General features: G+C 40.7%; 9 protein-coding genes and 1 non-coding gene across 21 annotated transcripts; 7 read left to right on the top strand and 3 right to left on the bottom strand.

The window, feature by feature from the left end:
- Nucleotides 1-3801: 3801 nt before the first annotated feature.
- atg9a (ATG9 autophagy related 9 homolog A (S. cerevisiae)) lies at nt 3802-13911 on the top strand. Of its 2 annotated transcripts, XM_042388862.1 has the most exons (21): nt 3802-4032; nt 4322-4377; nt 5002-5163; nt 5335-5486; nt 5617-5660; nt 5754-5818; nt 5949-6098; nt 6730-6871; nt 7033-7173; nt 7304-7424; nt 7550-7725; nt 7836-7958; nt 8166-8353; nt 9258-9411; nt 10057-10236; nt 10405-10617; nt 10718-10950; nt 11207-11324; nt 11473-11743; nt 12052-12197; nt 12285-13911. In XM_042388862.1, exons 4-21 carry the CDS (start codon nt 5384-5386, stop codon nt 12291-12293), a joined length of 2577 nt encoding a protein of 858 aa, XP_042244796.1. In that variant the 5' UTR covers nt 3802-4032; nt 4322-4377; nt 5002-5163; nt 5335-5383; the 3' UTR covers nt 12294-13911. The 2 variants fall into 2 exon arrangements, with proteins under 2 accessions (XP_042244796.1, XP_042244795.1); XM_042388861.1 differs by lacking the exon at nt 5002-5163.
- Nucleotides 13912-13997: 86 nt separating this feature from the next.
- On the bottom strand, nt 13998-18362 carry zgc:112416 (uncharacterized protein LOC550509 homolog). 3 transcript variants are annotated; one of them, XM_042388865.1, is made up of 10 exons: nt 18253-18356; nt 17529-17663; nt 17377-17433; nt 17145-17202; nt 16783-16856; nt 16331-16552; nt 15607-15721; nt 15377-15513; nt 15002-15234; nt 13998-14905 (listed from the first exon to the last, which is right to left on the bottom strand). In XM_042388865.1, the coding sequence occupies exons 2-10, from the start codon at nt 17541-17543 to the stop codon at nt 14887-14889; spliced, it is 930 nt and encodes a 309-aa protein (XP_042244799.1). In that variant the 5' UTR covers nt 17544-17663; nt 18253-18356; the 3' UTR covers nt 13998-14886. The 3 variants fall into 3 exon arrangements, with proteins under 3 accessions (XP_042244799.1, XP_042244798.1, XP_042244800.1); XM_042388864.1 differs by lacking the exon at nt 18253-18356 and adding an exon at nt 17797-18147; XM_042388866.1 differs by lacking the exon at nt 17529-17663 and having other exon boundaries at nt 18253-18362.
- trnak-uuu lies at nt 14188-14260 on the top strand. Its single transcript has one exon. It is a non-coding gene; the product is annotated as a tRNA-Lys (tRNA).
- A 224-nt stretch (nt 18363-18586) lies between the features above and the next one.
- pcnt (pericentrin) lies at nt 18587-56903 on the top strand. Of its 6 annotated transcripts, none has more exons than XM_042436948.1 (62): nt 18587-18798; nt 19859-19888; nt 22151-22327; nt 22812-22955; nt 23760-23909; nt 24097-25031; nt 25119-25478; nt 25751-26168; nt 26453-26869; nt 26953-27171; nt 27701-27796; nt 27932-28075; nt 29110-29347; nt 29556-29635; nt 29764-30061; nt 30311-30411; nt 30680-30791; nt 31047-31173; nt 31369-31488; nt 31578-31635; nt 31822-31926; nt 32082-32193; nt 32282-32322; nt 32412-32546; nt 32665-32911; nt 33045-33195; nt 33706-34159; nt 34321-34518; nt 34702-34773; nt 35464-35568; nt 35882-36034; nt 36746-36892; nt 39721-39881; nt 40203-40375; nt 40561-40742; nt 40877-41039; nt 41254-41496; nt 42003-42235; nt 42391-42498; nt 42898-42918; nt 43292-43528; nt 43634-43807; nt 44084-44236; nt 44611-44790; nt 44907-45932; nt 47646-47816; nt 47984-48176; nt 48532-48866; nt 48966-49068; nt 49167-49339; nt 49437-49712; nt 49829-49986; nt 50398-50527; nt 50718-51494; nt 51608-51823; nt 51940-52158; nt 52570-52796; nt 52883-52962; nt 53058-53199; nt 53290-53417; nt 54601-54756; nt 56411-56903. In XM_042436948.1, the coding sequence occupies exons 1-62, from the start codon at nt 18751-18753 to the stop codon at nt 56452-56454; spliced, it is 12774 nt and encodes a 4257-aa protein (XP_042292882.1). In that variant the 5' UTR covers nt 18587-18750; the 3' UTR covers nt 56455-56903. The 6 variants fall into 6 exon arrangements, with proteins under 6 accessions (XP_042292882.1, XP_042292881.1, XP_042292884.1 ...); XM_042436947.1 differs by having other exon boundaries at nt 40558-40742; XM_042436950.1 differs by lacking the exon at nt 19859-19888 and having other exon boundaries at nt 40558-40742.
- A 1566-nt stretch (nt 56904-58469) lies between these two features.
- On the top strand, nt 58470-66247 carry senp2 (SUMO specific peptidase 2). Of its 2 annotated transcripts, none has more exons than XM_042389437.1 (17): nt 58470-58805; nt 60424-60485; nt 60586-60698; nt 61124-61190; nt 61340-61421; nt 61530-61701; nt 62026-62132; nt 62245-62327; nt 62663-62711; nt 62789-62861; nt 62978-63130; nt 63253-63384; nt 64148-64393; nt 64686-64765; nt 64877-64961; nt 65057-65152; nt 65233-66247. In XM_042389437.1, exons 1-17 carry the CDS (start codon nt 58633-58635, stop codon nt 65293-65295), a joined length of 1836 nt encoding a protein of 611 aa, XP_042245371.1. In that variant the 5' UTR covers nt 58470-58632; the 3' UTR covers nt 65296-66247. The 2 variants fall into 2 exon arrangements, with proteins under 2 accessions (XP_042245371.1, XP_042245370.1); XM_042389436.1 differs by having other exon boundaries at nt 58471-58805; nt 62975-63130.
- A 1968-nt stretch (nt 66248-68215) lies between these two features.
- tra2b (transformer 2 beta homolog) lies at nt 68216-73616 on the top strand. The gene is made up of 8 exons (XM_042389439.1): nt 68216-68405; nt 70527-70666; nt 70772-70931; nt 71508-71696; nt 72004-72119; nt 72220-72339; nt 72608-72678; nt 72838-73616. Exons 1-8 carry the CDS (start codon nt 68373-68375, stop codon nt 72846-72848), a joined length of 840 nt encoding a protein of 279 aa, XP_042245373.1. The 5' UTR covers nt 68216-68372; the 3' UTR covers nt 72849-73616.
- Nucleotides 73617-76689: 3073 nt separating this feature from the next.
- LOC121880707 (obg-like ATPase 1) lies at nt 76690-84164 on the top strand. Its single transcript, XM_042388165.1, has 11 exons — nt 76690-76800; nt 77119-77216; nt 77332-77475; nt 78367-78494; nt 79285-79460; nt 79566-79646; nt 79858-79955; nt 80086-80226; nt 81367-81463; nt 82317-82439; nt 82571-84164. The coding sequence occupies exons 2-11, from the start codon at nt 77119-77121 to the stop codon at nt 82670-82672; spliced, it is 1188 nt and encodes a 395-aa protein (XP_042244099.1). The 5' UTR covers nt 76690-76800; the 3' UTR covers nt 82673-84164.
- Nucleotides 84165-85894: 1730 nt separating this feature from the next.
- LOC121880706 (transcription factor Sp3-like) lies at nt 85895-94163 on the top strand. Of its 3 annotated transcripts, XM_042388161.1 has the most exons (9): nt 85895-86288; nt 86577-86674; nt 87294-87524; nt 87614-88210; nt 88960-89172; nt 89267-89471; nt 89566-89755; nt 90258-90454; nt 92619-94163. In XM_042388161.1, the coding sequence occupies exons 2-9, from the start codon at nt 86606-86608 to the stop codon at nt 92870-92872; spliced, it is 1956 nt and encodes a 651-aa protein (XP_042244095.1). In that variant the 5' UTR covers nt 85895-86288; nt 86577-86605; the 3' UTR covers nt 92873-94163. The 3 variants fall into 3 exon arrangements, with proteins under 3 accessions (XP_042244095.1, XP_042244097.1, XP_042244096.1); XM_042388163.1 differs by lacking the exon at nt 86577-86674 and having other exon boundaries at nt 85896-86288; XM_042388162.1 differs by lacking the exon at nt 85895-86288 and having other exon boundaries at nt 86295-86674.
- Nucleotides 94164-97014: 2851 nt separating this feature from the next.
- uggt1 (UDP-glucose glycoprotein glucosyltransferase 1) lies at nt 97015-130456 on the bottom strand. Its single transcript, XM_042388685.1, has 40 exons — nt 130359-130456; nt 128024-128162; nt 127571-127650; nt 127118-127248; nt 126888-127000; nt 126611-126785; nt 125325-125421; nt 125152-125230; nt 124800-124900; nt 120389-120488; nt 120211-120271; nt 117866-117957; nt 117194-117344; nt 116596-116715; nt 116418-116503; nt 114651-114786; nt 114382-114513; nt 113339-113503; nt 111048-111168; nt 109843-109941; nt 108996-109090; nt 108211-108417; nt 107932-108063; nt 107665-107795; nt 107487-107582; nt 107151-107253; nt 106947-107026; nt 105846-106035; nt 105236-105394; nt 104982-105067; nt 104737-104821; nt 103211-103299; nt 102909-103013; nt 102679-102763; nt 101888-102070; nt 101569-101729; nt 101319-101433; nt 100386-100502; nt 99057-99207; nt 97015-98371 (listed from the first exon to the last, which is right to left on the bottom strand). Exons 1-40 carry the CDS (start codon nt 130387-130389, stop codon nt 98352-98354), a joined length of 4599 nt encoding a protein of 1532 aa, XP_042244619.1. The 5' UTR covers nt 130390-130456; the 3' UTR covers nt 97015-98351.
- Nucleotides 130457-136958: 6502 nt separating this feature from the next.
- Nucleotides 136959-201972, bottom strand: hs6st1a (heparan sulfate 6-O-sulfotransferase 1a). Its single transcript, XM_042388967.1, has 4 exons — nt 201100-201972; nt 146508-146730; nt 144546-144794; nt 136959-142049 (listed from the first exon to the last, which is right to left on the bottom strand). Exons 1-4 carry the CDS (start codon nt 201597-201599, stop codon nt 141732-141734), a joined length of 1290 nt encoding a protein of 429 aa, XP_042244901.1. The 5' UTR covers nt 201600-201972; the 3' UTR covers nt 136959-141731.
- Nucleotides 201973-216998: the final 15026 nt, after the last annotated feature.

Genomic DNA, 216998 nt, shown 5'->3' with positions numbered 1-216998 from the left:
TTCATTGAAAAAAAAATAATCGACAGATTAATAGATAATGAAAATAATAATTAGTTGCAGCCTGCAATATTTAAATGCAATCCCTTAATACTATGGCAGTGAAATACAGTATCTACTGTATGTCTCTCCAGCCCTAAGGGAAGTGGGACAATAAAGGCTGTTGGAAAACTGCCCCAGGGGTGCCAGCATGGGGAGGAAGAAGAGCAATGATTTAAATGTTAAACAGAGCACGCTACATAAATAGTGTATGTGCATGTACTCCATACCTGCTGTTTGTACGTACAGGACGGGGCTTGAGCTAATTAAGTTGCTCCAGAGAGATGACTTCATCCTGATTCCCTTTTCCCTCCCCCCTCCTTTCCCAGCAGCCCCACCTGCCACACCCAACCCCCACCCCTTGCTAACCCAGCACCACCCATGGGTTGCGGGCCAGCATGACAGCACGTCTTTGGAGCAAATTAGCTGTCAATGCAACCCCCCTAATTCCCCTCAGACAGTGGGGTAATTTAATCAGCCAGCTATAGCCTGCAGCAGAGTACACATGCTAACACACATACTACATATCAGACATATCAGCTTGTACAATAACACAGGGAGTAATTCATATGCAGATTAATCAAGAGATATTGTATTTCATATTATTGTGGCAATGAACAAACATCATAAGTCATCCAACAGAAAAAAAACTCATCTAATAGAGGAAAAACGGAGGTGAACTCACTCAACTGGAGCTTAAGCTTTATTTTTGTTTTGACAAACTCAAATTATCAGTATTTCCTGCAAAATCTGGATAAGTTTGTCTAACTCAGTGTCTAGACATTTGCAATAATGGGCTCCTGTTGTATCATTTTGTTTATTGTGATTGTCCAATGTGAGGAAACGTGCTGTAAAAAAAGAAGTAAACTTCTGCATGTTTCAACATCTGGAATGCCACCCTTTTCCTGTACATGTTATCAAAATTAAATAAGATTAAGTCTAACTGCTGAGGTTCATCACCAGGATTATCAGAGACACCAGTTCATGTTGAATCATGTATCACTTCTACATTTCAGTTACTGTTTGGTGTTTATTGGCAAGTGAGCTTCATTGTGACAGACTTTTTCCACTGGATTAAGTTGAATGAAGACTAATCCTAATCAGAACAGATTAAATTACCCAGATCACTATAATAACGGGATTACACAGACTCCCCCCCAATCCCCTCACCCAACTCAAAACACCCTTGCCCTTTTTTAAAATGTCAACACACACACATACAACCCCTCCAGAAGAAATCAGCGACGTGAAAGGGCCCACGAGGCTCGGGGAAAAAAATAAAATAAAATTCACAAGTGGGGGGGGGGGGGGGGGGGGGGGAAACTCCTGCGTCTTTTGTACGTTTTTTGTCCATTTTTGGTGTTTGGATTTAGAGCGACGTGAGACATCACTTTGTTAAGAATCTCTGCTGCTCCTGAGCGGAAACCGGAAGTGTGGTGTTTGTTTTGTTGTCAGCAGCAGTTGTCGCCTTTACACTTTTAGTCTCACTCTTTCTTTAATCTTTCTGTCGTCTCTTTCTGTGTTTGAGAAGTTTGATTGACCATCTGTACTTCAGTTCACGACAGTTACTAACTGTTATTCAGCGTTTTTGTCGGCGTATGACGCCGGAGCGGGAAGTTAAAGCGGCTAGCTGAGGCTAGCGTGCCGGCAGGTGTTTCGATTTAACCAGTGACCGTGTTATCTGGTGTGTCATGGTTGCCGTGGTAACGGCAGCTGTTGAAAACACGAACAGAACATGTAGGTGTCCAAATAAAAGTCTTAAATATGGGTGCGGGCGCGCCCAGAAAAACCAAATGTCTGGAGGGTTACTTTCCTCTGGCGCCGTACTTTTAGGAGCCAGCTACCTTCCCTACGGGCAACCACGCATTCAGCTGAAGATTGCCAGTTAACACGGTCACTGGTTAAACCAAAACACCTGTTTATTTTTCACCAGTGACGAAGGTTATCTGGTGACTTTTAACGGAATGTGTCGTGGTTGTCATGGTGACAGCAGCTGTTGTAAACACGAACAGAACATGTAAAATTGTTAAAGCCCTGGACTTTCGCCAGCCTGTGTTTTTTGTTGACGCAGTTTCTGTATATTTCACTATGAGTTTATTTGGTTCCGCAACAGTAATAACAGCAGTCATGAGTGATTGCTGATGCATTAATGTATGCAAATTAAGCGTGGCTGATATTTGTGTAGGTTGGACGGTAGTTGAGTCGTGATGCTACGGGGGGCCCAAATGCCCTGCCAGTTACTTTCCTCTGGCGCCGTGACAAAAGAGAGAGTGAGAAAGAGACAGACGTGTAAGAGAAGGTGTCTGTTCTGTTTGGGGAGATAGGTCAATGAAATCGTCATTACTAAATTCAATACACAAAGTCACACACACACACACACACACACAGCCTGCACACAAACACACAGTCACTGGTGTTAACAGTGTAACTAATGCAGTGACACAGTGAACAAAAGCCCAGCTGTCACTGCAGGGACTTTACAATCATTTATGAATATTCATCATAAGTGAGCATTATGTAGTGTTATCAGCCTAACAAATTAGAAATGTGTCTTAACTTCAGAATCAAAATCAGAATCAGAGTTAATATCAACACCACAATACGATTCAGAGTCAGAATCATACTGTTAGGCAATGAAAGTTGTTTGGATTTGGAAAGGATTTTGACATGCTGGCTTCATCTATCTGCATGTGTTGATTGATGTTCTATCCCATTAATGTCACTATGCATCCATTACCAATGCATGACATTTGGCAAGCTACTGTATTATATATGGTAGACGTACAGTAGAAAGTAACTAATATATTATATACATATATACATGATGCATTGTTATAGATTAAACCATCCAACAGTATATTAAGTAGCTACATCAGTGCATGCCCTGTTTACGCACTAAGGCAATGGCAATAATGAGTTTACATAATATAGTTTGTTAGTTAGTTAGGTAGTTAGTTATTGTCATGCACATACAAGTTCCCAGCCCACATGGACTAATACAGCAGTGGTGAAATATTTATCTAACATAGACAAGAACAAATTGTCATCCATTACATTGCAAGCAAATAACTTTGTCTTATGTACCATGCTCTATATATAAAATCAGCCATAGAAAAGGTTCCCTTAAAGAAATACAGTCCAAGTTTTTTTTATATAATAATTAATTTAACCAAACAGTGTGTATGTTGTATAATAATATAACACTGACAGAGGTCATTCTGCTGCATAATGAGTACTTCATATTATACTTTATGTACATTAACTACAGGATCTGAATACTTCCTCTACCACTGATGTTTATATATTACAGTAAACCAAAATGAAGAATCCTACTGATCCATTTCTCATTTTTAAGCCTTTTAAACTATAAAATAATAAATAATTCATTCAAAAAAGCAGTTCAAAAGCTTTGTAATAACTCAATAAATCCCTTTTGGGGCACTACATACATACAGCAATATTTAGCCTACGTTTTGGGTTGTTTTTTATTTTTAAAAAAATCTTCTGTTTTGTAATTTTTATGACTATTTATTTATATAATTTCTTATTCATATTCCAATCATTATGTGTAGTCTGAAAGCACCTCTGAGAGTATTGTTGTGCTACTTAAACCGACCAGGCGGTGGTAGTAAACACACATTTAATTAAACAAACCAGAGTGATGTTTTGAAAGGAGCCCATCATGGAGGCTCATGCAGGGCGTGCCACAGGACGTCCCAAAATCTACACAACACACTCTCAGAGCCCGCCTCCGGACGAACCTGATTGGCCGCTTCTTTAAACATTACAGAATTCCTTCTCTGATTGGATAACGCTCCCGTCCGTTCGCCGTGATAGACGCCACACACACTGCTAGCTGTATCGAAAATGAAACTGGCTTATATCTGACTTCGATAAGGGGACGAAAGGAAAACGAAAACAAGACGGTGAACGGATAAAAAAAATCCCCGTGGATTCACTGTTTATACCTGTCTCAACGGAGGTGAAAACCTAACGGTAAGGGCTCCATGCGGCGGGATTTGAGAGGTAACATATTGGGGCAGGCCTGCGCTGTCAAACCACGACAACAACAACACTTGAATCTGTGTTGGCTTCGTTGATGTGTCACTGCTACTTATGATTTTTAAACAGCCACTCATTAAAAGACGGCTATATATGGTATTTTGTGTGTGGGTTAAGCCCCCCCGAACTGTATTGTATGTTGTCTCGAGAATAATACGGCACAAAGCCCTTTCCTGCTGTTTGTTGTGGTCTTAAATAAGACGGATTCTTCCTCTTTTTTCAGCTGGGAATGTTGAGTAAACACCAGATCTGGATAGGACGTACTTTACTGGAATGGAGGTAAGCAAGGCATATTTCTGTAGCTGATATTTATACCATAGCTTTGTTCTGGCATAATACGCTTATGTGTGGTAAAAAGATGTCACCAATAATTAAAGCATTAGTTCAATTTCACCATTACATTTTCAATAATGTACCTTCCCTCTTACAAAATGGTCCCTGGTTTTTTATTACAGTTATTACACCACAAAATGTTGTTAATGCAGGACAGGGCAGCAGTTAAACGTAATTAAGATGAGTCCCTGAAGAATGTTTTGCCTCTTCTTTCATAATTTCTGTTGCACTTCACTCCTGCTAGGTAGTTTGTACTCCATACTATGTAATTATAGCCTTGAGTGAAAACATTATGAATTCAAAGAGTCTCTTTGGGATCTCCTGGTGGTATTAACAACCATAACTACATAGACAGACCTTTTAGACAGAAATATTTGTCTCTGAACCATTTGGTTGGTTTTAGTGTTACATACAATAGTTAGTTTCAGTCTTATTCTAACCGAGGCAGTTGCAATTTAAAGTGGCTTTACCACAAGTTTCGTTTCATACATCGCTGTATGTTTTCCCAGGCCGTCGGTTACAAGTTACATAAAGTGCATTTTTTTATGTCTGCTTTTGTTTAAAATTCAGCCCTGTGTGAGGACACTACAGTACGTGCCTGTTTCCATATTGAATAAGAAGGACTGCCCTTTAACCCGGACATCTAGTTTTGAACTGCCTTTGTCAGCAAGACTCCAGCTCCAGGGTTTCTGCTGTGTCATTGATCCTGACCTCTCACCTCACTTCAAGAGGGTCAGGCAGAATAGAATATTCCTGCAGGGATCAACAACTACAAACATGTGCTTTTCTGTTTTGTGACTTTCTTATTATATCACTGTTTTTCTTCTATTCCTGTCATGTTTTACCACTCATCTTCATATCTTTAACCCTCTTGTTATCCCCTCATCCCTCCCATCTCTCCAGTCTGTAGCAGTGGGCTTATCTACTTGGTGAGACTGAAGCTGCTGTCACTATGGCGCACTTTGACACAGAGTACCAGCGCCTGGAGGCGTCCTACAGCGACTCTCCCCCTGGAGAGGAGAACCTGCTGATGCATGTGCCAGAAGGAGTCAAATGTATGACACGCACACACAAATCGCAAGCAAATCATGGCCTTCTCACACACAGAAACACTTCCTTCTCTTTTACACTGACAATAATGCTTAACAACATCAGCACTACTAATTTGCAATGAATCTTTTGCAGCTCAGTGGCACCACATAGAAAACCTGGACCTGTTTTTCCAAAGAATATCCTTTCACATGTTCTGAATTGTCTCTATCTTTGCACAAATAAGATTTCTCACTTCAGATGGATTTACAATATTCCTTAACATCTCTTACGTCTATAATCTGCATCAGAAGAATGGATTCACCTGTATGCTGCTGGGAGAGATCTTTGAGCTGGTGTATGTATCCTGTTCATCATAAACTGTAAAAATGTTTTTCAGGGAATTTGGTATGTGATGTGCCCTATAAGTATGGTTTCTTACTGTCTTTTCCTTTCTCCCCTGCCACCTTCTTCTTCTCTCTTTGCAGTCAATTGCTGTTTGTGGTTGGCTTCACAGTGTTCCTTGCCAACTGTGTGGATTATGACATCCTCTTTGCAAACAAGTTTGTAAATCACACTGATTCGTCTAAAGTCACCTTGCCTGATGCCATCCTCCCAGTGAATGTCTGCAGTGCACGGTGAGTATGACACTGTATTTAGCAAATGTACTTTGTGATACCTTTCTGCAGAGAATCTACAAGTGGTATTTGCTTTCTAAGTGAGGTGTAGCTGAGTATAGATCTGATGATTATTAGAAAGTTACAGGGGTTGTGGGATACCATCATCCAAATGACACATCTGTAAAGAAACACTAACACATCCAAACTAAATAAGTGTGGGATGTAAATCGTTATTTCAAGTTGCACAGTGGGAAATTATTCTAAATCCCAATTTGTTTTTTACTTGTTAATCTCTGAGTCATACCTGTTTTTTATGAAAGCACATGATTCAGAAGTGTAATGTTTGAAGTATGTGTATGAGAAAAAGATGAAAGTTTTACCCCAAATATCAAGCATGTTTGTGCTTTCTTAGCAATAACAGTGAAATCATTTTTGAGAAATCCTTGTGGGTTACAGTGCATTGGCACATTTTACACATTCTTAATAGAAAAGGTGTGTTAACTTATTTACCCATGTTAGCTACCATGTGTTTTATTGTGCTATAAAGAAATATTAAATTTGTCAAAGCAATGACTTATGTCTGAAGACTTTTAAAGCTGTCTTGTGCATAAATCTTTTAATTATAAAAGTAAATATCTTTTTTCCACAGTATCCAAGGCAATTCATTTGTGATCTTTGTGCTGATAATCTCTGGCGTATTTTGGCTACATCGCCTGATCAAATTCATCTATAATGTCTGCTGCTACTGGGAGATCCGATCCTTCTATATTAACGCCCTCAAGATGACCATGGTGAGCCAGGCAAAGTAATGTCAGGATGTTATTTTGTAGTAGGGTGTTGGCCACATGAAGATTTACTTTGTTGGCTTTAAAAATACCTAGTAAGATGTATTATAATCACATAGTATAATCTAATTTAACCCTCTAACCTTTACTGTGCTTTTCTTTTTCAGTCAGAGCTCCCCTATGCAACATGGCAGGAGGTTCAGGCTAGGATAGTGGAGATCCAGAAGGAGCATCAGATCTGTATCCATAAAAAAGAACTGACAGAGCTTGACATCTACCACCGCATCCTCCGCTTTAAAAACTACATGGTATGTGTATTTATGATGAAATTTTAATAACACTGTTTGGTGCGGCACTATTCATGTCTGACATAGTTACCTGTGAACATAAGGAAACAGTGTGACCTCAAACAAAAGCTTCCATCCTGTTCTTCTGTAGGTTGCCATGGTGAATAAATCTCTCCTTCCTGTGCGATTTCGACTTCCTTTACTTGGGGACTCTGTGTTTTACACCCGGGGTCTCAAGTACAACTTTGAACTCATCTTCTTCTGGGGGCCAGGTGTGTGTTTGTGTGTTCGCTGTAATCCATTTATACCTTTTGTATGTTTTGCATTCGTTTGGTGTGCCGGTGAACTCATCTGTCTGTATGCTTCCCCCTCTTGTTTCTTCCTTGTGCATCTGTAGGCTCTCTGTTTGAGAATGAGTGGAGCCTGAAACAAGAGTATAAAAGAGGAGGCAACAGGCTTGAGCTGGCAGACAGGCTAGCATCACGTATACTGTGGATTGGCATTGCCAATCTGCTGCTGTGTCCGGTCATTCTGGTGTGGCAGATTCTCTACGCCTTCTTCAGTTATACTGAGGTAAGTGGTTCACATGCACCAACAGACTCTAAATAGTTTCATTTTTCATTCAGTGGCCAAGACAGTAGTTTATTGTGTGTGTGTGTGTGTGTGTGTGTGTGTGTGTCTAGGTGATTAAGCGAGAGCCTGGTTCTCTGGGAGCGAGATGCTGGTCTCTGTATGGTCGATGTTACCTGCGTCACTTTAATGAGTTGGACCATGAACTCATGTCACGCCTTAGCAAAGGCTACAAGGTCAGTGTATTAGCTTATTTTGCTTTCTTCTCTCTTTGAACCCAGTGTTTTTCTTTAATTAAATAGAAAGAACATGCAGAATATCATTATATTATGCTCTTTAAGCTTATACTCGTGCCTCCCTTCAGTTGCCTGCGGAGTTAATCATTAATCTATTTCCTCATTTTTCTCTCCCTCTTCCTCCTCATTTGTTCCTGTTTCCTTCAGGCTGCATCCAAGTATATGAACTGTTTCCTTTCACCACTGCTGACTGTGGTGGCCAAAAATGTAGCGTTTTTTGCTGGGTCTCTTCTGGCAGTCCTCATCGCCCTGACCATCTATGATGAGGACGTGCTCGCAGTTGAACATGTTCTCTCGTCAATCACACTGCTCGGAGTGTGTATCACAGTATGCAGGTAGGGATCAGTGTCACACAGATAATCTATCTGCTATTCTCATCTCTCTGAATACACATCTGCGTGATTGATTTAATGATTGTATTTAACAAAAGCATTTTATAAACATATAGACAAATCATTTAATGATTAGTCAGGGTAACACAGCAAAGCCCGGAGGCTTATTTCAATGATGGTCCAGCATGCTGGGAATGCAGGGGAGGGAGGAAAAGGCAGTAGTTGCAACTGTATGAACAATGAAGATGGATAAAATACATCACTAATTTCTCATTCATCTCTTAAAATTTATCACCTTCATCATTATTGAACAGATATTAAATCACAAACATCAGATAAAAATATACAACATTAATACAAGACAGAAATATTAACCTAGAATATAAGGGTCCCGTTACCCACAAGCCATTTTTTTTTATTGCCCTTTTTAAATCTACCCAGAGTTGTAATCCCTTTAATGCTCTTCGGCAGCTTATTCTGCTGTATAACTGATGATTATAAGAGGGTTTCCTTCCATAAGTAGCTTCTCACTCCTTGAAGTCTATAATGAGTTTAAATCAAAAATGTTAAATATTAACACTGAACATTCTCATGAATTTTTACGATAGAAAAATCTTCTATCTGTGTAAGTCTATCTTGTACCTATAAAGATCAAAGGCAATTAAGAATCCATAAGAAATTTCATAGGTAGATTCTGGACTGAATTTAAATTGTTTTGTGAGATCTTTGCAAAGAATTAAAAAAAAATGTTACCTACTAAAAATGTTTTCAGTGTCAAACTCTGTATTTATGGTTATCAAAAATCAAATCAAAGTTAGAGTCTGTTATTATCCGATATCCTGTCACTAAAGCTCTGAAGTTGTAAGACTACGTTATGTTTCAATCACTTATTTTTCTCTCTCTGCAGGTCATTTATTCCTGATAAGCACATGGTGTTTTGTCCTGAGCAGCTGTTGCGAGTTATCCTGGCTCATATCCACTACATGCCTGACCACTGGCAGGGCAATGCACATAGATATGAGACCCGTGACCAGTTCTCCCAGCTCTTCCAGTACAAAGCAGTGCGTACAAATTCTGTACTGGGAATAAATGTCAAGATGATAACATTGGAATTAACCTGTTAAAAGTTCATTCTGACATGTCACAGTAGGAAAACCATAAGTATGATTAATATAATTATTGATGGTTGTATTACAGCTGAACCTTCAGGATCATGAAACGGTCCTTAAATGCAATCAAGCCATCATTAATATTATTACTTGCACCTGTGCTGTTCTTGCTATGACAAGTCAAAATGTCTGCTGTGAAAAGGGGCCTACAGTTATACTGCCAAATACTCTCTGAACATCTGTTTTTTTTAGAGAAATGCCAAGCTTTACAGTCACACCGTTATTTGCATTCATAACTCCTAGCAGACTAGTGAAACTGCAGACTTCTGCGATTCAATATTAAGCAGATCCACTTGAACCAATAGGGGTTTCAGCGCCACACTGAGCTGCACCTTGTTGCACTATATAAGGGAAGAGATTCACTCCTTGGTTCTAGATTTTCCCAGCCAATGGCAACTCAACATCTCAATTATATGAGTTTGTAGTTTTAAATAACACATCTTTTTAAGCAGGAGTTCAAAATTAATTAGGTGTACTTTCTAAACCATTTGTTATACGAGTATACAGGGTTAAACTTTCGTATCTGTTTGCTTCCAGGTCTTTATTCTAGAGGAGCTGCTGAGTCCAGTGGTGACTCCCATCATCCTCATCTTCTGCCTGAGGAGGAAGTCTCTGGAGATCATTGATTTCTTCAGGAACTTCACTGTAGAGGTCGTCGGGGTGGGAGACACTTGCTCCTTTGCCCAAATGGACATCAGGCAGCATGGACACCCTGCGGTGAGAAACTGCCACATAGACATAAACACCTGTAGACACCTGTTTGAAGTGTCTATAGACTGTGCGCTGTATCCATGTCTACATGTATCAGATTAAGTCATTCAAAAGTGCAATATGAGTGAATGAGAGAGTGTATCTGTAAGTTGCCTCTCTCTCCTCCCACTACAGTGGATGTCAGAAGGGAAGACAGAGGCATCTATCTACCAACAAGCAGAGGACGGGAAGACGGAGTTGTCTCTGATGCATTTTGCTATCACCAACCCTCAGTGGCAGCCTCCTCAAGAGACCACGCACTTCATCAGCCAGCTGAAAGAAAGAGTTCACAGAGAGGCCACCGGAGCCCCTTCAGACACGCATCCACTCTCACTGTCAGAGTCTGAAGTACGGCGATAAATAAACATTCATGTTTGAGTTAAAATTCCTAACATCTTCAGAAGTGGATCTACTTCCTTGTCTCTTACCCTTTCTCTCTCTCTTATAGCCAAGGAGTCTCGTTGCAAACCTCTTGGCAGGTCCATCTACCCTGGGCTCTGTTCATTTTGGTCGGGACAGTTCTTTGACCAATCATGCAGCAGCTGGCATAAGCGATGGGGCATCTGCCTTGCGCTCCCTTTCTCCAATCAGCAGCAGTCTTCACCTGAGAGGCAGCTTGAGTGGAGCTCACAGGGCTGCTGGCCACACTTCAACCATGAGCAAGGCCATGGCAGGCTCTGGGTAGGAAAATGCTCCTTCATAATTATGCCTTTTAGGCTGGATCTTTCTGTCCAACTTGTAATATTTACCTTGCCGCTGGATTGAAACTAAAAATAGATTATAACTCACAGCTCAAAGTACAAATCTACCACACTCACAAGAGCTTTGTCAATCATTACCCATCTTAATTTCTTATCTAAATGCAATATTCTGTTTTCCTCTATCATCCTCATCTTCATGTCCTCATTTTTTCCACATTTTTGCTCTCCTCTGATAGGACTGATGCTCGAACTGTCAGTTCAGGAAGCAGTGCATGGGAGGGACAACTTTCCAGTTTGATCCTATCAGAGTATGCCTCCACTGAGATGAGCATCCATGCACTTTACATGCATGAGGTAAGTGTACATATGCACACATTAGAGGAGGAGAATAGAGAGGATCTGTTGGAGTCATAAACTGACTGAAGTTCAGCGTGTTCTCACATCTGAGGCACACGACATCATTTACGGCTCCTCCTCCTATCTCTTTTTTTTTCCCTTTTAGCTCCATAAACAGCAGTCACGTAGCGAGGTCTCTCGTCACACGTGGCACAGGCAGGAGAGTGACGAAAGCAGCGACAGTGTCCCGGATGAGGTGAGGAGCGAACCCAGCGCTCACTCCAGACACTTCCCTCGCTCACACACCTTCCCCACAGCAGTACCCAGTCCCAGTGCCATTCCCACTTCAGCTTCAGCCAACAACGGTTCTGCCCTGCGCCAGGAGGGGGCTCCATTACAGAGCGGCAGCCAGCGCCGCCATAGTGGAACTATCACAGGTATCTATCTTTTTGATTTACTCTCCATGTTTCACACCACTGGCATGTTTTGAATTGAACAATATTTGATTGGCAGTTCAGGCTTTAAACAACATGGATTGATTTTCACCTACTGTTCTTTTTGATAGTATTATCACTTAATCTTTACTTTTTGTTATTGTCACATGGGTGCTTCCACTCCTGCAGTTTCAGCATTTTAAATTGTCTGAATCAATTGAGGACAATGTCCGGATTTCTTGAACTCTACAAGTCATATTAACTGTTGATTTTTCCTAATAATGCCCTCTGCCTTGACTCTGCCTCCCCAGACTCTTTAGGTGCTGGGGGAAAGGCGGTGAGGTCGGCTCGTGTGCCAATGGGAGGGTGGGCAGAAGAGGGTCAAGCAGCACCACGACACCATGAGCCACTACCAGAAGAGAGCTCAGAGGATGAGATGCCTCCTCATATACACAAGGTAAATGCTGTTTAAGAGTGGAGTGGTTTTTTTATTTGGCCTGTGTGCATTATAAGTGATATTTTTGTTATCTTTCTCCCTTTTTAGGTTACATAACTAAGCCATGTGGAGAAGTATCAGCATCTCTCCCTCCTTAGCTAACCAAACACCCATGATCATCCTTTACCAAACCTTCCTCCAGGATCGACCGTCTGATCTGTCACAGATGAAGATTGGCACGTGTGAGAGCGGTGTACCATCATCCCCTCAAAACACTCAACTACTGAAATCATCTGGAAGTTTAGATTGTCCATTTAAAGATACAGTGGGAGACTGTATGACTTACTATATGCCTTAACAGGCAGACAGGGTAAATTTCTGAAGAGGACCTGCAAGGTCAAGTTATTTCTAATAGCCATTGATAACATCAGATTACACTACTCTTTTATAATGTCAAAAGGATAACATAATGAACGTGCATGTGATGCTACACAGAAAAGAAATTGTGATCACTATTGGAGGCATTGATGGCACTTAACTGAGGTGTCACTTGTTAAAAAAGACAAATCAGTTTGCCCCAACTGTGATCACAATAATATGAATTGTGCTGTCTCTATTGTTTCCCTTTTTTATAGACCAAGTGGCGTGAAATTTGAAGAATGTATGGTACCTCTTTAATAATAACAGCATTCACCGAGATGTGTTTAGAAAGATGCTGGTAGCACACTGACTGTCATTGTGTGTATACTGTAAGTTCTCATATCAATAGTAGGACACTGTGTATCCTACCTTGTGCTCTGTCTTTCAGCTTGCAGATTGCCTCGTCGCAAAACACACAAAAGCCTCAAATAGTGTAAAATTCATTTGAAACGTTCTTATTAATTATTTTACTCTGTTTGGATTTCTTTTGCATTTCAAAGTTCAGTTCTGGCTCTGTTTGCTGTAGAGCAGCCAGGTATTCTGCACACATGCACTGTGTAAATAAACAATATCAGGTTATTTCTCAGCATCCGTAAACATGACTCAATTATCAAGTGTGCAAAGTTGTAAGGCCAGCATTTTCGGATGTGTAACCAGAGATGAGGAATGCAAGCACATTGTAATCCGATTTAACCCAGGTTTTTATTGTTTACCATTCATTATTCTTCTACAGACTTGGTAAAGGGTAAAACAAGACTGTTTTCAGCATGTAATCTTGACTTTTGTGCCATACAAAAAGCCCCCCCTCCAGCACAAAGTGCATGATCATCATCCACTCATTCTTCTGAAGAGTTCCCACAGCAAGAAAGCTGCACCATGAACCATCCTCCTCTACGTCTTGTTTAATCACAGCATGACCGCCTTTTGTTCTCCTGTAATTAATCCACAATTCTTTAAAAGAGCAAATATGCACTTTAATAACATGTTAATGCAGAAGGTGTCACCTAACTGGGATTGTTTATATGTGTATGTTCTCATATATATATATATATATATATTTTATTTATCAAAGGGATGTGCCAAGATTATTGACACTTGTTGACATTGTGAGTCAATGCTGTGTTTCCTGTTGTGCTTTTTGATGGGGGATAAACGGAGCACTTTGTGTCACAATGCTGGACTGATATCGAGGACGCAGTGATTCAGTGCGGTAACGTTAACGTAGAAGTGATTCCTGTTATTTCTGTTTTATAGATCCTGTAAAGTACCATTTTGTACAGATTTAAATGCATTCATTAAACTCTGGGCAATGATACGAGTAGTGAATACATTAATGTGCTTATTACATCTTACAGTTGCTTTGGCCTGAACTCCCAACTAACTGCTAATGTTATATTTCACATTTGTGATCAGCCTGTCGTTAGCGTTAGCCTGATAGCTATGCGGCTAGCTTAGCTTAGCTAGTTCGCTAAATACATAACACGTTAACTAACGTTAACATCAAGGTAACATGGACAATAAATGTTAAGATTATGGCTTCCTTGGTAACGTTGGACTATTCTTATATACTCAAATAAAAGTATTTGTCAGAGCCCGGATAGCTCAGTCGGTAGAGCATCAGACTTTTAATCTGAGGGTCCAGGGTTCAAGTCCCTGTTCGGGCGGTAGTCTTTTTGTTTATATTCGCTCTTTGGGAACGATCGTCGTTCATTTAAACGTCATTACTGGAGAAATATGGTGTTTTTACCGACAAAAATTACGCTAAAACGAAAAGTCGTAGCTATGTGCCCAACTAACGTCACGTTTTCGTCACTTTGTATATTTAATCGTTAACCTAATCAGACGAGTGTAAACGTTAATCTAATGTTCATTAACTAAATTGCGACACATTTTAATGTGTTTGTAATGGATGGAGATCATCCTGTCATGGAAAATAAATCATAAAAGCCCCCAAAATATAATTTAATTTGCGAGTAAATGTCTATCTTCCAGATATTGCAAAAGAAACTGTGGGATGGCTCGTAACAGCTATGATTCCCTCAAATGAAGTTTTGTTTTCTAGGACTTCGAAGTTGACCTGTTTTTATTTGTCTCCCATTCATACATGACATATTTTGGAAATAAATAAGGGAAAACAACAACGTTTCCATTGAATGCATGTGCGTTTTGTTCTCCTGCGAGTTTTTGTTTCTTTTTAGTTTGAGTTATTCTTGACCAGTTGTACAACCGGGGAATTACATCTATCTCAATGTCTCGCATGCAGTTTCAATTCAGAGACAGCAGGGGGCTCTCAGAGAGAAATCCGACTCCTGTAAAGACACAAACAAATGTGAAAGCTGAAAATTCCCAAAATAATTGTGTGAGTGTGTAAATATAAAGTACACATGTGCTGTCATAAACCTTACACATTGAGTGGTGGGAGTGAAAATGGTTCAGTTCCCTGCTGCACTGGTGGTACATGTCCCTGTGCTTGTCCTGAAGGGACAGGTGACACCACTGGCAGCCATATAGGGTAGCTGATGGGGGGCAGCTGTGGTGCTGCAGGTGTAGGACCATAGTGATGATGATGATGATGGACAGCACATCCCCTTGGTTTGACATCTGGCCTTACAAAAATAGGGGCTCCCTGGTAACCATCCTGGAAAATACAAATTTGGGGATTTGTGAAAAGACAGACATGACAATTTTGTAAACGTGCAGGTGTGTGTGTGTGTGTGTGTGTGTGTGTGTGTGTGTGTGTGTGTGTGTGTGTGTGTGTGTGTGTGTGTGTGTGTGTGTACCTGTCCAAGACATGCAGTCTGAGTGGCACTGTGATTGGGTGGCGACAGGGCCATAGGAGGCATGGCTTTCAGCATCATATTGTGCATTATGATTTGGTGCATCTGCGCATTTTGCATCAGCATCAACTCCACCATGTCTAAAAGACACGAGTACACAAACACATACTGACATATGAATACAGACAACCTTAAATAAGATACATACATACGGTATATGTAGTGTTACGTACCCTCTTTGATGCTGCCTGAGCGAGATGCAGGGTTTGGCTGAAGCAGGGGAATCTGGGTAATCAGAGGCTGCTGTTGTGGCAGCTGTTGTATGATGGTGGCAGGCTGCTGGGGTAGCTTCAGAGAGAGAGAAAAAGAATATCTAATTTGCACAAATATATTAAATATAAGGCTCTCCATTTTTCTCTCCAACAAATTTTGCAAAGGCCATTGTGTAAAATCTTAATCTTGCAATGGCACTTTTTATATTTTATATGTGATAATATTTAGCCTATACAATGTCCCTAGGGTGCAAAATACAATGACATTTCACAAAACACAAAAACATCTCACAAAACAACTTTTCATGTTCATGCTGCGAAATTTTGTGTTTTCTGTTTTGTTGTGTTTCCTGAAAATGTACATTTATATTATTGAACTCTAAATACACAGATATAGAGCTAAATAAAAATCAAATGAAACATATGAAAATGAGTATGGTGTAATAGTAAGGTCAGGAGGAAGGATGACATAATTTTCCTTACAGGGATATCACCCTTCTTGTACTTGTTGCAAGTCAGCCTGGATAAAAGTGTCAATTTAGTGCATAAAAGTAGATGAATGGGCCAAAAACAGAGGATAAGGAAGCGGAAAAGAAGATTAAATTAATTAAATAGACCACATGGATACAGCGAGACGGATCTGAGGGATTGGGGGTGTTTTTGAGATTAATGCCGAGTGTCTCACAGTCTGCTGGATGATGTGTGGGGGCTGAGGCGGGGCAGGTGGTGGTGGTGGTGGTGGGGGGGGCGGGGTGAGCAGAGCAGGCGCTGGCTGGTGGATGCGAATGGGTTCCATATGTGGGAGCGATACGGGCAGCTGAGGGGCAATGGCAAAATGTGACCGGTACTGGTTTCGCAACCCTCCCCAGGTGTGAGGTCTGTTGAGGTCCTCTAACATATGCTGCTCCTACACAAAAGATCCCAAACAACATACAACACATTATACACTTGTCATGACAGGTCAAAGAGTAAAAACTCAAGACATTGGACTAAGTTCTTGTAAATTTCTTCTGCCTTTTGCATGCATTCAGTTTGTCGTCTTCACCTCAATTTCTTGAAGTAGGCAACTATATTCATGTGTTAATGAGTGAAAATGTTTATTCTCATAATGTAAAGATATAAAGATTTTGTACTAACCCTCAGTCTCTGCAGTAGGTGCTGTTTTCGCCTCAGTGCACGGTGCAATGCATCTATCTGTCCATCGTAACTCCCTGAATAGACAAAATCATGCTCTCACTAACTAACTCTGTAAGTGTTTATCCTCATTCATGTCTGCCTACTTTACTAACAGCTTCAAACTCTTCAATCAGCTCCTAAGAAATGATTAATTTTTTTAATCATCTAATGTTGGTGCTCAGCTTCATAACTACTTGTTAATTTTATAACTAACAGTACATTATCTTATTATACTCTCCACATGCCAACTTCAATCTTGGTGTCAAATAAATGTCTATAATGTAAAATGCAAATGTACTCATACAGTAAAATCTTTATCTTACTTGCAGACTGGGCAGACTCTGCTCTTTGGTCCATATTGTGCTTCCCGTTTTCCAGTCTCTATGAATGTCAGTAAAGAATATTTCTTAAAGATTTTGACCTTCTGTTCTCAAGAAAAAAGTAGAAACAGAAACCAAGCTGAACTATTCCACATGTGAATACGTGAGAAGAAAAAATATAATTGTGAATGCAGTTGCAACAATTTCTTATTAACTCTGTCTACTTATCACATACCTTCTCCAGCAGTTTGAGTTTAAATCTTGTCATCTGATCAACCACAGGACTGCCATGCTACAAGGTGAGCAGAATGAAGAAACAGTTTAATTGTGGCATTCTCTGGAGTGAACAGGTTTCACGCAAACACACAAACAGATTATTTAATTTACCTGAAATTGTGGCATTTGGAGTCACACAGATTTGATGTCCACCTTTGTGTTTGAGTCAAACTAAGCCACACATTGGTTGTCATGGGACGCACCTGTTTACCACTGGTGCGTCACCATGACCTTCCTACTTGGTTTCTATAGAGAGGGAATTTGATGCTATAAATACTGTAAATGTGGCAGATATCCTCTTGATATGACTAATGCATAAAAATTTTTGCATAAAAATGACTGTGTGGACACCCTGTGGATTTTGGCCCCAATCACTTACGATGAAAGAGCACTTGAAGGGAATCTTTTAATAGCCAGTATGAACAGGAGGAATGATTACAGTGAGGAAAACCTCTTTAAGTGTTCATATGGGCACCTGACTGTTGTTTTAAGACACACTTGAAAAATTGTGAACCTGTCCTTCAAGGCCCAAACTACAATTCACTTATCAAAATTAAAAGATGATCTTGCTCTAAACTTTTGTGGGGCTCTGTTTAGTCCAAATTAGGTGATTAACCAGGTGATGACAGTCAATAATTGTCACCCACAATGCAATAAAAATAACTATGCCCCTTGGATATATTTCTTGTCTAACTTAATCTAGATAGAAAAAATAAATTGGTGTTTTTATTTAATGATAACCCACAAATAACAAAAAATATTACTATTGTTGTCATGATTTAAATAACTCTAACCTTTTGACCCAGTTTTGAAAGACATATTTTACTGTAACTACCATGGTAACCGCGCCTCAGTCGTCATAAGGTTGTTCTGTTGCCCCAGTAACCCCCGGCAGGATTCCGCACTGGCACTTTCAAAACACAAGTGAGCGCATATCTATTTTGTATTAGCAGGCTCTGATTGGCTGCAAGAGCCGTCAATCCAAATGTGGCAACTTCATACAATCATCTTATTGGTCACCAAGATTCTAGTTTAGGTGTTGTACAAATTAGGAGGTGGCTTATTATTATGCGGGAATATCGACGCAAATCTCATTGGCTGAAGCTGTGGAAAGCAATGATTTGATTGGTCTGTTCATTCAGGGAAACTCGATAAGGGCGGAGTTGAAATGACTTGGCGGCCATATTGAATATTATCTGTTGACAGTTGTGTCCAAAGGAAGCTCAAAGATTTTGTTTTAGCTAACTTATGCTAAAAGTGAAGGTTTTGTTGAGCTTTTCAACCGATTTAGGACGTTGGTCCTAAATTTTAATGGTTTTATTTTAACCGAGAGATGGATGAAGATGAACGGCAGAGAAAACTAGAGGCTGGGAGAGCGAAGGTTTGTTGCTAACATTAAACGCACGCTAATATTGAATGCTAGCAGTTGGCTAATTCTTGTCATAGCTTTGTCAACTGCGAACTACACTCCCTCAATATTATTCAACGTTTTGTTTGTCGTTGCCTAGTTTCCATTTGTCGTCAAATTATAGACTCCTAATTTAACTCATTTAACGTTACCGCGCATAAGCCGCGCGTTGATTATTAGCTGAGATAACGACAACAATAACAGTGATGGAGTTATGTTCGGTTAATCGGCTAATGAATTGACTTTCTTCGCACACACTTGGAGTTCAGTAGAAACAGAAAGGTGTACTTATTCACAAATACGAGGGAAATAAGCTTTTAACGTCCAACGTACTTATTTCTGAAGTGTTGTCTTTGAATGTTTACGTATTCCTGAAGTGTTGTCTTTGAGCAGTGTCGATGTTTTCGTCGGAAATTAAACGCTTTGTCACATGTTGGGGTCCATTTGCATTTGGGGATTTTTTTTGTTTGTGTGTGTAATTGCCATTACAACCTTCACCGACATAGGAAAAACACTTAACGGGTCTAATAAAAGGGCTTATGGTAATTATGGTACAATTTTACAGCCTTAAAAACAATTAAATGGCCTATTCAGAATCCCAGTATCTTTCAGTTCCCAACAACTGTCCAACCAAGTAATATTAACATGTTTCTACGCTGATGACTTGTCTTGAGAGAGTATCCCTTGTGGCATTTTTTTCCCAGTCTGTGAATATGGCTGCTGTTGTCACTGCCGAAATTAAAGGAGCAAGCAGCTGTTTTCTGCTTCAATGGGAGGCCATATTATTAATGGGCCAATAATCAAGAATGACCTACCCTGTCTTGACAACCAGACCATACTGTCTAAAAAATTAGGTTCAAACTAGGTCACTTGTTCAAAGTAGCTGATTTAATTGCATTCGTTACACATAGTAGATGATCTCCGCCACATTCAAACAATGTAACTCATTCAGACGGCACTGGTTGTACATATCAGTCTGATGCATGATACTTAGAAAATAACTCAACTGAACTACTGATATTCCTCATGACAGAAATCCTCCAATATGCCACAGAGCCAGTCGGTAAGTATAGAAAGTGGTGACTGGCAGAGATCTTTGTCTTTTGTCATGGGAGTGTGGGTTTTTGAACATTATTCCTTTGTGATTTCAGCCTTCTTGTTGTTTCTCTTGGGTAGGCAATCAGGGCTTTATTCTGCTTTTCTGCACTATGATGTGATTTCTGTCAATTTTTGAGATTTAAGCCCACTGATCTTTTTAAAAAATGACTCACAGCACAGATAATCAAGACTGTAAACCGACAAAGGAAAATCTGCTTCGCATTTATAAGGCGAACGTCTACTGTACTCTGCACACCTTGCACAGGCTGTCATGCTGATTGCAGGCCATCAGGTGGTGCAGTGAGCCCATGAGATTTGGTAACAGTTGCACACTTGCATCTCACATGGATGGTGTTGCTATGGTAATGCAGTGCTGTCAATTGCCTTTACTGTGTGGTGCATCAAAAATCTCTGATTCTCTGCCACATTGAAAGCATGCCATGGACATATACAAATCATGCGCCAACAAATATGCACTCAAAATTGAATCCCATTAGGCATCCTGGTGTTGGCATTGTTGATAACACAATAGCAGTGTTCAGCAGTCCAGTTGCATCTGATTTGGCCAGCATGAGCTGCAGCCTGCCGTTTAGTCAGACGTGGAAGCAGCCTTGGGCTAAACACTGCTCATCTGGCTGATGTGTCTTTCTAAGACATGACTTGTGTTGTGGCAAGCCGAGGCAGTGAACAGGGTGAATGCACAAAGGGTTGAATTTCAGATAACAATGAGAAAGTGAACATATGAATGATGTGAGGTGAGAAGAAATTTAAGTGTGGTGGAAAGGGAACAGTTATTTTAAACAAATCTTAAACCTGGTTTTAGGAGTCAAAAGAAAAAGAGGGTGTTTGGATGAATGTATTGCATGGAGCTAAATGGGAGTACAAATCAAAAGCTATGATGTGGCTTTATGAAGAGGCCGGTAATATGTCATCCGTTTAAGACTGGTGCACATGCACGCTCAATATTGCCATCCACATATATGTGACTCATCACACAAAGCAACAAGTAGCTCTCCTGAGGCCATGTAATCTCAAATTGAATTGAGCATGCACACTCTGATGCTGCTTGCCACACACGGAGCTCTGTCTCCTCCTCTCTATGTGAATGCATGTCCCAGTCTCCACCCTCTTTCCTTAGTCCAGACACATAGCATCCCTTATCCAGAGTTTGTGGATCCCTCTGCACTGTACGTTGGCTTTGGCGGGGAGTTTTAGGATGATGGGCTGGGCAGAATGTGCTGCATCTACAGACTGGAAGATCTACATCTGGACAGTAGAGCTGCTGCCCTGATATGGAAGAATGAACAAATCTGACCACCAGCAACGGAGGAGGTTGATGATTGACTGTCAGATATTGATGGAGTCCTTCATGAGGGTCCCTGTTACAATGTAAACTGCTGTAATCTGATTTAAGCTGCTTAAAAGAAGAGAGAGACAGGCAGAGAGAGAGAGACAGCGAGAGAAGGAGGAGTGTGTTGCAAAGAGAACCCGCCTGAGGTGGATTTGTACCTATTCAGTCCCAATGGAATTCAAGCTAAATATCATGGCTTGATTGGGGATTATGTTTTTCACTGTGAATGAACTTCTCAGGTTTAGATTCTTGATGGGTTTTTTTTTTATTCATTTATGTTTTTAGTCAGGACTTTGTGATGTTTCAAAAAGCCAGTCTGCCTCTCTGATTTTGACTTTTCCTACAAGCTGAATAATGTGAAGTGGCAGAGATGGATGTGTCCTTTTTTTAAACCTTGCTCTGTTTCTGGTCTGCTGAGAGGTTGTCCAATGTGTGTCGCTAAAATCTGTATTTCTCACGGGCTTGAAGTTGCTATCTGGAGATTTGATAATATTTAGCATCACCTCATTTGAACTTGCATACCATGTCAGGTTATGGTGTAGTCTATTCTGGGCTTGAGTTTGGGTTTCTTCTTGCTTCGTTGGGCTCTGTCTTTTTTGCTGTATAACTCTGACTCATCAATACAAGGACTTCCAAATCTTTTTTCTTCTCTACAGTGGGGACAATCAAGAACTTATATATACATGCATTTATTCTTTGTCCAGTGATTCAGAATTATTTTTTGATTACCTTTTTTATTTTTCAACTGAGGAGATAAATCTGAACTCTAGTCCTCTTTCACCTTTGACCCCCGAGCTCCACCATGCTGATAGTGTGGTGGTGCTCAGTGGTCCTGACTTATGTGTCCATCTACCTCTCGCTGTCCTTCCTGCGCAGCTTGCTAGCTTCCGACAGAAGCGGGCGAAAAACGACGGTGCGGGGACGGCGAAAAAGACGCAGAAGAGGAAGGGCCAGGCTCACTCGAAGAATGACTGCGCGACGCAAGATCGTCACGTAGAACCAGCACCTTCGACAGCCAATGACACAGAGCTGAACAGCAAGACCAACCATGAGGTATACCACTCATCACATACAGATTATCAGTCAGGCATCAAAAATGGAGTTACAGGAGAGGCTGTAGAAATCTGATTTGTGTGGACCATAAGATTATTTGTTAAACTGAAATAACAGATCATTTTCACCAAATAGAATTGTTTTACTGCATGACTTGGCTCACAAGTACTCATGGGTCACACTACCTGACCTCCAGTATATGTCTAATTTTGTTTGCTCACTGTACGCCTTAACAAATGGTCCGTGCCCCCTGCTCGGTAAACATACATTAGAGAAATGGGTCACTAACCATCACGTTGCCTGTAGGACATGTTGTCATAGCAACCTGGTCAGGATTAACTGTGGCACTATTTAGTGCCTTTTTTTTTTTTTTTTTAAAGGGAGAGTTCACCCACAACATTAGGTGTACATATTTGTGGCACATGATTTGTGACATTTTCCTGTGCAAAATCAGATTTAATTGTAAAACGATTTATTTCTTTAGGAACCCCAAGAGCACAAGAATTCAGAGGATCAGCAGAACCAACAACAGCAGGATGAGCCCCCCACCCCGGAGCAAAACTTATCCCCTGCAGAAGAGTTGAGAGATGAGGAGCTTGTTGCACTTACCGACAAAGAGCAGCTAAAGGTATACACAGTTGGTAATTAATCATTGACAGGGAATATCAAATCTCTTTTAAAGATTTATAATTTTCCATAGTGCATGCTGTATTATCTGAACAAAACTCTGTTTTTTTTTGTGGAATAATTCTGTAATTTTATGTCTTCTAAGTGGTTCCTTTTGGCTTTATTTTGGTGTTGCTGTTAATGACTCAAATAGGCTAAGGTATGACTAGCAAAAGATGTTCTAATCCTGCTCTTAATTCTCACAGTGGAAAAAAAGGCCCTTAAACAGTTCTATAAATGTGTTTCTGTTTACATGCCATGTTGTAGTGTATTTAGATGTGTTTGGTCACATGGATTAATTTGTCTTCATGCTTTGTTTACCCTCTAAGACAATAAGAGTTATAGTATTGAAGTGTCTTTACGAACCCATGGGGAATGTAACTGTCTCCTGTTCTGCATGGCTGCTTGGCTGCGCTGATCTGAAAATGCAACATAGCTCATCTGTACTATGTATGTCTATGTGTAGAGGAATGAGGTTGAAGAGGGTTTTCAAGTTGTGGAAATGTTGTAATAATATACAGTTTTTGATGCTGTAGGTAAATGCTTTTCTGACCTTTTTTCTGGTCCTATTTTCTATTCTAATTGGCACCTAAGTAGTCAGTGGTCAAGTCTGCTTTCTGGTTGGCTGCACAGGAGAGAATTTGTTTAATATTATTTCCTCTTAAGACTGCTTAAGGGCAGAAACGCATGCTATACTCTCAAGTATGTGTTTGTGTATGTCTGTGCTTATAATATAGTATATTGATCCTTTCTTTTACACTTGCAGCAGTTACAACAGGCTGTGGAGAAGCGTAATGAGATAATTGCCAAGCTCAGCTCCAACCTACAGGAGGCCCTGGCCAGTAGAGACCAGGTTCAACTGGAGGCACAGTCACTTGCTGGGCAGATTCAGGGGCTACAGAGACAGCTCCAGCTGGTATGTGCAACTCAATTATATCCATCTCAGTAAATCCAGATTATTGTTGCCTAAAAAGTATTGGACTTTTACAGAATACCAGCTTGCCTTTTGCAAGTTTTGGTTTTCTGGATTTTGGGATATGAACTTCACTTTTCATATTCACAGCAACTGAACTTGCATCTTCTTTAAATTGTCTTTCACACAGACGAGTGTAGAGTTTCTGCGCATCAGAAATCAGTCGGGGCCTGAAGTCCTTCATGCTAATCGACAGCAGCGTCAGCTTGTCCATGCCTCCCAAGATGCAGACCTCAATCATAAGGAGGCACCATTGGGGAAATCAGGAAGTGCGGGTCCTGGCTCCCAGTCAAGTGTGGAAAGCTTCGGCGCTGACAGTGACACTGAAACGGACTCTGTTCTGCACAAACTTAGGGCTAAGCTAGAAGAAGAAAGGGAGAACAGCCAACGTGCATGTGCCGAACTAGCAGAGGAGAGAGAGAATCACCAACATTTGCTTTCTTTACTGGAGGAGGAAAAGAGAGGCAGGGAAAAGGAGGAAAAAGCAAGGGAGGCACAGCTACAGGACCTCCAGACCCAGTTGAGCCAAGTCCAAACTCAGTGCCTTGAGATGCAGCAGTACAAAGAGGAGAAGGAGAAGCTCAACAGGGAAGTTGTGGAGCTGAGGAAAAGGCTTCAGGAGGAAGAAGATGCAGTAAGGAGATTTAGTGAGGAGGCAGCCAGCTCTGCCCTTCGCCTACAGAGCCTTGAGGAGGAAAGAGAGAGACAGGAGGAGGAAATGAAGATGCTGAAGGAGGAGCACAAAGAAGAGGTGGAGAGAGTCAGGCAGCTGTTGGAGGAGAGGGAGAAAGAACTCAAGTTCAGAGAGGAGGAAGTCCTCGGACTTAAAGCTTCTAAGAATCGGCAGAACCAAGCAAAAGCTGGTTTTAGTTATGATGAGAGGATTGGTATAGATGAGGTCTATCTGGAAAGTGGATCTGATCGGGACAGTATGAATGTATCGACACCTGGGGACCTTCTGATGGAGCGCTACTTGTCTTCAGCTCCCCTTGCACACTCTCAGTCTTCAGTGGTCAATGAAAGCTTTGAACATTGCAGTCAACTGGACATATCTGCAGACTACAGGTTAGAGGAATGCTAATTGTTATGTGTGTGTTCCTGTTTTCTAGGCTAAATAGATCCACTAATTTGTCTCTTTGTCCCTCTTCCCAGTTTTGAGTTGAACAGTGAAGTGTTGGGTGACCAGCCTCTGCTGTCAATTTCAAACTGTCCCCAAGAAGAGGTCGACAACCTCCACAACATCTCTATCCCAGAGCACTCCCCTGGCATCCCAGTGGCTGATGATTCCAATCCTCAGTCTCTGTCTCAGTGGCTTAACAACTCCACCTCTGGCAAGCTGGAGATGAGTGATGTTTCAGAGCGTTATTTTGAGGAGACACACCCGGAAAAAGAGCTGCTGAGTCAGCAGTGTGTGGAGCTCCGTGAGGAGCTGGCTCTCAAGGACAGGGACTTGAATCTTTTAGGAGAGGAAGTCATCAAGAGTGCTGAAGAGCTGGAGGAAGCCAGGAGCAGGTAATGAAATTAATTAGGGCATGTGCAGATCCATTTCTTTGCATTACTTATTCAAATTCTGTTTTTATTATATTACAAATGTATTATTTCTTGGTGCCCAGTTTACTTATGCTTGTGCCAACTTAAACAGACTAGCTCCTCCTGATTTTTAGTTAAAGTTAACTTTAAGTGTGAAAACTTAGTGTTAAAAGTGAATGTACCAGGGTCATTTCATCATTCCGTTTTGAATCAACTTGGTAACTTCTTTTAAAAACTGTCGTTTGTGTGTTCAGGTGGGCCCAAGTATCAGAGGAGCTCAGGCAGGCTCTCTGGGAACTTGAGGAGGAAAAGGAGAAGAGGAGACATGTTGAGGAGGAGATGAACTTGAAAGCCCATGAACAAGACAACCTTAAGAACAAACTCAGTGCCTTACTGGAAGAGAGAGAAAAAGAGAAGGCAGTAATGTTGATGGGAAAGGAGGCTGAAATCTCTGCTGAAACATCCCTGCTAGACTCTGCTACCTTTCCATCAGTGGAGGAAGATAAACTGGTAGGGGAGCTAAAGGAGGAGCAGGAGAAGCAGTTGGCACTCCCGTCTCATCAAAAACAGGAGGAACTGCCGGTAGCATCTCAACAGGGGGTAAAGCAAACTGCAGAATCGACCAAACAGAGCCCAGAACTCAGAGATGACAACAAGCTGCGAACATTACAGGTATACCAGTAGAATAAGCTTTCTAAGAATGTAGAGAATAAACATGCTATTTTCTGCACACATTTGCAGTTATTTCGAATAACTGCAATGCCCTGACCCAATGATGCATTCTGCTCAGTTTTTTCCCAGCGTGATTTAGATGAGTGGAAATATTATTAGTCAGCAGCAGAAATCTGTTTGTACTAAAATGCTTTAGGAAAGGTCAGGGCAATGAATGGTTGGAAAAAATAATATGATAAAATGCACAAAAAGCTAAAAGAATTTCTGTTTATTCCCCTTTCAAGGCCTGTTGTGACGATCTCATGTCAGAACTAGAGGAGACAAAAGTAAGACATAAAACTGCATCAGATCTACTAGATCAAAGGACTGCGGAGCTTGACACAGCATTAAAGGAGCTCAAAACTACACATGCACAGTTTCTTACCATCCAAACTGAGGTTGAGAGACTGCAGGACGAGCTAGAGAAGAGCCAGAGCAGCCTGGACAGTGCTGAGAAACAGAGGAGTGAACTGGAATCTCAAGTCATCTGCCTGAGACAAAACCTTGCCAGCCTGGAGGAAGTGCAGGCCCAGGCAGTGCATGAGAGGGAGGAGCACATGAGGAAGAAAGAGGAGATGGATGAACAGATTAAAAAGATGGAGCAGGTGCTAGAGGAGGAACTTGAACAGTTTGAGAACCTGCTAAAAGCCAAGGATGTTGAGGTGAGATATATAACACTTTGTGTGAATTAGTTTGAATCAGCGCTCTCCGGGGAACATCATGATGTGCAAAATCATTTTCACAGTTGGCTGAGGAGAAGGAGAAATGGGAGGAAGAGAGGCAGGAGAAGGAGAAGGAGCTCCTTGATGTGAGGCATATCCTGGAGGAGCAGAGGAGGGAGAGGGAGGAGGAGGTGAAGGCTCTACTGGAGAGGCAGGTCGTGGCTTTGGACGAGGCTACGGAGAAGCTCAGGACATCTCACCAACAGGAGATAAAAGACCTGAAGAATAAACATCAACAAGAGGTGGGATTTATAAATTAAGCAAACTTTAAAGAGCATCAATTTTACAGATTTATAATGGTGTCTATTTTTAAAAATTGGAATGTTAAAAGTTAAATGTAAATATTTGTATTAATCAAACTTCCAGGACCCATATTTGCTCATTCTCCCACCCAGAGATTGTTTCACAGGTCATTAGTTATTTATATGTTATATGTTACAATGTGTGTTGCTGAAATCCATATTTACTGTATTTCTTTGATGTTTGTTTGAGTTTATTAGCTAACAGGATATCTTTTAGCATTGTAAGATGGGGCATTTTTGGACATCTCACTACTCTGTCATGAACTACTGCACATACATGAAAAAAAGTCACATGTATACCATGTTGTCTCTCACTGTGTAATTTGATAAAGATTCAGATTAAATATTTCACATGTTTTTTTTATTACTGAAATTTTAAGAAAGGATTGTGCAGCCTCGGTGATGCAAAATGTTGTTTGCTCTCTAGTCTTGTCATTTCCTTGACATGCTTATCTGCTTGAATGCCTAGATTTCTGAGTTGAACACCCACCTGGAGACACAGCTGCTGGAGCGGCAGGCCACTAAGGAGGAAGAACAGAAGAGACAGATCAGCTTAATCAAACAGGTATTAGAAAAGGCCAAATTTCACCGTAGTGCTCGGAAGTACTCAGACATCTTTTAATAGGAGTTCTTTAACTTTTTACCATTGTTTTATATTATTTTTCAGCTTCTGCCATTCTTTGTATTCTCTCCTCTGCAGGTGACTGAACGTGAGCATGAGAGGATGGTGTCAGAGCTAGTTGCCAAACACAATGAGGAGCTTAGTCAACTGAAGACAGAGCTCTCCTTGGAGTTTAGAGAGAGCATGGAAGCTGCCCACCAGGCTGAACTGCAGCACGTACAGGTATATACACACTCACACACAGTGTAACATCCTCAACCACACCATGGAGTAAAATATCCCTTTATCTGTTTTCTAAGCTGTTTTTTTTTTTTTTTCCCTCCAGCACTCTTCTCTTAGATAACCTTTTCATGTCCACAGAAATATGGCAATTACAATGACTTTGAACCCGATTTAGGAATTAAATCTTATTCTAGATCAAAAGAGGTTCTCTATACATCTCCCTGAAATGTGCAGCTGAACAAGTACAACAAACTTAATTGAAGCGCACTGATAAATTTGCAGAATTTGTCTCCACAGTCTAACATCTGTTGAGTGTTTGATGGTTATTTGTGCTTTAGAATGTAACCGCCATGATACAATCAGAAAATGGTTTATTCCTCTCATTCATTGTTTTGTTCTCACTACCACTCCTCCCTCTCCTCACTCGACCACAGCCGTGCTGTCTTTCTCTCTCTCTTGCTCGCTCGTGCTCTCAGTTCACCGTGCTATCTCTCTTTTTCTCTTGTCTTTTTTTAAAATGAGTCGGGAAGCTGACAGCAAACTCTAACTTTCCTTTTAACGTTATCAAACGAAGAGAAATGTTTTCCCCCCGTCCTACACCGGTTCTAAATTTTTACTAGAGTACTTTCTTGTTTTATGAATGAAGCAGTACACAAGTTGAAGCAGCTACTCTGTGTGTGTTTGACCAATCAGCTACAGTAATCCCTGCAAACCCTGCCCCAAAAGTTCCTGTACTTTTGGAAAGTACTACTCTCCGAGCAAGGACTTTTTTAGGGGGTAAAACAATCTCCCTGGAACCTCATTTAGACACTGGTCCCCCCAGTGGAAACACAAGTAGAGGAACTGAGTTCCTCAAAAAGTTCTTAGTCCCCGGGGAAAGTTCCTGCAGTCCAAACATGGCATAAATGGCCATGGATGATAAGAGTGTCAACTAAATGCCTAAAATGTAAATGCATTTCCCTCTTGACATGGTGTCACTATTAGATGCAGGAAAACTCTGACATGAACTATACCTTATGCTTTCATTCCCTAAGACCCAAAAGACCGTCGAGCTTGAAGTCTTGCGTCTGAGCCTGACAAACGTCCACATGTCCCAAGTGGAGTTTCCTCAGATAAACCTGCAGCAGGAGTCTGCTCAGGCCTCCCTGAGGGAGACATTAACTCAGGAGACTTCACTCTTGCGGGCCCAGCATCTGTCAGAACTGGAACAAATCAGACTGCAGAACCAGGAGCAGCAGGAGAGACTGCGTGAGCTGCATCACAGAGACATGGGTGAGTCTAGAGTGTTTGCTCTGTTTGTTCAGTGTTCTTTTTCATGTCTACCATTGAGTGCACTCAACATTCATGCTGTCATGGATGCAAGCAAGTCACCCTCATATAGATTTAGAGGCTTGTTGTGGAAAACCACAATGACAGATGTAACCTTCAAAGTCTTTGATGTTTATGAATCCTTTCATTTGTGTCATATATGTATGTTCAGATGAGTTGAAGCAGCAGTGGGAGACTCGTGTTGCTCAGGAAAGAGCTTCCATGGAGGAAAAGCAGGCCGAAGAGATACAGGTCAAGCTTTATTAAAACAATTGTCATACAAATAGTGCATTTGATCATCAGAGTTCTGTGATTTATTTACCAAATTCACATCATTTGAATTATTTATTTCAATTAATAAAGTTATTTTCTTTTCACAGGCTCTAAGGTCAGAATGGGTGAAGGAAGCTGAAAGCACCCAGTCAACCCTCCAGACATCTCTCTCAGAGACGCAGGACAGCCTTACTAACACCCAGACAGAACTTGCCAGCACTCAGGCCTCCCTCACCCAGACCAGCAAAGCTGTAACTGAAGCCCAGGCAGCTTTGTCCCAGGCCCAGTCGGAGCTGTGGGATTCAAAGGCCAGGCTGGAGGAGTTCCAGACCTCCAGTAAGGAGCAGAACCAGAAACTAGAGGAGGAATTGAAACAGGCCTGTACTGACAGAGATGCCACTGCCCGTGAGTTGCATTCCTCTACAATTCTTCCAGCCCCCCTCCACTCCCCACTCAGAGTGTATAATTCCACTAAGACAGAAAACATCATTTCTGTCCACAAATATTAGAGATTTGCAAGGTTGAATTGTGCAACATCTATGGTTGTTTTAATTTATGATGTTGCTTTATGCATGTTTTGCAAGCAGTGTATATCGTGTCTTAATTCATGAAAAATGTTCATGCTTTTCTTCTTGTTTTGTGAATGCTACTTAGGTGCTCTGGAGGAGTTGGTTTCTAGCCATGAGGCGGTGCTGCAGGGGAGAGAGCAGCAAGTACTCCACCTAGAGGAGAAAGAGCAGCAACTGCAGCAGGAGGTGAGTTCACTGGAACACATTAACTGTAGTGAAATTGCCTTATTTTTTGTTTCAGTATACACATCATAAACAGGCCCTGGCAAAATTACCGAATTGTTGTATATTTTTAGATCAACCCCCCCCCTCCCCCACTTGTGGATATTTCAATAATTTTTCTGGCACCAGTCTCTAAAATAACAGGAAACATACACGTATTCAAACCAAACCTTACATTACATTAAGTTTTGAAATAAAAAAAAAAAAATTACGCTTCTTCTCTGTGAACCAGGTATTGCGCCTACAGGAGGAGAAGAACTTGCTGAAACAGAAATCAGAAGAGGAAGTAGGTCATCTGTGGGCCCAGCTGGAGAGCATGAGGACTAGTCGTCAAGAGTTGGGAGGTGAGATTAATAAACCAGCCTGACGTCTTAGTAGTTTATATCCAAAAAAAAACTTGAAGAAATTAAAGGCTTCCCGTGTAAAGTATGTAGGGCATGTTTAAAATACATTTTTCCATTATCTGTTGACAATGATGAAATGAGATAAAATAAAGAAAGGGAAACTAGAACAACTTCACTCTCAGACATCAATTGCATGTGTGTATTTCAAATAACAGTATTTTTTCTGTTTTCGATATCTCCCTTATTGTCTCACAGAGCTGAAGGAGCAGCTGCTAGCTCGCTCATCTCGTGTTGATGATATCGAGCGCCTGAAGACAGAGTTTAATGAACAAAAACAGGAAATCAAAGAGCAGAATGAGGCTGAGCTGGAAAGCCTGAGGAGGTATGTGTGCACAAACAGGCACATGGACACACACGTAGTCCTGATGTTTTTATTTTCACAGTCTTTGTTGTTTACTGGACTGGTTTGCCCAGTGTACCTTTGCATTATTTTGTTCATTACATGTCAGTCCTTAACTTCCTACCTTCACGCAGACCCCTTGCAAATTATGCACATTTGACCGCACTCCTCCTCCAGGTACTTTGAGCAGCGGTTGCGGGCAGCAGAGGAAAACTACAGAGAGGAAATTGCTCTGCTCCAGCTCAGGCTGGTAGAAGGTGCCTTAGAAGAATCCGTGCTTAAAACCTCAGATGACAGGTATTACTGCAGATGTCTAAGACTAGATATGTGTACCGCAAACTTAGATGAAACTCTTTGAATATCAGTGCCTTTGGTCTCTGTTTCAGTTTCATATCTCACAGTCAAGCTGAGGAGGAAAAAGGTGATGTGCCAGAGAAACAAAAGGTAAAGGTGCACAAATTAATAACATAAGACATTTTCAAGACCTGCCATCGCCAGATAAATGTGTTGTATGGAGCAGTTTGAAATTTTGAAACCACTGACCAAGTTACAAAGTTGCATAATAGTATTTTATTATTTCTGTGATCCTCATTAGAAGGTATTGTAAGCATCATGTTATGTTTCATCCAGGAAATGCTTGACAGTTTGCACCTGCAGCTGGAGGAGAAACACACAACAGAGCTGGCCAGCCTACGATCCTCTTTGGCTGTTTCCTTTAAGGAAGAGCTGCAACAGGTCAGACACACAAACTTGGTCCCTCTGTCTTTCAGTCTTTTCTTTTCCCCTTTTTCCCCACTAAATCGGAAAATAAGCTAGAATGTGAAGAGATTCTTAGAAAATAGTGCCCTGACACTCTCATTTATTAGTCTATATCATTACATGTGCTTTAGGTGCGTTCAGACCTCACAGACCATTACTATGAAGAACTGCAGGAGATGAAGACTCGTCATGCCCTGGAGCAAGAGCAACTCAGGGCCAAACTTTCTGACCGTCACTTACAAGGTACTTTTTGCATACATGTAAAACATTTGCCATTTGGTATCCAGAAGTGGAAAAGATAAAAAATTATCTCTAATTGTCTATCTCATAGACCTCACCAGAGTCCATTTGGAGGTGGCAAGACAGGTTGAGGTGAGAAAAGATAATCAGATAATGTGTACTTCATATTACCCCCTGAAGTTATCAGCTATATAATGAAAAGCTTTTGTGATTTTAATTAGGTGGAGGTTGAACAGAGGATGTGGTGTCACACTGAGCAGCTGCAGACAAGAATGACCATCATCCACACCCTGGAGAACAGACTTGCAGACTTGAGCAAACAACATGAAGCAGAAATGGAGAAAAACACACAAAAGGTGGGGGGGGGAAACAATTTCAGGATTGGAATATGTTGATATGAATACAGAAACACACATTTAATAGCACAATATGGTAATTTCAAAGCATAGTGCTTAAATGTTGAAATGCTGTCAGTTGAAGCAGGAGTGTGCCGGGGAGCTCATTCATCTTGAGGAAGCTCTGAAACAGCAGAGGGAGGATGTGCAGGAGGAGATGAAGAGGATGAGAGAAGAGCTCCAAGTGAAGCATGAAGCTGAGCTCTCTGCCTTGAGGACAGACCTTGAGAGAGAGACGGAGAAGGAGAGGACTTGTTTGGAAGAAGCACTCCAGGAAGAGAAGGAGAAATTGAAGTCTCTACAGGCTGCACTGGACAACAATGAGAGTAAGATCAGTTGGCAGATTCAAAAGGAGAACAATATACACATTGATTTCTTAATAAAATGTCAGTTTGTTATAGCTTCCAAGCAGATAAGTGTTGCTCTCCTTCAATTTGTAACATATTGATTGTGTTTTAGGCCCACAGGTCCTGTTATTGAAGCAGAGACTGGAGGCCCAGTTTGACAGTGAGCTGCAAAAGGCAAAAAACTGCATGGCAACAGAAATCAAGGAACTTAATGTTCTCCTCCTTGAGCAGAGTGAGGAGCGGCTACACCAAGCCCAAGAGAGGTGAGTAAGACCAGCTGGAGGTAAATGGTTTGACAGGAGTTAGGCATTGCGACCCAAGCCATGTTTGTATTACTATGTTAAGCGAGTTCTACTTTGGTTATCATACAGTGAGAGGAATTTTTTTTTTTTAAAAAAAAAAAGAAGGAGAAGAAGCGCAGATAGGTCATAGATTACTTCTAATATTTAATGTTTTTACTTTTTGATTTTTTAAAAAAAAAATTTTTGGTCAAAATGTAAAAAAGTGAACATCCAACACAGTTTTCTGGAGCAAAGTGGCATCTTTTCCTTTTAATATTGTTGTGACATTTATTTTGAACACCAACATTTCAGCTGCAGTGCTGCTATCATGGTCTGACTTAATGCTACACACCATGCAAAGTCCCTGCTTACTTTCCTTAAATCATATGAAAAACAGTTTTGAAATCTGCAGTTTCATCCCCTCTGCTTTTGGGCAGATTTAATGTTCTGTGATTTAAGTGATTCTCTGTGTGTCTATGTGTGTGTGTTTAGGTTTCAAGAGGAAAAAGCAGTGTTGGAGCAGTCTTTGGCCCAGAAACATGAAATCTCTCTGGCAGAGCTTAAGAACAAACATCAAACTGAGTTGGAACACGACAGAGCAACACTCCTGAACAAACACTCCCAAGAGATGGACACACTCAATGCCAAACACAAAGCCCAACTCGAGTCACTCAGTGCCAGTCACAGAGATCGGCTTGCAGCTATGACTGTTGAGCTTGAATCCAAGCACAACGCTGAGCTTGTTGCCTTGGAAGCGGCCCTCAATTCCAAACGAAAGACAGACCTTGAAAGTCTGGAGGCTGTGTTTCAAGAAACCAGTCAAGCTCAGCTTGAGGCTCTAGAGGCAGAGTTGGCTCGCAAACACCAGGAAGAAAAGGATGAACTGGAAAAGAGGATGCTGGGTAATATGGACACTTTGGAGGCCACATACCTGAAGGAAGTTCAAGTAAGGACACACAGTTCATAGGAAGTAAAACACAATTTCGATCCTTATTTGGGCAGTCTTAAAAATGCCTTTAAACCCTAACAAAGACCATATTGTGCATTTTTCTCAGTTTGTAAGTACTTGAGTACCTCTTTTTTATTCCATCCTCTCTTTAATCTCAGACACTGCGTGATGAAATGGTGCAGCTTGAAGAGAGACACTGTCAAGATGTTAATCGTCAAAAGTCAGAGCACCGGCAGATTATGGAGCGTCATGGTGCAGAGCAGCTGTCCATCAGGGAGGAACTAAGGAAGGAGCTGGCTCAGCTGCACATGGAGAAGTTTAGCGCCATGGCAGCAGAGCTCAGCCACGTTCACAAGGTGAGAAAGGAGGCTGGGTAGTTGAACCCCAGGCTACTCCCGAATATACACTTCACTTAAGTAAGAAGAGAAATTCGACTGTCCACTTTTAACATGAATGTATGCAACAAGGAGATTGTCTTGTTAAAACCAACTTGCAACAGCATGAAAATGAGTTTATGTACTTCATGATTGTTTTTACAGACTGAGCTGTCTGCTCAGAAAGAGGCCTTAGACACTGAACACTGCAAAGCTCTGGAGACCCTTAAGAAGCAGGTACTTATCCAGTAATCCCTACATTATTCTCTTAAATAGCTTTTACATTAGCTTTTAGATTTTAGTCATATTACCATGTGGACACTGATGAAAACATAAGAGCAATGTGTATATTTAATTGCACTGCATAAAGTTATAGAGATAAATTTTAACTGCTCAGGAGCAAAAATTAAACATCTATGAATTCAGTAGCTAGTCATAACAGAACAGTGATTCCCACTGAATGAGAATATATTAGTGGTGATTAGCCACCACATACTGGCATCCATTCTGTCTTTTTTTCCTCACACACTTTAAAAAATAAGGAATCGTGAATGTAAATATATGGAAAAAATCTTTTAGTTTGGGTGAGAAGCACAAATAAAGATGAGAAAGAAGCAGCTAGATTACATTGGCTAGACTTGATAAATCTTTTGCAGGGCAAATCATCAATTAATGATGTAATTAATTTATTAATTTCACAAATGCTTTTTTTTTTTTAAGTTTATTTTAGTGATAATTTGTTAGTTGTTACTGCATTGCAATTACATCATTTCAAATGCATCAAATTGAGTGTTAAGTGTTTTGGATATCCATAAAAAAAACTCCCACATTGGTTTATGTTAACTTTTCTTTCCTGCTTTCCAATTTTAATCTGTTTTAATGGTCAGAAAGAGTTTACTTGTCTTGACATCATGTGCACTTTCTTAGGTTTTAGAGCTAGAGCAACAACACGGCACTGCTCTTCAGGAGCTCTCGCATTCCTACACCGCTGAGAAAGACCAACTCGTCGAACAACACCAACTCCAGCTACAGGTGTGTGTGTGTGTATACTGCCTGTGTGTGAATCTGTGTGTTTCATAGGACGAATGAATATCCCCTGTTCTGCCTGGCGAGCAGTTTTTAGTGGTTGTCACTAGAGTTCTTGTCTCTGTGGCTCTTACGGCCCATTAGAGAAGGGATTACACAGAGTCATTGTTCATCCTCCATAATCATGTGTTTGTGTGAAGAGGCGTATTTATTTGGATTTTTTTTTTTTTTTTTTAAAGAAGCACTATGAATGTGAGCATTTGACCAACTGCGTATTGACAGTATTAAACAAATACATGACACATGTCTGCTGTCGTAGGAGTTGAGGGGTATCTCTGCACGAGAATTGGAGGCATGTCGCAGGGAGCTTGAAGAGGAGTCGACAAGGCAACGCCAGCACTTCCTAGAAGAGGCGGAGCTCCACAAAGTCCAATCAGAAGAGAGGCTGCAGGACAGGATTAATCAGCTGAAGGTAAAGGAGGGAGATGCTTGGGGGAGATGGAGGGGAAAAACATGTGGATGGTTTTGTGGCATCCTTTTCCTAAAGAACCTTTGTGACAATCATGTTTTACGCATATAATAAATTCAGTAAATGTGAAATATATTATAACGGTATTCCCCAATTCTTTTTATTTTGAGTTGCGTATTTATTCAACTCTGAGTGCCTGTTTGAAACACCATTATGTAATAGCTCTGGATTATTAAGAGCTGTGGAGTGTATGTGTGTTGTGGCATTGCCCCCTCTAAGCTTCAGCTGCACCAGTTCATTCCTAGGGGTTAGTTCTTTCTCTTGGATTCTGTCCCACTGGAGCTTTATTCAAACCCAGTTTCAACATAATCCCACCATCATATATCTAGATATGTTCTTGTCCGTCTGTTTCTCTGCTCTCTGACTCTGTGTGCTGCTGGGTTGTGCATGTGTTTGTGATGCCACCATCTGAACAGTGGCTAAATGGGATGGGATCTAAGCTTTTTATCCTCTGATGCAGAAGGTTTTAAGGCTGAAGGTACTTTTTTTTTTTTCAGACATTTAGCATTTGACCATCTGAAATGGGCAGTGGTCAGTCATAAGCCAGTGAGACCAGAGATCTCTGTAGCTGTGGAACAAGTAAATACATACCGCAGCGTTGAAGGTGCTGATCTACACCTTTTTTTAATTCACTTGTTTCTACTTTCTTTGAAGACTGAGTTTGAAGAGCAGAAGGAGGCGGAGCTTGAGGACCTGAGGCGGAGCTTCACATCTGAACAAGAGGAGAAGGAGCGCAGCTACACCGGCAAAATGAGCCAGCTTACTGCCCAGCTGCAGCAGCTAGATGCTGTGGTAGCCCAGGTACCACACACACACACACACACACACACACACACACACACACACACACACACACACACACACACAGAAAAAGCCCTACCCAGTCCAATGTTTTTACAGGCTTTACATTGTCATTTTTTCAGTGCAAATGACAAGAGTTGAGTATGAACCTGTGTCTTCATTTTACCACAGGCAAGTCTAGACAGGTCTGAGACAAAGGTGTTGTATTATGGGTAATACAACATGAGTGTTGAAGTTCATAGGACAGTCTAAAGGTGACAAATAAGACTTAGAAACAGAAAAACAGAAAAAATCCTGGATTTAACAAAGAGAGAAGAATATTGCTGCTAAGGCATAGCGTCCAGGCTGTATTTTCATCTAACATCATCTGGCATTGGATTACATCTTGTTAAAGAGATTATCACGTCAATGAATCAGTAGACTAATCCGGTGTGTGTATGTTTTGTATGCTTTTCGTGTCCCCACTTGAAGCAGGTCATGACTTACAAACATCAGATGGCAAAATAATTTGTAAAGTCAAGTGCAAAGCTACATTTCTTTCTCTTTCTATTCATTTTTATATTCAATTATAGTCTGCCTGTCCTGTTACAGGTCATTAGAGCAAAGCTTCAGTTTGTTGGTTGGTTGTTGTGGAGATGTGAAGCATACTGAAACTTTTATGTTTTTGTTATCCCCCCGGTTACTGACAAGGTAATTGCTAAACTACTAAAAGCCCTCGTTTCTATCCAAAAAATCAGTTTTGACTGCGTATAAATGTGTAGTGAATCCCTAATATTCTTATGATAAAGCTAAATGTTGTTTTAACAATCAGCATAAACATACTTTATGTATCTATGTGTATATTTTGTTTCCATGACAGCTACCCAGCTTGGCTCTTTATCGTGCGATATTAACACTCCCACCCCCCATGAGGTTAGCAAAGAGTCTGAAGAGAGGTTGGGAGGGTGCTGTTGTCTGGGCAACAGCATTGTTTTGTTGAGGCAGGTGGCTGCATGAGACGTGCTTGATGGGAGGGAGCGGGAGGGAGAGGGAAAATGAGAGGGAAGAGATGGTGAAAGGAGAGGGACAGAATGAACTGCCTGAAGAAGGAAAGGTAAGAAAATTCACTACAGATCTGGGAGAAAACTCTACTGTGCCTCCAGAAATCGGCTTGCCTCACTCCCACGCTGACTTGGTGCTTAAGCGGAGTACTTTTGCCAAGGATGCCTGATGATGATTATACAGTCAGTATGTCTGTTTACATAATGCATTATGCAGATTTTTGTGGGGTTTTTTTTTAAATGTATTGTGGCTTTTTGGATCAGATAATGCTGGTTGTTGACTCTGGAAAAAAAAAAATGCATTTCTCTGTGAAAACAAACATCTGGTTTTGATTCCATTTTATATGCAGAACATAACCTCTGCTTTTGTCATGATGCTCTTGGCTCTGAAAGGATGTTGCTGAATTTCATTATGAATAGAGCACAATAAAAACAGTTAAGTACACCATGCTCTATTGTGGATATAAAGCATGATGTACAGGAGAAGTTGTGCGGCGTATCTTAATTTTGATGGACTTGGATAGAAGCTCACACTGGTCTGCAGTTTTCTGTGTGTGTGCTCTCAAAGTTAGAAATGGATGCTTTTTTCAGCAAACAAAGCTAGACGGCAATGAGCCAGTCTTTGAATTTGATTAATTCAGGTTTGAACTGTTTCAGTTTGTTGATTCTGGCAGTTCCCTTCTTGGAATTCGCTCCCTTTGGACGTAGTTTGTGAACAATGTGGATATCTTTTTAAAAAGCAGCTCAAGACCCCACTGGTTAAAACTAGTCTTGTTTTTTTATGCCTCCGCGCTGGTGACAGTCATGGCCCGAGGCATTATGTTTTCAAGTTGTCCGTCCGTATGTCTGTCCCATTCTCTTGTGAACACGATATCCCAGGAACACCTTGAGGGAATTTCTTCAAATTTGGCACAAACGTCCACTTGGACTCAAGAAAGAACTGATTAGATTTTGGTGGAGGTCACTGTGACCTTGTTTGTAAACATGGCTAATAGGGTGAAATGATGAAATGATGACTTTTTAATTCCCAAAGGTCAACTTCACTGTGAAATCATAATGTTCTGAAAAAACACTTTTCTGGCCATGTTTCAACACCATAACTCAGGAACAGAAGGGGAGATTGTGAACATGTATTATGTTTGTTCAGATACTGAATTGGTGACACTAATCTTGGGTGTCCACCTTGAAACTGTGGTAATTGTTTAGATCTTCTGTGGTGCAGGGTTGAAGATGTGTATGTGTGTGGAGCATCCACGTTTTAGAATTTGTAGCTTCTTTGCAGCAACATCCATATCTGAAGTATTGTCTACTGTCACAGCTTCAACTTTGTGTTCTATCAGATTAAGCTTTATTGGCCAAACATGTCAACACATACAAGGAAAATACACTTAATACCTTTTTAAAAAGTCCTTCAAAAGTTCACTAAAAGGTTCACTACAAATATTATGAGTCTGGACAGACATGGATGTAAACTGCAACTTGACTGGTTGTTGGAGGCATACAACCACAAGGCGGTATTTTTAGATTTATTTATTTCTGTTTTATGGTGTTTATGCTGTTAATCTTAAGTCTGTATTTTATGTCAGCTGCCTTTTTTAATGTAAAGCACTTTCTGACATTCTGCTCTTGAATAGTGCTATATGAAAAAACTTTATCTCTTAACATTCTTCACACATCAAAAGGTTATAAACAGTACAGCAGAGGAGAGACGTTTCAATTCATTAGGTTTGGGTTAAGTGTTGGTAGAATTTACAAGCTCTCCCTCTGTCGATCGTTATCTCTCTTCAGCTGCGAGCAGAGGTTGGCTGTCTGCAGGGAGAGTTAGAAGGGAAGCGTGCAGAGATGGACACGCTGGACATCCTCCTCCAGCGGAGGGAGCGAGAGAGTCAGGAGGGAGGCAACCTTCTTAAGATGCTCACTGACGACTTACAGACTGCTAAAGAGGAAAGGTAAACAATATTCAGTGCTGGTTCTTTTATGGACTAGCCATCAGTTAATGCTGGTTAATCTTCCTTGTATACTTAGCAGGTTTTTAGCGGAAAAAAAAGTATTTTATTGCCTTATTGAAATTTGGAAATAAAGTGGTCAATGTTACTAGTTACACCACCAATGTTACAACGTATGGTTGTTGCTTTGTCTTTTTGTAAACCTCTCTACTAACTCAACTGGATTTATTTGAGTAAATCCTAGCCAAGTGTTTAAATCTCTTCAGAGATTTAGTCTCTGAACACAGTCATGTGTTTTGCTTCGTGTTACTTTTGTTCTCCCAGACGTAACCTGCACCAGGCCAATGACAAGCTAAAGAAGGTGCTGATTGAGATGCTTCGCAGCACTATTGCAACAGAAGAGCTCATTGGACAAAAGATCAGTGCCAGAACCAAAACAACTGAGCAGGCGACCCATCAGAGAAGCTCGACAGGGAACAAAGATGCACAAGAATCAGGTCTGTTCTGATTCATGTTTAAATTTTTAGAAAATGTGTGGATCTTCACTGTGTTTTATTAGGCATACAAACACTCAATGCAAGATGTTGATTCCTGATTAGAGATGCAGTAACTAAACAGATCTTTTGACAAATAGAATATTTGCATCAATGCACCAGGTAATACTGACCTATTCTTTTAGTAGGTATCTCAGTCGCAGATATGTCATCGGAGGACATGGAGCTGACCCATATGCTCTGTGAGAGCTTGCTCATATCGGATACACAGATCAACCCTGGAGGAGAGGAAGCAGCTCTGAACGCCTGCAGCCGACTGCGTCACACAGTAGACACACTACTGGAGTTGCTCAACCAGGCCAACACACAGGTAGAGCATCTATAGACCAATCAATAATCCCAGATGTGTTTCTCAAGAATCAAATTCACAGTGAGAATTTTAACACCCTCTTCTCAAACAAACAAACCTGTCTGATAATCTTGGGTTTCTTACCTTTTCTCCAGCTGGAGCAGACTCATGATGTCCACCTTTCTCTTGAGGAAAAGTTCTCCCAGGGCAGAGAAGACTCCGCCCAACTCATTGAGCAGCACAAGCTCTTATTGGAGCAGCTTGATCAGGAGGCAAAGCTGAAGAGTCAACTCCAGCTAGAGCTCCACAAGGCTGAGGGTGAGCGCTGTGTCCTCGTTGGCAGCACAAGAGGGAAGCCAAGTAAAGCAAAGCCAAGTTACAGTAGTTAATCCACTGGCTGTTAATACGCCTTGCTGCTCTGACAGTGTTCCAAGTTACACAGAAGTCTAACCTCAACAAGTTGTGAGGCTGAATGTAAGAATCTCAAACATGTCTTTTCTTTTCACATGAACTATTTGCATTATGTGTTCAGGGCTACTAGAGGGCTACATGGCTGAAAAAGCTGTCCTAGAAGAGACTCTACTGCAGAAGGAGGCACAAGAGGAGGGACTAGTGAAGGAGCTGGAGGACCTGAAGATGAAGATGCACCAGATGCAGTGCCTCACCGCGGAGCTGGACAGCCTCAGAGCAAAGCATCAGGAACTCAGCGAGGAGCATGCGATTGTCTTGCGTCAGAAGGAGCATCTCTCCGCCGGTCTGGGAAAGAGGGAGAAAGGTGAGCGGAGCCAAGCACTTAAATCATAAAATCCCGCATCTGTCTACATAAAATGTTACGTGACCTCTTCAGTGAGCTTGACCATACACTTATGTAATGTCTGTGCTCAGATGTGTCTTCTCTCCATAGGCCATTGGCTCAATTTAGATCCTGACGCAGGTTTGTGGGTCAGAGTGAAGAATGAGTGTGATGAGGGGGTGGGGATGAATATGCAGTATATTTGCTGTGCCGTGTGAGGTTGCTCTTTGTAACACTGCCATTGCCAGTAGGTTGTAGCAAAGGCTGTTGGAGTGCTGTGTCATTTTTTTTTATTATCTTACCTCTTATAAACATTAAACATATTTTAGACCAGAGAATGCATTCACTGCCTTTTCAGGAGGCAAGGCACAGTATGTATTTAAACCCCTTTTCTATGCCTTGCCTGCCTTTTAATGTTTTGTGTGTGTGTGTTATGTATTTACATAGAAATATTTTCCCTTAACCTTCCTCTCTCTTTTTTTTTTAAGCTCTACTGGCAGAGGCAGAGCGTTTGACCCAGGACAGGCTAGACTTGCAGCGGCAGGCAGAGAAGGACCACAGTTCTCTGTCCCTGCGCCTCAGGGCCCTGGAGAGGGAGCTGGAAGAGCAAGAAACAAAGGGCCTGGAGACAGAGCTGCACCACAAGACCCACACTGAAGACCTCAACCAGCGTGTCCAAGCACTCGAGAAACAGCTGAAACACGACCGGCAGTTTATAGAGGTGAGTTTTTACTACTTCAAAATCTGAATGTTTCCAAAATTATCCCTTATTTAAATGTAAAATGTCATTCTTCATAAATCTGTATTCATTTTTCATGTTCATTTTCTTGTGATTGACAGTATTATCTTTAATTTCTTTCTTTATTGTGCATTCAGGAACAAGCTGTAGAGCGTGAGCATGAGAGAGATGAGTTCCAGCAGGAGATCCGAAGACTGGAGGCCCAACTCAGACAGACGACCAGCGTGGATATCAAAGGACACAGGGTGAGGTGCATTTATGTGATAGCCAGTTCAAGCCTAAAGGGGAACTGTTTCAGATTTCAGCACTCCATTACATTACTGCGATTCAGTCACACAGTGTTCCCCACGTCACAAATAGGGCTGAGTGTCATCTTAAAGCAGAATAACTGTTTTTTTTTATTTTTATTTAACAGGACAATATTACACAAAATGCTTTCATTTCTAGATACAGAAGGATAGTAATAGTGTCTAGCATTTTGCAGCGTGTGTGCTTTTTGATGTGTTTGCTGTGATGAGTGTATTGCAGTTTAGATTAGAAACCATGACTACTTACAGAGGTTGAAGTGATGAATGCATTGTTTGTTTGCCAATGAGCCTGACTTTTGCCATGTGTTTATCCCTGCGCTGAACGGATTGCTGTAGTTTGAGGACTTGGTTCTGCAGGTATGAATTCAAACAGTAGCATTCTTCTCTTAGCTCCTCTGACTCTTGTGCATGGCGTGTATCGTACATCATTATTTCTGTGCAATCATCCATAGATAAATTTTAGTGCTTATGCTTCTACATTCATTCACATCTCATCATCCATTTGCTGATATTCATTCGCCTCTGCTCCTCACTTCATTGCTCTTTCACCTCCATCTTACTGTTCTCTGGAATGGCATGACTTCAATGTTCAGTACCAATGGCTGCAGACCCGGAATGGCTTATTTTGCTAAAAAAAAAAATCATGTATCTTTCTATTCACAAATCACTGTGCTACTTATCACTCTAGAAAGCTGTAATACTAAATGCTGTCCCTTATATGTGTCTGTAGGTGGAGAGTCTACAAGCCATCATCAAAGACAAGACAGAGGACCACTCATCCTTGCTCACAGCCAATCAGCAAGCGCAGCGCGATCTCGCCGAACGCAACGAGGAGATAGACAAGCTAGCTGGACGGATTAGAGAGCTAGAGCAAGCGTTGCTTAACAGCGCCGAGAGTAATCGATCCGCCAGTCACCTTGAACAAGAGCTTCACAGAGTAAAGTTGAGAGAACAGGAGCTCACACAAGTAAGAACAAATGCACATTCAAGTTAAATTTACCTTTTTTAGTGTCAATTTGCACCGTCGCTTTTTGCCTCATGAATTTCACTCGTCTACTCCTCCTTCTGTCAGGATAAGCAGGCGCTGGAGCAGCAGCAGCTGGCCAACAGGCTTCAGATCTCAGCTCTGCAGTCCAAACTGGATGAGACGAGACACTGTTACCATGACAACACACGTGACCCCACCCAGGAGCTTAGGGATGCCCTGGACACTGCTCAGCAGGGCCTACAGAGCAAAGAGCAAGAGGTCTGTAAGGTTTTAGACAAATATTTGTAGCCGAGATGATTTGGGCTTGTCGATTGGGCGAAATGATTGTTGGTTGTTGATCGTTGCAGCTGGCTGTAGTGCCACCTTGTGGTACAAATCTGAACATGTAGCCAGACTTAATCTGTCTTTTGTAAGCCACCACAAGGACTAGAAATCTCTTAAAATCTGTGCAGAAAAGTATGTTACAATTATAAAGCTCAGAATGTAATTATTGTTTTTTATTTAATCAGTACTGTTTCTTTTTCTGTTTCTTAGGTTGAAGTCCTGCTTGGTCAACTGGAAAATGTGCAGAGGGACTTGAGCATCAAAGAGGCTGAGCTGAAACATCTCACACTACAGCTGGAGGTGCTGACCAATCAGAACACAACTCACGTTAATGAGCTTCAAGAACAGATTGCTGCCCTTAAGGTAAGTACTACTTGTCTTCATATTGAATTGATATATATTTTATTTAGTTACGTAAGTGATAACTGATATTTAGACAACAGCTATATAAGCTCTTCTTCTTGGAGAGAATTCTGTAGCCTTGCCCAAGAGAGGTCTTTTTCAGTTGTTGAACATCCTGTGGGATCAAAGATGAATAACTCTTATGTTTGGAGTTCTCCCTTACCTGATGTACAATAATTATACAATGGAGAGATTTTTTTTAGAGATAGATTTGTTTGAAAAATTGATTATATGTTTGTTCATCTTTCAGACCAGATGTTTTAAAATACAGTATGTTCATTCAATGTAAGTCTAAATAAAAAGGGAATCAGAATAATGTTCAACTCCACTCGCAGGAGAATGTGTCTGCACTCACTGTACTCAAGGAGGAGACCGAGCAACAGAGGGAGGTGGAAGACACAGAGGAAGAGACCCTCCCCTCTGCACTAATCCAGGAGAAAAACCAGGAAATCGACCACCTCAGCAATGAGATCCAAAGACTAGAACAGGAGCTGGAGCACACCGGGGACAACAAGGTCAGACTAAGTACACACAGAATACATGCAGTCACTGTGGAAGTGCTCATAGTTAATCAGGCCTTGATTTTAAAAAATAAATAAATAATTGTCTTTTTTGATCTTTCTCACAAAAGGCTTTGGAGGCTGAGCTTGAGGATCTGCGCTCACAGGTGGAACATCTTCAGTCTGAGGTCATGAGGGTGCGTGAGGACAAGCAGGAAGAAGAGGAGCGCCTTCACGAGGTCATCAGCACGCTGCAGGCGGAGCTCGCCACACTGGGCCCCAACCTGCACGAAGTCAGTGACTCTCAGGATGGTGACAGCATCAATCCTTCACCTGCTCCCAGCCCCGAACCTCACCACTATACCATCCAAGAACAAGAGAGACGAGGAGGGCCAAACAGCCTGAAGCAAGAACTCAATCTGACTCATTCTGCCTCCTCTCATTCCCTTCGATCTCGTCTCAAGGCCCTTCAGAGTCAGCTGGAGACTGTGGTGGCAGAGAAAGAGGGAATGGAGCGTTTGCTGCTCACTCAGGAGGAAGAATACAGAGGACACGGGGAGGAGTTTGGAAAGAGGCTGAAAGCTGAGCGGGAGAAGGCAGATGAGCTCCAAGGTCTCCTCACTCTCAAAGAAGCTGAGCTGGAGGAGGTTAAAGCTCAGGTAGAGGAGGAGAGGGAGAACAGGACACTATCTGAGGAGGAGAGGGACAGTTGGAAAAATCAAGCCCAGGAGGCGGACGCCCTGCAAGAGGAGAAAGCCCACCTCAGCTCTCTGATTATGGAACTCCAAAAGAAAGAACAGGAGAGACTGAGAGAGATCGAGACTCTGCAGACAAAGGAGCAGGAGATGAAAATAGAAATGGACGCCCTTAGAGAAACCAGTCTCACTCTCGAGAGGCAAGTCCAGGAGGTACGGGCCGAGGTAGTAGACATGGAGGAACTGGTTGCCGAGGAGAGGGCAAAGGTCGAAACACTTGAGACCGTGAAGGTAGAGCTGTCTGATGAACGGGAGGCGCTGAGGAGGAGGGAGGGGAAACTGCAGGAGGAAATTGAAAGGCTCAGACAGGAAGTCAATTCACTGAAAGCCCGTATCAAGGACATGATCGTTCAGTTCAATGAAAAGGAAACCAGTCAAGAAGAGGCTCAAAGGGAGGTGCTGGTAAGTGTCAAAGGTTACAATGATCAACATGAAGCACCATGTAGGATTATATATCAGTGTTTTCCTGTCTGGTCCAAACAGAACTTGGTAGTTTTCAGTTTTGGGTTGTGATCCAAATGTAAACCAGAATTACAAACACTGGATTGGAACCTGCTGTCAAAAATTGTTATTAAAAGACATGTCAAACTCTATCATAACATACACTCACCAAGCAATTTATTAGGAATACCTGTGCAATCTAATACAATCCAATACAACAGCTCTGCCACAAATTCTACTTTTACAAAGCTATGCAAACATGTTCAAGTTTTGTTGTCATTGTTGACAAGGTAATAATTCTACTTTATGTTTATTATTGAGGTTGTAGTGGGTGATGGAGGTGTACTGGAATGCATTATATTGAAAAGTGTTACTAAAATTTTGTCCACCCCATTAATATATGTGAGGGGTGCAAAATAGTACACAACAACAGTACACCACCACCCACTACAACCTCAATAATAAACATAAAGTAGAATTATCACCTTTCTGACAACGTCAACAAAAACTGAAAATGTATAACCTTAGTAAAAGTATAATTTATGCCAGAGCTGTTGTATTTGATTGCATTAGATTGCACAGGTGTTGCTCAGTGAGTGAAGATATTAATTTGTGGCTCTTGAAATATTTTGTTTACATTGTAAACCCAGCAGTAAAATGGGCCTTTTTATTTTCAATAAACGTACATACAAAACGTATAAATATAACATCAGTAAATATTCAATACTTCAAATGTATATGTTCACAAAATTAATGATTGGGCTTTTAATGTGGGCAGGAGAAGAAAAGATAAATACTGTCTTATCAACATAGACTAAAATCTGAGGCCTGGTCCAAGAAGTGATTTCACTATATTATATTTTACAGACTGAAACAGTCGTTTTCTTCAGTGCATGTTACAGGTTTGAAGAGGGTATTTCTCTGCAAAGTTGTCCTGATAATTCAGTAAACCTGCTTCAACAGGCCCCAGATACAGAGCCCCAGGTTCAGACAGGAAATGTCTTGCTGCCACTCTTCTTTTTTTTTTTTTTTGCTAGCATACAGCTGTACTAGCTGCCAGACCACATCTGGTTATAGTTAGTGCCGATAACACATCAGCACAGCGTCGCTCCTGAGACAGCGGATTCTTACTCACACAGAGGAAGTGACATTGAATTGAGGAAGTAGAAGGAAAACTTTTGGGTAGCTCTTGGTTTTTAAATCTCTGATGCATTTTATTTTTCATTTGTTAACATTTTGTCCCGGCAGGATGTGGTAAGCAGTGGTCGTGGTTGTTAAAAGAAAACATAGAGGCTGTAATGGATATGTTGGGCTGCTGCATGTCTTGGCAGTCTGAGCTGTTTTTGACGAGTGTTTTTAGCAAACGTAGCTTTCGTTCAGCATGCATAGAGATGTATCTAGCAGTAGATATAAAAGAATTAATCAGATGTGTAACTTGGCAATGCAACATGCACATGTGGTACTTGTTAAAATGCTGTTTATGCTGTAAAGCACGTAACTCCCATTATCTGATGGTCTTATGTAAACACAAGTTTCTTTGTGGAAAAACTGAAAACTAACAGCAAAACAAGGTAAAACATTTGATGTGTGGATGCAAGGTTTTTATGAATACCAGTCAAATAATGTTACCATGTTGATACAAGAGGTTAATGAGTCAGTTTCTCTTTCTCCTAGACTAATGCTGAGGTGACCCTGGCTAAAGCAGATGCTGCCTTGAGACAGAAGGAGACGGAGCTAGCCAGACTGGGGGCAGAGCATCGGGCTCTGAGGGCGGAGCTGACTGCAGTGAAGCTCGGGTTGAATACCAGTACAGAAAAGGCTGAGAAACTACATGAGGAAGGACAGGTGGGGAATTAATATGTGCACTAAATATCAGATACAGTTACCATTTGAGTTAATCTGTTGACGCTCTGCATGGATTCATTTCTGTCTATTGTGAGATTTAAGTGGCAATATGGGGTTTAGTATCGATACGACAGCTGGATTTAACGTCACTAATTCCTGTCTGCCAGACTAAAGACCGTGTCCTAGCCGACCTGGAGAGTGATAACCAGCGACTGAAAGCGGAGCTTCAAGGTCTGCAGGAGGACCTGGCTGTACAGGAAGAGGAACTGGCCTATCAGCAAAGAGAACTACAGCAACTCAAACAACGTCACAGTCGCAAGCAGGACGCACTTCCTCGCCATCAAGGATACTCAGAAAAGGGTGAGTACTTAATGATGCTTCATACATTTACTCTGCTTTTAAATCTTAAAGATGTTGTACAGTCCTTTGGCAAATGCAAGAAGATGAGTTTGAGCTCTCTGTCTCCCCGTGTGATCAGCTGGTTTAATTTTCTTGTACTGAGAATGTAATATTCGAACCAATAGCAAACACATAGATACATGGTCATAGATGCATATAGATAAGATAATAAAGATCAAGCTTTATTTGTATAATTAATTTGTACACTTATCACATGATCGTGAAGTTTGATAGCACTTAGGTGTAATGGCCAGAAAGACGATGGCATTATAACCAAAAATATGTCCTTTATAATATATTTTTTTTCTTCTGTTAGATATTTCTCACAGAGCTTTCGAAGAGGTTGTGAGTGTCTCTCGTGATGAAGCATCTCTGAGCTCTCCGGAGGTTTTAAGGCGACTCGAATGTTCCGAAGACAGACTCCCAGAACGGTTCCACGCTTCAGTTCTCGGCTCTCGTCTGTCTGACCTCAGCACTCTGAACAGCACGGGCTTGGATCTCCCCCAGGTCCACACCTCTCCCAGGATTGTGATGGAGCCACCACACTCCAGGACCATCACCCCAGATCCAGCCACACAGAGTACCCACTCACCAGGCTCCCTGTCGGTGTCTGACAATTTCTCCATGCTGGACTCACTGGACGCTGACAAAGTATGTGGTCTAAACCGTTTCATACACATTACCCTTTTGCTCTTTTCTTCAGGATTCAGATCGTTAATGTTATTTTTTTGTAATTCCTTTTTCTCTTAGGTTCATGAGTTGAAAGAACTTGACCTAACAGCGCCTCCATCTCCTCTTGGCTCCACCTCGTCCTTGTCCGCTCCAGAATGGGCCAGTGACGGATATGGCAGCAGTGAGTATCGCTACACATCGCTAAGCCTTTTGTATGTTTGTAACAAATCTGGCAATAAGTATTGATCATAAACTCTTTGTTCTACTCTGGTGTTTCAGATGTGAGCTCAGAATTGGGTGCGAGGCTGAGAGTGGAGCTGGAACAGACCGAAAGGCTGGATGCTCAGTTTATTGAGTATCTCCGCTGCCGAGGCATGAACCCCACCGCTAACACCGACAGTGCTGCAGGCAGTATGAGCTACAGCGACGACTTGCTGTCACCTGAGCTCCAGGTAGACTTCACACACACACACACACACACACACAAACTTGTTGTAATTTTATTTGACAATAAGCTTCAGTTTTACTCAGTTTTTTTCCTCTCTGCAGGGCCTGTTGAAGAAAGTGTATCAAGAAAGCTGCAGAATTCTCACTTTGTCCCAACGTCGTGCTACTTCCTCATCCCACCCTTATGTCCCAGACTTAACAACCCTCTCATTGAGTCAGACACACCATTATTCTCAAGAGAGCTCCAATCTACTGGACCAACGTGACAAATCCTCCTCCAACCCCCCCATGAGCTGGCAGCAGGAGAAGAGGGCGCTGCAGGAGACTGTGATCGCTCTCAGAGAGCTGCTCTGTCGAATGGCACAGAGACACACACATGTGAGTTTGAAATATATATATAATCTTATAGTAAATATTAAACTTAATATGAGAGGGAATTTGTTCTTCAGTTCCCTTGAGTGGTCCATGCTGATCATTTCTATTTTCACCCTCAGACTGACTACAGAGGTGATAATGACTGGCACAGAGAGCAGCTACAGACTGATGGACAGGTTGAATCCCGGCTGAGAGCAGAGCTGGAGGAGAGCCACAAACAGCTGAAATGTGCCAGTGACACTCAGCAAGAGCAAAAGAACAGAGTACAGTCACTCAGGTATACAACATATACTCAATATCAGCACACAAGCATGCCTTTTCCAATATATATTGGACACAAGTTAAAATATAATACAAAACAGGGCACACTCACTGTATATGGAAATGGATCCAACCTCCTAGTGTTATCATATGTATCCTAAATTTGTGCAGTTAAAGCATTAAACTGTCATATTAACCTTTTTTAAAATAGAAGTTTCTCTGTATTTTTGAATAACTTGGAATATTTTATTTATTTTAATTAATTACTTCCTTAAATTGTGTTTTGTTAGTTCATGTGAACCCCGTGCTGTAATGACCTTTATCACACATTGCAATCTATCTCCTCATCATGTGTGTGTCACATTCACACAAGCTGCCAAATGCACAGGTAATGCTATAATTGTGTGTTTCATCATCGCTCCCCCAGGCTGGCTGTAGAGGAGGGTGAGGAAGCTTTGAGGAGGGAGCAGACCAGAATCCAGGAGCTTCAGCAACAACTGGAGCAGGAGAGAGTTCTGAGTCTTCGTAGGGAAAAAGAGGAGGAGGAAAGGAGAGAGGTACGACATGGACTTAAAAACATGCATACTGAAAAAAAATGCATTTGCATTTGATGTGTTATTATATGGTAATATGCAGCTTGATAGTTTTCCCTTTTGATGGAGTGGATTTTTTTAAAACAATGTGAAGAATCCAAGTAGCCAGAATGTAGTTGAGCTCTGAAAGATGACCCTCCTCTTCCTTCTCCAGGCAATACAAGTATCTTCTGAACAGCAGAGGTCAGAGGTCATGGCTCTGAAGGGTCAGGTGGAGCAGGAGAGGGTGGCTTGCAGCAACCTCAGACGCGAGCTTCAGATTGAACAGTCCCGCAGCGTGCTGCTCGAGAAACGTCTTGACGACACCCAGAAGGAGCTGGAAGATGGACGCCAACGCTCCGCCCACCAACAAGATCTCAACATACAAGAGAAGACTCGTCTTGAGCGCCTCCTGACTGAGGAACAATCTCAGTTAGCCGAAATTCACTCTAAGCTCGCCGATGCTCACAGGAAGCTGGATGAAGAGCGAGACCATTGCTCCAGGCAACTGGATGAGATCAGCCGCAGACATGAGGCGGATGCAGCCAGGGACAGGAAGTTAATCTCCGACATGCGCGCCCAGCTGGAGCAGGAGCGGCGTCAAGGGGAGGAGCTCGCAGCCTCGACAGACAAACTGAGGGCTGAGCTACTGCAGAGCAAAAGGAAATGGGAAGAGGAGGTCAAAACAAGGGAGGAGCTGCAAGCCGCAACCCGTCATCGTATAGCCACGGAGACCTTGAAGGAGCAGAAACAGGAAGCCAGCCATGATTTGGAGGTTGAGCGAGAGCGGTCCAGACACCAAGGGGCGGAACTGGCAGAGATGAAGGAGAAGCTCCGACTGCTGAAGGACAAGGAGAGGGAGAGGGAGGAGCAGTGGGAGAGAGAGAGGAGGAAGGGGAGGCAAGAGCAGATAGAGAGGGAGAGACGACAGGAGAGGACCAACAACAAACTGGTAAGACATCATCAACCTTGTTCTCACACTTCTCTACTATACTCATATTTAACATCTTTCAAATAATTTCGGATGCACTCAAACACCGGCTTATAAAAACGTCTGACTTTTAGTGCGAGTTGGAGTTGTTGAGGCAGCAGGACCAGCAGCGCATGCAGGAGCTGCAGCGCACTCTCGCAGAGCTTGAAAGGGAGGAGAGAGAGATGGCTGCTCAGAGGCTGTCGGGACGAACCGCAGGACAGCAACACAAAGCCGCATCTTCACAGCATCTCCGCAGTAACTTCCAGACTGATGGCGCCCAAGCTGGCAGCTCACAACAAAACCAGCAGGTACACTTGGTAAACTTTTTTGTTAAGAAAGTCTCTCGCTCATGTTTGGCGTCTTTGTCAAGCTCCTCCAGCTAAATGTTTTATTCATAAAATGCATCTTACTTTTCTCACTGTAGATGCCGTCCATATCGTCGTCATCCAGTCTGCTGGAGAGGTTGCTGAAGGAGAACTCGGAGTTGACGGAGCGTGTGACATCACTGAGTCAGGAGAGAGCCACCCTCAAACATAAACTCACCTGCCTGGAGCGCCAGCTGCGTCGCTCGGAGAACGAGCTCGCCAAGGTCACCACGGAAACCGAAAACAGACCCATCAGTGATGTGACCAGCCACGGCAAAGTCAGTCGAAAACACAGTCACATAATCTTGTAAATAGTTAGGATATGTCATTTTGAGTTTTCTGTTTCTAAACTTGGCATGAGAGTTGGCAAATGATTTAAATCTAGTTGTTTATGACATTTTCCTTTTCTTAGTCTCAATCTCTTTTTAATGTCTTGTGTATATGTTTTGATGTAGCATTGCAGCAAGGCAATATTCAGTTTACTACCATGTAAGACAAAGAAAAGCATGAAATCATCACATTTGAGAAGCAGAAATCAGCTAATATTTGGCATTTTCACTTAAAAGAATCACTGAAATGATTGATTGATTATCAAAATAGTTGTTGGTTAATTTTCCGTCGATCAACTAATCTTTGCAGCTCTAAACAAAACGACGAAACAATGACAATTTCTGTTTTTTGGTTTGCAGGTGCAGCGTTTATATGAGCGCTACCTGCGTGCTGAGAGCTTCAGGAAAGCTCTGGTGTACCAGAAACGTTACTTGCTGCTGCTGTTAGGAGGTTTCCAGGAGTGTGAGCAGGCCACGCTGTGTCTCATCGCCCATATGGGAGCACGGCCGTCACCCCCGCTCTCCTCCCAGCGTAGACCCCTCAGGCGATTCAGGGCTGCTGTACGAGTGGTCATTGCAGTCTCAAGGTAGGGAGCATACAGGATGTAAAGGTTTAAGATGAAGCTCAACCTCTGGTATGGATAAAACTGACTACACACATATTTTTTTTCAGAATGAAGTTCCTAACCAGGAAATGGCAGAGAGCCATCAGAAGGTTATCTATATCTGGGAATGTCAATGGGCATGCTCCAGGTCAGCTCATTGAACATTTTTTATCTATCTTTCAACATGCATGACATGACAGTTTGTGTGTGTTGTTGGGGTCTCACATTTAATATCTATTGCAGGGTCTAAAGCCGAGGTTTTAAGGCAGCAACAGCCAAGATCGAAGTCTGACTCGCTACCAAACAGAGAAGGCAGTCCCGGCCACAGAGACACCATGTCAGCTCTCGTTCCACCCAGTAAATCTCCCTTCAGGTTGCACAACAGGTTTGGTCTCCTCTTCAACAAAGACTTTTCAGCTCAAGAGTTAGAAACTGAAAGTATTTGTTCTATAAATGAGATCACCTCTCTCTGTAGGGTGTACTCCAGCTCCTCTCTGGCCTCGGGGCATTCAGGAGGAACGTCTCAGGATCCAGAAAAATCCCTGACTGAATATATCCAACATTTAGAGAAAGTCCAGCAGCGGTTGGTGGGGGCCAGACAAGGTGAGCAGCATTAGTTAGAGGTGGGGAGCACCAGGTGGATTTCAAGACAAAAGATGGAGTTGAATGCATCAAGGTGGAGGAAATTAAAACACTGTTATAAATTTGATGCACACTGGGTGCTTCATCGGTTGAGGGACGGGCGCATTGTCGCTTTCTTGCTGTTCTTTTATTGCACTCTGTAAAATTTACAGATGTTTGTGTAAGCAATATTTTATCTATGACTGTTTGCACAAGGCAGTACTCGAATAGTGTGTACAGTCCAGTTAGAAATTGCTATGGTGATGGTACCCAAAAATTTCAAGGCATCCCACTCTGCAAAATTAATAAGCATGACTTCTTGGGTTCTGAGCACCTAATTAATTGTAGCAAGTGATCTCTCACTGGGAGATGTTACAGTGCACTGGGTTTTTGTTTTATAGCTCTTATGCAGAGATCAGACTACACAATACCTGCACAGTAGTGGCCCAAACAAAAATGAGCATCAAGCCACAACAGTTTCTATTTTTATTGTGTGTAGTGTGTCCCAGCGGAAGACAACCGAGGCAGCATCTGCGACACCTTCTCGACACCTTTTGCCTTGTCTCTTCTAGTTTACAAACTTCTACAACGTGCTCCGTGACATTGGCCCAGAGGAGCATAGACCAGTTTTCTGTAAACACAGCAGTGCGAGGAATAATGTCTTTTACTATCACCCTCTGTCTGCACACATATGTAAGCTGCACTCTCTCAATCTTTCTCTACTGACTGGGCAGGAAGCCAAGTGGCTATGAATGATTGCAGATTCACTTTCATTCATAAAACTGTGTTCATGTACATAAACATTAGTTTGTGCTGTCAGGCGGAATAGTGAAGTCAGTCCTTGACACATTAACAATCACCTGTGCACAAGTTGTTAAAGACTGCGAGCTTGGCCAAGTCGCAGCAAGAATTGATGACTCTTTGATTACCTAGTCTGACACAATGACTATCTCAAAGTTAAAGATATTGTGTAGTCTGATCCCAGCATTAGAGACAAGTCTCCTAAGTTGGTCACTTGTTTTCCAGGAAGTGATTTTTCACATTAATCTGTAACCTTTTAGAAATTTTCTGTGTACATTTCTCAACACTTCCTTGGACCGTGTGAGCAAATCCGCATGTTGCCAAAATCCACAAAACCTGTGTGCTCTATCATCTCCCAACCTAGTAAGCAAGACTCATTTAGTCCCACCCCCAAAAGAGGAAAGGAAGATACAGGCAGCCTGTTCCCCTGATATGATTGGCTATCGGCAGCGCTGGCTGCAGGAGAATAGGACGTGGCTGTACCTGAGCTGCTTGTCTCCCGTTTACCTGTATGGTCCAGGTGAGTGTGAGTGTAACATACTCACTCCACCTCCAGCACAGTGCACCTCCCAGGATGGGTACTGACTTGTCAGCAGTCAGATCAGAGGTGATAACACTCTGGTCTCATTGGTACATATCCTGCAGGTTTCTGACCATCGTATAATTAGAGGGTCATTCCCTTAAATTCACGTTTAACACATTTTTAACACATGTAAGCTCATTCACTGATTACATATCTTTAGCTTGTTTCATACAGACAGCTATGAACTTAAACCAGTGGTTGTAGAGATGATGGGCACTCAGAAATCTAAAATAATATGGTTTGCTCTCGTAAATTGTTGGCCGTACTGTGAAGTAGACGTACATAATTTGTAAAAAGTGGACTGACTTGTTAAAAAGTATAATTAACTGTCAGACAGCAACAGAAACCTGCAGGACATTTACTCTCAAACAGCAGAGTGTTACAGACCTGCTGATGATGGACTGTTTGTGAAGTTTCTCATTACAGGACGTTTTCTCATGTTGTGTTTTTACAGAACTGAATATTTAATGTTGAAGTTGGAGGTTCCGCTTACATGTCTGTGCAGCATTTACTGATGTGTTAACTCACTGGAGTGAATGTTTTAGGTTTTTGGTAGCCAAGAGATAGTGGCAGATATTCACTCAAAGTAGAGTGAGCTGATTAATCTGATTGAAAGAAAATGAATTGGCAGCTATTTTGATAATCAATTAAGTAATTTTTTTTCAAGCAAAAACGCCAAACATTTAATGGCTCTGGGTTCTCAAATATGTGAATTTGCTGCTTTTCTTGGTTTCTTCATTATAATAGATTGAATTCATCGCCTTGTTCTTTGTGATAACATGATGGCCATTTTCAGCGTTCTCTGATGTTTTATAGACTAAACAATCAACCGATTATTCATCATCAATAATGAAAGTAATCGTTGATTGCAGCCCCGGGCTAATTAAGATATTCCAGTTTTCTTTAACATTGTTGTCTAACACTAAACAGGTTGCACTGCTTTAAGCCTACTTATGAAAAAAATATTAGGGCTTCAACAAATACTGATTAACCTGTCAATTATTTTCTCGATTTCTCAATTGATTAGTAGTTTGGTCGTGGATCACTGTTTCTTAAAGCCCAAGGTGACATGTTCAGATGTCTTGTTTTGTTCTGACCAACAGTCCACAACCCAGAGATATTAATTTTATTATCATAGAGGACTAAAGAAACCAGAAAATATTCACAACGGAGAAGCTGGAACATTTTCTATTTATTTTATCAAAATAGTTGGTGATTAATATTAATTGTTGGCAACTAATCAAGTAATGGTTGCAGCTCTAAAAAAATATCACCCCCTTTGACTACTGAACCCTGTTGTTTGCTTGCACATTTATTAAAAGTTTTAATTCAAACTGTAGTTGTTTTTTTAACAAATGCAGAGTTGCTTTAATATAAACTGTTGACTAAACTTCTGAGAGCAGCCAGTTGGATGTTGTCTTTTGTCATCTGTTTACTCAAATAAATAACAAACAGGACAGAACCAGTAGTTTGTTAACTGTACTATAGGTTGGTTGCTGTTTATGTATGCTACTAAAGTCTGAGGATTAAGATTATTTGTTTCCTTTTCTAATATTGTGCATTTTTTGTTTGTATCTTTGTGTCTTCTCAGGTTCATCTGTCCTCCAGCCCGACCCGAAAAAGTCCGACCACTGAAACTATGAATGTCTCCTGTCTGCATATCGTCTATGGCCTTACACCCATGTAGAAATATGTAGAAAGGAATATCACATATGTGTCAAATTTTTAATGACATGTGATTTTTTTATAAGTACGTAAATTATTTTTTAAGATTTTCTATTGTAATTTTTCTATTCTCTGTACCTCAGCGTTGTGAAGGCCACTATTGAGAACAAATGTCTTTCATCGTTTTAAATAGTGCTGTTTGTTATTTTTCTACTAATATTTTATACTCTTTTTATTTGCTATGTAAATAGGACTGATGTTCATTGTACATGTGTCCAAATGTGCTCTGGTTTTATACTGGAAATTAACATAGCTAGTTTGTGCATTGTTGCATAAAGGTGTTTTTGTATTATTTGTGTTTCTACCATAAAGCTAATAAATATTTTACATGTGTGATTACAAAACGGACTGGGTTTGTTTTATCATAGATTAGAATTGACAAATGTAATGTGTCTATAATTTTTGCATGATGTATGTTTTTCAAGAAATCCATATGAGATATTTGAGATACATATGAGATTGTCTTATGCTTTTTCATTTAACTTTTTTATACAGAGTAAACAATGCTCTGTTAACAGTTACAATAAAATAAGAGGAACAGACTGTATTTGAGCAGAAAAACAGACAATAAACAAGGCACAGGCTCAATTCAAGCAGTCACAGACGGGTTTATGATGATTATTGAAAACATAATTACATACAGTAAATTCTGATAAAACATTGAGATTAGGAACACTAAGTCTTGTAGGAACAACAGTATTGATTGAACAATTTCAACTTTTTACCTCCATAAAGGTTGTCTAAATTATTTTTGACATCTGCTAGATTATCCCTTTTAGTGAGATTTATGATTACTGTGTAAACCCATTTCTGCTAAATGTTGGGCATTACAGAGATAAAAATACTCTTGATAAATCAAAATAATGAGATACTCAGTCAAAGATTTAGTAGTCTTAGGACAAATATAGTCAAAATTCATTAACTTTGATTTACTATGAGTATTTTCATTTTATCATGCATAATTTCAAATGTTTTCTTTCCTGGCGGATATGCGCTTTCATAGATTTCTGATAAGTTACACTGTTTTGATCAGCATACTTTTCTAATTTCCAATTTTCATCACGTCCTTATGAATGCCATGAATATTTATAACCCAGGTCTGTCCCCTGTAATCTGATTTCCTTACATTGGTCATCATAGAAATAAATATACTCTTGGTGAGTCAAAAATTATGAAATAGGTACTAATTAAGTCAAATTTTGGAAATATTGAGTCAAATTTTAAAATGATAAATCAATTTAGTTTAACAAAAAAATGAATATTTTAATTAAAAAATACTACTATTTCATCATTTCGATGTACTATGAGTATTTTCATTTTTATCATAAATTACACCGTTGTTATCAGCATGCTTTTCTAATTTCAAATTTCATTTAACGCCTCACGAATGTCGTGAAAATTTATAATCCGGTTCCCAGTATTTGTCTATTTAAATCGGTCACTGTAGTAAGTGACCTGTAGTAAGTGGGATGTTGACCACGATTATGTAACAAAATTGATGTCTGAGCAGCTCAGTCTCAGCCAATGATACTCTAACCTGCCGCTGACGCTCTTTAGCTTCTCGCCAGGGTTGGTTCGTTTCGTCAGTCCACAGACACCGCTTGTGGTCGGGTTCCCGTCTCTTGTTTCCACTCGGTTGTACTTTAGAACTCCGCCCATTCCGTTCTACACAGATGAACAAAACGTTCGCATCTCGTGAAACATCAACACTAAATGACGCACATCCTTAAGATGTCAGCAGCGCGCGGTATTTTGTTTCCTAGGATGGCGACGTCATGACCCGCCCTACTCTGCTTCTGATTGGCTTACCCTGATATTCTTACCCTAATTCTAGCCAATCTCATTCCTCATAACCAACCCAACCAACGAAGGTAACGAGTACTAGCCAATTAGAGCCAGAGTAGGGCGGGTCATAACATCGCCATCCTAGGAAAAAAATTGGCCAGCAACGCAGTCAGTGTGTGCTAACGCTAAGCTAGGATAACGGCAGGCTGTGTGTCGTAGATCGTCGTCTGACACCGTCTCTGCGGTGAAATCGTCCTGGCCCGCGTAGAAGACCTCGTTACAATTTTCTCGTATTTGTCTGGGATGTATGGATGGATAGTTGACGGAATATCCTCGCTGTTTGAGCCCGTAACGGGGCAAAACCCCACCGAGTGGCCCGGGAAAGGTAACGTTAGCGAGGGGAGACCCACGACACCTGAGGCGAGGACACAGCGGCAGGAGACTAACGGCAGACCGGCTAAACGTAACTACCAGAGGTTGGTGTTTGAGGATAACTGCTATGTTTTAATTATATACCTAGGTGTTACTATTGGTAACCAGAGAATCAATGGGTGTCTTCAAGGAGGTTGGTGATTATAACGTTAAGTCTCTCAACAATCGACCTAACCTTAACACTAGTTAGTTAAAATAAAGTAGAGATCTTACTGTATATTAAGTATCGTCCATTGTTGTTATTATCTTAATATTGGCACAGGTTGCTTTCATTTTCATCTTATCACACAGGCTTCATTTCAATCAGTTGTTAAAATCTCCTGAGCTCAACTTAAAATATAAAGTCCACAATTATCATCTGTATTTTGAATTAAAGGATAGGTTCACATTTTTGCAAACCTGTCTTACAACAACAGTCAGGTGCCCATATGAACACTGACAGAGGTTTTCCTCGCTGCAATCATCCCTCTTGTTCATACTGGCTAGAAGGCTACTGGTTAAAAGGTCCCTTTAAATGTGCTTTCAATGTAAGTGATGGGGGACAAAATCCACAATGTGTCCACACAGTTATTTTGTGCAAAAAATTCATTTAAAAGTTTATCTGAAGATTAAATGAGGCTTCAACAGTCTGAGTTAGTCATATCAAGTGGATATCTGACACATTTACAGTCTTTTTAAGCATAAATTTCCCTCTTTGTGTTTCCCCGGACAGTGTATCCTGTTAAGCTGTGGTGGAAGCATAGTAACAAAAAGAGAGACTTTGGCACTAAAAAGACTTTAATGTTGAAAGATATCTGCTTTATTTGGCTCATTTGGACGACTGAAGCTTCATATTAGCTTCAGATAAACTTTTAAACACATTTTTGCACAGAAGGAGGCCCCATCACTTATATTGTACATGCATTATGAAGAGATCTTCTAATGGCCAGTATGAACAGGAGGAATGATTACAGCAAGAAAAACCTATTTCAATGTTCATTTGGGCCCCTGACTGTTATAAGACAAGACTTGAAAAATTGCGAACCCGTCTTTTAACACCAGTTCATTTATATGTTGTTTGAAGGCACCAATAGTTGGCTCACCCAAATTACATGTATGATGATGTCAGGTTATTAGGTACACCAAGCTAAAACTAACACAACAGTACTTATGTCTCATCTATTCATCTGGAAATGCATCTGAGCTGCTGTGGAATCAATGAAGTTTATCTTGATTCAACTTTATGACCATTTTGGAGGCTGTAGTTTGTGGTGCTGTTGATTTGTTTTGATTATACTGAGCGGTGTTTTTGCAATATGTTGTGCACCCTATTCATATCGGTGAGGGTAGACTAAATATTAGTAACACCTCTGAGTATAGTACCAAATGATTCAACAACATTAGAAACTACAGCCTCCAAAATGACCTTGTAGTTAAATCAACATCTAAGTTTATGTACAATATCAACAAAAACTGTATTATTACCTTCATGAACATGGGATTTGTTGCAGTGCTGTTGTATTCGACCGCACTAGTTTTAACCAGTTGTACCTGATAAACTGGCAAATTAACCATAAACCAAACGTAGCATCACATTGTTGTTATTACGGCATCAAGTCAAGAATACTGTGACATTTTCTACTGTTTGTATAATTTATCTCAAATCTTGTTTTTCTGTTACAGTGTTGATGTTGCAGACAGTGTTGGCCAGAGTGAACAGGTGGAGGTGAAAAGACGCAGACGAGGTTCATTTACCAAAAAAATCTTAATTTTTTTTTGTAATTCCAAAAATCTCCCACAAATGAATATGACGATGATGTTTATATGTGCTCTCGTGTGTGTCAGATGTAGTAATAAGTTTTGTGAAGAAGACTGTGGCCGGGGTAGCAAGTCTGCTCAGGCTGCGGAATCCGCTGACGACCAGCTGTGAGAAGCACAGACAATATGAAGAGACACAGGTTTGTGCTCCAACTCCATCAGACACATATATTATATACTAAAACTAACCTATGAAAAGAGATGCGGAACGTGTTGATTAGCCTATATGCCAAACAACCTAGACAAGTTTTTAAAGGCTATTTGTGACGCAAGATACCAAATATAGTTGTATTAGTTGTATTTTATTTGGTCAGACTTGGTCAAATGTGAATGGGGAAGCAAAATGTGATACCAGATGTGAACTGTAATGCAAATTAAGTAGATCAAGACAAAATGTGAATGTGTCTGGATACAGGATATTAAGTCTGAACACAGTTAATGTGACAGTTTTACTGTATTTGCACTTAAAACTGAGCTCAGTGTTACTGTAAGTTTAGCTTGATGCTCTGACTTACGATTTTTATTTTTACCTTTTGAATAACTTACATTTCCTCTGTTGACGCAGCCCGTCACTCTGATGGGAATAGATGAGCTCCACACCTCATGGCTGAACAGCACTGAGTGGAGAATGGGTAAGTAAGAGCGTCTATTATTGCACAGAATGACCTGCTGACTCATTTTAATGTCCCTTTGTGTCATTCATACGCTCTGCTGTGGACGTTGTGGTGTTATCGTCCTAATCCTTGCTTGTCATTCCGTTGATTTTGTTCTTCTTCCACAGATAAACCAGTGGGTGGAGTAAATGAAAGGGGCGGTAAGAATCCCTTTCAGAGCTCCTCACCTCCTCTAATGAGGAAATACAGGCAAGTAACCAGATAGCGTCCGTCATTCACTCACTTCACTCAGTTTTTCTGTGTAGTGTCTTTTGACAATGCTCCCTTCGTAATGGTCGTTATTTCTTTTGAATACAGTGGGACAGCGCTGTCTGCAGGGCTCCCTGACAGGGGGAAAGACAGGGAGAGGAGAGGCTCCCTCCAGCTGCTGCCCTCCAGGCCTCTGAGGGTAGGAACCCCAAACCCCGACCCCACCTGCACTGTCTTTGGACACAACCGCTGCTACAAGCCCAGTCTTACTGTGGAAGAGGTAAAATACACAATCATTTGGCTTGATGAATGTAGTCATACAAATGCTCTCTCTAATTCTATATAATTTGTGTAATTTGATGCATTTAGAACAGCATTTTATGTAAAACTATACCCAATTTATTAAGCTTAATTATGAAGTGTTCTTCATCTTCTAAGTGAAATTACACAACAGCTTAAGCAGCAGAAAACTAGACTCACTGAAAATGAAGAAATCACAATAAAAAAGACATTAGCTATTAGCTCATTTCTTTCTAATGATTCTTTAAAGCTCTGCACCTCACGGCTGCGTCCGTTATCATGTGTTTTGGGTTTTATCCTCTAGGCCATAAAGCAGAACAATAAGGAGCACTACAGGCGCTTGCTGGAGATGGTGACAGAGAAGTACAGCAAAAGCCAACCCCTACCTTTCAACCAAACGAAACCACAAGAGTGAGTACAACCTGTTATACGTGTGGAGATATTTTTTGAAAATCAATTGAACAACATAAACTGGGAATGAGCTGATCAGTCCTCTGAGACCCTTTACTTTTTTTGATCCCAGTGAGTCGCTGTCGCAGAGTGAACACAAAGCGACTGCTTCAGGAAAAGCTTTTGAATCAGTGCCCAGGAAGACAGGATACACAGGTAAGACACCTCTATAATCCTTATTCACCTCCAAGAAAACTGATGGAGTTGTTTGTTTGTTTTTTTTAACACCTTTTGGGTGTTTTAAGAGATGGTTTTATGTCATTAAGTTGTAGTTGCCTCCCACTTGATTGTGGGGCTATTTTTTTTATAGCTAAAGCTATAATAAAGCTATTCCGTGAATAAACAGATCCCTTTTCTCACAACACCGAGTCAGTTTATTCAAAGTTAATATATATAATAATATGAGATAAACATGCTCAATAATGCAGTAAACAAGTCCCAATGAATCTGTTGTTGAGGATGTCGCACTGATATTTGTCTCTGTTGCACAGCTGCCCCAAGTGTGTTTACATGGAGAAATGCATCTGCACCCAAGGACAGGTTGGTATATTCTGATTATTCTGATTCTGATTGTTTCTATTATTATCTATTATAACATCTGAATGTTTGTTCTCCAGGCGGGCTGGCTTGACTCTCAGTAAGACATTCAGTGGAACCTTTGAGGACACACAGCATGTGAGATGTGCAAAGGTAGTTTTTCTTTTTTTTCTTGCTCTCTCCTGACAGGTCAAAGCACTCGTTACATTATAAATATGGATGGAAAAGTAAATGTATAATTCCTGTTATGTCAACCTGTCTTGCAGCAGAAACCGACAGCAGACTTGGACCTTTCTACAGAAGTCGCTACTCGCCTCAATCTAGTGGACAGAGAGACTTCTGCCATCAGCCTGCCTGACACACATTCTGCACACACCACCCACATAAGACACAGTGATGAGGACATACCTCGACTCACCAAGGTGAGACTCAAACTTTCAGGGAGTTACATGTATTCTTACTGTGTTGAAGGAGGCATGAATACAGTTTATTTTATTGAACGTGTTTTTTGTCTGTGTCTGTGTGTGTGTGTGTGTGTGTGTAGGATATGGCAGCGGAGGTGAGCGGTGCTCTGGCTCAGAGTGATCCCAACCTTGTTTTAAGTGCCGCTTTCAAACTACGCATCACACAGAGAGACCTGGCCACACTACAGGAAGGTGGATGGCTCAACGATGAGGTATGGTGTAGTAAAACGATTTGGAGAAAATTATATCTGTTATGTTGATTTGTGACATTTTTTTAAAAAGTAATTTTATTTTTTATTAGATTAAACTTTGTACATATTCAGGGACATAGTGTATGTAGTCAACAACAAGATGGACTTCAAGAAAATGTCAACAGCAAACACTGATAACGATTATGCTGCAGGTGTTAAATCTAGCTTGTGACTTCAAGCTTCCCTCAAAACAGAGGGAAGCTGTAGTTAATATCTCTGATAGATTTCAGCAAAAACCAGAGAAAATGCAGCTTTTCTAATATCCTGTTCATAACCCAACCATCAAATTGTTTATGTACTGTTTGTGAGGTGTGAGTGTTTGCCAACAGTAGCAGCTACTGCACTCAGTTGCTATGGAAACAAAAGTTTGTTGCATGACCTCGTTTCTCGAATTATCGCAGCAAAAATGTTGTTGACAGAACTGTGATGTTCAGAACCATGTGAGCATAAATCTGTTCATACATTACTGTGTTCCTAGAAACTGAGGGACCAGTATATTACCATGTACAGTATATCAGTGGCATATATGCAAAGAGTTGATGCTTTTTGGAGCAAGTATTATCCCCTTAAGTCTAATTATTAGTCAAATTATTTCTGTTATCTCACTGAAAGACAAAGTTAACAAAAATGAGCCTTTCTTGCAGTTGCACAATGGAGATAATGCAGGTGATGCTAAGTGATTATTGTGAATGTGTGACCCATGTTTACTTTTAAACACATCCAGGTGATGAACTTCTACCTTTCCCTGATCATGGAGCGGTGCTCCAACCAAGCAGCGGGATTAAGAGTCTACTCGTTCAGCACCTTCTTCTTCCCCAAGCTGCGGGGTGGAGGAGGAGGAGGAGGAGGAGGAGGAGGCGCGCAAGCCGGAGGACACGCCGCTGTGAAGCGCTGGACCAAGGCTGTCGACCTCTTCCTCTATGATCTTATTCTTGTCCCTCTGCATCTGGGCGTCCACTGGGCATTGGCTGTGAGTCAGAACGCTGAGAACAGTGTCCATATTTATCATTTCTTCCCATGTCATATCCCTCCCTAAGTGGGTGATTCTTGTCACGCAGTGTCTATAAAAACTTGACAAAGATCAAACTGTTTTGATATTTAATTTAGGTAGAAATGTGGAAAATGTTGCTGTTGATTGGTGTCAAAAATTCTTAATTACATCCAGTATTCAGTGTTGTAAAAAAATAAAACGTCAGCTAGGATGAATACTCCAATAGGTGATAAACATTTTTACTTTTTGCCTTCTCACTCTCCCTCTCCAGGTAATAGATTTTAAATCAAAGACGGTGAAGTCATATGACTCGATGGGCCAGAGACATGATGACATCTGTAGTCTTTTACTGTGAGTCCTCATCGAGCTCTTCAGCTTCAGATATCTGATCATTTTGAATGGTTTTCTATACAATATCTTGTAATTTTGCATAAATAAAAGTGACTTTGTTATGTTTTCCAGACTCTACCTTAAGGAGGAGCACAAAGCAAAGAAAGGCAGAGAGCTCGACAGTGGCAAATGGACTCTTGGTAGCATGCGGGCCGCTGTAAGTCAAACTGGGATGAACGATGCACCGCTTTCATTAAATATTTTTATTTACACTTTGAGATTAACGTGCTGTACACTGTGCATGCCTTACAGGAGATTCCACAGCAGAAAAACGGCAGCGACTGTGGTGTTTTTGCCTGTAAATATGCAGACTATATTGCAAAAGGAAGGCCGCTCACCTTCAAACAGGTATATACTGTATGTTCACCTCATTTTTGTGTTTTTTTTTATATATAAACACTAAAATAAATGTCCCTCTTTCTCTACAGTGCCACATGCCTCTCTTCCGGAAGTTAATGATCTGGGAAATTCTCAATCAGAAGCTGCTATAGAGAATCGAAAACAATCTCCTGTCAGTTACACGCCTAACAACAGAGACTTTCTCAACGGGAGCAACGTCTGTGTACAAGTAACGACACAGCGAGGAAGATTAATAAAAAGGATGGGCCAAAGACGTGAACTTTACTGACTGAAACGTAACGCAGTCTGAAGAAATCAAACACGAGTCTTAAGATTTGATTATATCCCCGTACCTGCCGGGGACGCATTAACGTTTTGTAATCTCTGAGTTGTAATTGGAGACTTTATTGGGATGTAAGAAGTGTATGTATTACACAAGCTTTGGCACTACTGACTGAATGGCTTTTTTTTTTTTTTTAATTGACTTTGGATTGTTAGTTTGCAGTACTGCCTGAAGTGCCTTCAGCCCTCTGACACTGAGCTCAACTTTTTGTCTAATTTGGCAAAATTCCTTAGCCGCATAAAACTACAAGTCAGTTCTGAGGAGCTTGCCCCAGAATTTGCTGACTCCTTTTTTTATTTATTTAATTTGGCTGCATCCCTCCAAGTTATGATCAACAAGAGTGGACAGCAACTAACTGGAACACTATCAATCTCTAAATATAGACAATGAAAGATAAAATACCTCCTCTCCAGACCTTTTCCGGACAAAAAAAAAATGCACAGTTGAGCGCTTGTAATATGTTTGATTTGCTATTATTTATGACTTGACTGAATGAGAAAGTGTTTTGGGAGTGTGTATGTGTGGTGTATAGTGTTATGAGTGGAGTATTAATAGTTGTTTCTCCCGTATGTTACACAAGTCGCTGTTAGTTCTGTGAATCTTCTTCATGAGCGTACTGAGGCTACTTAGGGCTACTACACTTACTTATAGCATACTGCATAGAAAACTACTGTACACACACGCATGTTTGAGTTCATGCTTTAAAATGTGATTTTTTTTTTTTGTTTCCTGTAATAAAGTATTCATTTTCTAAATTTGAATTTTATACACATACATAAATGACTCATGCAGAGCTACTAGAGGGGTTTGTCTAGAGCTGGATGATGACATTATATTTACCTCCAATAATGCTAAAGGCAACTAACATTTTTCAAGATGCATCAGTGCATATTATTTCTTTTTGGCTCACTTCTGATACATTTGTCCTGATTATTTACAGTATGCCACACTTTAAAACTGCAATGATGTGACATTTCTCTAAAAGTTTTGCTGTTACTTGCAGCATTTAGACCCTCTTTGGTAGTCCACTACATCAATGGATCATCATGCAAATTCTGGTCAACTCTGGTTTTGGTTTGGTCATTTAATCAGATGTTATCAGAATGGTCATCAGAAGTTTAAAAAAACCCATAATATAATTAGCGGTTGTGTATATGCTGTATATTACACTCAACAACAGCCTTTCATCCTTTTCATTGACACTAAATTATATATTTAAGTACTCCTAAAGGCCTGCATTGTGGCAAAAGGCTTACATATACCCAAGTTTAACAACAATGGTAGATCCTCAAAGCTCACCATAAAGTAAAACTGACATTTTGACTAAAAGTGGACTCTCAGGTGCTTTCATAGCTCTGCACAAAGTTGGCAAATTCAATTAATGAGTCCATGAGAATCATGAAGAGTCATGAGGCAATATGGACCAACTATAAACCTGTACTGTAAGGTGCTTCTTTGTGTTGCACAGCAGGTAAGTATGTATTCATATTACATACAGTATTCTTGTATATAATAGATATGTTATACATGGAAGAACATATAGTAAAGCCATACAAGATGCCCTTTATGGTCAATGTTAAAAGGATGAAAAGTAAAATGTGAAAAATGTAAGTTAGTTCCAGTGGTGAAAGAAGTATTCAGATCCTTTACTGATGCAAAACTCAATACAGAAATGTAAAAAAGACTCCATTACAAGTAAAAGTCTTTCAGAAGGTATTAGTTGCAAATTGTCCTTAAAGTATTGCAGTAAAAGTATTGGTTTGGTCCCTCTGACTGATATATTATCATATATGACATCATTAGATTATTAATACTGAAACATCAGTGTGTAAGCAGCATGTTACTGTTGTAGCTGCTGGAGGTGGAGCTAGTTTCAACTACTTTATATACAGTTAACTAGTTTAATCCAGTGGTTCCCAACATAGGGGTCGGGCCGCTCCAAAAGGTCACCAGATAAATCTGAGGGGCCATGAGATGATTAATGGGAGAGGAAAGAAGAAAAAACAAAGTTCTGATACACAAATCTGTTTTCAGTTTTTTTTTTACTTTTTCTGTAATTTTTGATTTTTGGTGAAATATTGGATCATTTGAACATTTACTGAAATGAAACCATATGAGAAGTTTAGAGGGAAAAATCACTATTTAGTGGAGTTGTTAACAACTCATACACATCTGAAATGTGACCCTGACTACACACTGCTTTTTGTAAGACATCAAAAGCCAAAAAGGTTGGAAACCACTGGTTTAATCTTTAACAATGTGCTGTATTTTAAAAGTTGGTATATTATCCATTGTGTCAAATCTTCATCTGAAAAGTAATTAAAGCTGTCAAATAAATGTAGTGGAGTAGAAAGTACAATATTTCCCTCTGAAATGTAGTGGAGTGGAAGTGTAAAGTAGTAATCAAAAGGAAATGGTAAAGTACAAGTACCTCAAATTTGTCCTTAAGTACAGTACTTTCCACCACTGGTTAGTTTCATGTTATAACTTTTAACTGTTTACATTGAGACTTTAACATTAAAATGTGCAGTAACAATAAAATAATGTATGACCCTTCTTGCTTAAAATGTAGAGAGGTATATTCATGAAATCGATTAATATTGTTATTATTTACTCTTAATTATTTTTACACAGTTTATTTGAAGTTTACACATCTGCTTTTCTGTCAAAATAAAGGTTTTATTCCATGTTTACGAGTTATTTTGAAACGACGCTTTTATTCTGAAAGATCGAACCGGAAAAGGACAACGACTTCTTTTTTAGCTGCAAAACGTTTTCATCGATAACACCAGTTTAAATCGATCCGGTTTGCTTTGCGGTAAACCCGTCGTTAGAGCCAGTTTACCACGTATTTTTTAAACGTATTTGCTGTCTAGTTACATTAAAATGAGCGACACCGAGAAAGATTTCAGGGAGCAGGTGAGTTGTGATTAGCTGCAAAGAAAATAGCGTTTGAAAAGACGTTAAGCTAACTAACGTTAGCTCGCTAGCTTAGCTGTTAGTTTCGTTTGCAGGTCTGGTAGTGGTCACAAGTTTGTCCTCAGAGATGAAAGCAGTATGTTTTACGTAAGATTAATCGCAGTTTTTTGTGTGAGTAATGAGAAGACTCAGTAGATGTTACATCGTGAATGTTTTAAATGTTAACGCTAGCTGTTAGATAAAGCCTGCGGCCTTCAAAGCACAGCAGCTGGGTTGTGTCTACATGGTAACCCTAGATTTGCGGAAGATATCGCGAGAATGACTATAAATCTTAACCATTGTCCATTAATAACGCTAATTAAGTGTTCTGTTGAGCCTAAACCTAATCAAATATTAACCACAGCGCAGTCTCGTCATAAAACATAATTAAATTGAATAATGTTAAACAACATGCGTAAATGTCGCGAGAGCAAATTCAGGGTTACCCTATAGACACGACCTAGTGCCCGGGAGATGTGGCCGCCGCCGTGCCATGCTACTTTCATTTTACCGCTAAATTGGCACTTAGCGTTAACGCTACCTGTTGAAATATTGACTACTAGTCGATATTTACCTTCAACGTTTGTATCGGTAGCGTTAAAGGATAGGTTCGCAGTTTTTCAAGTGTGTCTTAAAACAACAGTCACGTGCCCATATGAATACTGAAAGAGGTTTTCCTCGCAGGAGGAATGATTATTCCTCCTGTTCATACTGGTTGTTAAAAGATCCCCTTCAAATGTGCTTTCAATGTAAGTGTTTGGGGGGGGGGGCATAATCCACAGTGTGTCTACAGTCATTTTGTGCAAAAATGTATTTAAAGGTTTAAACTTATATTAGGCTTCAGCAGTCTGACTTAGTCATATTAGGTGGATGTCTGCCACATTTACAGTCTTTTTAGCATCAAATTCACTCTTTGTGTTTCCTGTTGAGCTGCAGTGGAAGTATAGTAACAAAAAGAGGGGCTGTGGCACTAAAAAGACTGTGACATTGAAAGAAAATTTAAGAGATAGACTTGAGTTGACTAATTCAGACAGCTGAAGCTTTATATTAGCTTCAGATACACTTTTAAATTCATTTTTGCACAGAAGGAGGCCCCATCGCTCACATTGTAAGTGCATTATGGAGGATCTTCTAATGGTGTATGAACAGGGCGAATGGTTATGGCCAGAAAAACCTGTTTCAATGTTTGTTTGCGCACTTGACTATTATTTTAGGACAGACTTGAAAAATTGTGAACCTTTCGTTTAATGCTATATCCTAGTTCAGGACCAATAAAGACCACATCATGCTAACATATAAAACATATATTCTGCTAATGTTCAGCTATGTTTTCCTGGTTTTTTGCTGTTGTTTTTCTTTTGTACCTTTTTTGGTTTTCACAGAAACCAACATGCCTTATCACCCTTGTTTGTTCTTTGTTAAGGTTGAGGTTGGAAGAAAGAAAAAGGCGGAAGACGTTTCAGATGTGAAGTTGTTAATGTTTGAAGCTGATGGTGTTGATGCATGCTAATGTATTGGATGCTGAAAAGAAGCAATCAAGATCTGTCCCCACTACTAGAGTTGTAATGGCAGATGATAAATTGGGGAAGAGGAGGAGAAGGAAGTCGTAATGTCAAACAGAAGAAAGAAGAAATGAAGGGTTGTTTTGAAGTAATGAAGTTAAAGAAGTTATGAAGTTAAGATCAGAAGTTGACCAGGGTATGAGTAATTTCCTAACAGCCTGCTATGTTATTACTCTATTTCATCCTGTTTCTTTCTCTAAAGCATGCTTGATTTTTTTTTTTTCCTCTCTGTATCAGATACATCAGGTCAATCCCTCTACACCTTTTAGATTTATTGTTCAATCTGTATTTGAGCTAAATTAAATTCTACTTTAATTATTTTTTTGCTATGTATCACCTTTTTTATATAAGAAAATTCCTAAATATTTTCTTTCAAACCTGCTAAATTCCTAAATGTGAATTCCTTCTGAAAGGGGAATGTAGAGGGTGAACGCATTCACCTCCTGGCCCTTTTTATTCTTGTTATTTGGCACAATCTTACCTGCGGAGCAGATTTGAACTCAGTGTCTGGTCTGTCCAGGACTCGCGGCCTGGCTCGAGGAGCGCATCCCCTCGGGGCTCGGTGAAATCCACCAGCCGCTCACCAGCACGCTCCAAAGATGGCTCCCGCCGTTCCAGGTCCAGATCTCGTTCTCGATCCAGGTCCAAATCCAAATCCAGGTAAAGTTGGTTGTGAAATGTGAATGTAAACATTTTAAAGTTGTAGCACGATGAAAGTTAATTACAGATTCAGAGTTGGTTTCATGATATAGTGTGTCTCCACAGGTCCCGTTCCCATCGAAGCTCACGCAGGCACTACTCACGCTCCCGTTCCCGCTCCCACCGACGCCGCTCCAGGAGCCGATCTCGTAGCTGGGAGTACCGCCGGCGTAGGAGCCACAGCCGTTCCCCCATGTCGAACCGCCGCAGACACATTGGTAACAGGGTACGTAATGCTTCTTCTACATGCTTGGTTTGGGGTTTGTGAATTTAGAAGTTAAGTAGACATCCCTCAAAGTATTTGGTATAAAAAATATCACAGGCATACTATTGGTGCTCAGTTTTTAGATTTGAAGATCATGAATAAAAGCATTGTTTTGTTTTTTTGTTTTTTTTTTACAAATTTCCTGTTTTAAACCAACAAATGCAACATTTTATTCTAACCTGGCAAAACATTGAAAAGGTCTTAAGTTTGCTGTGTGACTGAATTTTATAATTATCACTTGATTTATAACATAATTGCACTTAGTTGCTGCTGTTTCAGCTGTTACACCCCACCATCCAGACCCTAAAAGCTGCACAGTTTTTACACATGCATCCAATTAAAAGAAAAAACAATAATGTGCATGTATTCATGAATCGCCTGTTTTTTGTTTTTTTTTACATTTCACAGATTTTGCTTGTACTACACACCTCCTGTCTGTTGCTTATTTACAAGAAAGATCTATGTGTGCACTGCATCTTTCTTTTTTTTCTTTTCCTGCTTACTTCTCACACTCTTCCTCCTCTTTGACTCTCACAGGCCAACCCAGACCCCAACACCTGCCTGGGTGTGTTTGGTCTGAGTCTGTACACCACTGAGAGGGATCTGAGGGAGGTCTTCTCTAAATACGGCCCTTTGAGTGACGTCAACATAGTGTATGACCAGCAGTCGCGCCGCTCAAGAGGCTTTGCTTTTGTCTACTTTGAAAACTATGAGGACTCCAAGGAGGTAAAGAGGATAAGAAGACGACAAGAGTTTTATTTTTTTGACAACATATTGTGTGAATGAGAGCGAACGTTTGTGTACAAATTATATGTTTCATTGGTGAAGTGTGTGTAACTACAGTCCAGACTGGAGTCTCAGCTAACAGTGATAACCACTATTTGTCCTGTTAAGTAGACCTGCGTCTTGCATGTGTCTCCTGTATAAAAGGGATATTTGTTTGAAGTCTTTGTAATACATCAACATCAAAGCAAAGGATGAACATGCAAGTTATGTCATCTTCTTATTAGATAACAGACTGTGTCTCTTTCAGGCCAAGGAGCGTGCTAACGGAATGGAGCTGGATGGACGCAGGATTCGAGTGGATTTCTCTATTACCAAACGAGCCCACACCCCGACTCCTGGAATCTACATGGGACGACCCACATAGTGAGTGTTTCTTAACCAGGCGGATATTTTTTTTTCAGAAGCAGCAGGCTTACGGTATCATCTGAGATGTCGCTAAACTTAATTCTGCGTGTATTTTCAGTGGCGGCGGTTCATCGCGGCGTGTCTCGAGGGACTACGACAGGGGCTACGACAGAGGTTACGAAAGAGGTTACGATCGCGATTATGATCGCTATGAGGACCGAGAGTACCGATCATACAGGTGAGTCATTTTTTTCCTGTGTTCCTGTATCTCACTTGACCATGACCATTAAATAGAACTGCAACTATTACTTTCAGGAAAACGTTTTCTACAGATTACAATTAATTTAGTAAACATGTAAGAATACTATACTTTTTTGAATTACTTAACTTTTTTTGAAGAGCAAAAGTAAATATGACTGAAATTAAAGATGTACAGTCAACTGGTAACCATGTGTAATTTTAAAGGCTTTAAGTGAAGTGTATTGTTTCTGTTTTTCGCCCTACAGACGCAGATCTCCATCTCCTTACTACAGCAGAGGGTACCGCTCTCGATCCCGATCACGGTCATACTCGCCACGTATGTTTAACCCATGTTTTTAACACACCTCAGCAGGGATTACAATATGAACTTAATCACAGTTTGAATGAAATGTATACTTTGTCACTTGAACAGTTTAGATTATACACAAATACAAACTTAATCTCTCATCATGTCTTTTTTTTTTTTTTTTCACAGGTCACTACTGAGCAGCAAAAAGAGTCGACGACAGATTCAGTGTTATTGTTTGGATGCTTGTTTCTTTTTATGTTTTCACCAGATTATTATACAATCAGAAAGCGGTCCACATGCATACCTCCTCCAAGGTCTCACAATTCTTTAAATTTGCTTTAATGGAATAAATATTGTTTACGCAGATTTTTTTTGAAACGGCATGATTAAAACTTTAGCGGCGAGTTAATCGTCACTAAATTTGTAGGAGAAAAAAATCATGATAATTGTTTCGGTGGAGATTGACAATTCTCCTGATCTGTATCTAGAACTGATGACTTCTCCATTGGCTCGAGCCCTAACTTTTCACCTCGCTTAATTGAAATCTGTGAAGTAGTTTTTTTGCATATTGTGACAAGCATGAATGAAAATATAACCTGTTTGGCGACGGTAATTAATCGAAGGGCTGGCTAGTGTGTCCTTGGCTCGACAGACTGGTGTTTATATATAAGCAGGTTTTTCTGTGACAGTTGTATTACAGTTTCTCTTTTTCCTGTTTGTATGTAGCTGGTCTCTGAAACTGTCAAGATCTTAGTTTGCTCTTGGATATGTTTTAAATACCATGTTTCTTTTTAATTTTGTCTTCTTGGTGGAAAGTACTTTTTTTTTTTTTTTTTTTCTTTTTTTTTCCCCCGGTTGTGTATATAAGCAATAAAAATTGACTTGTTCTTGGTTATGTCTTCTGCTGTTGAGTAATGGTGCTGGATGGTTGCAGGAGTGCCCATTAAACATTTGTTTTGACATGAGTTTGTTTTGTTTTGTTTTGTTTTGTTTTACTTGACACAAATAAAAAAATATTACTTATCGGATTTCGTCAATACATCTTATTCCAAATGAAAGTGATCTTCCATAATGTAGCCCTGTAAAGAACTTGTGTCGTCTCAGATTTCACTTTGTTGATTAAAATCCTTCACGGAACAGAACATTTGCAAAACTCAGTGAGGTTTATACAATAATGAAATTCATCATACACTAAACCGATGTAGAGTGGCTTGTAAAATATTCTGGGAGTGGAAATATTGGAAAAGTCAGATATATAGCAGTAAAATGATGCTCATGTACTCTAATTCTGAATTAATGTTCCATGGGACAGCTTGCTTTCTCACAACAACCATATAAGAGTGTCACCGTATGTTTTGGTTTCAGTTGAAAGTGAAAGACTCCCTCCACTTAAAAATGTGTCTTGCTTATTGTTACTGTGAAGTTCGAGCTTCACTGTGCTGAGTTTAACACTAGAAGGCTGTTTTCACATTCATCTGCTGAAGGGGGAAAGTTTCTCTGTGCTCTGAGGTTAACACAGGTACCTACATGCATGATTTGTAACATCACAACTAGATTGCAAGCCAATCGTGGTCCAGTGTACAACTTAGACAAGTGTGATGTGGAAACTTGAAGCATCCAGTGCACAAACACTGAGAATGGACTTTACAGTGAATTAGGAGACATCTTGTATCAGGCAGTTAAAGGATGGATTCACAATTTTTCAAGTGTGTCTTAAAACAACAGTGAGGTGTCCATATGAACACTGAAAGAGGTTCCTGTTCATACTGGCTATTAAAAGATCCCCTTTAAACACTTTCATTGTAAGTGATGGAGGGGACCGTGTGTCCACACAGTCATTTTGTGGAAAAATTTACAAGGAAGATGTGTTTTTTTCCCCATCAGTTACATTGTAAGTGCATTATGAAGGGATCCTCTAATGGTCAGTATGAACAGAAGAAATGATTATGCAAGAAAAACCTATTTCGTTGTTGATTTTGGCGCCTACCTATTGTTTTAAGACAGACTTGTTAAAAAAAAATTGTAAACTTGTCCTTTAAGAAATGAAAAATATTTCCATATTCATAGATTCTGGATTTTTCAAGGAATGAGAAGTAGGCTTGTAGATGTCCTTTTAAGGATTAAAATGAGGTAATTGGACTTTCCTTGTGGAAAAACCATATCAGGCATAAATTATTATTCAAAGTGGAGTATTTTTATGTCTGAGAATATGCATGGAGGGGATCTTAAACTGTTTTTTTTTTTCTAAGTGTAAACAGAAAAATAGCAAAACATGACAGCATCAATGCAGTGTAAGAGCACATTACACTACAAAACAAAAACACTTTTCATGCCAATACTGACGTTTGCTGTCAAGTTTTGTTGTCAGTAATTATAAACAAAACTAAACAAATCAAAAAGTAATAAGAGTTACAAAGTTTTACAAAGTTTCCATGACTACAGGACAAACTCAACAACAGCTAAAACATGAACCTTTTGATGACAGTTTGTCAGCTGCTGCTTTCAAAGTCAAAAGGGAACTTTTGGCATCTAGCAGCCACTAAGATTTAGTGGCTGCTAGATGCCACTAAATTCTTCACACTGCACCCTTAAATTGTAAACTTATAAACATTTCAGCAGCTCTTTGCAGATTTTTAAATTCATACACTACAGGGATTTGCAATACAGTTGAAACTCATTGTATAAAACATTAGAAATGGATGGTGTTTCCATTAATTTGACTTTGTGGATATACTATTTTGCCATTATGAGAAATTTGTTAATCAGCAGATTTTCTCGTTTTTCTTTAATAACCAGTCCACAGATTACATCCACATGCTCAGCATTAACTTTCAAAACTGAATCTTTCGCTAGAGGGAAATATATCATTAATTAATTTGAAAATACATTTCTTTAGCTTTGGGTAAAATGGGATAATGTACGAATTATGTTTCATAGTAATTTGCCAGGATTCATGTCCCTGAAATCAAGTCCTCTGTTGAACTGGTTTGGTTAAGTCACTGGTCAACGTCTGTCTAATCAGACTGTAAATACTTTATTTACTTATTTATTTTCCCGTCACTTTACTTATAGAAAGTGTCACTTACAACATGTGTGACAATAATAAAATAACAGAAAACAATTTAGGCATCATAATGAAATAAAAATGACATAAAGGACATGACTTCACTTTCAATTTGTTGATACAGTCAACATGGTAACAAGACAAAGGGTAAAAGTAATAATAATAAATAGAAAAATAACTTAACAGAAAAGGTAGGCAATAAAATCAGATTTCTTAAAGAAAGATCTTGGAGAATACTAACTGTATGTGTAAGTTAGTGGTGCACAAAATGAAGTCACTGGCTCAGCCTGGTAGTACACATTTAATTAAGATTTTCTGCAAAATGCAAAAATATCACTTTAGCTTAATAATCGCTACACAGTGTTCTCTGCTCCCATCTTGTACCATGGATGTATTATAAGAGCTCTTATAATAATACATCCATCACCAAGTGTAACAGAACTAAAGTTTCGGCCTCAATTACTTTAGTCTTTTACCCGTTCCTTTGGTTTACAGTACAAGTCCAACAAAGTTCATGCAGTGTATTTCTCAGTGTTCATTTCACTGTTGCCCTTCAGTCTTTTCTTTGCTTTTTTTTCATAACAAGTGACTTTATGCAGTATGACCCACAGTATGAACTCATTACCTCAATGTCTGGTGCTGTCCAAGGCCGCCACAGCCTTTTGCAGGCTTGAGACATACTCACTGGTAGGTCCTCGATGCTGATTCCTTTTTTTTTTTAAACAGTAAATACTTTTTTAACCGTAAATATTTAATTTTTAAAAACCGTAAATACTTTTTTTTACTGTATACTATATGATAATACTTAATTTATTTTTTTTTAATTTTAAAAATACCGTAAATACTTATTATTGGTTTATTTATTTATTATCGTAAAAGCTTTTTTTAACCGTAAATATTTAATTTAATGCCACTTCGTACACTTGTGACGTACATTTTCATCTCGTCGTCCGACCAATCAGAGACCCCTCACGTCAAAACACTTCCGCTATGCTCTCCAACTTGCCTTTCCACTGGAGCGGCCGGTGTGAGCAGATACCAGGAGTGTACACCACGTAGCCCACAGGCGAAGAACAGAAATAAAGGTACTAAATGAGGAGGATTCCCGGTTTAATAGCTTTCGGGCTCCTTTTAACTAGTGGAGAATGCAGATAGTAGTATTAGCTGAGTCGGATATTCTGGCTAACAGGTAGCTAGGAGTAGTTTCAGTTAGCCACTAGCTAACGTTAGCATGCTGTGTTTGAATGAGCATATGACTGAAGCTGCGTAAACACGTTTTCAGTGGAGCTGACTCAATAGGATGGAGCTACATAGTGCTGCTTGACCAGGGCTGAAATGTTGGCGTCAGTGAAATATTTTGATGTGGGTGTCACGGTGTATCCAACTTCTTGTAACTCTTGCAGATGCCCCCAAAGAAGGGAGAAGCCCCGAAACAAATTCCATTAATTGGACGATTTGGAACCTCTCTGAAAATTGGCATTGTGGGATTACCTAATGTTGGGTACGTACATGTTATAAGTGATGTTTATGATATGAGTAAATTAACTACTGTGGGGTCATCACATCACCATTTGAAGCTGCCCTCCTACTGACCCTTGTCTGACTCTTCATTGTAGGAAATCCACTTTTTTCAATGTGTTGACCAAAAGCCAAGCAGCTGCAGAGAACTTCCCGTTCTGCACAATCGACCCAAATGAGAGCAGAGTACCTGTCCCTGATGAGCGCTTTGATTTCCTCTGTCAGTACCATAAACCAGCCAGGTGCGTGTTATGAGTCTGTCTGTGTTTAGAAATACAATTAACAATTATTTTTATTATTGATTAGCCTGATGATTATTTTCTCAATTAATTGGTTAAGATTTTTGTTCATAAAATGCCAGAAAATACTGAAAAATGCCCATTATATTTTCCCACAGCCCAAAGTGGCATATTCAGGTGTCTTGTTATGTCTAACCAACCGTCCAAAACCCAAGGATATTTACTTTACTATCATGTATGACAAAGAGAAGCATTAGATCCTGACATCTGAGAAGTTGGAACCGACAAACGTCTGGTACTTTTGCTTAAAGTTACAATATCGAAGATTTTCATTTAAACAAACATCTGTTAAGTCACTATCTATTGCTGAATGCAGTAACACATCGGTGATTGAGCCTATGGCCCGCTGATGAAAGCTCTTGCATTTGCAGTATTATGATTACTACGAACCAGGTGTTGGTGGCGACTTTCCCGCCATGCATTCAAATCACAAGCAGCGCAGTTTGTGACGCAATTTCTATCATGTAGTGGTTGATCCACCAGAGAGGGTAGATGGACCTAACGCAACAGACTCACTCTTCAATTCGCTTGTGCTAGCGTGACGTCACACAGCAGCAATATGGTTTGGATCTCTGGGAGTGAGGTCAAGTGAGGTCCAAAAACACACCTGCAGTTATCGCTTAATGCCATACGGTGCTGCCAGAGAGGACGAAACAAAGATCTTCGAGATTGCCACTTTAAATGATTATGCAATTATAAAAATAGATGCCGGTTAATTTTTTTGTCAGTTGACTAACCAGTCAATCATCTAATCATTGCAGCTCTTCCTGTGTTATATTTCCCTCTGTCTCATTGATGACCCCCTTTCTGGTCTGGCTGTTTTGTCTCCTTCAGTAAGGTTCCTGCTTTTCTAAACGTTGTGGACATTGCTGGTCTGGTGAAGGGAGCTCACTCAGGACAGGGACTTGGAAACGCCTTCCTCTCCCACATCAGTGCCTGCGATGGCATCTTCCACATGACTCGTGAGTTGTGCATGCAGCTGCTGTGTAGTAACAACTGAGTAGAGTGGACAGGTGTTAAGAGGGCGAGTTAGTGCCACTTCTACATGTCTTAAAGGGGAACAAGACTAAAGGATTTATGCTCATGGCCCAGACAGGACAACATGGTCAGTTCCTGTGAATATGCACCAAACTGCCCTAGAGCTGGGTATCTAACCTCAATACTTTTATAGTACTGACCAATATGTGTCTGTAATGCCAAGTATCAAGCTGTTAAGTGCCAAAAGCGGGCATCAAATGTCTGGTCAGATTTGTAATTTTGCTTAGTATATAGATATAGATAGATCGTTTCTGAATTTAATACATTTGTTGTCAATTTTAGACATTTAAGTGTTTACATCAAAGGAAGACATAAAAGAATCATTTTGGTATTGGTACTGAAACTCTGCATTGTGTTATTTTAGAGTAAAAATCTTTACATTTGTGACCAACATTGCATGTAAAATGAGAGGCTGTAAAGCTAAATGAAATTTTCAGACCAATATGGAGTTTGGATGCACAACCTCATTTGATAGTCTTGGAGGGTCTTCAAAATTCATCGCCTTTTGAACAGTGTAGGATTACTAATTACTAATATTAGTACTCCACTTTTAAAGTTTTAGGAAAGACCTGCATGATCATAAATACTGACTGAACAGTTAAGGGTTTAGAAATAACATATAGTTGTCTTTTTTAAAGGCCGGGCCCTTAGATTTAAACATGTGTGAATAAACTCAACAGGCAGACTACATCTGTCAAATATTGTGTGTTTTAGGTGCGTTTGATGACGAGGATATCATCCACGTGGAGGGTAATGTTGACCCGGTGAGGGACATCGAGATCATCCACGAGGAGCTGCGACTAAAGGATGAGGAAATGGTCGGTCCAATCATCGACAAACTGGAGAAAACCGCAGTCAGAGGAGGTGACAAGAAACTCAAACCTGAATATGTGAGTAAAGCATGTTTTATGTATGTGTTGCTATTGGAGGAGATGGAAGATCATCATGTGTAATCAGTCTGTATACACCACCTAACCTGCTGCTCCCTGCTTCAGGATATCATGCTGAAGGTAAAGAACTGGATAGTGGACGAGAAGAAACACATCCGATTTTACCATGACTGGAATGACAAAGAGGTATGATGTGTTTTTGTGTAATCTGGTTGTGCTGTACAAGTGTGTCAGTAAGTGTTTGGTCAAATATTTGTACAGTTATTTATTACTTGGCTGCTGTATGGATCAGTAGAATGTGGAGATGTATTCTCATATATATATGATAAAAATCTGTGTATTGTCATTTTGTTTTTAATCTTTGCCATTTTTAAAAAAAATTTTAATGTCTTTACAGATTGAGGTGTTGAACAAATACCTGTTTCTGACATCGAAGCCCATGATCTACCTGGTTAACCTCTCAGAGAAGGATTACATCAGAAAAAAGAACAAATGGTATGTTCATCTACATGTGCCCTGTGTGTGTGTGTGTGTGTGTGTGTGTGTGTGTGTGTGTTGATGTCCTTTTTATTTATTTATGTATTTTAGCTGTCTTTTAGCATTCAGAATAACTTGTTCTCCACAGGTTGGCGAAAATCAAGGAGTGGGTAGATGCCCACGACCCCGGTGCTCTGGTCATTCCCCTGAGTGGAGCAGTTGAGGCTAAACTGCAGGACATGGAGGAGGAGGAGTTGAAAAAGTACTGCGAGGAACAGAAGACACAGAGGTGAGACAAACAGTACACACACGGTGTGACAAGAAGCCGTTTAGATGCCAAGTAGAGCTGCAACTAATGATTACTGTATCAGTTGACTAACCTTTTAATTGTTTTTATGATTAAACATTCAATCGATATATAATGTCACACAATGGTGAAAAATGCCTTTTCATCATTTCCCACAGCCCAGAGATGATGTCATCACATTAGTTGTTTTGTCTGACGGTCTGATCAAAAGTCCAAAATACAAAGATGTCCAAATTACAACAACATAAAGGCAAGAAATCTCTACATTCAAGAATGAAACTGAAGAAGAGATCAACATTTTCTGTTGATTGTCTAATTGATTATTAATCATCTAATTGTTTCAGCTCTAAAGTTCTTTAGATTATCTTGATCTAACTGGAGTGAAGCGACAGCTAACTGTTTGACCTCACAGTCAATATAACGAGATTGTTAATTATAGTTTGTTGACAGGTGAATATTATTCAGAGTCATATTATTTTGAGTCAATTGAACAAGTCATCGAGCCCTTTTCACATCAGACATTTTGACTTGTCATAGGAGGATAACCGCAGGCCCAAGTGTCTACAGCGAAAAAGACCTTTTGTGTCAAGTCGTGTTGAATAAATAAATAATGTTTACACTGTTGTGTGACGGCTGAAATACATGAAGCATGGACGTCATATAGGTGGGGCAGAGCAGGGTTTTTTTACTTGCTACTGTGTAGCGTGTGGTTGCGTGTTAGCCGTTGAGTGTTGCCAACTGATAATGCAGTTGGTTATGCAAGGCTTGGAAGCGTATGCTATAATAACTGGTACTTAATTAATTAAATAGATCGTATTAACTACAGGATGATGGATACACATTGACTTGATTGATTATTTTGATACGCAATGTAAAAAGGTTGCACTGCTGTGTCACATTGCCTCTGGTACAATGAGGTATTTATTTCAATCGTGCTGACGTGTCACGCCGCATCCATGCCCTTTGTATTTCGGCCGTAAGGAAGGCGCAAATCCTCCTGAATTATTATTAAAATAATTAACTGTACTTGTTCAAATAAATTCCAGTTTTGGGGCTTCAATCATTGAATGTTTGAACCTCTCCATCACAGCTGATCAAGTGAACGTCTCTGTGTGTTTTTAGTGTTCTGACCAAAATAATAAAGACCGGCTATGCAGCTCTACAGCTGGAATACTTCTTCACAGCGGGACCAGATGAGGTGCGAGCTTGGACCATCAGGGTGAGTAATATGACTGACTTTCCTCAAAATGAATCAGTAACTCCTGATAGGATGCTGAACTAAAGACTTTATTTCAAAACTCTAGACACTGTCGTTTCAAACTTGTAATTTAAAGTGAATTTAACATCTATTTCAACAAATAATTTTTTGTATCGTTTAATGTTTTCTCTCTTTCTGGCAATTTACTAATCTGACTTTTTGAAATTTGCAAATATTTGAGTATTTTACTGCACATAATGGGCCTGAAATGTGACAGCGACTGAGAAATGTGCTCCAAATGTGCATCTTTTTGGATTTGAAGAATATTTCTCTTAATGTTTGTGATTTTTACTTTTGTATTTGTTTTGGTATTTGCAGTATTTCTGGATTTAGATCTTTTTAGCCTGATAACTAGGCTGAATTGCCATTTCATTTTCACAATACACTATTTGAATCACTGAATAAGTTAGAGGTGTGGGTCACTGATTTGCTCACTGTTGTGCTTCCACTGCTTGTAATTGAACTCAATTGAGTTTATTGATTTGAAGTTGTTGTTTTTTTTTTACTCTTGTTTTTAGTATGTAATGTTTTTGCTCTTGTATGCATTTTGTCCTTAAGAGCCACTGTACTAAGCTCCTTTCATCATAGTTGTCTCCTAAATTCAGTCAATCTGAAATGCAGAGCATAGTTAAAGAGAATGGGTCTGTTCTTTTTGCCTGAGTTGCTCATAGAGTTGCCTGTTTTTTGATACCATTATTATCCAGGGCAGTATATTGAGATAGTATAATGAAATAATCTATGAAACATATCCCTATCTATGATAAAATTCTTAAAGGAGGCAGTTTGTCATTTTGTTTTTGTTGTGCTCCAACAGAAAGGCACCAGGGCTCCAGGAGCTGCAGGAAAGATCCACACTGACTTTGAAAAAGGCTTCATCATGGCCGAGGTGATGAAGTTCAATGACTTCAAAGAGGAAGGCAGTGAAAATGCAGTCAAGGTGTGTGTTTGTTTATAGCGCAATTATAAACTCAGGTTACTCTGCTGTTGAGTTTCTGTCAATAACTTTGTTGACACTGAAAAATGTCACTTAATACAATATTTTTTAAACGTTAATTTCCTCTTTTGCAGGCTGCTGGTAAATACAGGCAACAGGGCAGGAACTACGTCGTGGAGGATGGGGATATTATCTTTTTCAAATTCAACACACCCAATGCACCCAAAAAGAAATAATGAGACCACACAGTCACCAGAGGGAGATCTCAGAATACATTTTTTTGTCAGGGCCCCTGAGAGCTACATTGTCTGCTGGTTTTTATACCTCTCTCTTGAATTCAGAGGAACAACTCGCTGCCCCCTCGGCCAGAAGTATTTACTCAACTGGCCTCCCGGGCTTGGACCAGAATCTATTAAGATGATTACATAATAATAACATTTCTGTACATTCCCATCTGTAATATTTTAAGCAAAAGTTCAAAGGGCACAAACTGCACTGAAAGTCAAATGTTTTTGAACACTATATTCTAGCAGTCATTGCCTCCAGAAAGAAAAAAAAATAGATTTTTTTTTTTAATTTTATTGGGAATGATCTAATCAGGAAACTGTTACAGACCGCAAATTGCATATTCTTTTGTAACTCATGTTAGCACAGTTTTAATCAGGCCTATTTTAATCGGAGCTTTTTGATCATTTAAGTCACAAATGCACAAAAATTCTTGGTAAGACAATCTATAAAATTTCTCTGAGAAATTAGAGCTTCAGCCTCAGCCATGAGTTGATGATTTCCTCTGTGATAACTGCTGATTAATTTGCAAGTACTCTAGTTCTAACAAGACTTGTAATTAGGGCTGTACTGGAGGCAGTTGTACTGGATCATTAACTAACCTCTGTAATTGAAATACAGGAGAACAGTGGTAACTTTAGTAATTACAGTATGTGTGCTACAGGTGCTTAATTAGTCATCAAAATTGAGTCCGTCTTGAGTTACTTTTAGGTCTTTCCTTAGAATAAAAAAAACATTTCTCAGTGCATTTACACATTTTCCTTAATTAAGCTTTATTTTTATGGTATCCAAAGTAAAGTTCTAATTACACTGCTTAAGATTTAACCAAAAAATTAAAAATATATGTTGTCCAAAAACATTTTGACTTGTCAGTGTATGAACATTTGAGAGAGATTGAAAGCCGTCACTCAGTGTTGCGCCTCAGGGCAGGAAAGCTGCATTCTGAGCAGGAGGGATATTGTTATTTTTAGAAAGAGCAAAGCAGGCATCCTCGCCAGTGCCTGATCAGACACCTCAACAGAGAATGTTGTTATACACACTGCTTTTATTGACTTTGTGTGGGCTGGTTAAAAAAAAAAAAACATGACTCTTCTTCACGTTATGAACTCCACCCTGCGTAATAAGACAATGCTTCATTGTGAATCTGAAAAATTATGGTTTGCTCTGGATCGTCTGGACTGTAGAGCTTCAAACTGCATCTTCGCCTCTTCCTCAATGCCTCCACAGTGTGAATGTCATTCCTTTCGAGACTACTTACCATCACATAACCATACATTTTGCCAAATTGTGGACGTAGAAATCCTGCCCTCTTAATGAACCAGAATGAGTTTTTGAGGAATGAGGTACAATATGTTAAATATGCTACTATAAGGGAGCCAGAATCTAATAAATGTCACGCTCATCAGTATGCATGTGTCAATAAAAGGAGACAAACCTCTGTCATCTCTGTGTATTCCTACATTTTCCTCATTTCACACTAAAGTAACATTAGGGTATGAGAAAATATGCAGAAATATGGAATTTGGAGTGTGCCACTGGGATAATTACAATTTTTTACACTGTAATTATAATCAATTAATAAGCCATTATGGATGAGAGGTGTGTCCATGACAACCTGCAACTCCACCTGCTGAGGAAGATCATGTGATATTATCAAAACAACATCTACGGACCTTGAGGTAATATTGATGAACTTTCAATCTCAACATTTGTTTCCTGCTTTAACATTTACATTTTACACTTTGTGGTCATTTTAATTTTAATTTAGCTCATTTTCTGATTATTTTAATCTATAGTAGCTTTATTGTAAATGCATCAAGTTATCAATTGATAATAAATACTGTAAAAGTCAGAATCTCTCCAGTGACCCTTAAAGCTCCGTACAGGATGATTAATCATATCACATCATGTTTTCAATGTGGACCAAATAATGAATGATCATCTTTAAAAAAAATGGAAACATTTGAATGTTTTGCTTGACAGTTAATTCTGTTGCTAAAACATCAGTTGATAAAGCAATTTCCACTCTTGGCACGGCATCGCATGGCCTGTTGGAGCTTTCAGTTGTTTCACATTGTCATTGAACAAACTTCATCTGTTGATATAAACGTGATACAGTCAAAAGGTCCAAGATAAGCATTACGTGGACCATAAGTGGAGGTGGTTGGCCTTTGTAAATGTTCATTTGTAATTGTTAAAGGATAGGTTCACAATTTTTCAAGTCTGTCTTATAACAACAGTCAGGTGCCCAAATGAATATTGGCCATTAGAAAATGCCTTCATAATGTACTTACAGTGTAAGTGATGGGGGCCAAAATCCTTCAGACACAGACTCCTTCTGTGCAAAAATGTATTTAAAAGTTTATCTGAACCTAATATGAAGCTTCAGTCGTCCAAATTAGTCAAATCAAGTAGATATCTTTCAATGTTACAGTCTTTTTAGTGCTAAAGTCCCTCTTGTTACTACCACTGCAGCTCAACAGGGAAACACTGTCTGAGGAAACACAAAGAGGGAATTTTTTTGCTAAAAGACAGGCAGATATTCACTTGATATGACTAACTCAGACTGCTGAAGCCTCATATAAGCTTCAATGCATTTTTGCACAAAATGACTGTGGACATACTGTGGATTTTGGGCCCCATCACTTACATTGAAAGCACATTTGAAGGGGGTCTTTTAATAGCCAGTATGAACAGGAGGAATGATTACAGTGAGGAAAACCCCTTTCAGTGTTCATATGGGCATCTCACTGTTGTTTTAAGACACACTTGAAAAAACTGTGAACCTATCCTTTAACATATATGTTATTGTGGCATACATTATATTCTATACAGAGGTGACATCAGATGTTTTCTCTTTGTGAAGATCATGTGAAGTAAATTTTGCGTGTGTGAGATTTGCAAGCAAAGGTTTGGTTAATTATTTTTCACTTTAGGCATTATATGCTGTATTATTTACTGAAAACTGCCTGGTTATGATAATGGAGGCCAGATGACGATTTGCAGTAAGTAACGAAAACTTTTAGCCGTTGTTCGTCTACAGCTGTGTTATGAGGGGAAAGAAAACACACTTTATTAAAACAAAAAACAAGTGTGTAAAATAAATAACTTTATTTTACATTAAATGATAGAATAAAGTGTATAATTTCGACAAAAACGCCACCGTTTTCCTGGTTTCTCTGTTGAGAATTCAACAACTGCATTCCAACAACAAACAGGAAACACACGTCCCATTTAAAAAAAAGAGAAAAAGACTGACATCGCGGTTGGCCAATCAAGTCTCAGTAGATCGTCTGCTTAGCCAATCGCGTTAGAGAAGAAAGGCGGGACGTCCTGTAATGTGATGCAAATTGGACGGTCCAGCCTGTTAGTCCCACCTTTTTGTGTTTCCCGCACCGTCAATCAAAATAGAAAAAAATCGACCCGAATTCACCGATCAACACTAGCCCGCCTTTGATAAAATAATCATGTTCGGAGTTTAGTTGATCAGATAATCCTCCCGGTTACTACCATTCACGCTATGACTGCTACGTAAAGACGTAGCGCATCGAAGCGTGCAACTAATCGGTGAGTTTGTGCAGCCTGCAGCGAGGCAAGCTGCGTCTTTTTTTTATCTTTTGCTCTGTTGCTAACTAGCTAGACATGGTTAGCTGACTGAGCTAGCTGGCTAGCCGCGGAGTTGACAAAGTAAACAGTCGATCTGGGCCGAAATCGCCCCAGATTCCCCGCTGCAAAGTTGAATTTCGCAGTCAGCTCCTTTCGGACTGGAGAGTGGGGATGCTTTGCGGGATTTTCTGGCAGGCAGGAGTTGAAGATTACAGAGTTTTGCTGAGTTTCCCCTTCTCTCCCTGCTAGCGCCAGAGCAGCCTCTGAAACAAGGAGAAATGGCGTCCGCGGACGTGGACAGCAGTCAAAGCGAGTTTCTGCAACCCGGCGGCGCAGCGGAAACACAGGTATCCGACATTTTCTAGCTCGTCTTTCTCGCTCGCTTTCCGATTGCTGGTTGTGTTTTTAGAGAGCATGAAGTTCACACGTTTTAAAATTTTGATGGCATGGGGTGAAAGCCGTACACTTCCTGTGTTCCCCTCAATAACGGCCACCCACTTTACCCCTGTAAAACCCGCCCATAGTGGGTAGGACACTGAAGGCAGTCACTTGGGTCGGCTCGCTGGAAGATAGCCGGTGTACCTTGGGCTGGGAGGATGCAGGGGGTGTGATAATATGGCAGGGAAAGCGTCCATAATCAAAACAGTAGCGTTCAATTGTGCTGTAATAGCCACCCATCCCCCACACCCTGCTCTGGAGCCTGTTATCTCCACTCTGTGTGTTGGTGGTTGCATCTAGCTTCTGGCTCTTCCATCAGCTATTCTCTGCATCAGTACAAAGCCTGCATGATCTTTGATTTACTGTGTTTGATATATCAGCCACAGTCTCTGACTTGATAACTGATTTCAACACAAAAGCCAAGACTGATTCCCTTTTCCATTTTTTTTTTAATCTCATCAAAATTTAAGATGAATCATAGAAATGTGATCCATCCTCGCTAATCTGATTGTGCAATTTACCCCCAAGACAACAGATATGTCGGCCATACAGCTGACGGGTTCAGACCGATGGGAGGTGTTAACTCCTGTCTCCACTGGGAAGGAAGATCAAGGAGTCGTTCACATTCCAAACTCGGGGATCGTCACGTCCAACGGGCAGTACGTGCTTCCTATTGGGAGTCTTCCCAGCCAGCCCATCTACGTTACAGCGTCGGGGAATGAAGCCGCGGCCAACGGCGTGTCAGGCATTCAGTATCAGGTAAAAGGAGACAAAAAACATGTTTAAGAAGCAGTAGCTGTTGTGCACAGGTGGTGATCTTCATGAAAGCTATCGTCCTCGTCTTCCAGGTTATCCCTCAAATCCAAAACGCGGATGGAACACTTGCAGGATTCTCGACACAGGGGTTGGATGATGGCACGGGGCAGATCCAGCTCCTTCAAGACAGTGGCCAGGGCAGCATCGGCATCAGCTGTGCCACGACAACGACCACAGACCTCCTGACGCAGGTGGGGCAAGTGCAGTCGATTCAAGGCGTCCCGCTGGGTGGGGGTTCAGCATACACCGGCACAGTACCTGTAGGGCTGCCCAGCAACATAACATTCGTCCCCATAAACAGTGTGGATCTGGAGTCGCTCGGGTTGACGGGAGCGCAGACGGTCCCCATCGCAACAGGGGTGACACCGGAAGGTCAGCTGATCATGAGCGGTCAGACACTGGAGAGTCAGAGTCAGGACGCCAGCAAACAGCAGCTGGTGACAGTAAGCGACGCCAGCAGCAATCAAGAACTCTACGTGCCAACCACCACTTCTTCCTCCAACTCCTCCCATCTTCCCGAGACCATCGACGGCACGGGGGTTCTGACCCAAGCCACTGCAGTGTCTGCAGGCGTGTCCGACCCCTCCTCAGAAAACTACAACTCCCACAACCACCTGCAGCAAATCCAGGTCAGAATGCAAACCTTTAACGCTGTCATGTGACGTGTTTGTCAGGCCTGTGGCCTTTAAGGCAGCTTGGTTTCCAACTTGGGAGGTCAGGAAGAGGTTTCAAGATGAATCTGATCTCACTAGATGATTAAACATACAAGTGAAAAATGTATATTTCACAAAATCTTGTTAATTTTTTCTTTGCTTTTTCTTCTTGTGAGATGCTGGTTACTTTAACCTCTTACAGCCTCTAAAATCTTTCAAATTAAACAATCTGAGAAGGAAAAAAAATATCAATCTTGAGTCGACACTGAGCTCATAATTGGTGATATGCTGGTATCTGGCGTCTGGTCAAATTTGTAATCTTGTTTGCTTATTCTTTGATCAGATATCCCTAATTTAAATGTAATTTTTGTCTGATTTTAAGCAGTATAATCTAGGCATGTCATAGCAAGACTGATTATGTTTAGACAACACTTAATAGATAAGAAGTTTGGCTGCTTTAGTTAAATTTTATAAAAAGGGAAAACATGATTATATTCCTGACAGTAATGTAACAAAAAAATATTGATTTGATACCAAAACACAGGTATCTAAAAATTTCGAACAATACCGAGCCCGAGCGATGAAGGGTCTAAGCCAAAAACTTTGAGAACCACTGCTTTAAGGCCGCAGCGGAGTGTAGTATGTGAGTGTAATATGACGTGAATGCTACTTTCTCACTCTGCCTGTTCTGTTCTAACTTATTTTGTTGTTCTTCTGCTCTGCAGGTGTCATCCTCTAATGCTACCACTATCTCGCAGCCCATCCTGCAGCTGTCTGGGGACAGTCAGGCCCAGGTAGCCCAGGTGGCTCAGGGCCAGGACATGAATGCAGCAGCAGGTCAGACTCTACAGAGCGTACAGCTGGTCAACCCGGGGACCTTCCTCATCCAGGCCCAAACTGTCACCGCTACAGGACAGATCCAGTGGCAGACTTTCCAGGTAAGCTAAAAAGAAGTGTGTGTGTGTTGAGTTTTCAAAACAGAAAAGTGTCAGAGCATTATTTAAGTATCATGTCGTGTATTTCTCTCTCTAGGTTCAGGGTGTCCAGTCACTCCAGGGCCTCCAGTTGCCCCAAGGGCAGGGCCAGGCCCAGCAGCTGACCTTAGCCCCGGTCCAGGCCCTCCCTCTGGGCCAGACAGGCCAGGTCAGCCTACCCAACCTCCAGACGGTAACGGTGAACTCCGTAACACAAGCTGGAGTTCAGTACACGCAGGGGGACGACGCAAGCAGTCCAGCTGGTACGGGTCACGTGCACATTTTACATCCACACGCATTATTCTGAATATGCAAATGTTTAAATATAACTTGTTAATAATCATCTCCCTGATTCAGGTATCCAGATAAAGGAGGAGCCGGACTCTGAGGAGTGGCAATTGAGGGAAGACTCAACGCTGAATGCCAGCGACCTGAACAACCTGCGGGTTCAGATGGGAGAAGACGACATGGAGACGCCGAGCGGTGAAGGCAAGAGGCTCCGCAGAGTAGCCTGCACCTGCCCCAACTGCAAAGAGTCCGGAGGAAGGTGAGCTACTTAAAAGCCAGAAAGCTGAATTACGTTCTAAGACTTGATTATACATACTTAATTACATTAATAATAAATTATATCTCCACCATATTGTGCAGGATTTAACACCCAGATGTTGTTCATTTCAACTGCTGCTCTTATCACTTGATGTCTGAAGTTTGATCGTCTTTTATTGCTGGTTTATAGTTTCAGAACCCGGCCGGCTATATTAACTGGAGATAATCTGTTTTAAACAACTTAACATTTCTGTACTTAAGCTGTTAAACTGCACTTAAACCTTCATTCGTGTAGCATTACAAAACCTTGATTTCCATTTTGTTTGGTTTTTTTGGCTTTGTATTCTTTTATTCAACTTTGTAGGCCATTGATATGCAAATCTGCCTTTCACCTTCTTTTTTTAGCCTGACTCTTCCACTTTTCTTAAAACGGAAAAACAAGAAATCACCCGCTGTATTTTTGTGTGTCCTTCTCATTCCTCACTTTCTCCTGCGCTTCACAGAGGGTCAGGCATGGGGAAAAAGAAGCAGCACATCTGTCACATCGCCGGCTGCGGGAAGGTTTACGGAAAGACGTCCCATCTCCGAGCTCACCTGCGCTGGCACAGCGGAGAGAGACCTTTTGTCTGCAACTGGATGTTCTGCGGCAAGAGGTTCACCAGGAGCGACGAGCTGCAGAGACACCGGAGGACACACACAGGTGAGACAATGCTCTGTCGTTTTGTTGTTGGGAAAATATGTAAATCAAGCGAGTAAAGGTATTCTTTGCAGTTATCAGCGGTAAATGAGGAACATGCGTCCATGTTTGAGAGAGTTATTTGTCTTTGATAGTACAAACCTTCAACATGTTTTTGGAAGAGTATCCTGCTGTTGGTGCCTGTTCTGTTGATCACACAGTGTTGAATGATGGGAGGTGATGAACATCATCTTGAAAGCAAGGAGAAAAGGAAAAGTTGTAGTAGCTTTAAAGCTAAATATTCACCTTTTGATTTGACATTTTGATGGATAAACAGTGAAGTCTGGATGTTGTTTGTAAGCAGAAGAATCTACTAATACTTTCATGCTGGAGTTCATTATTTTGGGTGATGAGACTGTGTATAGATATACAATAGTATTTGATTTGATGCTAAATTGAGTATTTTATTTGATTTACCAGAATCATATTGGTTATTTATCAAGTTTTCATGTATTTTATTATGTTTTGTGTATCTTCAAGTGGCTGCAGGACAAATTCCCCATCAGGGACAGTAAAGTAATTGAGAAGAACTGCATAAATTAAATTGCTTTGGCTTTTATAATTGTTCCTCAGATTTAATAAGCAATTCTAAGACATTGTTTCGGGCTCAGGAAAAACATGATCAGTATTTGTTATGATCTTTGACTGGACTGAATGATTATCAGTAAAGCTTTAGTTAGGTTCTAAGTCTTAAGTATCAGGGTCAATATGAAAAAGCACTAATGAGCTATTTTTACAAAAAGGTAGATCTTAGTTATGTGCTATATTATTGTTCTACATTCTGTTGGATGGAGCAGGGAAAGCTTTGTCATAATGGAACACCTACAGTATATTGATCAGACAATGTCCTCAATCCTCGGTGCACTTTCCTTGTGCCATAGTGGAGCTCAATTCAGTAAATGAGTAAAAACATATGTGGGTAGTGTGCTAATGATGCAATCTGTGTTTCAGCTTGTTTTTGAGTCTTTCAACATTCTCCAGAGTTGCACATATGCAGGCGCACTCACACATTTTTAGAGCTGGTTCACATAAATTACCAAAAAAAAAAACCCACACTGCATAAAAGGAAAAAAATACATAGTTGTATCTATCTTTAGTTTTCAGAAGGACTAATTTTTGGTAAAGTAAGTCCAATGAAAACTGAACTGAACATTGTGTTCTGTGGATTAACCAGACCAACAGGGGCATTATGTCTTGAAAGAAGTTGGTGTTAAATTTTGAAATGTCACATTTCAAAGCTGTGAACCCCACAAACAAAACTCCATCCGTCTCATATGTATCAGAGTGGCGGCAGAAATCTAGGAGAGAGTTATATCCAGACACATTAAACCAAAACTATCTGCATGACTAGATATCACCAGAGCTAAATGATAACAGACTAGAGTTAAAAATAAACTTGTCAGCACTGTCTGGTGGACAAACTGTTTATCAGTAGCTGTGTTTCCATCAACCTATTTGTATGCACATTTTGAAGGATTGCATCAAAAAAGCTTAATGAAACACATTTTCCTTTTTGCGACATTTCAAAACTTTGCTTAAAATTCTCTTGCGAATCTAACAGAAACACGGCTAGTGACGCTGGTTCTGAATTACTCAAACCTATATTTTCTTTTAAAATATAAGACACTACAGACACAGTTGTGTCGAAACGTTAGTCTGTTTGCATAATTAAAGGCTGCAAATTAATCAATGTGCTCCACTCATTTCTGTTTTTTGAAATCTGCTGTCCTAAACTGAGAAGCACCTGATTCTGCTGCTTTTTGTTGGAAGATACGTGAAGAATCCTGTTTCTACTATATATATTTTCTTTTCTTTTTACATTTTTGAACATTTTATTACTTGTTAAACATAAAAAGAAGAAGAAGGAATCATAAAAATAAAACAAAGGCACTCCAGCCTAAACCACACATCATATCATCCTCTTAACCCCACCCACACTAGCCCTCCCCTTTAACGAAACAATCAAAAACTACTGGTAACAAATCGTAAGAATTCATAGCACATTAATACTCAAGAGTTTATACCAGAGAGTGATTAACTAACATAAACACAAAATGACAAAATGTATCCTGTACTGCAATATCTTGTTCCCGTTCCCTCTCTGACGTTTCTGTCATTGACCTTGCAGGGGAGAAGAAGTTCGTGTGCACGGAGTGCTCCAAGAGGTTCATGAGGAGCGACCACCTGGCCAAGCACATAAAGACTCACCAGAATAAAAAAGGCGGCGTTCCCTCCTCCACGTCTCCGCCCACCACCGACGCCGTCATCACCGCCGACGGTACCACACTCATCCTCCAGACCGCCACCACCCACGACCTCGTAGCCAATCAGGAGATCCCTTTGCAGCTGGTCACCGTGGCACCCGGTGAGGTCATGGAATGAGCGCGGGGGCGGGGGAGGACGGGGTGAGGTGGATTTCTGAGAACCGGCCTATCACAGGGACCTCTTGGGCTTTTTCTCTTCCCCTCTTCCCTCTTTTTTTTTTTGTTTTTTTGTTTTTTACATATGAATATATACGTAAATATATATGACAAATATATATATTTTAAGTAAGAGTTATCATGACTTTATGTTTGTTTTTTGCAGTCTTTTTATAGGCGGGCAAAAAGAATAACATTAAAAAAGGTGGTTGCTATGTACACACGCGTAAACACATTCTTACACTTACACACACACACACACACACACATACACACACAGGAGAAAACATGCATTAACACTCAAAACACGACATGAATACTCAACACGATGAAATGCCTTATTTTGTATCATACTCTTGTATAAAATGCTGGAGGTGCATGTGTTTTTTTTAAAGGTTCTATATGTAAGAATTATGAAGCAACTTAATTCATTGTTTTTATTGCCAATGAGTGAATAGGTTGTAACGTAAGTCAAAAAAATGAGACCCTCCCCGGTTGGGTATATCAGCCTGTGGACTGATTTCTATGTGAAGGACTCGGGCCGGATTTTCCGCGAAAATCCAAAGGATGTGACGTTTTTTGCGTGCTCCTGTATGCCTTGCCTCTCTCTGTCAACAAATGACCGGCATCTACCACAACAAAAACGGTGCTATCCAAGTAGAAACACCCTGCAGATATTAGCTCTCCAGCTAACGAGACAGCTAGATGCCTCTGTCAAACCACACATTTCACAACAACAACAACAACACAGCTGACTGACTGGGAGTGAGAGATGCTTTGCAGAAACATGATGCAAAACATGTTAGAAATGTTTTGTTAGAATAGAGAAGTGTAAGTAAGGAAAGACATCACCTGCAATAGTCTCGCTCCGAGCAACAGGATGCTAGCTGCAGCTCACTTAACGGCCACCGGTGTCACTAAAGAGAAGGAATTTGATTCCTACATATAGAACCTTTAAGCTTTGCAGATGATGTAACTGTAATGGAGATAAATGTGTTTGTGAAACGGAGGAGATAATGAGGAAGAGGAGGAGTTGTGTTTGGAAGAACGTAAAGGAAGTAGTGAACCTCTCTGGGATGTTTGACGTTAAACCTTTGTCTTTGGAGAGTTCTGACAAAAACTGAACGCTCTGTTTGAAGTGGCACCACATCTGCGCTGAACTGTTGCAATGCTGCCACCGTAAACAAAAAAATTATTCTTTTTAAAGGACCAGTTTGACATTTTTGGAAGCTTATTTGCTTTCTTGCTAAGAGTTAAATGAGAAGATTGATTCCTCTCTCATGTCTGTACAGTAAATATGAAGCTAGCAGCAGCAGCCGGCTAACTTAGCTTAGCACACAGACTGGAAACGTGGGGGAAACTACTAGCCTTCACCTAGCATCTTTAAAGCTGACTAATGAACACATATCTAATTTGTTTAACCTGTACAAAACCTGAAGTGTAAAAATAACAATTTTAGGAGTTATATACCAGACTATTTCCTGGTAACTAAGTTAAATTGTCGTTTTTAGACTTTCAAAAAGGAAGTTCTTATACATAATTTCTCCAAACACCTGGTGCAGCTTCATATTTCACACATAGACGTGTGCGTGTATGTGTAATACTCTGCAAGAAAGCGAACAAAGAGCATTTCCCCAAATGTCCAACTTCTTCTTAAATAAACAAGCAGCAGCTGTCGACCAATCACCGACAGCCAACAGGGCAGTGGCGATGATGTCACGCCGCGTCGCTTCAAACAGCTGGTGGTCAGAGTAGGACAACAGTGCCACTGTAAACTGATCTGAAGTTTGTGTTTTCCACCTTGAGGGGAGGAAAAAAAAAATAGATGCAAGCCGCCCTGAAAAAGGGCAACTTCTTCCAGCATCTGGTGAGTCTGAACAGAATGTCTCATCTGTCCTCACGAGCACGCCGTCCGCTGTGCTTGTCCACGTCTTTTTTTTTTTTTTTTTTTTTTCTTTTCATATTTTTGTTGTAAATTCACATTGTGTTTCCGTTTGTCTCTTCGCTGATCTGGGTGTTCTGGGGTGGGCACCTCCTGAATTCCTGCAGGGCTCTTTATCGTTGGCGGCAGGATGACAAAACATGCAAAAAGTGTTGACATGTGAAGAAAAACCAAGAAACGGATGCAACAAATCAGTGAGCCCACGAGGGCGTTTCTGTCATCAAACATTCCAGTTGGACACCAGATGATGTGGGATTAGTTTTGCAATAACCGCTCTGTTGGTAATTCTGGCCAGATGTCAAAAGGAAAACAATCACGCCATTGTTTTTTTTTTTTCCGTTTTTTATTTTAATTAATATAATCCCTTCCTTCGTTTGTCCTCATGTCTGTAGCGTTCATTTACATGTATATTATCTTATTTTCACCTTGTTTATAGAAGCCATTACCTAGTTAACTTTGTTGAATTTGTTTCCATGTATCAAAACCTTATTTTAAGTGATTTTTTTTAAAGAATTGGTGTAAAAATTGAATGTTACCTTTTGTAAAACCTTTTTTCAAATGGATCACAATAAAAGTCTGAAACCTTCAGTGACAAGTTGAATGCGTGTTGAAAGAAGCGAGAAGGGAGTTTGTTTTTAAAATGTCAACAGGACGAATTCACTGAGGAAATGAAATATCTTAAAGGACAAGTTCACATTTTTTCCCAAGTGTGTCTAAAAAAAAGAAAACATGCTTGTACGTGCGCTGAAACAACATTCATCCTTTCTGTCTGTGAAGAAACTTCTTACTCAATTCCAGCGTGACACGTGGGTGAGAAATGTTTTCAAATTCAGTTACAGCTGATGTGAGGCTTCAGCGGACAAATGTTAACAAAACAAAAGGGTGTCTACAAAACTTGAAGTCTGTTTAGGACAAAATTCTCCCCACTGCAAACAGGAAACAGTCTGGTGAAACATAGAGGGGATTTTTCAACTTGATTAATTAATATAACTCTTGTCTCTGTCCTCAAACATTGCTCAACTTTAAAATTATTAGTTACACAGAACAAAGACTGTAGATTTTCTGTTGCTCGTCTCTTCCGTTGGAACTGATTTAAAGGAGGGGAGGAACAATTAGAGCAACCAAAAATGTTTCAACATATACAGTATGTGGGCTTCTGCTTTAAGATGGACTCACAAAAAAATTGAATCTATCCTTAATATAAAGCCACTGATTCAACCTTTTGTGGCCCTTCACAGCCGAACGACCTTTTCACAGGTTCCATAATGAGCTGTGTTAGATGATTTATTTTTAATACTTGTTTGACAGATAAAACTCAACAGTATTAGAAAAAGTCAGAAAACTGTGTATCAGGATTTTTGTCTTCTGTCTTCGTGTCACCTCAGATTTTTTCTTGTGACCCCTACTTTAGGAACCACACCTGTCTTAAAGGATAGGTTCACACTTTCGTCAAGTGTGTCTTAAAACAACAGTCAGGAGCCCAAATGATCATTGAAACAGGTTTTGCTCGCTATAATCATTTGTCCTCTTCATACTGACCATAATGCAGTCCTCGTTTAGTGCAAAAAAACGTATTTAATATGTTGTATTCAATATGTTAAACCAACTCTTCATATTAGGATGTCAAAAACAAGGAATAGACATTGACAATGTCTGTTCAACCTGTACTCATCAATGAAGAAATGAATACAAAAAAAAGGTTTATCCGAAGATAATATGAGACTTCAGCCGTCTGAGTTAGTCAAATAAAGTGGATATCTTCCAAAGTTAGTCTTTTTTACTAAAGAATTCCTTCTTTGTGTCTCGACGGACAGTGTTTTCCTGTTCAGCTGCGGTGGAAGGATTGTAATAAAAAGAGGGACTTTGGCTCTAAAAAGACATTGAGAGATATTGACTTGATTCAACTACGGCTGAAGCTTCATATCAGCTTCAGATCAACTTTTAAATACATTTTTTGCACAGAAGGAGGCCCCATCACTTACACTGAAAGTGCGTTATGAAGGGGATCTTCTAACGGGAGGAATGATTACTGCAAGAAAAACATGAGTCAGTGTTCATTTGAGCTCCTGACTGTTGTTTTAAGAGACTTGGAAAAATTGTGAACGTATCCTTTAAGCCAAACAGTATGAAACACCTTTACATACATAAAACACTGGACCCACTTTATTGTTGGGGAATTTTATTTAACAAAAATATTTGACAGCCAAAACAGAGAATGATCATAAATCCGTGGATGTTTAAGTAGTCCAAAAGTACAGAAATCAATTTTTTTTTTCAGCCAAGCTCTGACATCTTGGCTTCTTTTCCCTTGAAGTACCACAAACTCAAATTCCACCTGTCCCCCTTCTCTCCTGATTCGTACTGAAAGCTGCAACCCACACGAGCTCCGAACATCTTTCCCTGAGAGTCACAGTGACATTAATTAATCCACGAAAAAGCCGGGAGATTCAATCTAATCTTCAATTTAATCTTCATTGGATGAATGTAAACATCATTAACAGCGTTCTGGCTCATTTATAAATTCCGCAAACATTCCCTTAAAGTCTTGTTTAGTTTATGTTGGGCGGAGGTGATTCTTTAAAAGATCTGGGGACCACTGTACCAAATGATGTGTAGATGTGACACTGATTTTTAATGACTTATTTGGCATTTTTGAAACGTCTCAAGAGGGGCTGGGCAAAAATATAATATTGTTTCCTAAAATTCTGATGTCCAAATTCATATTTCCCAGTAAAAAGTCATAAAAAAACAAACAAAATAAGCTGTTTAAGTGTTTGTTTTACATGTTTGAATCACAGTAGATCACAGTTCACTGCATTTAAACATCAGTTTGATCATTTTCTCTGCAATTTTGCATTAATTTGCCATAATCGGAGGGAAAAAACTCAAAATGTCATGATGTTGACTTCAAACATATCACTGAGCTCTGGTTTCAAGGCCTGAAAATTTGGATATTATTCATATATTAAATGACCTACATAGGAACTGTGTGTAAAATTTCATATAAACTTGTCTACCTGCACATTTTACCAAACCAGAGGAGGGCCAACCAGCTTTAAAAATTAAACCCTTCCCACCACCAGATGTTTGATTTTTGTGTCGTTTAACCAGCAGTGAGATTTTCCTCCCTTTGTGCTTCAACCACAGCCAGAACCAGAATCCCAATCAGTGCAAAAACTTACACAGACCGACATCTATTACAGGGAAATTACTGGAAAAAAAAAAAAAAAATAGAATTTATGTTCATGATTCACAAAATACATTCTCACCGCTTTGCACAGACACACACACACGCACACGCACGCACAAAAACCTGTTAAACCTGACCACTATAACTCCCCTTCTTCACACTTTATAAAAAGAACAAAAACAGAACAATATTTAAACCATTTAGCAGTGGCGTGTGGTCAGTCAGCAGTCCCCGAGGCAGGAGCGGAGCCTCTTAACGAAGCGGACTCTTTAAACAGAGTCCAGTTCTCATCACATCAGCGAAGGATCCTCACAACTCTATGTGGACGTCTGAAAGAGAGACAGAGACGAGGGGAAACGTTGTTCAAGCAGATTGATGTGTTTTAGATCAGAGAAAGGCTGGTTGATACGGCAAAAAGAATAATGAATAATTTGGACAATTGTGCGTGAATAATGAAAGACCTGAACCATCTGCAAGGTTGTCGTCTTTTAGCATAAAACACAGGTTCTCTCACACAACTAGTGACCGTCAGCAGCAGATACTTCAACTAAAGCACATTCAGTTTAACCAGTTTCAGCACAGACAGCAAAAGTTGATTCATCTGCTGCTGTTTGTGTTACAGTTTCGACTGAACTTGGAAATCACCAGGAACTCTGGTTCATTGTTATTTCCCTTCAGTCTCTTTCCTTTTCCCCTTTTGTCTCTATGAGCTCATGAAACTTGTCATAAAGCTGCGATACTTGCAAATTTTTTGCTCGAGTTGAATCATTTTCGTGTCGGTTCCCTTCACCCAGTGCGAATTTGCATCTTTGCATCAACAGAAGAAAAATTTGCTTTGCATTTGGTGTGAACACACCGTTTAATTGAAGGGACTTGGTCACTTTGAGAGACTCCTTTCAAATTACACTTAGTCATGTGATAAACTGTTAATTAAAAATAAAAAATAAAGATTGGTGCGGCTTTAAGTATATGCCGTACCTGCACATGCACCTGTTAAATGTGTCCAGTACGTACCTGTGCCTTGCTGCTGTGTTGTGTGGCTTTGTTCTGCTCTCTTCTGCGCTCTGCTCTGCAGACGTTTGATCTCCTGGTCGTAGTCAGTCCACTCGGCCACGATCCTCACCGCAGCCTGCAGCTTGGGCTCCTTGGTCATTGGGTTGTTACACTGAGGTTATATAGGAAACAGGTAGGAAAACGGTAAGAAATAACATGAAATAATCAACTGTAATGTGCACAGGGAGTGAAAAAAAATAAAATCATACTGTTTTTTTCTCAGGTACTTGGTTTGGTGACAAGAACAGGCTGCATCACAGTCTAAGTGGCTAGTTTAGATCATTGTGGTTCAAACTACCTGATCCGTCTCACATTTTCCACAAGAGAGCAATTTCAAAGGCTCGAGTCATTTCAGGGCGTTCTCTCTGTACTCTGTATGGAGAGTTTGAGCTTTTCCCTTCAGGACGGAGATTCCGATCATCAAAGATCAGGTCTAACAGTTTGAGAAATGATGTTGTCTCTTATAAAACTGGTGAGTTACAATGTTGATGTTGTTTTAACCACTGCTGACTGGGTTGGGTGTACTCCAGGTTGACACTTGCGCTTCTGTGGTCAGTTTGAGCATTTGTTTTACATACTTTATTGTATATTTTGCATGTTGTTATGTTTTATGTATCTCATGTCTAAGTGTTTTTCTATCAGCCAGTTACAACAGAGGGACATCAGGGACGATGCTTTTAAAGTTAAATAGTTTGTAACTTTGCCTGTTGAAACTTAAAAATACAACTGAGGGAAAATGGTTTGCAAAGTTTTAACTCGTAAATCTTGAATGTGACCACAACTTCAGCTTTCTCTTTGTTCGTAATTTATACTGATGTTTTGATTTGTTACTTGCTGTACTGAGGAATGACCGACACCAGAGTCTCATTTATGTGAACGTGGCAAATTTAAAGAGGTTCCAGTTAGGGGGGAGGGGGTAACTGTCTATTGTTTTTAGTCTATTGCTGCAATTATTTGCATTCTACCAAGACTGTAAGACTATATCAGACTCTTTCTAAACCCTTAATGACATAGGTTTACTCTCATGGAATTATTTTCTATCTTAAGGTTTGTTATTTTTACATGTGAATCACTTCATTGATCCAGAAAGACTTTCATTCACATACTAACAAAGTATTTATCAATGATTTCCTCACAGTGAGCCTGTCTGCCCTCTAGTGGTCATTAGGTGGAATGACGGTCTTTAGAAAACTCCATCACTGCTTATGTGTGCAGTGTCTCACACACACACACACACACACACACACACACACGCCTGGTCACATCTCTGACACAGAGTTATTATATTACCAGGTCTATCGTCTTGGCGCTCTTCTTGGAGGTGTCGTCACACCAGGTCTCACACCACAGCCACTCCTGAGGCAGAGACTTGATGGGCACCTGGTGGATCATGTTGTTGGGTAGATCCTGGAAAACAACCACGAAACAAACAAATAGGTTTTTACAAACAGAACAAACAGCTGTTTTAGTTCCTTCTTTTGTGTCAGTCACACCAGGACACATTATGTCTTGACTCATTTAAGTCAGAATTTGCTTCCGTTTCTGTCGTAAAGGTTGAGAAATAAGCATCAAAAGAAGCATCTGTTTAAGTAACATGTCCAACTCTGCAGCGTTACAATCTGATGCCTTTATGGTTGTTGTTTTTTTTTTTTGTAATGCAGCTACAACCAGTGACTGTTTTAAAAGCTCTCTTTGTTGCTGTGTTCAAGGACATCCCAGCCTTCAAAATGTGAGACTCAGCTGCTGAGCAGCATTTTAATTGCACTATGTTGTCATAAAATCGTAACCGCAAGATAAACAAAACATAAACACAGACATTGTGAAAGGGATCATTCGCGTTTTGGTTGTTTTCTTTTATTAAAAAAGCTGCTGCTACAACAAATCCTCAAACCTCAGCAGTTGGCACTTCCTTGAGCAAACAACAATAACGTAACTTTGAGAAAAAATTAATAAAAGGCAGCAAAAAATTCACTGTGAATGTGTTAAAACTTTCATCATGCACTGAAATATAATGGAAACCAGTGGCTGCCTGAGATTTATTGATACAATGTAACTACATAGGCTTTAAAAATGGTTGTCAGTAATATAAAGTTATGCAATTTGTATCTAACTAACTAAAAAGTGAAAATATTCAGGTCTGACAGTCTTTAGAGTCATAATCCAGATGTACATTAAAATGATACAAGTGCATGTAGCTCATTAGAAAAGTGGACAATCACAGACCTGGTCAAGGTTGGACAAGCTGTTGGGGTCTTGGCTGAGTCCCTGGTACTGTCCTCTGAGTCGGTCTCCTGCAGCTATTTTCCTGAACTTCTTCAGGTCGACCACATACAGGGCGCTACAGAGGATAAAAGACAGAAACACGTGAAATATGCATGAAAAATAAAGTAAAAGTGCGTCTGCGTATGCGAGTGTGTTTGAGGCGACAGACATGCATTCATTCATGACTTGAGTGCTATGACAGTGTGTGTACCTGATGTGGTACTTGCGTCCAGCGAGGTGGCTCGCCCAGTAGCCGGACTTCCAGAAGCGGTAGCCGTCCATCTCCCTCCGGCTCTCGCAGAACGGAGTGTATCCATACGGAGCTCCCTCCAGATCGAAGTCACGCAGCTCCTTCAGGTCCGTACGCACAATCTGAAGGAGAGGAAGCCGAGGTATAATACATAAGAATTACGTCGGGACGCTTTCAATTCCCATCACACTTTACAAGAGCTTAATGTGACGTCTTAAAATTGCTTGTTTTGTCCGACCAACAGTCCAAACCTGAGATATGTGTTTGCACAGCTACGTACCTGGTCAGCGTCCACAAACAGGATCTTGTCGACAGCGAGAGGGAACAGCACGTCCAGGAACAGGATCTTGTAGCCCCAGATGATCCTCTGCTTTTCTGTCTGTTGGTGTAACCAGCGAGGCCACTTATACTGGACCAGCTCATACTGGAAACCATATTCCTTTGCCATGTGGGGGATGAACTCCTGAGAGAGGACCACATACAAAACAAGCCTGTCAGTGTGTGAACTAGGAAGACAGCGTTTTTAATTCATGGTTTGTACTTACCAAAGATTGTAAATTGTCAGTATAATAATTCTTAATTGCCTGAAGCTTTAAAAATTTGAAAACTAGAAATATTACTGAGCCAACTCCAGTATTTCTTTATAGAACTGATGTCATCTGATAGAAATAGTGTTTAAAGAATAAAACAGGGTATATTTTGCACTTGATTAGCTGCTTTGATGGACTCTGGGAATCTGGGTTAAAACAAAATTACTCATCAATTTCTTATCTCAGATTTTTTTTTTTTTAACCAAAAACTAAAAGCAGAAAGTAAAAAACAGTCAGAAGATGATGAATTGATCTGCAAGCCAAGAAAAGTACTCAAGTCTCCACGTTTATAAGGAGAATTTCTTCTATAATGAGAGTAAAAATCTCATCCTCGCCTTGATTTTCAGAACTCCTGTTTGAAGTCCACATCAGATGGCGGACAGAGAAAAAGCTGCAGCTGTCAGTGAAAATCTCCACATCAATGATAAGATGCCGGCTGATTTTAAAGTAGCAGTGAGGGGGAAAAAAAAAAAAATCCTACCTTGAAAGTTGGAGACAGGTAGTTCTTGAGGAACCAGAACTTGACGGGAGTTTTGGTGTTCTTCAGAACTGACAGCATCATAATCCTGAGAAGGAAGAAGAATAAAGTTATAAGTTATAAATTAAATCAGTGAAGTTCTCATACACAGAGGAACTAGGGGTGTTACTTTTGAGGATTTCTGTGACACAAAAATCACATTTTCTTTGCCTGGTCACATCTCAGACGCTCACCTGAGGAACCTCTCGTACAGATGCCCCGAGGCTACAGAGAAGATGTTGATCACATCGTCTTTATCTTGCTTTGACTCCTCTGTCTTCCCTCCACCTGTGAACCCTCTGAAAGAAACACACATTTTTTGACATTAAATTTTGAAAATAAATTTTTTTTAAAAAACAGCTAAATTTTTAAATTTAAGACGTCTTTGACTAGAAGGAGTCAATTATTCAGTCATCCAGGCACTTGGAGGATACAGATAACTAGTTAGTAATCATATCAGTCTTTGTACATCTGAAGTACAAAGGCAGGTTTGTACCTGGTCAGAGATTTCCAGAATCCAGTGTCATTTTCCTCGGTCCCGTCACTCAGCAGCTCCTCGTTGAACTTGTCTGGTTTCTTCTGGACCTGATGAACACACAATTCAAAAACCAGTTACTTAAACAACCAGAGAAATGTTCTGGAAAAAGAGGCTGAGCAGTACTCTCCATGACAGAGCGCCCCTTTTAAGACATACTCAAATTTCATGATTTATGTTACAGAATATAGTTTGACTGCTAATGTCTGGTTATCTCAATAAGTTTGCTAATCAGAATCGGCTTTACTGGCAAAGTATGTTTATGCATACAAGGCCTCAATGTACTTACACACACTTCCGAAACAATGTTCAGGAGGACACACATGGACATAAAGTCAACAACAAGTAGATACAGATACATACAGTGCATATAGAAACAACAAACAACAAAATACTATATACAGGTCAAACAGTCTCTGTAAATTGTAAACAAGGATACAAGTAGTGCAAAGATGTGTAAATACTGAATGAGTAATGAAAAAGTTACTTTATATACATACAGTGGATGGTTACGTAAGGTATATGCATGTATTTCATGTCTATGTACAGTATATACAGCCTGCTTAAATCTGAAATAATTTGAATGAATAATTAACATGTTAAATGTTAGAAATTAGACATAAAGTCAGTTTTGTGCAGTGTTTTTATAGCGTTTGAATTCCTTAATGTTATTGCACTGCACAGAGATGTTCATTACCCAGTATGAATCAGTAACAGCTGATAAGAGTCACATTTGTATTTGTATATAATGTAATGTATATGTATAAGGAAATTAACTAAAGCCTGTATGTGTCAGATTACAAAAACTTGACTTTGGCAACTCCTTGTGGTGATAATGAAAAATGACACTGTGGTGGAAATGCTGGATGATATAAACACATATAAAGTCTGCATATATAAGAGCTTCAAGCCACTATTTGTATTATACTATAAAGGAAAACTAATTAGGCCAAACTGAGGAAAATCCTACACAAGGAAAATAAATTCTACTCACTTCCACTGTAGGTCACACATTTATATTTCGACTTCTGCTTTTATTTCACCCCTTTCAAAATTACTTTCATTATTTTTTTATAAACTTATTTTCTTATTCACTCACAAGTTAGGCAGATTTAGTCCGCCGGCCGATATGCAGCCTGTATACTCTATCAAAGACGGTTAAACATGAGGAAATAAAAGCGACAGAAACCGAGTGAGAGTGTCGTTTTGTGGCTCATCCATTATATGTAAATTTCCCATTGAAATGTATTTATGTATACCCATGAATTTATGCAGATACTGTATACGTTCTGCATCACCCAAATACTCACAGACTGGAGTCTCCTCAATTCATTAAAATGTATGAGAAAGCTGACGGACTGAGACTAGAAACGCTGCTGCTTACCATTTTAGATTTGAATTTATTTGTTTGGGGGACAACATTTCAGTGACATTACCCAGCTGTGTTGACAGACACACTGTCATCACCTAATCACAAGTGAACCGACCTTGACTTTAATGATTCTGCTCTTGAAGTTGTTCAGCACGACTATAATGTCATCAGAGTCTGCGGGAGAGTCTGTGCCATCGTGGCTGCAACAGAAAAGAGAAAGAAATAAGAAAAAAAAAATTTGATCAGAAAGCAGGAGTGCATAAGCTCTATCTAATAACTAACTAGACATTTCACATCTTTGACGCAATAATTTCCCAGATATTCAATTTGTAGTTCCTGTGCAGCCAGCTCTTTTCTCACCTGTAAATCTTGTAGATTTCATCAGACCGTCCTCTCCTCAACTTCAGGATCCAGGCTCCTGGGTTCGCCTTCAGCTGAAAGTAACCCTACAGAGAAGAACACATGAGATTTAAATGATTGGGACAAAAAAAACAAGGAAGGCAAATTCCTAATGTGCATAAAAAATATGCAGCATTAAGAGGTTTTAGCAAGCAGGTGGAAAAGCTGTTTATGGTTCAGCAACTTTCTGCAGGAAGGTGTTAAAAAACAGGTACCAGGTTTGCCATGACGATCGTATCCACGATGACCGGCTCAGAGGCGGTTCCCAGGGTGAACTGGAGGCCACGTGGCGGCTGGCCTGAACTGACGTCGAAGCAATGACCCTCCAACAAAAGGTGCTCCAACTCATACTGTGCTGCTACGATATTCTCCACCTGCAACCACAGGAATCGAGACAAATGGACAAAATTATTTCGTGCAGCCTAAAAATCAGCGTCAAGGGCATCGGCTCCTGAACAAACCCAAGGAAAAACTCTCCTCAACACATGAGAGAAAACTTTAAAATTAATAGAAACAAGCAGACTAACAACAGGATCATAATATTAATGAAACAAATCCAATGAAATGAGTAAACAAAGTAGTCAAATATCAGTTTGGTTGAAGTATAAGGGAGGCCAGGTAGGTGGGAGCAGGGTTTAAACATGGACTGATGATACACATTAAAACATAGACCATTACACCAGAATTAAAACATTCATTCAGAGAGCAGCACAGAGCGGGTCGATAAACTTTAGACGCCAGAGTTTATTGCTGGAGGCTTTGCACTTTTAAATATTTCACCACCATCGCCATCCAGATCGAACCCAGACAGACAGACTGCTGTACCTCTTCCAGGTAGATGTTGTCCAGGTCGTACCGAGTGCGCACAGACTCGACCATCCAGCTCTCCGGAGTGTTGAGGTTCAGGGTGAAGAGGGGAGACTGAGGCATGTCGAGGAACTTGGCCATCGGGCCGGGAGAGAAACTACCGTCCGTCTGGAACGTCACCTCCGGCTCCAACACATAACGGTAAAAACTGGAGAGAGAACGCAGAGGAATCGCTTGTTAAAGTAGAAACGAGACTTTCATGATAAGCGGAGGAGTCATAATCATATATCCTGGATGTCTCTACCCAATGCTTCAGAAATAAGAAACAGTGTTTTTTCTTTTAAGCTGCTTTTCACTGGAAAAATATCCAGATTTTCTAAAAACGTAATTTGAAAAAACAAACCCAACTCAAGGTCCACTTACCAGCTCTTAACCAAGAGTGATATGAAAGTAGGGCTGCAACTTAACAATTATTTTCATTATTGATTAATCAATTTGTCATTTTGTCTATAAAATGCCAGAAAACAGTGAAAAAAAGCCCTTTATAGTTTTCCACAGCCCAAATTGATGTCTTCAAATGTCTTGTTTTGTCCGACCAACAGTCCAAAACCCAAAAACATTCAGTTTACCATCACAGAAGACAAAGAAAACCATAAAATCCTGACATTTGAGAGGTTGGAACCAGCAAATTGCTTAAAAAACAACTAAAATGATGATACGATTATCAAAATTTTCTGTCGATTGACTAATCCATTTATTGACTATTTGTTGCAGCTGTAGTTAAAAGCTCTGGAAAAAGCTAGTAAGAGGACCTTGAATTGTTTTATCAGCCTGGTTAAAATTGTTTTCAAACTGATTTAATAAGCCCACACAATCAAGTTTAATGTAAATGTAAATTAATAATGTAAATCTCAGAAAAAGTTTATTGTAATAGAGAGTTAATTGAAATAACAGGATAAAGTGAGAAAGAGCTGCTTCTTATGAGTTGGTTGAAGTAAGTAAAAAAACAAGAGTGCTTGCACTGCCAATGGAATTTCATGCATCATTTTTAGTTTTAAAAATCAATTTTCACTCGTTTTTTTATGTGTTCACTCTGTAGAGAAAAGCTTATATTTTCACCTCTTCAGAGGCATCTCTGACAGTTTGGATTGGCAGTTCATGAAGACCCGTAAGTTCACGTTTACCAGCTGCTTCAGGACCTGAGGGTTAGAGAGCACACCGAAGACAGGTTAATAAGATGTTGAACGAGGTCAAAGAGAAGTAATAAAACGGACAAATCAATAAGAGATCAGGCGGTCCAGAGAGGGATAACAATCCACCTACCAGCAGGAGAGGAGCTAATTTCTGAGCGTCCCTGGTTACAGGATCCACCACGGCAATAACATCAAAGTACACGTCTCCTTCCTTTGGGCGGATCTTCACAGCGCTGCCGAAAATCAGGAAATCAATCATCAAGCAAAGTAAATACTGAGTTTACAAGATTTTTTGGAGCATTTTACAGGTTGCAGAAGATCCAAAAAGTTCCATCAATAAATTCTGTACTATAAAATCTAAGGTGCTGAATTTAAAAATGTTATATTTGCCAAGGACAATGTAATGAATATTATACAAAGAATAAAAATACAGCTCAAAATATCATGTCACCCTGTCAATCTTTACCTGTAGCGGTCGTCAGCAAAGCCGTATTCCACCCTGGCTTCTCCTTTGGGCTGAGAGGAGAGCAGAGCATCCACCTTCATCACGAGGTCGCTGGCCCTGAGAGAAATCCTGCTGTTAACTCACACAGTCTGAAAACGTTACGAAAATGATATATTTAGCCTTGTGAGTATCTACGTACCTGTCTTCCTCAATCCCAAACTGTTGCACTTTGCTTTTGATTCGCTCTCCAGACGTCTTCAGGACGATGCTCTCCAAAAGAAGGAAGTCATCCTGGTTAAACACCTCTTCCTCCTCCAGTGGACCGATGATCTGTAAACAGGAAGTACTGATTGAATATCTGCAGTAACTTGTGGGAAAATGTACACATTTATACCTCAGTACAAACTATATTTGTCCATGATGTAGCTACATTTCAAGTATATGTTCTATATAGATTGTGACTCACTCTTCCGTTGCTGATAACCGCTCTCTGTCCCTTCTTTAGTTTGAGCACGTCTCGGCAGTAGGCAGCGTGGGAGAGCAGGAAGTCATATTTGGGACCATCATATGCACCCTTGAACAATGACACATCCATACCCTGAAGAGAAAATAGATAACTTGTAGGCATTTAATCAAGTAGTATAAATGAGGAGAGGTGAATAGTTGGCTAATAATAGTTTCACTATTAATTTCCTGCAGCAGTAAGAACACCATTACATAAATATGTTCATGATCCTGAACGCACCCCGACAGCGAACTCTCCGATGTCGACTCCCTTCTCCAGGGCTGCAGCCGTTTCTTCTTTAGCCATCTTGGTGATGAAGTTCTTGGCGTTGTTGGCGGATTGCGTCTGCATGGCGGACCAGATCGCCCGCGTCACACGGCTCGTCTCGGCGGACGGATCGGCCGACGGGTTGTTTATCATCCCCAGTCGCACGTTGTTGCTGGTTTTCTGTTGAAGAGCAGGTGAGTGTTAGCGGAGGATTTGTCATTGGTTTGAGGGTAAAATAGCCAAAAGCTGATCTTAACATCTTGTGAAAAAAAGAAAAAAAGGTTATGATTGATCTTTAAAGCACCTGATGTCTTCTACTCAGTCTTCTACTCTGATTAGATGATCTGTTCAAGGCGTTTGTCATGCAATGATATCAACTATACACCTACATTGTAATACTCTCATTTTACAGTTTGAGAGAGGTTAGGGCTGCGAGATTTGGTTGAAATCAATAACTCAATATGAATAAGAATATTTTTTCACATCTAAATATCACAGTATGGCAAATCACATATAAAATAATATAAATTATGATTAATACTTTGAACTATGTTCCACTTTTTTGTGTTACATTGAACAAAACTCTTGTGTGCAACCAAAATGTAAAGGCCTTTTTAAAAAAAAACACTTTCCCTGAAATCATTCATTTGGAAGACAATATGTTATAAAGCAGTTTGTTCATATCATCATGAGGAATTCAGTAAACAACAATACTAAAACAGATGGTACATAGTCACTCAGAGCCATAGTTTTTGTACCATGTGTCTGATGGCATCATAAAGGAGCTGGCGTCCTGAGGGCTTGTCAAAGTCTCCGACCACCCAGAAGGTCACAGGACGTATGTAGCCGTCATCTAACAACCAAAGAAGAAGAAAGGTTGTGCTGAGGTGGCGCAAAAAAAGGCAAAGCAGACAGGCAACATTTCCTTCAGAAATTTCCACAGAAAAAAACCTTCCACACTGGGCTGAAGGAAACATAAATACTATAAAAATTCTCAGTTTCAAATCTTGGCTCTGTATCAGAGCCTTTAAAGTTGGTTCATTTCGAAACATCTCATTAAAACCTTTAGCATCTCATTCTCCATGCAGCTACAACAAATAACACTGAATAAACTGTCATGCCCTTGGAGTTTAGTAAGCAGTTATGTTAACACATTTTTTTTAAAGTTCTTGAGACCCAAATACACAATCATCACATGCGTAATTAGTCATTTTGTGTCCTCTGAGAAATGCAGTGCAGATGGAGGAGCGGTGGTGGATTTACAAACACGTCTAAACACCGCCAACGATGTAGTTTACAGGAAAAAGAGCAAGTGAGGAAGGGAGGGAATAATGTGGAGGAAAAGGGTGATTACCATGCCTGTTGGTGGTGGTCATCCCTGATGCAGGGAAAGTGTTAAAACACATGAATAAGAGGAAGAAGAGGAGGAGGAGGAGGAGGAGGAGGAGGAGGAGGAGAGGACAGAAGGGCAAAGAGGAGAATACAGGAGGAGAGTGTTTAGGCTTGAAGGTGACCAAATTATTATCCAGAAACACTGAGAAACTCCACAAACACTCTCTTACATTCAGTGTTTTGCTTTTTATATGAGCAGCTGCTCGCCGTTACCTTTCTTAGTCATGTAGTTCATGCTGTTGGCCACAGCGGTGCTCTTCTCCTTGGTGTCCAGAGTTGAGAAGCGAGCGTAATCATCTACAAAGTGGTTGTCTGCAAATAGAGAGAGAGAGAGAGAAAAAAAATGAACCGGGAATCATGCAGCAAAGATGATGTTTTGTAGTCTGCTAAGATGCGTATGTGTGAGGGTTGTAACGCAAAGCTACTGTTTGTATCTGTTTATGTTACAAAAACATCTGTATGTGGATTTATGTGGGCTTTGCCTACAGTGGCAGGAGTCAGAATTAGTCTAGATTTTTAAATTTTCTGTTAAATCTTTCTCTGCTGCCATTTATACTCCTCATACATATACGTTCAAGTTTAGCTTCCGACAAAATATAAAGAAAATCCCATTATATTTTAAGCATACACCTAAATTAATAAAACACTTTAGCCTTCTTCCTTCTGGTAGGTAGGTATCGACTACCCTCATGCAGAAAGGCCCATTTTAGTAAGAGCTTTGCTCCTGTATTTGTATAATTCTGTGTGTCTTACTTGTTTGTGTTTGTACAGTGGAAAGAAATTTCCTCCTTGAAGACAAATTATCTATCTATCTATCTATCTATCTATCTATCTATCTATCTAAATACAGTAAAAGCTGTGTAGGTATTAATAGACCAGGTAGAAATGAATAGTAAATATATAACAGAAGGTCAGTCAGAAATGTGCAATATTGTATTACATTTCTTTAAAACTGGAGGTGGTGTATATAATCGGAGGAGGCCTAGATGAATAAAAGTCGATTTTCCAACTCAAGTTATTGACAAAAACAGGCAATAAAAGCTCAGTGGATCACACTGAATAACTGAGAGGAGGTCCAGATGAAAATAAAGTTGGTCTGAAGTGTCTATTTTCAAAAATCTTTCAAATGCACTTTTGAGACATCAGCCCATTAGTTTCTTTTACTATCTTCAAGGTGCAAGGCCTAAATATCAGATTATGAGGTAAAAATAACACCTGCACAACATCAGTCAAGCTTTATCATGCATCACTGCACCGTGCAACTATTCTGGTAAAAAAAAAACACATGAGAAGTTATTGAAGATGAACCTCACTGAACGTCTGAATATTGAACTGAAAACCATCTTTTGGATACAGAACGCATCATCTGTTCATATCTGAATAATTCATATTTGTTTACACGCCTAATGTGTACTCACTGGTATCAGACAGGTCCAGGTATGTTCTGCTGGTGGACAGCACCCTGGGGTTGATGCGAGGAACAACGCTGGGCTGGTTCATGATGAAGTCCACGACGTCGTGATCTGTAGCCAGCTCGCCCTATGGGACACATGAGACTCCAGATGTTAAAGGATATTCTTCAACTGTTCCTGCAGACCCGACAGTGTTGCAGGAAGTACTTGGCTGCAGGCTTTTCACCCCAGTAGTCAGTTAAGAAAGCTCTCCCAAGTGTTACAGGCTGATTGTGTATCGACAGGGAAGTATTCCTCCAACAAGTTTGGATTTAACATTACCAAGGAACAGAACAAGAGTTAACAACACTAACTGTACTTAAAAGGCCTCAGAAAATGCTCAGACTGGTTTCAAAGAACCAATGAAAGATTTGGCTCCTCTCAGTACTGGCATGACATAAAACAGGAAAGAACGGCAGATGGCATGCTCACAAAGATCCATCTGAGAAGACAAAAACCCAACCTTAAAGAAAATGTATTCTACAGCTACAAGCCTTGATAATGTAATCAAATGAACTCTGCTCCATAACTCCACTGAAGAAACCAACATTAACTTGTGATGTTATCAGAAAGACGACATGTAGAGATCTCTGGCTCGTTTCTTTTGCATCTTCTTTCAGTTAAATTATATTTTATAGTAGCTCCAGCGAATTAAACAACAACAAACATTCAAAACTACATGAATGTTTTCATCCTTGGTATCATCACTCTGCCAGCAAAGTCACAGTTTTATTATCAGTGAATATGTAACTAAAGCCTGACTGATAAAATGGACGATACAGTCGATTCAGAAAGTTTTCAGACACCTTCACTTTTTGCACATTTTATTCTTCAGATTTCAGTTTTTGATTTTTCATAAATTTGCAGAGAAATTCTAAAAACACGTCTTCACTTTTCCATTATTGGTTATTGAGTGTAGATTGATGTGCAAAATTGACAATTTTATCCATTTAAAATTAAATATACAACACATTAAAGGCTCTGAATACTTTATACATTATTGTTACATCCACTGACTTTCTCCCAGCCTCTTTTTGGAAGAGAGCTGTCTGTGTGTTTCAGGTCTGCCACGCCCCTCTCTGCCTGCTTGGATTGCCCGAACCTGAACTGCGTCCGATTGTCAGTGGAGCTGTATATCAACCCCCCTGAACCAGTGCTTCTTCCCATTTTGCCACTGAGCTGCTGGTTGGGCTGAGTTTTTGCTGTTCATACTCTGTGTTGCTGTCAGCACTTTGATACAGCTCTGTGTAACTGGTAGATGATTTTCAGGAAGCCTTGCTCTCCTTTTTTTCTCCTGTTTTGTGGCTAGCCAGCTGGCATAGCATTGTCTTTTTTCCATTCTGTAGCCCAAGTGAGGCTTTTCTTTTCTAGTTAGAGTGGGATTTTGTTTGTTGTTTTGGCCTTGGAGACCCTGATGCCTAAGTTGCTTCCTTTTTTTTTACTATAATACTGTACTATAAATCAGTCAGTTTATCTGTTAATGATCCTTTTTGTTAATAAATGGTTCTCACTGTTACACTTTGCAATTGTTTTAGCAGCCTTTTCCTTACCATTTTTACAAAGGGTGTTCAGTCACCTAATTATGTTACCTCTTGTGTCCCCCCCCCCTTATATATGTATAAATATCGGCATTCAGCATATATGGCAGCCAAGTAACAAGAAATTGCAGTCAAGATTTGTCAAGATAATTTAGAAATAGTGTCTCCATTACAAGTTTCAACTGTTGAATGTCCGGCTCACTAATTATCTTAATAACGGTTCTTTGATAATTGATTGATAATTCTTATTCAAAATGTTTGTTTATGCCAAGTGTAAAACAAATATCAGCCGATATATCGTTGTCAGATTTTTTTTTAAACTCTAAAATATATATATTAACAAGGTGTGTAGTGTGTTTTTTCTAGTAAGAGTTATGTGCATATGATCACATATCTCTGTATTACAGCATTTACAGCTTTTGAAATGAATTGAATAATCTTGAAAATGTCGTCTGCACAGACGTACGTGCAGTCAGTAGATATTTTTTTACTGTTAACTAATCTGCAATGAAAATTGATTTTGTGCTGAAGATGAATATAAGGCAACAGAACGTTAGCCATCAAATACATGTCTTTATTGACTTTTTTTTTATTACACTAAACTTAATTATGACGACACTATAATGAAATCCCACTTTAGCTCACTGCCCCACTGCTGCTGCCAGACACTGTATATCAAAGTGTATGTTTGTATGTGTGTGTGTTTGGGCACTAACTGACCAGGTAGACGGCTCTCTGGTAGAAGGACGTGGTCTCCAGGATCTTTTGCATGGTGACTGTCTCCAGTTCGTCCGGGTCCAGGTGTTCACGCTGGTAGGGAACACCGTTGTACATGACTACAGGCAACGGACCCACACCCGTCTGCTCATAGTATGCCCGTCCTTCCTGAAAAAAGAAAAAAAAAAGACTTATGTAGAGATTTACCTAAATTTCAACATCTCAAAAACATAACTAGAGTAAGAAGACTTGTGTCAAACACAATCTTATTATATATCCAAAAGAAAAGCTCTTAGGCAGCTACAACTTGTCTAAAATGCAGATACCAGAGTTCTGAGACATAAATATGAACACAATGGTCCTGCAACTAACAATTATTTTCATTATCAATTAATCTGCTGATAATATTCTCAATTAATGAATTGTTTGGTCTAGAAAATGTGAAAAAAAGACTATGGTGACGTCTACATATGTCTTGTTTCGTCCGACCAACAGTCCAACAGTTTACTATCATGTATGACAAATATCAGCATTAAATCATCATATCTGAGAAGCTGGAACCAGTAATGTTTTGGCATTTTTGGTTAAAAGAAATGGCTAAAACGATTATTCGATTATCAAAATAGTTACCAATTAATTTTCTGTTGATCGATTAATGATTAGTCAACGACAGAAAATGAATCTAATCATCGCAGCTCTATACTTGTTCTCAAGTCTCTGCATTAGTTACCAGTAAGTCAGATTAAACATTTCAAAATACTATTACCTCCACAAATCACTGGGCTGGGACCAAATTACTACTTTTTACTCTCATCTAAATGTTTAAATTTGTTAATATTTTTCAATAATAGATCCACCTTACTTGACTGTTTTCCATCTACTTTGATTGTTTTACATATTTATCCAATTTGTCAAGCACCTTAAACTGCCAGTGTGTCTGAAATGTGCCACAAATAAAATTGCTTTGTCTTGCTTTTACTTCAGTCTAAAAAAAACAAGACTTTATTTTCATTTATATCAACAAAAACATGTCATGCCTATCTCACCTTCCTGTTGCTGTCGTAGCTGGAGTCGGCTCCCAGGACGCTGCTGACCTCCACATATGGGAACCTCTTCTCCAGCACCTTCACTACATCCCCAACACTCAGCTTACCACCAATAGGCACGCGGTTAAACATCTAGAGGAAGAGGAAAGGACGAGAAGGAATGTTGTTGTTTTTTTTTATTAGACAACCATCAAATGCTCTCCTCATTAGGACAGTTTTAAGAAGAGCCACAGGTCTTCATCACGCTGTTTTGTGAAAGGTCGACTCACCGAGATGACAGCTTCAAAAGCGCTCTGGCTGTCCACCTCATCACTGATGTAGTTGTAGGCTCGGACCAACGCCACACCCGCGTCCTGCATACCGTCTATGTCGTCTTCATCCGACACCACGAACACCAACCCGATCCTAAAACACAAACACAGACTACCTAAGTTTCTTCGACAGACTCTTGTATGTATATTGGTCAGTTAAAATGCAGAGTGTGTGCCGTCTGCTTCATCAGTATTCAAACAAACTGACCATCCCAAGATGCCACATGCAGAGAGGTATCAAAGGTCTCCCAAACCTTGCCTGACTAAACTCTTAAATTAAAATGGATTTTAAATAAACACCCCGACTGCACCACAACGTCTTTTTTTTTTTGGTTTCTGTAGCAACTGGGGAATAATAAAAAATATGATCCCCGCATTCATCAGAAAATACATCTAATATTAAACACATACAGCCAAAATCCAGGAAGTCTTGCAAGATATTTGAAAAAATAAGGCACTCTGTCTTCAAGAGAAATAATGTAGTGAATTTATTCTCGGAGCATATAGGCAATCAAGCAGACCAACGCGTATCGACTCTAAGTCTTCATCAGGGTCTGACAAACACATAATCAGTCTGAATTATATACCAGCTGTGGGTGGCGTTCCTCCTAACACATAAAGCCTCGTGTTAGGTTACATATTGAATCCTGAAAATACCCAACAAATACTAATAAACAATAATATTCAAGAAAAAAAACAAAAAACAAAAACATACATGTCCATGCCCAAAACATGTGAAACCAACTACACATAGTATAAATAAATTCAATTAATTTCAGTGAAGAAATAATTATGTACAATTAAAACAGGCAAAAAGATTATATAAATATATGTACAAAAGAAGCAATAAGTTGCAGTAAGTGCTTCTGCACCGACAAAGAAAACTGCATGAGACTCAAGAGTAGATAAACAAATCTCAGCTTGACAATTAATTACCTGATCACCAGCTGAATGACCAAATAATTCAAGAAAGTGCTGAGAGTCTCATTACTAATCTAAACTGGCGTGTAAAAGGAATAAATAAATATATCCACATCTCAAGTGAGTGAGTATAAAGACACTATTAATATAGACTGATCATAGTCACTGGACAATAAATGTACATAATGTTTATTGCTCATTTAATATTGATAGTTGATTGATATATGATGTTGAGATTGATTGATAGTATGCAAAGTTGGTTTCACACGTTTTGGGGCGTGGACATATATTTTGTCTTTCACTGTATTTTCAGGATTTAAATCACGTATTGTTATTACACTTTATTGTAGATGTATGTATGTATGCATGTATGAGGCCTATGCTTCTGTTTTAGCGCCCCCTATTGGTTATTTATGAGACCTTATGTGTTAGGAGGAATGCCAACCACAGCTGGTATATAATTCAGACTGATTATGTGTTTGTCAGACCCTGATGAAGACTTAGAGTCGATACGCGTCGGTCTGCTTGATTGCCTATATGCTCCAAGAATAAATTCACTATATTATTTCACCTGAAGACGGAGTGCTTTAGTTTTTGTTTTCTCCATGGTTGTCTGCACCACTTAAAGACAAATATCAAACAAATATCTAATATCCTGGATTTTGTTTTTTGTATTTTTAACCTTCTCCACTAAAGAGCACCTGTCATATGAGCCATCAGAACCATGCAGCGCTTCCTCCTCCTGTTATATACAGAATCTATTTTTTTACAAGTAACTCTCTATACACAGTTCTGCACACAAACCTGAGCGGGATGTTGTTCGAGTAAAACATCTCTGCAACACTCAGGAGCTCAGCGGCGTTTTCCTGGATTGGATCCAGAATCATCACCTGCAAAACACACAACATATATATTGATATTTTTGACAAACATTCAGATATTCGGATTCACGAGGGGTTGATTAATCAGGCGGGGGTCGTACCAGATTGTGGAAGTTCTTGCGGATCTGCCTGATGACTCCGGGAAAGGTCGGTCTGAGCAGCTCCTGCACGTTGTAGGGCCACGAGCTGTACCTGTGGTCTGTCTCCAAGTTGTTAATCCACTAAAAATCGAAGAGGATTGAAGAAAGAATGGTTGAAAGGAGGTATAAATAAATGGTGACCTCAGCTGCAAACAAGGCTGCTATTTATTTATTAGTGCTTACAAGAAATTATATTCAACTGGTGGGGACTAAAAAAAAAAACAATTACGTAAGCTAGCAAAGTATTATGTGTTTGCAGCAAACTTTAAAAGACATTATCAGTCTGAAAGTGTGATCTCATACAACTTAAACGTGACTTCATCACAGACCAGAGCTGTTATTCTAGCTACCAGCTGTCATGAAAAAAAACATTTAGAGGCTTGAAAAGCTTTATTGCACATTAAAAATCTTTCCAGGAACAACTCGTCTTTCCATTTAAGAGCAGAAAGAACATTTCCCAGGACATGTGAGAGCCATGAATTGATCAACAGCAACATCGCTTTGTTGTTTGTCGAAGAGGCTTTGATTGTGTGTGAACATACAGTACGTGATTTCTTACACTGATGGCGGGGTTGCGGATGTCGACGGCGTAATCGGAGTCAGAGGGCTGGACGTTGAGCTTCAGGATGTCGTGGATGTAGGGCGTCTCGATGTGAAGAGAGCGCATACCCTCCATCACCCTGGCCTCGCTGCGCAGCACTTCAAACACGCTGCAGGTAACAAGGGGGCAGAGGTGAGTCAGAGTGAGTACGTGAGTGTAAAAAATGAGCATGTGTGTTGCAACTGCTAACAGTTGATTGCTTGTAAGAAAGATTTATACCTAGGGCTCATGATTTTCATTTTTTAAATCAAAAAATGGGGTATTATATGTGTTTATTCTGAATATTACATTTAAAACAAAAAATAAAAAAATCTGGATGCAAATCAGATTTTAAACATATAATTTGAAACCTGTCAAAATTTTCAAATATTCATTGATTATTACTTCTTAAATGTAGTTTCAGGTGATTATACACTAATCAAAACATACTTATGAATATTATATTCAATTTCTCCCAATAGATCCTCCTAAATCTTACACATTTGTCCTTTAAATGTGACTAAAAATATAAATGTTGATTTTATAGGTTGCAAAAGATTGAAATAAAAGATACACAGTTTATTAACTGAATGATAATACCACACACACATATATACACATACATATATGACTATGATTGTGTGTGTGTACCTGAAGATGTCTTGTGTGTCCAGATCTATATGCAGCCCGTTGATGAACAAGGCTGAATCCCCAGGCTGCAGCCCGAGAGTTCCTTTGAAAAACTATGGAGAGAGAGAGAAGCGTCAACACGACTAAATGTCCTCTTCACGTCGAACCCTAAAACTCCTCATTCAACTCCAGCTGAGCAGATCACCACGCTGCGTAGCAGGTAACGTCAAAGCCGGACATTGCGTAGTCAATTAGATTGTAAAACTAGAGGCACCAGTCAACACAAAGCCGTAACAAAGCACGTCGAAAGCTCCAAACGAGCAGTGACAGCTCTGTTTTTCAGTCTGTTTAGAGCAATCAAACTCCAAACTAAACAAATCTAATTATCAGAGAAAGGGTGTAGATGTGTGTGTGTGTGTGTGTGTGTGTGTGTGTGTCTAGCCTGTGAGTGTTTGTGCGAGTCTGCACAGGCAAAAGGAAAGCTCAAAGTCGTTCTGGCGCAGTCAAATCTCATTACAGAAAGACAAAGACATCAGATTAATCATACTCCAGACACTGCAATTACAACTAGACATGATTAACACAAATACTGTTCATCCCACTTAAACAGTGTGTGTGTGAGAGAGAGAGGGAGAGAGAATGTCTGCGTGCAAGTTCATGTGTCCAAACTACTTCAATCAATAATCATTTCTCGCTGCAGGACTCACTGCGCCTGCCGAATGAATCACTGATTCAGTAATTAGGACGTTTGCCGTTCGCCCCCTTCACCCATCCAAACTCCTGTCTGCACACCAAGATAATGCGAGCGTGAGGGAGGAGGAGTGGAACAAACAAAAAAAAAAATTTGACAAGAAAAAGGGGTGATTACCTATTCCATTAGCAGGGCAAAGCCAAACACATTGTCAGAAACTGAATTCTTTTCAAATCAGATGTTGTTTACAATTTATCACATAATAAAAAGGTGAGAGAAACAAAAAGAAAAACAGGAAGCGCAGTTCTCATTTCGAGATATTTCCCTGAAGACGGCTAAGAGGCTGCGGCGTTGTGGTGGCTGTATGCAATAATGCTTTCTCTTTCTCTTTATTTTCCTCCTTTATTGGATTAGATCGGCAAACAGCTAAACCTAAATTATCCCTGACCACAGCACGACACAGTCAGCAGGAAGAGAAAACGGCAAGACAGAGGAATGAAAGAGGATGAAGAAGTCAAGCAGCAGTGATGAAGAAAACTTGTCGAATCTACTATTTTTGAGACTAATAGTGATATTGAAGAAAATTAATTTTAACAATACTAATCTGCTAATATTATACATGTTGATATTTGTTTTTTTTACACTAACAAACACAGTGACAGAACAAAAATCTTTGTCAATGATTGCCTCAAGTTTACACTGAAACATGATATTTTGAAATTGTAAATAAATCTTTAATATCAAATATGACAGTAACAGGACTTCCTGGTGGTTTGGGGATTTAACCATGTATTCAAAATGTCCCCCAGTTTGAGTCTGGCCAGGGACATTCGTCACATGTCATCACCCCACCTCTCTCTCCTCATTTCCTGTCAGCTGTCACTATGTAATATGTAGAAAATGCCCTGAAAAAATACTTTAATATAAAACAGCAGTAACAGAAAATAAGGATAAATCAATATGAACAATAAACCTCACTGGAAATTTAATTATAACCAGTAACAATAGATAAAAAACAATAATATACTGAATATGAAAAATGATAGTCAAATGTACATGAAAATGCATTTGTGTACTGCAGTTTCTTTCTGTATATCTACCAACATTAACACAAACACAATATTTCTTTGTTAAGCCAACTGGGCCCGATATCATCAACGAACAAATCTATCAGTCAGGCTCTAGTGATTAGGCCTTAAAGAATAGGGTCGGCAATATTATACTTTTTTTTGTCATTGTCAATAAATCCCAAAAAAAGAACAAAACCAACAATGAATTGATTCTACTTATTGATATCATCTGTGCGTTAAAGCCTGAAATATGTCTTTCCTCTGTGCTGTAGAGCTCCACTGTTGTCCAGAAAATGTATTCATTACAATGAACATAGGCACTGGAAAATATTTTGAGTCAATCCCACAGACACTGTCATGGTGCTTTAAATACCCACTAGCGGGCAAAATGTGTATAAATGCACTATTTACTCTGGTTTAAGTAATGTTTGATAAAAAAAACAGTGCCCAGCTGTTTTAGGAAATTACTTTTTTAAAAATTAAACAATATATCTGTGAACGGTGTTTAAACAAACAGATGGGCCACAAAGAAGGCAGAGAAGCTGGAAAGAGCCGAGACGGACTAGATGAATAAGTAATAGATGAACGGACAAACAAACTCGTACCTTCTGGTTCTCGGCGATCTCTTTTTGGATTTCGGAGTTGACCACTGTTTTTGTGATGGATCTATGAGAGAAAAAGGGCAAACTGGACTGAAAAACTGCAGACTAGTCAATATCTAGTGTAAACGTCTTACGTATTGTAGCTACTTTAGGTGTGTGTGTGTGTGTGTTTGTTCTATACCTGGCTTTGGTGGGAAAGTTCTGACTGAGGTCTTTCATAACGTTGAGGGCATCAACTGCAGGAGCAGCGAGGATGCGAGCAGCTGTCTGGAAACTGAGATCTATAAAAGAAGAGGTGAGTGGTTAGGTAGGCAAACAAATGGGAAAGAGATGGTGGACAACATGAGAAGAGGGCAACAGGAAACACAAGAGGGTACAGAGAAAGAGAAACACAAAGAGAGAAAGTTTCAATAAAATACAAACTACGAAAGATATGAAACATTGCCAGAGTGTGCTGTGAATGAACTCAACATGAATGAGGGCTAAAAGGTGCAACTTCCTGGAATATAAAGTCAAGTGTTCCTTCAGTGATGATCATATTTAAGATATCAAATTCCTCTTGCTGAGAGGGGATGAAAAGATTGATACCTCTCTCATAACAGCAACCAGCTAACTTAGCTTAGTAAGAACTAGCGCCACACATATTCCCCATAAAACGGCAATTTGTTGTTTTTACACTTAAAAGGACCAGTGTGTAAGATTTAGTGTCATCTAGCTGTGAGGTTGCAGATTGCAACCAACTGAATATTTCTCTCCTCCCACTCCTCTTCCAAGTGAGTAGGAGAACCTACAGTGGCCGCGAAACTCTGTGGAAGAGGACCTGCTAGCTATGTATATATAAAGGGCTCCTTCTAAGGTAATGAAAGCACAATTCTTATTTTCATGGGATTATACACCGATTAAAACATACTTATGAATATTATATTCCATTTCTGCCAAGTTAGTTCCATTAGATGCCTCTAAATTCTACACACTGGTCCTTTAAACCTCCATTAACTGATTTTTTGGCCACTTGGGGGCAGCAGAAACAAGTTGTGAACACATTACTGTCATATCCTTACCTTTTAAGTTGATATGCTGAACTTGTTAGCAGACAGTTACTTATTTACACATCCAGCAGTTACAGGGCAACATTATCATTCATTTGGAGTCTAGTTTCTATCCACTGTAAGTCCAATATTTACTCTCTTTTAGCTCTATTTTTTCTTTCTACTAACTCCTAAGGGAAATATCTTGCTCTTTAGCTGCTAAATGCTCCACTATGTTCACCAGCTAGACACTAACTGTGTCTGTTTGCCATTTGGTGCTTAGCAGGTAGTGTACAGTGAGCTTTTTCTGTGGAAAGAGCTGTCTGCTGTGGCTGAAGACAATGCTGTGAGAGCACTGAGTGAACCAAAGCAGTAAAGTTGCAGCCCGGCAGCTAAACAATGAGCTGCAACTCAATATAAAGCTAAAGCTTGTAAAGCCGAGATGAGCTGCAGAGTCAGGTGATGTCTCTGAGGGTCTGTCACCATGAGAGCATTGTTATATTAAAAAATATTGATTAAAGCCGCTTCATGTGTTTCTACAGATTAAACAAACAAGATACAATGTGTTAATAAGTGAGCTTTAGGTTAGCTGTTTCCAGTCTTTGTGCTAAGCTAACTGAGCCAGCTGCTGGCTGTAACTTGATATTTATTGCACGTACATGAGAGTGTGGTATCAATCTTCTCATCTAACTCTCAGCAGGAAAGCATATTTCCCAAAATATCAAACCTTTCCTTTCAGATAATTGATGTATTAATTAGCAAATAATTTCATGTCATAATGCTTGTTTTGAGGCATTAATTAGTACTATCTATAAGCATTGAAAGCTAACACAGCTTCTATTATGCATTATGTCTACACACAGGTAGAGGAAAAACAAGCATATGCGTATGTAGAGATGTGTAGAGACGATGCAAGGGCAACTAAAGCTTTAGCATGCAAGGAGAAGGAGAGTGTAGCAAGGATTATTTCAGTGCAGTGAGCATCTCTGTAATGGTGTTGTAGCCTGTGTGATTATTAGCCCCCGGAGGTCTCCCTCTCTTTGTAAACAGGCTGAGCTAATGAGCCCCACTGGGGTAGAAGATAAAGACAGACGCCCAAATGACAGTCTGAGTGTCGAGCTCGAGCGACTCTCACATTCCCTCACATCCTTTATTCACCACAATCAAAGCAGACTCATGCTCGCATCCTGATCACACCTAATGACAGAAATAACACTCTTTAATCCAAGTGTTTAATAAAAACCCATATAAATCCGGAAAAGTTACAAAGAATAGGTGGACAAAATCCAAAAGCGCATGCAATTACGTCTGCGAAAGAGTGTTCAAGTTCGTAACTCAATAGATGATGTAATCCTAATCAATAGTGCTTTTTATGTTGCAGCAGACAATGCTCTCATAGCTTCACAATGTTATTATGGCTCAAATGTATCAAGAGAATACTGATAGACCAAAGTCATTGATTACAGAAGTAGACAGATACATTTTCAGCTGCAAGTCTGATTCACTGGTGGAATGATCTCACTGTTAAAGCAACGGAAACCAATAGTAATTCCCTTTTATTTATTTATGATCAATGCATACGTAAAATAAATGAGATGAATGAAACGATGGCAACAACAGTAAGTTTGCGATAGGGATGCAAATTGTCTCATTGAAATGAGTTAACTTTCAATGCTATCAGTGTGATGCAAATGTTTATAGTAAAAGGGAAATCGAAAACATACAGTCAAGTCTTGCAGTGCAGTTTTCATCAGCCCAAGTTACATTTATATCAGAGGGAATTTAAAATTTTGCCTTTAGATCTCCATCAATAAGATCATGCTTTTGGTCTTTTTAGTTTAGTTTCCTGGTCAGTTAATAACCCTTTTTACAGTTTTCCCCCTTTTCCTTTAAATAGCTTTAAAGAGGATGTATCATGCACATTCCCAGGTCTATATTCATAATCTGGGACTTTACTGGTATATCTTTGTAGTTACAGTTCAAATAATTTCTTATTTAGGATATATACTAGCTCTTTAAGCAGCCCCTTAGTTCAGCCTCTGTCTGAAACAGACCGTTTTAGCTCCTGTCTCTTTAAGGCCCCCCTCCCGATTAGCCTGCTCTGTTCTGATTGGTCAGCTTCCTGAAGCTGCCCCTCTGCCGGATCTGGAGGCTACGTAAACAAACAGTAACAAACAAACATTTCACTTCTTTTTCTTGTTCTTTACTTGAAATAGAAACTTCTCAAATATATCCGTACATGTTCGAGCCCAAATCCGATCCAAATTATTCAAGTGGACAACAGCAACAACAGGCTGATGTGGACCAATCGGCATCCTATGAGGATTCTCATGTAATCTCGTGATCTCACGAATCCAGCTGCCTCGCAAGGTAAAACGGAGATAGACAGATGGTTAATCCAATCACTTGCCAAGTATTTTCTGGGAGCGCCTGCCCTTTTCTAAAACAGTTTCCAAGGACGACTTCTCAGATGGTTCTGTGTAACAAACCATCTGACGCCTCAGGTTATAAAAGCTCTGCACACACACAGAAGTAATATCAGCTAAATGTTCTTAAAATATTAAAAGCAAAAATACTCCTGCAGAGCAATGGGCCCAATGAGTGTTACATTGTATATAACTGGATTATTAATACTATTACATTGAAATGTATGTACACTTTTATTGTTGTAGATTGTCAAGGTGGAGCCAACTTTAAAATAAAGTGGATGTGTGGATATTTGGCAGCGATGTTTATATTGAGTTAGGTTTCAAGGGTTTTAAGAAAGGTATCTCTAACTAAGTAACTTTATTTATATAACATCTTTCGAGAGCAGAGACGTCACAGAGTGCTCCAGAGAATTAATAAAGCATACACATACATACAGACATAAATCACAATAAAAACAATATTAAATAGAAAAATTAAACAAAGGCAGGTCTAAACAAATGGGTTTTGAGCTTCTTTTTAAAAAGGTGTCCACAGAGTCCACAGACCTCCTTAAGTTTTAAGCCTAGATCGAGGAGCAACCAGCAAACCCTGATCAGAGGACCATAGAGGACCTTCCAAAACGTATGACCAGATGTTTATAAAATTGTACAGTACAGATGGGCCACTTTGGGTCACGAAACAATTGATTATATTTTGATGGGGATGAAGATCTGGGATTTCTGCCATTAGACAATTATCATTTGTCAGCTGTAGTTATGAAACTAATGGATGCAGAGCTCCGAGCAAATCCTGAGGGTATATTTACAGGATCATAAAATCGATTCCCTCAAACTTGAAGTGACAGAAATAATGCCTGCAGTTGTTAACTGCAAGCCGAGGAAGTGTTTAGCTTTGGTGCATGGTCATAGTTTATTTTTGTTGGCTCTGTCATTGTGTTGGCTCTGTCGGTATTACATATGTGTTCCACTCCACTGTCAACAGACTGTTAAGTACAATAATTTAGAAGTGATGTAGCCAACGGGCAGAAACACATGCTATCAACAAATCCAATCATGCTACAGTAGGAAGCAGAAAAATGAAAAGAAAATTTGCTAACTGCTGAAAGAGGAGAATATGATTTGGGAAGAGACTCACCTTGCATTTGCCAGACTTTAAGAGGCGCCATTTCATTGGTGCTTTCTACTAAATGCTTCCTCAACTCTTTTAACTGCTCTTTCACCTCTGGGTAGAGGGTCCTGGAGAGAGAAAGACAGACAAAACAAAGAGTAAGTGCATCTGCTAAATGCCTACATTTCTAATACAGAGATAATAGTCAGATTCACAGATTCATGTATTTTCAGGTTAGTTTATCAGAGAGGTTTATGGTCGGTGCTTTGAGGGAGGAAACTGCAGAGGAAAAAACACTTGGCTCGTGTGAGCGTGGTGCAGTACCTGGAGGTAATCCAAGCTCTGAATTTTTATCATGGGCTGACACAGAGTCACTCACTTCAGTTTGCCAAAAAGGAATCCCTGGACCTCGTCCACTGGATCATTCTCTCCGATCACTGTAGCGTTCACCTCCGCCCCTGAAACCACAATCAATTACCTCGTTATTCACATCAGGACTCCTCTGGGATTACGCCATGCGTGTATCGACAGTGTGTATTCCTGTGTGTGCACCTTGGACTTGTGTGTCATCCTTTGCCTTGTACTCCTGGCTTTTGATGGCCAGCTCCACTCCGTACCCAGACAGATGGACTTTCTTTCCGCTTGGATTCTGGGGGGGGGGCATTATAAAAAAGGTGAGAGGCAGAAGTTAGTGGTCCCTATCACGAATGTGTCGGATCTCTTGATGAGTCTTGACACGCCACTTGAGGATGTCTTCAGCGAGGGCCTAAATGCATTCAACGAGGAACTGGCAGTAGCAGTTAAGACAGTCATTTCGTTGCAGCTGCACTGATTGCAAATTTCACATTGCTTCCAATCCATACACAACTAAGTACACTGAAAAAATGTTGCCCAAGTGGCTTCTGTAGTTGTAAAAGCCTGTTAACTTCTTTTTCTTCATCTCTGTTGAGTATACACAATCACTCTTGCAGCATAAAAAACGATAAACACGTTCATGCTGATTTTTTTTTTCTTGACAGCTTCCAAGTACAGACAACCAGCTGTTGCTTGCTAAGTGCCAGAGACATTAACTGTCCTCTGATTGGCCTCTGAGCTTTGAAGTAAAAAAAAAAAGTTACAACCTCTTCAGTGTGCAGGACTTCCTGCCTAACAAGACAGATGGTGAGAATAATTTAGCATAATTACAGGGAAAACTTATCAGCTATATTTGCATGTGAGGGAAGAAGCAATTCGACCTCAACTTGACATGGTAAATTGGAGGAGCACTTTTCATCCCAGGTGTAAATGAGAAGCTCAATTAAACTGCAGAGTTTTTTTTTTTAAAGATAAGGATATGTGAAAACACAAGTGCTTTTAAATCATCATCTTACCTTGTGTTCACTAACAGCTACATACAATATATTCACACATAGGAGTTAACAATCTCTACTTTAGGGCCACTATGATAGCAGTTGTGGAGGGAGAGAACAGTGTTCACTTTGACTTGAGTGTGTGTGTTGACTTTTTGCTTATTATTAATTGACAAATTACTCAATTTCAATACATGTCCCTCTTTTACCACTTGCATGCATGTGTATCAATGTATTATATATTCAATATGTGAGCAAACTCCATCCTCTGATGAAGATCATGAGACACAGCTGTAAGCTCAGGCAAAAGTGAACCTAACTATTCAATATATATCGTATATATACTGTATATATGATATGTATAGTCTACATTATATCTACTATCTAATAAAACTGTTCAGGTGACTCATTCTGAACTGTGGACTGTTTTTGTATTCATCATTCATATGTACAGTTAATCTTATTCTTGTGAATGTGAGAAACACCTACAGCCAGGTAATGACGGAGCACGTAAGTCACCAGGCCTTCGTTGACTTTGGGTAATATGACTCGGTGAAGCCTCTGGAAATCTGGTTTTCCTAACTCGCCGTACAGAATGACAACAGGAGCGTCTGGATTTGATCCTGGGTATTTGTGATCACCTTTGAAAAGGTATGGCTTCGGCCTGAAAGAGAGAGACAAGTCAATCATGAGGACCAGTCCTTATTCTAATTAGTCTAATGATTCATATTGTCACCGTGTCTCACTTCTTTCTCTCTTTAGTTACCTCTGCGGTGCTGTTTTCAGCAGTGCTGCTAAACTTTCTGTATCACACGTCTTCTCTCCATGGACGCTAACAAAGGCTGAGCAGCCAGAGGGAGGAGGCTCATTGGACGCTATCTAAAAAGGTGAAGAAAAACAGGATTGTTATTCACACACAAAAACACATACAGAGGAATATGAGCCCCCCTAACCCACATACACACACACACAAACTCATGTCATCTACACTGGTACCTGTTGGAAGGAGTGTACTGTCGCAGAGTAGGCTCTCAGGGAGAGGGCGAACTTCAGCATGTTCACCTGGACGGAGCTGAGCAAGGCACCAGCTTTCTTCACGATCAGGTCATAGTAGGCCTGATCTGTGTCTGCATAAGTCAAGAAGCAAACACAGACAGAAGAAAAGTTCTTTAACATGTTTTCTCTCTATTTGGCTGTTAAAAACTGCTTCTTTAACTCTGTCACTCTGAGTTATGCTTTAACTGCTTTAACACATGAACAGAACAAAAAAAATTCAGTTTGCAGCTCTATTCTATCATGTTGCTGCTTGCATAAGTGTTTGGACAAAACACTGACACTGCAAATGCTGCCAAGAGGCTTGCATGCACATCATAAATTCAGTCGCTCATAGCACAGTGACTAAAAGTGAAAACTGGTCTACTGCTGCTGGCTGCAGCAGCTTCACCCTACCATCATGCTCTCCTTCTATGTTCTGATTGGCCTCCACAAAGTCCCAGAACTTCTCCTGGCTCTCCTCTGCCAGGAATTCACTGAGGAAGGAGATGATGAAGGTGGCAATGGTAGAGAAGGACAGAAGAGAAAGACTATGTCAACTCAAAGTGTAAATGCTTAAATCCTTATTACATAACAGTTAAAAGGCTGTTGAATAATTAATAAACTTGAAAAAAAAAGAGAATTTCTGTAGAAAAGTCAGAGCTCAGGGTCGACAGTACAGCATTTGAAGCCTTTATGTATTCAGTGTCTTGCTCAAGGACGGACAGAAGTTTAAACTCACTTAGAGGACAGTCTCAGTAATGACCCAACCAGCCTTCAGGACATTGATTTACCTGTTATCTGCTACCGAAATGTAATGTCTTACGTAACGCGGCCAAAAGGCTGCAACTGTTCGGAGCTGTGTTGTACCTGGCCTCGAGCAGCAGAGGAGTGTCAGTCCATTTGGTTGTGAGTGTGGTAGTGACGGCTTTGGAGTCCGCACCCCCCGACACTGTAGAGAGCAGCGACAGCAGCAGGACCCATAGAAGCCACATCCTCAAGCCTACACCTGATAGACAGATCGAAAGTAAAATTATGTGCAAATGAGATGAATAATAATTGTGGGTATGACAAAAAAAAAAAAAATCAGAGAAGGAAAGTGTGTTACAAAGACAGAAAGGAGAGTGCAATCTCAGTTTGCATCATGGGTGACACATCTTAAAATACAGGTGTGAATACATCCAAAGCTGAGGGAATACATGGATCCAATAAGCCAATCCGCAAGTAAGTGTGAACCCCAGTGAGAGATCATTATTCACTTTTTTTTAGCATACTGAATATTATCATTCAACACATTTCTGTAGTCATAATTAACAATTCTAGGCAGGTGGTCGGTAAAAATGAACAAAATGAGAAAGTTTTTGCTTTATACATTCAAGGAGTTAGGCCTATATGATCAGTTATATAATCATAATTTTATGTGTAATCAATTAATCATGAAAATAACTGGCAGATTGATCAATAATAAAAATAATCGTTAGCTGCAGCCCTAAATTCATATTTCAAGTTCTTGGACATTGTTGCACTTTATTTTAGTGTAAATTCATTTTTGAAGTGTTAGGTCTGGGCCAACCTTTGCATCTGATCACAGGAGAGACTTTTGAAATCTTTTATGATGCAAGGTGTGAAGTGCAATCCATCTTAGCTGAATCTAGACAAGACTAGACTGCCGCTGCTTAGCCTCAGGGCCACAGATTCCCATGTTGACTGTGTGTGTGTGTGTGTGTACAGATTTTGGTAATTTGATTAATTACAAATTTGTTAGGAATTTAACACCACCTAAGCACGATATCAACAAAGGCAGGTTCTGAATTATTTCATAATGCCATCCCCAATATTAAACTCTCTAATATTTCACAAACATGCAAAGATTAAAGATGAGTTCTTTGTTTTTTCTTCTTTCCTACCAAATCTATCCTCTCAAGACCCCTCAGATTTATCTCATGACCCTCACAAAGCAGTTCAAACTAGCTCCAACAATAAAATGCTGCTTCTGCATTGACTCATCAATATTAACTATGCACTTTGTTGTGTAATCAGCCCGTTTTCCTGCAAAATTAGTACTTTTACTTCACTTTAAGTACTTTTACTTAAGTAGAATTTTAAATGCAGGATTTTTACTTGTAGTGAAGTATTTTTACATTGCTGTATCGGTACTTTTACTTAAGTAAAGGATCTGAGTACTTCTTCCACCACTGGCCCTGTGTCTAAATCATGTTTGAAGACCCTTATGGTTTTCGTTTAAACTGAGTCTGAGTGAGTTCAGAGAGAAAGAGAGCCAGAATAATAAAGAGGTAAGTCCTTAGAGACCTGTCCTTAGAGGTAAGGACAGGTCTGAAGCTTATATGAGGCTTCAGCAGTCTGAGATAGTCATATCAAGTGGATATCTGCCACATTTACAGTCTTTCTAGCATAAAATCCCCTACTTTGTGTTTCCCTGTTGAGCTGCAGTGGAAAAACAGTAACAAAACGGGGAACTTTTGCACAAAAAAGACTGTAGCGTTGAAAGTTATCTAATTGATTTGACTCATTTGGATGGCTGAAGCTTCAAATTAGCTTCAGATAAACTTTTAAATACACTTTTGCACAGATGAAGCTTTGTTGTGGATTTTGTCCCCCATCACTTACATTGAAAGTGCATTATGAAGGGATCTTCTACTGTGAACAGGAGGAATGATTACTGCAAGAAAACAACTATTTTCATGTTCATGTGGACACCAGACTGTTGTTTGAAGACAGACTTGAAAAACAGTGATCCCATCCTTTATCACCATATTATAGATAGTTACAGGATTTCACTAGTAAACAAAAAGCTCTGTGATTTCCGTCCAATAGGAAAGTTCAGCGTGGATCCTCCAACCAATGAGCGCTCAGTTTGGACATCCGGACTGTATTAATGACAATTATAAGCATAATCTTACTGCTAATCTGTAAAAACCGTATTATACATTACATTATAAGTGGTCTAAACTACTGTAATATATGTTACAGTTACATCCGGAACCCGTCATCAGTCTGTTAACTGACGGCGAGCTGATGCTACAGTAGCTAGCTCAGTGAACTAGCATTAAAACGACTTAATTTTACATGTTTCGACTTACTCACAGTGCGCTAAAGATGCAGAATCTAAAATAACACTATTAACCAGCAGTGCATACAGTCGGTTGTGGTTTCATCACATAAAAAATGAATGATATATTCTCACCGGAGCCGGCTCCGGAGCTTCCTGCATTCATGATCCGCTGGGAGTGGGTGGGTCCTGTCAGTCAAAGTAGGTTACCGCAAATGTTGCCTGTTCAAAATTACTCAAAATCCCTCCGTGAAATAAAAACGTGACGTGAACACAAAATATCTAATTTCTCTCTGAAAGATAATTAGAAATTGAAGTGTGGGGAAACTGAACCTGATATAGCAATTATCTTTGCTGCCTAACCCCTTCCTCCCAAACTAAAAACACACAATTAAACTTATATATTACAGACTGACACCTGTGGGGGGAAAAAAACAAAAACGAAACATAACAATCCTACCACAGATCATATACTGAAAAGGAATACATTTTTTGGCAATGTTTTTGTACAAACCTTCCCTATCTTATAATTGTACAATGATATTCTTTTTTGAAAGGTGGGTGGGCTCATCATAAAAACTATTTGGACAAATATAAGCCTATCAGTTAACATACAAAACTACATAATAAACACAGTAAATAAAATGAAAATAACAAAACAACATAGCTATGATTAATGATTGATTAAGCAACAAAACAACATTAAAAATTAAACAACGATTAATCAATTAATCATTTGATCTATAAAGTGTCAGAAAATGGTGGGAAAATGTCCATCACTTTTTCCCAAAGCCCAAGACGACTTCTTCAAACGTCCTGTTTTGTCAACAACAGTCCACAACCCAAAGATAATCAGTTTACTAGAGAACTATAGAAACCAGAAAATATTCACATTTAACAGAAATTTGGCTTTTTTTTCTTAATAAATTGCTCAAAACCAATTAATTGTTGCAGCTTTAATAAAATGTGTGATCTATCATAAAACTCACCCTAAACATAGTATAAATTGTGCTCTTCTACTGGTTTTGGACAGTATGATCAATATTTACCAGCATGAACAACAGTGTCTGGCTACAAATTTGAGAAAATGTTATTTTATGGAATTGGTCCATCACACCTTCATTATTTTCTGGCTCCATGGATTCACAGAATAAAAAAAAAACAACCAAATGAGTTTTATCTGAGAGCAAAGCTCTCTATATGTAAATGTATCCTTGTAAAATCACTGTGGATGCTGTTATAGAGCTTTAATGTTGTTCTATTATTCACTGTCTACAGTGCGGGATTATACTAAAGTAGATCTGCTGTTGATCTAAATAAAAGACTTATTAAAACTCACATATTATTATTACAATATATGGAATAACGTGAGTCTGTGGGAAGCTGGACAGTAAATATAAGTGGTATGTGTGTGCATGCATGTTTGCATTCTTATGTACAATACTGTGTAAAAGTTTTAGGTACTTTAGAGGTTTAGATTCTTCTCCATAATGCAAAACCATCAAAAAGGCATCTGATCGGTCCCAAATTTATTCTGCAGCATTGACAACAACCCCAAACATACAGCCAGAGTCATAAAGAACCATCTTCATCGACAAGAAGAACAAGGAGTCCTGCAACAGATGGTACGGCCCCCGCAGAGCCCTGATCTCAACATCATAGAGTCAGTGTGGGATTACATGAAGAGGCAGAAGCAACTGAGACATCTAAATCCACAAAAGAACTGTGGCAATTTCTCCAAGATGCAGGAACAACCGACCTGCCAAGTACCTTCAAAACCTGTGTGCAGGTGTACCGAGAAGAACTGCTGCTGTTTCAAAGGCAAAGTGTGCTCACAGCAAATACTGATTTCATTTAGGTTTCTTCTGTTTACTGCACTTTGTATGAAGTTGATTGATAAATAAAAACTATTCATGACATTGTTTCTTGAAAGCATCCTAAAACTTAACTTTTAGTGCCTAAAACTTTTGCACAGTACTGCATGTAGGGGAGACCAGGGACAGTTGTAACATGGTACGGTTGTAACACCTTGAATTCCCCCAATCAGAAACAAGCTACAGTGAATACAATCACTCTGCACATACTCAGTTAGATTGTCTTCTTGCTTACAAAAAAGGAGCCACATTTGAAACACCCAGAGAAAGTTACCAGCAAAAGTGGGTTTTTTGAGGTAAAAATTTAACTTTTCTATCAGATGTATTTTTTTGATACTGTCCTGAGATCAAATGTCTAGGAATCCAAACAAGTATTATTAGAATCACTGTTTTGTAAGTTAAAAATAGAAATGGCTAACATGTGTCAAACTAGCAGTCAAGCTAGTTCACATGAGATGAAAACATGGTTGGTGATACTGGGACGGTTGTAACGCCTTGTTACAATCATCCCTGAATCAAGTTTCATTTATATTTTAAAAACCTAAAGGCCTACATAAACTAGATAGATAGATAGATGGTGGCCAAATCATATGGCATTTGCTATGTGACCCTGTACTGAATGTTGTCCTCAAACTAATTAATTTTGATTTCATGTTTAAACTTTTCTGAGGATGTGTGTTCCACCCATTAAATAATTTTCTTGCATTATAATTTGATGGCTTCACCTCTTTTTTGTAGTGTGAAAAAGGGTATTCATTATTTTTAAGAAAGAAATGAATAGTCACAGTAACATGAATGATAAATAATCTTTTTCATTTTGAGTATTTGATTGATTAATTGTGTATATTTTTGACATGTTGCAAATATCCCTGGCATGTGTTACAACTGTCCCTGTACACTGGAACAGTTGTAACAGTGGAGTGACTGTATTTAAATCAATTTTGCAACCTGTATATATTTAATAAAACCACTTCAATACATTGTTTCAGTAGTTGACAGATTGCAGTTTATAATATAGCAAATGGACTGTTCCAGTTCCAATGGTTTTTGATTTATTAGGAAAATCGCAAAAAGTGTTACAACTGTCCCTGGTCTCCCCTACATATGCTCGTGAGGGTCTTTTTTGTATATGTATTATTATTCTTACAATTTTCATATTACAGAAGTTTTGTATTTGGTTATATTTCAAAATCCATAAAATATTAATTGTAAAAAGCTGAGCTATAGAGATGATTATGATTAATAATATGTATACAATTTAAGGGGCGATTTGCCCTTTAAAAGGAGGACGCAGAAGAATAATGATGTTTGTTCTTGTCCCTTTTCATGTGTTACTGCACTGTGTAACAGATGCAAAGGGACAAGCACTAACATGTACATCAGTGTAGAGGTCCCTTGCTAATTTTACACCAGGCACTGTTAAGGTGACCCGTATATATATCTGGGACTTGATTCGAGAAAACTGCACTTATTAATTTGAAAAGCGGCTCATGGAAATGAGGTTTGCTTTATGCATGGTGTGATAGCCATGGGAAATAAATCCTGTATTTATAATAAGCCAAAGCTGTCCCTTTGGTTAGCACTATTTGTTATGTGGTAATGAAAAAGCAGAGAAACTGAAATCCCTCTCATTTTACAAGAGGCACCTGGGATTCCTGGAGTTCATTTTTTGTGAAACTTTAGTTTCTCTGATAGGCTGTATCTTTCGGATAGACCGTCCCTTTGGGGCAGATTGGTAAAACGTGCAAGGCCCCTGTCTACCTGTTGTGTGGTCTTGATAAAAAGAAGATGAAAGGTACGGAGACACTGTCCCAGGGTGTAGAGACATGGGTCTTGCTTTTTCATTTTCTCGCTCTGCAGCCTAAATTAAATTGGACAGCTGATCCTCCAGAGGGAGCAGTTCCAGGGTTTGATTTAACATTATATAAAAAGCAGTGACATTAATTATCCTGTTGGATTTGACCTTCACTTTGAAGTGCATGTGCAGATACCTCACACTTGTAGATGCACACACACGCGCACACACACACACACACACACACACAGTAGCTCTAAAATAATCTGTATCCCTGTGAGGACTGGTCAAAGTGTCCACACAAGTATAGCTAAACATGGCTTCACACACATACACACACACACACATGCTACCCACAGGGCCTTTTGTCTGTCAAGAAGGTGACATCTTCAGATGAATTATGGGAGATGGCTGTCATCTTCTCCGGGGTCACATATGAAATGGCGAACCCGGGGTGTGGGCTCCCTCTCCTCACACTATCACACGTCAGCCATTTTAGAGGTTGAAAGCCTCAACAGGGGACCAAAACGACCTCAATTAAACCTCCATTAATATTAATACATTTTGTCGTTTCACGTGAGTTGCCGCTAATTAAATGTGTCCCTGACTGTATAATGGGGGTCAGCCGGGGTCTCCTACATGAAGCTAATTCACCACATTACAGCCAACAAACACAGGGCTCATATGTTAAATACAGATAGAGAAGGGGGACAGTCTTGGTTACCTTGGCAACACTGTTTATTCAGCAAAAAGAGAACTTTTAAATTAGGAGCAGGCACTTTTTTTTTGTGCGCAGCAACATTTACGATTTTCATTTTTTACGTCCTCTTGCGTGAGCATGTGTCACTTGATGTGTGTAAAGCGAATATATTACCCCTATAACAGCTTTAGAGTTCATGTTTGGCCCTGACCCAGGGTTGTATCCCGCTACATTTCTCCAACATCAACATTTATGTAGAGGTTAATAAGTTTGCAGCGGATCAGCTCTTTATGAGCTCTTGGGCCACAGCTCGCACAGCTCCACCTGCACACACACCAACATAATAAAAAACACTTTTTTTTTTTTTTAGACCATAATGGGATTGTGGGATTCCTCCCACTTGTGTCAGTCTGTAAGAGCTCCGGAGCAGCGTGCTGCCTGGGAGGTTGGATTCTGCGGGTCAATCCTTTAATATCATGAGGGATGATTTGGTGTTGACCTGGGAGATTAGCCAAACCCGGAGTGGAAGGTCAGATAACGGCCCCAGATGTCCAATCTAATCATATTTATTTCATTGCTGGAGGAAAAATGTGCACTCCCGCACTGGATTGCACTTTCTCACTGCCCCTGTGCATTCGCTTTTTGACAAAACAGGGTATTGAAACTCTGCAAATTGTTTGTGTACAGAGATTTATCCACATTGTATGTTTGACGATGAAGGTCTAAGCCATGCCACTGCTGGAAAAGACTCAACCAGAGACAAAAAAGACCAACTCCATCGTGACCGTCGCCAGCGCCAATAGGGCAATCCTCCAGAACTACAATAGCCTGGCTGTGATGCATGCAAGGGAGGCACTCACTATGAACTTATCTGCAGAATTCCACGCTGAAAATAAGCGATAATAATGCCAGAGCTTCTTTGTTTGCATGAAAGAAGCATGGGACCAGCAATGAGGAGCTGCAGCCAGTTTGACCTCCTAATAATGGACTGCAGCCAGAGCCCATACAATCGCTCAGAGCCTGACTCCCACTGCAGGAGCGAGCAAGCACTTTCTCTCAAACACTCGCATGCACACATTCAGCTAAACAAAAGCTGTCCATCCCTCTGCAGTATCTGAGCCATTATTGTTTGTTTAGTCCAGCTGCACTTGAAATGACAGTGACCCAGAGCTACGGGGAGGATTAAAGACTGCGTTCAGTCCAATACACCATGTACCAGCTGCCAGAGAGGCTGCACAGTCTTCCCTTTCTCCCCTGCTCCCCCTCATTTCCCTCTCAGTCTCTGTTCATATGTCAGGCACAAAAACATCCTCTCTTTCCTCCTGTCTTACATAAAGGCCCTCTCTGATTCCTCAGCTCTCCCCGTCTCCCTTACACTCTCACTCTGGTTGGTGCTGTCTGCCCGCTCTGATCTCCCTCCAGCCAATTGCCTCTGCCCCTCGCTGTCCAGGCAAATTATTTTTCTGCCCTGCCGCAGGGGGGTCAAAGTTAAGCTCACCGGGCTGTCGATGAGAAAGGGCGAAGGCCTGTGCTCAGCCAAGGACAGGGAATTATATTTATACCGGCCCTCAGTATCTGTCTCTGCTTGCCAAACGCCTACCTGCCAAAGCAGAGGAAGAAGCATATTTGTGTGCATATACGTGTGTTAGAGTGTCTGTAGATTGAATTAGGCTGTAGATCACTGTTGACAGGGCTGAGGCTGTCATTAGGGGGGTGGGGGGGGGGGCAGGCTGCTTTATGGGGTCACGGTCCTGTGGTTAGTGTAGGCGAATGCTGGAGATGTCCTCATATTATAGATTGGCCTGCGGATGGACGTGCAGAAACCTGGAGAGCAAAGCTCCCACACAAAAAGTGTCTTACATTAATATTGGCATTGGTGGAAGAAGTACTCAGATCTTTTGCTTATGAAAAAGTAGCAATACCATAATCAGAAAAATACTCAATTACAAGTAAAAATCCTGCATTCAAAATCTTACTTAAGTAAAAGTAGACTTTTGGATAGTGTAATCTATAATAATGCATATATAACAAACTGATATGTTTTACATATAAAGTATGAATGTGAAAAGTAACTATAGCTGTGAAATGAAATGTAGTGGAGTAAAAACTAAAATATTTCCCTCTGAAATGTAGTGTGATTACCTCAAAATTGTACTTACATATAGTATTTGAGTGAATGGACTTAGTAAATCTTACCTTCCACCACTGAATATTGGCTTCATATCAAGTTCAGTGCCTTAGATGTAATTTCTATCAAAAAAAGTGAAAGGGGAGAGTGTGTTTTTTTTTTGCAGGTGTGTGCATGATGAGTGACAGAGTGGGAAGCATCAATAATGACATGCAGTGACAACAACAACACAGTCAGATCTGTAAAAATGAAATATTTTAATTGGTGGCTTGATGATTCATTTTTGCAATCATAAGAAACAAACCCAGAATGATGCATACAGAAGGAGCCAGAGACAAACTGCACACCAACCCAAAAAAAACAACAAAAAAACAAAAAAACAGATCTTTATCACACTCTCTTTAAAACATCTTTTGAAAAAAAAAAAAAAAAGAGGATGATGCTAGCGACACCTGGGTTGCTTCATTGTCACAAAAGGAAAACGTTGTTAAGATATCAGATAAACATGATGAGACATAAAATATTTGAGTATAGCTTTATAGCATCAATTTCTGGAATCATTACTTCAGTGAAAAGGATTCAGTTTTCTTTCAGTTCAGGTACAGAGGGATTATTTTTGAGGACTGCTTCAAGTCTGATGGTCACTTGAAGGTTCATCACAGAAACTTGAAGGCTGAAGAAAAAAAAAAACACTCAAAGAGGAGAACACAGCACTGTTCTTCAGTTTGGTATTCGGTCCTTAATCACTAATGCAGAACCAGATACTGGTTTGGAGCCCGAACACGGTGTAATGTAAGTCTGACTGGAAAAAAACAAAAAAAAAAAAAACAGGTTGTGGGCAAAATGCCTGGAGCTGCTGTGTTTTTTAAGTCTCCAGTTTCTGCCACGAGAATACAATGAAAGGAAGTTAATACAAAACAAAACAAAACAAAAAAAGAGATCTCTCTTTCCTTATCCATTTTCCCTGTTCCTATTGCGATACTTTGAAGGCTACACAAAAAGTAGCATATTGACTCTGGATGTGTCCCAATACCTGTCATCATCCCCCCCTTTAGTTCTTCTCTCTTTCCCCTCTATGAATCATCCCTGATTTGAAAGGAGCTGATCAAAAAAAAAAAAAAAAAAGAGACACACGTTTTGATCCAAGGTGATTAGTTGAAATTTAACAAGGGGGGGGGTGGTGGACGGCTAAATTGTCGGTTTCCCCTCCCTTCTTACTTAAAATATCTATTGTTAAGAAAAGGATGCAACATGTTATTTATGTTAATACCAAGGAAGCGCCTGCTGCATGCATCCTCCGATTGCCCCCCGGATGACACCGAACTTGGCCTACATTCAGTTTCATTAAATCGTTCTGTGTCATGTCTTTTCCCCCTTCCCCGCTTTTACATTCTCTTCTCCACCTTCTCATTGTTTTTCCCCTCTTATTGCTCGGATTCTTTGCTTGTAGTTTGGGTTGGGTTTTGGTAGCTTTTTTTATCAAATCCAAATCCATCATTGAATCTAAATCCTTTTGATTCTCTTATCAAATCTAACTGGGTTTAGCTTAGGATATAAATAACTGAAACTCAAAGTTCTGTCATCACCTTTTGTTAGCGCAGGTTCACAACCTAAACTTTTTAAATGTGTCTTTTCGCAAGGTACGTGCTCCAAATACTGGAGGTTCAGATACAGAAGGATTAAGTTAAAATATTGCTATGATATACCTTAAAAGTTTAACTGAAATTGAAGTTGTGTAATTAGCTAAATCAAGTGTTTAGAAGAAATGCTGCTCTGTTGGTTGGTTGAACTGCAAAAAAAAAAAACACACAGTCCACTCAGTCATAGAGTGGTGTTACAGAGTGATGCTTCTTTTCTCTTACAGACAATCTTTGGCTAATGCCGCGTTCACGCCATCTCAGATGAACGGGAAGGGTCAGACAGATTCCCGTGTTGAGGACTTGCGAGCGTTCACTTAATCTGACAAATCATGAAGGTTGTATGAGGATTTAAAACACTGTGCATTGACAAAGTTACATTATATCCATTTAGAAGTTCAATTACATTGAATGATGAACTTTGGCTGAAGTGAGGCGTTCATGTTTACTTGGTTTTCAGGCACTTCTGTATTATTAAGTACGTATTAAGTGCCAAGTCAAATATATTGGAGCTTGCAGAAAGAAATCCCAGTTTCCCCAGTTGTAATTACAACTTGGGAGGTTGATATGAACGCTATTTACAAGTTGGAAACTTGTGATTACAGTAACTCCGATATGACATGAACGCGGCATAAATACAGACAACAGCCAGAAGTTTAGTTTGAGCTGTTACAAAGTTAACGTTAATTGGCTACAGCTGATATATAATTTGTCAGAATTGATGTTTGTCTATGCTGTTCGTTGCTAATAAAAAACAGGAGCAGATAAAAGATTCAATAATAGAAATCTTTAGAGTAATAATGGAATTAGAGACAAACAATTCTGGGTATTTTGCCAACCAGAAAATGATGTTATGCCAAAATTCTGTGACCTGATTAGGAATTTCAGCTAAATAATCACTGCAGACATTTTTACCCTACTTTATCAGAGTCTTAGTGTTTTGGTTCAGTCACAGATTTGTATTTGATAGCTGTGACTTAATTTTGGTGCATTAACACCATAAAAAAGACCAAAGGGTCAACCAGATATTGACAGGTAAGGTGTGACAATTTCCTCTATCACAGCTATCCAAATTATAAAAAAAATGTGTCCCTATCTAAATATTATGGAGGCAACATTTTTGGTAACAGCTGCTACCGAACTTATAACTTATATCATATGTTGATATCTGCAGCGGAAATGTAGCTGAAATTCCTAATAGTGTTCATTATGGAGCCGGCTATCAGAATCCAACCCTACTTTTTACTGACAAGAGTGAAGACATGTAACACAGGCAGATTTTTAACAAATACAAAAATCAGAATTTCAGACAATTATAGCAATACAGTCCTCCCACCTGACCACGTCATGGGGGAGGAGACAAGAAAATGGGGAAAGAAAAATATAAATGGTTAAGGAAAGGGCAGAGGAGTGTATTGGCTTGCATCACTGCGGCGGTCACACTGCTGTGACATGCTGTTGGAGGGACTTTTTTTTTTTGTTTGTTTGTTTTTTTTTGTTTTGCCCTGCCCTCCACCACCATAAAAATGGCAAGTTATTATTGGTCATGGAACCAGTCATTCAAAAAACTCGTCAGGCATCCTCTCGCAGTCAGGCACACTATTTACAAAGGCATACACATACGCCAATCAAAGGCATACTGTACATACTATTTACACACATACTGAAACACAGTCATACGCACAGACACACGAGTAGTCAGAGAAAATTACTGTAGTATAATGCAGACATATTATCTGGCAATAATAATGTTGACTATGATCCCAGTACATAGAGGCACTGCTACCTCGCCCTGTCTGTTTCTTCAGGGTAAAACCAAGTGAAATACCAGTCACACTAATGAACTACAGGTCACCAGCACTGTGTGTGCCCTTTCAGCAAGTAGGACAGAAGCTTTTTTTTTTTTTTGAGACCGCCGCTTTTACAACGCAGCTCTTGGTCAGGAAAAAAACAAAACAAAAAAAAAAACAGAACCAAAAAAAAAACACAAAAAAACGAGCAACTGCAAATGCCACCCACTACATTAAGGGCTCACATTGCCATGGTGACCGGTAGTTCCACAACTCCCATCTCGAGCATTTGTCTGAGTTAAGGCTTCCAAAGCGCTTGCCGCTCACACAGCACGGTTCCTGGCAACAACCTGCAGCACACACACACACACACACACACACATACACACACACACACACACACACACACACACACACACACACACACACACACACACACACACTCACTCCTCTCCCTCCTTTCCCTGCCTTTGATTTCTTCACACGTACAGTATGTGAGATTCGGGCTCCGTAATTGGCTGTCATTCTCTGCAGGACTGAGACACACAAGAAAAAGGAGAGAAAAGGAGAAATAATGAACTCGTTAAGCGACAGGAGCTTTGGGAACCTTTAACAGAGAAACAGGCCACTTTTTTTCTTTTCCGAGATGCAAGGCTTCAGTAATGGCTATGGTCCATAGTACGTCAATCCAATCCATTAGCTTTGACTTATAAAACAAACAAAAATAAAGAAATAAAGGAATCACTTTTCTTTAGGCAGCATTATTGGTCTCAGTGTTATTACAATTCTGCTTTTAAAAAAGCATAAACACAAAAAAGGAAAAAATACAAATGAAATCATCCTAAAATGAGAATGAGACTGTCTGTCACTATTTCATGACCAAAGCATGTTCATGGGTGAAATGGCTGATTTTTTTTTTTTTTTTTTTTAAGCAGAAAGCTTTATTACACAGTCCAACTTTTCTGCGCTTCTTTCTTTTCTTCCTTTCAGGAACAGTCTTTCATGTACTCCCACCTTTTTCTTTGTTCAGCTTCAGCCATTAGCATACTTTCATAGCTTTTCTAGCTCCTTTGAAATTGGAGCACTGTGTCCAGGAAGTAGACTGGTCCTTAGCGAGGATTAATGGGAATTCACAGACTTAATTTTATTTTCTCATGCTCCATATCAGGCCACAGAGAACGAGAGGAATACAGGAGGAGGAGGAGGAGGAGGAAGGGGGGGAGGGAGATGGATGAGATACTCGGTTGTCAGCAACTCTTAAAAATATCTCTCCTCAGCTCAGTCAATAATGATGATGGGAGAGATGGAGAAACTCAGAGGGGGGGAAAAGGGCAAGAGGGTGCTAATAACAACTGGGCAAACCTCAATAACATGAGCTGATGCAATGGACCAAGCCCAGGTCTCCATAGCAACCACTTGGACTCTCATTCCCACAGCCCAACTCTCTGATAATGTCTGTTTGTCAGTTATTTGGGTCTTTGATGCAGGCGCCACTTTCTGTGTAAATATGTGTGTGTATGTGTTTGTGTGTGTGTATTTTTCACATTACATATGCATGTCTGTGCGTTTGTTCTCATTCTGCTGCTACCAGCGGTTGATGATCTGGTTCATGTAGTCCTCAGTGGGAAGCCTGCTGCCCGCCTCCTCCGTTCTGCCTCCCTCCTCACCCTCCTCCTTTTCTCCTTCTCCGTCCTCCAGTGTCGAGACAGCGCTCTGCCTGCTGCGGGAGGGCCAGAGGCTGACGCCCAGGCCTAGGCCCTGGTGGTTCTGCTGCATGTGGTTCTTGATGCGTTGCTGCCGCCTCTCCTGCTGCCTGGTGTACTGGTAGCGCTGCTGGAACAGGTCCCTGGCATAGTCGTACAGCTCCATGTCTAGCTCGTTCAGCTCCTCTATACGCTGGACCTGGAGGAGGAAAAGGGGGAACATAATGTGTTAACACTGAAACAGGGAGAATGTAAAAGAGGTTAATGAAAAGTGGAATCACAGGAATAAAGAACAGAAATAAAAAGGTGAGAAAAGGTTAAGTTATAACCCTTTTTGACCAAATAGTTCCAGGATTAATGAAACCAAACTTTACACTATAACAATGGCGGATTATAAGAAGACAGCAGCCTTTGAGAAGCAGTTTTCACACATGAGGAAACAACATCATAGAGTCATGTGTTGTTGGTTGTATTTTACTGTGGTGTGACTCTGACGTTTTATTGGATGTGATGACTAAATGAAAAAGACACATGCAGAGATGGGAAAGGAGACTGAAAACCCCATAATGCCAGTCTCCAAACTAGTCAACCTGGGTTTCTCAAAAAGCACGATCAACTTTCTCAACTTATGAAATGACTCCTGTCTCTGCTGATATTCAGGAGAGCTCCACAGGTGTCTTAAATTGTTATGAGTTGCCAGTTATGCAGGCAGGAACATGTGGCCACATTTCATAGGAGGGAGAGATATTTATCGATGACAATGAGACTATTCAAAATTTCATTTGGCAACTGTGACTGACCTTTTGAGAGATGTAAAACAGAACATGCTCTCTCCACAAAAAACCCAGGTCCTCAAAACCTCACAACAACAACAACAGGGTAAATACAGCCTCGCTTAGCTCCCGTGATTTGGGACTAATTTTATTGTAGGTTAACTTTCAGCACATTTCATTCCAGAGGGAGTCTGAGACGCTTGATAAATAACCGCCAAGATGCTTGTTTTATGGGAATTAATTTCTGCTTTAGTACGTGACTGTGATTAAACTAATAAAGTTTTAATTCTCGCGTTCACTCTTCCATCGCCGCTCCTTCTCTCTCTAATTCTCTCTACCGCCTCTCCCTTTCTCTCTCATTTGCTTCTTCTTTCAGCTCTACTCTCTCACAGTTTAGCTGGAAAGTCTTAACTCAAGTTACTTTTTGAATGAATAAACTTTAACAGAAATGTCCAGACCTGCAAACTCTGTCCCAATACTTCCTGAAGCGTTAAAATGAACGAGGACGAGGTGGCACCTATCATAGAGAAACTTAATTTAGCTCCCGGTTCCTCAAAAGGCAGGTCAAGTTCCTGAAAAGGTTCTCGGTCCTCTGGGGAAAGCTCCTGCTGTGGAAAAGCCCTATTACATGACATTTCTACAAGAGCTTTATCTTTACAGGGTCTCTACATGTAGAGCGAACAGAGAACGTGTTGGCAATATGTGGGGCAAGATAACAGGAACGTGTTTGATGTTAACTCGTGCAACGCAGCTGGCTTTATTGGCATGCATCATCTGCTGTGTGTGAATTCAACAAGGGGGGGGGGGGGGGGATGTGTTTAATTAAGAGAATCCTTTTGAAATCAGCAATCAAGTGCGGTGTACCATTTGTGAGCAACACGTGCGACAACAGAGGGAAGCGAACGTGCTGCACGGCTGTAAGAATATTAGAGATGTTTGATCGGCGGCGTAGGGGGACAACGGCACCAAAGACGAGAAGAACGTGCCAAACTCAAGTCGTCCAAACAAAGACTTCATCTATCGCGCAAATAATTTAGAGCCCAGTTCCAATCAAAAATGACAAACTGGGATATTAAAGCCATGAGGGCATAAGTGGGCTTTAAGCAGCTTTGCAGGGGTCTGTAAAGTAAATATTCTTTTCATCACCCGCTGATGTAATTATTTGACTTTAAAAAAAAATTAAATAATGCCAGGATTTCACACAGTGCCTTTTAGAAGTATTTAATTTGAAAGCTAATTTTAAAAACTCATTTCTACTCAGAATGCCACACACTGCCTCCCCCCACCTGTCAGACTCTGCAGACTCCAAACCCCCCCCCCCTCATGTGATATTTTCTCTTTTTTGTGATAATAACCGTTGGCTCACCTTTCCACAGCCACCACAAGCAGGGCATATTTTATTTTCTATCCTCCCAACTGGTTTTGATGTATAAATCACCAGTCTGCTGTGTACTGGAGGATTTTTTTTTTTTTTTGCTGGGAATTGAGTCTCTAAGAACTCCCACATTGGACCAATCAAAGTGTGAAGAACATCTTTGAAGCTGCTGTTTTTTTTTTTTAACAGTGACAGTCATCCCAACTCATTTCACAGCAATATAAGACCACTGTGTTTACTCTCTGTGTCCCTCTTTTTCTAATTTTCTTTTCCCCTCTACCTCTTTTCTCAGATAATCTTTCACTTCTTTTAGAAATATTTGTTTTATTTCTTGGCCGTGCTACAGCTGCCATATCTATACCTCCAAGAGTTGTGGGCATAACAGGACTAATCCGAGAAAATAAGACTTTTTTTTCCCCTCTTTAACCATTTTAAAAGAAACATATTAAAGTAAATACATATTATAATTTAATATACTTTACATTAATCTCTATTGTAAGTGCACTTTCTCTACATACAGAACTAAATCTACGAAAAGATGACTGACCGTAGCGTTGTCCAGATCCACCCCTGCAGCTCGGGTGCTGTTGTACTGCATGAAGGGCCTGATGAAGCGCAACCTGAAGGTCCGTTCAAACAGGAACTGGGTTTTCCGCTGGTACTCTGTCAGCCCAAAGAAGGCCATGTCTCGTAGGTTCTTCTTGGCTGACTCCAGGAGAAGCTGGGCCCTCTTCTTCTCTGGAACTGTGGACATGTTGTAGCAGCCGACGAGACTCAGGTCCGCTAACATACGAACCTGCAGACGGGGAGGGGGAACAGGAAGCGAAAGAGGTTAGAGAATCAGTGGATATTTGTGTGTTAAATGAAGGACGCTTGTGACTTTAAGACTCTGAAGTACAGAGAGATTATAGAGCAGCAAGTTTAGAGACGGGAAATATGGAATATTGAGTTTCGGAAGGTTTATCAATCACAGATACATCAAGCATAATATTTATAATGGAATTTATCCTGCTGTATTGAGGCTGAAGAGTGCTGAAATGATTTGTTGATGAGTTCATCAATATAAATTGATAGCTATGTGGATAAGATTATGAAAATATTGGTTTTCCCTTCTCTAATGGGATTTTATCTTTGGGTTTTTGATTGTTGGTCAGACAACATTATTTTAAATCCCTTTTTAAATCAATAATAATAAGAATAATAATGAACTTTAGTCATATAGCACCTTTCATACACAAAGCGCAGTTTAAATTGCTTTACATTAAGAAAAACAACTGGAAATAAAAGAAAGAGGAGACCATTTTTATGAGAAAAATCTGTTAAGAATGTGAATTTCAAAAGAGGAGGGAGGTAAATTTTAAAAAGATGTAATTTGGGATTTCAGGAACTTTCATTTTATAAACTAAATACTTGATCACTTCATCAAAAAAAAAAGTCAGTTAACAGATTAATTCATGAGAACAAAACATTAGTTGCAGTCCTAATCCTGAGTTACTGCATTTTGTAAATCCTGTGTTGTTTAAATACTTTGTGATATCTACGAATACATAATTACTTCACATAATCACCTGTTGTGCTCAGTAAAATTAAAGTACTCTACATTCTGGTGGATTTTCTTCCAAAATAAGAGATCACCAAATCACTAAGTGCAACCAGGAGCTGTTTTGTTACAGTAAGGAACACAGACTTCATACTGATTTGGATTCACAAGAGTATACTGTGTGCACCTCAGCCTGCTGGTCCACCAGGATGCCTCAAGTGTGTGTGTGTGTGTGTGTGTGTGTGTGCCACATTTATAAGTCATAGGACCCTGAGTAATAACACCCTCAGGCTTCAGATGAGATAAGCTGGGCAACATGTTTAGGTGGGAGACTGAGATAGCACGAGAAAAAGAAGGTGTGAATTTGAGGTGTTTATGGCCAGCAGGCGAACTCCTGACCATGCAAGTGTGTGTGTGTGTGTGTGTGTGTGTGTGTGTGTGTGTGTGTGTGCGTGTGTTTGCATGTGTGCAATTCGTCTTGTAGCCTTGCTCTTTCTTGTATTTTGAACTTGCAGCGAGTCTGAATGTGAGGAATCAAGACAAAAACAAATTTGCGGTTTTTAAAATGAAGTTTCGGAAATCAATATCTGTCAATATTTGCTGAGTGTGTTATTGTATGAAGAGATAAAAAAATGTCTAACAAATGAGAGAAATTTGAATTTTCTGCAGTGATGAAGCCTCTATATTGGAATTTTCTAGTGGATGTGGGTTCTTGGTATCAGCTGACAGTGTTGGTACTGTGATCTTATTAGTGAACAAAACAAAACCATCCATCACATCACCTCACTTCAACTGTTAACAAGCACACAGGAGATGATTCAGGTCTGCTGCAGAGACGCGGGTTAGCTTGCTGATAAACTCCAGCATCAAGACTGAAATCTCTCTTTTGTCAAAGAAACGTTGAGCCAACATCGGAGCTACTGGCGTGGTTGCACTAACTACATCATAGTGATAGTGTTTCCTCCCTACCTGTCTATTGTTGGCCAGGTTGTAGGGGCAGTCCATGAACTGCTGCAGGGTGCACCCCGACCAGTCAGAGCCCTCGTAACAGGAGGGCAGCTCCTCGGGCGTCGGGGTTCGTCCATCGCACATGTGCAGGGAGGTTTTCCACGTGGCTCCCCGCTGCACGTGCCTCCACTCGCTGAGGTAGCGAGACACCGGGTCCCTCAGCAGAGTGATGTAGTAGAACTTCCTGTTGGGTTCAGACGAGTGGAGAAAGATGGAGGTAAAGAAGGAGGATGAGGAGAGAGGAGAGCAGAGGGATGAGGAAGAGAAGAGAGATTTAGATTAACAAACTATTGCCTTAATTGCACAGAAAATTGTATTTGGCACAGACCGGATCAATCAATTAAAAAAAAAAAAAAAACTCAAACACACTGTATTTAGGAGACAGAAATAAAGCCGGCAGCAACACATCCTGCTCATGTGTTTAAAAAATAAATAAATAAATTTTATTGGCATATTTTTCCCTTTTGAAATTAATGAGTTTGTTCAGATAAAGTCGCACATCAGAGCAGAGCAGAGATGAGAGGGGAGGAGTGAGGAGCAAAAAGTGCGGAGACCATAAAAAAAACCAATGCATCACGTGTAATTCCTCACTTGCCCATATGGTGGCACTGTTTACAACGGTTTACTGCAGAAGTTCAGTAACTCAGTAGGAGGAATGCTTCAGACTGAGGCTGTCATACTTAATACCGAATTATTTGCATTTACTAGAAACAGACCTGAGATGCACAAAAGAAATCCGAGCAGCGATATAGGAGGTCAAACTACAAATGAGCGGGAGGAGGAGGAGGAGGAGGAGGAGGAGGAGGAGGAGGAGGAGGAGGAGGTGAGGCAGAGGGTTGATTTGTGAGGCGCAGGATCAGGTCAGTGTTCAGGCCACTGTGCAGGAAAAGAAACTGCTGGCACAAGCACATCTCACTCTGGAAAACACATCTCCATGCTGCAAACATCCTTCTGTCTCAGACCCCGACACACACACACACACACACACACACACACACACACACACACACACACACACACACACACACACACACACACACACACACACACACACGGAGCAAACATCCTTCCTCTTGCACCAAGTATTAGGTCTGCCTCCGAGAGATGACTCATCCCATCCCGCATCTGAGATTTGGATGGGACTGTTTCTGTGCTGTGTGTGCACGCGTGTGTGTGTGTGTGTGAGAGTGTGTAAGTAACGTAATGGTGCATAGCACAGTTCAATGTCTCTCCAGAGAGGACACTCCCACCAGAGCGGAGACCTTTCCAGGCCTTCACACTCCAGCTAATTACTGCAGTCTAATCAATCAACACATCCTCATTAACCACACACACACACACACACACACACACACGCAACCTGCGCGTATGTGTTTGTGTGCGTCTGTGTGCCCTGCAGTGTGTCTGGGAGCGATGGTATGGATCTGTCTGTGCAACAGACGCACGCCGCCGGTCGAAAAGTATACACAGGCGCACACACACACACACACACACACACACACACACACACACATGCTTGCTGCCCTCCTCTCTCCTGGGCTTGCATCACGTCAGAGGAATGTTTGCAGAGAGAATTCTGTGTGCTGACGGGACTCGACGAAATCGCCTGGTCCACACGAGCTGCCACAAACCCACTCAGATTTACACACATACACACACAAACACACACACACAGACTCCAATGCTAAATCTTTGGCTTCACACTACAAAGCTCACCCGGGCGAGAGAGAGGAGGGGCTGCTAGGTGGACACAAAGCCCTAAGTGTCACACAAACAGTAGCAGTGTCTGGATATTAACAATAAGTGGCTAAACCCCCCCCGAAATCCAGCGGCAGCAGGAGATCCTGGACAACACAACGACTAAACCCTAAATCTAGCAACGAGCTGAGAGATGGTGCATAATAAAACAACCAAACCCCTAAATCCAGCAGCGGCTACGAGATCCTGGACAATAAAACAAACCGACCCCAAATCAAATTTCAACTGGGAGATCCTGCGCAACAAAAACAACCACACCCCGAACGTGGCTGCGGCACGGAGATCCCCGCAAATGAAACAAATCTAGAAGCAGCAGGGGGATCACTGTCAATGCAACGACTAAACCCTAAATCCAGTGGCAGCTGGGAGATCCCGGCCAACGAGCCAAACAGACCCTCAATCTGGGGACAACGGGGGGATCACGGCCACAGACACAACTATCTAAACTCTAAATCCCATCAACCTAAACCTAAAATCTCATCCCAAGATCTAATCAAAAGCAGGGGTGGAGGGAGGCGGCAGCAGCGGAGAGGAGCAGTCAAACTGGAGCCTGCAGGAGAGCGGGGTGCATTATGGAGATTCCTATGATGACATTATCAGGATTCCTAACACTCCCCAGAGTGCAGTGTGTGTTTCTGTGTGTGTGTGAGCCTGTGTGTGTGTGTTTCTGAGCAAGACTACGCCTATTAAATCAGTGATGACATTTTCCCCCTCTTGGCTTCTATTCCACAGAAGAAAACACGGCACTGTTTGGCCCTCGCTACAGAGACAGGAAGAGAGAAGGGAGGGAAAGGCTGAAAAACAGAGAGAGAGAGAGAGAAAGAGAGAGAGAGAAAGAGAGGGAAAGAGAGAGAGAGAGGAGGGGGCGGAAGAGAATTTCAATTAGTTTTCTAATACTGTGAAAGCAGTGAGGGCCCCGAGCCCAAGTGATTTATCAAAGTTATGGCTCCCGCTATAATGAAGGCTCAGGCATATTACCAGGCAAAATAAATAAATAACATGCACGCAAACACACTCACACACACACACACACTCACACACACACACACACACACACACACTGGCATACATGCAAACCTAAATAAATGATCTTAAACGGCATGCTTGCCTGTCATGTCTGCTGGGTCAGGCAGATTGCAAAACTGGTGCCGTTGAGACTTTCTCGCCTTAAAGCCTAATGATGTCTGGCCGTGTACTGAGATCCCTAGGTAATGATGTTTCAGCCCACACACATGCTCACACAGACACATTTACTTACTTACCAGCCAGTCCACTCCCTCCCTCCCTCCCTCCCTCCCTCACACACACACACACACACACACACACGTGCTCCCATCCTCCGAGGGGACAGAATATTATAGCAGATGTATTTTTTTTTTTTTAATCACAGGTGATAATGCTTATAGTTGGAACATATGCGCATGTCACATTAACTTCAAAGCTAATACGGGCCGCTCAATCTCTCGCTGTCGAGATTTTAGCGCGTGATCCGCTGACCGAGCGCTGGAATTGGCAGTCTAGGAGCAGCGCCTCTCGCAGACTACATTTACGTGTGATACATTTTACACTAAACCTCTCCAGCTCGTCTGCTCCATTTCCTTCCTTTTTTTTTTTTGTAGATATCTGCGACAAAACGGAAGAGTAGCCTCTAACACCCTCAAAACTGCACTTATCAGGTGTCGACTTATCCGCGAACACTTGATTTATCCCATCAGATTGGTGGTGTGTAGAACAGGCCGATAAAAAAAAAAAAAAAAAAGCGAGTGTCTGGCATGGAGAAGTGTGATGAAGCTTTGGTCTGGACAAAACTAGTCAGTTTAATCTTTATCTCTCACTTTCTCTGGGTTTTTTTTTTGTCTCAATCACTATAACTGAATATAAAACCGAGCCTGTAAGTATATTAGTTGCCTGGTGGACTAAAAAGAGAAAAAAAAAAAAAGAGGATAACACTTCATAGCCGTGAGTCATCCTCTATTTCTCTCACTGTTTTAGAAGAGCTTTCTGGCCTCCTTTTCTCTACCTCTACCATCTTGCGTGCACATCTGTGTGTTTACATGTGCCATAAATATGTGAGGATGAGATGTTTGTAAGCCGTCTCCTCCGTGCCAACTGTATAATTCTCAAAGGAAACATTGAATACTTGTAATTCTTTGGCTTTTTTCGGTATGACGACGGTGAAATCTCACAGAAAATGTTAAGATAACGGAATAAACATCGGTAGCTTCGACCTGAAAATGACCAGTTGTGGCCTTTAGGGAAGCCGTATTGGTCGAACTCTGGTGTGCGAGCGAGTAAGTGTGAGTACATGTGAGCTTGCTGTGCGTTATCAAGAGGAAACACACAGTGGCTGCGTCTGTTATGGTCTCTTCGGAGCTCGGGGAAAATAAGCCCTTTGCCTGTTTCCTGTGGGTCACAAATCACCACCCCTGCAGCCTCCCTTTTTTCTCTACATAACCTCTCTGTTTAAATCTTCCCCTTTCTGTCGCTCGTCTTCTTTTCAGCTTCATCTCTTATTCTCCCCCTGTAGTTGTGTGTCTTTGCCTGATTACCATGTGTTCTCCCTTCTAGGAGTTGGTTTTGTTAAAATCCTGTTGTTATCAAACCAGGACCCTTTGCGTAATGTCCTGGAGGGTGCACCGCAAAAATCGAGGGACGCTGGTGTGGTTTACAGTTGTTTTATTGCACCAGATAATGTTGGTAAAAAAAGGTTAAGACACCAGGAATCTCATTAATGAGGGTTGGGTCTACCATTTCACATGCTTGGGTTACCATTTTTAGGTTACGGTTCGTGCCAATTAAGGGTGTTTTTTGGAGGCTTTCTTCGTATGACAGGAAAGCAACAACAGTTGCACAAGAAATACTGGAGGTGGTTTGTGGCTGCAATACACAAGAGATACAAAGTCTTTTTTTCCCCTCTCAAGAGTGTGAAAAAGTTTAGACGCCTTCTTTAAGGTTATAGCTGAACGCTTTACGTATGCACACACACATAAACACACACACACACACACACATAAACACAGCGACGCCATCCCACTGTGTAGAGCAGCCATGATTTATTAATAGTCCACGGATGTTTGTTGAAACCAGATCCACTCAACAACGCAGCTCTTTCCCACCTCTAAAAATGGACGTGAACTCAAAAACAACTTAAGTAAAACAAAAAACAAAAACAAAACCACGCCACAGATGTGAGATGTGTTTTTCACCCAGAAAAAGAATCAGAATGGAAACACGCAGATGTACAGACATAAAGGATGCACTCGAATTAAAACAACTTTAGTTTTTTGGATGCAAATAATCAACTAGAAATACCATCCTGCAGTTGTAAACAGTAAAGTTGCAGTTTACATCCATATCTGTCCAGACTCATATAATATTTGTAGTGAAGTTGAAGGAATTTAATAAAAAGTATTAAGTGTATTCTGTGGCCAAAGGGAAGTTATCACAACATTGACGTATGATTCCAGCCATTCATTGCAGGATCATTCTCAGCTCCAGCAGGAAGCAAACCTCCCTAGTCGAGTGCATTTGGAAAGCTATTCCTTCTGTTGTTGTCTAGCTTGTTATTCATCGTCTTTCCCCTTGTTCTTGTTCTGCTGTGTGTCCATTAGTGTGTAAGCTAAGACAGTAGACGATGCCTCGGATATGGATGTTGCTGCAAAGAAGCTACAAATACTAAAATGTGGATGATTCACACACACACATCTTCAACCTGGCAGCACAGAAGATCTAAACAATCACCACAGTTTCAAGGTGGACACCCAAGATTAGTGTCAAATGTAAAATATGGTCACAATCTTCCCTTCTGTTCCTGAGTTATGGTGTTGAATAACGGCCAGAAAAGTGTTTTTTGCAGAACATTATGACGTAACAGTGAAGTTGACCTTTGACCTTTTGGATATAAAATGTCATCACTCCATCATTTTATCCTATTAGACATTTATGTGAAACTTTGTCCTAGTTAGTGTATGAATTCTTGAGTTATGGCCAAAAACGTGTTTTAATGGGACGGATGTGAGGTTACAGTGACCTTGACCTTTGACCACCAAAATCTAATCAATTCATCCTTGAGTCCGAGTGGATGTCTCTGCCAAATTTGAAGAAATTCCCTCAACGCGTTCCTGAGGTATCACGTTCACAAGGATGGGACGGACGGATGGACGACCCAACGAGATAATGTATCCGACCGCGGCTGTCGCAGGCGCGGAGGCATAAAAATAGGTTCATGGCCTGGCTTAATAAATCACTGCTGGATGCTGCAATCTGCCAACTTTCCATCACCTGTGATATTTCAACATTTCTGATGAGGCCTGGGTTTGAGCTGGAGATGAGGAACTGGTTGTAAATTGGTATGGGTTCCAATTTGTTAGACCAAAACAAAGAGATTTGTTTGTTCACCTATTGATTCCTGAAAGCAATCTTTGGACCTACTGCACTCTAACACACAGTAGCACCGTTTCACCCAATAGCGGATTGAAGCTCACACCTGAAAGTGGCACTGAGCTTCACAAGAGATAGTAACGAGACAGTGAAAAGTAGGGTTGCAACGACGATTATTTTCATTAGCGATTAATCTGTCAATTATTTTCTTATACTATTATTATTTCCTAGTACAAAAGGCCGGAGTCCACACAGTGCAAACTCATTTCATCTAGTTCATACAAAGAGGCCACACCTGTCAGATAATCACATAACTGTCAGATAATTGTTCAGGTAATAATATCCCTTGAAGGCACTGATGGTTGCACTTGTTTATACACAAGAGAAGTGACAGAAGTAACTGTGTGAAGAAAACACAAAAGAAAAAAAGAGACCTTGAGAGAGAGAAGTTCAACCTCTGCATGTTTGCCAGACAGTTTCAGAAAGTTATAAAAAATGTTGAAAGGTTTGAGACAAGTGGTTTTCAATTTGTTCAACCGTCCGACACAGACACCTTTAAGGATAGGTCGATAAAGTCTGTCTTTAAACAATATTCAGGTGCCCGAATCAACATTGAAGCAAGTTTTGCTCACTGTAATCATTCCTCCTAAAGGTGGTTTTTGCTTTCAATGTATTTTGATTCCTTTTCTTATCCCTGGTGCACACTTTCAAATCTTAACTGAGTTTAAAAATGTGGGAGACATAACAACAGATTAAACTGATTTTTAATATTTTAATCATAAGAATGCACACACCAGACAATTCAGTCAAGACGCAGGACCACACACACATGGCGTTTACACTCAACGATTTTAGAGTGGCGACTTGAGGGACTTAGGATCTCATAGAAAGTCACGTTATCATGGAGGCAGACTGATGTTGTCAGCTGGTTGCACTTGTGTTTGCTACATTTTACACCAAAAAACAAAAAAAGAGAAGGAAAAAAAACAAAACGTGGATGAAGTCATGAGAAAACGGAATCAGCATGACTTCTACATTTTGCAGCAGAGTTGATTTTCTGTTCTACACAAGAACGTAACATCCGGTTGGTGACGCTTCCCGGTCAGCTCGCCCTCGTTGGCTATTGCAAGTTTCTGCTCAATATTCCATCGCTGTTCCTTTCCCACTACAGGATTTCAAGTTGTAAATATCACACATGGGTGATATTTAGGATTCGAAATTGATCCAATTGGTAACATTAAGATTATTGTCCGTAAACCCCTCACACTACAAGATCATTTGGACGGATAATCTGTTCACACCAGCCTCCAATTGGGAACACCGCGACTGTCGGAAGGAGCGAATCAGACCCGAAACCTGCCCAATTATCCTCTAGTGTGAGGCCAGCACTACTTAAATAATAATCAATGAGTAACTGAATTGGAATCAAATTCGATAAAATCTAATCAAGTCCCGACCCTATCCTTGGTGCAGAGCGTGCGCGTGTGTGTGTGTGTGTGTGTGTGTGTGCATGTTTGTGTGTTTTGAGCAGGGAGGGTGAGGAGAAACACGTCAGCACTTGAATCTCAATAAACTGATTCCACAGAGACCCTCATGTTGACTTTTTAAGAGGTAATATGCGTCATCATTTCATTTCATACACAAACACTTTTAGTCCTAAAACAAATGACGGTGGGGTTGCGGATTGATCGACTTCATGCGTCAGACGACAAACAAACAGGCGTGGTCGTGAGACTGGAAATACCCGTTTACATCTCAGTTCCTGTCGTCTGTGTGCGCCGAATCAACGATGACCTCTCAAGACTAAACTTCACCCTTCTGCCCCTCCCTCCCACTCCTGCTCTCCTTTCCTCCGCTCACCATCCGTCATCTCATCCCGTGTGTCCTGGGTGTCTTCTGGCCAATAATGACGCATTGAGACAGACAGAAATAGCCCCTCCGGTTCAGACGAGCTCTCGAGGCTTCTTCTCTGCCTGCCCTCGCTCTATCGCTCCTCTTCCCTGTACTGCTCTCTGTGTCTCTTTCTTTCTCCCTCTCTGTTAGTCGATCAATAACAGCCTCAGGACTCAGACAGCTTGCCTTTGTAGTTTGGACTTTAAACACAGAAGACGTACGAGAGACAGAGTGAAAAAACAGAGAGTGAAAGAGAAAGGGGGTAAGAGTAAGAGGAGACGGTGGCGACAGCGCTGGAAAGAGGGGACAGAGAAGGGCCGCGACGTCTAGCAGGAGTCAAACAGACATCCAGGAGATTGTGGTTAAATATGAAGAGAGTCGTGGAAATGTCTGATGTATGAAATCTGATGTCTCAGCAAAGAGACATCAGATTGTTCCAAGAAACCTATATTATGGTTTCTGAACATTTTCTATTACAACTGTCCACATTTTCTATATATCATAACATCCTGACTCGGATTTGCAGACTTTTGGAGGCAATTCGATACGTTGTGTGCTGATGTGGCCGGCGAGTGTGACTGAACTAGGCCAAGTCTAGTGTTCATAATGAATCTCAAAGCAACCATCGACAGCGGGTTTAAAACTTAAAAGCTGTGAAAGTTTTTCATACTTTTAAATATTTCATTCGATAGGCTCACTCTGATTGAGATACTGTCCTTTTTATTTCAAGTGAGAACTGAAAAAAAAAAAGTGTCCCGCTTCGGTCCAGTGATGCTGAAACGAATAAAATGGACTGACACAACTCCAAACACTCACTGGTTCCAGCTTCTTAAATGTGATGATTTGCTCTTTTTCTCTTTGTATATGGAAAATCTTTGGGTTTTGGACCATTGTTCAGGCAAAACAAGCTGTTCAAGGACGTTTTCTTGAGGTTTGGGAACTTCTGACTAAACAATAAAATAATCAACAGATGAATTGATAATAAAAATACATTTTAGTTGCAGCCCAACAGGTAGCATCTTACAAAGATACTGATTATAAAAAGAAACGGCTAACATACAAGATGTGAATTGGTTCATCTACCGAACAATCGATTAATCATCTAGTCAGAACTTAAAAAAATAAATAAAAGTGAAGAACTTGCATTCACAATTTCTCAGAGGCCAAGGTGATATCTTCAATATGCTTGTTTTTTTTGGCTAACCTTCAGAACCAAAAGATCTTCTATATACTGGCAAATATGATACAGCAAAAAAGCAAATCCTCACATTTGAGAAGCTGGAAGCAGAGAGTTTGTGTTATTTTAGCTTGAAAAATTATTAACTTTATTTTGATTGACTACTTGTTGCAGCTCTAACAAGAATGATAAATCAATTAGTCAATTGACAGAAATGTTGATAATCTATTGAACACAATTTAATAAGCAATCATGGGCAAATACTGGCTGCTTACAGTGTCTCAAATATGAGAATTCACCTCCTCTCTCTTCTTTGTATTACTGCAAAATGAGAACATTTGGGTTTTGGACTGTTGATCTGACATAAGAAGCAAATTTTAAGACGTCATACTGGGTTCTAAGAAGTTGTGATCAGTTTTCAGTATTTACTGACATTTTATAACGCTTAATAATCATTCGTTGCAGTGCTGCAGTCCACTCGTCGCAGTCAGTTAGCAGATAAAATCAGTTCTTTCTCTAATATTTCAATGCAAGAATCCTGCTTAATAGACTGGCAAGTGGTGTCATGTGATTATGATTTAAAAAGCATGAAGCCAAGCATTCCTTTAACTCTTGGTAACACCCAAAATGGGGCCTGCTTATGGCGGCTGTGTACTGTATGATTTATTCAAACCCAGGTCCCAGGGAGATGATAAACTTGAGTCCAGCACTCAGAGCGTCTCAGAGCCCCTGCCGTCACTAACAAAGTATTCAGGCGAGCTCGGCTCTGCATGCAAGGTGATCTTAACAAAAAAAATGCAAGTTGGCAAAGTAAGAGAGTTGCCGTGCAACCATAACTAAAGAGCGTGTGAAAACTTAGCTTGCGCCATGAGTGCAAAATAACGCATGGCATGCCGCACTTCTGCACATGAAATAAAGCATCTTTTTTTTTCTGTGATTAATGACAAAGAAAAGAAGCAAACATAAGGAAGAGTGCCTCGGATGGAAGTGTAGCCTACAGCTTGACGTTACGGTACAGGAATGGGTGCAGACAAAGACAGGGCGAGAGAGGGAGAGACTGGGGAGGGAATCCCCTGAGTGCAAAGCTATGTTCAGCAGGAATGTACTGCCGCCTGTTCTCTCATGTAACTTGACTGGCAACAGCCCAGCGAGCTGTCTGACAGACACCGAAAGAGGAAGGAGGGAGGGAGGGAGGGATGTGTAGAAGAAGAAGAAGATGGATTTGGTGAAAGAGAGACGGGTGGAGGAAAAGTAGAGTTGCGCAAGTAATCACACAGATCGTTTTTCAATGTTTTCACAATTTAAAGTTGTGTAGTCCTGATAGGGTTGGGTGATATTGAAGATATGCCTTCAGGAGATATAAATTTGTCAACCGTCGGAGGTTTTGCAACACCGTTTACAGCAAGGAGCCTTATTGTTTCAGGATGAAATGTGATGAAAAGCCCTGATTTGCCGGGTATTTAATTTGTTAGATTAACCAAAAACAGACATTAATGTTTGATATTTTATTCATAGACGGTTTAATTCATTTTTCAGAAAGTTTACTGTAATATATCATTAGATTTATAATTTTATTCATGTCACCCACTCCTAATCTCTGATATATGAAACATTCAGTTACTCTATTTAATGCCCACCATTAGACCAAAACAATTTAAGTTTAAGAAGCAGAATGGACTGACTCAACATTAGAAAATAAATCCCCCCCTCAAGCTCTCCGTTTATCTTTGGTTTTAAGCCAGATCATGACAAATAGCTACAGATTCTTTGCTAAGTTTGCCTTTGGGATGTAGCTGCATCCCAAAGTAATAAAGAAGTGATTATTAACTGAACTGTATAGGGACTACAAATAAGAGTGTAAAGACTAGGAGTATGAAAACAGGACTCTCAGCAAGTTTGAGAAATACTGTACTGAAACAAATTAGGTGAAATTGTATGCTAATCAGCAAAAAATTCAATAAAAACAATCTACTGTAGTTTCCTGGCGCTGAGAGAAATAATCATGATAAGAAGTGCGGACAAAGCATGAAGAAAAATACAGTAATCAGAAGGGCCAGGCGGTTAATCGAATTTTATTTTCAATTACGATTTTGGCCTCCAACGATTATGAAAACCAGATAATCGAGATAAAACAATTATTGTGCTGCATTTTGCAATGATGCTCTGGTTTTGTCTTGTGTTAGAAATCCAGCGCTCTTCCTCACACAGCGAATGTGTCTGAATTTAACAAATGTTTGGCGGTGACTTGTTTAGACATATACAGGCTACTTTGTCTTAGTTGCAGTCAGACTTTGGATGCTATTATTTTAGATACAAGGACGCTTCGCTTCGTGTAATGATCTCTCCTTTCATCCGGCCGCTCGGCGCTGCGCTTTCTCTGTCTGCAGTCTGTTATTGTGCACGTGCTTACTTGTAAAAAGCTGATTAGAAACCTGGTTACGCATATACATGGCAGAGAAATCGCTGTTCTCTCCAGGGAGTAAAAATCTACCTGTGGAAACCAGGTTTTCTCTAATACTCTGACTACAGAAAGCAGGTTTCTCATTCGTATGACAGTCAAGAAATGAGCTTTCTGGAGAAAACCGACTGTAATCTGGTCACTCGAGTGCATGTAAACACACTGCAGGATAATACAAATCAATGATTTCTGTCAAACCTCTTTGTTTCTCAAAGTACCATGATGAACAATCGTTTTAGTATCGATCACTCTCCACACAACATGCATCTTAATCACTACAATGACATGATTGCAATTATTTTTGGTCTAGTTTATTGTTATTTATTATTTTTATATACTGAAGATATGTTTAGTAGTTTTCAGTAGGTTCTGGAAGTGCACTGCAACATAGTTGATCTTATGTATAAATATGTTTTTCATTTGAATTATATTAAAAGTTCAAGGAAATCCACAAGTATTTAAAAGTTCAGTAAATGCATGATGTCTCCAAAGTCAGCGAGTAATCGTGTTAAATCATCGTGATCTCAATATTGACCGGAATAATTGTGATTATGATTTTTTTTGCCATAATGGAGCAGCCCTAGTAATCAGAGTCATAATCACGTGGCCATAAAGGAGAGATATGTGGGTCAGAGACTGAGAGGAATGGAGGTGGAGCTTTAGGTTGTTCAAGGTAACACAAATCAACCTGATAGCCCTTATCGTGCGTGCGTGTGTGTGTGTGTGTGTGTGTGTGTGTGCATGCATGGTACGTGTACGTGCAAAATTCCTCTCCACCCGGCGTCATGTTCATATGCCTCCTGATACCGAGGTCAAAGCAATCACTTTGCTAATTCGCTGACATATGGGCATGCTGCACTCGCACAACCCCGCCCAATCCCACCACGCACACACACACACACACACTCACACACATACGCCCCTGCACAGAACGACATAATCCTCTGTTCCCCACAAACACTCGCTGTATGCGATGATGTCAGATTACTGATATGTCCCAGTAGCTCACTTAACATGATGAACGGAAATCATCAGGAGAAAAGACGTAAGGAAGGAGGGAAGACACAGAAGAAGAAAAAGAAGAAGAAGAAGAAGGAGGAGGAGGTGGAGGAGACATGATGCAGAGTTTGGGGGCAATTAAAAGGCTGGGTAACGAGGCTAATGAGTAGACAGGTGGCCCCATTACAGAAGCAGCCGCACACACTCATTAACACACTCATACACACACACACACACAAAAAAAACTCCCCCTCTGGCTGGGATTAGTGTGTATGCGAGTGTTTGACCCCCCTGTTTCCCCGTTAATCAGTCGTCACATACGAGACCGGAGGCAACAGGGTGTTTCTGTGCGTGTGCATTGTGTTTTGTGCATGTGTGTGTGTGTGTGTGTGTGTGTGTGAGAGACTGGAGGCGAGAGTGTGAAATTGGAGTGATAAGGCAGTTAACATTCAAACCTCCCCCACCTGCCCTGTGTGAACCCCACTGACACACACGTGCACACATATAAACACACACTTGTTTCTTTCGCTCCGCTCTTGCCCCTCCACACCAGCACCAGCGCTACACCTGTGTATATATATGTGTGTGTGTGTGTGTGTGTGTGTGTGTGTATGAAAAAGTAGGTATTCGTTTGTATGAATAAACAGGATAATGAGCTATTGCTGAGCGAGTAGTGCTGGCGAATAGTATATGTATGTATGTGTGTGCGTGAGTGTGAAAGAAGCAGAAGCGAGACAGGTTTTTTTGGGTTTTTTTTTTTTTTGCATAAAACAAGTCTTTCAAGGTAGTGTCAAGTGTTTGCCTAGGAAAGTGAAAAAACAGGCTGATGTGCCTGTAATTACACAGACGCAGGTACGATGATGCTTCACAGAGAGTCTCAACAGATCCACGCACACACATACACACGGCACAAACAAACACAAAACTGAGTCACATGAGGATAACTCTCAAGTCTCTGGGTATCCTTGAAAAGTAAAAGCAAGAAAAAGGAGAGGGGGGAGAGAGACAAAAATCCTCTCCGTGGGTTAAAAAATTATTGAGCAACCGAGACACAAAGAAGCACAAAGAGTGGAGTTGGGAAAGAGCCAGACAGACAGAGTGGGAAAAAAAAAAAAGACAGCGAGATAGAGAGGTAGTGGAGAGGTGAAGGCGAGGTGGAGAGCTAGGGAGAAAAGAGATGCGAGGAGACAGAGAAGCCAGGGGCTAGAACAGCCCGTTGACATTTGGGGGATACGTCTGCATATCAATGGAGCTTGTATGGGTAGTGGTTGTTATTATCTTTTGACAGAGATGGGAGGAGAAGACAGGAAAGGACAGCCAGGAGACAAGTCAGTCAGTCAGTCAGGTAGTCAGTCAGTCAGTCAGTCAGTCATCCAGGCCCGGAGGTAGGCCCGGGGCTGGATTTACGCTCTCCGGCCCAGGAACCACAACCTCACCCTGGGGAATAGGAAGGGGACAATTGGCTCTTTAAGAATGGAGGGAAATGTGTGAAAGGGAGAGGGAGGGGCCGCATATGAGTGATGTATGTATGGTGTGTGTGTGAGTAAGGGGTCCTCCAAGCCCAATTAAGCCTGACTGCATGTCGGAGGGCTGTGCCAAACATGCCCCACCTGTTTAGAGAGGGCCAAGGGGCTAATGAGCACTGCCTAGAGAGAGAGAGAGAGAGAGAGAGGAGGGAGGGGGGGGGGGCGAGAGAGAAAGCTAGAAGAAAATGGGAAAGAAATTCCTTGGAATTAAAGAATAAGGATGACATACCCCGTTTTCGTCCCCCTGCCTTCTCTCTCTCATTATGCGGCCGTGACTCCCGAAACACGACGTCAGAAGGATTTCACAGCTAAAATTAGCCTTTGTTATCATATGCAATCATACGGTACAGGCCAGATACATGTGACAGGGCGGTGCACGTGCAGCGAACGCACAAAAGGACGCCTCCGATCAGTCGGGCGAGAAACAAGCGGCCGAGAAAATGAAAACCAGAAAGGGGTGAAGAGGCAGGACAGCGGGAGGAAGGGGGCATAATGAAATAATAAGAGCCAAATATTGTGCAACAGGAGTAACAACAGTTTTGGAGATACAATGCCTCTGTGTGGTGTGTGTGTGTATGTGTGTGTGTGTCTTGTGCAAGTGTGGGTGAGTTTGCGTGAAAGAAGCCCATTGTCTGGCAGTGTAACTCAAGCTCACAGCACCCAGCTTCGCCTCCAACGAGCTTGTGTGGCAGCAGCATCCATCCTTCCTTCCTTCCTTTCGTCCTCATTTACTCCTTCCTCGCTTACACTCCGTTCAACCAGACCAGTTTCTTCTTCATGGAATCGTCTGACATTTTACAGAAATGCGGTTATTTGCTTTCTTTGCCCAGAGTCAGATGAGACGTTGACACCGCTCTCATATCTGTCCGGTAAATATACGACTACAGCCGACAGCTGCTTAGTCTAGCATAAAGACTGGAAACAGAGGGGAAACAGCTGGCTGTGTCCAAAGGCCACAAAATCCGCCTACCAACACCTCTACAGCTTGCTAATTAACACATCATATTGTGTTTGTTTAATCTGTAAAAAAAAAACAAAAAAAACAGGAAGGTTTAGGTTGTTGACATCTCCACGTTTCCGGGAATCAGCAGATATTTGGGTAGTTGCTGCTCCTAGCCAGGCTAGCCGTTTCCCCCCGTTTCCAGTCTTTATGCTAAGCTAAGCTAATAAGCTGTTGGCTGTAGCTTTAAATTTATCATTTGGCAAGAAAGCAAATAGGCAAACTTCCCAAAATGGCAAACTATCGATTTAATTATCAACTGACCGATGGCTTCAAACAATCATTTACACATTCAGGTGACCAGAGCAGAGAGGGGAATTAAATTTCTTGTTTGATTTTTCACACAAGATCACACACACACACAGACAAACAGACACACACACACACACACACAATCAACTGGCAGCTGCTAACCCTGAGATTAAGGCCAGTGTGACAGACATGATTTCAGGCTACATCTGTGACAGAGCGAGAAAGAGAGCAGAACAAACAGACGCAGAGTAACATGCAGCGAACATACACTGAGCAGCAAATTGTTACTGGCTAGTGGAGAGGGGAGAAAAAAAAAAAAAAAAAAGGAGGTAAAAAAAAAAAACAGGAAGAAGAAAAGCAGAGGAACCACGCACCATCTGTTGGGTGCATATTGACTACACATTCAGAGATTCAAAAAGCCATTAATTCCACACAAGATCCAACATCGAAGGCAGCGGAAGAACAACCCTTTTACAAAAAAATTGAAAAAGAAGAAGAGGAGACATGTTGGAGGGATACAAAGCCCTCTAGTCCTGGATAAAAAGAAGAAAGGGATTTTTTTTTAAAAAAAAGTGGATGTTGTGTTTGCATTTGATGCAAATAGGCACTTAGTAAAGGAGCCTGGCCTTTGGTCATAGCTAAACCTGAATAAGATCTCCATTTAGCCCACCACAAACAGCTCTGCTCCACCAGCGCCCATGCTCTCCTCCACTCTTGGCTCTCTCTCTCTCTCTCTCTTCCCTTTTTCCTCTCATCTCTCGCTCTTATACCATTACGAATGACACCGAAAATAATTGAAAAGCCCTCTCAGTCCGCCACAGAACATCAAACCTGCTTTTCAAAAAAAAAAAAAAAAAAAAAAAAAAAAAAAAAGGCGTAGGAAAAGAGGAGGGAGAGCGGCAGAAGTGAGAGGCTGAAAAAGAAAAGTGAGGAGGAGAGGAGAGGGGGAGATAGTCCTTTTTTAAAAATTTTTTTGGGAGGGGGTGCGGGGGGGGGGGGGGGGGTTGAGCTTCTCATTGATATGACAGTTTGATTTTCTGGGCTCTGGTGTGAAGCAGCTTAAGAGGGCATCCCTCTATTATAAGGCCTGTGACATCTAGCCTCTCCAGTTCGTCAACCCCCCCCCCACCCACCCCCCACCCTGTGCATGTGTGGTTTTATGTGTGTAAGCTGGTGCATGTGTGCCTTTAAGTACATGTGTTTCACTGTGTGTGTACGTGTGTGTGTGTGTGTGTGTGTGCGAGAGTGTGTCCGTCACAAGCAGACTCTCCCCCGAGTTTCCAATCCCGGATCACATGCGGGGGAATGTGGAGTCGGAGCAGCTGTCGGCCTGGCAACGCTCCTCGCCAACCAAGCGGGATAGAAAGTTACAGAGCATCAACACCCCGACATCCAACGCAGCAGAGGACAAGGTGCATGCAGGGTGTGTGTGTGTGTGTGTGTGTGTGTGTGTGCGTGTGTGTGTCAGCTTCAATAACCGTTCATGCTGTCAGTAACTATTAAGCATTTAGCTGAGGACCACACCCATAAATCAAAAAGTAGGATAAATGTAAATGTTGGAACATTTTTAACATCAATAAATCAGCACTAAATTAATTTGGAGCCTGGCAGCCTCTAACGGCATCTACAGCGCCTTTCACAATTTGTGCCACCTGGTTGGATTTGGCAAGAAATCTGCTCGTTTGCCTTAAAGAACTAAACTGGCATAAGGCTGCTGTGTGCTTCCAGCACAAACTGAGCCCAGGCTTTGGGATTTGCTCACAACGGAAGACAAATAAAACGGAAATATAATAACAAGCGTGCGGCTCATGGAAAAAAAATATATATCAAGTCTGACGTGTTTATCCTACCCACTAGAATAAAAGTAAACAAAAGCCAAAGGTCAAAGGCAGAGCGCTACTTCAAGAGAGGCAAGAAATATTAAATGAAATAGTCATGTATATTAGAATAGACCTCAGAGAAGAAATGGTTTTAAGACTGGAGTAAGGTCAGGTAAAAGTAATGAAAGTCTTTTCATTATCACAACTAGTGCAGTTACCCAAAAAAAAAAAACGTGAGACTTGCAAGAATATTTGAGTGTTGTTGGAAAAAACCTAACTTCACTGTTAAAAAAAAAAAAGGATATTTCTGGTTTATCACGACAGGATCTTATTTTTGTAGTTTCCTTCCTACTGCATTGGTAATAATGACATCATACTCAAGTTAACTGCTGAAATCTGGCAAAACGGCAACATCACTAAAAAAGAAGTCAGAAGTGGTAGGAAACATAAGCAGTTTTAAAACAAACCCTAATCAGAGTTTCCTGCAGTGTTTTTTAGTGGAGGCGCCCTGCCATGCCTGAAATAAAGAGAGCCTACTATTATGTTTTATTGAAACACAATATAAGGCTTATTTAAGGTGTGGCGTAACAAAACACACAGAAAAGGCTGTGTATTTAATGTTGTTTAAACATGTTATCTATTGATAACGAGATGAGACGGGTCAGGATCTGTCTGATTCAGCTCTGTATGTGATTGATTGATCACAGTATACGTTCCCTCCTTGCAGTGATTAATCAGAGCAGCACATCATAATGTTTTAGAAAGGAGTTTTCTCTGCTAATCATCAGTTTCCTGGGATAAACTTACTTGAGAGAGAAAATGACTGTACAATGAGGGACTGACCTGAATATAAGATGGTGTACAGTGTATTCGAGGACTAGGTAATTACGTTCAGGAGATCAGATATCCTTTTTTTGAATGGAAAGAGTAAAAGAGAGAGTGCTGCATTATGGGTTGTTTGTAGCTTTAATGTTGCTAGGTTAGCGAGTGTTTATAGTGAATCTGTTAAGAGTTAGTCAACCCTAAAGCTGTTTCATTAGCTCCGTTTAACCTGCAGGAGTTTCTGAAGGCTTGTGTAACGTGTTTTATTCTGCCAACGAGGAAATAAATTCATGATGAGTGAAAATGAGTTTATAGCGTCTTCTGACGTCTTCACTGCGGAAATAGACTAAGTCCAAATTGTCTGTCGAGCAGCCAAGAATTACAGCTGTCACAGATGATAAGGAACGCAAACAGAGAGTCTGAAAAACTGTTGAACTGTTGAAGAAAATAATTTTGACCTCTTCCAACAGCCTGACAGGTGAAAGTGTGTGTGTGTGTGTGTGTGTGTGTGTGTGACTGATAGACAAGCTACATAAATGTGGGATTTACGTTCTGTTTTAATGGAAGTGTTTCACTTTTACAAGAGAAAAGGCTTCAAAGATGAGGACTCGCTTTCTTCTCCTTGGATTAATAGTGTCTCAGGGGAACTTGCCCTGAGGTGTGCCAGTGTGTTGTATCTTTTTTTTCCAAAAACTAGTCTTGGAAAGAGGGGAAGGGGGGTCATCTTATAATCAGAGTCGTCTTATATTCGGAACAATACGCTAATACCAATATTTGTGGTGTGTTTACTTTCAGTTTTGCCTTCAAATTAAGCTGTTTAGAGTATTTAATATACTACTATTAATATTAGTTTAGTATCGTATGACTGTCCAATCACTAATTTCTTGCCCTATTATGTCACTGTGTTCCCAAATTACTTTGGCGTGTATAATATTATCATATAACCAATAGAAATACTGGCCAAAACTACAAACCAAAGAAACATGTTGTAATAAACTGCAATCATCTTTTAAGAGTTAAAGTTGTATTATATTTAGGGTTGGGCATTTAGACATAATAAGTCTTAGGCTTAGCAACGGATGTTAGTCAATGGAATGTCTACATAACTAATAATATCAGTGTGTGTGTGTGTGTGTTTTTGAATGTGTTGCAGCACAGTCTACCCTCTGCAAGGCTAACAATACACGATTTTGTTTCCTTGGAATATATCAAAGACTGTGTGGGTGGAGGCTGATATGTAATTAAATTCATGTGCCCAGCCAGAAGAAACATGTAGAGACGAGCACACGTGTACATGCGCGCACACACACACACGCACACGTCCACGTCGATAAAAAGGGGAGCGTCAGGGTGAATCCGAGAGAATCCCAAACAAATCCTTGGATCAGATACTGTGGCAGGGGGTGCAAGGGAAGGGGGGGATGAGGGGGGGGGCAAGAGGAATTAGGAGTTAGAATAAGGAATTAGACAGCTTTATTAATCCCCACTGGGGAAACTCATTTGCCACCAAATCAACTCATACAGACAACAAATAACAGACATTGTGTTCACAGCGCACAACAAATAAATAACTCCATAAAAAGCCTTTAGAGACATGATTAACAGCTGAAAGGTACCATGAATCTAGACCACATCTGAAAGTGTTCATTAAAAAATCTGACCGCTGCTCGAACAAAAGACCTTCTGAGTCATTCAGCAGAACACTGAGGCATCACTAGTCGCTTACTGAATGAGCCTCTGAGTCCGTTAAAAAACACCGTATAATAGACGGCCTTCAAAATACAGAGCTTTTTAGTTTGGGCTCCTTGTTCTTGTTTCTACAGTGACCTCCAAGTGAGTCTGGGTTGAAGCCAATCTCGGAGCCAGCCTTTCTGATCATCTTATTGATCCTGTTTTTTTTTATCATCCGCAGTGATGCTGCCCCCCCCCACCTCCGCCACCCCTTAGCAGAGCACAGCATAAAAGAAGACACTAGTTAAGATTCCCTGATGAAAAACACGAAGAAGCTTCTTGCTGATATCAAAGGAGCTGAAGAAGAATAGTCTTGACTGTGGGTGTGTGTGTGCAAGTGTGGTTGATTGTGTGTTTAAGGGTCAGACTTAGAGAGTGAGAGAGAGAGAGACTGAGTATATTATGGCTAAAGCTCACAAGAGACCATGTGCCAAGGGAACAATACACTATGCAAATGAAGCTACTCCATATGGTGAGTCAATGGATTGCTCAATACACACACACACACATACATGGAAACATGTCTTGTGCTTTTCCTCCGCTATTTCCACAGCTTTCTGTGCGAGTAGTCTGAGATGAGAAAAAAAAAAAAAAGAAGAAGAGAGACGAGAGAAAAACAGAATTAGAGGACAGGACAAGAGATGGATAGGGGAGGAAGAGGCAGATGCTCAACAGAGGAAATAAGAGAAACCAGCCAATACTGTCTTCTGCTCCTCCTGATTAGCATTCAGTGGAAACTGGAGGAAACAGTTAGCAGTCTGGCCCTTATCAGAGCCTGCCTGCATACCTCCCACACTGGGTCACCATGCTGAAAGCTCACTGTGACTTTTTCCCATGTCTTCCCACTGCCTATTATCTGTTAATCCACCCACACTGGTTCATCCCAATGTTACAGGAAACATTATTAACTGCTGAAAAAAGATCGACCTCGAGACACGTAGGGAAAGCTAATCGCCCAAAAGCCTGCAGGACAAGTCTGTTCATCTAGCCTACGCTGTGTCGTCTTCGCCCTGACAGCCGCTGCTGGTCTACCTACACGATTTGGATGCTTTGGACAACGATTCCGTCAGTTCACAACTTGTCCTCGGGGGGAGTTATGGTGGGACAGAAGGATAAGGGAAGGAATAGGAGGGATTGGGATTGGACAAGATAGACTTCTGCAGAGGTCAGATGTGGTTCAGCAGTGAGAATACGTACCGAAGAGACCCAGCTGTAACAGAGGGATTTTACCAACCCTGTACTTTATTTTGTAGCATTTAACCTCCGCAGTACTACCAGCAGCTGGCAGGAGCTTCAAACTCGCAAACATAAATCCTTGTAAAAAGTAAATAAAACCATCTGTGAAGGTTGGAGGTAGCCACCCCTCCACAGCTGGGGGTTAAATTCCCCCTTAAACTTTCCCCCCCTTGACGGTCGTACAGCGGAAAATGTTCCACTGGAATGCATGTGTGTGTATCTGAAGGTGTGTGTGTGTGTGTGTGTTGGAAAGACAAGAGGTAAGCAGTGGCGGAATGATGATCCTGTGATTTCCCTCGGGGCCACATCTGCCCTCGTTGGAGCGGGCTGCCTCTAAAAAAAGCCGGATCCAACATTCCAGGAGCATTCCTCCAGCATTCATCACCCGTTCCAAGACCCCTCCTCAAAACCCCCCCACATGCCCCCGCTGTGTGTACCTCTCCCCCACTAAAAAAATCTCTGAAGCTAGATCCAGAAATGTCCAGAATGTCTGCTTTGAGACTTGCCAGAGCCAGAGCGCGATCCCTCCCTCCCTCCCTGCAGCACTGGGGTCATTGTTCATCCCTCTCTCTGTTCATTCCTCATCCATCGCTCACTCCATCTCTTTTCTCTACCTCTGTAGGGATTTGCGGCTCTCTAATAGAGGCATCTACCATGTCCCACTAACTGCTGGAACAGCTGGAGCTGGGATGCGTGTGGAGTGCTGCTCATTATGTGTGTGTGTGTGTATGCGTGTGGCGGGGTGTGTGATAGGGCGTGCACGGGCGAACATCTGTGCTGTGAGGAGCGATGGGAAATGATGTTGCAAGTGCCTAGCCAGGAATATCTGTCACACTCTGACATATCAACGCGTCCGACTGCAACACGCACAAGCACGCACAGCTGAGGATGGCGGGGGCCTCAGACACGCTGACACCCAACCGAACACGGAAGCGGCTCTGTTTTTTATCACACGCCATAAATCACCCATCTTCTAATTGTCCCCGACTTCCCAGGTCTCTGACAATCTGCTCCTTGACAACCAGCCCATATAACTGACAAACGGTGCCCTCGACAACCGTCGTCCTGGGTAACCGAGGCGTTTATCAGGGGCCTCCATCCTCTTTGGAGTGGTTTCCGCTTGGCAAACCCCTGAAAGTTTGATAAGGTGAAGGTGGGCATGAAGCTCCATATTTAGCCACTGCTGTCAAACTCTGATTTAGCACCGCAGGTAATTGCACGGAGTCACAACGAAGCAGGCAGGGAGTGAGTTAGGGGGTGTGGGCTAGGAGGAAGGGGGGTGGAGGGGTGGGGGTGAGTAGGCTAAATTATGCTGAATAGCACTGCAGTGATATCCCCTTTGCTGTTGAAACAATGCATCGCTGCCAACCACTTTTCATCGAGACAGCAGCATCAAAGCAAGAATAATGGATCCTTGCAGAAACCTCGGCTCGATAGTTGGAGAAACAAAGCTCTCATTGTAATCTCAGGCTCTCTCCCTCCTCTCGTGCATTCATCCCCGCGTTAATCCTTTTCACATTACTCTGACTCTACTGTAGGCCATTAGAAGAGGAGAATTAAAATTCTACTGTAGATTTCTAATCTGTTCCGTTCCATTCTACTCCCATGCTCAATCAGCACTTGGCAGTGCCATAAAGAAAACACAAGGAAGATAAAGACAAAATACATCGGAGTTGCGCATGAGTTGAACAAACTCAAGAACAGTTTTTGTTGAATAAAATATCAACCATACTTCATTACGGAATTCAGTGTTATTGTGAACCCTGACACAACAACACTTGTGGGAGTTGGATATTTAGTTTCTCCGACTAACATTTTAAGTTTGTTCCAAAGTTCATTCAAGCTTTTGATCATATCGCATGATTTTATTTTTTCTTCTGTCAACTGCTGTTTCAAAAAGGTCAAGAATAAACTAACCCGCAACTTTTAAACCAACACGGACGAGAAGTCTTTGAATAGCTCAAAAAAACAAAAAAAGAAATTTGAAAATCTATGATTCTACGACAACTGGTAAACTCCATCTGCTGATGAACATCATGTGTTTTGGTTAACATCTAAATAAAATCAAATTTTATTATCCAAAAGGAAGAAGTAAACTTATACACCGATGGAGTACAAAAATACATAAAGTTAAGCAATAAAAAAAATCCATGAAAGGAACCATACCAGAGAAAAGCTGTACAATGTTGTCTTCTGTGGTTGAAAGCTCCAGAACAGCTACTAAATGGACCATCAGGTGACACCATCTTCATTGACTGGTGTGAATTTTAATACTGGTATTTTTTCTATCAGCTAGTCCTGAGTTTGAACAATCTTTCTTACAGCATTTGCTACTTTTATGAATGTAAGATCTACAAGAGTCACTACTGACTTTGTACCGTATCATCCCTGGTGGCAGAAAAGGTCACAAATAAACGTTTGAGACATGCGACTGTGGTTATTGTCAAGGTAGAATACGTTTCAAACTCCGGCTTCAAAAGCAAAGACACGGATTTCCCATCAACTCCAGAATAAGCTGTGCTGCAGGCTTTGGCATTCACCTCCAATTACTGCTCTCGTACCGCACGTAGCTCTGATGTATTTTTCTTTTTTCTACACATTCACAGAGAAAAACCTGTATAGGGGGGGAATTGATTGATCCTCTAACTATCGCATGTGATAGCTAAAGGTCTATTTGATGGACAGCCTGACCGCGGGGTTAAAAAGAAGTGACCACAGATACAAAACTACAGGATGTAATTGACTACACTTCCAGAGATCCATCGCCACCGGACTGGAACTGGACTGTAGGGGGAAGAAGGCCAACTGGAAAAATAGATGGGGACTATGATGTATAGCATCTTCTAGGCGCCAAGGGGCTTTACTGATGATGATGATGATCATAATGGATTTTACAGGGTCTCCCGCATCGACTGCGGCGGCACAGTGCAAGAGAGTATTATTTTTTAAATTATTAGGGTATTCACAGTTCTCCGGGGGAAGCAGTACGTCTGTCTCCAAGGCTGGCAAAGTATGGCCCAAGGCCTTCAGATAAGACTTTTGTGAAGTGTGATACCAATCTGAGGGTACCTTGCACAAGGACATTGCAGCCAGGTGGATGTTTGCTTTCCTGAGGGAATTTGAACACAGGCCTTCCAGCTGAAGGACAGTGATCATGTTCATCCTAATTTTGGGCGTTTATGCTTTTGTTGTGTACGACAAGCCTTGATAGATTAACCATCTTTATATGTGCTAATTCAAGTTGAGTGTATACACAGACTGACAAATAAGGGTCTTTCTTCGTATAAAGATGCAGCCGGTACTTGTCTTGGGCTGCAACTAACAATTATTTGCGTTGTTGATTAATCTGTCGATTATTTTCTTGCTTGGTCGATTAGTTGTTTGGTCTTTGAAATGTCAGAAAATTATGAAAAATGTCGATCACCGTTTCCAAAAGCCCAAGATGCAACCTAAACTGCTTTCATTTGTCCAGACCAACAGTCCACAACCCAAAGATATTCAGTTTACTATCAGACTAAAGAAACCAGAAAATATTCAAAACGATTAATTGATTATCAAAATAGTTGGCGATTCATTTTCAGTCAACTGACTAATCGATTAATCAACTAATCGTTGCAGGTCTATCCTAGTCCTCATAAGTGGTATAACAAACTGGAGCTGGAAGGTTTAGTTGATTGATAGAAAAATAAATGGCAACTATTTTGATAACTGATTCACTGTAACATTACCTCGTTCCAGTTTCTCAGCTTATTTAATGAGGCTTTTCTTTTTTCTAAGTGATAGCAGTTGAGTTTTGGACTGTTGTTCAGACAAAAAAATCCATTTGAAAACATCAACTTTGACTTTAGGAAAACTGTGATAGCCATTTTTCACTATTTGAAGATGCTTTACAGACACTACAGTTAAGTTTGTAAGAAGTAGGAGTTCAGTAATTACTTACATGGGTAAAACTAGCGGTGGTTACTGGATACATAACGCAAGCAAGACAACAAGTGAAGTGCAGAAACAAAAGGGGAGGTTTACTACTCCATGTCAACTAAAACTAATGGACTCTAAGCTATGGCGGGGTGGTAATTTATGATTCTGTTCTGATTTAGTTGGCAGATGAGTATATGGGGGTGTAGTTCTGTTTTGTTCATTATTTGAAGCTGTTTCCCACCCTGAAGCTACACCCACTGTGTGTATACGTGAAGCAGTTTTCCTTTCTGTGCTTCTCTGGTCATTATGCAAATGTTGCAGATGTTTATCAGTGTTGTAGGAAAAAAAATCACAATTACTGAAACCAAATTTTGTAAGATAAGAGCAGTTTTACTATATTTGACTGTGGCCTACTCTATTCAAGCCATTATTTTGTCTCTGTGCCGTTTGGAATCAGTATGTTAAACCAGGAACTACTCAATATGACTATATGACTTCAGACAAATGGATTTATTTCTTCTGACCTGTGCGGATGGCTCAGTTCTGAGGATAATGCCGGGGGTTTGAGCCAATCATCTACTGCATATTCCCCACTCTCCTCTTTTTTTACTACTCCTGCTGGTATCTTAATACAGTCAGCAAAAATGAAAATATCTGGGCTCATTTCCCTACCTTCAGGGGAAACTATTAGCTGCCATTCACTTTCACAAAGTATGAAAAACAGCCTTATTATTATTGTATAAGCCTTAATTAGGTTTTGCTTGCGTTATTTCACTGTTCCTGGGCTGCGAGTTTTTTCAGATGCCTGATGCATTACGTTGCTCCGTTCACTGTCAATTACTCGACATCCTCCTCTGCCAGGAGAGAGGCCTGAGAAAACACAACAGCCCCTTACAAACTATCAAATCAGTGTTTTCTTATTTGGGATGCCCGTTAGCCAGGACAGCAGTACATTTTAAGCAGGGATTCATAAGTTTCATAACATAAGTCTCTATTTTGAGCAATGAAATGAGTATATGTTAGGCAAATACAAAAACACACTGCGGGCTGTCACTTGACCAATAAAAATTTGCACTGGACTTTTTTTTTTTTTACTTTTGCACCTGAAAAACAAGAAGAAAAACTCAACTCATCTTTCATTTTCCAGTACGTTCACGTTTCCTACAGATAAATGTACTCGCCTCAGTTGAAACAGACGTGCTTGAAAATGTTTAGACATCAAATAAAAAAGGTGCGGTGAGATTCATTGTACTCGCTCGTCAGAAAAAAAAAAAAAAAAAAAAAAAAGAAATCCCCAAAAAAGCCTCTCTGATACCTGTGGCTCTTTCCGGCTCCCAGACACACGCAAGCACAGAGTGAGTCAAGTCTGATCTGATCTGATCCAGTGCCACGCCGGCCCACCGTGCAGCAGAGGTCAAGGACACCCCAGTGCAACCTCCACCTGTCAGCGCAGGTTAGCGGGGGAGGGATTATATCGCGATGCAGGGGGGGTACAGATTAAAAGGTGAAGCGAACAGTGCCAATCTGCCGAGCGGCGGGGATCCCCTACTTTTAGAGTGTCGGCGGATGAGGAGTGATCGATGTCACACGCACGCTCGCGCTCACGCTGCTACGAACGGTACACACAGATAGGCGCATGTGAACTACTGCACCTTAGACGTGTAATTCAATTTGAAACTCTTCCTCTCTGTAACGTCCAAGCCTGTTACCTCATCAAACAGCCCAGAGTCATGACGAATAGACTCGCCGAGTAATGCTGATACAAACTTTGCTAACTTAGATTTAATGTGCTGCAGTTTGAAGGCACTGCAGGAAGTAATAAGCCTTCGGGGCCTGGATGTGGCGAACGGGCTCTGAGGCTTTTGAACACACTGCCTGAGGAGCTTAGGCTTGGAAAAATTAGGGCCACCTTTGGATACACTTGTTAAAAACGTACTTTCATGGACGAGCTTTCACTTTATTTAGTTTGAGCTCGTTTCCGGCTGTGTTCTCCGGCGTATTATCTTGCTGCAGTCTTGCTTTTTAATTCACGTCTAGCAGTTTCATCTCATTATGCTATTAATCTTAATGGCTTTCTTTCCTCTGTGTTTTGTAAAGCTCTTAACTGCGCTTTCCAAAAAACTGACATAAATATGAAGTTTACTGTAATTCAGGTCTTGCTGCTCAAGTAATTGTGTAAATTGGGATTCATGAATATAAGAGGAAACATTTTTATTTTGCCTCCTCTGCTATCTGACAGCTTAGCGCAGCAAAGAGCACAATCAGTGCCGGATAACGCAGCATTAATGCAGGTTGTTATAGGGAAAAAGCATTTCAGTGTAACAACTTTCTCTATAAGGTGATTCTGTGTCCAAATGCTGACATCAGTGGAAAATGTGCATTACACACACACACACACACACTTACAATTTGCCACTTGGGGGGGAAAAGTGAGGTTGTTGCTGTTGGAAACTGTTTAAGTTAAACACACACAGGAATAAGCGTGCATGAGAGCGAGGGGAACGAAATCCAGATGAGTTAATAAAGCTCTTTGAAAATACTCACATGTGCACGGGTGAGCGTATGTAAATACTCATGACCACACACACGCACATACACACGCTCATGAGCTACATTCAACAAACACACGTGCAGACGCACACAGACGCGTTATGTCTTGTGCCCCATATCGTTAAAAGACGTCCAGCTTTCAACGGGCCCTCATATTCTCTCTCTCCGTTCCCTGTGCTTTCTCTCTCTCCGTCTCCCTCCCACTGTTTGCAACCATTCAGAAAAGCAAAATGTGAAAAACACGCTCGCCCCCAAACACTGATTTAATTAGCTGATTTAATTAACTGATTACCAAACTTCTATCTCAATGCTACAAATGGCAGCCAGCATTATTAATCTTTATAGCAATACTGCTGCACTTCCCACTCGCCGCTGAAGCTGTTGCACTGAAGCAAGCAGGACAAGCTGCCCTACATACACACACGCCACATGTATATATATTCCAATTAAACCACTGTAAAATTCAAAACGCACCTACTATGATATGTACTAAGTGAACGTGCGCGCGCCCACACACACTTGCTGCGCGTGCGTATCAGCGTGCTTCAAACCCGATGGGACAGATGCTGTGAAAAAATAAGAACATACTTTGGTTCAGAAACTGTCCCAGCGGTGCCTATAAGCTGTCACTTCTGTTCTTGTGTTGCGATTAGTTCTAGGAAGGTGTGTGTGTGTGTGTGTGAGTGAGTGAGTTTGTGTGTGTGTGTGTGCGTCCAAGTCTCCATTGTCTGTCGTCTTTCTCTAACAAAGGAAAGAGTAGGTCCCAGTTAAATTAGCAAGTTTCATTCCATCAATGTTCATCATTATTTCATGGGCTCCTGAATATTTTATATACTGTGAGTGTGTATGTGTGTGTGTGTGTATGGATGTGTATAAGCATGTCCGTGTAGGTTTGTGTGTGTGTATGTGTGTGTTCATGACTGTGCAAGTCTGCATACTGCTACTGCCTGTGTGTATGTGTATGTGTATGTGTATATGTGTGTGTGTGTGTGTGTTGGGACATTAAGTATTAACTGAGCTGGGGGGCTCAGAGATGAATGTCCGGGTCCTCTACTATCCCAGCATGCTCCGCTGCTCTCCTGTCTCGCCTTTCCAGGATAGGAGCCTGGGGAGCTGTCAAGACGCACTGCACCGTTTTCTGTGTGCGAGTGTGTGTTAAAAAAGTGTGTGTGCGTGCGTGTGTGCGTGTGAGTGCATTGTCTGAGAATGGGAGGCGACTCATGCAAAACCCAGATGAGTTAATAATGCTGTTTGAGAATCCCTCTTCAAACACACACACGTTTTCAGACAGACAAGTGCATGCTTACACGTGCGCGCACACACACACGCACGCACGCACAAGCAGGCACACATGGGACGCTGCCTCGCTCCCCTCCCTGCATGACATGTTCTTCTCTGTCCCCTCCTATTCCCTCGTCCTTTCGCTTCACGGTTGGCGAGAAAAAGAGGAGAGGGAAACGCAGAAGACAGATTGAGGAACGAGAGACGAGGGAGAGGAAAGAATGTGTCTGTTTCGACGGAGTGCTGACATGAAGCAGGTGTCACCAGTAAATTTCTCGACTGCCATCCCCTCCCTCCCTTTCTCTCAATCCCACTTTTTTCGCGCTTTTTTTTTTTTTTTTTTTTACCTCAGCGGCCCCCCGTCCCTCCTCATTCGTTCTCTCTATCTGGGTCATCCTTTCTTCTGTTTCCCTACGGGTGTACAGTAGGTACAGAACAAGGCAAGAAAAAAAAAATTAAGAAAGAAAGGAAAGGGGAAGAAAAAAAAAAAAAAAGCTTCTGACAAAATATCTGTGGAAGCAAGTCCAGCACCCCAAGTCTCCACGTCTCCCGTCGCTGACAGTTCTTTTACCAACTCCACATACTGAGTCAAATACACATCCTGGTGTCTGTGTTCTGCCTGCCAGCCTCAGGAGCAGAGCAGCAGACTCTGGCTGGCATAGTGGTGATGGAAGTTAGACTGTTTTGGCTGTTTTTGTTGTTGTTGTTGTTGTTGTTATTGTATTGGCTTTCGGGCTAGTTAAAGGAAAAAACAGAAGAAATAAGAAAAAGAAAAAATGATAAAAGGAGAAGAAGAGAGCTTTCATGTCGACATCAGTGGACTGAATGAGAATACACCCGTGATGGGGCCCGATGCACCGGAGACCGGGGAGAGACTCACTCACACACACACACACACACACACACACACACACACACTGTAGTCAAGCAGATGAATATCCACACACTTAGATGTGCGGGAGGAAGCAGGGCACTGGGCTGGAAACACTGATTTTCAACAGATTGTAAAACTGAAGACCACTCAGTGGAGGGAGGGAGGAAGGAGGGGGAGGAGGGAGAAAGAGAGAGAGACGCACACTCAGGGAAAAAAAAAGAGAGAAGGCAGGAGAAGGAGAAAGTAAATGGAGGATAAAAAAAAAAAGGAATTGGAAAAAACAGAAGGGTGGGCGGTGGAACGAGGAGAAATACCTTTCCTGACTACACCAGAGTGCACCGCAGAGACAACACGTACACACACATATACACACACACAGGTCCGTACAGGTGCTGTTTCTGGGCTTGGCTCCGCTGCAAAGACGAGATAAGGGACTGGAGGAAGAGGATGGCAGGGAAAAAAAAAAAAAAAAAAAACAGAAGAAGGAGGGATGGAGAGAATACAGAATGGTGGGAAATTAGAGAAGGGCTTCTTCAGAGGCGAGAGAAGATCACAAGAGACAGCTCAGGGAAAACAACATCCTGCAGGTGATGACACACACAAACACACACACACACTAAAGCATTCACAATTATAAAGAAATCACCCAAATACAAAACTAGTCCCACAGGCTACATGAATGGAAGGAAGGAAGAGGCCAATCCCAGCTGGGATAGCAAGAAAATGTCCCAATAGAGGGATAAAACACACACACACACACATCCGCCCACGCGAACACACTGTGAAGGAGAACAAACAGAGACAAAGAGACCTTTGGCCCTTCAAAGTCGAGTTAACATTTAACCACTTTAGTAAATCAACACACATGGAGAGTATGTGTGTGTGTGTGTGTGTGTGTGTGTGTGTGACCTGAGATTGTAAGTACATGTGAGACTAACAAAGTGTGAGTGTGTGGAAAGCCACAAGGACAGAGCGAACTGTTTGATTAACAAACCTCCATGACACGACATTGAGTCTTGAGACAACAGAACTGATTTACACAAACACACAAAACCGGTCAGATAAAAAAGAAAAAAAAAGAAAAAAGTTCTTACCTGTTGCAGAAGAGGCCACGTAGAGGAGGAGGAGGAGGAGGAGGAGGAGGATGGGACGACCATGTAAAAAAAAGAGAGAGAAGACAAGAAAAGATAAATAATGAGTTGCATTGACACTGGGCGGTGCCGCATCTCCTAAAGCAGAGTGACACTGTGTAAACATTAGAGAACCGTATAAAATCCCTAAGCAATCACGCTGCGTGAGATCAATAGCTCAAAATGCCAGTCATTGGCTCATTTAAAGGACGCAGACGAATTAATTTGACAGACTGACGAGTGAGGAAAAATATTAACAGGCAGACGGACGGAAGAAAGACAGACAAGAAGGCCAGTCAGAAGGACAAATAGATAGGTGGGTGACCTATTTATTTGACAAAAAGAGTGACAGGCAGGCCGGCAAACAGACAGGTAGACAGATGTATAAATTGGGAAGAGAGACATACGGGCATGTTGGGACTGACAGAGACGGCATGCCAAAAAAATCAGGGAATTTGTGCAACTGGAAGGACAGGAAGGCCTGACACCTCATTATAAATGAATGAGAGATGTGTGCTCAAAGAGGCTGACGCTCTGGGGAGAAACACACACACACACACACACACACGGAGTGAGAAATCCCCCTCCCTGGAGTAGGAGACCAGATGGACAGGTAGAGAGAAAGGAAGAAGTAGCAGAGGAGTGATTCCCAGTTTGCTTTCATCTTCCTCCAGATCTTCTGCCGACGAGGTGCCGCGCTTCAGAAGCCAATCCAAGTTGGACGCTGATAAGCCTTCACAAAGCAGGTGTGTTCAGGTGGAGTCAAACAGAAGGATGGAGAAATTACGAGAGAAGGTGACAAACGGGGAGGAAGTGTGAAGGAGAGAGAGACAGACAGAGAGAGAGAGAGGGAGAGAGAGAAAGAGAGAAAGAGAGAGAGGAGCGGGTGTGTGTCAGAGCCTGAAATAAGCCTGATGGCAGCTGTCTGCTCCTATCTGATGAAGGGGAGAAGAAGAGCAGGGAGAGAGATAGAGAGAGAGGAGGACAGGAAGAGATGAAGAGATGACAGAGTGAGCACAGGTAAGAATTGAGTGAGAAAGAGACGCGGAGAAACGCTGAGGGAAGGAGGGACGGACGGAGAGAGAGAGACAGAGAGAGAGAGAGAGAGAGAGAGAGAGAGAGACGCAAGGAGGCACAGATAGCATCTCTTATTCCACGGGGACCGCATCGCATTTTAGATATCCACAGCAATCAACACCGTCACGAACCATGTGTGTGCGCATGTGTGTATGTGTGTAAGTGAGCACGTGTCAGAGTCACTTTATTTTCACCTCAAAGTTAAATTAATCAAAAGAGACGTGGCAAAGATGACAGCTAATTCGTGTATGATCATACATATGCATCGACGCATTAAAATGCAATGTTACGATCAAGCACGTAACCTCAAGCACGCACACTTGGTGGATACAAAAGTAGGGGAACAACATGGTCCCAAACTCGAATCAGTGAAACTTGTAGGTTTGGAGAGGGGTAAGTGTCCATCCCAACCTGCAAATTCTAGTAAACGTATCCAAACTGTGCACACATGTAGACAAAAGCTGAGTACATGGACGGGAGATATGTATCTATGTAATATATGCATAAAATATACATTCTTAAGTCCTCCTCTACTGTTTTTCTAGTTGTTACCTGACTGTGATGTTTGAGCTTCAAAGTGCAGAATGATGTATGTGCAGAGTTCTCTGTGTTCCCCCAAAAAATCTGAGTTGAAGACGTGTAACTATGAGCACGATTTGTGACATCACAACCAGTCCGGAGCCAATCGGGGTCCGGGATGCATCTTACACGATTTGTAATGTGGAAACTCGAAGCCTCCTGCGCTCGTATAATGAAAACGGACTTTTCAGTGAAATACGCAACATCTTGTGTCCAGCTGCTATTTAAATGAACAATATTTGTATATTCATAGATTCAGGATATTTTAATGAGGGAGAATGAGCAGATGTCATTTTAATAATCTTTTAATGAGGTAATTACTTTTTTTTTTTTTTTTTTTTGGCAGAAAATCCTTATCAGATACAAATGATTATTCCGAGCGGAGTGTTTTTATACGTCTCAAAACACGTCTGGAGGAGTTCTTTAATTACTGTCCAACTTTCTGTGCGACTCTTAAAACTTTGTGATGGCAGAAAGCAACAGATTTGACCTCTTTGATCCTTGTTTCTTTGTGAGTCAGATATTTGTGGACGACTTCCTTAACAGCTAAACAAACATGAAGCATCGGCATCTGCTGCGGATGTGGATCAGTGCACTGATTACACCACGTTCCCCTTAGACTTCGTGTCTGTTGTGGTCATAATGTACAAAAACAAGGATTATCTTGACTATTTACGAATAATCAATCGTGCCTTTTCGTTTAATTTCTCAGTTTTACGACACGGGCAGTTGCAGCACATAATTGAACCATCATGAATGTTTTTCTGAAAAAGGGTTTTCTGTTACATCTGTACTGCGCAGTGGTTTGTACAGCTGCTGAGATGGATGGCGGGTCAGATCTCATCCTCCAAAAGATTCTCGCTTCAGAGGAGCACTGAGACGTACTGAGCCCGCCCCCTCAACAAGGTCTTGGTCTGATTGTTTTGGTCCCAAGTGGAATTACACGGCCCAATTTCTTATACGACCCAATAAACTGAAATAAGGGAAAAGCACTTCTAGCTTGAAATGGCTGCTTCAAATGATTTAGCTGTAAAAACGACCTCAGCTAAGGAGGCTGACACAAACTGGCGCTCTCGACATTGGACTAGTGACCTGAGAAATACGGCAATCAGTGTGGAATAAGAGAATAAGTTGGTGAGAGAAGACTAACCCGAGTCAGTACAGCCTCCCCCCAGAAAAAGCAGGACAAAGAAGCTCATCTTATTGTTCTTATTAAGATGTTTGTTATGTTTAATCGGTACATAGACCTATAGCTGACCTGCAGTGTATCTCCAGTGATACATGCATGCATATGTATAATTCGGGCTGAATCTGCGTTACTTCATGCATGATAGTTATGCTGAATGTCAGTAGTAGGAAAATTATACTAATGAACATGGCTTAGTCATCAGAAAATCTATTTAAAGCAGCATTAAACAGATTTTTTTTGCCTCCTGAGGGCAGCAGACACAAGCTGTAAACACAGCCCTGCCATACTATCACCTTTCAAGTTCATATGGTGAAACATCTGCTTATTTATTTACACATGCAGCAGAGGAGGATGTTATCATTCATTCAAGTCCAATATTGACTCCTTTTAGTTCCGCTTTGGTCTCCACTAACTCCTAAAGAAGATATCTGACTCTTTACCTGCTAAACATGTTGCTATGTTCACCAGCTAGTTGCTAACTTTGTCAGTCTGCTGCTTGCTGCTGTGCAGGTACAGCACAGAGGGCTTATCATAGTTGTTTTTTTTTGCTGAAAAGAACTGCCTGATGCATCTGTAAATGATGCAGATGAGAGCAGCTGGAGTAACTCAAACTGTAAATTTGTGGGTGACAAAAAAAAAAAAAAACTGTTTTTTTTCCACAGGAGAAACTTTCCACCTTCAGCAGATGAATGTGAAAACAGCCTTCTAGTGTCAAACTCTGCCCATACATCATCCTGCACTGTGAAGCTCAAATATCCCACCGTAGGAACAAGAAGAAAAACATATTTTTGAATGGAGAGGGACTTTAATATAAAAACATTGATTAGAGCAGCTTTAATATGTTATTTGTATGTCGTTTTTGAATCTTTCATGTGTGACACACAACTGGACAAACAACCTCAGGAGGACTTTGGAAGTTTGGACTTTTGAGAAACCATAAAACTATAAACTAGTCAAACCTGTCTGTAACATGGCTGCATGATGAGTCATATCAGGAGGAATTCAATACTGACTGCTGCAATTTCAAAAATCACCTGAGGCTCCAATTTCTTTTTTTTATTAAAACCAAAAAATGTTCCGAACGGCTTCATACACAATTTAATTTGGTGCCGGTGAAGAATCTTCTAGCCAATAAACAAAAGATCCTTCATTTCATTTAAACCAAGCGAATCCTAAAGCATCGCTTGTCTCAAGGCTGCACCTTCATTTATATATTGTGTATTATATTTTAAGCAGTGAAATTTTAATTGAAGTGAGGGAAAAAAAAAAAAAAAGCTGTGTCGAAATGTGACGCAACTCGTGCCAACGCGCACGATTGAGATTGTAAAAAAAAATATGTGTTTCTCTCAATACTGTGCAAGCCTTTTCTCGCACCCTTGGGCAATAACCTAAAATAACAGACCACTGTAATAAAAATATGAAATGTACAATGCTTTTTAAATCTTTGCCATGTGTGACACATTTTGATCCTTTGCCTGTTTTGTGATCTACAGTCCCCTGTGTCTGCCTGCCAAAGCCAGCCCACTGGCAACAAATTCACTCTGTAAACTGTGAGGGGAAAAAAAAAAAAAAAAGACAGGTATGGATGTTCAGAGTTTAGCTTCAAAATTATAAACCCACCCTTTGAAAATGCTGACAGCTACCTTAAAAACACACACACACACACACATATAATGACAGCACAAGAACAAGACAACTTGAAAACGAAAGCAGGTAATTCATTAGTGAACCAAATGATTTTACAGATGAAAAAAACATGCATACATTTTTCTTTCCGGAACTGAATATTTGATGTCTCGGAATAAAAAAAAAAATCACGCGGTCGCTCCATTATTATGATAATTCTGTCGAAACTGACGAATCAAAGGAGTGTTTATCTAAATTTTGCGGCTGGGACCGTGTTGTAAAGAAAGGTTGTAAGGGGCATTGTGTTGCGTTGGGACCCCTGTGTGCAGTTGTTCGCTTCAAGCACTTCAGACAAGGCTCCAAAAGGCCAGGACACTATGTACGACCTTTTCACCCCAACACACACACACACACACACACACACACAAAATAGCACTCTCTCTCTCTCTCTCTGAAACGCCAAAAGGCCTGACCTCTTTACGCTGATTAACATTCCATCGGGGGAGGAGGGGAAGATGAAGAGATACTTTCCCCTCACCTTCTTGCCCTCTGTTTTTCCTCCTTTTCACTCCATCTCCTCTTTCTTTCAGTCTCTTTACCTCCAACCGCTCGCTCCATCTCTCTTCGCTTTTTCTATTTTTTTTTGCCTACTTGAGTGCAATTATCCCTCCCTTCCAATTTCCTCCTCCGTTGGTACTTTTATGAAGTTCCGTCTTTCTACCTCCGCCTCCATTTTTCTCCTGTGGTAGGGTTAATACGTCTGTGCATGTACGTGTACGTGTGTGTGTGTATGTGTGTGTCCATGTGTGCATGTTGTGGCAGGCCCGTTACTCAGCTCGCAGGCTTACAAGAACTTCACTGACTCACCACAATGGACCGTGTGTGCGCCCATAATTCACACAGTGATTTCCCTTTATAGCTTTAAATCCAATGCTCGAAAAAGAAAAAAAAAAAGAAAAAGAAAAAAAAGTTTTATATGTGTGCCGCAGCCACTTACAAAATAGACAAACACAGAAAAAAACACATTTCCATTCTGGTAATCAGAATAACAAAAATATGACAAGGTGTTTCATTAACTACTCCACACCTCCGCTGTTTTATTAAGACCTGTGATTCATGTACGCCTCTACACCTGCTCTCTCTGAGCTTTTCCTGGCCGCTGGTGTGTAGTGGCACGTGGCAGCTTGTGTGTCCGCAATGAGGAAGCTTTGCCCAGTTAAAGGGATGTGTGTGTGCGTGTGTGTGTGGACACGGTATTTGACTCTCAAAATCCAAACACTGTGGTTTGCGGACACGCCAGATGCTCACGCCAAATTTATGATGGATTTTCAGTGAGTTCAATTCCACTTCTGTACTTTCTACACTTACAAAAACATTCGAAATGCGGCGACAAAAAAAAAAAATTGAAATGTTTGAAGCCTTTTAGATGTCATCTGGTGTTTAATTAGTACGGTAACTATGGTTGTGTTTAACCGAGTTCTGTATTGCTCTGATATTACTGCAGTCCAATACAACACCACCAACTAATACTGCTTTTAATACTGATCCAAAGAAGAAGAAGATGACTGCTAGCAAGTATATATGGATGTAAAATGCAGGATTTCAAATATATCTGATGGTTTATGAGGAAGAAAATGCATTTAACATATTTGTTGGGAAGAACGAACACATGCGCTGCTTTTTGGTGAGTAACATGCGATGTAAAGAGAAACTTTGTTCATAAGAAAAGTCCACAGGGCATCTTTCATCAATAGATTATGAAAATAGTTGACTCCATCACACACAAGCAAGTTCGAGCCTGTCAATTGCGGGGGTTTGCCCATTTTCAATGTTCAATTTGATAGTAAATGACATTTATTTGGGTTGTAGATTGGTGGTCTTAATAAGAAGTAATCTGAAGATGTCAAGTTGGGCTTTAAGAGACTATGATGGACGTTTCTCACTATTTTCTGACATTTTACAGACAAAACGAGTATTTGAGAAAATAACCAATGGTTACAGCAGTAGTTGAGAGCATAAGCATTTATTCTCACTTTCATTACTATCTAAAAAGGTAAGTTAAGTTAAAGTTAGTTGTCAAAAAATATCTCTTTATGTCCTCTCATTAGGTCATCTTTGTGAATAAGAACCAGAGACCAAGAAGAAGAACGCTTTACTAAAAAGTTGCAAATTTTCTAACTTTCCCAGACATTAATCATGATAACTGTTCTTACATAAATCTGGATTGTTTGTCGGCAATAAACATCAAAACCTGCTTGTGGTAGTAAAAGATAAAAAGGTGAAATAGATACACGCTCACTCACAAGGTGAGTCATAAAAGAAAGCTCCTCTCATTTGTACAGAAATTGAACAACCACAAAAACACGTCGAGGCGAGCGGCGCGCAGACCGTGACAGACTTTCAGTTGTGACTTATTACTTTGGGGGAGAAAAACAAATAAACGACAGAATAATGAAGAGCCGAAAGACGGAGGGGGGAAAAAGCGACCCCGGCGCACCTACGAGCGACGCACCTTTTACAAGTTAGGCAACCGTGTGTACAAGACCACACAACCACATGTCCGTGTACGCCGCTCACACAAAGAGAGAGAGAGAGAGAGAGAGAGAGGCACGAACAAAGAGAGAGTGCAAAATCTGTGTGTGTGTGTTTGTGTGCAGTTGAGTGTGAGCCCGACTCCAGCTGAGAGGGGAAGCAATAGCAATTCCCACTGACCTGAAAACTAGCTTGCCAGCCACCTCAAAATATAGAAGACTGAGGAAAAAAAAAAAAAAAAAAAAAAAAGAAGGAGAATGTCAGTGAGCACGAAGGCGATGAAAATACAGAAGGCGAGATTTAGAAACACGGGAGAGGCCGTGTCGTGGAAAAGACAGGCATTTGAAAAAACACACACACACACACACATACACACACACACAAACCAGGTGCAGTGAGAGGGATTACTGGAAGGAACAGGCCTCAACACCCCTTTGTACTGCCGGCTCAAGTGAAAAGAATGAGGGAAAGATGAGATAGAAAGAAGATGGATAGACAGAAAAAGGAGGAAGAGGATCATGTATGCAGCGTCTGCACACACCCAACAGGATAAAAACAACACAAAAAAAAAAGAAGAGTGTGTGAGTGTTGAGACTCTGTATGGGTGTGTGTAGATGTGTGGGAGTGTGTCCCCTTTTTTTTTTTTTTTTGCTTTTGTGACTCCCGAGGTTCCCCGCGGTCAAGAGCGGATCCTCTTTCTCTCTCGTGCCCTCTTTTCATACACTCGTTCCCCCTCTTTTTTCTTTTTTTTTTTATACACTCACTCCTCGTCCCCTCCCTCTCTTTTAGCTCGGCGCTGAATGGCCCTCTCTCTCTGATGAGTGACTGATGAATGAAGTAGCTCTTTGAAGTCAAGAGTCACAGCAAGGCTGGTCAAGCGTGAAGAGATGCCGGACAAAAGACGGCAGAGAGAGAGAGAGAGAGAGATTGGGGGGGGGGGGAGAAAGGAAGGAAGGGAGGAAGAGAGGACGGGTAAGGAGGAGGAGGAGGAGGAGGAGGGGGTGTGAAGGGGGCGGGGGGTGTATTCAACAAGAGAAAACGTCAAACAGCGAACATCCATAAAGTCAGAGAGGGACAGAGGACAGAGTGTGTGTGTGTGGTAGGAGAGAGAGAGATTGTGTGAGAGAGAGAGAGAGAGCAGGGTCTGCATTTTTGCATCAGTGCCTCAGAGAGTATTTGCATTGTGGCGCTCAACATGCAAAAAGCCAGCATCACGCAAGCGAGAAATAACCCATGTCATGACAGGGTGACATCTTTCTGGAACAGGCCTTCTGGACTGCAGGGACCGCCCGGAGGTCTTTGGGTCTTTTATGGGTTTCGAATGCCTCTTCTCGCTTTCGTTCATCGCTATGGACACACACAAACCAATAGATTGCTTATGGGACAGATTTTTTTTTTAAAATCAATCCCATAACAGTGCCACCCTGTTTTAATTACTTTTAGTGGTTTTCTTGTTGTTTTTCTTGCTTTATAGTCATTGTTGTGGCTTTCTGTTTCCTTCTGCGAATGATTAGCCCTTTACTCTGTATTTCTCTTTGTTTATGTGTTAACTACCTTATTTATTCATTTTTTTGTGGTTCAATCCCTTTCCCACACTGCCCCTAACAACAGTACATAAGGATTTGTTCTCTACTGATTCCTTTGCTTAATGAAAGCTGACATTAAACTGAATCTACTACAATGTACTGAGAGAACAACAACATCTGAAAGTTGCTCGGTACACAGTTTCCCAGTGTGATTAAAATGCCTTTCCTGAAAGGCTCGTTGGTGGCGGTGGGGAACATTTTGGTGGGAAGTTCTGAGCCGCTGCTGTTACTATTTGGTAGCTTTCTAGGAATTATACCAGCCTGATAGAAATTTAGATGGCAGCAGAGCAACCAGGCAGACATTCAGAAGCTCTGTTTGGTAGTCTTTGTTTTGATTTGACTTGTCCAGAAATGAAGGACGTGGATACTCAGCCAAGTAAAATTTTGACAACAAACAAAAGCTACTGAACGGTTGAAATATCTCAGACGGTTAAAAGCTAATGTGAAAGGAAATGTTTAATGTTTTGTCCACCAGAAGACATATTTTATCAGCATTTGAGAACTTGTTGGAGTTGGAGGTTTAGGATCTTGTTTGCCTTCCATCACAGCGAAGAGACTCACGCCTGAGGTTGTGCTAAGAGTGACTTTACGCTTGCATGAAAAAATGCAGCCGCCCGAGTGAAGCCGCCCAAGTGAAAAAAAAAAAAAAAAATAGAAGGGTTGTCCAGCAAAAACTTGAACCTGGCTCTACTTCTTTCAACATAGAGCAAAGTGCTTTGTTAGTCAGTCATATACATGCAAGCACAGATTTCAGGATGTCGCTTTCTAATGTGAACGGTGCATTTTGAGCGTTTACCAGGCGATCGTTGGGATAGTAGATAAAATATTTGTTGCTGCTTATATCTTTCATAGCTCCTATAGTGCTATAAACTGCTGTACAGGGTTTTGGGTCTGATGAATCTTCACCTTCACCTTCATCTATTACTCAAACTAAACTTCCAGGAAAGTTTGTTTTTGATCTGATGGCCGCTTACTACGAGGGTCAACACGTACAGACTCAAAGTGGAAGGCTCATTCTTCTCTCTTTCAGCGCTGAACATGAAGTTTCCATACTCTGACTGGGTAATTACTTTCTTCCTTTCTGTTGCAATAATGTTGCACAATGAAGTAGTCAGTTTCCCAGACTGATGTGTTTATATGAGACATTTTTCTTATTCAAGTCCCATTAGCTTGTTTACGATACAGTATATCATGAGAAATGACAACCAGGCTTTTCAACCATTGTGTGCTTCCTTATTCTGAGGAAGTCAAAAGGAACAGGAATGGTTTTGTTCCCACGCATCAGAGGACATTCACATTAAGTCTTAATCGTCCCCAACACGTCACTAGACAACCTTTGAGTTTTGTGGCTGTGGTGACTCAGTAGACAATGATCAGCATCCTGTCGCATCTCCGGTGTTTAAATCTGTATGTGTGATCAGGGATACGTCGGAAGGAGCATCTATGCACAACAGAGTAGCCCCCTCGCTAATACACTGCAAAATAAATGTTCAGATTAAGTTAGCAAAATTTTCTAAAAATATCTGGCTTGGTTTGAAATTTATGAGTGCTTGATGAATGTGAATCAGCTTTGCCTCTCCGTGTGTATCTACTGTAACACACAGCAGCTTTTTAAATTAAATTAAAGCCACTACACCGACTCCTGAAAATAGCCTGGCCTCGGTGGAACTGGGTTTTCCCCTCCTATTAAACTCTAAACATCCGATCTACTGTATGCGCTTGTTAGGACAACCCAAGGCAAAATCTAAAATATTGATATATTTTGTAACTTTTTCATGTATTAGTCTCGTCAATGTCACAGAAGCGTACTTCCCATCCAATGGAGCGTGTGAAAGTGATCTAATAGATTTTTCAGTATTTATCTGACGTCTTACATAAGTCAGACTTTAGGTTAGGTTTAGTTTCTGTCTCAGGCACTTTGACAGACAGCACAAGGCTGTCAGCAGACATATGTATCATAAAGGAAGAAAGACTACCATCTAAACGTCTCTATTAGGATTCACAGACGAGAACTGAGGGACTGAACAGGTTTCAAAAGACCGACTCGCCACTATTCTTTTCTTAATTTGGCAATCATGCCAAGACCGTCAGATTTTTCTGTCTGTGCACATGAGGAAGAGGAAATTGCAGATGGTAAAAAGAAAAAGAGGATTTCTCCATCGTACAGTTCTCCAGGGTGAGAGCGAAAGAGAACACCACACTGCTCCCTTGTTTATCTGTATCTCACATCAGATCAGATCACTGGCAGATAAAAGCACTTCCTGACACATCACTTCCTCTCTCTGGAGGAAGCTGACACACGCTGGGAACCCAAAACGACAAGGTGGTGGTGGTGGTGGTGGTGGGGGCGGGGGTGAAGAAGTGAAACTTTTTTTTTTTTGACGGAGCGAAATAGAGAAGCGAGAGGAGAGAAAGGAAAAGAAAGGTAAACCCGAGGTGGAGGGGAAAAAAACGAAAGTACAGAGGTGAAACCTACATACTCATGGCCCAGATCTGCAGCGCTGTGCCGGGGTGAGGAGGAGGAGGAGGAGGAGGAGGAGGAGGCAGAGCAATGAGAGACAAAGAGGTGAAGAGACACTAAGAATAGTATAACTGGATTAGCTTTAACACTGACCTTTATTCAGCAGGGCTCTCCCTCGCTCTCTCAATTGCTCTTTACTGCCATTACAGGAGAGGACTGTCCTACTTTTTAACTGTTAAATTTGCCTCCGCAACAATCCATGTCGAGATGAGGAGATATTTATTTAATCTGTTTGACCAGATCAGTTCCCTGAGAACTGTGTGTGGAGCGGTGATGTACAGCGTGTGTTTGTGTGGTGAGAGTAGGGTGGAACAATTACTTATTTTTTGAAAATCACAAGACACGCAAATGTAATTAATTCAATTTAAAGAATCCAGTCTAGACCCGCTCTATGTGAAAAGTGCCCTGAGATGACTTCTGTTGACTTAATTACATTATTAACACCGTCTTCACAATCTTTGAAAAAGTTTAGTGAAAGTATAGTTTGGCGACCATCAGTTTTGCCGGCCGTAAAGACAACTGTCGTCTGCAAATTTGGTCCGCTGTAGCTAATTATTGCTAATGGCAGCTCTCTGGTTAATATGCTCTCTGCGGGTCACAGTCTGTACTATTTAACCCTGGCTGAAGATGGTTTCCTTGAGAAAGAGGAACCACTCTTGGAAAAATGAGCAGAATCTGTGTTTTTTTTTATTTGTTTGTCCACTAAAATCCATCAATGGACTATGTGGCTATTATAAAAAACATAATGCTACTGTTGAACGTCAATTATTAAGTATTGTAAATCTCCTTGGTTTAATTGGTGAACTTCTGTATAGAAAACTTAGTTTTACTTGTCAGTTGACTTTTCTTAAACTGGGAGCGTCACAAAAACAAGAAGCTGTACATTACTGACTGTGTTCAACTCATCTGAAGCTCATACAGGAAGTGTTTCCTGCAGGATTTTGTGAGACTGTACATTTTAAAAGTTAAATGAATCAATCTGGTGCGCTTTGAGAGTAAAAGTAAGAGGCTAGATCTAGGAAGAACTTTGTGCTCTTGTAAACAATTTTGTGCTCTTGTAAACAATTTTGTACTCTTGTAAACAATTTTGTGCTCTAGTAAACAACTTAATCATAAACACATTGGTTGTATAGATATAAAAGAAGATGACGTGACAAAAACGTCACAACCACAAAGTAACGCAGTTCACAAATGGTCAAAACACAAAATCGACTAGAACATCTGAGCCATCGGAAGAAATGAAGCAAGAGTGTTTACCTGCGTTGAACTGGTTCATTTTTTTAGAAAATAAAACATATACTGGATGAGGAGGGCACATTGTTATTTCCCTGTTTCGATTTTTCTACTACAAAGTTGAAGTTTTTAGCCGAAAATAGACTTATTATGGGGCCGAACCAAACTGTATAAGTTGATGGGTGATCTCTGGACATCATTAACCGGCTTGAAAAGTCCATATTCCAGTGAACGTGTGTGTGTGAGAGTGTGAGAGTGTGAGCACATGCACGGTTGCGGATGGGGTGGGGGGCCAGACTGACTGGGAGTGACAGCCAATCCACATAGAAAGCGTTTTTAGAAGCGTATCTGACGTCCGTCACTCGCGCGGACCAGACACGCTTCCATTTTATTAAACGTATCGATCTAAACTGACTCCGAGACACACTCAAATGATCTCACCAAGACCCCCCGTAGTTTTTTTTTTACGCTTCGAGACTTTTTCTGTCACGTTTAGTGAAGCGTAATCAGCACAGACAGCTGCTTAAATCACACAAATATTCCGCTGAACATGTGTTTTGAACTTATTAACAGTATCTGCAGTGACTGATCAAGGCTCCCGGTCTGTGTGTGAGCTCGCCTGTTTCACTACAGGCAGATTCCCCTCACTCGCTGCGGTGGGCGCGGGGAAATAAAATCAATGAATCAATAAATGCAAACACTGTTGATTTCTTCCCGTGGAGCCGACATGAAAACTGTTTTGGTTCAGTAAATTTCTGCTGTCAGTCAGCCTGGTGGAGGCGGTTTAGCCGGCCGCTGTCCTCTCAGCTCCCCGGGAGCTGCAGCTGACAGACGGCTGTTCGCGGAAGACGCAGTCAGTGTGCGTTGGACGACGGAACGTTTCTCGCCGCTCACGTCTCGCTCTCATCTCGCTTCCTATTTGGATTGAGAGATGCTTTGCTAAAGCAATGGTGCAAAACAATTAATTAATTGGAAACACTGATAAGTATGAGACTGGTAGGTCCTATCTGTTTGGCAGCAGCTGGAAGTTCTTCGACGCCTTCCTGATCATATATATATGTTATCAATTTATCTATAACTGTGTCATCCTGTTTTTTCATACTGCAATTTTGCTTTCTTGGTCTATTGTGTGCACACATCTATTGCATGTCTGTCTGTCCTGGCAGACCTCTGTTGTTTTTCCTGATGTTTCTTTAACTTTTTCCCTGTATGAGGGTTTTTTGGGGGAGTTTTACCTTCCTGGATAGAGGATGCTGTATGCTGCACAGATTGTAAAGCAAATTTGTGATTTGTGATATTGAGCTGTATAAATAAAAATGGACTTGATCTGTGGTCTTCATTAACAATGAGATGTTGTAGAAAGCTCTGAAAAAAAGTTAGTAATACAACCTTAAATTAAGATTTTTTTGTCAAACTGCTGTTTTCAGGGTCAAAATTGAACTTATAATGCTCAAGAAACTGCATATATGTCACCTAACGCTTTTTGTACAGAAATAAGTTCACTTATGCTTGTTACAAACTTATCTTAATAATATAGATCATTAATTCAAGCCTGGAGTTTATAGAAAATAAGTAGTATAAATCACACTACTGATATTGGTGAGAACATTTACACCTAGGTATTTTTCTCAAATGTTTCCACAAGTAATGTAACCACTGACACATTTAGTGTGTGGTTTACCAAATACACACACACATCAAATCAGCGTTCCGACTTTTGAACACAGACCACACATTCACATGGCATACACCCAGGGTCTGAAATTAACACCCACCGAGCAACATCTCGGAGGGCTATCCGCCACACTGGTGGCTAAAACCAAAATAGCCATGTATTAAAATATCTGGCATGATGGCTCAGAGGAAATTACTCATGTTTGTCCCTATACAGAGTAGACACGCATATGTGTTTTTTTACGCGTGTCTAAACAGTGCTGCGAAACCGTAGGAGCACTTAAGACAACCAAAGATCATCTCGAGGAGCACTGCTAGCTTTGCTGCACTGTTTACCATACGGGACATCAGCTACTCGACATCGCAAGTCTCTGCTAAGCTGTTCCTTGCTGCTGCTAGCTACCGTTAAATAAATCGCTATCATGTGTTGACATTCACGAGGAGTAAGCCGACCTTTAAAAACTAAAAACCCACCGATGAAAAGGAGGATGAAGCACATAAAAAAAGTTTTGTGAGAAATGGAAGATATAATGGAGATAAAGGAGTTTCATGAACCTGGCGCCGATATGATGCTGAAGCTGCGGTGATGAGTTGTTCTATGTGTTTGTATTCAATCTCCATGAAATGTACTGAAATGACTGTATATGTGACACAATTTATTTGTGGCCAGTGGATTTATTCATCTACCGAGTCCCCTTGGCAGGTGAGTCAAAAAGTTAATTTCAGACACTGCATACACCCGAACACATGCAACCTCTGCTCGAATGCACAAATGAAGGCAGAGCATGTACACACACACACACACTCGCACACAAACGCACACTCTGAGACACTGAGAACGTGTGCAGTTTCAAAAAGGAGCAACTCTGGTGATCTACAGCTCTGCCCTAGAGCGAAGCAGACAAACCAAGTGTAGCAGAATGAGGAATCTCTGCTTTCTCCTTCGCTCTGTCTTTCCATGAATGGCATCAGCCCTTTAGCTCTTCTGGTCGGTCGGACACACACACACACACACACACAGACACACAGACATGCACACTCAAGACAAAAGGCTTAAGTCCTGGGATGGCATGATGGGCAGAAAAATGGAGAGGAATGATGGGAAAAGACAGGGTGAGGCGTGGAAGGGATGCAGACACAACAGTATCATTCATTCTCTTTTTGGGATTTGCTAAAAGTTAGCCTACTGTGTGTGTGTGTGTGTGTGTGTGTGTGTGTGCTCAAACAAGAGACAGTCCCAATCAGTTAAAACTCCTCCCCCTAATTCAAAGAGGCAGTACGGGATTTGCATTTTTCCCACAATTCAATTAACACGCTTGTCAGCCTCTCCTCTCCGTTCACATGCCTCCTTTGGCGATCTCTCGCTCGCACACATACAAACACGCTCTCTCTCGCAAAACACGTCAGCTTCATGAATAGATGTATTTATTCATAAACGGAATGCATGCAGAAAATGGATGCATTTATTTATACGTTTACAAATAATGAGAGGAGCTCAAGACTGGGAGAGACGAGGAGAAGCTCCCGGGTCACATCCTGTCTGGACTTGTCACATCCAGGGACATGAAAAGACAGTGCTGTTAATGGATGCAGAGAGCGGTCCCCGGGGATGTCTTCCTCGCTCGTTCTCTCTGTCCTTCTGTATCTCAGGAGAAGAAAGGAAGACGGGGAAGGAGGGGAAAAGACAGGGAGTGCCATCAAAGAATAGGGCACCTTTGGGGCGGGGTGTTAAAAGAAAAAAGAGAGATGTTCAGGGTCGATATGTAGCAAGAGACCGGATGACAGAGACAAGGCCAAACCAGATTTAGAAACCAGGAACTAGAATCAGCCACTGACATTGCCGCAGGGCCGGATAATGACTTCTTCTACCCTCTTGTCTGATTAATAGCCTGTAATCCTATTCTCATGGATAGCATACCATAGCATTCCAAAGCACCACTCATTAACCACTATAGAAATGCCCACTAATCAGTCAGTCGCTTTTAGCTAGCAAGGCTAATGCTAGGCTAGGCTAATCAATAGACAGTAATCCTGTTGGCGGAGCTGCTGCAGCGTAGCGCCCCTCATTACCAGCCATAGAAATGTCTGCTAATCATTCACCGCACGGTTATTTGTCCACAGGGCTGCACAATCACTTTAGTGATGGAGTGGGGGGGGGGACGAGGGGGGGCTGACATTTGACAGTCGGCTGCAGAGGGTGGAAGAGACAGAGTGACACACAGAGTCATAGAGGCTGTGTAATGATTAAGAAATACATCACTCTTGCTTTTTCCTCTCCTGCTCTCTGTACTCTTTGTTGTGCGAGCGCAGTCTGATGGGTCTGGAAAGGCTCTGCGCTACGTCGGTGTCATTCAAGTTTTAATCAATCGATGAAAAACCCTCGCAGATCCATAACAGCTAATCAATACTGAAGGCTCGCAGGCAGACCGGAGATAACCCTTCACAGACCACCGATAGAGACGGTCGTCGGCGGTTCAAGCGGCTTCCTGTCCTTGTCCCATCTTTTACAATGCACTGGAGGTGAGACAGCTGGGGCAAATCAATTGTGGCAACAGCTGTAACTCAACTTGACCGTAGCGGTTTGGAACGAGGCGCAGTTTCAGTTCTGTGTTAATTCTATGATCCTCCTAAAAAGGACAAAAGAATCTACAGATCTTTTTCCAACAGCAACAGTTTGGTTGGTTTTCGGTTAATCAGGCAGATTTTGCATCCCCAATCAAATCCATCCAAACAGTGGTCTACCCGCAAAATGGCTTCAGACAGCAGCTATGTAAGGAAGTCAAAGTGAAGCCCCGTGTGTTTGTAGCAAAAGGCCCTAACAGAGATATTTGCATATCCTGTTGAGCTACAGTTTCACTTCGCGAGTCGTGAGGCTGGGTTGTGTGCGTTACGGCGACCCGAGGCTGAACCCGTGTTGAACTCTTGTGGTCGAGAGGAAGCGTCGGTGTAGCTGAGAAAGGCCTGTCAACACTCGCCACAAGCCGCTGAAGAAGAAAACACATAGGGGCTATATCTCACCCTTTTATGTGTGAGATTACATGTGAGTCGACCATCCTTTCACTATATTGTGAAGGGCAGAGCATAAAACTTGAAGGTGCCACTTGCTCGACTGCATTATCTGCTTCTGGTAGGCCGATCTAGTGTTGGAATTTAAGTCAGGATGTTGTGTCAGTGAGAAGTATAAAAATGTAGTGATTATAACTGCAAATGCTTAAGTATTTCTAATTCTTTTTATGAATTAATTGATTGTTTAGCGCAGTGGCTCCCAACCTTTGGGTCGGGACCCCACCGAGGGGTCATGACATAAATATAAGGGGTCGTGGGACAAGTTTAGAAAGAAGACCGTGTTTTTCAGGCTTTTATATATACGCTTTTATCATATGAATTACTGGATGGTTTTATCTCTTCACGCCTCAAAAAAGTATTCAAAAGAAAAACAACACAAGAAGAAACAGTTTCATATTGATTGAAGTGGTGACAGCTTGTACATATACAAGCTGTCATCAACTGGGTTTGTGGGACTTTTTTTTTTTTTTTGCAAGCCAAAAAACCATTTGGTTTAGTGTTTAAAATGTCAAAAACAAATCCTTATCACCAGTTACCAGAGCCCAAAGTGACATCTTGAAATAGCTTATTCTGACTGACAACCAGACTCACCAGTCAAAAAATGCAAATTATTCAACCTATAATGACACAGAAGTGAGCAAAGCAAGCTAATCCTCGTATGTAAGAAGCTGTAACCTGCAAATGTTTGGTATTTTCACTTGGAAATAAATGAATGACCACAAAGACTAATCGGTTAGAAAAATAGTCACTGATTAACCTCTATTGAAGGATTAAGGACAAAATGTGAACATGAACTCATGCAGAAAAGCATCATGTTTGCTAACTTATCATCACCAAATGTACTCTAACGCTTCTGCCCGTTCCTCACGCAGTCAACAGGTTATTTGTCACAACCCAATTAGAGGCTGGTTTCCAGTAAACTGGATTGTCTTATAAGTAAGGGCAATATGACCCCAGTAAACAGGGCAGGGAATAACTGGCTGGAGGGATGTGGGAATGTTTGTTGGGAATGCTGGAACGTGGTGCAGCCGCAGTCGCGGGATGAGCGGACGTAACCGGCTTTGGAGCGCCTGGCCGCCAGCGCTTAAACCCAGCTAATCTGATTGGATTAACACCGACCTGCCTGGCTACACATGAGCGCGCACATGCACTGCGTACAGACATGGACACACACACACACAAACACACACACACACACACACATATACACATATGTACTATATGCCAATCAGCCAGGGCTGCCTCTGCAGCTTCCTGGAGTTCATCTGGATTCTGGGTTGTGCTGGCTGGCTGGCTGGCTGGCTGATGGCACCATGCTGGGCTAACACATGCACACGCATCCGCTCTCACACCACATGCACACACACACACACATACACACACAGAGCCATCACAGAGCCATCTTAGAGTGCAGTGATTTGTGCTGTGAATCTGAAACAGACCTATTGAAAGAAGAGTAATGCCCAGTGCTTGACAACCGTGCTAATTGACTAGCCCCCTCCCCACCAATGAAACTAAACGTTTTCACCCCTCCATCTTTTATCTTTTCAATCATTCCCTGACAGCTCCCCTCTTGTCCCACACTCATGCCATCCTCTTCCTCATGCTACTCTTCATCACCTCCATCTCCTCTTCTGTCCCCCTTCTCCTTGCCTCCCCCCCCTCAACTCCCCTCCCTCCCCTCCCTCCCCTCATACTCATATATGTAATCATTCATTAGAACCAAGGCAGTTGTCCATTAGGCAAAGCAGCCATTTTGGAAATTGCAGCAAATCTTCCATGAAAAGACATTTCCTCTAATGCGGTAGTCACGCTCGGAGGGAGAGGGGGGGGAAGAAGAGAGAGAGAGAGAGAGAGATGGCAAAAGGAGAGAAAGAAAGACGAGGGGGCAGAGATGGAAAAAGGAGAGAAGGAGTGAAGGAGAGAGATAGAGTGAGCCCCCCTGGCCATAAAGCCACCAAGCGGAAAGCAAGCCTGCTGTTTGATTAGAGAGTGACACCATCATGGAGGGAAGAAGGGAGGAAGGAGGGAAGGAGAAGGATGGAGAGTGTTTCAGAAGCAAGCAGAGGGGATGAAGAAGGAGGCGGGAGAGAAAGAGATGCAGAGAAAAAACAGGGAGTGATTTGAGAGGACCGAGATAGAGGCAGTAAAATTAGCCCCATCACTTCGCTTACTAAGACACTCTATGACACACTGGGATTAAACACACACACACACACACACACACACACAGACAGAGTCATGAGATGTGTGCACACATACACGGGACAGATGGTATCCTCCATCTGAAAGTGTGGCTCTAATTTGAGTAAAGTGATAGGAACCTCCTTAACCAATTAAAAGCCCCATATCTAAGGCCTAGCATTAGGGTTTGTGTCTGTTTGTTTCACACACACACTCATTAGCGTGTGTACTCTCTCTGTGTGTCTGCGTGTTAAGGGTGTGCGCCAGCGTGTCCCGCGGGATCAGTGAGGAATATTAAAACTGATATAAGAGGTGGGAAATGACAAATCCATGAGTGGCGCTCTGCTTAGTATGTGAGTTCTTTTGTCCCACAATGCCACCGTTCATCTCGTCCTCATCTCATCACCGATCAGACAGACCTGTCTCTCCTATTACTAACCATTCATCTCGCTGCCGCTCACTCCTGCTTAATGCGCCTTCCTCTAAAAGCTGACACATTTGTCACCAGACCAAACTGAGCCTAATCCATCGTAGCGTTTCTTCCCCACAATTTCCGATATACTGAATATGAAAAACCACCATATTCACTTCAATTTCCTCACTGTCTCAGAAATGTTTTTTATGCTCCCTTGAAGTAGAAACATTTTGCAGAAATCGTGCAACACACAGCAATAGAGACCCATCTGTAGAATCAATAAATAATACAGCCAGGACAACGGGCCTGGTAAATGTTACAATATCCCTACACAACAGTTCGATAGTGGCTTTGGACAATCAGAAATGTTTTTAAAAATCTCGCAAAATGTCAGACTGGCTGTCTCTCTCTCTGTCATTTAAAGGGCATCTGGTGAGCTAAAAGGCCATTATACTGTGTTTTACAAGACATACGTAAGCAGAGCTGAAACAGTCAGTCGATTAATCAGCTGGCAGCAACAATTTTGATCATCTATGCATTGTTTTTCATCATTTTTTTTTGTAAAATGACAAAAATTCACAGTTTACAGGTTCTCAGATGTGAACATTTGCTGATTTCTTTGTGTTGTATGACAGTAAATTGAAGATATTTGGGTTTTGGACTGGTTGGACTGCAATTTAAAGATGTCAACTTATGCTCTGGAAACTTGTAGGCTAATAGACGTTTTAGACACTAAATGATTAGCCAAGAAAATCATCAGCAGATTAACAAAAATTGGTTGTTTTCATCTTCAAATGAAAGCATAAAATGCAGTAAATGTGATTTACAAACTTGCCAAGTGCTGATTAATCTACTTGTCTATTATTGACTTTTTCCATTTTTCCATGTGGATTTTTATTTAGCTCAGGAGTACAGTATTTATGTGCTTCAATCCAGGCTGATGGAAATGGTCCTAATTCACATTCTACTTTTTTGCAGCATTTGAAACGTTTGTGTAAAAATCCACTTGACAGCTGGACGAGAACACAGCTGCAGGATCTAAACACCAGAGCTGCTGCTGCTGTGTGGCCCGAGATTTCTCGATAGGCTGTGGCCTTTTCCGTTTCTCGTAGTTAACGCAGCAACTCCAAACCACTTCCTCCACAGAGTGAGCAGATACGTGTCAGAGACATAAATCTGTCACGCCACTGGCTGGGTTTAGAGACCGTATATTGCCACCGACAACAGTACTCACGACTGATCTGAAAACTATGCATACGAAACTGCGCCAAGAAATCCTTCAACACCGTTCTGTAAACACAGATGATCTTTTTCCACACTTTCTCTGGCCTCTCAACCGCTCTGCTACTGCCCTGAAGACAAGTGTGCCTAAACGAGCATTACCACAGTGATACGAGAGGGTCAAACAATGAGAGACTTGAACCTTTGGGGGCAAACAGACAGAGACAGAAGTACATATAAAAGAAAAAAAAAAAAACAAGCAATGAGTCAGAAGAGGAACCAAAAATAGGGAGAGAGTGTGCTTCCAGTTTCTCTTCAGAGCTCCTCATCGCAGCGATTCACTTCTCTTCCCTGTGGAAGTGAAGCTGCGTGTAATATGGAGCAGCATTGTTTTTCTTCAGGGTGCTATTAAGCTTATAGTCCCTTGTTTCTCCTGTCAGGAGTGATAGGATAGTCAATTATACCAGAGGCAAGAGATCCTCTCTCTGCTGCGCTCACACCCCTGCATTCATACCTAAACCTCTCGCATCTACTCTGCCTTCCCTTTCTCTCTCTGTTCTCGAAGGCCTCTTCAGGTGCATACAAAAAAAACGCAGACACACAAATAAACACGCACCCACACAAAAGTTTAGGCTTTGAAAAAGTGCTCACAAAGTGATGAAAGGCCGTTTATCCTGCGTCCACTGTGATATCTCAGCTCGCCATGCAGAATGGCCGGACACGTTATCACCTCTGACCGGGGGGAAACCACGGGAGTCAGGACTGACGCCAGCAGCAAATACCAGCGCTAGTGTGTGTGTATGTGTGTGTGTCCCAGCGGTAATAATCACCCGGATTAGAGCGGAGCCAAACCCCTGCAGGGTCCCCCTCTCTCTCTCTCTCTCTCTCTCTCTCTTTCTCTCTCTCTCCCTCCCCTCTCCCCCCCCACCCACCCCCCACCCGCCCCCTACCTAGCCCAGCCCAGCCCTGCCCAGCCTGCAGCTCTGATCCCCAGTTTGAGCAGCCATGGGAAGCAGAGCAGCCGGCTTGACATCTCCAAGCGCGCCTGGCTGGGAGACAGACAGGCAGAGAGGCGAAAAACACTTCTTTCTTTTTTTTTTTTCTTTTCTTTTTTTAAATTCCCACATATTTCTGCGCCCTCTTTGTCCTATTGATCATCCGCAGCCAAAATAAAATATTGAACAAGCTTAAGCAACACAAAGACAACATAACCTATTCCAACAAGCATACCCTTTAACCACAAGGGTGCAGTGAAATGGAAGTTGATACAGCCGTCAATATGTCTGGGAGAGGGATGCAATATGTTGGCAACAACAATGGGGAGGCGTGTAGAAGAAATGGGTTATAACTTAATAAGAATGTGTGTCGTGTCTGAATACCTCGCAGTCAATGTGAGGGATTATTACTGAGTGGAAATGTTGCCTGGATGTATTACACTCCCCACTGCCTGAAATAAATTCAGCTGAGTCTCTGTATGCGATTCAGTGGGAGGGCGCCCTGATATTGGCACCCATCAACAATTGTCAGACACGCTGTTGAGCTCCTGTGGCATTTGTGACAGCGCAATGTAGAAATGTCAATAATCATTTGTCTCTCAGCATCTATTATCAGCCCACCACTTCATGACGACGCACACAATCCTTGCAACTCTTTTTTTTTTTTAATTTGAAGTCATGCTACAATACTGTCGCACCCAAGTGGAAAGAAAGCCCTTTGATTTAAAGTAACATAGAGACCGATGGAACATTATTCATTAACATCAGGAGACAATTTGTGGTATTCGGTTATGGGCTTATAACAACATTTTATTACCTTCTTTTAATGTTTTATCCTCTCTGGTGTAACTACTGCATTTCTGTGGTGTAAATTAAACCAAAAATAGCTGCATAGTCTAGTTAAGTTTTTGATATTTTGAGTGAATTGCTTAGATTAAACCTATTATAATTGTCTCTCTAGAGGAATAAGCGTTGCATTAAAAGGCCGTTTTGTAAACCAGACGAAGATTAGAGAGAAGTGGGACTGGCAACATAGATGGAGAATGTTAGTTTAGTTCATTTTCTTTTTATTTGAATTGCTTTTGATTATTTCAATATGATTACAGGAACACAATTTAAAGTGTGGGGAGTTTAAAGTGACCTTAAGGTATATTTTCACTACTATTGCTGCACTGCTGCAATCATCTAAAAACATATAATAAAGTAATCAAGTTACAGTGATATAATCCTCAAAAATATGTCAAACAGTTGCAATAGACTTCAAATTTCTAACTACAAGTTATATCTAAAACCTCACATCTTAGGGCTTCTTCATGATCTATAGTTAAACCAAACATTTCTCTGTGTTTAAAGAGAGAAAATCAATATGATTTGAGAGGAATTTGCATGTTCAAAAAAACTATTAGAGAGGACTGATGTAAAATATCTCTGTATTTCAGTCAGAGGAGTGAATTTCTGGAACAGCTGTGGTAGGAGCTGAAAACAGGTAGTAAGTTTAGAGAAAAATAAGCTGATAATTAGACAGGAACACTGTCATAGAAGGACGAGGTACAGCATATTCAAGTTGTTTATGGTTTTTTTGTTGTGTATTGTTTGATGTTATCTTTTGAGGTCACATAGGATGTGTTGTTAAAAGGGTGGGTATGCATTATAAGCTGTAGCTTCAGTCTACACCTATTACGGACTGCAGAAATCTTTTAAGTTGTGTTGGTTTCAACTGCCTCCTTTTTTGTGTTTATGTATGTCTGTATGTGTATTTGTACATTTATACACGTATGACCCAGTTATTTCTGTTATTGATTGCAGACCGAAATACATTTTTTTAGAAAATATATAAATCTCAGATTTACCTTTGAATCTTCTGCTTGCTCTCCTTCTTGTTGAGGACCCCGGGCACACAGTTGGTGAGCTCGGTCCAGTCGGCGTGCAAGCCGCAGCTCCAGCCGGTGGAGAACCGGGAGAAGAGCCAGGTCTCCTTGCGGTTCGGCCGGTAGCAGGTACACTTCTTCTGGCCCGGTCTGCAGTCGCAGGGAACCTCCAGACGGACATTTTGGACCAGGTGCCTGCCGAAGGTAGTCCCCCCTGTTTTCTGGATGTGCAAAAACACGATCACGTCCTCCCCTTTGATTTGAAAATCGATCGTCCTCTCCAGGTCCCTGACGGGGAAGTAGTATTTCTTAACGTAGTGGGGGTCCGGAGTCGGGAAGATGTCCCCCTCGTCCTCCTCCGTGAAATAACCGTGCGGGGAACCGAAATTGATCACCCCGGGGGCCACGTACTGATACAGAATCAGCATGAAACACACGGATCCGACGACGATCAACAAGAATTTGCTGCTCCTCTCGACCATGTTCCTTCCCAGTGCGGTTCCTGCAGCACGCTACCATTTCCCAGTCAAGCCGGCAACACGGAGCAGGGCGCTCGGCTTCTTCATGCTCGCTCTCCCCCCGCCGAGAAGAAGGGTTTCCACGGGGCTCAAGAGTGGCTCATATCGCTTCGAGACGACCGGCGAAGTTGGCTCATCGTTCACCGAGACCGCTCAACACCGTGAAAGACGCATTGTAACTCGCTTAAAAGCCTTCCCCCTTCCTCACTCACCAGCGGCCGACCCTCCCCCGTTTACTTTACTTTGGTTTCCTCGTCCACACAAAAACACAAAAACACGACCCACAGCCTCACTGCATCACCATGGAGCTATGTACCCAGGATGCAGCGCGACTCTTACCTTTTCAACCTCTCTCTCTCTCTCTCTCTCTCTCTCTCTCTCTCTCTCTCTCTCTCTCTCTCTCTCTCTCTCTCTCTCTCTCTCTCTCTGAAAACCGAGCGAAAGGGAGAGTCGCTTTAATTTATTGGTTGACACGTAACGACTGCGTCACTCAGCTGCTCTCGTCATCTTTTACATTCTCTTACCTAGTCATGATCATTATCATCATCGTCATTATCATCATCATCATCATCATCATCAGTTTACATTAATTTGCACATTAACAACAATATCTTGTTTAAAGGTTAAACTAAACTTCTATAATTATTCTATTGTTATTCTACTTTTTTATATTGCTTATTTTATTTAGTATGGTACTATTTTATTTAGTATATATATATATATATATATATATATACACACATATTTATTTCTTTCTTTCTTTATTTATTTATTTATATGTATATGCATATGTATATATATATGATGGTGTTCCTAATATTTTGTCCACTCCATTAACATACATGAGGGGGGCAAAATATTAGGAACACTTTTCAACGATCTCAATAATAAACATAGAGTACAATTATCACCTTTTTGACAATGTCAACAAAAACTGAATTGAAAATGTATAAACTTTGTAAATGTAGAATTTATGGTAGAGCTGCTGTATTGGATTGAATTATCTATCTATCTATCTATCTATCTATCTATCTATCTATCTATCTATCTATCTATCTATCTATCTATCTATCTATCTATCATAAACATAGTTTTAATCCCATCTATAACCATTTATATGTGGGGGAAGATGGATAAAGTAGCTGATCTTACTAATGATACAGGGTTTAAATCATATTAACTCAGAAATGTCCCCTAGACAAATACCCTGGTGGAGTTATCTCCAGGTGAGGAGTGATTCAAGATCAAAATTCAAAAGGTGTTATTGTCACACATGCACAGCAACACAGCAGATGGCAACAATGAAGGCAGTGAAGCTCTAGTTCCAATTAGAGTATATAATAAAATGAGAGAGAAGAGGAAGATAAGAGAGAGATTAATTAAAATATATACAAATATATATTATATTGCACATTGGTGTGCAGGTGCTGTAATGCACATAAGTGGTAATTAGGTAAATAAGTGTATTGCACATAAGTGATGGGTAATGAACACTTCTGATTAAAATTTAAATATTGTGTAGTGGGGAAGAGAGAGGGCTGCACAAAGTCCTCTATTGGGACAAATGTTTACCAGCAAGAAATATCTCTCAAATTAAACACAAAAAAATACCTATAAAGAAGTTGAAAACAAAATATCATCAGATTTTCCAGCTCTGAAAAGGGCTCAGGTTATAGATCTAAGCCATAGTATAACTAATGATGAATGGAACAAGGTCTGGAGAAGAGCTCAGTCCACTTCCGAGAATGTCTCATTGAAACTAACTCAGCTCAAAACATTACAGAGATATCACTGGACTTCTGATAGGTTGTGGAGAGTTGGGTTAAGCCCAATTTACTGGAAATGCTCATCTAATAAAGGGTCATATCTACATACTGCATACCATTCAAAAGTTTTAGATTGAAGTGTACCAGCAAATTTGTACTGTGACAAAAGTTTGTATTAAGCCTGATCTTGTATTTTGTATAATAGGGGTTCTGTCTAGATTACCTAATCAACAACATAATAAGTGGCTTCTCTGTAGCTTTTGCTGTTGCCAAAAAGTTTATTTTTGTAAATGGAGACACAGCGGCGCTCCACATATTCAAGATTGGACTGAAGCACTGTTGAAAAAAGCTAAATTTGAAAAAGTAATTTGCACAAATAAAGGCTCTCTAGATAAGTACGACTCAACATGGTCACCCTTCTTAGCAACCATGTCCTGATGAGTAGAGATGGAGCTTTTTCAGCCTTTTAGACTTTATTTTAAATCTCTTAGAAAACTACAGAGGAAAAATGCCTTGAGATGATACGAACAGATGGCAAGATATATTATGTAACCCCCCCCCCCATTTATTTCATTTTGTTTGTTTGTGTGTGTGTGTGTGTGTGTGTGTGTGTGTGTGTGTTTTATATATTCTTCTTTTCTTTTTACATTGTTTTATTAGTATCAGGTTACTGCTTGTGTCTTGTATCTTTTATACAGATGCAATGTTAAAATGTTCATAGATTAATAAAAGTAATAATAATAATTATAAAAAACCACAAACTTAAGTAAACACAACAGGATCAATAGAAGAGTATTTATTTAAAAGCACACATTAATTATTTTCTTGATTTTTGTTTTAGTTTGTGAAATTATAATGACAAATTGTAGTTCACATCTGTAAAAACTTTTTTTCTTTTTTTTAAATTTGCCTCTACAGCACAACTAATGAGTCTCCAAAAATGAGGAATCAATCAAGTCCACATATAGGCTACAAAAATGCAAATTGCAAATCTTCCAACTGTTAAGTGTTAAAAATTTATGTGCTGATGCATGTTGAATTTGGGTATTAATTTAATCAAATATGCCATTCTAGAGAGTTTCTAGAGAGATTTACTCTGCACAGTGTAGAAGAAGTTTATGAGTGTGTCCTTACTAAATCAAGAGAAGCTCTTCTGAAGAAAAGTGTAAGAAGCAGCTCCCCGTTTTCAGTATCAGTCCTCATTCTTGTGCCATCAACAATACTATTATGAAACATTGGAATTCGCTGTTATCTGGTGGCTCTCTTGGCCAACAATTTTAAGATCCAAAACAAAAAAGAAGGATTTTTGTATCTGATCAGGCAAAAACAAAAAACCTGAACGCGAAGTGTTTATCCATCCAGAATCTTGAAACATGTTGCAAAATCTATGTTGGTAAAACTACCAGAAGCCTGTTCATACTGGTTCTGGAGTGTCTTTCTCTCTGTGAACATATTTTCAAGATGACACATTTTTATGATGACCCCTTTTCCGTGTAAGAGACTGTGTTCTGTGTGAATCTGGCACATCTCCTCACGCTCTGACGAAGGTCTTAACAAAAAAGTTTAGATAAGAAGTCTGGTGCAAGGGAGTGTGCTGATGTTTTGATCTTTTACTCATCAAACATGTTTGTTGTTAATAGATCCGGAGGTAGCCAGAGCAACCCGTCCCATCATTTAAAACCTGCAGGTTTACAGTACTTATAAAATTCAATCCAAGCCTGTTTCATTTCATGTCTTGCCCAAAAATGTGCAACCTTGTAGGAAAATTACCATCCAAAAGCTCTTACTCTTACTTATGTGAAAAATACATTATTTTATGTTTTAGGCCACATTTTTGTGCAGACTATAGTCACCATTCACTCTCCCTCTACATACAATTTGCTGTATCTCTGTAAGCAAACATAGAAAATGGCAAAATTACTTAAAAATATGATGTAAGAATTAATCAAGAAAGACTTGTCCACAAAATATTTATCTGGGACAGTACAGAAACAGACAGGCTTACACATATGAAGAGGGTCAAAATCAATTGTTGTAGACTAATGAAGAACAAACATCATCGGTTATATATGAACAGAAGTGGCTCCCTTGCTGATCGACTTGTGCAAGTAATATAGATCTTGACGCATTTATGAGTAAATCACTTAGGGGAAGTTAAGAAATAGTAAATTCCCTATTTGTGGGCTTCCATGAAATAACTGACTGTTCTGTTTTTGTTTAAAATGCTACTTCCAAAGAAATTGCGACAAAATAAAAAGCAAACATAAAAGTTGCCAACAATCTAACTGGTTTAAAAAAAAAAAAAAAGCCAAACTGGTTAATTTACAAAACAGCCTAAATGACCTACAACCATCAGATCAACGTCTCCCGCTGGTTCACATTGCTGTTGTGTTGCTGCCGCTGGTGGTCAGCACTGAGTCCTGCAGCCAAATAACTTGTCAGGCATGTTTATATGATAACTGTCGAACATGTTTTGACTAATCACATCTAATAGTAGAAAATATAGAGACATGTTTCAACTGCTGATGATCAGATAGTAAGATTAGTCCCACCAAAGCTGACTGTGTGCTTTTTTTCCTCTGCCCTCTGTGGTTTTAGCAACAATTTCTCAAGCATTTGTCATTGCTGATGTTTATTGTGGTAATAGGGCAAAGCAAAATGACTGGCTGTGTGTAATCTTGGTGAGCAACTAGGTCTGATTCCCACATGTTTCGTAAATGAAGCTCAATCAGTAAGATCAGCGCAATCAGCAAGCACGTGGGTGTGAAAACAGCAGTTGGTTGTGGCTGGAGGCAAATGTGGTTGGTAAGGGATGAGGGTATATTTTCACTTTGAGTGGTTTTGGTTGATGATGTGATGTGTGTTTAGTCAGGCTGTAATTGCCTGTGTGTGTGTTTATCTACAGTTTCGGCTTCCATGATTTCCCAGTTGGATCTGGATCTCCAACGGCCTCTGTGCTCATCCTCTTCGTGAAAACCTGTCATAACTTATAATTTATCTCAGGTGGAGTTCAGGAGGGCCAGGTGTTCACAATTTTCAGATACTCAGACACTTCAGCCACATTTTAAAACAGTTTCTGTGCATCAGTGGTGGAAAGTAACTAAGGACATTTACTGAAGTACTGTACTTAAGTACAATTTTGAGGTAGGCTACTTGTACTTCACTTTCATTTTATGCTGTTTTACACTTCCACTCCACTCCATTTTAGAGGAAAATATTGTGTTTTCAATTCCGGTATATTTATTTGACAGCTTAAGTTACTTTTCAGATGAAGATCTGACACAATGGATAATATAACAAGCTTTTAGAATAGAACACATTGTTAAAGATGAAACCAGTGGTTTCCAACCTTTTTGACGTCTTACAGCAGTGTGTAGTCGGGGTCACATTTCAGATGTCTATGAGTTGTTAACAACTCCACCAAATAGTGATTTTCCCCTCAAAACTTCTCACATGGTTTCATTTCAATAAATGTTCCAGTGATCTAATATATCACCAGGAATCAAAGATTAGAGAAAAAGTCCAAAAACTGAAAACAGATTTGTGTATCAGAACTTTGTTTTTTCTTCTTTCCTCTCCCATTAATCATCTCACGACCCCTCAGATTTATCTGGTGACCCTTTGGAAGGGCCCAACCCCTAGATTGGGAACTACTGGACTAAACTAGCTGACTGTATATAAAGTAGTTCAAACTAGCTCCACCTCCAGCAGCTACGACAGTAACATGCTGCTTATATACTGACGCCTCAGTATTAATAATCTAATGGCATCATATATAATAATATATCAGTCAGAGGGACCAAATCACTACTTTTACTACAATACTTTAAGTACATTTTGCTGATAATACTTATGTACTTTTACTTAAGTAAACTTCAGTAAGGGATCTGAGTACTTCTTCCACCACTGCTGTGGATACATAAGGAGCCAAAGACCTGAAGCGATTAGTCTATTAATCAATTAAGTGAGTGACAGAATATTAATGTATAACAATTTTTAATAATCATCTAAGTCATGTAATAAGAAAAAAGGCCAGTTCCTTGTTCCAACTTCTCAAATAATGAAAAGAGGAACCCCAGCACACTGACTCCAAACCACAGCTTTAACTACATTTTTCAATCCCTGTCATTTTTTTTTCTGACCTTACAAAGACCCAGCAGAAATAGAAAAGTTCTCTATTTTAATACGTTTGTGGAGTGGAGTCAGTGTTCCTCTCAGCCTTGTGATGTTTGAATACTTATGTTACTTCTGTTCCAGCTTCTCAGATGTCAAGATTTGCTTCACTTCTCTATTTTATTATTGTTGTTAATTGAATATATTTGGGTTTTGAATTGCTTTTCAGACAAAGCAAGCAAGTTGATAAGTGGTGTTTGGCAGTTTTCTCAATGTTATGACATTTGATTAACTAATCAGTTGATCAGTTGATTGAAAAACTAGATTAATGACACTAAAAATGAAAGGTGATTATTCTGCTGATTATTTGGTCAATGAAATAGTCAGAAAGTAGAGACAAATGTAGATCACAACTTCTTACAGGAATAAGCTGTTGTAAGTACTCCTGTTGCAGAATTATACTTACTAATTTGTTTTAGTTTGTGGTTCTTTGATTAAACACAACTTTATTAGGAATATGCATCATGTGAGTGACAATTTAAACTAAAATGAATGAAAAAAGAGCTCTTAAAACTAGATTATGGCAGAGGGTCCCTGTTCAACACATGGCTACAAAAGTAGCTAATAATGAAGGACTGCCTTGGTGGATATTGTACTGTAGTGGTGCAAATATGCAAATAATCAAATTACCAATTCTTATTCTCATGCAGTGAACCTGGGGCTTTTGGGGGGCCCCTCAGGCTCTGGTGCTTGGTAATTCAGCTCCGCTCAGAGCCCAAAGTGACGTATTTAAAGTGCTTGTTTTGTCTGATTAACATTCCAAAGATCCACCCAAAGATATATTATTAACTTTCATAAAAGACAAAGAAAAGCAAAACAGTTAATCAGTAATAAAAGTAGGTGCCAGTTAATCTTCTGTTAATTGACCTGATCAGTTAATCAGTTTATCAGTTCCAGGTCTACTTTCCTTTCTGGCCACGTCCAGTCACATCCTACTAAGGCTGCAACTAATGACTGTTTTCACAATCAATTAATCTGCTGATTATTTTCTCAATTAATCCATTAATCTGTTGATCTATAAAATGTGAAAAGCACAATTTCGCCATCAAATTGCTTGTTTTGTTCTCAAAGATATTCAACTTTACAATAATATAAAACAGAGAAAAGCAGCACATTATCACATCGGAGAAGCCAGACATACGGAAAGTTTGTTATTTTTCTTTAGAGAACTACTTAAAATGAATAACCGACTATCAGAATTATTTCTCTGTAATTCAACATCTCAGCTGTACATGCACTAAACTGCTCTGTTCCTGCTGCCCTCACACCCACCCACACACACACACATACACACACACATCCACCACATCTACCCTGAGCTCACCACAGCCTTGTGGACACCACATGTGCATCTCCATGACTTCAACAAATCCTGAGTTTAACCAACCATGTCACGTGAATTAACTACATTGGTCAAATAAAAAAAACTCTGGCTTGGCTCAGTCTGGGTTTAGACTGTTTGCACCTTAATGGAGGATGTTGGGTTGTTTTCTTTCTTTTTTTTTTCTTCCCCCTTTCCCATTCCCATCCCGAGCTTATCCCAGCATGACTGGAGCTGAGCGGGTGAGGGCAACCAGCATGTGCGAGCCGGTCTCAGTCTTGAATAATTCAGACTTGCTTATTTAAATGTTCTTTACTTACACTGAAGCAGCATCCGCCTGTCATACTGCTGTTAAACACACTCATGATTATGACTTCTGCTTTGCCCCTGGCATTACCCAGTTGTATTAAATACTGGGAGATTTTTGTGTGTGTGTGTGTGAGCTTGTCTCGCTGTGTTTGTGTGACACAAAGAAAGCGGCTGAGAATATTAATACTGTATGTTTGTGAGCGTTAACATGTATGTGTGTGTTTATGACAGTACGTTGGCATGTGTGTGTGTGTGTGTGTGTGTGTGTGTGTATGCTTTGCTCTCACCATGTGCCAGTGTCATTGTGAGCGGTGTTACTTAAAGAAGATGGATGTCACAGAGTGTGTTGCCCTCTGGCTCGGGTATAGAGATATGACAGTCTGTTTATCATCAGAACCAGTTTATTGTTGCCTTTGCATAATGATCCTGTTTAGATGGATATTTTCATACTGTTTCCAGAGGCTTTGAGCTGTGTATTATGTCCTGTTCCAGTGTCTCGCATGCACACATTATGTCTCTTTGTTTCTTTTACACTTGTAATGTATCACAGGCACATTTTATTAGTGAAGTTTGTCTTGTGATAATGAAATGAGAGTCACATATGTTTATGAAAAAGAAAGAAACACCAAATACTGTAAGCGCATTGATGCACACACACACACGCATACAAATATTTACATATGTTTGAGACCCATAAAATGCCCCCAATTAAAAAAACTGTCTGTTTTAATAAATAAACATGTGGTCAGCAGATTACTGCTCAAGTTGACACAAGCGAAAGAGGGTTCATTCATGGTGCTTACATTTTTGTCCCGACATTGTCTTGATCTTTAGGAATCTGCTGTCAGGCCCTAATGTCCGCCCTGCACACACACACACACACACACATACACACGCACACATATACACACATCATGCTCAGACATGCTCCGTCTGTTTGTGCTTTATTTTTCATTCAGCCAGCGGCCAGGACCGAATTCCATTGAGGAAAAAAAACACAAAAACAAAGGCAACACACACACACAGAGACACACACACACACACACACACACACACATACGCACACACACATATAAACTCTTCTCTACTCTGGAGTGAACTGACTTTTTTTGTTTGTTTTTTTCATAAACAAACAAAAAAAAGAATCAAGTCAAAAGAATTAGCAATCTGTTTTCATCATGAAGCCCTGAAATGAATTATTCCCTGAACCTTCGGAGTGTTTCAGACACAAATATTTTCTTTGGATGTGCCTAAGGGGAAGTGCACACACTGTAGAAAGAAAACAAAACTGGGCGCCATGTATTTCCTACATTCCAGAGACTGTTAGTGTTTGACTGTGTGTGTCTGAGAAAGAGAGGACACTGAGGACGTTTCAGAGTGTGATAATAGGAGTTTGTGTCGATGTAATGATGTGCATATGCGTGTGTATTTGAATGTTTGTGCATTACATGTTGGCATGTTTTCCATGTGTGCAGGAGAATTTGCATGTGTGTGTACATAGTAAATGTCATTGTACAACCCTGTCCCCTAGTAATTCTGTTTACATACTACTAATTTGTCCTGCCAGGTACGTTGTGAGGGATATGCAGCTGCTAACTGGATTATATTCATTGGCAATGTTTCTTGTAAAATGCAGCTGCTTTTTGGATCACATGCAAGTCGTAAGGATGTGTTTGGACTGCATGGAAAGCTTACAAAGTGAAGGACTTTGACACCAGACACCAGGGTTTGCATCCTGAGTCCTGTGTGTGGTTAGGTTCAGGCAACAAAGGCACTTTGGTCAAGTTTAAGTGAGGATTGTGGTTTCAATTAAATGTAAGTAAAGTAAACCTGTCGTCTTGTGCTTCAAGTCGCTTTTTCACAGATTTGTTCAATATTTAACCACAACCACAATCTTTCCTTAGCCTAGTTCTTTGCTTTGAGTTGCCTAAACCATAAAAAAAATGTAATTCTGTTGCTACAAGTGAATTTTTTTTAATGTCCCTGCTACTTAATGTACTTTTAGTGTGTTCTCTTGCTTTTAGTGTGTTTCATATATAGATTTTTCTTTCTTCTGTGGAAAGCGTCTTTGAGTACCTTGAAAAGTGCTCTATAAATAAAATGTATTATCATTATATTTTAATGCAAGAGCAGATATTGTTGGGGAAACAAGTCAAATACATTGTCAAAGCTTTGCAGATAAGTTCAATATAAACATTAAGCAATTTGGCATGTATATGTTCATTGAAACTTTTCCTTATTATATTGATATACTGTAAAACGTAATCCAGGCAGCAAAATTACAAGGAGAATATACAGTAGCTGCAATAATTAATCAATTAGATGACAGAAATTAATTGGCAACTATTAATATAATTAATTGTGATTTCAGTCATTTTTTAAACAAAAATGCCAAATGTTCTTTGCTTCCAGTTTCTCAAATGTGATAATTTGTTCATTATCATACTGTGTGTGACAGTAAATTTACAATCTTTAGGTTTTGCACTGTTAGTCAGACAAAACAAGCAAATTGAAGACATCAATATGGCCTCTAAGAAATTGTGAATGTCATAGACCAACCGATTAATCAAGAAAATAATCTGCAGATTTATCAGTTATGAAAATAATCATTGATTGCAGCCCGATAGGAGATGTGTTTGCAGCGTGTTAGTTTGCACGTATCCACCTGAAGCTTTAACTTTCTTTTCCTTCCCCGCCTCATTAAAGATGTCACTATGCTTCAAGCAAGGTGCTTGTCAGAGCATCAAACAACATCTGAAACCCCGTCACACAGCCCCCACACCTTTTCCATGTCGGCATTGAGAGGTTGCATCAGAGAGCTTTTATAACTTTTTTTTCCAAAACCAACAGTCCAACAATCACATCTACTTCATGCAGCCATTGTTCAGGGTGAGGGGTGAGAAAGTAGTTGCTCAAGCTTTCTCTTTTCATTCTTCACACAACCACTTCTGTCACCTTTTCACTTGTACCGGGAGCGCCACACTATGAAAGCTTTTGAGGAGAGACGAGACTGTCCAAAATTGTGTGCCATTATCCCCATTTGAATGAATCATCTCATCTCGCCCCCATATGTGACAGCGGGCCTTTCACCCCACCTTCAAGTGTGGCCATTTGGAACAGGTACAAACGCTTTTGCCCTTTAGACGTGGTTGGACGACAGGAGTTCATTTCAAGCATACCCCAGGCTCAACCTCCCCCTTGTCGTCTATATAACACTGCTGGAACATTCCTCTGCATGTGTGTGCACATTTTTGAGCGCCCGTGCATGTGTGTACTGTACTTTTCTCTGCAGGGTTGTTATTTTCTGGTGACAAGTTGACCTTTGAACTTTTTTTGCCAGAGGACATATTTTTTCTATGAGTGGTTCAGGTTTTACACGTAATTCTCTCTCACAGACATGAGGGATTAAAGTCCATATAGGCGTGTATCTATAGGGAATTGGATTATCTCATGTTTGAAGGCCGTTGTTAATGATTAAGGGTTTATTTAAAATGCTGTGCATAACCACTGTCTGTTGGTCACTGGCCACTGAGCATTTATTGATTTGTGGAGATTACTTGGGCTCAATATCTGATGGCTGACAAACAAGAGTAAACAAAAAAATTTAAACTTGATGATCAAAGCTGCAAATTTGCAGATTAATGCGTCATTTAAAAATGAAATTGCAAAGTAAGTTTTATTATAAATTTTGTTTTCACACCAGAAGTAATATTCAGTGTATAAGCTGGTTTAATTTAGTGCTTATGGACGACTAATCTTCTACATAAAGTCGATGTTTACACCCTTTTCCACATGGCTGAAGCTCAGTTTAATGTGAACGCAGATAAACGCTGCGCAGACATCATAGATCCCAACTTTGGTGAAGGAAATTCCTTGTGATCGGCGGAGAATAATATTGCACTCAATATCAATTTTCTCTGTCAACATTTGCCTTGGGAAATTTAGCTGGTACAATGCAAGACGACTCAAATAACCAAAGCTCTTTGTTTGAGTGGAGTGCAATCTGATCTAGCTGCTGCTCCAGTTCTTGGAAGACAACGAACGGCTAATGGAAGTAACCTCACACTGTCTCACTCTCTTTCCGCTTTCCTCCCCCTTTCTCTCTCCTTTTTTCTCCTCTTCTACCACTTTTGTTTTCCTCTCTTACCAACTCTCCCCTCACCATGTCCTTTCTTCTTTTTATTGTACGCCACATGGCATCTGGTTCTCACAGAGAGAAATCTGTACTATCATCTGTCACACTGCTTATCTCCTTTGAAATAAATGGACAATAATTACTGGGTTGTTGGTGGTTTTCACCTCAGAATCCCGTTCCCCTTCTCGTCTGCGTCAGCTTTGTCTCCTCGGCTGTTTCATCTGAGCCACATCCCCCCTCTGCCCTCTAACTCAACTTCCGCCACATGTCAATTGCACAGTATTGACATGACTGATTGAACAATATTGTTCCAAAGATAGCTGCAGGATCTGGCTTCAGAATTGTCTCTCTGTCACGAACAGATTGCAGATTGCAACCAAAGCTCTATTTCAGTCATGCAATGGACCTGCCGAGGTATCTTCTCAGGACATGAAAACACATGTCTGCCTCTCTACCTTATCAGTGTGGTCCCAGTCGATGACGGGAACTGCGATCACTGGCAAGATGCAGTACCTTCAACCCTGGTTCCAACAAGTGTTTATGGCAAAGTAAGTTTAGAGGTGGTGGATGAACTATTATTTCTAAGTTATTGCAGCTTATAGGAATTATGTTCATACTGGACACTTCTGCACCTCACAATTTATGTCCAGTGCCAACATTCAGTACCAGTGCAGGAAGTAGTGTACACTTCATTTAGCAAGGTGGAAAGTAAGGGTGAGGAGGTTGGGTCATAGATGAGTGTGTAGTGCGTCTAAATTTCATGCAACATGCATTTTATGTTCACCTTTTATTAACCATAACCACAATCCATATTTAACCATAATTCTTAACCATAATTTGTTTACTACAACCACATTCCACACTTTCCTTAAAGGACAGGTTCACAATTTTTCAAATCTGTTTTAAAACAAGTGGTGCCCATATGAACATTGAAACAGGTTTTGCTTGCTGTAATCATTCCTCCTGGTCACACTGACCACTACAAGATCCCTTCATAATGCACTTCCAATGTATGTAATGGGGGACAAAATTGACAGTTCTTGTTTTATGCAAAAAGATATTCAGAAGATACAGACTTCAAAAATTGTGAACTTATCCTGTAACAGTACCGTAGTTGCCAGATATTGCAGAAAGCATTGAATGTAATCTATGCTTTTGTAGAATTGTCCAAATCTGAAAGAGTGGATTTAACTGCACTTTATTGATTGACCCTTATACAAATACATACAGTATGAGACTCATGACAAGCACCATGTCCTAAATGATGCTTAACTAAACATACATAAAGATAAAGAGACTGACAAACCATTCCACGATTTATAGTAAACCTCACTGCTGTATGTTTCCCAAAGCATGCAACAGGTTTTCAGAGTTTTCCTACCTTACAGGCAGCTGCTCTGTTTCAGTTCATCTGTTCAGACTTGAGACTTGTGTAAATTTGGGAATTTATAATAGTGAACATTTAAGCTTTTTGCAAGGTTACACTATTGTAGCATGAAAAATGCAGTTAAAAACATGAAGTGTTTTTAAAAGACTCCTGAGGATAAGTTTAGAGGCTGGAATTAAGCTCTGACATCTGATGTGTGACATTTGGCTGCTGGACATCTTTGAAATCTGAAGCTACAAAAATAAAACAATTATTATAGAATATAAAAAAAATATTAGCACACGTAGACGTAGTGAAAAGGGAAATTAAAAAATGATGGTGGAGCTTCTCATCAGCACACCAATCTGCATAATTTTTCAAAACAATAATTTTCAATCGAATCATCACAGAACCACATCATATTTTTTATAGCAATTATAGTAATTAAATGTTCTCTTCAATGTGTTACGTATCAGCAAGTTTCTAGTCTCTGCATACTGATTTTCATTACACAAATTGGAAAAAAAATGCTGTTTGGACAGTAAGACATGCACATTAATCAATCTAAAAAGCCATAATATACTTGAGGAAATAGCCGGTAGTAGTCTAAAGTATGCAAGATTTGTAGTCAATGGGCTTAAAAGTGCAAAAACACTGGTATGTTTCTTTAAGACAAGTACAATGATGAAGACTCCAGTCAACCTATTCTGAAAATTAGGTGGGATAACGTCATCTCAATCACACAGAAAGTGCAGCAGCAGATGGATTGGATAGGAAAAACAGACTGACATACATTATATTTCCTCTTCTTTCATTGGGATTGTTTTTTTTTTTTCTGTCCTCTGCCTTTTGTCAGATGGACAGTGAAGATAAAACTGATTCCATGATGAATACTGAATGATGGAAGCCAGAGCGTGGAGCTCCTCCCCTCTCTCCCTCTCTCCCCTCCTCCCTCTCCTCCCCCCCGCCCCCACCGCCTCTTCTGCCTCCTAAGTATCAGCAGATTAAAGTTAATGATCTAAAGTGAATTAGATATTTAATCATCTTATCATCTTAGCGTAGTCAGGTCATAACTTTGCGCTGATCTGAAATCCCGTCTGTTTGACAGCGTACACCAGAAGCTATAATATAAGCTAAATTCAGAGGTCGGTTTGTAGCCTCCAGTGCAGGAGGTTCCACTAAATCAATTTGGAGATTGAGAAATTAAATTCACCCCCAGTGATTTCTCTCAGTGTTTGGATGCTCTGCTTTGGTATAATGCAAAAACTGTGTGATTGAGGATAAATAGTAATGGAATAGAATTGACCCTAAATGATGAAAAATAACCTGAGAGATGCCTCCATTGATTCATCTAATTTCTTCCCTCCTTTTTAAACCGCTCTCTTCATCCTCCCCTTTGCTACACTCTGTCACCCTCCATCTGAACTCTCACTGATTGAGGTGCAAGCACTTTGATTTTGCACACTTGGTTGCCCCTCACACACACATACACACACACTTTATCCTCTAAATTTTCCCTCTTTGAGTTTTTCCCTCTTCTCACTGGGGTTAAGGTGCCCTCTTTAGTTGTCTCTCCATCCTAATTTCATTGCATTGCTTCTTTCCTCTGTCGATTAATCTGAATTTATTTCCATCTATTCAGCGTCTACCCACTTCACATCCTCTCTGCCTGGGAAATTGAAGCGCTGCATTGTATTCAAGTGTATCTCTGCTGTATCTCAGTGTGTATTCCTACATTTAAAAAAAAAAAAAAAAAAGACCCTGTGTGAGATGTTCTTGAAAGCTCTGTGTGAAAAAAACACAACAAAAAAACGGAAGGCTGTCATGTTTCCAATACTCAGCTGTGACTCATATTACCAATTCACCATGACCGTCTGTCTCGGGCTGCTCAAGGTTCACAGCCAGACAGATCTGATGATGGAGTTTTGTGGTGACAGAGAGAAGTGAGAGGAAAGACACGGAGGGACAGACACAGAATGAAACACAGAGCTGTGGAAGTAAGATGGGGAGAAAAGCAGGAAAGAGACTAGTGATATTATTGGAAAGAGATAAAGGCTGCTGGTCCGGTAACACAGTTGGGTCCTGTAGGTTTTCAAAGAGAAACGTTCTGTTTCAACAGGATCTGAGGCCTCCCGCACTGACTTATGACTATGGAAGCTCATAGAGAACACAAACATCAAAAGGGCTGCAGCTTGTCTGCCAAACACCGGAACGGCATGTGTATATGTGTGTCTGTGTGTGTGTGTGTGTGTGTGTGTGTGTGTGTGTGTGTGTGCACCTAAAGCAGAGCCTT

The sequence above is a fragment of the Thunnus maccoyii genome, chromosome 16 (assembly GCF_910596095.1).
Source record: "Thunnus maccoyii chromosome 16, fThuMac1.1, whole genome shotgun sequence".
In the NCBI taxonomy this organism is placed as follows: Eukaryota; Metazoa; Chordata; class Actinopteri; order Scombriformes; family Scombridae; genus Thunnus; species Thunnus maccoyii.
The sequence above is the reverse complement of the archived record's forward strand: the minus strand, read 5'-3'. Positions and strand labels throughout refer to the sequence as shown.

What these genes read in the sequence shown, in the direction of transcription:
- atg9a (XM_042388861.1), top strand. Translation starts at nt 5,384, where the DNA reads ATGGCGCACTTTGACACAGAGTACCAGCGCCTGGAGGCGTCCTACAGC. An exon ending in GGAGAGATCTTTGAGCTGGT is followed by an intron (nt 5,819 to 5,948) that starts GTATGTATCCTG and finishes CTCTCTTTGCAG; the next exon opens with TCAATTGCTGTTTGTGGTTG. An exon ending in CCATAGTGGAACTATCACAG is followed by an intron (nt 11,744 to 12,051) that starts GTATCTATCTTT and finishes CTGCCTCCCCAG; the next exon opens with ACTCTTTAGGTGCTGGGGGA.
- zgc:112416 (XM_042388865.1), bottom strand. An exon ending in AACTCAAACTGCTGGAGAAG is followed by an intron (nt 17,203 to 17,376) that starts GTATGTGATAAG and finishes TGACATTCATAG; the next exon opens with AGACTGGAAAACGGGAAGCA. An exon ending in CACACATCATCCAGCAGACT is followed by an intron (nt 15,722 to 16,330) that starts GTGAGACACTCG and finishes CTCTCTCTGAAG; the next exon opens with CTACCCCAGCAGCCTGCCAC.
- pcnt (XM_042436947.1), top strand. Translation starts at nt 18,751, where the DNA reads ATGGATGAAGATGAACGGCAGAGAAAACTAGAGGCTGGGAGAGCGAAG. An exon ending in TTGAGGACTTGGTTCTGCAG is followed by an intron (nt 42,919 to 43,291) that starts GTATGAATTCAA and finishes ATGTGTCTGTAG; the next exon opens with GTGGAGAGTCTACAAGCCAT. An exon ending in AGGAGGAGGAAAGGAGAGAG is followed by an intron (nt 50,528 to 50,717) that starts GTACGACATGGA and finishes TTCCTTCTCCAG; the next exon opens with GCAATACAAGTATCTTCTGA.
- senp2 (XM_042389436.1), top strand. Translation starts at nt 58,633, where the DNA reads ATGTATGGATGGATAGTTGACGGAATATCCTCGCTGTTTGAGCCCGTA. An exon ending in GTGGATGGCTCAACGATGAG is followed by an intron (nt 63,385 to 64,147) that starts GTATGGTGTAGT and finishes AAACACATCCAG; the next exon opens with GTGATGAACTTCTACCTTTC. An exon ending in TTGGTAGCATGCGGGCCGCT is followed by an intron (nt 64,962 to 65,056) that starts GTAAGTCAAACT and finishes CATGCCTTACAG; the next exon opens with GAGATTCCACAGCAGAAAAA.
- tra2b (XM_042389439.1), top strand. Translation starts at nt 68,373, where the DNA reads ATGAGCGACACCGAGAAAGATTTCAGGGAGCAG. An exon ending in AGGTCCAAATCCAAATCCAG is followed by an intron (nt 70,667 to 70,771) that starts GTAAAGTTGGTT and finishes GTGTCTCCACAG; the next exon opens with GTCCCGTTCCCATCGAAGCT. An exon ending in TACATGGGACGACCCACATA is followed by an intron (nt 72,120 to 72,219) that starts GTGAGTGTTTCT and finishes GTGTATTTTCAG; the next exon opens with TGGCGGCGGTTCATCGCGGC.
- LOC121880707 (XM_042388165.1), top strand. Translation starts at nt 77,119, where the DNA reads ATGCCCCCAAAGAAGGGAGAAGCCCCGAAACAAATTCCATTAATTGGA. An exon ending in TGGCATCTTCCACATGACTC is followed by an intron (nt 78,495 to 79,284) that starts GTGAGTTGTGCA and finishes TGTGTGTTTTAG; the next exon opens with GTGCGTTTGATGACGAGGAT. An exon ending in GAGGAACAGAAGACACAGAG is followed by an intron (nt 80,227 to 81,366) that starts GTGAGACAAACA and finishes GTGTGTTTTTAG; the next exon opens with TGTTCTGACCAAAATAATAA.
- LOC121880706 (XM_042388161.1), top strand. Translation starts at nt 86,606, where the DNA reads ATGGCGTCCGCGGACGTGGACAGCAGTCAAAGCGAGTTTCTGCAACCC. An exon ending in TGTCAGGCATTCAGTATCAG is followed by an intron (nt 87,525 to 87,613) that starts GTAAAAGGAGAC and finishes CTCGTCTTCCAG; the next exon opens with GTTATCCCTCAAATCCAAAA. An exon ending in ACACCGGAGGACACACACAG is followed by an intron (nt 90,455 to 92,618) that starts GTGAGACAATGC and finishes TTGACCTTGCAG; the next exon opens with GGGAGAAGAAGTTCGTGTGC.
- uggt1 (XM_042388685.1), bottom strand. Translation starts at nt 130,389, where the DNA reads ATGAATGCAGGAAGCTCCGGAGCCGGCTCCG. An exon ending in GCAAGAACTTCCACAATCTG is followed by an intron (nt 116,504 to 116,595) that starts GTACGACCCCCG and finishes TGTGTTTTGCAG; the next exon opens with GTGATGATTCTGGATCCAAT. An exon ending in GCTTGTCCAACCTTGACCAG is followed by an intron (nt 100,503 to 101,318) that starts GTCTGTGATTGT and finishes GTTGTTTTCCAG; the next exon opens with GATCTACCCAACAACATGAT.
- hs6st1a (XM_042388967.1), bottom strand. Translation starts at nt 201,599, where the DNA reads ATGGTCGAGAGGAGCAGCAAATTCTTGTTGATCGTCGTCGGATCCGTG. An exon ending in ACCTGGCCAACAATAGACAG is followed by an intron (nt 144,795 to 146,507) that starts GTAGGGAGGAAA and finishes CCCCGTCTGCAG; the next exon opens with GTTCGTATGTTAGCGGACCT. An exon ending in TGGATCTGGACAACGCTACG is followed by an intron (nt 142,050 to 144,545) that starts GTCAGTCATCTT and finishes TTCCTCCTCCAG; the next exon opens with GTCCAGCGTATAGAGGAGCT.